Below are 243,956 nucleotides of genomic sequence, written 5' to 3'. Positions count from 1 at the left end.
CCACTCAGTCAGCCTCTCACTAGCCGTCTTAGCCCCAGCTCCCTCCCTGGGAAACGGCCATGCTTCTTCCTACTCCCTGGTCTTCAAGCTGTTCCCAGAGCTTCTCTGAATCCTAAGGCCTCCTTCAAGCATCTGTCATCACAGGTCTGTGTGATCCACTCTGTGATTCTGTGTCCTGTGTACAACAGGCACTCAGTGAGTGGATGTTGAATGACCGACCACATGAGCCAACAGCTTGATTCCTAACTTTTGAGCTTGGGGCTGGGGATCAACTTCTGTTTCCTGCTCTTATCTAAACAGAAATGGGGTCCAGGAGGGGCAGGACCAGGCTGAGTGCACTTCCTGTTCAGTTCTATTCCCACGCTCTTCTGGCAGCTCCTGGGGCTGATACTGATGGGCCTTGGAGGGGTGGCTGGGAGCCAGGCTCCACCCCTCCACCCTGTGCCTCAGCAGGAGGGTGGGCAGGCCAGAGCCAGACCCTTGGTTTTTCAAGTGTCACGATCTCAAGCAGGATACCAGTGCTGTTCTGTGCCTCAGTTTACCGTCTACACTCACTTCATAGGGGAGGGGGAAGTTCTGATGAGTTCATAAAGGCCCACAGAGGAGATGAGCTGTATAGCTGAGCAGGTAGAATGCTGGCCTAGCATGCATGAAGTCCTGGATTCTGTCCACAGCACTGCATAGACAGGGCATGGTGGTGCAATCTAGCACTTGAGAGACAGAGGCAGGAGAATTGGGAATTTGAGGTCCTCCTTGGGCACATAGGGAGTTGGAAGTTAGCCTCTAAATCAGACCCTGTGCCCAAAGGGGGGAAAAGAGAGGGTGCAGAGTATATGGGTGACAGCTGTCACATAGCAGAGTGGTCCCCATTTCCCTCAGGTTTGAGATTGAAATTGAGCCCATCTTTGGCACCTTGGCCCTGTATGATGTGCGAGAGAAAAAGAAGGTAGGTGCCCCTCCTCCTTGCCCCCTCCTCTTTCCCCTTCTCCTCCCTGGACCCCTCCTCGTCCTCCCTCCTCTTCCTCCTCCCTCTCTTTTCCTCCTTGGTGTGTGTGTCCGCCAGTTAGCTGCCTCTCATATCCCCAGATTTCAGAAAACTTCTACTTTGACCTAAACTCGGACTCCGTGAAGGGACTGCTCCGGGCCCATGGCACCCACCCGGCCATCTCCACCTTGGCACGCTCTGCCATCTTCTCCGTGACCTACCCCTCCCCTGACATCTTCCTGGTTGTCAAGGTGCTCACCCACCGGGGCCTGCAAGGGGGTGGCTTATCATGATCAAAGTCAGAGCTTCAGTGGGGTAAACTGTGACTCCAGCACTTGGAGGCTGAGGCAGGGGGATTGTGAGTTTGAGCTGGATTAGACTGCTTGTAGAAACTTTGTCTTATAAGCAAACAAAACAGTTTTGTCTGCCTCTGTGGATGGAGCAGGAAAAGTAAGCTCATGAATTCTGAGATTTCTTTTGGTCACGATTAGGTTACAGCAGTGAAACAAATTACCACCTCTTCAAGATGCAGGTTGCAATGGGGAAACTGAGGCACAGAGCATGTAAGAACCTTGCCTAGGGTCCCCCGACTCTTGAGGTATTCAGGACTGGAGTTCCTGTCCTGTCATTCAGTCGTGTCTTCAGTGTGGACTCACAAAAATGTACATGTGTGATGGCATATGCCTGTAAGCCTGGCTGCCAGGGGGCTGAGGCTTCTACTGCTGCAACCAACACCATGGCCAACAACAAACTGGGGAGAAAAGGGTTTGTTTCAGATTCTATCTCTCGGGTCTTTCTCCATCATGAAGATAAATCAGGGCAGGAGCTCAAGGCAGGAACCTCTGAAGCAGAGGCCATGGAGGGTGCTGCTGGCTTCTGGCTTGCTCTTCCTGACTTGCCAGCCTGCTTTTTTATACTCCCTGGGACCACCTGCGCAGGGTGACACCAGCCACAGTGATGCCTCCCACATTAATCAAGAAAATGACTCACAGACTGGCTTTCAGGCCAGTTTGGGGGGGGGGGTGTTTTCTTCATTGAAGTTCCCTCTTTCCAGATATCCCTGGCAGGTTTCAAACTAACAAAAAGCCAACCAGAACAGGAGGATTGCAAATCTGAGTCCTGCCCATGAGACTCAGTTTCAAAATAAAAATGGAAAAGGGCATAGCTCAAGAGTAGAATGCTTTCCCAGAATCCTCCAATGAGGGCCTTGGGACATGGCTCAGTGGTAACGTGCTTACTCAGTATTTGGGAGGCCCTGGTTTCCATAATCCCCAGTGTAAGAAAGATAAAGAGGTGGTGGTGCCACAGACCTCTAATCCCAGCACTCTGGAGGCAGAGGCAGGTAGATCTTAGTGAGTTTGAGGCCAGCCTGGTCTACAGAGTGAGTTCCAGGACAGCTAGGGCAACACAGTGTGAACCTATCCCAAAATAAGAGAGAGAGATGGGATGGGGGTGGAGAAACGCCTTAGCAATTGAGAGCACCCACTGTTCATGCTGAAGACCTTTGTTCCGTTCCCAGCATCCATGCTGGGTCATCCACTGCCCTCTTCTGGCCACTGTGAGCACCGCACTTACACTCAGACACATGCGTCATTAAAAATAAAATCTGTTCAGAAAGTGAGAAAGAGCTGGGCATTAGAGGCCCACGCCTTTAATCCCAGCACTGGGGGGGCTGGGGGGTCAGAGGCAGGTGGATCTCTGTGAGTTCTAAGCCTATGTAAAGAACTCCAAGACAGCCAGAGCTACACAGTGAGATCTCAAAAGCAAATGAAACAAAAAAGAAAACATTACAGCGAAGGGGAATGTAGAGAAAACATCAACAACTTAAAGTGGGAAAGGATTGAGACAGCTGGAAGCGGAGCTGCTGGCAGACAGCGTGCTAGAAGTCAGCCCTGAGGACAGTGGGAGCCACGGGCGCTGTCGGTGAGGGCTAGGGAATAGGTGGTGGCGGAGGCTTGCCAGGCTGCAGGAGTCCTGGGTTCATGCTCAGACTTGAATGGAGTGCCTGTGGGCCAAGGGGGGGTCCCGAAGACTGGCAGGGGGCTAAGGAGTCCCTGGCCGGGTCCTTCTGCCCCACAGCTGGAGAAGGTGCTTCAGCAGGGGGACATCAGCGAGTGTTGCGAGCCCTACATGGTGATGAAGGAGGCAGACGCGGTTAAGGTGGGTGTGGGTGAGCTGACGGGGGGGGGGGGTTTTGCAGGGCAGGTCCCGGGGGTGCTGCACAGGGGACGCTTGCATCTCCCCACAGAACAAAGACAAGCTGGAGAGGCTGCGCCTGGCCGCTGAGCAGTTCTGCACCAGGCTGGGCCGCTACCGCATGCCTTTCGCCTGGACGGCTGTGCACCTGGCCAACATCGTGAGCAGCGTCGGGCCACAGGACCGGGACTCCGACTCCGAGGGCGGTAAGGACGCAAGCCGCTCGCTCGCTAGCTCTCCGCGTCATTACACCCGTCTCCCTTCCTCTGCCACCATCGCCCCTCTCTCTAATTCCTGCTCGCCCCCCCCCCCGCTGCCACCACGCCTTCCCTCCTAGAGCGCAGACCTACTTGGGCAGAACGCCGCCGCCGGGGGCCTCAGGATCGAGGCTGTAGTGGGGATGATGCTTGCAGCTTCTCCAGCTTCCGACCAGCCACGTTAACTGTCACCAACTTCTTTAAACAGGTGACCTTGGTATAGGACAAGGGGCCTGGGAGGAAGGGAACACAGGGATTCTTCCCCTGGGGTGCCATCCATCTTGGGGACTTTCAGCCCCTTGACTTGGGGAACCTGTAACTGACAGGAGGCAGAACGGCTTAGTGATGAGGACCTTTTCAAGTTTCTGGCGGACATGAGGCGACCGTCGTCCCTGTTGAGGCGTTTGCGACCGGTGACTGGTGCGTGGCACACCCTATAAAGGAGAACTTTTACTCACATAGTCATGAGCAGACCATGCTGGGGTGCTGGGGTGCTGGGGACTCAACCCTGGCCCGGATAGGAAATGAAAGGAACAGAGCAGTTGGGGGGCAGGTTGCTCCTAGTGGGTGCAGCCCCCAGAAGACACCAGGGCGTTGGAGGCCGAGACAAGCAAAAAACCAAGTTGTTTCTCCCCAGCTCAGCTCAAGATTGACATCTCCCCAGCACCCGAGAACCTACACTTCTGCCTGTCCCCTGAGTTATTGCATGTCAAGCCCTATCCAGACCCCCGAGGGCGGCCCACCAAGGAGGTTCTGGAGTTCCCTGCCCGAGAGGTCTACGCCCCCCATACCTGCTACAGGTACAGCCTCCGGGGCTGGTGGGGCCCCCATTCTTCTCGTGTGTAGGGGGGGTGGGGGGGTGCGCGCCCGCCCCGCACATGTTTATGCTTTTCTGTTGTGGGAGTGCTCAAATGTTTCCAAGTGAATGTCTGCATGTGTATGCAGGCCAGAGAACAGACTTAGGTGCTGTTCTTCAGGAGTTATCCATCTGGTTTTAAGAGGGTTTGGGGTTTTTTTTGGGGGGGTGGTCTTTTTTTATTGAGCTATACATTTTAAGAGTTTTTTGTCATATTTATTCATTTTATTTGTTGGGGGAGGGGTGCACACAGAGCAAGTGTGGAGGTCTGCAGATAACTTGTAGAATCAGTTTTTTCCCACTTGTGTGAGGTGATGAGGCAACCAGACACTGGATCCTGGGAGTTGGAGTTGCAGGTGGTTGTCAGCCCCCTGGCACTAGGGATGACTTGAATGTGGGTGGGTCCTCTGCAGGAGCAATGTGTGCCTTCTCTCCAGCTCCCAGCCTTTTTATTCTCAGACAGGGCGTCTCACGGCCTGGAACTTGCCAAGTAGGATAGCTGCCTAGGAATCCACCTGTCTCTGCCTCCCCATGAACTCCTGATCCTCCTGCCTCTTCCTTCCCAGTGCTGAGATGACAAGTGTGCACCACTACACCCGTGGTTGTGGTTCTGTGGTTGGGACCCAGGGTTTTGTGCATGCCAGGCAGGTGCTGTGTCAACTGAGCACCAGCCCCCCCTTTCTTACAGACACAGGCATAGGCACTCGGCGTAGATAGCCTCTGTTGTGTTTTATTGTGGGGTATGTGGGTATAAAGGGACTCATGTACTTCTCCAGCCCTCTTCCACAGGGCTCTGTCTTCTGCCTTCCACCTCGCCTGCTTGCTTCTGTCTCCGCTCTGTGTCAGGAATCGGGGTGCACTGACCAAGCCCAGCGGCGGGCAGCCAGCCCTGTCTGCCCTGCTCAGGGCCCTTGTGGCTCACATTCAATATTCTCGCAGCACATCCAGGTAGTCTCAGGCCGGGAGGGCTGCCGTGTGGAGTCTAGGGAGGGAGACAGCTCAGTCAAGTCCAGTGTAGGATGGGGTCACCCTTCAGTGGACTTAGGCACCACCCACCCTGCCACCCTAAATTTAAGTCCTCCACCAGGCTCACCTCTCCTGGATCTGCCGCAGCCACCGCTGTTGCTCTATTATCTCCCGATGCTGTCGCTGCACGTGGCCTGTGAGCACCCATAAAAGGTGGCTCTGCTTGTCGGCTCGAGCCTGTGGGGTAGCATATAGACATTAGCTGGGGGGGGGGGGGGTCTGGTTCATCTCTTGTCTCCTGACCACTGCCAGGTCTCTCTGTTACAATCCACATGACCCTGCAAATGTCTAAGACCATTTGGCCTCAGTTTCCCCATTTGTAAAGTGTATCTAAGACAGGACTTGCTTTGTATAATTTGTGAAAGGCATCAGATAGCACTGGCTGGGTTCTCCGTACGCAGCACCAGACCCCGTGGTAATAAGCATTTATTGAGCACCCACTGTCCATTGCCCCTGCAGTTGGAGGCTCTAGCTTTGCTGTGAAGTCGCTGTCACTGCCCTTATTTCATTGTAAAATTTATTTTACCTAGTGTGAGCACACGCCATGGCACAAATATGGAAATCAAAGGACAACTAGGGAGTGGGGTTCACCATGTGGGCTCCAGGCACAGAACTCAGATCACTGGGCTTGGCATCCAGGCTTTTAACTGCCAATCCCATTATTCATTCATTTATTTATTTTGAGACAGGGTCTCATGTAGCACGAGCTTAACTTGGACGTCTTTCTAGCCGGAGATCACCCTGGACTCCCGACCATCCGGCCTTTAATCCCAAGTGCTGGGTTTCGGGTGTATGCCACCACACCAGTTATCCTTCTTTTGTTCTTTTTGAGACAGGTTGTCTGTCACCATGCAGCCCAGGTTGGCCTCTGACTAAGTAGACAAGACTGGCTTTAAATTTCTGCTCCTCCTGCCCCTGCCTCTAGGGTTCTGGGGTCACAGGCAAACACCACCATGCCTGGTTCTGGGAAAACTGAGGCCAAGACAGTCACTGAAAGTAGAATCCCACATACAACTGGGAGCAGGGTCCTCGAGCTCAGCATTCAGAGGTGGGCAGGGCTGTACCCCTCTCAGACCTGGGAGCCCCTTACCTTTAAGGTCTCAAATTCTTGGTGGGCTTGGCCCAGCCAGGCACTTCTCAGCTGGACTTGCAGTCTCCGCACAGTGTCTCGCAGAGCTTGCTGGGTGCGGGCCGCTTCCCCGAGCGATCGGGCCGTGGCCTCTGCACCAAGGTGTAAAGCATCCTCTTCAACCTGCTTGACAGGTGGTGTGGTATCAGTGAGGCCACTCGCTCAGCTTTGTCCACCCAGGACTTTATCACTTTTCCTCTATTATGAGCTACCCAGGACAGTGGGACGCTCTTGACTTAAAATTTCCTCAGACCCTTATCCATCCAACAACACCCCAGCTCCAGTGCCCACCTGAATCTCCGACAAGCTGGTGCGAAGCTCCTGTGTTGCATCCCGGCCATGCCTGACCTCTGTTCCCAGGAGTCCCAGTGCTCTGTCAAAGAGGCCCAGGCTGTGCCCAGCTTCTGTCAGACGTGCCTCTGTGGCTCTGTACACACTGTTGAGGGCCTGACCTAGCTGTAAAGCCCCATGAAAAAGCAGGGTCAGCTCTTCATATTGAGCTGGCTCTGGACCACCCAGAGGAGCCGCTGGGGCAGGCCGCACTGCTGATGTTAAGGCCCATAGGAGGCAGAGAGCGAGCACAGCCATGGCCAAGTGTCTAGGGGGTGTGGTTCCTATGCCACTGTGGGCCACCTTTTATTTCCACAGGCTGACATTAACCCCCCTCTCCCTGGTCAATGGTTAGCCAGCCATGGTTGCACAAGGGCCTGGCAGGGGCGCAGCCATTGCATCAGGCTGATGGCTAAGCAGGCCACGCTGATATCACGCTGGCTAGAACTCAGGGCCAGCTGGGGTGGAGTGGGAGGTGCAGTGGGAAGCTCAGGCCCAAGATCTCAGCACCAGGGGCCGTATGACTGCTGCATGCCTTGACCCTCAGATCCCATCTAAGCCCAGGCATGGCCTCTGTGAGCCTAGGCTCTCTATACACCAACACAGCAGGACACCGCCTGCTCTGGGCCTCCCACAGGGGCCACTGGAACAGGCTAGAGTCTCGTGACCGTCAGCCATTTACATGGACTGCAGGCATTGTGTGTCACCTGCAAGGGGTCACTGTGGGTGTGGCTGACAGCTGGAAGGGGAGCAAGAGTGACATGGCAGTCCTCTCCAGAGGTTATGGAGCCTGTGCTTGGTGCTAATTTTGATTTAATTTCCTAGAAGTTAAATTAAGGGGCAAGTGTTGCACCTCATCCTGCACCTAGGGGTCCCACGTGTGGTAATTCACCTCTGTCGAGCACCCACTATGTGCACTTGGGAAGAACGGTCATTGATTGTAAATGGAAAGCCAGTCCATAAATCAGATGTGGTGGCTCATGTCTGTCCTACTCAGGAGGCTGAGGTAGGAGGAACTTGAGTTCAAGGCCATCCTGAGCTACAGAACTAGACCCTCTCTTGCCTCAAGAAAACAAGGGCTGAGGTAAAGCTCAGAGGTGGGAGGCTCTGCGCCCATTCCCCATCAGCACAGGAAATGGCCATAGAGTTGTTCCTGCTGAGTGTTTGGAGTGGGGCTTGACACCCAGAGGTGTGCTGTGCAATGACTATCACTGTGTGATGACTGTCACCAAGGCTGTTGGTTGTTGGTATTGTGTTACCAGATGCCCCCATTATACAGATAAAGCAACCGAAGCCTACAGGGTTGGAGGCCTCAGTTACAGTTGAGGAAAGAGGGCAGGACCAGGACTCTAGTGCCAGCCTCTGATTCTGTGTCCATCTGAGAGACAGCCTGGTCTCGAACTCACAGAGATCCATCTGCCTTTGCCTCCCGAGTGCTGGGATTAAAGGCGTGCGCCACCAACGCCCGGCCCTGGGGAGACAGCCTCTATGTAACTGCAGTGGGGCAACAAGGCAGTGGTGAGGTGAGGACAGCTGTTCCTGGCTGTCTGGACCACCTTTTGAAAAGGTTTATTGTTTTCATCAGATGTGTTTGGGGGCAGGATCTAAGTGCAGGTGCCCAAAGAGGCATCAGGTCCCTGGAGCTGCCTGATGTGGGTGCTGTTAACTGCTCAACCACTTCTCCAGGACCCAGGCTGCCCTTGTAGGCCTCAGCCATGCGGAGCTGGAGGGGCCCTCAGCCTGCAGAGTGCTTGCCTAGTGCACACAAAGCCCTGTGTTCTGTCCCCAGTAGTTTATACAACAGGAATGGTGGTACATGCCTGTCATCCCAGCACTTTGGAGGTGGAGACAGGAAGCTAAGAGTTTAAAATCATCCTGAGTAAAAGCAAAAACAAAAACCCCCTGGCTCTCAGTGCCCATCTGTGCCTGGCCTTGTACCTGCCTGACTCTAGATGTGAGCATCAAGAGGTTTCATCTGTTGGCATCGGTGGCGCACGCCTTTAATTCCAGCACTCAGGAGGCAGAGGCAGGGGGATCTCTGTGAGTTCCAGGCCAGCCTGGTCTACAGAGTGAGTTCCAGAACAGCCAGGACTGTTACACAGAGAAACCCTGTCTCAAAAAACAAACAACAACAACAAAGAGGTTTCGTGTATCCATGACCCTTTGTGATGCCTGGGATCACAGCCCCGCCCCCAAGTGCACCTGCTTCATGACCCTCTTTCCCATGACTGGGTCTCCAGCTCTCTAACGGGTCCCCCACCCCTCCCATTCCTCCTTTTTCAGGAACCTGCTCTTCGTGTACCCACACAGTCTCAATTTCAGTAGTCGTCAGGGCTCTGTGCGCAACCTGGCTGTGAGGATCCAGTACATGGCTGGCGAGGACCAAAGCCAGGCCTTGCCGGTCAGTGCAGTACCCCTGCTCTGGAGGGAAGGGGAAGGAACAGGCATAGGTTGTCCCCAGTGGGTCCCTCATGCCCCACCTCCCACAGGTCATCTTTGGGAAATCTAGCTGTAGCGAATTCACCCGAGAGGCCTTCACACCAGTGATCTATCATAACAAGTATGCCGGGTTGGGTGTGGGAGACCTGGACTGACCCTGGGGGACTCAGAGGGTCAGGGTGGCCGAGGGTAGGGAGAGTATGTGTGGAACAGAAAGAGCGGAGGCTTGGTATACAAATGAGGTAAGTTGAGGCAGGTTGTCATCCTGTGAGATTCCCACTCCCTAGCTGGCCCCCAGCCCCTGGCCCTATTTTACCAGGTCTCCTGAATTCTACGAGGAATTCAAGCTGCGACTTCCCGCCTGTGTGACCGAGAACCATCACCTCTTTTTTACCTTCTACCATGTCAGCTGTCAGCCCCGGCCAGGAACAGCCCTGGAGACGCCTGTGGGCTTCACTGTGAGCCACTGTAACCCCCCAGCTTCCTTCCCTGACCCCACCCCCCAAGGCCGCCCAGCCATATCTCACCCTTATCCATCCGACTTTTCCCCAGTGGATCCCTCTGCTACAACATGGCCGCCTGAGGACTGGTCCCTTCTGCCTACCTGTGTCAGTGGACCAGCCTCCACCCAGCTATTCGGTCCTGACCCCTGATGTATGTACCCGTGCCCCCAGCACGGATGCCTTTATTGCTCTCTAGTCCTTACAGCTCCCCCTGCCTCCCTTCAATGTCCTTGAGAGCCTTGCTCAACTTAATGGTCACTTGTGGGCCCCTGTGCCTCCTGCCACCCCAACAGAATGTCTCTGGACTACTGCATCCTATGTGTCTCTTTCTATATCCTAGCTAGCCCTCTCCTCTATCGCTGTCCCCCAGTCTCTCTGTTCCAGTAACAGCCCTGCCTTTGTGATTTAAAAAAAAAAAAAATTGTTATTTTGGGAATGTGTCTCGTGTGCCTTGGGAAATGTGTGAAAGTCAGAGAATAACTTTGTGGGGTACATTCTCGGCCTGCCATACAGGTCCTGGGGCTTAGAGCAGGTCATTAGACTTAGTGGTGAGAGCCTCTACCCACTGGAACATCTTGATGGTCCTGGGGTTTTGTTTTGTTTTGTTTTGTTTAAGACAAGGTCACACACAGCCCAGGCAGGCCTGGAATTGTGCGTAGTCAGGGATGACCTTGAACTCCTGATCCTTGTCTCTGTCTCCCAAGTGTTGGGATGGCAGGCGTGTGTCACCATGCGTGGCATCATTTTTGTCCCCTCCATCTACCCCATTATAGTGCCACCACCTTCCCCTCTACTCGCTAGTGGGCATGTCTGATGGTTTCAAGTTCCCCCTGAAATGCTACTCAATAATGGGCATGTCTGATGGTTTCAAGTTCCCCCTGAAATGCTATTCCAGCTCATTGCTTTTTCTAGTTACTGTTAACTCTGAGCACACCCTCCATTTTCTGTGGTTTTCCAGCCTGTCCTTAGGGCTCTCCCTTAGGGACAGGGTACCCTGCCTCTGCCTCAGGCTGGGCTTTCTGTCCATGGTGTTGCAATGGCTAAGGCCACAGCCTGGCCTGGTGGCCTGATGCATGGGGGAGGGTCAGCCTGTGCCCATCCCACCTCTCCCTCCCACAGGTGGCGCTGCCGGGCATGCGCTGGGTGGACGGTCACAAGGGTGTGTTCAGTGTGGAGCTCACAGCCGTATCGTCCGTGCACCCCCAGGTACAGAGTGAGATGAGAACCCAGGCTCCCTGGCCTGATCCCCTCCTGCTTAGCCAGGGATTGAGCAAGATTTACTTACAGCTGGCTGGTGAAGGTCTGGCCTCCAGCCACTGGACATGACTTTAGTCCATCTGACCCAGACTGCTGACTCAGGTTGGGAGGGGCATGCACCCCCACCCCGCCCCCTCTCTGCTCACTACATGCCCATCCTTCTCCTTAGGACCCCCACTTGGATAAGTTCTTCACCCTGGTACATGTTCTAGAAGAAGGGACATTTCCATTCCGGCTCAAGGAGACAGTGCTGAGTGAGGCCACTATGGAGCAGGAGCTGCGAGCCAGCTTGGCGGCTCTGCGCCTCGCCAGCCCAGAGCCCCTTGTGGCCTTTTCCCACCATGTTCTAGACAAGCTTGTCCGCCTGGTTGTGCGGCCACCGATCATTGGTGGCCAGATAGGTGAGCCACTGTGGTCTCAGGCCTGTTTCTGGAAAGCTACTCCCCCTTTCCTCCAACCCTGAGTGCCTTCCTATAGTTCATTGGTTTCTCTAAACTCCCAGAGCACCCCAGTGCAAGTCCTTTAAGATCTCAATGAGCTCCTGTACCTCCTCTGCCCTTTCCTCCTCTGGAAGGTGACTGGGGCCCTGAAAGGCTCTGGGCAGCGTAACTTGACCTTTGCTCTGTCCGACAGTGAACCTGGGCCGAGGGGCCTTTGAAGCTATGGCTCATGTAGCCAGCCTTGTGCACCGGAGCCTGGAGGCCGTCCAAGACTCCCGTGGTCACTGCCCACTGCTGGCTGCCTATGTCCATTATGCCTTTCACCTCCCTGGCGGTGACCTCAGCCTACCAGGTGGTGAGTGTTGATGGAGAACTCTGGGCCACAGGAAATATTGGTGCGAACAGCACACTAAGCAGAAGAGTAACATATGCAAAGCCCCCAGGGCCTCAGGGACTCACTTGGGTGACTTAGGAGGTAGACACCATCTTACCCAGTTTGCTCTGGCCTCAGGCCAGGTTTCTGCACACTTGACCGACAACTGGATCGGCCCATCAGCAAGATGCTGAGCCTGGTTTTGAGTGTCCATTCTATTGCCTAGATGCTGTGTGATCCTGGTCTTTACCTCTCTGAGCCTGCTTTCCCTTTATTTATTTGTTTGTTATTTATTTTGGAGATAATTTTTCTGTGCAGTCCTGGCTGTCTTGAAATTTGCTCTGTGGACCAGGCTGATCTTGAAAACAGAGATCCATCTGCCTCTGCCTCCCGAGTGCTGGGATTAAAGCCTTGTGCCACCACCACCTGGCTTGTTTTCCCATTTTTAAATGAGGTACTGACTGTTCAGTTCGGATAGTCCCAGATGGCACTAACCTTGAAAAGCCCTTCCTGTAGTGAGCATTCCCTGAGAATGTGGTTGAGTGGCATGCCTGAGCACCAGAAAGAATGGTGGTGAGGGGCATAGAGGGAGGGACAGAAAGGGAGAAAGGAAGGAAAGAAGGACAGGGAGGGAGGGACTTGGGCTGGGGTGGAGCTCCTGGTAGTGAAACTGTTTAGCCTGCACAAGACCTTGGGTTTCGTCCCCAGCACTGAAAGAGAAGTTAGCTTTTTCCCATTCATAATAATGAACAGTAGCTATGAATGTGTAGGCACTAAGCTCTGTTCCCAGTGTATTCTGTCTGCCCCAAGTCACTCTGAAGCAGTAACCATGTTTGACTCTATTTTACAGTGAGAACATGGAAACTCAGAGAAGGAAAGCTATTTCACCCAGGGACTGGGGTCGTCATCCTGGCAGGTGTTGAGCTGATGGTTCCCTCTCTCTTCAGGGGTCGCCCCAGCAACTGTCCAGGCGGCTACGCTGGCCCGAGGCTCTGGCCGCCCCACCAGCCTCTACCTGACACGCTCTAAGAGCATCAGCAGCAGCAACCCGGACCTGGCTGTGGCCCCTGGCTCTGTGGATGATGAGGTGTCCCGCATCCTAGCCACCAAGGTAGGACAAGGGGCCCTGAAACCTCAGCCTCCAGGGCCTGGCTGAAGGCTCAGTGGGTGAAGAATCGCCATGCAGATGGAGGAAGGAAAGCCAGAAGTCACTGTTCAGAGGAGGGGCTGTGTCCAACCTAAGGCTCTCACAGCTGCAGGGCTGCTCTGGGGTTCTGCACTGTTCAGTTGACTGGAGAATGGGGGTAAAGGGTTTGGCCTGGCTCAACAAAGAGTATAATGTACATGGTTCAGCAGCCTGTGCACACTAATTCAAAAGTGTGTGTACATATGCAGCCTGTGTACACTAATAGGAAGGGGTGTGTATGCATGTCCCTTGTACATATGTGCACAGATGCATAGACATATGTAGCCTATGTGCACACATACATTGACTTATGCACACAGTGCACAGACACTTATACCCCATGCACACATGTGCATGTACTTAGCCCATGCACATCCATGCACAATTGCATATGGACAGGCCCCACGTGCTTATACATACATGAATATATATGTACATGTTCTCCACACTCATATCTACATGGGTTCAAATGCTCAGGCACTCTAGACAGTTACACATTACATGAACACATGCACCCCGCACATTTCCCAGGTATGTGCATGGCACATACGTGATCTGGGGCAGTGTCTACACTTGGTCTCCCATACCTCCGTCCCCATGCTCAGCCCGGGACATCATCCCTTCTCTGTGTGTCTTCAGGGTGTCGATCGCTCACACTCCTGGGTGAATTCTGCTTATGCGCCAGGAGGCAGCAAGGCTGTGTTGCGGCGGGTGCCCCCGTACTGTGGGGCTGACCCCAGACAGGTGCTCTCTCTGTCTGCCCCACATGTGTGTCACCTTTGCATGAGTTCTTCCTACCTTCCCGGCTGTAGTGAACTAACCCCCGAGGGACAGCAGGAACCCCACATGACTGTGTCTGGGCTGTGGAGGTCTCTGTTATAGGTATCGGGTCAGCCTAATGGGCCTTGTGCTGCCATTAGGCCACTGTGTGGTTTGGAGTGTGGCTCAGTGGCAGAGTTCTTTAACGCCAGGCATGAGGTTCTGGGTTCCATCCCCAGCACCACCAAGAAGCAAAATTAAGATTAAGAAGCAAGACTAGGCAGTGGTGGTGCACGCCTTTAATCCCAGCGCATGAGAGACTGAGGCAGGCGGAGCTCTGTGAGTTTAAGGCCAGCCTGCTCTACATGGTGAGTTGGATGCCATCCAGGGCTGCACAGTGAGACCCTGTCTTAACAAGTGAACAAAAAAACATTGAGAAAAAACATAGACCCTAGCCCTAGTCCCAGCAGAGTAGAAGACTCTGTGGTGGTATGTAAATGAGTGCAAACCATATGTTAATCTCCCCATCTCTAACTTCACTACCTGCATGGCCGTCCCCCACCCTTTAACCCATCTCTGCTTTAGGGGACCTCTAACCATCCCTTTGGCACAGACAACCCTTATGAGGGTGAAGTAGCCCTGGACCCCAGTAGTTCCCCATCTGTTTTCATACAAGGGTTTCCCCATTGACCCCTTCCCAGGTACCTGGTGTGGGGAGGGCTTACCTGCAGCAGGCCTGGACTCCACCCCTCTTGGCTCAGGTCTTGTCCTGTGCCCAGCTGATTGGCTGCCTCTCTGAATGTCTCAATTTTTAAGATGATAATAGCACACCGAATTTTCAGGTGCCTGCCAGTAATCCCAACTCTTGGGAGGCAGAGGCAGGAGTTCAAGGTCACCCTGGGCTACATGGAAGTTACAAGGCAGCCTAGGCTACATCAGATCTCATCTCAGCAAAAACAATGAAAGACTCCTAGTAAAGTGCTCAGCAACATGGTCCCAGGCATGGGCATAGGGTAGGGCCTGGGTGGGGGGGTCTCCCTGAGCTAAAGTAGGCATCCCAGAAATAGACATCCATCAAACAAGTGAGCAGGTTCAGAAGTGCCAGCGTGGATGCTTCAGCACTTCAGCAGGGAAGCTGGGGCTCAGCAAGTCGCGTGCTGGCCTGGCATACACATAGCCCCGAGTCCATCCCTGGTACCCATAAGCCAAGTGTGGTGGCACATGACTATAAACCCAGCCTTTGGAGAGGGAGGCAGGAGGATCAGTAGTTTAAAGTCATCCTTGGCTACATAGTGAGCGAGGCCAGGCTGGAGAATGAGACCCTGTCCCAAAAGAAAAATGCTAGGTAGGATTCAAGTTCATTGGTAAGTCATGTGCTCAGCCTGTGTGACTGGTCCATTCTGGGCTTGGGATGGGACCCAGGGCTTTGAGGAAGCTAGGCAAACACTACCAGCTCGGGCTCAGGCCCAGCCTTCCCCCAGCATTAAAAATATGTTAGACTTATTTATTTTATGTGTATGGGTATTTTACCTGCATGTTTGTTGATGTTGCACTTGCCCGGTGCCCTTGAATGTCAAGAAGGCGATGAGGCACGCTTTTAATCCCAGTGAGTCTAAGGCCAGCCTGATCTACAGAGTAAGTTCTATGATAGGCAGGACTGTTACACAGAGAAACCCTGTCTCAAAAAAACCACACGCACACACACACACACACAAGTCAAGAAGGCATCAGATCCCCTGGAACTGGAGTTACAGACAGTTGTGAGTCACCATGTGGGTGCTGGAATCTGACCCAGGTCCTCTGCAAGAGCAGCCAGTGCTCTTAACTGCTGAGCCATCTCTCCAGTCCCCACCCCTAGCATTTTTTTAAATCATTTTTTATTTGAATTAGAAACAAAATTGAATTACACGACACCCCTAGCATTTTTAATTAGGGTTGTCCTCAATCTCCTGAAAGGTCAGTTAGTCTTTGGGGAGCCAAGAGGAGATAACCAGGTAGTAACAGGGTGGTGTCCCAGGCAGGAAGTGGTCTTCATAGTGTGTGGCCTGGCTCAGACATGCTGAGTAAGCAGTGCATGATGGCACATGACGGCTACAGGTGTCCAAGTGTCAGCTGTTGAGCCAACTCATCACTAAGCCTTTTCTCCTGACCAGAAAACCAGGCAAGGAGAGTGAGTCTTGTGCCACTGTACCCATTTCACAGAGGGGCATGCTGAGGCTCTGAGCAAGGCTGGAACAGGAGGGCAGGCCTTAGAGTCCTAGCATATACCATCTTCACTGTCTTACCTGCCTTCCTTTTCTTTTTCTTTCTTGTCTCTACACACTTCCTCTATGTTCACAAACTCCACCTGGTGGTCAAGTCCTTCCATTTAACTCTTGACCTAGTACTGGGTCCTCTGCTACCTCTGGCCTCCTCCATCAAAAATTCCATTCCCCTGTCTACAATGGTCCCTAACTTTGGGCCTTGGCCAGCCTTTGTCTCTGCTGCACCCTGGCACTCACCCCATGCCATCGCGTGCTCTTCACTGTTACTCCTGACTCCATCCTTCCCAGCACACCCCTTTTTCTTTTCTTTTTTTCCCTGAGTGCTGGGGATGAAACCCAGGGCCTCGTTCATGCAAAGTCAAGTGCTCTATCACTGGGCCAAATCCCCGTCCTTGTTTTTGTTGTTTGTTCTGTGTTTTGTGGAGTGTTGTTTGGTTTGGCTGTTGTGTTTTGAGACAAATTCTTGCTGTGTAGTCCATTATGGTTCGGAAGTCACACTGTTACTGCCTCGGCCTCCTGAGTGGTGGGATGACAGGTGTACCCCACCATGTCCAGCTCCCTCTTTTCTCAACACATCTGATTTCAACTGCTCCTTCACCTGCCCCATGTCCTCACACAGCACAAACCCATCACAACGACCTGTCTCCCCCGTTGCCTGTATGGCCCCACCCATTGTCTCAGCTCATTTTTAAAGACTAACTAGCTGGGCGGTGGCGGCACACACATTAATCCCAGTACTCTGGGATTTCTAGGATAGCCAGGACTACACAGAGAAGCCCTGCTTTGAAATACAAACTAACTAACAAAGCATAACTAGTTAATTCATGCCTCTGGATGCTAAGTGCTGCTCTAAGCATGGGCCTCTTCGTGCTATATCATGTGGTGAAGGCTAGCCCATAGTGTCAGAGGCAGTGAGTTAACTTGGCTGTCTCCCTTCTCTCCCCCTACTTTCTCCTTCTCCCTCCCTTTCTTCCTTCTTTTCCTTTCTCTTCCCTTTATTGTGAGACAAGGATCCCCCTTGACTTGGAACTCACCATCCTCCTGCCTCAGCGTCCTCAGCGCTAGGATTAGTGTGTTCCACCTTGCCTGCCTTTCTCTTCCTCTTCTTCTTAAGCCACTAATAGTACTGTAGGGTCCCGCCCTCATAGCCTTACCTAATGCTAGTCACCTACAAAGTTTCTACCACCAAATGTCATCAACATGGCCAGCCTGTGTTACATGAGACCCTGTCTCAAAACAACCAAACACAAAATCTCTAACACATGAATGAAGTTTCTGAGATGTATGCAAACCCTAACCTAAGTTCCTCCTGTGTTTGTGCTGACCAAGACCCATCTCTCTTTACCCATGCCCATGTGGACCCACCCTTCCTCATCCATGAAGCCTCATCCCTGTTTCTCTTCTCCATCACTAACTCACTCTGCCATCCCATGCTCTCCATCCCATCCATCCTAGGACATCGACCGCAGCTCTAGCCGTGCCTCCTCTTACCTCGAGGCCTCCTCCTCGTCCCTGCCACCCCCTCAGCCAAGACACACTGTGCAGAAGGTAGAGGTGGGAGTCGGGTGGCTGATCTGATATCTGCCCCACTGCCGCACAGCAAGGGGTCCAGTGCTCCTCCCCACACCCAGAGCCCAGCCAGGGCTGGAATCTGCTCTCATCCCCTCCTGCATGACCTCCTGCTGCTCTGACCCCCACAACCAGGCTTCAGGCTGCATCCCCCAAGTCATGCCTTCCTAAGGGGTGTGTGGGAGGGGTGGCCCCTGGCTCCTGGTGACCCTAGCCCTGCCCACAGCTGCTGCACGAGGAGCTGGCTCTGCAGTGGGTGGTGAGTGGCAGTACGGTTCGCGAGGTGGCCCTTCAGCATGCCTGGTTCTTCTTCCAGCTCATGGTGAGAACTTCCCCATCCAGGGGGACCTACCTTAGAGAAAAAGTGCCTTGAGACTATGCTTAAAAACCCTAAGGAAGGGCCTTGAGGCTCTTCTGTAAGGAGAAATGGAGGTCACCTTGCCAATGAACCCCCCTCTCTGGAGAGGACTCCTCAACCCAGAGTCAGGGCACTGAGCACTGAGAGGTCAGGCTTTGCACACCCCTCAGCTTCCTTCAAGTGTGAGTTTGTGTCCTCTTCCCCAGTGCCTGCTGCCCCTGGACCCACCGGTCCATCTCCCATAGTCCTCCAAGACAGAGACCTGAACTCCCCCGACTCAGCCTCTCAGAGGCTGGGAGAAGGTTCAGTTAAAGTGCCTTCCTCACATGCATGAAGACCCGTTAGGTCCCCAGAACACAGGTGAAAAAGAAAGGGCTGGACCCGATGGAAGCCTGGAATCCCAGACTGAGGACATGTTGACAAGCCAGCCTAGCCAAATCAGGCTGCTCTGAACTCGGTGAGACCAGTCTCAAATAAGAGGTAGACACAGGCTCTACAGGCAAAACTGCGTCCTAAGGCTCCACCGATGGTCCCACCGACTCATCAGATCCCTTCCACTGCTACCCACGCAGGCTCCACCCAGTCCCTTCCTCAGGCCCTGCCCACAGCCTTCAGGCTGCATCCGTTGGGGTCAGGGCTCCCTTTAGCCCACTTTTTTAAAAAGATTTATTTATTTTATGTATATGGTGCTCTATCTGCATGCACACATGCTCACCAGAAGAGGGCATCAGATCCCATGATAGATGGCTGAGAGTCACCATGTGGGTGCTGGGAACTGAACTCCGGTCCTCTGGAAGAGGGGCCAATGCTCTTAACCACTGAGACGTCTCTCCAGCCCCAAGCCTACTGCTCCTGATGCTGCTCGTCTGTCAAGCCCAGGCCATCCTTCAGCTTCAGCTACTTAGCTCAGAGCCACTTACGCTCCCCTTCCCGGCCTGTAGTGCACCACCTATCAGTCCAGCACCCCAGTTTCCCTCAGCCTCAGCGATGTATCTTAAGCTCCTCCCACAGCCCTCAAGCATCGCCCATGTGACAGCCCCACCCATAGCCTTTCAAGTTACACCCTGACCACTCACCTCACCCGCAGATAAAAAGCATGGAGCTGCACTTGCTCCTGGGCCAGCGATTGGACACTCCCCGCAAGCTGCGCTTCCCTGGGCGCTTCCTGGACGACATCTCAGCCCTGGTGGCCTCTGTGGGCCTGGAAGTCATCACCAGAGTCCATAAGGTGAGGAGGGACTCAGGGCCTCTTGGAGGAAAGTGAGCAGGTGGACGGACCAGTGCTGCAGTCAGAGATGTAGTGTGTCATGTGTGTCTGTTCATCCAAGGTCTCTTTCTTGAGCACCTATGGTATACATAGCCCTGTCTGGATGTAGAGGCACAGCAGCAAATAAGACAGATCAAGTCCCTGCCCTCACAAAGCAGATTTGGAGGAAAAGGTGAGATGGGTGAGGCCTTGGAGCTACAGTCAGGAGGCATGGCAAGCACAAGGGTCCTGAGTCAGTCAGGGCTGCAGCTTGGCAATGAGGGGTGAGCATGGGTGATGTAGAGTAATCAGAGGGGGCTAAAAGGTGGAGAGGATAAGGAGGGTGTGGGACACGTCCTGTGGCCATTAGCTTAGCACCAGTATACAGCAGGAACATGATAAATGGATGCTGTGATACTGAGACTCTGATGATCATCGAGGCCCCAGGATCACCAATTCCAGTCCCCACAGGGACTGGCAAACAATAGCCAAGATCACAGTATTCTTATGGAAGCATTTATTGATCGCCTTCCAGCTGGATCATATTTAATCTCACCAGTCATCCATGAAGTATTAATGTCATCTCTACTGATAGGGAAACTGAGGCACAAAGTGACAGAATAGTGTAACCTGGTGCCATGCTGCTGGGGAGGAAGAGGTAAAAGGATTTGAATCCAAGTCGCCCTCTTCTGTAGTGGTGTGTGAGAGCCAGAAAGCTCCCCTCAGATAGAAACACCCATTGCACTTCCCATCCAGCCCATGTCCTACAGAAATGTCTCCTCAGTTTTTTTTTTATTATTATTTTAAAAAAATTAATCTGGGCGGTGGTAGCACAGGCCTTTAATCCCAGCACTGTGGAGGCAGAGGCAGGCAGACTCTGGACATCAGGCTTGGCAGCAAGCACTTTCACCCTCTGAGCCAACTTGCAACCCCATCTCTTCTGATTTTATTTTATTTTTAGACAGAGTCTCATTGTGTAGCCCAGACTGGCCTGGAACTTGCTATGTAGACCAGGCTGGCTTCAAACGCAGAGAGAACCACCTGCCTCCCAAGTGCCAAGATTAAAATCTTGTGCCAGCGTGGTTGACTCTCCTGGTTTTTAAAGAGAAACTCACTTGGGGATGTGATAGGAACATTTCAGGTTTGGGAAATGCTGCCCTTGTCACACAATCCCAGCGACGTCCCAGCCAGGTGTCTTGGTGAACACCTGTGGTCCCTGCATTTGAGAGACTGAGACAGGAGAATCACAAGCTTGAGGCTGGCCTGGGCTATGTAATATTAGCTTATCACTTCTCCCCTGAGACTGTTGGGCATGTTTCCTTCACAGTAGATGCTCAATAGGTGTTCACTGAATGATTTCTGGTGCTGGACCATTAGAGCATATTAATTTGCTGGAGCACAAGGATAAGCGTTTAAACAGAACCAAAGTGTTTCTCTCTATATAAGTAGGCTATGAGGCTTCCAGAGTTTGGCCCGGAGTTTCTCCAGGAGTTTCAAGCAATGAAAGAGGGCACTTCACCCCCTCTCTGATCTCATTGGCTAGAATATCAGCTCAAGGGAGCCTGGGGAATGTATTCTGTTAAACTATGAAGTCTGGACATAGAGAGTGGGTTATCCAACTGTGGGTGGGAGAAGAAAAGAAAATGTCTTTTGGGGCTGGGTGTGACATAGTGGCCTTTGATCTCAGCTCTGGAGTGTAGAGGCAGGTAGATCTCTGTGCTCTTGAAACCCGCCTGGTTAGCAACGAGCTCTAGGTCAGCTAGGGCTACATAGTGAGACCCCATCCCAAATAATAAAAATAAAGTAAAATGAGTATTGTAAGTGGATTGTGGAGGGGGAGGAAGTCAGGGCGGAAGACCTGGGAGTTAAGGAAGTCATGCAGAGGAGAGCCAGGCTGGGCACTATGAATATGGACTGATAGGTTCCCATGTCCCCAGGACATGGAGCTGGCTGAGCGTCTCAACGCTAGCCTGGCCTTCTTCCTCAGCGACCTCCTATCCATAGCAGACCGAGGCTACATCTTCAGCCTGGTACGAGCTCACTACAAGCAGGTAGGTGTGCATGGTGGAGGGTGTGGGGGTGTGGCGGATGTCGTCATGTGACCCAGGGATGCTGATGTCCCCCCCGCCCCCCCCCGGCATCTCCCCCGACTTGCAGGTGGCTACTCGGCTGCAGTCTGCCCCCAACCCTGCCGCACTGCTGACCCTTCGAATGGACTTCACCCGCATCCTGTGTAGCCACGAACACTATGTGACCCTTAACCTCCCCTGCTGCCCCCTGTCGCCCCCAGCCTCCCCCTCCCCCTCAGTGTCCTCCACTACTTCCCAGGTAGGCGGGCCTCCCTCCCCCCTCACCTTAAGTGGTTCACCTTCTACCCATCCTCTACATCTCTGTTCACTTCCTTGTGGTCCACTGCCCTGGCACACCCTTGACCTTTGACTTTTCACATGTGAGTCCTCACCCATGACTTCTCAGAGCTGAGTCCCAAATCCAGTTCTTGGACTTGTGTTCAGTCTGCTGTTTCTCAGGTCTTTGAGTTTGGACTCCAGACTCTACCACCTCATGGATGGGTTATCCCTGGCCTCTCACCTCTGACCTTTAAAGTTTTATTTATTTTTATTTTACGTGTATGACTATGCACCACATGTATGCCTGGTACCCGTGGAGGCCTAGAAGGCGGCACTGGGTCCCCTGGAACTGGCATTACAAATGGTTGTGAACCACCATGTGGGTGCTGGGAAATGAACCCAGGTCTTCTGGAAGAACAGCCAGTGCTCTCAACTGCTGAGCCATCTCTCCAGCTCCTCTGATCTTTAACCCTGTGCCCACTGAGTACTATTGCATTGATATTGTCATCATACAATACCTGAGCAAAAAAAGTATCATGATGACACTTTCTTGGGAGATATTTTTAATTTAAATTTTTATTTGCTTTGTGGGGAAGCACATATATGCTGCGATGATAGTGTAGTACTCAGAGAACAACTTGCAGGAGTCAGTTCTCTCTGTCCACCATGCGGGGAATCAAACTTGGGTGGTTAAGCTTGGTGGAGTGCACCTTTCCTGACTGAGCCCTCTTCCCGGCCCCTCCTGAAGCACTTTCAGGAGGGGAAAGTGGGAAATATCCAGATTTAGGGTCTGTGGGTTCACCTTTCCCATTCCCAACCAGTCATCTCCAGCTCTTCATGCTAACTTCAGTTACTGTCATAGTGATCATGGTGGTGACCTTATACCTCTGACCCTTGACCCTGGGCATCCACCATCCCATCTGCAGAGCTCCACCTTCTCCAGCCAGGCCCCTGACCCTAAGGTGACCAGCATGTTTGAGCTAAGTGGGCCTTTTAGGCAGCAACATTTCCTGTCTGGACTCCTGCTGACAGAGCTGGCCCTCGCCCTGGAGCCAGAAGCTGAAGGGTGAGCATGGGGTCAGGGTATGGCCAGAGCAGAGTGACAGGAGCCAGGAGCCATGTCTGCACCGTGCTGAGCACTCTGTCATTCCACAGGGCATCTGTTTTGCACAAGAAGGCCATTAGCGCCGTACATAGCCTGCTGTGCAGCCACGATGTTGACCCCCGCTACACAGAGACTACTGTGAAGGCCAAGGTGGCAGAGCTGTACCTGCCCCTGCTCTCCCTTGCAAGGGACACACTGCCACGGCTGCATGGCTTTGCCGGTCAGAGGGCTGGGGAAGATGGGTTTCATGGGCTGTGGGGTGGGAGAGTCAGAGATGGGGGCAGGCTGATCAGGCTGATGAGCCTGAGGGTGAGTAGTACAGGGCCAGGCTCTCCACCTGGAAAGTGAGAACTGTGGAGCACATGTGGAGAACCATGCTATTGTTACCAGCCCATGTCCAGAGGCCCTCTGAGAGAAAGGGGAGCGCTCAGTGGGCAATTGGCAGGTGAGAGAAGGGGGACCTCATGCTCCTGCCCTTGGTCACTCATCTACTCTTAGCTGCAAGCGGTCCTGCATGGCATTCAGGAACAATCTAGGGTGCTAGTCTCTTGGATGTGGGCAGGGCCTGTAGACTCATGCCTTCCATGAGTACGGGGAAATCTCAGCTCTTCCCATTTTCCCACCTCCTTTCCTCTCTTCTGGGACTCCAGTGACTCACATTAGAGTGTTGCTTTGTGTAACATGTCTGCTGCTTTCCCGTGCTTTCTGTTCTCTCTGTGCATCTGTCTTTGAGTTCCCTGTGTGTCAATCAACTCCATCTGTTTAGTTCTTGGGTTTTTTTTTTCTGTGTGGGTGTGTGTACACCTGCATATGAGTGAGTGTGTGTGCACACATGCCTGTGAGTTTGAGTGTGTGTATACACATATATGTATATACCTATGTGTGTGTGTGTGTATGTGTGCATGTACACATGCATGTGGAGGCCAAAGCTTGACATCAAGAATCAGGCTTGATCACTCTTGTACTTCGTCCACTGAGGCAGGACATCTTCAGTCAGACTTGGAGCTTGCTGACAGAGCTCGTCTCACTAGCCAGCTTGCTCTGGATCCCAGGTCTGCAGCTTCTCAGGCTGGAACCACAAACGTGTTGCCATGTACATTGATAAGAGTGCTGGGCCCCTTAAACTCCAGTCCTCATGCACGCGTGGCAAATGCGTGGCCACCTAGTCATCTCCCAGCCTAATTCTTAATGTCAGACACTGTATCCTTTAACTTTTAAAATATCCTATTTGATTTAATTTTTTCATACATTTTAATTTTATTTATTTTTGTCATCTTTTATATTGTTTCATGTGTAGGAATGTTTGTCTGGGTGTAGGTATGTGTACCGTGTGTATGTATGTATGTATGTATGTATGTATGTATGTATGTATGTATGTATATATATCTGGCCCACAGAGGCTAGAGGATGTCAGAACCCTGGAATTTGAGTTATATACAGTTGTGAATTGCTATGTGAGTGCTGGGAATTGAACCTGAGTCCTTTGGAAGAGCAGCCAGTGCTGTTTTATTTACTTGTTTATTTATTTTGGTTTTTGAGACCACTCTTTATGTAGTCCTGGCTGTCCAGGAACTTGCCATTTAGACCAGATCTTGAACTCAGAGATCCTCCTGCCTCTGCCTCCCGAAGGCTGGGATTAAAGGCATGCGCTACCATGTCCAGCAGCAGCCAGTGCTCTTAACCACTGAGCCATATCTCCAGCTCCCTATTTTTATTTTTTTATTTGTTTTCTGTGTATGTTAGTAGACATACATGAACATATGGAAGTCAGAGGACAATATGTGAGACAGTTCTCTCCTTTCAGTACATGGTCCTGGAGATCAAACGTGGGTTCTCAGACACAGCATCTCACTGGTTTTATTCTGGAATTCTTCATCTTTGACTCATTTTTGTCCTTCTCTGGCTTTTATTGCTAACGGACATTTACTCTTCTCTGTGTCTGCTTTGAATGTCTTGGTCACTTGCCATATTTTCCTGTCTTGCCACTTGTCTTATAATTTTGTGTTGTCTTTGGAGATTGTGTATGAGAACCACAGTCCAGAGCAGTGTTGTCTTCTCCAGGGAGGTGCTCCTTTTAGTGTCTGGGAAGATAGTAGCTCTGACCACCTTCATCAAGCTGGGACCACACCCAGCTGGGTGTGGCTGGAATTTTACTTAGGTCCAGTCTACCATGGCTGGCACACACCATGTATGCAACCCAGTGTTCAGGAGGCTGAGACACACACTGACCGAGCTGTGGCCCAATCCTCAAGTTATGTGTCCAAGTGTTAACTATAAAGCTGTGGCTAGAGTAGCCATATTTTAAGTACAAAGATTAAATTTGAGCAATAGGCAACTATTGACCTGACCTGGTCAGAGGTGGCTGAAGTCAGAGAATACTGGAAATTTGTAATGAAAGCAAATTCTGTAGACTATTAGGCTGGCCTCGAACTCAGAGATATTTTTGCCTCTGCCTCTTGAGTGCTCCTCCTGGCTAAAGCAAGGTGCTTACCAATGCCCCTTTCTTCTCATCTCCTATTCTGCCCCTAGAGGGTTCAGGGCAGCGATCAAGACTGGCTTCCATGCTGGACTCAGACACAGAAGGTGAAGGTGACATTGGAGGCACCATCAACCCATCAGTGGCCATGGCCATTGCTGGGGGGCCTCTGGCTCCTGGCTCTCGCACCAGCATTTCCCAGGGACCTTCAACAGTAAGTCTGAGGCTCATCCCCATAGAGCCTTTCATGTTGTTGGCTGGGGATGAGGCTCAGTTGGTAGAGTGCTTGCGTCCAGCATCCATGAGGCGGCACCACATAAGCTGCGTGTAGTGGTGAGAACCTCTGATCTAAGCCCTAGGGAGGTAGAGGCAGGAGAATCAAAAGCTCAGACTGTGTTGTAAGTTTGACACTAGCCTGTGTTTCCAGCAAAACAAAAAGGATGTCATGTCATGAGGTACAGTTGGCCACAGTTCACCTTGTATAAGGAAAGTAAAATTGATTCTACGCCCTCTCTGCACCCAGGCAGCTCGCTCAGGCTGTCCCCTCTCTGCTGAATCCAGCCGGACTTTGTTGGTGTGTGTGCTGTGGGTCTTGAAAAATGCAGAGCCAGCCCTTCTGCAGCGCTGGGCTGCCGACCTGGCCCTGCCCCAGCTGGGACGCCTCCTGGACCTCCTCTACCTCTGTCTGGCTGCCTTTGAGTACAAGGTGTGAGGGGCTGGGTGAGGTGGGTGGGAAGGGGTACACTGCCTGTGCATGGGCTTCTAGGGACTGAGGATGAAAGGTAGACTGTGTCTGTCCTCAGCTTTGGAGTCAGGCGACACATGACTTCATGAATAGAATACTGCGCTGGGGGTGTGGTCAGACAGAGAGCTTGACTAGCATGGATAAGGTCTATCCATCCCCAGGATGAATGACAATGAGGAGGGTGGCACAGGAGGGAAGGTCACATAAACCTGTCATCCCAGGACTTGGGTGAAAGGGCAGATTCAAAAGGTTGAGATCATCCTTGGCTACATAGTGAGTTCAAGACCAGCTTGGACTATGTGAGGCTCTGTCTTTACAATGAGAAAGTTAGAGAGGAAAGGAAGGAGGAACGAGAAGGTGGAAAGCTGTCAGGAGTTTGGTAGCATGGTTTTTAGGTGGGGAAGGGAGGAGGAGGAGGGCGGGGAAGGGAGGAGGAGGATTTGGAGGTGGTGAGACTTTGGAGAGAGGGGCTGTGCTGTGTCTTCTGGCAGAGGGCCCTGATGATAGAGCTTGCCCTGAGCAGAAAGACAAGGTGACCTTGGGTCTTAGCAGAAGGAACACATCTCACCCCAGTTCTCTGCTTTCCCAGGGAAAGAAGGCATTTGAGCGGATCAACAGCCTCACATTCAAGAAGTCACTGGACATGAAAGCCCGGCTAGAGGAGGCCATCCTGGGCACCATCGGGGCGCGACAGGAGATGGTGCGGCGGAGTAGAGGTGAGTTGACGGTGGAGAGGTGGCGGGATGGTGCACAGCTGCAATGCCAGCACTCAGGAGACGGGGGAGGGAAGAGAGGAGGTCAAGGCCAGGCCTCGGCTATATATGAGACCTTGTCTCAGGAGAGGAAAACGAAAGTTCCTGTGTCACTGCTCTCTACGTGGGTGTATGTGATTCCCATCTGCCCCCACTGCTCATTTGGGTCTAGTGGTGGTGTCTGCTGGGCAAGTTTTGTCTTTACGTGTGTCACTTTGCATAATCCTACATAAATGTCTCCCTGAATGTGTATGTTTCCCTGTGCTTACATGTCTTTCCCTCTCCATATACCTATGGACATACATTTGTGCATGGCAGAGAGAAGTCCATTTGGAAACCAAGAGAATGTTCGATGGCGTAAGAGTGTCACACACTGGAGACAGACCTCAGACCGTGTGGACAAGTAGGTTTCAAAGATGAATCTCTCTCTCTCATGACCATGAAAAGCTGCCTGAGGCAGGCCATTTTAAAACAGAAGTGTTTTCTTATGGGCTGTAGTTGTGTATGCCTGTAATCTCAGTATAAACAGTGAGTTCAAGGCCATACGGTGAACCCTATCTCAAAAACAAAACAAAACAAAACAAAAAACACAAAAACCAGAGACCAACCTTAATCCCTTCTTAGGGCTCACTCCTAATAACCAAAAACTGTCTATTTAGTCCCTACCTCTTTTTTATCTCTTTAAGTGGGTCTAGGGATCAAACCCTAGATCTCACCAGTGTTACGCTCCAGCTGCTAACCTACTGGGGAATTCTAGGCAGGGGCTCTACCAGGAAGCCACACCATGCCCCTGCTCTCCATCTTGTAACAAGCTGAGGACCAACCTTCCAACACAAGAACTTTTGGGAACACACTAAGATCATGACATGTAGAAAAGGAATTTCCTTGGTTTAGACCAATTTCTAGAGAGCATCTCCTTCCAAGGACAGCCAAGGGTGGCAGAAGCCTCTGCTGTGTCACATGGTCTGACTCCAAGTGACCTCACAAGGTCTCCCCTGCTCTCCAGGCCCAAGGATGAAATGGAGCATGAAGCCCTGGTGGATGGAAATCTGGCTACAGAGGCCAGCCTTGTGGTTCTGGACATGCTGGAGATCATTGTGCAGGTATGACTTGATCCAGTGTCTGTCCAGAACTCTCACTCCTTCATGGTGGTCCAGGATCTCTGACCCCACAATCCCTCAGCTGCCCAGATGGTTATAGGTAACCATCCTTATCTCTTAACCCCTGAATTTCTAATCCCCTCCATGAAGACGGTGATGCTGTCGGAGGCCCGTGAGAGCATCCTGGGTGCCGTGCTGAAAGTCGTTCTGTACAGTCTAGGCAGCGCCCAGAGTGCCCTCTTCCTGCAGCACGGCCTAGCCACCCAGCGAGCACTGGTTTCCAAGGTGAGTATTCCTAAACAGCAGCCACTATTTATAGAGATAGTAATAGCTCATATATTAAGCACCTACTGTGTGCTGGGCAATTTCATGGATACCACAACTGCATTTCTGAACTGAGGAATAAACCTGGAATGGTGGCTGTCACCTGTCTGTCATCCCAACTCTTGGGAAGTAGAGACAAGAGAATTAGAAGTTCCAGGTCATCTTTGGCAAGATAGTAAGTTCAAGGCCAGCCCAGACTGCCTAGGATACTGTTTCAAAAAAAGAACAACCAAAAAAATGTCTTCCAAAAATATAAATAGCTGTGCAGAGTTAATACATACCTGTCATCCCAGCTTTAGGAGGTAGACACAGGAAATCCTTTGCTCACATCAGAATGGACTGAACAGTATCTTTCTGGGGTCCTGGGGGCAGTTCCCGGAGCTGCTTTTCGAGGAAGATACGGAGCTTTGTGCTGACCTCTGCCTGAGGCTTCTGCGACACTGTGGCAGCCGCATCAGTTCCATTCGCACGCACGCCAGCGCCTCGCTCTACCTGCTTATGCGCCAGAACTTCGAGATTGGCCATGTATGGGAGGCCAGGTCCAGGGCTCCAACTGGGGGTAGCATTTCCATAGGACAGAGGGGTGATCAGCAAGTATCATCTAGTTGTCAGGCCAGGGGGAGGGGTCAGAGTGTGGGAAGTGTGGGACAGACAGGTGGGTGGGGAGTGGTAACCCATATGGCAACTGTCAAGACAGCAGGGTTAAGGGACCCTGGTATGGGTTGCTGGGGACCTGAGGCTCTCAGGGCAACACTGGCTGCCTCCCTGTTCCATCAGAACTTTGCCCGTGTGAAGATGCTGGTGACCATGTCCCTGTCATCCCTTGTGGGGACAGCTCAGAACTTCAGTGAAGAGCACTTGAGAAGGTCCCTCAAGACCATCCTGACCTACGCAGAGGAGGACATAGGGCTGAGGGACAGCACCTTCGCTGAGCAGGTGATGCCTCTGGTTCCCCTCCTCCCACTGTGGACAACGTGTAGGTTTGCCCCTGTGTCTTTTTGGTTTATTTGTTTTTGGTATTTATATTTGAACTTTGGTGTAATGAGACACAGTCTCACTCTATATCCCAGGATGGCCTCAAACTCACAGCCATCTTCCTGCCTCTGCTACCTGAGTGCTGGGATTATATGCTTGATCCACCAAGACAAGCCTTTTGTTCTGTTTTTTGAGATAAGTTTTCTCCCTCCCCATCTCTCTTCTCCTCCCTCCCCTCGTCTAGAAGGCCTAGATCTCATTATGTAGCTGAGGCTGGCCTTGAACCCCGGCCCTCCTGCCCCTGCCTCCCATGTTCTGGGTAACTGGTATGCTCCACCACTCCAACTTCTCTGTCTTCTTTTGGATGTCTCAGCCTTAGCCTAGGCTGACCTGGAACTCATTATGTAGCCAGGCTGACTTTTGACTTGTGGCTGTGGTCCTGGCCCTGCCTCCCAGCACTGGGACTACAAGGTGTGCATGTGTACCTGTGTGCACACCTAGCCTGCCCTGCTTTCTCTTTCACCCTGCTCACTGTGTTTGTATGTGAGTGTGCATGTATGTGGGTGGAGGCCAGAGGTCAACAGGGGGATGTCTTTTCTCTCTCTCTCTCTCTCTCTCTCTCTCTCTCTCTCTCTCTTTCTCTCTCTCTCTCTCCACCTTATTTTGTTGTGGTGGTGGTTTTTTTGCAGGGACTTTTTTTTCAGATGGATTCCACTGGGTACCTCAGGCTGTCCTGGACCTTGCTATGTAGACCAGGCTAGCTTCAACCGAACACAGAGGGGCCTTCTCTGCCTCACAAGTGCTGGAGTTAAAGGCATGTGCCACCATGCACAATTGCCCCTTATTTTTATTTTTAGAGACAGTGTCTCACTGATTCAGCTACACAGGCCAGTCACAGATGCCGTCTCTGCCCCCACTCCCCCAACACAAGGGCTACAGTCAAGCATTACTATGCCTGGCTTTTTACCTGGGTGCTGGGGATCAAACTCAGGTCATTATGCTTGCACGGCAAGCATGTTACCCACTGAGCCATCTCCACAGCCTTCTCTCCCATCTTCATCCTGACCCCATTGCCCTTGCTGACCCCTGGACATTCACCTGCTCCAGGTTCAGGACCTCATGTTCAACCTGCACATGATCCTGACAGACACAGTGAAGATGAAGGAGCACCAGGAGGACCCCGAGATGCTCATGGACCTCATGTACAGGTGAGGAGGAGCGAGTGCCAGTAGACAAGTCAAAGGACGGGACAGACAGACAGGATACAGGATACATGTATGTCCGCTCTTCAGTACTAGAACACACACCCAAGATAATCATCTTACAAAGAGAAGAGGTTGGGCCAGCAAATTGGCTCAGATAGTAAAGGTGCCTGCTACCAAGACTGATGACTTGAGTTCGATCCCCAGGGCCCACATGGCTGCAGGAGAGAGCCAGTTCCCTCAGGTTGTCCTCAAACCTCCTCATGTGTCCTATGTAACACATGTGCCCTCCTCTCCACACACATATGACACACACATAGAAAATAAATGTACAAAAAGAGAGAGGGGAACGGTTTATTTTAGCTAATGGTTTTAGAGATTTTGTTGTATAGTCAGTGGGCCCCATAGCTCTGGGCTGTGAGAGGGCTCCACAGTGCAGCAGGGGCTTATGGCACACTGAAGCCACTCACCTTGTGGTGAGGAATCCAGGCAGACAAGAGGAAGAAACCAGGTCCCACAATAAGTAAAAGTGAAAAAGACAAGTAGTGGCCATGAATATAACTCATTTGGTAGACACCCCCCCCAAAACACACATGAGGCCCTGGGTCCCATCTCCAGCACCACTTACACTGGGTATAGTGGTGCATACTGTTGTCTGTTGCTGTGATAAACACCATGACCAAAAACAATTTGGGGAGAAAAGGGTTTATTTGGCTTCTGTCATTGAGGGAAGTCAGGGCAGGAAGCACGCAGAGGCCGTGGAGGAACACTGCTCACTGGCTTGCTCTCCATGGCTTGCTCAGACAGCTTCCTTATACAACCCAGGAACACCTGCCCAGAGGTGTCATTACCCAGAGTGGGATGAGCCATCAATCATTAATTAGTACCACACCCCACAGACGTGTCTACAGTCTAATCTGATGGACACATTCTCTCCATTCAAGTTCTTCCCAATGACCCCAGCTGTGCCAGGTTGACAAAAGGAACTAAGCAGGGGGCTGGAGAGATGGCTCAGCAGTTGAGAGTACTGACTGCTTTTCCAGAGGACCCAAGTTCAATTCCCAGCACCCACATGGCAGCTCACAACTGTCTATAACTCCAGGATCCAACACCCTCACACAGACATACGTACAGGCAAAATACCAATGCACATAAAATAAATAAATTATTAAAAATAAACCTAACCAGTGCAGGTGTCCAGCCTGGGCTACATGAGCCCCTGTGTCAACAAAACAACAAAAAATAAAAAAATAAATAAAAACATAGACACTTCATCCCCAGCACCTCATAAACTGGGCACGGTGGCACATACCTGTGATCCCAGCACTCAAGTGGCAGGAGGATCAAAAGTTCAAAGCCAGCCTCAGCTACATAGCAAGTTCTAGGCCATCCTGGGCCACCTGAGCCCCTGTCTCAAAATGAAAAAAAGAAAAGTGAGTTAGACAGGGTTATGAGGATGAGTAAAAGGATGAACAAGAGAGGGGCTGAGTGAGTGGGGCAGGCAATGGCCAAGCAATAAAGGGATGGTTAAAGGGACACACAGTAGGTGAGCATCGGGGCCAGACAAGCAGACAGGCAGTCATTACCCTGCTGTCCTGGACCCTAGGATTGCCCGGGGGTACCAAGGTTCTCCAGACCTGAGGTTGACATGGCTGCAGAACATGGCTGGCAAACATGCAGAGCTGGGCAACCATGCAGAGGCTGCCCAGTGCATGGTACATGCAGCTGCGCTGGTGGCTGAATACCTTGCCCTCCTCGAGGACAGTCGCCACCTGCCTGTGGGCTGTGTCTCCTTCCAGGTAAGGATCACTGGGAGGTAGAGGAAGACCCATTTGGGTTGACACTGGGCCTGACACCACCTCCTGCCCTCCCCAGAATGTCTCATCCAATGTGCTGGAGGAGTCTGCCATCTCTGATGACATCCTGTCTCCAGATGAGGAGGGCTTCTGCTCTGGGAAGAACTTCACAGAACTGGGTCTGGTGGGGCTGCTGGAGCAGGCGGCGGCCTACTTCACTATGGTGAGACCTAGGACAATGGTGTCAGACTGCTCACCAAATGATTTCCTGGCCAGGGATTTAGGAAGTCAGAAGCAGGAATGATAGTGCAGGCCTGTGAGCCCAGCATTTGGGATGCTGAGGCAGTAGGATTGGAATTTAAGGCTAGCATGAACTACAGAGCCATTTTTCTCCAAACAAAACAAAATTAGGGGGCTAGGGCTCTAGCATGCACAAAGCCCTGGGTTCCATCCCCAGCACCCCATAAACCAAGTATGATGACGCACGCCTATGATTCCAGCACTCAGTGGGTAGAGGCAGGAGGATCAGAAGTTCAAAGCCATCCTCTACTACATAGCAAGTTCTAAGCCATTCTGGGATATGGGAGTCCCTGAGTAAAGAAAGAAAGGGGTGGGAGGTCAAAACAAGAAAGGAAGGAAGGAAGGAAGGAAGGAAGGAAGGAAGGAAGAAAGAAAGAAAGAAAGAAAGAAAGAAAGAAAGAAAGAAAGAAAGAAAGAAAGAAAACTGGGGCTTTAGCTCCATGGCAGTGTTAGAATGCTTGCCTAGCATGAGTGAGTGAGGCCTCTGAGAGGAGGTGGGCTGGGGGACAGAAACCATTAATGTTAAGAATGTGGGGCTAGGAGGTGGCTCAGTTGGCCAAACATGAGTTTGGATCTCCAATAAAAAGCCAGGTATGATGGTAAAAGCCTATAGCCCAGAGTTGAGAGCAAATCTCAAGATTCTGAGGGCTTGATGGCCAGCTAGTCTACCTCAGATGATAAGCTCTAGGTTCAGTGAGAGACCCTGTTTCAGAAAATAAGGTGGAAAGCAACAGGGAAAAACTCCTGATACAAACCTCTGGCCTCCACGTGTGCACACACGTGTGTACACAGGCACATAAATCCCAGCAAAGGGCTAGGGTGTGGCTCAGTTGGGAGAGCGCTGGCCTAGCCTGCTTGAAGCCCTGGGCTCCATCCCTAGAACTGGATAAACCTAGCATGGTGGCACACACCTCTCATGCCAGCACTGGGAAGGCACAGGCAGGGTCAGAAGTTCAAGCCAATGTGGGCTCATGGGACCCACAACCTGCCTTTCTCTTCATGAAACCTCTCAATAGGCCTGCATTTATAATTTTATTAGTTCTAGAACTTTCAAGTGCACATAAAAGAAAGGGTTTTTGTTCCTGCTTGCTTTTTCCAGCCTTATTCTGGCTGTAATGCCAGCCTCCTCTGCTTGGGCCTTCCTGGACAGCTACTCTGTTCTCTGGTATGCTGTGTTACTCAACTCTGGGGTGAAAATAAAACCAGTTAAGACAGGAGCTGGGGGTCAGCGCAGGGGAGCAGTTTAGCCCTGTGAGGCTCTGAGTTCCATCCCAGCACTGTATCAACTGAGTGAGAGGCTGCACATCTGTTGTCCCAGCAACTTGGGAGGTGGGGGAGGGATGAGGGTTCAGGACCTCTTGAGGCTGAGCAGTGAGTTTGAAGTTAGCCTGGGTTACATGAGACCCTTTCTCAAACAAAAGAACAAAGGGGCTCATGGTGCGGCATAGTGGCAGAGCACTTGCCTAGAGAGCACAAGGCCCTGGGCTCCATCTCTAGCACAAAAATAATATAAAGTATCAAATCACTAAACGACACCAGCCCTGCATTTAAACAAGATTTGGAAGAGCCCTTTTCTTAATGAAATCTGGGAAGCTCTGGCTTCATGCAGATCCTTACTATTGGCCCTAAGCCCACCGTGTCTCCCAGCACCCTCACCTAGGAAAGCTTCTGTGGACACTCAGCACACTGGCCCTGTCCACGGGGCCTGCACACAGCACGGCAGTGCAGATTTCTCCCATGAAGATCTTAGGGTGGAATATCACTTAGTGGTGGAGCACGGCCTAGTAGCATGGGATGTTTGGTGATAGGACTATTTCCCAGAATGGACACACACCTATTTTATTTTCCCTTAAAAAATTATATTTATTTATTGGGGGTGGGGCACTTGGCGTGCTCTGGCTCACGTAGCCCAAGCATTCCTCAAACCCCTATTTAGTGGGGGAGGGCCTTGAACTTTTGATCCTTCTGCCTCCACCTCCAGGCCATCAGGCTTGCAGTAGTGGCCATCAGGCCTGGTTTGCATGCATATCCTCTTCCCCAATATACACAGCCTCCCCCATTGTCAACACCCCATGTGGGGTTGTATGTTGGTCCCAATCGATGAAGCTCCATTGACAGACACAACATTGTCCCCCACAGTCCAGAGTTCACAGCCAGAATTAGTCTGGGTTATATACATACTCTGCAGGCTTTAGCACGCTTGCAACAGCACAGAGCCCACTGTAGGATTGTCCAGAGAGACTGCTGCTGAGTCTCTGAATCTAAAACCATCAAGTCAGGAAAACCCGTTACCACTTCTCCTCTTCAGTAGTGATTGGGTAGAACCCAGGGCTTCATACATGCTGCCAAAACACTCTACACATTGAACTACATCCTACCTTTCTTTATTACATTTACTACAGCATTCCTGTGCATACGTGTGTGTGTGTGTGTGTGTGTGTGTGTGTGTGTGTGTGTGTGTGTGTGTGTGTGTGTGATGTGTGGTCAGAGGGCCTGGAGTCAGTTCTCTCTTTCTATTATGTGAATTCCAGGGATTGAACTCAAATCATCGGGCTTACTGGGAGGCGCCTATACCTACTGTTCTAGTTTGCTTTCTGTTGCTGTAGTGAACACCATGACCAAAAGCAACTTGGAGATGAAAGGGTTTGTTTCACCTTTCATTTCCAGGTAACAGTCCATCACTGAGGAAAGTCAGGAACCTGGAGGTAGAACTGAAGTATAGATGTGGGGTGCTGCTTACTGGCTTGCTCCTTCTTTGCCAGTTTTCTTATAGCACCCAGGGCCTCCTGCCCAGTGGGGCACTGCCTTCCACGTCAATCATTAATCAAGAAAGAGTCCCAAGGAGGCATTTTCTCAATCTTAGGTGCCTTCTTCTCAAGGTGCCTTAACTTGTGTCAAATTGACAGAAACAAAACAGCTAACCAGATTATGGGCTGAGCCATGTCAGTGACCCTTGTATTTTTGTGGTGGTTGTTGGTTTTGTGAAAGTATCTCAATATGTAACTCAAGCTGCCCTAGAACTTCTTTGTAGACCAGACTGGCCTCAAACTTGTATCTCCTCCTGGCTCTGCCTCTGAAGTACTAGAAGCACAGATGTATACCGCCATGCCTGGCATGGTTTTTGTTTTTTGTTTTGATCTCTGTACACATGCACACATGTGTATGCTGTGTGTGTGTGTGTGTGTGTGTGTGTGTGTGTGTGTGTGTGTGTGTGATGTACTTATGTGTGTGCAAGCATGCACATGCCACTGTAGACCTATATAGATCAGGAGACAGCATCTTGTGTTGACCCTTACCTACCTTGTCTGAGACACAGTCTCTTGACTGTTTCATATGGCAGGCTCTCTGGCCCCAAAGCTCCCAGGCCCAGTTTTGGGATTTGTTGTTTGGTTTTGGGGTTTTTTTGGGGGGGGGTTGTTTGGTTTGGGTTTTTTGTTTTGTTTTGTTTTGTTTTTGACAGGGTTTCTCTGCGTAACAGCCCTGTCCACCCTGGAAACTCTGTAGACCAGGCTGGCCTTGAACTCACAAAGATCTGCCTGCCTCTGCCTCCCGAGTGCTGGGATTAAAGCATTGCTGTTTTTAAAACAGCCTGGGCTGGTCTTGAACTCTCTCCTCCTGTACTTCCAGTGAGGCTATGACACTTATGCATCACAGCCCTTGCTGCCTAAGTGTCTCACTCTCCGTGGTTGAAGAGAGCCCCATCTGTCTGCTCTGTTTGGGCTCTGGTGTACTCAGCACAGGACTGGCTCTCCTGCCCCTGTGGGACCGGCTGTGCCATGCTGTGTTATTTTACCTAGAGTTCCTGGGAGAGGGGGGGTTGTTTGCTTGTTTTCTATTTTATTTTGTTTTGTCGTCGTTGGAAAAATGGAAGTTAAGTCTGGTTTTCTTTTAGTTTTGTGAGACAGGGTATCTTAGTTACTTTTCTATTGCTGTAAACAGACACCATGCCCAAGGCAGCTTATAAAAGAAAGAATTTAATTGGGGGCTGGCTTACAGTTTCAGAGAGTGAGTTCATGGCCATCATGGAGGGGAGCATGGCAGCAGCAGACAGGCAGGGCAGTGGAGCAGCAGTTGAGAACTCAGATCAGGAGAGACTGGAAAAGCCATGGGCTTTTGAAACATTAAAGCCCACCCCCAGTGACACACCTCCTCCAACAAGGCCAAACCTCCTAATCCTTCCAAAATAGTTCCACCAACTAGTGACCAAATAGTCAAATAAATGCATCTATGGGGACATTATCATGCAAGCCATCACACAAGTTCTCACTATGTGGCCTTGGTTGTTCTAGAACTCTACATGGAAACCATGCTGGCCTTGAACTCATAGAGATCCATCTGCCTCTACCTCCCCAGTACTGGGATTTTAGGTATGAGTCACAGTGCTTAGCCTTAAACTGAGTTTTCTCTGGAGATATGATTTGTATGTGTGTAGTGCTGGAAATAAACCCAGTCTTGCAGAAGCTAAGAGGTTACTCTACCCCTGAGCCACACCCCAAGTTCCTTACTAGGGAATTCTAGCCAGAAGCTCTAACACTGAGCCATACCCCCATATCCTCACTAGGAGATGCTAAGGAGGGGCTCTATCACTGTGGCATCCCCCAGCCCCTCACTGGGAGGTTCTGGTCAGCTCTCTAAGGTGAGACATGGCCCAGCCCTTCTAAAGGGATACCTATTTATTAAGACAAGGTCTCATTTATGTAGCCCTTGCCAGGTTGGAACTCACTTAATAGACCCAGCTGGCCTCAAACTCACAGAGATCCAACTGCCTCTGCTTCCAGGATGCTTTGGTCAAAGCCTGTGCCTCCAGGCCTGCCCCTAAATGGGCTTTTTCTTCTGTGTCATTGTTAATCACTTTACTGGTATCTTTGAAGAGACTGAGGGAGGAGGTCAAGTGTGGACAGAACCTGACTAAAGAACTCCAGCTGGGAGGAGGCACTTGAGCCTGGAGGTCTGGGGCATGGGGTCGGGTGGGATGATGTTGACAGTCTGGCCTTGGGAGACCTCTGTCACCTTCAGGCGTGGAAGGTGGAAACAGCAGTTTATGGGGCATGGCTCAGCTGGTAAAGAGTGTGCAAGTCCCACAAGAGAACTTGAATTCAGATCCCCCAAGAACTACATCTTATCAAAAGCCAGGTAGGGACTGGAGAGGTGGCTCGGCCTATGCTGCTGTTGCAGAGGACTGGAGTTCAGTTCCCAGCACCATGTTGGGCAGCTCACAACTGCCTGAAACTCTAGCTCCCAGGACTCTGGCTAAGAGCACCTGTACATACCCACACACAGCACCCACACATATCCATACTGAAGTAAATCAGCTGGGTGTCATGGCGTATACCTTTAATACCAGCACTTGGGACATAGAAGAAAATCAATCTCCATTTGAGTACAAGGTCACAGAGCACTCACATACATAAAATAAATAAATCTTTAAAAAAAAAATAAGCTGGGCAGCAGTGGTGCAGGACTGTAGCTCCAGCACTTGGGAGGCAGAAGCAAGTGGATCTCTGATTTTTGAAGCCAGCCAGGCTACATAAGGAGCTCTAGGCCAGCCAGGGCTACACAGTGAGACCTTGTGTCTTAGGGACAGAACACCACGACCAAAAGAGCAAGTTGGGGAGAAAAGGGTTTGTTTGACTTACTTACACTTCTAGGTCATAGTCTACCATTAGAGGAAGTCAGGACAGGAACTCAAGCAGGGCTGGTACCTGGAGGCAGGAGTTGATGCATGAAGGAGTGCTGCTTACTGGCTTGCTTCCCATGGCTTGCTCAGCCTGCTTTCTTGTAGAACCCAGGACCACCAGCCCATGAATAGAACCTCACACAGTGTGTTGGGCCCTCCACCACTGATCGCTAATTGAGAAAATGCCTAACATCTGGATCTCATGCAGGCATTTCCTCAGTGAGGCTCTGTCCTCTCTGATGACTCTAGCTTGTGTCAAGTTGACACAAAAAGCCATCCAGTACACCCTGTCTCAATATGAATCAGTCAGTCACCCTCTGTAGGGAGAGTAAAAGGGTAAAAGCCAAGCTTGGTAGTCTGTCCTATCACCCTAGCTCTGAGGAGGCGAGATGGGAAGACTCATGGGGCCCTCTGGTCAGCAGTTTAGCAGAGACCCTTTCTCAAAGCATATAGTGGAGGGTGATTGAAAAAGATATCCAGGGAAAGCTGGATATGGCAGTGCACAGTCATCCCAGCACTTGGGAGGTGGAGGCAAGAGGATCAGGAATTCATGGTCATCCTTAGCTACAAAATCAGCCTGTGCTTCCCAGGATCCCTTCAAAAAAAAAAAAAAAAAATCCAACAAAGCCAAAAAGCAAATTGGGGTCCGTTAGATGGCTCTGCAAGTGAGGGGCTCACCACACACACCCTTGGTGCTCCAGTTTATTCCTGGATGCTTTAATTTAAAAAAAAAAAAAAGATTGGGATTGGGGGCAAGCACAGGGGCCTGGGTTTGGTCCTCATCTCTAAAAAAAAGAGATTTATTAATGTGTATGAGTGTCTGCCTGAATGTATGTGTGGGCACCATCTGTGTGCCTGGTGCCTATGGACCTTAGAAGAGGGTGTCAGATCCCCTGGGACTGGCTATGAGCTGCTAAATGGGAGCAGGAACCAAACCCAGGTCCTCTGCAAGAGTAACCAGTGCTCTTAACCACTGAAGCCATCTCTCCAGACCTGATTTGTTTGTTTTGTTTAGACAGGGTTTTTCTGTGTATCCCTGACTGTCCTGGAACTTGCTCTGTAGACCAGACTGGCCTCAAACTCAGAGATCTACCTGCTTCTGCCTCACAAGTGCTGGGACTAAAGTCATGCACCACTGCTGTCCAGCTTTTTTTTTTTTTTTAAGATTTATTTATGTGTGTGAGTGCTCTATGGTCTTCATGCCAGAAGAGGGCATCAGATCCCACTATAGATGGTTGTTAGTCACCATGTGTATGCTGGGAATTGAACTCAGAACCTCTGGAATAGCAGTCAATGCTTTTAGCCACTGAGCCATCACTCCAGCACCTTGTGTTTTATTGTTATTTTATTTTTCTTGGTTTTTGAGACAGGGTTTCTTTGTGTAGCCCTGACTATCCTAAAACTAGCTCTGTAGAACAGGCTGGTCTTGAACTCACAGAGATCAGCCTGCCTCTGTTTTCAGAGTGCTGGGCTTAAAGGTGTGCTAGCTCTATTTTTTTTTTTAAACAAACTGTATTCAAGGTGGTGTAGAGCAAGTGTTTGCCTAGCATGCTCAGAAACCCTGGGCTTCATCCATAGCACTACCACAGCAAAAACTTCCTCTCTTACCTGCAAGGAGGAGCCAGTACAGATAGCCACAGCTTTTGGGCCTTGGTAAACGTTTGTGAGAAGAGGTGAAGACTGCAGTGGGGCCCTTTCTGGGATAGGAGTTGTCAAGGTGGTGAGTGGACAGGCTGGGATATGGACATAGCGGGTCTTGGGAAATCCTTACCTCACTTCTTCTGTTCTCCAGGGTGGTTTGTATGAAGCAGTGAATGAAGTCTACAAAAACCTCATCCCCATTCTCGAAGCCCACAGAGACTACAAGAAGCTGGCCGCGGTGCACGGGAAACTGCAGGAGGCCTTCACCAAGATAATGCACCAGGTGGGCCCAGGGTCCCTCCCAGCATAGGCTTGGTGCTAGGCCCTCTTAGAGCTCTTGCCAGGCCTGGATCTAGGACTCTGCGTCCCTCTCCTTGCCCCCCTTCCCTCTGGTAACCTTGCCTCCTCTTTTCCCACAGAGCTCTGGCTGGGAGGTGAGTCTGAGGGGACCATGATCCCTGGTGAACATTGGTCAGTGAACACTAGGGGGCAGCAGAACAGCATGCCACTCTCCGCAGGGGTCTGGGCCTAGTGGGTGATGACGCACAGCCCCCTAGTACTCCCTTCCCCCAAATGCCTCCCCCCAGTCTCAAGGGCAGCCTGTGAGTCACCCAGCTGGGAACTCTCCAGAGACACCCCTCCCTCGGGTAGGGCCAGCTCAGTTACCACCAGGGGTGGGGGTGGAGAAGAAGGGGACTATCTCTTTCCCTCTGTCTCATCCCTTTCCTCTGCCCCTCACCAGCTCTGTCTTAGGGTTCCCTCGCACTCTCTCCATCTCAGTCTCCCCAACGCACAGCTTTGCAGAGGATCACTGCTCCTCATCTCTTGTTAAGGGCTCATGCCCCCCCCACCCCCCCAATCCTTCCTCCTTTCTATTTTTAGGCATCTCTCAGTTGAGGGAGAATTTTCTGGCCAAAGATGGCAGGAACCCAGAGCCTGGCAGGCTGGGTGGAGGCCAGTGGGGTGGGTAGGTCCCCGCCTTCCCTGCATCCTTGGTCTCCCTAACCCTCCAGAGAATGATTCTCATAAGGTGGTACAACCAGGACCCTGGGAGGGGGTAACTCTAAACTGTGACCTTTGATCTCTCCAATGACTGTGTCTCTCTGTCCACCATCCCTCCATCCCTGTTTCTGGCCTCACCATGTCTGCCCCACCCTGTCTGGATCTGCACTGGTGAGTGAATTTGAAATGACCCCACCTCCTCCCCCAAGGGTTAGGGAATGGTTTCTCTGGGTAAAGGGGCTTCCTTCCACATTTAGGGCTAGGGACACAGAGAAGAATGTCCTATAACTAGAGCCCAGCATCCCAGGACAGGAGGCAGCCCAGAGTGTCCCTTAGTCACTCAGACACTAGGGCATCTGCTGGGCCTGGGTCCCATGGGTACTGAGGTACAGTTGTAAGCAACACAGCCCCTCGTTTGGTATTAGAATGTAGGTGATGGGACTGACAGAGGCAGCAGAAACTCAAGTTTATGTTAAACAAGGAAGTTGACAGAAGACTCAGAACAAAGGGCAGGGGAAGCCTGCCTGCTGCCTGCCTGCGGGTGCTCAGACAACAGAGATGGGAGGATAGACAGGTCAGGAGTAGCCTGGGCAACTTATTAATACTGTCTGTCTCAAAGGTAAAAAAATAAGCCGGGTGATGGTGACATATGTCCATAATCCCTTCACTGGGGAGGCAGAGGCAGACAGATATCTGAATTTGAGGCCAGCCTGGACTACAGAGGGAGTTCCAGGTCAGTAGGGTTATGTAGAGAGAGACATTGTCTCAAATAAATAGATAGATAGATAGATAGATAGATAGATAGATAATTTTTAAGAAGAAAATGACACCAGGCAGTGGTGGTGCACGCCTTTAATCCCAGCACTTGGAAGGCATAGGCAGATGGATATCTGTGAGTGTGAGGCCAGCCTGGTCTACAGAACAGTCTCCAAAGTTACACAGAGAAACCCTATATTGAAGGAAAAAAAGAGAGAGAGAGAAAGAAAATGACTGGGAGCTTAACTCAACCATAGAGCCCCAACCTAGAATCTTCCATTGGATAACTGGAATAGTTCAGCCATGAAGTGCTTACCTAGCTTGTGGGTGGCTCTGGGCTCAGTCATCAATACATATACACAAAATGATGGTGACCATGTCTTGGTGTGATCTGGGTCCCCTGGCATGCTAGTCTATCTCACAGTTTCCAAGATCTTCAGACAGGCTCCTGAGATTCTCAGGATTCCCCATTCCCATCTTGTCTTCTACATCCCACCCTGAGTGTGGTGGGGGTGGAGGGCACCTGCACAGGTGCCTCCTTGCCAACACCACTGGCTTCCCTCAGACCAGCGTGTATTTGGGACATATTTCCGAGTGGGCTTCTATGGTGCACGATTTGGTGACCTGGATGAACAAGAGTTTGTGTACAAGGAACCATCAATCACAAAGCTGGCAGAGATCTCACACCGACTGGAGGCACGTCCTGGAACTGGGAGGTGGGACAGGCCATGTGGGTTATAGTGGGGGCTGCCCCAGTGGGGGCCCGAGTCAACCCCGTGTCTCTAGGAATTCTATACGGAGAGGTTCGGGGACGATGTGGTAGAGATCATCAAAGATTCTAACCCAGTGGACAAGTCCAAGCTGGACCCACAGAAGGTGGGTCCCCTGACCATCTCCCTAAGATCCTATATTGAAGGAGTTTGCAAATACTGTGAGGAGGGGGGCTGGGGCAAGTCCTGTTTCTCAGGGGATTCCTGTACATCCAGAATCGGGGAGATCTGGGGCTCTAGATTCAAAACCTTCAAGCCTAGAGGGACCAGGGCCTCCGGCTGGAGCTGTAGGGCCAGGTGGTCCCCGGCTGCTCCCAGCTTCATGCATGACCTTGTGTCCCAGGCCTATATCCAGATAACCTATGTGGAGCCCCACTTTGACACCTACGAGCTCAAGGACCGGGTGACCTACTTCGACCGCAACTACGGGCTGCGGGCCTTCCTCTTCTGCACACCGTTCACACCAGATGGGCGAGCGCATGGGGGGCTGGTAGAACAGCACAAACGCAAGACCCTGCTGAGCACGGAGCACGCCTTTCCCTACATCAAGACACGCATCCGCGTGTGCCACCGTGAGGAGGTGAGACCCCAGACCTGGAAAGGGGAGATAGGGGCACTCAATACCCTCAATAGGTCCAGGGAGGAAAAGGTGGAGGAACTTCAGGACGTGGAGAGGAAAGGGTAGAGGAACCCCACTGACAGTGAATTTTAGGAAGAGATAGGGTTTGGGAAATAGCAGAATTGGGTTTGGGAACTATAAGGACCCCAGGCTGTAGACTGTAGATGCAAGCCTCTACCACCAGGTCTGAGAGATCTGGAAATCTGAGTCCCCAGACTCAAGGGCAGATGGAGTGAGAACCAGACTGAAGTCCCAGCTGAGACAAGATCCACCTAAGGGAACACAAATCCTCAGTAGTATTCATGGCCTGGGACCCCCACCCCCACCCCACCTTCCCAGTTCCAGCTTCCTTGGGCTGGCTTGGAATAGGACATGGCAGGCCCCAGCAGATGCACCCCACACAGGCACACATATCCATATGTACACGCCCTCATCCCACAGACGGTGTTGACACCAGTGGAGGTGGCCATTGAGGACATGCAGAAGAAGACACGGGAGCTGGCCTTTGCCACTGAGCAGGACCCTCCAGATGCCAAGATGCTACAGATGGTTCTGCAGGGCTCGGTGGGACCCACTGTGAACCAGGCATGGCTGGCATTTCTTGGGGGATGCCGGCTACCTTGGGCTTCCAGGTGCCATTCAGACCCTCATGAATCTTCTCACCCAATAGGGTCCCTTAGAAGTGGCCCAGGTATTTTTGGCAGAGATCCCAGAGGATCCCAAACTCTTCCGACATCACAACAAATTACGGCTCTGCTTCAAGGATTTCTGCAAGAAGTACGCTGGTTATTATAACCCTGCCACCTCCCTCCCTGCTATACCCAGCCTGACTCCCTGCTATACCCAGCCTGACTCCCTGCTATACCCAGCCTGACTCCCTGCTATACCCAGCCTGACTGCCTGACTGCCATTCCCAGCCTGACTCCATGTAAATACTAGTCTTGACTTCCCTGCTACACTAGGCTGACTCCCTATTTAAATTCACAGGCCCCATAGTGGGCCTTTGCATGCTTGTCCCCACACCCCACATTCAGCCTCTGTTCTTGCTCTCTCTTGAGTGCCAGCCCCCAAGCAGTATCCTCCTGACCCCTCAGGTGTGAGGATGCACTGAGAAAGAACAAGGCCTTGATTGGGCCAGACCAGAAGGAATACCACCGGGAACTGGAGCGCCACTACAGTCGCCTCCGGGAGGCTCTGCAGCCTCTGCTTACCCAGCGCCTGCCCCAGCTGCTGGCACCAAGCTCCAGCAGCCTCAGGTGCCCGCTGTGGAGGCTGTCATGAACATGAACACGAACACACATGCATGTGCACATACACAGCACAGTCCGTGTCTGGAGGGTTGTGTGACTTTATCTATTCTGTTTTTCTGTTATCACATTTGATTTAGTGGATGGGGCATCTATACGCCACAGTATATATGTGAGGTCAGTTCTCTTCTACATGTGGGTACCAGGGATTGAGATCAGGTCAGTAGGCTTGGTAGTAAGTGCCTTGGCCCACTGAACCATCTTTCATACTCTCAGGCGCTTCTGTGGTGGAGATTGACTCTTAGGACTTTACACGCTAGGTTAATGCCCTACAACTGAACCACATCCCCAGCCTTCATTTAGCTGTCTGAGCATCTTTCCCCACCTATAAAATAGACATTATCCCAACCCCCTGTGGTGGGTTCTGATCGGGGAGAGCAAGATGGCTAATTAGCTACAGGTTATTGCAGCCGCGCTTGAATACCTGAGTTTGAATCCCCAGAAAGCACACGGTGGAAAGAAAACTGACTCTAGCAAGCTGTCTTCTGATGTCTACATTTGCACACACATAGCACAGAAGTAAATGTGATTTATATTAAAAGGGAAATCCTTTGATTGGATCAGGGTAGACAGGAGAGAGTCTAAACATATTCTTGGAAGGGTTGCATGATGACAGGTGAGGAGGATGGGGAGGACTGTGGAGCTGGGGATCCTGTGGCTAACCTGCCTTCTGCCCCCAGGAACTCCCTGAACAGATCTAGCTTCCGGAAGGCTGAACTCTGACCCCACAGGACTGAAAGCCACACCAGAAGACCAGCACCCACACCTCAGCTGTCTGTGCCTTCCTGGAGTCACTCCTGCCCTCTCATCCACGGGTGACCACAACATCTTTGGGGCTGGGCCCTCCATCCCTCTGTCTGCACTGATGTATCCTAGGTTTTGTTTTGTTTGTTTGTTTTTAATTTAAAATAAGTTTTATATGCAACCTGTGTGGTGTGGTGACAACTGACACAGTTTCTGCCCTGGGGAGCTGACACTCAGTTGAAGAAGAGAACACACAATGAAACATGTCCATGGGAAAGAGTGTTGTGTGTATGTGTATGTGTGTTTGTGTATGTGCACGTAATGGGGGTTTGCATGCACAAATGTGTGATATATGTGTATTCCTCAGTCTCTCTCCACGTTTTGTGTAGCCCAGGCTGGCCTTGAACTCACAAAGTGTGTCACTGTGTTTGGCTTCTCTTAGCCTTATGTTTTGTTCCAATTGTTTATTTATTTGTGTCTATATATGTTTGTGGGTGTGTTATGCCATGGCACACACATAGAGGTCAGAAGACAACTTTGAGGACTCAGTTCTCCCCTCCACCATCGGGCTTGGCAGCGGGCAGCTTTACCTGAGGACCCTCTCCTTGGTCCTCCACTTAGTTTTTCAGACAGGTGTCTCACTAAATCTGGAATTCACAGACCCAGCTAGGGTCACTGGCTAGTAAGCCCCAGAGGTCTGCCCAGCTCCCAGAATTGGGCTTACAGATAAACTTTTGTGCCCAGCTTTTACATAGCTGCTGGGATTTGAAGTTGGGTCCTGGTGCTTTCATAGGCAAGCACTTTACCCACGGAGACATCTCCCCAGCCCCTGTGGAAGCATCCATGAAGTCCCAGGCCAAGTGCTAAGTGGCTTGTGGGAGTTCCTTTCTTTCCCTCCATCCTTCCTTCCCTCTTTCCTTTCTTCCTTTGTTCCTGTTATTTGTTTTGTTTTGTCTTTTTTTTTTTTTTTTTGAGGCAGCCTCACATAGCCCAGAATCACTGTAGTGTGCTGGGACTACAGGTGTGCACTACCACAGCCAGAGTGGCTTCAGAATGTTCTGGGCAAACACACGATTTCATGTCTGGGCTGGGGGCGAAGCTTAGTGGCACAGTGATTAACTAGCATTCAGAGAGTCCTGGGGTCCATCCGCAACCCCACAAAATCAATAAAGCACGCCCTGTGACTTTTGTCAGCCTGTGAGTAGTGTAGTGTGGAAGGAATTTTCTGAACACACTTATCAGGCAGGTCACGTGATTGACCCTATTTTATTGGTGGGGAAACTGAGGCCTAGCTCAGGAAGGGATAGATGGGGGCGGGAGGGGAGCGATTGGGCTACTCATCAGTGCAGTCTCTGAGCTTGGGACGGCGGTCACGCCACGGTACACCCGGCTAGCAGCTGGATGGCTTCCAGCCGCCAGCGGCCAACGGGGGAGGGGTGACCTCCAGTCCCCGCCACCGCACCCGCCCTCGAGCTGGGCCGCGGCCAGCTCCGCCCCCTGCAGCGCCCAGCTGCAAAGGGCGGGCACCGGGCTTGGAGAAGGGTGGGGGACCCTGTCCCGTGGGCTGGTGGCCAGGGCCCGACTGAGCCCCTAGGACGTGCACAGACAGCAGCGAGAGCGAGTCCACCCCCACGACCACCTTCGACTTCGCCCCCAGCCCCTGCTGCAGAGGCGCCCGGGAGGCTGGAGGGGCGGGGCTTGTGGCGGGGGCGTGGCTACCGCGCTGGCTCAGCTCGGTAGCGGCGGCCGAGGCGGAGCGCGCAGGACGCCTGGGACGGCGAAGGCTGGAGCGCGCCAGGCGAGTGGGACCCAAGGCTGGTTGGGGTGGCGTGGGGTCCTGGCTACTCTAGGGGGGCTGTCGGGATTTCCAACCAACTTCCACCCGAGGCTACGAGCCCACTCCTCTCTGAGCTGGACCCTCCCAAGTCTGCTCAACATCTGCTCCCAAACTTTGCACACCGAGCGACTTGCTCCCCGCGCTCCAGTCCCCTCCCCAGCCCGGACCTGGGCCCTGCTTCTCTTGCCCCAGCCCACCTCCATTCCTTTATCGTTCCCTGCCTCCCTCCCTCTGCTCCGCCCCCCTTGTCTATCTCTGTCCCCTTCCCTGTCCCGGTCCCCCCTTTCGCAGCTCCTGCTGGCCGGCCCGGCCCCGCAGCGGCGGGAAGGCATCCGGGCGTCCGGCCGGGCTGGGCCCGGCTGCTGGGCGGGTGGGGGGGACCAGCAGATGTTTGCCATTAGACGGGGACCCCGCAGGCCCCGCCCCACACCGGGGCGGGGTCCTCCTCACCCCCAACTTTGGGGGCGGAGAGAGCGAGGCAGGAAAACCCCCAGATCCGCTCAGGCTGTCGGGGAGGTCCACTCTGGGGAGACCCTGTGGCCCTTCTCTGAAAATTCCCACCTGTTGGTTCTTCCACCCTCCTTTCGCCACCCCCACCCAGGGAATCTTGTAGGGAGAGAGGGGCCGCCTCCCACCGAGTTACCCGCCTGTGGTGAGATTACTGGAGACCCCTTAGATATCAATCCCTCGATCGCTCGGAAATGAGACGAGTGGAGTCTAGGGGTGCCTTGGGCGAATTTGCCACGCTTAGGTTACATCCAACCCAACACAACATTTGCCCAAGTGACCCAGCGAAAGATTCACACTCAGTGGTGAATTTGGGTGAGGGTTTACCGCCTGGAGTTGTCATGGCAACTGAGAGTCTTTGTTATAACCTGGAGTCCTGGGGGATGCCTGCAATCCCAGCACTTGGGAGGCTGAGGCCAGAGAGTAGTGAGTTCGAGGCTGGCCTAGGCCATATAGCAAGTCTGCCTGCCTGCCTTCCTTTCATCTTGTTTTTGTGGGGGTTTGTTGTTTTGTTTTGTTTTTCAAGACCGGGTCTCTCTGTTTAACAGTCCTTGCTGTCCTGGAGCTCTCTTTGTAGACCAGGCTGGTCTGGAACTCACAGAGATCCTCCTGCCTCTGCCTCCTGAGCTCTGGGATTAAAGGCGTGAGCCACCACTGCACAGGCTCTTTTCTTAAAAAGATAAGCAGGGTAGGGGATGTAGAACACATACATGCCTAGCATGTGTGAAGTCTGGTATTCCATCCACAGAACGGTGAAACTGGGTGTGTCTGTACAACCAGCAGTTTCCAGCACTTGGAGGTAGAGGCAGGAGGAACAGAATTTTAAGGTCATCCTCAGCCACATAGAGGCTTTGAGGCCAGCCTGGGCTATACGAGACTGTCTCAAACAAAACAAAACACAAGTGGTGTTACAGTTGTTAACTTGATTCATTCCATCTCAGCACCCCTCCGGCAGGCTGTCCCAATACTGCTCCCTACCTCTGTGTGTCTCTCAGGTCCCCAGGAAATATTTTGAACCAGCTTCCTATTTCTGGAGGCCCCGAGACTCCAGGCAGATGCAGAGCCTGTTTTCCCTACAATTGGTCACTGTGCGTTCCAGGTGTTCAAGCCAGCAAAGCAAGGGCAGAGACGGTAGAGAGACACAGACTGGAGGGGCAGAGACATGGAGGGAAATTAAACAGGGAGAGAGCATCCCAAACCTGCCTTCATGCCCAGCAGGTGCCCCACCTGTCCTGTCCTCCCAGGTACCCACCGCCCTGGCATCCATACCCCAGAATGATCCACCCTGGAGGATGATATGGGTGGAGGTGTCTGCAGCAAGGTGGCTGGAGGGCAGCCAGCAGAAGGCAGACTCTGGCTGACCTCCAGGGCTGAAGTGGGTTTAGCAAGAGCTGTTTGCAGGCTATAGGCACCCCTTTCTTTCCTCCCCTCCACCTCTATGACTTCCCTTGCTTCCACCCCACTCTATCACTTCTGCACCCCCTACCCTCCTAGCCTGGACATATCCTGAGGGGGCAGGAAGTTCTATGTAGCTGGGCAAAGAGACTGTTTATTTTTAGAGAAAATTGTTTCCATAAAGAGGAAGGCTTCTCACAGCTTGTACCCTCAGCACTTTCCCCCTCTCTACTGGCCTGGCCTGGCTCTCTGCTCTGGGGTTGCTGAGGGGTCCCACCCTCCATGTTCTGTCTCTTGCCCCCCTCTGAGATCTCTACTTTCACCCTGTCAGCATCCAGCCCTCTACCTACCCTTACCCAGCTCTCCCTGTGCACACTCCAAGATGGGCCAAGGGGAGGGGGCACAGGAAGGGTGGGGCCCTGCCCTGGGGGCCATGTGGAGGCTATGGGAACAGCTGGAGTCTGTCCAGGGCTGGACAGATGTGCACGCAGCCAGGGAGGTTTGGTTTCTTTGTTCTAGGACTTTCTCCAGCCAGGCGAGGGTAGGGAGGGGAGCTTGAGTGTTTAAGTACTTGAGAGGTGCCTGACCTTCCTGAGGCCATCTGTGGAGGGAGGTGCCACATCCTCTCCCTTCCCCTGAAGACTGCTCTGTCAACCTCTGCAGGTCAGCCTCAGCCAGTGCTGCAGGCAGTGTGACTCACAGTTCGCTGGGTGACACCTGAGGAGCAACAGCAGAGAGAAGATGGCCCAGGTCCTGCATGTGCCTGCCCCATTCCCAGGTCAGGGGCAGGTGGGGAGGGTGGGGGGAGGGCTCTGCCCTGAAAGGCTTGAATGGCGAGGACGACTCTATGATAGTCTGAGGGGGGAGGTCAGCCATAAGGAGAAGGCCCGAGGTGGAGGGATATCCCTATGTGGGCCTGAAGGGGCGGGGACAGCCCTAAAGTGAATGGGAAAGGACAGCCCTGTCCTTGGCATCGTTGGGTGACAGGGCCAGACCAGACCCCGTTCGTCTAGAGTGGGCCCCCAGCTCTGGCGAAGCTACCTGTGTCCCTGGCACAGGGGGCCCACAAGTACTTTAAAGCCTTGGCTTTCCCCACTGCAGGGACTCCTGGCCAGGCCTCCCCCGCAACCTTCCCCAGCAAAGAGCCAGAGCCGCCCTACTCCGTCGAGACGCCCTACGGCTACCGCCTGGACCTGGACTTTCTTAAGTATGTGGATGACATTGAGAAGGGCCACACATTGCGCAGGGTGGCGGTGCAGCGCCGTCCGCGCCTGGGCTCCCTGCCGCGGGGCCCGGGCTCCTGGTGGACGTCCACGGAGTCGCTGTGCTCTGATGCCAGTGGGGACAGCCGGCACTCGGCCTACTCCTACTGTGGCCGTGGCTTCTACCCACAGTACGGAGCCCTGGAGACCCGCGGTGGCTCCAACCCACGTGTGGAGCGCACGCTGCTGGACGCACGGCGCCGGCTGGAGGACCAGGCAGCCGCTCCGTCGGGTGGTCTGGGCTCCCTGACGCCCAGCGCTGCAGGCTCCACCAGCTCCCTGGCAGGAGTGGGGTTGCTACCGCCCACACCTCGCAGCTCGGGCCTGTCCACCCCGGTACCACCCAGTGCAGGTCACCTGGCCCATGTGCGCGAACAGATGGCTGCGGCCCTGCGCAAGCTGCGCCAGCTGGAAGAGCAGGTCAAGCTGATCCCCGTGCTCCAGGTCAAGCTTTCGGTGCTCCAGGAAGAGAAGAGACAGCTCACCGTGCAACTCAAGAGCCAGAAGTTTCTAGGCCACTCCTCAGGGACACGAGGCCGGGGTGAGCTCTGCCTGGACCTTCCAGAGCCCCCCGAGGACCCTGCTGTGCTAGAGACCCGCTCTGTGGGCACCTGGGTCCGAGAACGGGACTTGGGCATTCCAGATGGTGAAGCTGCCCTAGTGGCTAAAGTGGCCGTGTTGGAAACCCAGCTCAAAAAAGCGCTGCAGGAGCTACGGGCGACTCAGACCCAGCAGGCCAACCTCCAGCCCCAGGCCTGGCCACCACCAGACACCCAGGTCCGTGTGGACACCGTGAGAGTGGTGGAAGGTCCCCGGGAAGTGGAGGTGGCAGCCAGCACGGCAGCAGGGGCCCCTGCACAGCGAGCCCAGAGTCTGGAACCCTACGGAGCAGGGCTGAAGGCCCTATCGACATCTGGGGGCACAGACAACACCCTCGTGTTCCGCACCCATGAGGTGGTGGAGACCTTGTGTCCCCTGCCTGCAGCCACCACCAGTAACATGCACACAGCCAAGAAGATCAGTATCACAGAGCGAAGTGGCACTGGCGTGGCCAGGACTTCAGGTGAGTGACTGTATTCAGGGGAGACCCAGTCGGGCCTCTCCTTCATCTAACTTTCTCCATGGGAGGAATTCCACAGTGGGCCTCAGAGCTGTGGGTATCAGGCAGAGAAATTTGGTGTCTAGGGGCCCAGGGAGATGGCACAGTTGGTAAAGTGCCTGCTGGACGAGCATGAGGACCTGAGTTCTGATCCCCAGCACCCATGTAGAAAAGCTGGGTGTGGTCATGCCCGCTTTAACCCCAGCGCTGGAGTTCAGCCTGTGATAGACCTTGTCTGAGACAAGACAGGCACACTGAGATGGCTTGGTGGCTAAAGGCACCTTGCAGCCGGGCCAGATGACCTAAGTTCTATCCCTGGAGTCCATGCAGTAGAAAAGCAGAACCTATTCCTGCAAGCTGTACTCTACAGGTGTGCTGTGACACAGACATGCCCTGGCCACATAAAAAGTAATACATTTTTGTTGTTTTGTTTTTTGAGACAAGGTTTCTCTGGGTAACCTTGTGTAATAGCCTTGGCTGTCCTGGAACTTTCTTGTAGACCAGGCTAGCCTCAAACTCAGAGATCCACCTGCTTCTGCCTCCCTATTGCTGGGATTAAAGGCGTGTGCGGTCACCACCCAGCAGTAATACAGTTTTTAAAAGTAGACAGCACCTGAGGAGCACCACCATCTGTTTACCTCTGGCCTAAACATACGTGTAGATACACACATATATGCAAATGTGCATGCACACACACACATTACACACGTGCACACACGCATGCATGCACACACAATCCATGCACATGTATGTACACATATATTAATGCACAAAGAAATTGAGCATTTAGCATATTGCCTTGTGTTGAGGTGTAAATAATCCAGAAAACATGAGTTCTTTGGAGGAGGTTCCCCAAGATCGTTAGCTTCATAGCAGATTCTCTCTTGAATTAAGAAATGGCAGGAATGTGTTGGGCGTGTGCAACCCTGGATAGAGTGTTGTTCATGATTCTGAGGGACAGCTTCAGGCATGGCTGGATCCAGTGCTCAGAAGTCACGTGGAATCTCCAACTCACGTCTGTTCTATGGGACCTTCGGGTGGGTAAAGGAGTCTAGAACTAAAGTGCTCCTTCTCTGCGGATCCCCTTCATTCTCGTAATACCAGATTAAAACCCCAGCAGTGGCCTTCAATGGCAGAGGCAACCAGTGTACCTACCTCCCACTGCCTAGCCCTGAGGGTGGAGGAGACCCTACCCGAGCCCAGTGGCCTTCGGAAGAGGAAGGGGTGCACCCGGAGGAAGTGCTGAGTCCTCATGCCAGGAAGGGCTGTATACAGACTGTCAGCTGCCCAGGAGAAGCTGCCAGGATGATTCATAGCAATAGTCACAGCTGTTCTGTCTTGGCACGGGCCAAGGGGCACCAGCTGCTCTGCTCAGTGTCTCACCAAGAGGGGCTGAGAAAGATGGGTCAACGGCCGAGGTACCCCGGGTTCCATCACTGTGTGACCCCAGCAGAGTGACGCCATCTCTCTGGGCCTCCACTTTCCTCCCTGTGACATGCTCTAATATAGACCCACCCTTCAAAAATCCTTGGGAATGAATGTATACAGTAAGTGCTCATGCCATGCTTCTTGCTGCTTCTGCGGGCAGTGGTCAGATTGACCTTTGTGGCCTGGTTGGTTGACTGGTTTGGGTTTTTTTTTTTTTTTTTCTTTCCTTTTTGGGGTATGTGGCGTTTGAGACAGTCTTGCTGTGCTGGGCACTCCAGCCTTGAGTCCTTCCCTCCGTTCGCCTTCTCCTTCCTTTCTGTTTTCCTCCATCTCCCCTCCTGAGTGCCGTGTGTCAGGTTTGGGCAGCTCACCCAGCTTAGCCTTGAACTCCCAATCCTCCTACCTCAGCCCCCTGAGTTTCAACTCTACTTATAGCTGGGGGAGCTGAGGCTTAGAGCAGGGATTCATTGTGCCAGGGTCTGCACTGAGGGCCTGTGGAACCCCACTCTCACCCCAAGATCCAAGATCAAGTTGACTGGAGACCTGCTGACCCTAACGGACGGGCACAGGCTGCAGGGAGAGGGCTTAGCTGTGTTTCCTTGCTTCCTTGTTGTTCCTGGCCAGCTACGGAAACCACCCCTCTGTTCTGTGTCCATCTAAACACCCAGCCCTGAGGTTCTGGCCCCCAGCCAGGGGCCCGCCCAGCCCAGCCTTGGAATCTTTGAGAGGCACCCTCCATTCCAGTCGTGCCTCCCAGGGCAGTCATGGGACCTCCTGCTTGCTGGACATACAGACAAAGCTATGTTCACTGCCTGTAGAAACTGCCACCCCGGAAGTCCTCCCTCGTGTCTCACTGCATTCCCTCTTGCTGCAGCCAGCTTACATCAGGCCTCTCTTAGATGGAGCTTGAATGTGTTTGTGTATTTCGTCCAATTCAGTGGGCGCTTAGTGCTTAATCTCATAGGCACTGGGAGCACAGCAGGAAACCACACTTGCAAAGCTCCCTCCCTGCTCAGGGCCTGCGACATGGTTTTGCAGGTAAAATTGCTTGCCACCAAGTCTGAGTTTGATCTCCAACCCACATTTTGTTTGCTTTTTGAGACAGGGTCTCACTGTCTTGTACTGGTTGGCCTGGAGCTTGCCAGCTAGCTTCCAGTTCACAGAAATCTGCCTCCCAAATGCTGGAATTGGAGGTGTATACCACCCTGCCTGACCCAGAGACCCACATAACAGAGAGAACTGACCCCCAACAAGTTTTTCTCTGACCTCCACAAGTGCACCAAGCCGTGGCACACACACCTCCTCTCCTCCCAAGTAAATAAACGTATAAGTCATTGTAGCTTTTTAGAGACAGATGACCAGGCTACCCTCAAACTCACAGAGCTCACTCACTGCCTCTGACTCTGGAGTGCTGGGATTAAAGGTGTGCACCAGCGTGCCCAGAAATAAACATAATTTTAAAATACCTATGCAGAAAATGTGCAAGAGGCTCAATAAGCAAGTGAGAGAATATCGGCATGGGAAATATGTGTTCAGATAAAAGATGAGAGGAACAGAACAGGGTGGTGACAGCTCACTGGGGTGGTCCCCTGCCACAGCGTCCTGAACCTCCTCAGACTGTGTTCGATGTCCTGACAGACCATTGTACTAGTGTGTGGCTCAGTGAGAGACCCCTGCCTAGAGTCCCCCAGTGAGGGGCAGGGGTGTGGCTCAGTGGTAGAGCCCCTGCCTGGAGTTCCCCAGTGAGGGGCAGGGGTGTGGCTTGGTGGCAGACCTATTGGCTAGTGTTGTGAAGCCCTGTGTTCTGGTCCTAGGGCTGTGCATCATTGTTGTGCAGCCTGGCTGTGTGTGTACGGTGGCTGTTCATAGTCAGCTCTAGGCTCTGTGGTGTCTTTTTGATTCAGTATATTCAGATGTGGTAACACAAGCATATAAGCCCAGCACTAAGGAAGCTGAAAAGGAGTGGGGTGGGGAGATCACCTCAGCTTTGTGGCCAGCCTGGGCTAAAGAGTGAGTCTTAAAGCAACAGCAAATGCCAAAATAACATGACGGAGAAGATACAGCCTTGTGGGCAAAGAAGCAGCAGTCCAGGGCACAGTGATTTCATCAGTCCAAGTCCCTGGGATAAAGAGGGACTTGGACTGATGAAATCTAGGATGAGCTAGACATGGACAAAGAGTTGAGTTATGGGGGAATCCCAGCATCCAGGGGCCAGTGCCAGTCTCCTGTGCTCTGGAAGCAGTGTCAGAAATGAAATATAATGTAAGGCCTTAGCTAACGTCACCACACTGTGTCTGCTGAGGTTGGTAAGCCTGATGATAAATCATGGCGCATTCCTTGGAGGAAGAGGCAGAATGGGATGATCTCTTTAGCATCAGGTGAGGCCTATGTTTCTCAGCAGAGCCCCTCTCCACAGACACACACTCAGGCTTGAGAGGTAGGCAGAATGGACCAAAAATCCTAGAGTCCCGTCCACTCTGCTGACACCATCCCACTCATACAACATAGCCGGGTAGGCAGTGTCAGTGAGCCCGGACTGGTACAAGCAGTCCTGTTCTGGCTTGGCATGCATGCCTGTGCTGCAGAGATGGCTCAGCTTGCATAAGCACAATAACCTGATTTGGATCCCCAGAACCCATGTTAAAAAATAAAAAATAAAAAAAACTACTCGATATGACACACATAATCTTATTGCTGGAGAGGCTAAAACCAGTGGATCCTGGGGGCTCGTCTGCCAGCCTGGCGTATTCTGCAAACCCCAGGACAGTGAGAGACCCTGTCTAAAACAACAAGTTCCACAGGAAACAAGGGCTGCTGGTAGCACTGGCACATTGGTTAAGAGCGCTTGCTGCTCTTGCAGAAGAACTAAGTTTGGTTCCCAGCACCCATGTCGAATATCTCATAATCATCTGAAATCACAGCTCTGAGGGAGCTGCCATCCTTTTATGGCCTCTATGCAATCTCTGTCTCTCTGTCTCTGTCTCTCTCTCTGTCTCTCTCTCTCTTTTTTTTTCTCTCTCTGTCACACACACATGCACACATATAAAAGATAAAACAAATCTTATAGCTGTGTGGTGGCACACATCTTTAATTCTAACACTCTGCAGGTAAGTCTCTGTGAGTTTGAGGCCCCTGGCCTACATAGTGAGCTCCAAGCCAGCCATAGAGTGAGACCCTGACTCAAACAACAACAAAAAAAGTTATTTATAATGTTTGTAGAAGCTTTTGAAAGTGCAGAAAAATCTAGACCACCAGAATCTGCCTCCCCCATCCAGGTGTGGCTGCTCTCTAGACTTTTGTTCATCCTGTTGTCCAGGAACTGGCCTGGAACTCATAGCCATGCTCCAGCCTTAGCTTCTCTGAGTGTTGGGACTAAAAGGGTGTGTAACCAGGCGCAGATCAAGTGAATATTTCTATTCTTTAGCTTCCGTGCCTTTGGGTTTGGGTGGGTTTTGTTTGGTTTTGGACACAGGGTTTCTCTGCATAGCACTGGCTGTCCTGGAACTCTCTTTGAAGACCTGGCTGGTTGGTGTAGAACTCCACAGAGATGCGCCTGCCTCTGCCTCCTGAGTGCTGGAATTAAAGGTGTGCACCACCACCGCCCAACTCCCTTGCTGTTGGTTTTATTGTATGCTGCTAGGAGTGAACCCAGGTGAACCTTACACATATTAGGGCAGCACTCTTACCTTGGGCTATGCTCTAGACCCGCTTCTGAGTTTTTAATTTTTTATTTTATTTTATTTATTTATTTATTTGGAGGGAGGGTCTCAGGTTGCCCAGGACGACCTTGAATTCCTGATCCTCCTGCCTGTACCTCTTGAGTGCTGAGGTTACAGGTTCGAGTCACTATGCCTGGTTTATGGGTTGCTGGGGATGGTAGCCAGAGCGTGGAGCATGCTCGGCACACACTACCACTCAGCTCCATCTTGATCCTATTTGTATTTTGTAGGAGTGCATATATTTGACACAGTTCCATTTTGTAGCCCAGGCTGCTCTTGTCTTTTGCCTCAGTCTGGCTTACCAGAGCTAGGATCTCAGATGTGAGCCACCACAGCCAGCATGAAATTTTCAAGTGCATAAAAGAAAAGTATGGTGGGAAAAGCTGGTGGGAATTATTGTTTTGCTTGACTTCATTTATTTTTTCAGCTGCTGGGGATGGGTACATCCTGGGTAAACAATGTGCTGCAGGGCCAGGCTGTAACCCTGTACTTTTCATATGTCCTAAATCACACTTTCAATTTTCCCCAGACACATTAAAATGTAAAGGCTACTGAGCATGGGAGCACATGTTTATAATTCCAGCACTTGGTAGACTGAGGCAGGAGGATTACTGTGAGATGTAGCCCAGGCTGGGCTACATAGCAAGATGCCATCTAGATAAAGAAAGAAAAGAGGAAAGGGAAAGAAAGGAGGGAAAAGAAAAAAAATTAAAGTAAAAACCTGACTGGGACATCTCGGCTGGAAGAGTGCTTGCCAAAGATGCCTGAAGCCCTGGTTTCCATCCCCAACATCACATAAACCAGGTATAGTGTCGGGTGCCTGTCTGTCATCGCAGTGCTGGGAGTTGGAGTTAAACGGTGCAAAAAAAAAAAGGTTAGCTGTTTTAAAAGAGAGAGAGAGTTCTTTAACTCTGAGGTACATAAGACCCTGTCTCAAAAGTACAATAAAATAAAAATAAGGGCTGGAGGGATACAAAGAGGTTAAGAGCAAAATGCTCTTCCAGAGGATCTGTTTAGTTCTTTTGGTTCTCGGCACCCACGGCAGGCAACTCACAACCACCTGTAACTTCAGATCCCTTGTGCGCGCGTGCGCACGCGTGTGTGTGTGTGTGTGTGTGTGTGTGTGTGTGTGTGTGTGTGTGTGTTTATGTATCCAAGCACAGCTTTTAGGAGTGGTTGCAGCAACCAAACTCAAGGCGCCAGGCTTAGCATCAAGCTCCGTTATTCACTGAGCCATCTCAGCAGCCCAGTATTTTGCATTTTTGAAGATGATGTTTCTCTGTGCTGCCCTGGCTGGCTACCAAGCAATCCTCCTGCCTCACCCTCCCCATTCCTGGGGCCCTCAGGCATGTGCCACCACCCCAGGCCTTCCTATCCCTTTTAATGTCATTGCTGAACCCCACCTCCAGCCGCTTGTTTAGGTATTTCATGTCCTTGAAAACATGCCCCATGCCTGCCTGATTTCCTTAAATGGTCTTGTGTTTCAGAAAAACAGGATCCTTTCTCTGTTTCTTGTTTTTTCCACTTTAATTTTTTTTTTCCTCCAGTGATGGGATGGGGCTGTGGGCATCCTGCAAGCCAGAACGGTGCCTCACTGCTGAACGCCTGCTCTTGTTTTCATTTTCATTATTTTGTTACGTTTATTGACTTTGTGGGGTCCATGGGCCACAGTGTGTGTGTAGGCCAGAGGACAATGGGGGGGGTCTCTTTTACCACCTTGTGGGTCCGGGGGATCAAACTGATGTCATCAGGCTTGGCAGCAAGCGTCTTTAGCGGCTGAGCCACCTTGCCAGCCATGCATCTAGCTGTTTTTCTACATGGGTCTGGGATCTGAGTTCAGGCTGCCAACTCTTGAGGAAAACGCTTTTACCTGGTACCACCATCACACCAGCCACTTTATGTTTTTGTTTTGTTTTGAAATAAGGTCTCACACAACTGTCCAGGCTAGACTTGAACTCCCACTAGCCTGGGCAGGCCTTTGACTTGTGATTCTCCTCAGCTCAGCTCCCCAAGGAGCTGGGATAACAGGCCTGGAGAGAGGGGTGAGCATGTGTGAGCATCGTGTGTATGGAGGGCATATCACAGCTTCGGGTGCTGGTTTGAGGTGGAGTGTTCTGTTTCCCACTTTTGTGTCTGGTTAGCTGGTCTGCAGCTTCTGAGAGTTCTCCAGCTATGCACTCGTCTCTCCACAGGTGCCCTGAGGTTACAGACACATACAACTGCTGGGGTTTGTGGGATTTGAACTCAAATCCTTATGCTTGCACAGCAAGTGCTATGCTCACTGAGCCATCTTCCCAGCCCAAGGGTATCAGAGGACAACTTGCAGAAGACACCTGGTATGCTGGCTCATCCCCATAAGCCCAGGCACCAGAGTCAGGGGTCTAAGGCTGGAAGGACATGAGTTTGAGGCCAACCTACATATATGTATATGTACTATATATGTGTGTGTGTGCGATATATATAGTATATATGCTCTCTCTATGTGTGTATACTATATGTATGTGTACTGTATAGTATGTACTATATATGAGTGTGTGCACTCTTTCCACTGTGTGGGTCCCAGAGATCAAACTAGATTGTCAGACTTGGTGCCGTGTACCTTTACCCTGTGAGTCTTCTTGTTGGACCTAGAGAAGTTGTTGGGTTTTTTTCCCCACTGATAGTTTGCTTTGTTTCATTTTTAGTTTTCAAGACAGGTTTTCTCTGTGTGGCCTTGGCTGTCTTGGAGCTTGCTCTGTTTACCAGTCTGGCCTTGAACTCACAGAGATCAACTTGCCTCTATCTCCTGATGCTGGGATTAAAGGCCTGTGCCACTATGCCTGACCTGGAAGGAGCCTTTTTTATTTATTTATTATGTATACAACATTCTGCTTCCATGTATATCTGCACACCAGAAGATGGCACCAGATCTCATTACAGATGGTTGTGAGCCACCATGGGGTTGCTGGGAATTGAACTCAGGACCTCTGGAAGAGCAGTTGGTGCTCTTAACCTCTGAGCCATCTCTCCAGCCCCCCTGGAAGGAGCCTTTTAACCTGTTTTATTTGTTTGTTTGTTTTTTTCTTTTGTCTTCCTTCCTTCTTCACATAGGATATTTATTGCATATGTCTAGTTCACACACATACAGTACAAGCATATATAGTACACACATACAGTGCACACACTCATATATAGTACATACATATACAGTACACATACATATAGTATACACACATAGAGAGAGCACATATACTATATATATCGCACACACACACACATATATAGTACATATACATATATGTAGGTTGGCCTCAAACTCATGTCCTTCCAGCCTTAGACCCCTGACTCTGGTGCCTGGGCTTATGGGGATGAGCCAGCACACCAGGTGTATCTAAGGTTTATTTTTTCTGTTTTTATTCTTAAGGTGTATGATGCATTGGGGAGCAAGCATGTGGCCACAAAAGGGACGTGGACTCAAACACTGGTCCTCACCTTCTGCCTTATTTGAAGCAAGGTTTCTCTCTTGTTCACTGCTAGGTTTCCAGACTAGCCCGAGGGCTTCCAAGGGTCCTCTTCTCTCTGCCTCCCATCTCATCATGGGAACCCTGGAATTGCAGAATCCTACCACTGTGTTCAGTTAGAGATGAACTCGGGTCAGCAGGCATGCTCCCTTGGCCACAGAGCTGTGCCGCCCATCCCCATCCCCAGCATTTTAGATCCGGAGCTTTAAATCAGGCATGGTGGTGCATGCCTGTTATCCCAGCACTTGGGACTCAGGCAGGAGGATCTTCCACACAAAGCCAGCCTGGACTATAGAGAGAGACCCCCAAACAACAACAAAAAGAGCCTAAGGATATAGCTCAGTTGCTGGGTTACAGGCTTACAGTACAGGGAGGTCCAGGTTCTATCCCAGGACTTGGAAAGTAGAGGCAGAGAGTTCGAGGCCAGCCTGGCCCACATGAGACTCTATCTCAAAAAAGACAATGAGCAAGCCAGAGCCACAGCTCAGTTAAGAATACTGCAGTAGGGGTTGGGGATTTAGCTCAGCAGTACAGTGCTTGCCCAGCAAGAGCAAGGTCCTGGGTTCAGGCCTCAGCTCTGAGAAAAAATAAATACTGCAGCAATGGACACAAACCTGGGGTTCCTTCCCCAATACCACAAAGTAATAATAAATGAGAGCCTGACACGCCCCAGCACTGGCCCTGGCTCACAGTGTGACTCCAGTTCTGGTGTCAGCTGGGGTCACCACACCCTAGACTATACTGCATTTGGACAGATTTGTAGCCAAGCATCTCACCCCACCCTGTCCTGTCTGCACTCGGCTTGTGAAGAAAAAGTACTTAAGTTCCTTGCAGAACTTGAGCAGCGCCCAGGAACTTCAGGAAGCAGTGAATCGCTTATGTTTTAAAAAAAAAATAATAATAATGATGATGCTGGTGGTGGCTCCTACCTTTAATCCCAGCACTTGGAAAACCGAGGAAAGCAGTCTCTTTGAGTTTGAGGCCAGCCTAAGCTATAGCAGTGAGCTGGTCTTGGAGAATATAAATTAAGTTTTAGTTTTTAAATTTTTCTAATGGCTCCTGTTCCCTTTTCCTGGTGGCCAAACTCATACCTGTTGAATGTCTGTTTCTCACTTGGCTTAGGCAAAGAATGCAACTGTGTGTGTTCCTTAAAGAGTCATGACGAGGGACTGAAGAGATGGCTCAGAGGTTAAGAACACTGGCTGTTCTTCCAAAGGTCCTGAGTTCAATTCCCAGCAACCACATGGTGGCTCACAACCATCTGTAATGAGATCTGGTTCCCTCTTCAGGCCTACAGGTATACTTACAAGCAGAAGACTGTATGCATAATTAATAAATAAATTTAAAAAAAAAAGAGTCATGACGAAGGGCTTAGGGAGGCAGCTTGGTTAGGGAAAGCATTTGCTGGGCAACTGTGAGTATCTGAGATTGAATCTGTAGAGCCCAGTAAAGCTGGGTGTTGTGGTACATAACCCAAGCACTCCTACAGGAAGACGGGAGGCAGAGACAGGAGAGTCCTGAAGCCCAAAGGCCAGCCAGCCTGGCACACAGCGAGCAGCAGGAGAGCTGTCTCTATAAGACCAACAGTGAAAACCTCAACAGAGGCTCTCCTGTGACTTCACCTGTGCTGTGGCAACTGCACCTGCATGCACGCACAGTCACATGCATCTACAGTCACACTCAAAAAAAGAAGAATTGCTCCAAGTTCTAGGCAGCCTGGGCTATATAGTAATACTATGAGTTAAAAGAATTTGGAGGTGGGGACAGAGATATTAAGATACTTGCTTGGGTCACACAGCCCCCATATGAAGTTTGAACCTCTGTTCTGACCACCATGCTCTTGGCCTCAATTGAATATTTTTTTTTCTCTAGAAAATACTCTGTGTGACATAGTGTGAGAGGTTGAGTCTGAAGCCAGGACTGTGAGGCTCTGAGGGCTCTGTCATTTGCAGGCTGCTGGCTGACAACTCTAAGCTGTGGTGGTACTATGCAGCTCAGTGATTTCAGCAACTTACTGGGCCTTGGTCTCCTCCTTCTATGATCTGAGCCCTTCATGGGGTGGAGGTTTTGATGGAAGGTTTAGCTTGTCTGTCCCACGTACTCCGGCTGTATTGTACGTGGCCATCATGACTGTCAGGTGGTTTGCTGATGTGCTGTGGAAGTCGGAGGACACCTCTGAGACAGAGGGGATCACTCACAGGCCTGGATTTACCAAAGGACTAGTCTGGAAGCCATCAACCCCAGCTCCAGGGTCACCGATGACAAGCTCATAGCGTGCAGTGCCGATTTGTGTGGATCTAGGGATCAACTCAGGTCCCCAGGCTTCCAAAGCAAGCCCTGTCCCAACTAGCATCTACCTTGAGTTCATTTCCCTGTTTCATTTGTTTGAGATAGGATCACACTGTGAAGCCCTGGCTGACCTAGAACTCAGTCTACAGACCAGGCTGGCCTCTAACTCACAGAGATCTGCCTGCCTCTGCCTTCTGAGTGCTGGGATTAAAGGTGCGTGCCATCACACCTGGCCAAAGGTTTTGGGGTTTTTTGTTTCATTTTGTTTCTTTTTTAATATTTTATTTATTTATTATGCATACAACTTTCTGCTTCCATGTATATCTGCACACTAAAAGAGGGCACCAGATCTCATTACAGATGGTTGGGAGCCACCATGTGGTTGCTGGGAATTGAACTCAGGTCCTCTGAAAGAACAGTCAGTGCCTTTAACCTCTGAGCCATCTCTCCAGCTCCCTGGCCAAAAGTTTTAAATTGCATGTATTTAATTAGTGGGTGAAGGTGTGCCATTGAGTGTGCAGGAGTCTAAGACAGCTTGCGTGTGGGTTCTCTCCTTCCACTATACAGGTTATGGCCCATCTCTTGTTTCTGTGTATGTGTATCTGTGGGGGGTGAGAGAGAGAGAGAGAGAGAGAGAGAGAGAGAGAGAGAGAGAGAGAGAGAGAGAGAAACAGTGTGTCTGTCTCTGTGTGTGTCTATGTGTGTGTGTGTGAGTGTCTGTGTCTGTCTGTTTGCCTGTGTCTCTGTATCTGTGTGTATGCATGTCTGTGTGTGTATTTAAATATTTACTGTTATTTATGTGAAGAGATGCTCACAAAGGCCAGAAGAGAACAGTAAATCTGCAGGAGCTGGAGTTTTAGGCTATGGTGAGCTAACTGACATGGGTGCAGGAACCAGAATTCAGGTTCTCTGGAAGAGTAGTGCATGCTCTCAACCACTAACCATCTCTCCAGTATAACCCAACCCTTTGTTTTTCTGCTGTTTGTTTGGTTTTTGAGACTGGATCTCACTCTCTAACCCAGACTATCCTCCAATTTGTTGTAACCCTCCTGCCTCCTCCATTCCTGAGTGCTAGAATTTCAGGCCTATACCACCACACCGGGTTTATGTGGTGCTGGGATTGGTACATGCTAGGTGAGTGCTCTATTGCTTTTGTTTCTTTGTTGTTGGTGGTTTTTTGGGTATTTTGTTTTTGTTTTTTGTTTGTTTTTTCGAGACAGGGTTTCTCTGTGGCTTTGGAGGCTGTCCTGGAAGTAGCTCTTATAGACCAGGCTGGTCTCTAACTCACAGAGATCCTCCTGCCTCTTCCTCCCCAGGGCTTGGATTGAAGGCATTCTCCACCAACGTGCTCTATTGTTGAGCCCAGCTTTGTTTATGCATTTTATAGACAAGGTCTCACTCTATAGCCCAGGCTAATCTCTTGCCTCTGTCCTGCAGCAGCGGGCCTGGAGCACCACACTCGGCCTATTTCATTTTTTGATCTCCATCTGAATCCACACTCTTGTCGTTTCAGGTGTTCCACAGTCTCCTGTAGACCCTTCTTCCTCTGCTGTACACCCTCCTGCAGCTTCCACAAAACAGTCTGAGAACCCTGGCCAGGCAGCTGCCCCGGACACCACTGACAGGGAGCCTCCCAGGCCGTCAGCATCCCAGGAGCCACAAGTGGCTGAGGGAGCAGGTGAAGAGACGTCAGCAAGGGAGATGGGACCCCATTCATGCAGAGTGGACTGTGAACCAAGGGGCACTCATGTTGCCTGGTGTCTTTTAGGCAGAGTCTTTGTGGGAGTGCAGTCTACCATGAAGAGGACAGAGGACCCTGCAGACCCTGGAGTCCACCAGAGGAGCCTCCAGTTTGTGGGAGTCAACGGCGGGTGAGTGGATCTCCAGCCCCAGCGGCTCCCCAAAGTCCTTCATACTGTGATTCTGAAGATTGGGAACAGGACGCCTGAGCTTTCCCTGTTGCTGAGAGCCACTCTCAGCCAGGCCCCTCCTCAAGTCAAAGTATAAGGAGTATAGGAAAAGGAAACTGAGGCAAAGGAGCATGTACACCTTGTTGGAACCCATTTGGTGGCTCTGGAGCCCGATTCAGAATAGTGCCCTGATAGAGCACTGCAGGTCTGCAGCGAGGCTGAGTGACAGTTCTAGTGTGGCATGGTTGGAAATGGAGGACCGTGGGTACTCCAGTCCCCCGGTGAGGGGCTGGACCGGGGCTTTTAGACACCTGCTTGCCTAGCATGTGACTTACTAATGCAAAATGTGGAGAAGCCGAGGACCAGGGAGGTCTAACTGATCCTCCCACTCACGTCCCCATCAGTGTCCCCTCTTGTACTCCTTAGGTATGAGTCCTCCTCAGAAGACTCCAGCACAGCAGAAAACTCAGAACACGAGAGCACAGAGAACGAAGCCCCAGAGATACCAGCAAGGGTTCTGAGCATGGCTGAATGCCCTCAGGTTAGGCCTCCAGGGACTGCAGCGGCCAAGACCAGTCTGGAAGAGAGCCAACTCCCCCAGGAAGCTCAGCACAAACCCACAGCTGAGGTGACATCAGGACCCAACTCTGAGGAGGAAATTCGGTCAGTTTTCTGGGTGGGACAGCATAGAACAAGGTGAAGGATGGGTGACCTGCTGCTGCCTTGGATCCGGCCATTCAGGCTTCCTGTCAGTCACTCACACTCTAGTCAGACAGAAACCACCTGTTTCTGAGTGTGTCTGAAAGTTTTCTTTTCTTTTTAAGACAGGGTCTTATGATATAGCCCTGGCTGGCCTGGAACTCACTGAGTAGACCAGGCTGGCCTCAGACTCAGGCCCACCTACCTGTGACTCATATGTATGTGTCATGTGTGTGCACATGTGTTTGTGGATGTGTATGAGGTATGTATGCGTGTGAAGGCTCCGAGTCAGTGTTGTCTTTTCCTCTTTTTTTAGTGTTTTTTTGTGTGTGTGGTGTGGGTATGTGTACTGTATGTACGCATGTGTATGCACATAGGACTGTTTTGTGTTTCTGTATGGTGTGGATGTATGTGTTTGTGTAGGTATATGCGCGTGCGTGCGTGCGTGCGTGCGTGTGTGTTCGTGGGGGAGGGAAGGACTGGTGTTCGGTGTCTTCTTCTGCCACCTCCTCCGTATCTACTGAGTCAGTCCGTCCCTGGCCCAGCTGACTGTGCAGCCCAGTCTATGGAGCTAGCATGTTCTGCAGATCACCTGTCTTCCACCCATGTGCATTCTGTGTGTTCTGGGCATGTGGACTCCTGCGCTCACACCTACACGGCAAGCCCTTTTCTACTTCCCACCCCCTCCCTTTTTATTTTGAGATAAGTTCTGTAGCCCAGGCTAACCTTGAACTCACTCTGTAGCCCAGGCTAACCTTGAACTCACTCTGTAGCCCAGGCTACCTTGAATTACAGTCCTACTGCCTCCAATTCCTGAGTGTTACTAGTTTATGGCTGCTGAGCTGGACCCCAGGGCCTCACTGTTAGGCAGTGTAACAACTGACTCACATCTCTACCCCCAGTCTTCATACTTCTTACGTATAATTGCTCCCAAACTAGCCTTTAGCTCACTGGAAGCTGGGCTGGCCCTGAACCTCTAATCTTGCCTCTATCTCCAAGTACCTGGATTCCCAATCAATCAGGTCCACCAGCCCTGGCAATGAACCTGACCTATTGAGTTTGAAGCTAACCTGGGACACATGAGACCATGTCTCAAAAAATGGGGAGAGGTCTGGAGAGATGGCTGTCCAGTTAAAAGCACTAGTTCTTCCAGAGGACCTGAGTTCGATTCTTCACACCTGAATGTGTTGTGTGACAAGCTTTTCCTGGGGAGACACAATACACACATCTACTCAATCCAGATAGGGTATCCAAAACAGACCAAAGTACAGATACCACCAAAGTCCAACTTGGTGAACCAATGAGTTTTACTGGGATCACTTACAGGCATATGGATGAGGGGTCACTTACAGGAGCAGAAATGACTCTAACACAGCTGCATCACCAAGGCCCACCCCAGCATGAGTGACAGTCCACAAAGCTGGGAATCCGGAGCAGAAGGCACAGCCTGCAGGCAGCTGCACAGGGTGGAGCGTGTCCTTTCCAGGTGCCCAGGTGGCCCAAACCAACTCCAAGCAGCTCGGCTGGTTTCTGCTTCTCCCAGGCAGCTGGTCTGGCCTCGGCTTTTATTGCCTACTCTGACAAGGAGGGCAAGGAGGGACCTAGTGAATCTGGTCAGTTTCAGGGACTTCCTGAAGCTATTTTTAGTTGTTTGCCCTTCCTGTTCAAGGAGCTTCCTGAAGGATAGAATGTTTCAATCTCAGAGGAAACTGTTACACAACAATATAGCAGTTCACAACTCTCCGTAACTACAGTTCCAGAGAATCCAAAACCCTCTTCTGGCCTCTTCGAGTACTAGCCACACGTGGTGCACAGATATACATACATGCAGGCAAAGCCCCAGTGCACATTAAAATAGATAGATAGATAGATAGATAGATAGATAGATAGATAGATAGATAGATAGATAGATAGATAGAAAGAAAGGAGAGAAGAGAGGGAGGGAGGCAGGGAAGAAAGGAAGGAAGGAGGGAGGAAATAAAGCCAGGCGTTGGTGGCACTCGCCTTTTAGTCCCAGCACTCAGGAGGCAGAGGAAGGCAGATCTCTGTGATTTCAAGACCAGCCTGATCTACAGAGGGAGTTCCAGAACATCCAAGGCTACACAGAGAAATCCTGTATTAGGAGAAAAGAAAAAAAGTAAAAATAAATAAATAAATAAATAAAAAGCTAAAACCAAATAATGAATAAATTTTTAAAAAGTAAAATAATGAGCACTCAATCTTATCTGTTCCTGGCAGGATGGATCTGAGCCCTGACCTCATCTCAGCCTGCTTGGCCCTGGAGAAATACCTGGAGAACCCTAATGCCCTCACTGAGCGAGAACTGGTATGGAGGATCCCTGGGTCCAAGGGTGCCGCTCTATCCTCACACCACGCCTCCCCACTCTCAGGGTCTCTCTGCACCCACTTAGTGAGGACCCAGCCACCAAGGGTGTCAGTGGTGGGTGGGGCTTGAATCCTGGGATTGGTGGTGGGGTCACTGTTGCCTGGGGAGTTATTTTGGGGTGCTTGGGAGATACCATACTTTCATTTTAGGGGCTGTGTCCATAATTTTCTTAGAGTCTGTGGGGACAGATGCATACTACATTCCAAGGGTCCCGTGCACCCGAGTGCCAAATCTTCCACTGTGGTTGAGGCAAAGACCATTATTTTGTTTGTTTTCATTTTGCTTGTTTTGAGGTCTCATGTAGCCCAGGCTGGCCTTGAACTACATTTGTGGCTAAGGATGACCCTGAACTCCTGATCTTCCTGCTTCCATCTCCCAAGTGCTAGGATTGCAAGCCTATACCACTTTACTAGATTTGTCTTTTGAGACAGGGTCTCACTATATATCCCTGGCTGGCCTGAAACTGCTATGCAGATCAGGTTGGCTTCAAGCCCATTTTCTTTTTAAAGATTTTATTTATTGGGGCTGGAGAGATGGCTCAGAGGTTAAGAGCACTGGTTGTTCTTCCAGAGGTCCTGAGTTCAATTCCCAGCAACCACATGGTGGCTCCCAACCATCCGTTATGAGATCTGGTGCCCTCTTCTGATGTGCAGATATACATGGAAGCAGAATGTTGTATACATAATAAATAAATAAAATCTTTTTTTTAAAGATTTATTTATTATGTATACAGTGTTCTGCCTGCATGTATGCCTGCAGGCCAGAAGAAGGCACCAGATCTCATTACGGATGTTGTGAGCCACCATGTGGTTGCTGGGAATTGAACTCAGGACCTCTGGAAGAACAACCAGTGCTCTTAACCTCTGAGCCATCTCTCTAGCCACCAGCTTTGAACTCATTGAAATCTTCCTGCCTCTGCTTCATGACTTTTTGGGAGTTTTTTGGTTTTTGTTGTTTTTTCAGAGAATTTCTCTATACACAGCCCAGTTTGGCCTTGAGCTCTACATTTACCTTCCTTGGGCTCCTGAGTGCTGATATCAGACATGTAGTACCTTACCCAGCCAAGGACACCACTGTTATTTTTTATTTGGTTTGGCTTGGGTTTGTTGGCTTGTTTTTCGAGACCGGGTTTCTCTGCATAACCTTTTCTGTCCTGGAATTCACTCTAGACCAAGCTGGCCTCAAACTCAGAGATCCACCTGCCTCTGCCTCCCTCGTGCTAGGACTGAAGGCGTATGCCGCCGCCACCCGTTGGCACCTCTGTTTTTGCTGTAGGATGGTGGATCCCACTTCTGTTCTTGGATCTTTGTACAGAAGGGGATAGGGTGTCCCTGTCCTCACTCCCTGCTCCTGCTGTCTGTATCCAGAAAGTGGCCTATACCACGGTACTTCAGGAATGGCTGCGCCTGGCCTGCCGGAGTGATGCACACCCCGAGCTTGTGCGACGACATCTGGTCACCTTCAGGGCCATGTCTGCCCGGCTGCTGGACTATGTGGTCAACATCGCCGACAGCAACGGCAACACGGCCCTGCACTATTCCGTGTCACACGCCAACTTCCCTGTGGTGCGGCAGCTGCTGGACAGCGGTAAGCCTCCAGGCAGGACCAGCCTGATGGTCTGATGGGGGAGGCATGGCTTCCCAAGCTCATAAGAGAGAGTCGCTGCCTTCCTGGTCTAAAGCTTCTTCTCCCTTCACAGTCTGATGGAGGGAGGGGTGGTGAGCAGGGGTCACAGCTCCCCAATCTGATGGGGGAGGCACTGTGCTTTCTTACTCTGAGGGAGCTTCTACTCTCGATCTGATGGAGGCAAGAATGTGGAGGGAGAGTGTGCCCGTCACTGACTGATGAGGAGGCTTTGCCCTCCCAGTCTGATGGACGAAGCTCTGTTTCCTAGTTTGATGGCGGAATGTAGCCCTCCCAGTCTGGTAGGCAGGCTGTGCCCTTGCAGTGTGCTGGGAGGACTCCGTCCTCTCCTTAGCATTATAATGAATTCAGTCTTGATGTTACAGCACTGGTGTCATCACTGAGTGCTACCGGTGTAATGGACACTGTTTCCAAAGCCCTTGCATGAGGGAAGCCTGTGGCCGCTGGGCTGGGGATTGGAGAGTACACATGGTACTCAGTCAGGCAGAAGAAACATGTCTTCCCTGATCTAATGGAGAAGGCAGAACCTCCCAGTCTATGAAGGAGGCAGGACCCATGGTTTGATGGTTGGAAGGCTGAATGGCAATTCCAAATTCCCAGGGGAGACACTGCTTCTATTCTCGGCTGGGCACCCCAGGTCTGGGAGAGGAGGCACAGTCTCATATATTGGAGTAACAGTATGACTGTATCAAATGGGACTCCCCATTTGAGAACAGGAGCGGTGGGGGTGTGGGGGAGGCTGTGGACCAGACTGAGTTGTAAAGTACTGTCCGTGCAGGCGTGAGGACCTTCAGGAAAAGCTGTGTGTGGCAGCGGGTGCCTCTGACTCTAGCCTTGGCAAGTTCCAGGACAAGGACCTTAAGGGAAAAAGGGGAAAAAGAAAAAATGGTGGCCAGGGAGGTGGCTCTGTGACTAAAGTACTTTTCCTGCCACCGTGACCTTAGTTCAGGTCCCCAACACCCAAGTTTAAAAAAAAAAGTCAGACATAGAGGCATATGCCAAAAACCTAGCCTTTGGGAGTGAGATGGGGGTGGGGACAGTCCTGGAACTTGCTGCCTGACAGTGGCATATCTCATCTCAAAAATGAGGAGAGATACGAAAAAAATGAGGCAGAGAGCAATAAAAGAAGCACCCTGACCCTCGCCTCCATGTGTGCACATACAGACTATGCCCTCATCTCCATGTGTGCACATACAGACTATGCCCTCACCTCCATGTGTGCACATACAGACTATACCCTCACCTCCATGTGTGCACACACAGACTATGCCCTCACCTCCATGTGTGCATACACAGACTATACCCTCACCTCCATGTGTGCACATACAGACTGCACACCCTCGCCTCCATGTGTGCAATTATGGACTACACACACTCATAAGGCTTTTTAAGAAGGTTAGGGCATCAGATGGTTCAGTGGGTAGGACACTTTCTGCCAAGCCTGAAGACCTAAGGTGGATCCCCAGACCCATAAGTTGGAGGGAGAGAAAACAACTGCCGCAAACTGTCCTCTGACCTCCGCAGGACACAGTGGCATACCCTGATCCCAACTAACTAAACAGATGTTAAAAACTAGTTTAGGGAGATACAGAGATGCTCCAGTGGCAAAAAGTGGGTACTACTCTGACAGGGGACCCACGTTTAGTTCCCAGCCTCCATATCCCAACTGTCGGTAACTCTACCTAAAGAGGTCCCTCTTGAGAACCATTGGGGCACCTGTACTCTCCTGCCCATACACACACCAAAAATTAAAACATAATAAATCTCTTTTAAAACTCTGTGTGTGGGGGGCTGGAGAGATGGCTCAGTGGTTAAGAGCACTGCCCGGGGTTCAATTCCCAGCAACCACATGGCAGCTCACAACTGTCTGTTACTTCAGTTTCAGGTGATCTGACACCTTCACACCAATACACATAAAATAAAGTTAAATAAATTAAAAAAAAAAAACGTGTGTGTGTGTGTGTGTGTGTGTGTGTGTGTGTGTGTGTGTGTTTCAAGACAGTTTCTTGGTGCAGCCCTAGCTGTCCTGAAACTCATTTTGTAGACCAGGCTGGCCTCAAACTCAGAGAGCTACCTACCTCTGCCTCCCAAGTGCTGGGACTAAAGGTGTGCACCTCCATACCCGGCTCTAAAATATTTTTAAACACACAAACCAAACAAAACACAAACTCAAGTTCCTGGCTCCTGAAGAATACACTCGGCTCTCCACAAGCCCATGAACACACATACAGAGACCTGTTCAGCTATGCCTAGGCAGGGAGGGGCACAATCCCCAGTGCTCACTGTGGTGGGCTAGCCTTTAGTCCTGATGGCAGAGGCTCACACCCAACCCATCCCCACCCTCCCCACACAGGTGTCTGTCAGGTGGACAAACTGAACCGTGCTGGCTACAGCCCCATCATGCTCACTGCTCTGGCCACCCTGAAGACCCAGGATGACATAGAGACCATCCTTCAACTCTTCCGGCTTGGGAATGTGAACGCCAAAGCCAGCCAGGTATGGGGCTGCAGGGTACCTTTATTTAATTTATTTACTAGGGGTGGGAGCCTTTGCCAATGGTGCACTTGTGGAGGCCAAGGGACAGTTCTGAGACGTAGTTCACTCCTACTGCCATGTGGGTCCCAGGGATTAAATTCAGGTCATCAGGCTTGGTGACAAGTGCCTTACCCACTGAGTCCTCTCACCTGCCCCTGGACCACCTGGGCCAAGCCAGATCCTGATAGCGTTATGTGCACATGGGATTCAGAGAAGCAGTATTATCTCTCCAACATTCAAGAGGACTGTGAATTTTAAGGCATGTCATGCTAAATCTAGGACTCACCAGTCCCCTAGACTGGCTGTGTAGGATCCTCCAGCCTCTGCCTCCCAGGTGCTGGGATCACAAGTCACATGTGGACCCGATTGTGCACAGGTTCTTTCTGATGGAACTTGGCTCCTTGTGCCTGCAAAGCCAGCACTTCACCTATTTTGCAACAAGGTTATCTCCACCTCCTTTTTGAGATAGTGTACCCCAGGCTGGTCTGGAACTCACAGAGATCTGCTTACCTCTGCCTCCCAAGTGCTAGGATTAAAGGTCTGTGCCACTACTGCCGAATATAGTTTTTTGTATGTTTTTGTGGTTTGTTTTGTTTTGTTCTTTTGGATTTTGGAGACAGGGTCCCTGACTGTCCTGGAACTCACTCTGTAGACAAGGCTGGCCTCAAACTCATAGAGATCTGCCTGCGTCTACCTCCCAAATCCTGGGATTAAAGGCATGTGCCACCACCATCTGGCTAGTTTGGTTGGGGGCTAATGGTAGATGACCGTACAGGTGGCTAGAACCAACAGAGCCCATCTAAGGAAGACCAGTTTACGCTGAGGCCCAAAGGAGGGCCCAGCATGAGCACCCTTGTCAGTGTCAGGGCACTTGGGAACCATGGAACTTTCAAGAGCAGAGACATGATGTCCCTGGGCCTCTGTACTATACCCCTGTCCTGTTGTCTCAGGCAGGACAGACGGCGCTGATGCTGGCAGTCAGCCACGGACGGGTGGATGTGGTGAAAGCTCTGTTGGCCTGCGAGGTGGATGTCAACGTGCAGGACGAGGATGGCTCCACAGCCCTAATGTGTGCGTGTGAGCACGGACACAAGGAGATCACCGGGCTCCTGCTGGCTGTGCCTAACTGTGACATCTCACTTACGGACCGAGTGAGTTTCCACCCGGGTGCTCCCAGGGAGGCGGGTTGTACACGGGGCTTCTTTACAGTTGTGGGTGCTTTCCAGGATGGGAGCACGGCACTGATGGTGGCCCTGGATGCGGGGCAGAGCGAGATTGCATCTATGCTGTACTCACGCATGAACATCAAGTGCTCGGTGAGTCCAGATCCCTGCGAGAGAGGGGAGGAATGGGAGGGGGGGTTCAGAGGAGTGCCGGGTAAACCACAGATGCCTGTCATCCTGGGATTTGGGAGACTGAGGTAGGTAGGTTCCAGTCAGCCAAGCCTACAGAGTTGAGTTTAAGGCCAGCTCAGGCAACTAAGTCAGACATCTCAGAATGAAAAGAAAAGGGGCTGGGTTGGGGCTCAGGGTAGAATCACTGCCTAGAATCCCCCAGTGAGGGGCCAGGCTATAACTTGGCAGTGGGACCAGCATTCTTCCTTGAACCTTCTGCATTAATATTTGGTTGCCTAAAACAATATTTTGGGTTTTGTTTGTTTTTTCCAGATAAGTATATTTGGTTATATTATGATCCTCCTCCAGCTGGGTTGTGAGTTTGAGTCTACAGAGTGTGTATGTGTGTCTGTAGAGAGAAAAAGAGAGAGTAGTCCGCTGCCTCAGTTTACTGAGTGCCTGGGATCACATGACAGACTTTTCCCCAGAGCCTCTGTCTGCCCTTGCTGCTCCCCAGCTTGCAACAAGTGCCCTTCTCCTGGGCTGCCTCCCTAACCCAGTGCAGGGGTCAGTGAAGAAGTCCCCCTCTGTCCCCAGCCTCTGCTTTGAATCCTTCCCATGCCTTCTCAGCAAGGACAAGATGACAGTCCATTGCTGTGTCTGGTGCCTTGGAAGGCAGGGACTGCCCTCCCTCCCTCCCTCCCTCCCTCTATATCCATAGCAAGTTTCCTTCTCAGAGGGATTTGAAAGTGTGCCAAGAAAGAATTCGGCCTCTCGTTACAGATCGCTCCCATGTCAGACTGTGAGAGTCCGGCATCCTCCTCAGCTGAAGAGTGAACACAGGGAGAGGCCAGTGATTTCCCCAGGGACATGCCAGCCGCACAGCCGCACAGCAAACCGTCCCTCCCCTCATCCCACCGGCCCTCTGCGCTTCCTCAGCCTTCCCCTCCAAGGCAAACCTCCTCCACTCCTCTGGGGGAGTCCTGACATCCACCAGACTCCAGCTCCACAAGGCCTTTCCCAGCACCCTGGGTTCAAAGCCATATTCAAAGCCAAAAAGCCAAGCTACATTCTCCTCCCAGTTGGCGCCAGTTGCTGACACTCGGGTGTGGGTTTCTTATGTAGAACAATCAGCCAGCAATTGTGGGAGGAGTGGGGGCAAGAGGGAAAATACTGTATTTTTGAGTCATTGTTAGGGGAAGGGAGGGGTCAGAATTTGAGTTGCTAAATTCGAATGTCACTGGAATGTTACAGTCTCCTTTGTCCTGACTTCACTATAGCAGGTCTCCACAGGCCTGCTTAATGCCCTTTGTCGCCTCATTTTATTGTCTAGTGTATAATAGGGTTTTGTCCACCATCCCCCACCCCCAGACAGCTCATGGGGGCCAAGGGTATCTCTTGTGATTGCTTCACTGAACAAGAGTCTGCCATTCTTGAGCCGTCTTTCCCCAGGTTGAAAGCAGTATTTTCATTTGTCTCTTTCTTTTCTCTGTCTGTGTCATGAACCCCCTACAAACACACACACACACACACACACACTTAAGTTGGGGCACCTCATCACCCTGCAATTGAGGTCCTGGTGGGCCCTGTGACTCGGAAATGACCAACTTAGGAGGAGGAGAAATGATACAGACCTCCTCATTCTCCACAAGGAGAGCTCAGGATGTGAGAATGTTCCTAGAAAAACTCTCAGACCTACAGACCAAAGAGAAAAAGGCCATTTCAGAGTGTCTCCCAGCATTGGAGCCCAGAACTGCTCTCCTCAAAGGGGAGTAAACAGAGGATGTGATACTGACCAAGTACAGGCGCGTTCCAGAGCCCATGTGTTCCTCATTAGGCACTGGCTGGCCTCAGAACACACCCAGAACTGGTTTAAAGTGACAGGCTTTGCTGAACCCAAAGGGCCAGATGAGTAGTTCTGTGTATTTGTTTTAAAGCCCTGGAGCGCCTGCTGGTGACAGGACACAGACAGGCTGCACTTTGCTCTTAGTGGGTTTTGGTTTTTGTTTTTCTGTGCCCAGAATCTCAGCATGCTTTTTGTTTTCCCTTGCTCCTTTTCTTTGTAAAGAAGAAAGGAAACAAATCCTAAATGTGCCTTGTGATAGGGAGTATGCCTTCTCTGAAGTCTCTCAGTCTTATCCAGGTTACATCTGTACCCACTGGGTTTTCAAGCCAAACCTCAGCATAACTAAGCTGAGGCTCAGAAACTAAAGGAAAGTAAGTGCTGCTTCTCTGCTAGACAAGTGGGTCTCTTGGTTTGATGGAGTTTTACTCGGCTTGAGTTTTGTTAAAGGGGTTTGTCTAAGGCATAGAGGCTTGGTTGGCATGAGAAATAATATGGATGGGTGGGTGGGTGGTTGGTTGGATGGATGGATAGGTGGGTGGGTGGATGGATGGATGGGTTGGTGGTGGATGGATGGATAGATGGATGGATGGGTGGGTGGATGGATGGATGGGTGGGTGGATGGATGGATAGATGGATGGGTTGGTGGTGGATGGATGGATAGATGGATGGATGGAATGGTGGGGATGATGGATGGTGGGTGGGTGGGGATGGGTGGGTGGATGATGTGGTGGGTGGGGTGTGGATGGTGGTGGGTGGTGTGGTGGGGTGGTGGATAGGTGAGTCCTTGAGAAGGTGAATGGATAGAGGAGTGGGTACATTGACGGGTGGGTAGATGAATGCATGGATAGGTGGATGAGTGGTATGAGCTGCTGGATGGGTGTCATGTTGGATTCTTTGCATGTGTATAAACAGAACTGCGGGAGAGCCGCTGATATCTGAGTGATCCTCAGCCTAGAGCACAGTGAGCGGCAGAACTCTGAGCAGAGCCCTTAGTTCCAGCCTCACAGCCAGCAAGAGGGTTATTTTAAAGTTCTGGAAGCATCATACATGATCCAAAGCACATGGCTCCTCATAGAAGCCCCTGTCTGTCTCTGCCACTGCTTCTCTCTGCCTGAGGCCACCGGGATCAGACACTTGTCCCTACTCTCTTTTCACGTATACTCAATTCTACTTTGCAACCACGGTACGTCCATGAAGACAGTGTTACACGTAAATGAAGTATTCTTTTCTTGTAATCATGTTTTAGAAAGTAAAAGAACTTAATAAAGCTACAAACAATGCTGATGCATTTGTGTGTGTGTGTGTGTGTGTGTGTGTGTGTCTTTTTTGGGGGGAGGGGGTTCGAGACAGGGTTTCTCTGTGGCTTTGGAGGCTGTCCTGGAACTAGCCCTTGTAGACCAGGCTGGTATCGAACTCACAGAGATCCACCTGCTTCCCTATGCTGGGATTAAAGGTGTGCGCCACCACTGCCCAACTTTTGTGTCTTTTTCATTAAACTAGCTTTGAACTTCTGATCCTCCTGCCTCCTCTTCCCACCCAGTGTGTCTGATGCTGGGCATGTACCCCAATGTGTTGTGTGTGCTGGGCTCTACTGACTGAGCTATATCCCCAGCCCCCATATCTTGTTTTGTCTCTTACTGCACTTTGTGTATGCAGCTCTGGGAATTGAACCCAGGCCTTGGGCACACCAGGCAAGTGCTGTGCCATTGCTGAGCCCTAGGTCATTATTTTGTGTGGGGGGGTTGTTTGTTTGTTTTTTCGAGACAGGGTTTCACTGTGTAGCTTTGGGGCCTATCCTGGCACTTGCTCTGGACACCAGGCTGGCCTCGAACTCACAGAGATCTACCTGCCTCTGCCTTCCGAGTGCTGGGATTAAAGGCATGTGCCACCAATGCCCAGCTGTCTTGTGATTCTTTAAGCTTTTAAAAATAGACCCAAACTGGGAGGTGGTGGCACATGCCTTTATTCCCAGCACTCAGGAGGCAGAGGCAGCCGGATCTCTTGAGTTTGAGGCCAGCCTGATCTACAGAGTGAATTCCAGGACAGCCAGGGCTACACAGAGAAAACCTGTCTCAAAAACAACAACAACAATAATAATGGTAAAAATGATAATAAAAATCTAAAAACAAAATTGAATAACTCCGAGAGCTGGCGAGAGATCAGTCAGTGAGGCATTTGCTTCCCAAGCCTGAGGGCCTATGTTCTGTCTCCAGTACCAAGGAGGCAGAGACAGGAAGACCCTGTGTGCCTCTAGAGCCAGCCAGTGTAGTCTAAGTGACAAGTTCCAGGCCAGCAAGAGGTCCTGTCTAAACAAAGATGGGCAGCTCTCCTAAGCATGACTCCGAGGTTGTCCTCTAGCCTGCTCATGTACACACGTGCACACCTGTGTGTGTGCACCTGTAAACCAACACTGGAGAGATAGAGACAGGCATATCTGAAATTCAAGATTATCCTCAGCTACCTACTGAGGCAGGCCAGCCTGGGCTAAATGAGAGCCTGTCTCAAAAAAAAAGAAAAAAAAAAGAGCAAAACAACAAAAATATATGTTTTGTGTTAGAATAATAGTATTATTCCCAAAATACTATTTATGTAAAAATGTGCCAATATTAAAAACTTGTTCCCATAAAGGGTTTTGTTGATGATGGTGGTGTTGATGGTAGTGGTGTTTGGTTTTTGAGGCAGGGGTCTCATGTAACCCACTCTGGCCCCAAACTTGCTACATAGCCAAGGATGACCTTGAACTCCTGATTCTCCTATCTATCACCTCACAAGTGCTGGGACAGCAGGCATACACCACACCTGTTTTGTTCCCTCTGAGGATAAACCTAGGGCTTCAAGCGTGCTAGGCAAGCACTCGGCTAGCTGATCCCTGCCTCAGGCTTTAGCTTTTTGTTTTAATTCATACCTTTGTACTGCAATTGTGTACACAAGTGGACAGTGCCACACCATGGGCAGGAAGCCTCTCCAGCCCACAGCCCTCTCCAAACAGCAAGAGCTTCTGCCGGCACCACCAAATTCTGGGAATGGAACTCAGACCCTCCAAAGAGCAGCATGCTATGTGGTCTTAACCACTGGACCTTCTCTCCAGCCCCACTCTTTTTATTCATTTATTTTTGGTTACTTTAAACAGGGTCTCCTGTAATCCAGGTTGGACTAGAACTCTACTGATCATCCTGCCTCATCCTCAAGTGTGGGGATTTACAGGTCTGAACCACCATGTCAGAATCTGGTTCTGGAGATTTGGGAGGGTGGGGTTCCAGACAGGGTTTCTCTGTGTAGCCTTGGCTGTCCTGGAATTCACTCTGTAGACCAGGCTGGACTTGAATGCAGAGATCCTCCTACCCCTGCCTCCTTGCAACACCACTCTGTTAACTTCAGGTGTTTATTTTGTTGTGTGAAGGTATGTGCACATACATAGAGGAGGGTATCAGAGGTCCTGTTTGGTCACCTTATTCCCTTAGGACATCATCTTTCACTGAACGTAGAGCTAGGCTGGCAGCCAGTGAGACCCAGTGAACCTCTTACCTCTATCTATCCTCCCCAGATGGTGCTGGAGAAACGGGTTGCACGGACACTGGTACAACCATGTACAACTCCTTCATAGGTATTGGAGATTTGAACTCAGGTCCTCATGCTTGCACACTGAGCCCTCACCAGAGCTCTATTCATTTTTACACAGAGTTTCAGGTAGCTGGGGCTGGCCTCAAACTTTACCAAGTCATCCAGGATGACCTTGAACTGCCCCCCCCCCAGTGCTGGGACTACATGCCTGCACCATCACACCCTTTGTTCAGTCTTTTTTATATTTATTTTTTGTGTGAATGTTACCACATGTATGTATGCCTGGTGCCTGATGGAGGTCAGAAGAGGGCTTCAGGTCCCTGTGGAACTGGAGTTAACAGACACTTGTGAGCTGGGAATTGAACCTGGGTCCTCTTCCAGAGCAACCAGGGCTCTCAATCACTGAGCCATCTCTCCAGCTTCACCCACATCCAGTTTATATAGCACTGAGGATGGAACCCAGGGCTTCATGGGTGCTAGGCAAGCGCTCTACCAGCTGAGCCACACCCCAGCCGTACTATAACTACTTGTTTTTCGTTTGTTTTTCAAGACAGGGTTTCTCTGTGTAACAGCCCTGGCCATCCTAGAACTAGCTCTGTAGACCAGGTTGGCCTCAAACTCACAGAGATCCGCCTGCCTCTGCCTCCTGAGTGTTGGGATTAAAGGCGTGTGCCACCACCGCCTGGCTATATGTATGAATCCTTATGTGTGTCTGGCCACCTCAGGCATGCCTGGTGTTCTTGTAGGCCGGAAGAGAGTGTCAGATCCCCCAGAACAGGAATTACAAATGTGAAAATGGGAGATGTCAACTCTGATGAGTGCTCAGGCCTCTACAAGAACAGGTGCTCTTGGCCGGGTGGTGGTGGCTTATGCATTTAATCCCAGCACTCCGGAGGCAGAGGTAGGCGGATCTCTGTGAGTTCGAGACCAGCCTGGTCTACAAGAGCTAGTTCCAGGACAGCCTCCAAAGCCACAGAGAAACCCTGTCTTGAAAAACCAAAAAACAAAACAAAACAAAACAAAAAAACAGGTGCTCTTAACCACTGAGTCATCTCTCTAGCCCAAAACATTTTTATGAAATGGAAAAAAAAAAAACTACGTATTTTCACAAAATTACATATCATTAAATTAACCATTCTGTTTTTTAAAAATCTTATTTATTTATTATGTATACAACATTCTGCTTCCATGTATATCTGCACACCAGAAGAGGGCACCAGATCTCAGATGGTTGTAAGCCACCATGTGGTTGCTGGGAATTGAACTCAGAACCTCTGGAAGAGCAGTCAGTGCTCTTAATCTCTGAGCCATCTCTCCAGCCCCATTTCGGTTTTTGTTTTGTTTTGTTTTGCAGATTTTTTTATTTAAATTAGAAACAAGATTGCTTTACATGACAATCCCAGTTCCCTCCCCCTCTCCTCCTCCCCACCATCCCCTCCCCCAACTAAAACCCCACCTATCACATATCCTTTTTGCTCCCCCTGGAGGGTGAGGCCTTCCATAGGGGTCATCAGAGTCTATCGTATCCTTTGGGGTAGGGCCTAGGCCCACCCCCGTGTGTCTTGGCTCAGGGAGTATTCCTCTATATGGACTGGGCTCCCAAAGTCCACACCTATGCTAGGGATAAGTACTGAACTATTACAGGAGGTCCCATAGATTTCCGAGGTCTCCTTACTGAAACCCATGTTCTTGGGGTCTGGATCAGTCCCATGCTGGTATTCCAGCTATCAGTCTGGGGAGCAAGAGTTCCCCGATGTTCAGGTCAGCTCTTTCTGTGGGTTTCACCAGCCTGGTCTGGACCATTTCGTTTTGGGGGTTTTTTTCTTTTGGTGCTGAGAGTAGCATACAGGGCCTTACACAAGTTAGATATGGGCTCTGCCCTGAGCCCCACATCCATCACTTTCAGCATTTTGAAGAGCCCAGCTCAGTGGTGTTTAGCTCACTCACTGTGTTGTGAAACCATCTCCAAAACTATTTATCTTGCAAAACCGAAACTCTGCCTCCATTGACCACTACCCCCAAGCCAGTACCAGACACTAAAGCTGAGGCATCTGGGGACCTCCAATGAGTTTAGTAGTGTGTGTACATGCGTGTATGCGTGCACTAGCCCAGATGCACTTCAGAGGGTGACACGGTATTTGCACAGGCGTCACCCACTTCTCTGCCTTGTATTTTGAGACATGGTCTCCTACTGAGCTGGATGCTCCCTGTCTCTATAGACTGGCTGATCAAGCAGCACACACAGCTGCCTGTCCCTACTCCCTGGCGCTAGGGGTGCAGATCTATGCTTCTTGGCTGAATTTAATTATTTTTATTTATTTCTTTGTTCTTTATTTAGAGATAGAATCTCTCTGTGTAATGCTGGCTGTACTAGAGCTCACTGTGTAGACCTGTCTGCACCACTGTTCCCAAATTCTGCACTACTAGGATTAGAGCCCAGAGCTTCCTGCATGCCAGGCAAGCTCTCTACTGTCCAGCCTTGTTTTGTTTTGAACCTCTCTTCACAGTTGAGGGCTGGGATTATAAGCACCACTGCATCTGATTTTACAAAGTCCTGGGGACTAAACCCACGGCTCCCTGAGTATCAGGCAAGCACTCTGCTATTCTCCACATCTCCAGCCCTGTATTCCTATTGTCAAGGCCTCTGCACTTCTGTCTCAACAGCCCCAACACCAACAGGTACTTCCTAGGGCTTTTGAGGTGTGTGCCTCTTTTTGGACAGGAGCTGTTGGGCCATGGCTGTGAGGTGGCACACCCTTTGCTCTTAGATGAGGTGGGTGGCACTTTTTGGCCGGGGATTTGTGTCTCCTGGGTCCTCTTGCTTAATCCCAGTACTTTATCTCCTGACCCCTACCCCTGCTGATAAGAGCAGGCTATCTTTAGCCCCGGGGTTTGCAAAGAACCAGTAGGAACCAGCCAAGGTCACTGGCACACTTTGCTCTGCTGGAAACTGAACCCTGGATCCCCACCCCCAGTGACTTAATTCAGGCCACCTGTGCGCTGGGAAAGCACTCTCCCACTGAGCTCCCCTTTTTCAAACCTGCACTATTATGCAATTTCCTGAGTTTCGGCCCAGCGAAGGTGGGCTGGCCTAACAACCACCCAGCTGCCAGGTGAAGCTGGAGCAGTTTCTACTGTGAGAGCTCAGCCCCACACACAACTTTTCTTTTTTTCATTTTTCTTGTAGCTTTGATCTCTTTGATTGCTTCAATTTTTTTAAAATTCTTTTTATTATTGTGGGGTGCATGGGTGCCTGCATGCAGTTTATGAGAGTCAGTGCATGAGTGTCAGTCTGGTGTATGTATATCTCATGAGACAGGGTTCACTCTGTAGTTCAGATGGGACTGGAACTCCTGAAGCCAAGGCTAGACTCCCGTGCATGACAATCCCTCTTCTTTAGCTTCTGGAGTTCTGAGATGACAGGTATGAACCACCATGCCCAACTTCAGGCTCCTGTTGTTGGGACAGGGCCTCAGCCTGGCCTGGAATTCACTCCAATCCTCTTGCTCACACCACCAGAATGCTGGGATTTCATGCTAGGCTCCTTCTTAAACATTTTATTTATTTTTGGATTTTTGAGGCAAGGTCTCTATATAATCCTGGCTGTCTTGGAGCTTGGTTTGTAGACCAGGCTGGCCTCAAACTCACAGAGATCCTCCTGCCTCTGCCTCCCCAGTTCTGGGATTAAAATACAGACTACCATGCCAGCCCCTACTTAGAAAAACACAGAAGCAGGAGCTAGAGAAATGATCAGTGTCGAAGAGTGTTTGCTGTTTTTGTAAAGGACCAGGGTTCAGTTCTTGCACCCACCTGATAGCCCACAAGCATCCATATTTAGTACCAAAAGATCAGATGCTCTTTTGACCTCTGCTGGCCTCAGGCAAGTATGTGGTACCCATACATACATATGGGCAAAATGTTTACCCATACACATAAATAAGTTTAAAAGAATACAGAAACGCTGGGCAGTGGTGGTGTGTGTCTTTAATCATTTGGGAGGCAAAGGCAAGCGGATTTCTGTGAGTTTGAGGTCAACCTGTTTGACAGAGTGAGTTCCAGGATAGACAGGGCTACACAGAAAAACTCGTGTCGAAAAACAAAACAAAAACACAAAAATTCGAACAATCTCGCCTGTAATCCCAGCACCCAGGAGGAAGTGGCAAGTGGATCTCTGTAAGTTTGAGGCCAGTGGGGTCTACATAGTGAGCTTCAGGACAGCCAGGTTTACACTTTAAGTCTCAGGGCTACACTCTAAGTCTCAGGGCTACACTCTAAGTCTCAGAGCTACACTCTTTTAAGTCTCAGGGCTACACTCTAAGTCTCAGAGCTACACTCTAAGTCTCAGGGCTACACTCTAAGTCTCAGGGCTACACTGTAAGTCTCAGGGTTACACTGTAAGTCTCAGGGTTACACTGTAAGTCTCAGGGTTACACTGTAAATCTTAGGGCTACACTGTAAATCTCAGGGCTACACTGTAAGTCTCAGGGTTACACTGTAAGTCTCAACACCCCTCTCGCCCCACCCGGTTTCATGTAGAGTGAATATATTTCTAAAGTAAATTCAAGCAAAACTAATAAGCAGTCCTGTAAGGATTCAGGCATTATGCTGGCCTGCCGCTGTCACCTGGCAGATGCACTCAGGCAGCAGCAGGGATCCTGGTTGCGAAGTGTGCGCGCAGCGCGCAGGTGCGCGGGACCCCGCCCCCGCACTTCCGCTCTCTTTCCTGTGTCCCCCGGGGACCTCCCTCCCCGCTTTCTGGTGACACTTCTCACTAGGCCCTGTCTGCCTGGCCTGTCTGTCCCCTGGTCCCCTCGCCTTATCCTAACGGCCTGCGACCAACAGCTGCCGACGCCTGCAGGCCCGCAGCTTGCAAGTCCGGGCGGGACGGCACCGGGGCTCGCGGCAGGAGAGATGGCGCATGCGTGCCGGGCCCCGCGTGACACGCTCTCCCGACGCTGATTGGTCATCGCGCATGAGTGACGCAAGAAGCTCGCCACAAAATGGCCGCTCATTCCCGACACGCCCCCTCCCCCCGCCCCTCCCTCCCTCCGCTGACGGAGCTCCGCACAAGACGGACGTGCGCACTAGCCAATGAGACCTAGGCGCTCTGGGAGGGGGCGGGGCCACGGGGAGACGAATTTGCGCGGGTTCGGAGCGGATGCGGCCAGTCATGGCGGCTTTCCGTGAGATGGAGGAGGTGAGCAGCTGGCTGCTGAGCCTGCTGGGGGCCAACCACGTCGAGAAGCAGCAGCGGCAGCTGCTCGGGCGCCACGAGCAGATGGTGGAGCGGCTGCTGGAGACGCAGGACGGCGCCGACCAGCGGCTTCGGGGTGAGGGCGGGGCCCCTGCGCTCCAGCCCCGGGGGACCTCTCGGTGGGAGCTGGCAACCCCTGGGCCTCAGTTTCCCCATCGGACAGTAGCCATCGCCCAGATGCTTACAGATAAGTGTCAGAGCTCACGATGGCAGACTGTGCGTGAACTCTGACCTGAAAGCCACTATGGTCCCCCGCTCTCCACTCAAGGGAGTGGGAGCCTTCACCCCTAGTCTCATTTTCTCCACTTGTGAAACGGGTGTCATGACATCGGATGTCACCTAGGGACTTAGAAGTAAGTACAGGAGTTGGCAGGACCTGATCCCATGGACTTCCCAAGACTCTGTCTTAAATGTAGCCCAGGCTAGTTTGGAACTCTGTAGCTGAGGGTGGCTGAGATTCAAACAGTCCTGTCTGTTAGCTCTCCAGTGCTGTGGTCACAGTTGTCCCATCTCTCAGTGCCCTTCACCGTTGAAGGTTGGGAACCTTTTAAAATGTACATACCTTCCCACTAGATTCTGAACAGAGCCTGCTGTGAGCTGGGCCCTGGATGATGCCAGGGACACAAGTCCCATGGCAGTCTGGCGTCCTACCTGAGAGGAGACAGGATAAACATTCGCTTTCTGCAGCGATGGGCTAAGGAGACACATCCTTTCTGTCATTAAGAGTGCTGACAGCCAGAGCCGGGAGGGCCTTCTGCCTAGATAGAGTTGAGGGAGCAGGGGTGTGTAAAGGCTCTCAGAACAAAAACGAAAACATGTGAGGGCCAGTAAAGAGCACCCACGGTTGTGGTCTCTAGATACAGGCCACACAGGGCTGCACTCAAGTCCCAACTGCATGCAGGTGCATGAGGGGAACCCACAGTGTATCCAGGACACTTACATAGTGAAATACTTTACCCATTTTCAAAGAATGCTCATGTAAAATATGTGGAAAGAGCTTGGGCAGGGGTGGGAAGGCCACGTCTGCACTGGAGGCCTTCAGGCCTGCTCACAAGAAACTACCAGAAACAGTGGCATAAGTGAATTGTTTAGCCAGTGCCACAGAAAACAGCTCAGAGTTGAGAGGGTCATGTGCCTAAGTGTTTTGAGTTATTAGCATGAAGTTTTGTTGGGACTGGAGACTCAGCAGTTAAGAGCACTGCTCCTTCCAGAAAACCTGTGTTCAGTTCTCAGTGCCCACAGTTCAGTCGGTTCACAACCACTTGGAACTCCATTTCCAGGGAGATCTGACACTTCCAGCCTCCGTGGTCGTCAGGCACACATATACATATACATATAGTTAAGTAATAAAAATTAGAAATAAAGTAAGCCTTTTAAAAGCAAGGGAGAGGAGCCATGGCTGTAGCTCTGTTGGTAGAGTACTTGCCTGGAGTTCATGAAGCCCTCTCTGCGTTCCATTCCCAGAGCTGCATTAAACTGGCTTGAGGGTGGAGCCCTGTCAAGCCATCAATCAGAGACAAGCAGGAGAGTCAGGAATGTAAGAGTCTAAAAAATACAAAGCCAGGCTCATACAAGAGCCTTGTGTCAAAAGACCAAAACAAGTGCTAGGAGTCTAGCTCAGAGGGAGCACATGTGACTGCATGAAGCCTTGCAGACAAACAGTAATAATGAAGTAAAATGAGGGCCACCAAGATGGCTCAGTGGGTGAAGACACTTGCTGCCAAGCCTGCCTGTCTCAGCTTGATCCAGAGGAAGGAACCATGTGGTGACGGAGAATTAACTACTACAGGTTGTCCTCTGACCTCCATATACAAACCAAGGTGGTTTTTTGAATGAAGCATTGGTGACTTAGACACAGAATCTTAGAATTTGAGAAACGGGAACAGGAGGTTTGTTGAAAATTCAAGGCCAACCTCAGTTACATAGAGTTTCTGGCCAGTATCACTTACAGAGAAACCCTATGTCAACCCCATCCACCACCACCCCCCACACACCCCTGCCCCATTTGTCTTATGCTGCTGCTAGATAGTAGAGTGCTTGCCTAGCATATGTCAGGCCCTAGATTTAAACCCAGTACCACAAAATAATTAAGTAATTCAATGGCCATACATTGTGACTTGCTTCTCTGGAGCAACTTGGATAAGACAGAAGAATTCCTTGAGCCCTGGACATCTTAGTGAGACCATTGACCCATCACTCAACACCCACCCAAAATGTGGAGAGGGCGTTATAAGCAGACATTGAGGGGACCGTATACCGATACATTTGGAGCTACATGAGACCACCCTCAAACAAAAGTGCAGGTTCAGTGTGTAAAGCGCTTGCCTGGCACACAGAGAGCCCTGGCTCCCATCCCCAGCACCACACAAACGGGCATGTGGACAGCCTGGGGAGCCAGTCAGGCTTGTTGGCATCACGCTCAGCTGCCACTGAGTTTTGTGTTTGCTTTGGCAGAGTCTCGGAGTTTAACCCAAGCCAATGTAGAATTGTGCATCCTCCTGCCTCTGCCTCCTGAGTAATGGATTACAGGTGCACACTGCCATGTTCAGCATTGAGCGTGTTCTGGCAAAACAGGAACACGCCTAGATTCTGGGAGGTGCTCAGAAGCTGCTGGGGGGTGAGGGCAGCAGAGCCCTGACTGGGTAGTGACACACATGTCTTCAGAGTCCTGGGCAAAGGACAAATCCAAGGGCACCTGCTTCTGTCCCATTGCAGAGACCCTGGCTGTGGAGGAGGAAGCGGCTCAGAGCCTTCTTGAATTGAAGGAATGCATGCGCCTGGGAGGCAATGAGCTACAGCATCTGGAAGTCGAGCTCCAGAAGGCCAGCAAGGAAGATGCCTGTCTGCAGGCCAGCCTCTGATATCCTTTTTTTTTTTTTTTAAGATTTTATTTATTATGTATACAACATTCTGCTTCCATGTATATCTGCACACTAGAAGAGGGCACCAGATCTCATAAGGGATGGTTGTGAGCCACCATGTGGTTGCTGGGAATTGAACTCAGGGCCTCTGGAAGAGCAGCCAGTGCTCTTAACCCCTGAGCCATCTCCCCAGCCCCCCAGCCTCTGATATCCTTAGCTGTACCCAGCAGCCTCCCTCGAGTACCCTTGGATCGTGTTAGGATGCTGCTCAGTGCTGGAGCCTCTGCCCAGAATCCCCCAGTGAGGGGCTGGGATGTGCTCTGCTGGAGTCTGCCTAGCATGTGTCAGGTCTTGGCTTTCATCCCTGAAATGAAAGGCAACACTGAAAGGCAAAATAGGAAGAAAATGCTCAAGCGCCAGGTGCTCCGGCTAGGTATATGGCAAGGTGATTTTCCTTAGTCTTCCCTGAGCCTGGGCCTTAACTGACCTGCACTCAGCTGACCACAGAGCTGCAGGAGCTCAGGGAGATGGAGGCGGATCTCCAGCAACAGGAGAGAGAAGTGGATGAGGACACCACCATCACCATCCCCTCTGCAGTGTAGGTTCTTCGGGCTGGGCCTGGTGCTCCGCCCTGTGGCATGATTGAAGTTAATGCTGTGGTAACTGTCTTCTCCACTCTTTCCCCTCGTTCTGTCTAGGTACGTGGCACACCTCTATCACCAGATTAGTAAAATAGAATGGGATTATGAATGCGAGCCAGGGACGATCAAGGGCAGTATCCTTTAAGAAGTCACTGCAGGGTGGAATGAAGCAGCAGCTGAGAAAACTGGCACATCCTCACGTTAGAAACAGTCAGCGGGCATGGTGGGGCACTTGGGAGGCAGAGACCGGGATCTCTCTGGAGTTCTGGGACAGCCAGGGTTACACAGAGAAACCCTGTGTCAAGCAACAAACCATAAACACAGGCTCCAGCAAGGGCATTTCTGGGGATGTGCTCCAAAGAGTTGAAGGGGACTCTTGAGATGGTGACACACCTTATCTACATCCAAATGTAGAAGCCATTCTGTCTCAACAGATAAACGGGGAAAGCGAATGCAGTTTATCTCAGATAATATTTGGCTTTGGGGGCTGGAGAGGTGGCTCAGCAGTTAAGAGCACTGGCTGCTCTTCTAGAGGACCTGGGTTCATTTCCCAGCACCCACATAGCAGCTCACAACTGTAACTCCAGTTCCAGAGAATCCAACACTCTCATACAGACATAAATACAGGCAAAACACCAAAATGCACATAAAATAATAAGTAAATTGTTTTAAAAAATAGTATTTAGCTTTTAAAAGATGGGGGTAGGTTAGACAGAAGACATGTGATAGAATGCTTGCTTAGCATATGGGTTCCATCCCCAGCAGTGGGGTGACTTAGAACTTGCTCTCTACTCCAGATTGGCTACAAGTCTGTGGTGAACACTCCATTTCTACCTCTCAAGTGCTAGGATTGTAGGTGTATACCATTACACCCAGCAAAAATGTCATTCTTGTTTTGGTTTTGTTTTGTTTTCCAAGACAGGGTTTCTCCATGTAACAGTCCTGGCTATCCTGGAACTCAATCTGAGGCTGGCCTCAAATGCACTGAGATCTGCCTGCCTCTGCCTCCCTAGTGCTGGGATTAAAGGTGTGTGACTCTGCCAGGCAAATATACCATTCTTAGTTAAAAAGAAATTAGGAAAAACCAGGCATGGTAGCGCGTGCCTTTAATCCCAGGACTCGGGAGGCAGAGGCAGGTGGATCTCTGTGAGTTTGAGGCCAACCTAGTCTACAGAGTGAGTTCCAGGACAGCCAGAGCTACACAGAGAAACCCTGTCTCAAAAGGAAAAAAAGGATCAGTGAGTAAAGGCCCATGCCACCAACGCAGATGACCAAAATCCAATCCCTGGGACCCACTGATGGAAGGAGAACAGCAACTACAAGTTGTTCTCTGACCTCAACAGGTGCGCTGTAGCGTGTTTGCACCCGTACATTCACAGAAACATGTTTTAAACATAAAAAGAAATTAGCCTGGTGTAATGTCAAATACCTGTAATCACAGCACTCAGGAAACTGAGACAGAAGGAATTGCCACAAGTTCAAGGTCAGCCTGGACTAAGATAGTGAGAGCCATCTCAAAGCAACAGGATATGAACCAAAAGACTGCTTTCACTGGACACGGGAGGACCATTTTTTTTTTTTTTTCCTTTCATTGAGCCCTCAGTCCACCATGGCCCCACTGTGGCCCTGCCTATCCACTTGGACAGCGCACAGCTCTCACAGAAGTTCATCAGCGACTACCTCTGGAGCCTGGTGGACACTGCGTGGTAGCCAGAGCCTTGACCTCTTACCTTGCACAGAACTGGGGATATGGGGGCCTAGCGGGGGATCACTCTAAAATTAAAAATCTATATGTAAATGACTTCATGTATTATCTACTTATCTTGAGACTGTGTCTCATGGAGCCCAGCCTGACCTGGAACTTTTTTAAAATTACTTTTTTGTTTGTTTTTCGAGACAGGGTTTCTCTGTGTAGCTTTGGAACCTATCCTGGCACTCGCTCTGGAAACCAGGCTGGCCTCAAATTCACAGAGATCCACCTGCCTCTGCCTCCCGAGTGCTGGGATTAAAGGTATGTGCCACCAATGCCCGGCCTTAAAATTACATTTTTAAAAATTATATTTCCTGAAAGAATGTTTTGCTTATATGTATGTGTGTTAGCCATGTGTTCCAGTGGAGGTCAGAAGAAAGCATTGGAACCCCTGAATATAAGTGGCTGTGAGTTGCCATTTGAGTGCCGGGAATTGAACCTGGGTCCTCTGGAAGAGCAGCCACACCATGCTCCTGACAACAGAGCCATTTCTCCAGCCCCTCCCACCTTACCTTTTGAGGCACTGAGTTTCCACGCAGCTGCCACACTAGCCATTTTGCCTGAGTTTTATTTCACCTCAGGTGCTTAAGCCATCTCAGCTCACCCTCCCTTATTTTTCTGAGGTCCTCATGCCAGGCCCAAGCCCATCATTGGAAGATTCTAGGCTTGTGTTCAAGTCTTGAACCACATACAGAGCCAGGTCACCCCACCCCCACCCCAGTGACATCTGGGTAATGTTTTAGGGTTTGGGCACACTATAGGACCCTTAGCACCACCTCTGATGTCCACTCACTGGATTCCAGTGGCACCCCAACAACAGGAAGTGGCCATGGCTCTATGTCCCTGGGGAAGTTACAGTGTCTGTGAGACTAACACTAGTCCCACATTGCTGGCTGAGTCACTGCTGTGGACTTGGGCTTTCCATGTGAGGGTAGAGAACTCACCCAGTCCAGGCCTCCTTACTCTGGTTGTACATGCTGACCTGACCTGCAGATACTAAGGGAGAAAGTAGCCACGGAGTAAAGGTGCTGGCCACCAAGTCTGATGGTCTGAATTCAAACCCATGGGCAGAGGCCCATATTTGCCTCTGCCTCAACAGCTAAGGTCACTGGCTGCTCTTCCAGGGAACCTGGGTTCAATTCATTGCACCCACAGTGCAGCTCACAACTCTAATTCCAGTTCAGGGGATTGGATGCCTCCTGACTTCCTCAGGCACTAGGCACACACAGTGCAGACATACATGCAAGCAAAACACTCATAAGATGCATAAATCTTCAGAAAAGGAAAAAGATGGAGCAGGGCAGCAGGAACCACAGATGAGGCTTGGCCCTGGCCCCCTGTGGAAAGGAGCTGCTTTGCTTTGCACTGGAAGGGCCAGTGCCTGCTGCTTGAACCCCTAACCCTCTAGTACAGGAGAATTTACACCCACCTCACTCCCTTCACTGGAGCACACCAGGGGCTGACTCCAGGGGGCCAGTGAGTATGGCCCAGGGCCCTGGAGAGGCCCCAGCTCTTCATGCCTGGCCTCTGAGTCACTGCCCAGCACTGGCTTCCTGCCGAGGACATCCTGGGGCCAGGCTACAGCTGCCTGTCCAAACTCCCACCCACAGTCTGGCTTGTTCCTTCAAGGGAGCTAGCCACCCTAGTGGCCAGCAGCTCTCATACTCAAGACCAGCCAGAGGGAGGGGTAACACTGAAGTAACCACAGATAGAATGGAGTCTCAGACCAAACAGACTTTGCCCCAGTGCCATCTTGAGTCCAGTATACAGATGAGGGAAATAAGCACAGTTCCATCTGGCCATTTCCCTCAAGTCCCAAGATATATGAAGTCCGGAGACTGAACCATTCCCCTGGGCTCCCAGCCAATGGGCCCTAAAGCTAGGTGCCCCCAGGGTGCATAGTGTCTTCCTTTGAGCTGTCAGGGGTGAGGTGGTTTGTCAGGACAATGGAAAGGGCATCCAACAACAGTGACCTAGCCCCTTTAGTCTTTCTACCCTCCCCATGTGTCTGGGGTCAGCTGTGGTCAGTCAGAGTTATTTCCACTAGGCAGGCTCATGAAGCACAAAGGATGCTTAGACATGGGAAGTAAGCATGAGGCTAGATTTGAACCCAGGGCAGCCAAATTTGAAGGATCGGTCTCCTCAGGACTCAGGAGATGCCCTGCCGTGGGGGACAGAGGACCAGTTGTGGGTTATGGACATGACCACACGTAGGGACTGAAGTCTCCACCTGTCACCTGCCTTTTTGGAGCTAGTATCTCCTCGCCTTGGCCTCTGGCCTCCTAGTAGAGCCCCTTTTACTGTGTGTGTGTGTGGGGAGACAGTATGCGAGGAGATGGGTGCAGGCCACAGAGGGCATGTACGCATATGGAGGAAAGGGAGTCAGTCTCCCACCTTTACAAAGATTCCAGGGACCAACCTCTGATCGCCAGGCTCGCATGGCAAGTGCCCTTACCTGCTGAGCCCTTGCTATTGAGGTACTGGGAATGGACTCTAGGGCTTCATTTAGGCTGGACATGCGCTGTACCACTGAGGCCTTACCCAGGCCAGTCCCCTGCTGGTTGAATGTCCTGCCTGGTGGTTCTGCAGCAGCTGCACTTTCTTAAAATACTGTTATGTGAGCCGGGCGTTGGTGGCAAATGCCTTTAATCCCAGCACTCGGGTGGCAGAGGCAGGCAGATCTCTGAGTTCGAGGCCAGCCTGGTCTCCAGAGCGGGTGCCAGGATAGACTCCAAAGCTACACAGAGAAACCCTGTCTCAAAAAAAACCAAAAAAAAACAAAAAAAAAACCACCATCACCAACAGAAAACGTATGTGGCAGGAGCTATCCAAGAACACCTGGCAGCAGTTATCTGGGAAAGGAAACTAAACCCTGGCCCCCAGGCCAGGATCGATTTGTCTCAGGTTTCACACCAGGTGGGCACCAGACTCTCCAACTAGGAGTGAGGTCATTACACCTGGTGATAATGAATTGAAGGGTTATAATGTGGGAAAGTAGGACTCTAAAGGGCTAGGAGGAGTGTCCATTGCGCACAGGGGTCGAGGGTGGAAGGGAAGAGATGCAGAGATGAAGATCAGGATAACTCAGGTGTGCAAAGAGAACACAAGCACACACAAAGGGCAGACGCCAAGCCGCCTCAGAAGGCTCCTGGGTCAAGCCTGGCTCGCAGGCCACAAATGGAGGGACAATTTTCCAGATTCCCAGTGGCTTGTGCCAAGTAAGGGGCTGATTAATTAAGCCCCAAGTTTTTCCCACACCCCTTCCCCCCAAGGCAGCAAGGCCAAAGGGAGGGTCAGGAGAGCAGGGAGAGAGTTCCTCCTCCAGGGCAGGAAGCAGTTGTCAGGAGTGTCAGACAAGACACAGAAGTCTCAGGAAACTTTCCCCAGGCTAAGTGGGGGTGATGTGGCCTGAGAACTTCATCTCAGAAAACCACAGGGGGGAGATGGAGTGGTACTGGAGTTAAGGGAATGCTGGCTGCACAGTACAGCACCCTCCCACTGCCTCCGTCCTGCAGGCTGGGACTTACTCAGTCTTGGGCTCCAAACTGGTTCACCACAGATATCTGTGGTCTGAGATACTATGAGTTGGAAGGGGTACCAGCCTAGGGGTGGTGACCAGCAGAGAACAGCAGTTGGTGTGTCAGGACTGGCTCCTGTCCTGGACAGAACTGAGTCCATAGAGTCATGCTGGGCAACACCACCGCTTGCCCTCCCTGGGTCAGATGATTGCTGTACATATTGGGGTACACATCCAGGTCTTTCATTGATCCCCATTCTGAGGCCAGAGAACTGCAGGCAGAGAAGACAGGAAACCAGATAAGGGAACCCTGTCCTCAAGAACCTCCCATTCCCCTTGTTAGGCAGCCATTTCACCACTGAGTTAAACTCTAGCTCCTTAGTGCATGTTGGTAAGTGAGGTATTTGTTTTTGAAAGAGTCATGGACCCCAGGCAGGCCTCAAATTTAACCTTGAACTCCTGATTTTCTGCCTCCACCTCCCCAGTGGCAGGATGGAAGGCATGGGTGATCAGATCACCCTTGGCCTTGCAAGGCCTTGCAAGGCCTTGAACAGAAAAAACCTGGAGCTGCCGGGCGGCAGTGGCACTCGCCTTTAATCCCAAGCACTCAGGAGGCTGGCCAGCCTGGTCCACAGAGTGAGAGCTGGGAGTTCACAGAGAAACCCTATCTGAGGCACTGAGGTGTGGGGGTGGGGAGTGAGACCATCACCTTCCGTGTGCAGTGCCCCATTGTAGCCCCAATCCTGCTCTACAGTTTGTCAAATCCCAGGCCACTGAAGCTCCATTATCCTGTTTGCCACACAAGTGAGCGTCATTTGAAGTAGTCCTTGAAAGCCTGTGCAGTTTGAGGCTTCCCAGGCCGCTGCTCAGTTTTCTTTCCCAGAGGCGGTTTGGCTCTTTCCCAAAACAAAAGGTGGAAGGAAGAAGGGACATGCCACCCTGTGGATGCAGAGGAGATGACAGGCTTGTCCAGAGTTCCCTCCACAACCTGGCAGGAGGTGGGATTACTGGGGGAAGCAGGCTCCAGGTGCACAAGGTCATGGAGCCAGAATCTGAACCCAGGCCGCTTGTCTAGCGGGCTCCTCATTGCTGCTTCATTACCCAAAGTTCCTTTATTGGTCTCAACCCTGAGACGTGGGGGTGGGTTATGGATAGAGTTCTTCCCTCTCCATCTGCCCTAGCAAGATGTCCTAAAGGTGCTTCCTTGTGTCAACTCTCTCCCACCACCAGCTTCCTCACTAGCCCTCAGCCCTCAGGGCCTCTCCCCCTCCCCCCAGCTCCTGGCTCCTCTTCTCCCAGGGCTCTCAATTCTAGAGACAGGCCTTCAGTTGGCACCATGGCTCCCTTTGTTCTTTAAAATGTTTAATTTTAGCTGGGCATGGTGGCACATGAGTTAATCCCACACTCTGGGCAGAGGTAGAGGCAGAGACAGGCATCTCTTTGAGTTCCAGAGTTCACTGTTAAAGAGCCCAGAGGCCTGTAAACAGCCCCTTGCCTACACTCTGTAAGAAACCCCAGCAAATTCACTGGGTTACCAAAAAAGAAAAATGGCGTGAAAGTAGAAGGGAGGTTGGTTGGGAAGAAGGGGTTGGCAGGTGTGTGATGACGGGATGAATATGATCAAATACATATGTAATGAAATATCAAATACAGATAAAGACAGTAAGATTTGCTTTTTGGATAACCTGCTTAGTTTCCTAACAACTTACAGAGGTTTGGAAAAGATAGTCTCAATGCTAAGAAATACAGAGAGGTGCAGAGAGACACACCTTTAACTCCAACACTTGGAAGCAGAGGCAGGTAGGTGGGTTTCTGACTTCAAAGTCAGCCTGAGCTACGTAGTACAACCCTGGCTCAAAAAACAAAGCCAGGTGGTAGCGCACATCTCTAATCCCAGCACTTGGAGGCAGAGGCAGGCAGGGAATATGAGGCCAATGTGGTCTACAGAGTGAGTTTCAGGCCAGCCAAGGTTTCACAGAGAAACCCTGTCACAGAAAACCAGACCAACCAAATAAATATATCTCAACAAATACAAATACAGGTTTGGCTAAATGATTCATTCATCTAGGAAATTGTGGGCAGGACGATGGGCTCAGCAGCTAAGGATACTCACCATGCAACCAAGGACCAGAGTGCAGACTCCAGTATCTACTTAACAAGATGGGGTTCTCTGCATGCTGTACCCACTGGCCTGAGTGGGGCAGAGGGAGGTTGGATTTCCTGGCATCAAACAAAGCTGATGGAGCCCAGGGTTCAGGGAGAGACTTTGCCTCAAAATAAATAGGTGGAGTGACATCCAATGCTCTCTCTGGCCTCCACACAGAGGTGTGTGTGCACCTGTATAAACAGGCATATATGCTTACAGACACGTAAATAAAACTAAATATTTTCAGCCAAACTTGTTCATTGTACAAGCCTGAGGACCTGAGTTCAAGTCCTAGAACCTTGGCAAATGTGGAGAGAAGTGACTGCACAAAGCTGACCTCTGACCTCCAGTTCCATGCCTCTGCACTCCACACACACACACACACACACACACACTGATGACAAAGTTTTCAAAAAGGAATTTAATCCATCACAGTAAGACATTTCCAACCTATTAAGAAACCTGAACAATGGCTTCAAAGCAGTTCCTATCCCTCAAGGCAATACACAGGCCCGAGAACAGCCCATTCAAACAATCTTCGTACACAGAGCATCCCAGAGTGTCACCCCAGCTCAACCTGGAGAAATGTCACCAACAAGTGCAGCAATTAAGGTTTGTAAAAATAAATAGATTTTTATATATGTGTGATAACCTTGAACAATATGCAGAGTGAAAACAAAACCAGGTGCCATTGGCACAGAGCTCCCTTACAAGTGTCCTGTCGGGCTGGGCAATGTGCCCTCCTTCTGCCCTGACAGTGGGACCCTGCAGGTATCCAAGAGAGACTGCCACTGTCATCTTAGTTACCCGTGTGATAAATTTGTGGCAATTTCTAAGTATTCTTCCAAGTTCTCCCAAATAACCTAGATTATGGATTTCTTTTGGTTTTCAGATACATAGTCTCACTGTGTATCCCTAGCTGGCCTGGCATGATCTAGCCCAGGCTGGCTTGGAACTCAGACATGAGCCTACCTCTGCCTCCTGAGTTCTGGGATTAAAAGCATGTGCCACCACACTGCTAATTATGGGCTGAAAATCATTCAAGTTTATTCTTTCCTTTTTTCCTTCTTTCTTTCCTTCTTTCTTTCTTTCTTTCTTTCTTTCTTTCTTTCTTTCTTTCCTTTTTCTTCCATTTTTCCTTTCTGAGGCAGTGTCTTATTGTGTAGCCCAGGCTGGCCTCCAATTCCTGTCAACCCACCTGCCTCAGGCTCTCTAGTGTTAGGATGACAGGTGTGTACCACAAACCAGCTGAGCAGGGAAATCTTTGTTAGAATGAGAGGAGCTGAACAGTTGAAATGCTTCAGTATTTGTGCAGAATCAGAACTACAAGTCAGAGGTTTAAAGTTAAAAAAAAAAAAAAAAGGCCAAAAAGAGGCTCTGAGTTCCATCCCAGCACTGAAGAGAGCAATGGACTCTTCTGGACGCTTGGCTCCTGATCAGTCCGACGTCTTCCTCCCTCCCTGGGCATTGTCTTCTGTGGTCAGTGATTTGGGGCCACATCTGGCCTAAAACACCATCCCAACACACCACGGAACAGTGCAATCTAAGAGCACAGATGCAGAGCACATGGGTGCCCGACTCTGAACTGGAAAAGTGCGAAGAGAGAAATGAAGTGCAGGTCCCACAAGGACAATTGGGGACTGGAGGCTAGGCGCGGGGCTGAGGTCTTGATGGCCATGCCTGAGCAGCAGCAGGCGGCTCAAACAGCACAGGCCGAGGCTCCTGAGCAAGGCAATCAGATGTCTGTCTCAGGCACTTCATAAACATGAAGGGAGAATGGCGACTCAGGCCTGTTCCTCCAGGAACGGAAGAAGGGTTAGAGAAGGCATGAGCAGGGATCGGGCACTGCAGCTGCTGATTCAGCAAGATCAGTGCCGAGTGCCACAAGTCACTTTCCTGGCTTCTGTAGCTTGAAACACCTGATGTGGGGCAGAGCCAAGGCTAACTGGCAGGCGGCTAAGGCTTGCAGGGTGGAGGTAAATGCTGGAGTCCTGAGTTTAGGGATTGGTTGTGGTACCTGGGACCCTGCCACAAGAACCTGCTGTTGTATGTTCAGAGCAAAGAGCTTCTCTCCACCTGGGTCCTTCCCACTTCCTGTGAGTGGAGAAAAGACAATGAAGAAGCTTCTGGGGGTCGCCTCTTTGCCTTCTAAGGAAAGAAAGACGGGGGGGTGGGGGTGGGGGATCCCAGCCAGAATTCAGTCTTGAGCACAGCCAGCAGCCTTTTCTGCCCCTGGACAATAAATATATAAAACAGAGCCTGGGGCAGGCAGGCCACTGAGCTTGATCCCCGGCCCAGCTTGGCTCTTATCTTGCTTTGAGCAACACAGTGTTCACAGAGGCAGCAGGACCAGTCCTGGACAGGGAGGTGTAGAAAAAGTGTCCTTCCTTCCTGAGAGTGGCGGCGGACGGATCCCGGAAAGAGAAGGTTCTCACAGCTGTTCATGCCACATCATCCTCCAGGCTGACCATCTGTCGCTGTCAGAAAACCATAAACACAGGAAACATCAGTCTAATGGGGACTGCACACAGTCAGCTTCCGCCACATTCCACTGCACACTGAAGGCATCGGCTCATGCCTCGGGTCCCTGTCTACTGTCCCCTTTACAGCCACCAGAGGGCGGTGGGTGAATACTCTTGTGGAGAGCCCCCAGGGTGCCTGCCTCACAGAGCAGAAGTCCTCCCTAAGGCTCTCTGATATTGCCACATGTACATCCCCTGGGTTTCTTTTTCTTTTTTAGAATTATTTTTTGTGTGTGGGTGTTTTGTCTCCATGAAAGTCTGTGCCTCACATGTGTGCCTCGTGCTTGTGAAGGCCAGATGGTGTCAGATCCTCTGGAACTGGAGTTACACACATGTGGGTACTGAGAATAGAACCCAGGTCCTCTGGAAGAACATCCAGTGCTCTTTTTTTTGTTTGTTTGTTTTTGTTTTTTCGAGACAGGGTTTCTCTGTGGCTTTGGAGGCTGTCCTGGAACTAGCTCTTGTAGACCAGGCTGGCCTCGAACTCACAGAGATCCACCTGCTTCTGCCTCCCAAGTGCTGGGATTAAAGGCGTGCACCACCACCCGGCTCATCCAGTTCTCTTAACAAGAGCCACCCTCCCAGTCTTCCTCCATGCTTCTTAAACACATTATGCCCAGGCTGGAGAGATGGCTCAGAGGTTAAGAGCACTGGCTGCTCTTTCAGAGGTCCTGAGTTCAATTCCCACCAACCACATGGTGGCTCACAACCATCCGTTATGAGATCTGGTCCCCTCTTCTGGTGTGCAAGCACACATGCAGAACACTGTATAATAATAAAATCTTTTTTTTAAAACAAAAAACAAAACTACATTATGCCCAATCCTATCACAGGCCTTTGCAATTGAACTACTTCCTCTGCATAATACCCAGTTCCCACTAAGAGGAGCCTGACACCTCCTTCAGCAGCCACAGAGGACAGAGTATGGACTCAAGTATGCTAGGAGGGGCTCTACCACTGAGTCACGCCCCCAGCCCATCCCTGAGGGGTTCCAGGCAGGGGCTCTACTGCTGAGCTATGCATGCCCCTGGCTAACTTCTGTCCTTCAGCTTGCTAGCTGCCTCTTCTCTTCCACAAAAGGGCATACTCACTGAGGGGTAGGAGTAGCCGTCCTGGCTTCGGCAAATATGGAGTTCATCTTCTGTGGTCTTCTGGTACACTGGGTTGTCAAAGTTTATGCTGTTGATGTTCCTCAGCCGCCAGTTCCTCCACAACAGGATGGCCCCAAAGACAAGGAGGATGACCAGTGCTATGGGGAGAAGGAGCTTGGTCAGGGCAGGCCCCAGGAGGCCTTGTGCCAGTGAGGCATTTCCATTCTGGCTCCTTTACATGACAGCAGTGTGTTCTGAATGTAAAATTATACTTACTTATCATACACAGAAAAAATCCTGGGGGGGTGGGTACGACCCAGGACCTGTGAGCCTAGCACTTCAGAGGGATGAGGCAGGAGGATGCCAACTTCTGAACCAGCCTAGACTCCATAGTTCTACCTTGTGAGATTCTCTGTTAACTTTGCTTTGTTTTGTTGTTTGAGACAGGGTCTCACTATTGAGTCCTGGCTGTCTTAGAACTCACTTATGTAGACCAGGCTGACCCGGAACTCACAGATATCCATCTGCCTCCTCCTCCCGAGTGCTGGGATTAAAGGATGGATCGATGTGATTTCTACACAGACTCACAATTCCCTCTCCCACACCTCTTTTTTATTTAGTTTTTGTTTGTTTTGTTTTCTTGAGATACATTTTTGAGTCCTGTATGTCCTGGAACTTGCTCTGTAGACCAGGCTGGCTTCAGACAAACTCAGAGTTCTGCCTGTGAGATTAAAGTTGTGTTCCACACAACCAGGGTCACTTAATCTTATTTGGACGAATGACATTAGAAGGGGGCAGTGGTCACAGGAAGGCAGAGCGTCCCTCAGGCAGGGATGTCGCTCAGGCAGGGACATTCCATTGTGGGTCAGAAAGGTTTATGGTCCAGCAGGCTAAGCATGAAGTCTCAGGAGCCCCACAATGTCCATGGCACAGTCAGCACTTACCGATGGGGAGGGTGATGGACAAGACCCCCACACCCTGTGGCCGCTCCTCGTTCCTTCTGTCACCCTGGACTGGGGTAAGAAAAAGGATAAAGTAAGGAGGCTGAGGTCAGAAGACACAGAACTCAGAGTGGGACGTGACAGGAGCCACCCAAGGAGAGTAACTGACACATGTCTACCACCCTGTTCAGGGAAACCTGGAGATGTTATCAAAATTTGCATAAATCATACGGCCTTAACCTCAGGCACAGTTGTCCTCCAGTGTCCACAGAGGACAGTTCCAAGACCCCTAGAAATACCAAACATTTGCACAAAACCTACACCCAGGTAGACACACAGCACAATGAGCCCGTGAGATGACTCAGTGGGTAACGGATCTTGCTAACCTGAGTTTGATCCCAAGACCCACATGGTGGAAGGAGAGAGAAGACTGCCGAGAGTTGTGCTTTGACCACACAGGCATGGTGGCACACTACCCAATCCCACTGAATAAATCAGTGTAATTAGCAATGGGTCCAAGAGCAGCAGGAGGAGGAGAAGAGGGAGAGGAGGAGGAGGAGGAGGAGGAGGAGAAGAGGGAGAGGAGGAGGAGGAGGAGGAAGAGCTGGAGATAGTTGAGTGGGTAGAGGCACCAAGTTTCAAGAACAACTTGAGCTTGATCCCTGGAAGTTGCTAACTGAGGTGTTGTATTCATTCATATTCTCCCTCATTCTCTCTAAATGTGAAAGTACTTTTAAAAGTGTAAGACAGCCGGGCAGTGATGGCACATGCCTTTAGTCCCAGCACTCAGAACTGGATGAGCCGGGTGGTGGTGCACGCCTTTAATCCCAGCACTTGGGAGGCAGAAGCAGGTGGATCTCTGTGAGTTCGAGGCCAGCCTGGTCTACAAGAGCTAGTTCCAGGACAGCCTCCAAAGCCACAGAGATACCCTGTCTCAAAAAAAAAAGAAAAAAGTAAAAACAGAGCCAGTAAGATGGCTTGTTTTAATGAAGGTGCCTGCTGGGGCCCACTAAAAATAAAAATTTTGAAAAATCAGTGTAATTTAAAAAAAAATGTAGTTCTTATCAAATGAAAGGTTGAAAGGTGGGCTTGGCCTTTACCTTGGTGGGACATTGTCACCGACTCCACTGTGCTAAGTGCAGGCTGCCTGGAAGTACTGGAAGCCGACTGATCCTCCTTGTGCTTCGGCAGCCCTTCGGCTCCTGCAGTGATCTCAGGCCTGATGGTGGATGTTCCCTGGGTGGTCAGTACAGGTGCCACTTCTGGTGAGACAATAAACATGACCTGAGTGCCATGAGCTAGGGTACCACCCACACCTCCACTCTGTGTGGAAAGCAGGTTACCAAGTTCCACTTAAAATTTGGTAAGCAGCTGGCAACATTGTTCCAGGATGACCTCAAACTTGTGATTCTCCTGCCTCAGCCTCCACAGTACCTACCCTGTTCTTACAAACAGGGTGTGCAAATGCTGAGGACACTGTGGTCCCTGAGATGATGAGAGTGACCCCAAAATCCACATTAGAAATCCAACCACTGCCGGGCAGTGGTGGCACTCGCCTTTAATCCCAGCACTCAGAAGGCAGAGGCAGGTGGATCTCTGTGAGTTTGAGACCAACCTGGTCTTCAGAGTGAGTGCCATGACAGCCAGAGCCACTCAGAGAAACCCTATCTGGAAAAATCAAAAAAAAAAAAAAAAAAAAGAAAAAGGATGAAACACAACCATTGTTTGTTTGTTTGCTTTTTTTTTTTGAGATAGGGTTTCCCAGTGTAGCCTTAACTGTCCTGGAGCTTGCCCTCCTACCCAAAAACTTGTCCTTTAAATAAATGAATAAACAAAATGAGAACATCTGCTGTGTGCCAATACGTGACGCTTTCCCCCATGTTAGCATGCAGAAAGATACTGAGACTTCCAGTATATAAAACCTGGAGCCACATAAAACATATACGCTTGATAAATTCTCCAGTCTCAGGCAGTCTGTTTTAGCAGCAGAAAATAGATGGAAACAACTCCAAAGTGAGCCTTTCTCAGATGAAATCAGGGAAAGGGGTCCTGCTTCTCACTTGATGCCCTGATGTGAAGTTAGACCACTTCCACATGGAGTTTAGAGACAACGAGACCCAAAGGGGACCTCAGCCTAAGTGAGCGCATTCATGAGTCCTCAGGCAGCTCTCATGTGCAGTCAGCCTTGGCAGGCTCATGTGAGCACAGCTCCTGGGACTTGTACCCATACCTGTGAGGCAGCTTCGCATATCCTTGGCCAGTAGCATGCCATCAGGGCAGGCACAGGTGAATTTTGGGGAGTGAGGATTGATCTGTGGGGCGGGCAGGCACAGGTATTGGCAGCCACCGTTGGGGAGGGCTGTTCTCTCACACCAGTTCACCCCTGCAGGGAAAAAGACAGATGTTCAGATAGAATGAACTGATGACATCAGATCCATCAGAATAGTCTAGAAAAATTCGAGAGCAATGGATGAAAATTTTATTATTGGGTACAGGAAGGTGTTGAACTCATTGTCAAATAAGCCAGGTAAGTCTAGCGAATTCTAGGACAATGGCAGAGAAGCTTGAGTGTAGGGGCTTACCTCTAGGCTGTGTGATGTTGTGGAACAGGACAATGTCCTCTGGGGACAAGAGGTTTTCAGCCACCAAATTAACATCTGAGCCTGTGAGGCGATTGGCACTGAAAATGGCTTCATTTATGACATCCGTCCAAAATACTTTGTCCTACATGGGTGACATGTATGCAAGACAACCAAGCCCATTAAAACATTGGCCATAACACATCTCCATAACCTCCCCCAAACCTCTGGGTTCTCTAAGCATAAGCAATAGTGGGTGTAGTAGAAAGTTCTGCTTTATAAATGTAGTGAAATATGCATAAAATCTCTCATCCTAACCATTCTCTCTCTCTGTTGCATGCATATGTTTGTGTGCTTTGCACATGTGTGTGGAGGCCACAGGTAGATGTCAGGTGTCTTCCTCAGTCACTTTCCCCTTAATTTTTTAGACAGGGTCTCTCTCTCTCTCTCTCTCTCTCTCTCTCTCTCTGAATCTGGAGCTCACTGGGTTGGCTACAATAGCTGGCCAGTGAGCCCCAGGCACTTTCCTGTCTCTTCATGAACTCTGGGTTCCAATCCTAGCATCACAATAAAAAAAAAAGAAATAAAACAAAATAAAAACTGGTTCCAAGAAATAGCTGCAATTCTACCAACTCTCTCTAGATCTCTAAGCAAGAACCTGTATCCTAATCAGTGTTGACTTGAATGGATGAGTCATATCTAGGGCTGGACCAAATTCTCTCACATTCCCGAAGGTCACCTCATAGATGGCCAAGGAGAAGGGGTGGGCCAGCTGCTTCTCATCTTCCAAAATGGTCTTCCGATTGCCCCCATTGACATCAATGCTGGAGATAGAGTGGAGTTTGGAATCAACCCAATAGAGGCGGCCACTGGGAATATCTAAAATCACAAATAGACAAGGAGATACGAAGAGGTCAGAGGTGAGAATAAGATCATTCAGTTTGCCTGAGTATTCCAGAATATTCTAGAAGATTCTAGAAATTTCCAGATCATGCCACTTCAGGGCACTAGCTTGGAGTAAAACCGGTACAGTTTTGAGAGAAGTCCTTTACCACACATGAACCTTAAGGCCACATTGTGGCTTTTCCCCAACCCAGTAACCCTTCCAGCTATATAGGAAGGGGATAATGTAAATTTCATAATGTCAAGCGTGTGCTTGTGACAACTTCGTGGTGCCCAGGCCCTGCAGGTAAGACCACCCCTTGGATATACCTAGTGTGATGCCATTTGGCCACTGGATGTCCTCAGTCACCAGCGAGTAGATATCTACACCATTCAGGCCCCCTTTCTTGATCTTGGCAGGTGTCCCCCAATCTGTCCAGTACATGAAGCTGGGAAAGACAAACAGATGGTACAGAAGAGAGATGACTCCAACAGCAGGCTCCCACTACTGGTGACAAGAGTCAGCTTAAACAGCTAGTTCTCAATTTGGAACCACACTGGCTCTTTGCACATGGGTGGTGAAGATGGAGCTCAGGTCCCCACACTCGCAAGGCAGGCATCATTACAGAGTGAGATATATTCCCTTCAAGCCTTCTACCCTGCTGCCAACACCAAGTACAACTTCTGCAGGGTTCTCCCTGCAGTCAATACATGCGACCTTGGATGGCCAGCCCCTCTCTGAAAGTGTGGAGTTAAGGTGGGTGTGGTAGTGCACGCCTGTAACTGCTGGCCCTGCAGAGGAGGTGCCAGGGCATGGACAGTGCCAGGTAGGCCTGAGGCACAGGCACTGTGAAATTACTCCTGCGTGGCCACGGATGTGGCCTGACAGGGACAGGCATAACAGGTGGGGGTGGGTGGTGGGTAGGGTGTGCTTCCCTACGGAGAATGCCCAGCAGTTGTCCTGTGTGTTGGGCCCCGAAGACCAGTAAGCAGTGAGTTCTACTGCATGTGTCCCTGGGATTGAACTCAGGTTGTCAGGCTTGAAAGCAAATGCCTTCATCCACTAAGCCAGGTTTGGTTCATCTATGTAACAGCCCTGGCTGTCCTGGAACTCACTCTGTTGACCAGGCTGGCCTCGAACTCAAAGAGATCCACCTGCCTGTCTCCCTAGTACTAGGATTAAAGGCATGTGCCACCAAAGCCTGGCTAAGATTTTATTTTTAATTATGTTTATGTGTCTGTATACCTGTGTGCCATGCCTGAGGAGGCCAGGGCATCAGATCCCTTGGACCTGGAGTTATAGGTGGCTGTGAGCTGCCATTTGGGTGCTGGGAATTAAATTTGGCGCTTCTGCAAGAGCAGCAAATGCTCTTAAGCCCTGAGCCACCACCACTCCAGCCCCTTGATAAGCCAGCTTCTAACCCTCGATTTTGATTATTTTGATACAGGATAACACTTTGCAATCCAAGCTATTCTTTCACTGTCTTCTTATAGCTCAAAACCATCTATCTTACTCAGCTACACATATTCCTGAGACCAGTTCCGGATCTCCCCTCCCACCTTAGTTTATCCCAATGTTCTCTGCACTCCTCAGCTCTGAGGACACTCACCCATGCACAGGGTCCACCACAATGTCTCTGGGTCTGGACCCCTTCTCTTGGAACAGTGTCCTTCTCCTTATACCCTTGGTGTCAGCCACAGAAACACTGCCTGGAACTGAATCTGTCCAGTAGATGTTGCCATGGATCCAGTCTACGGCCAGCCCATCTGGGGCCTGCAGATCCCCACTGATGATGGTGTCATAGGACAAGGTAGGTGCTTGGTCCATCAGGGCACTGAGGCAAAAAAAAGGGATCACATGGAGCCTAGAGCCTGGGCCTCACCCCGGGACAGGTGACGGCAGGGTGAAGGGACCGAAGCTTACCTATAGATCTTTCCCTGGGACAGGTCGGACCAGTAGATTCTATTGTTGGCCACTTCAGTGTCCAGGGCCACCACGTTCTTCAGGTTGGGGATCAGGCTGGTGTACTCGCTTCGGTCCAGGGTCATCTTCCGTACCTCGTGGCGGTTAGTGAAGAGCAGATAGGCTACGGAGCCTGGAAGGCCATGCAGAGTGGTGAGGGAGAGGAACCCAGGGCTTCATGCATGCCAGGCAAGAACTCCACCTTCCGAGCCTGAGACCCCGGGATCCAGTTCTTTAGTAAGAGTAAGTGGAGATGTTACAGAGGCCCAGGCCATGCTTCCTGGAGGGACAGGTAGAGTCCCACAGTCTCAGCTGGTGACCCCTAGAAAGGATATATCTGGGCAAAGGCCCCATTTCCTCACTGTACAGCCCGGATTCCGGAGAGCTACCATACCCAGATAGCACAAGGTTTAACAGTTCTGAACCCCAAAGAGGAGCTGCCCACGCCTCGGCTTCCCAGGCAGCTCGGCCTCCCTGTGCTCACCTACAGCCTTGCAGACCCTGGTGTGAGGGTCCATGTGGAATCCAGCCCGGCACTCGCACTTGTAGCTGCCTTCAAGGTTCACGCAGAGCTGGTCACAGGTGTCCGGCTCCTGACACTCGTCAATGTCTGTATCAACAGAGAAAGAGTTTATCTGGGGTAGACGAACCCTTCCTACAAGGATACAGGTAGGGAAGGGAAGCTAAAATCAAAATATAGGTCCTCCAGTGGCTGAGGGATGTCATCCCGCAGGACCCTTGTCACCTCCAGTGCTAGATACCTGTGGGATTCACCCGGCCATCTCTCCTTCACTTCTTTATTTTCTCCCCTTTTTTTTTTTTTTTTTTTTTTTGTATTTCTGTTATTTATTTTTGGTCTCTATATGTAGCTCTGGCTGGCCCAGAACTTGCTATGGAGACCAACCTGGCCTTGAATTCAGAGATCTGCCTGTCTCTGTCTCTCAAGTGCTGGACATTTCCTGCCACATACGACCTGTTTTGTCGTTTTTCTCACATAGCTCAGGCTGGCCTTGAACTTGCAACATAGAAGATGACTCTGAACTTCTGACCCTGCTGCCATCATATCCCAAGTGTTAGGATTACCTGTGTGGGCCACCATGCTGGGTTCAGGATGTGCTGGGGGTGGAGCCTGAAGCCTGCTGCACATGAGGCAAGCATTCTGCCAGTGGAGTCCCAGCTCTAGCCTGAATCTTTGTTTTTAAAAGACAGGGTTTCTCTGTGTAGCCCTGGCTGTCCTGGAACTCGCTTTGTAGACCAGGCTGGCCTCCAACTCACAGAAGATCCTCCTGCCTCTGCCTCTGCCTCTGCCTCTGGAGTGCTGGGATTAAAGGTGTCTGTCACCACCTCCCAGTGTGAACCTTTAATTCTTGATGATGACCCCAAAAGGCAGAACTGCCAATGACCCATGCTTCCTAACAGGCCTGTGCTCAGTGTTTACCCTTGGAACCCTTCTAATAGCCCTAGGAGGTAGGGACTGCATTCTGCCCTTTGAGAACCTGGGGAAACTGAGACCTGGTGTTCAATGGAAAGGGGCAGAGGGAGCTCAGAGCCACAGCCTGGACACACTGCAGACTCACCTTCACACCTGTGCTGGTCCACCAGCTGGAAGCCATTGGGACACAAGCACTCGTAGCCAATCTTGAGGTCCTTGCAGACGTGGGAACAGCCACCATTGTTGTCCAAGCACTCATTGGTCCCTGCACAGGGTTGAGGAGGTGCAAACTGGTGACTCTCGAGCCCCTTTGACTCTCCACTGGAAACACTAAGTCATTGCATTGTCTTTGCAAAACACTTTCAAAATAATTTCTCTTCATTATTTTTAATCATGTGAACTGTATGTGTGTGTCTGCATGTGGGTGTGAGAACATGAAGCAGATGTTTTCAGAAGCCAGAGGCACTGGGGGCCAGGAGCTGGATCTCCTGTAGCTAGAGTCACAGGCGATTATGACCTATTTTGACTCCGTTGCTGGGAATCAAAGCTGAGTCTTGTATAAGAGCAGTTAAGTGCTTTTAACTGCATCTCTCCAAACCCAAGAGTATTTTTTATAGACATAAGTGTTAGGGATCTGCACTCAGGTCCTCATCTCCCAGCACCCCTCCCTTCATGCCTGTCTTGCCCTAGAGCCAAAGCTCTGTCAGGTCTATGAAGCATACTAAGCCTTTTGAATGCTGTGGAGTGTGGGGCTCATGACCCCGTGGTAACTACATGCTGGTGCCATGCCCGGCTCCCCTAAAACACCACCATCTGTCTGGCTTCCCAACACTCACTGCAGTCCTTGATGGGCTCATCTGACCAGTCCCGGCAGTCCCGCATGGAGTCGCACACTTTGTCCAAGGCGATACATTCGCCACTGTGGCACTTGAACTTGTTGGGCCCGTCACACTGTGTCACTAATGAAGGCAAAGAGAGTGAATGGCCAGGAGTGGCTGTGGTGCAACCAGTGAGGGCTGGGGCGTGGCTTAGTGATGGAGCCCCTGCCTAGAATCCCTCAGTGAGAGCCTGGGGGTGTGGCTCAGGGTAGAGCTCCAGCCTAGAATCCCCCAGTGAGAGCCTGGGGGTGTGGCTCAGGGTAGAGCCCCTGCCTAGAATCCCCCAGTGAGGGGCTGGAGGTGTGGCTCAGTGATGGAGCCCCTTCCTAGGATCCCCCAGTGAGGGCCTGGGGTGTGGCTCAGGGTAGAACTCCGGCCTAGAATCCCCCAGTGAGGGCTGGGGACATGGCTCAGGATTACAGGGATGTTCCACCATGCCCGCTGTAAAGGGTTTCTCTGTGTTTTTTTTCTTAGTGCTGTTAATGGAACCCAGGGCCTTATGCAGGCTGAGCCAAGGCTCTGTGTGTAGTTGCTGAGTAGGAAGTTACTGTTTAACAGGAATAGAGTTTGTTTCAACTCTGCAGGATCAAAAAGTCTTGGAGAACAGAGTGGGGGTGGGGGACACATGCCTTTAATTCCAAAACTGGGAAGGCAGAGACAGGCCGATCTCTGTGAATTCAAGGCCAGCCTGTTCTACAAAATGAGTTCCAGGACAGCCAAGGCTACACAGAGAAACCCTGTCTTAAAAAAGCAAACACCAGCCGGGCGTTGGTGGCGCACATCTTTAATCCCAGCACTGGGGAGACAGAGGCAGGCGGATTGCTGTGAGTTCGAGGCCAGCCTGGTCTCCAGAGGGAGTGGTAGGATAGGCTCCAAAGCTACACAGAGAAACCCTGTCTCGCAAAACAAACAAACAAACAAACAAACAACAACAACAAAACAATCTTGGAGAGACTGAGTATAGTGACAGCTGTAAAGACACGAATTTTTAGTTGAATTGGGTTTTTTAGCCAGAGGTCTCACTACTTGGTTCAGGCTGGCCTCAGGTCTGTGTGCTGCCTGACTCAGGCTCCCGATTGTTTGAGTCCAGGCCTGTACACCACAACCAGAACAGTCAATGCAGTTAAAAAGTAACAAGTAACTCCTAGTCCTGTGCTGGAAGTCCTGAGTTCAACTAGAAAGAGCAAACAGCAAAAAACTAACAGTGAATTTTTTAAGTGAGAGCTGTTCTCAAACTCAGTGTGTACGCAAGGCCAGCCTTGACCTCCTGTCTCCACCTCCCAAGTGCTGGGGTTACCACACCCAGTGCATATGGCCATTAGGACACACTGCATTGTGCATGCAAGGCAAGCAATTCACCAACAAAGTCACACCTCAGCCCTAGAATGTGGTCATTTCATGTTACGTGTATTTTTCAAAATTGCAGGTCAGTGAGATAGAAAAAGTATCAGCAGGCCAGATAGACGACCTGTGTTTTATCTCAGGACACTCAAAAGAAAAAAAAACAAAAACAAAAGAGAGAAAGAAAAGAAAACACAGCTGCTAAGGACTTGATCCCCCTCCCTCAGCTGAGACCATCAGTGTCCCAACTTTACAGGGGGAGCAGGGACAGGAAAGGGTGGGAGCAAAGCTTACCATTGATGCAGCCAAGCTCGTCACTCATGTCCTTGCAGTCATATTCACGGTCACACTGGCGGCTACCATGGATGCAGGTGCCATCTGCACACTGGAATTCGTCAGGCCGGCAGGTGGCTGTCACTGGAGAGGACAGGGTGGTCATTGTCACAAGAAGCACCAATCAGAGACTCTTTCTTCTCTGTCTCATTGCAGCTAGCTTAAACTTAGCAGTTGGAGGGCTGGCAAGATGGCTCAGGTAAAGACAATTGCCACCAAGCCCAAAGACCCAAGTTCAATCCCTAGAATCTTTTTTTTTTTTAATAATCTAGACTCTTTTTTTTTTTTAAGATTTTATTTATTATGTATACATTATTCTGCTTCCATGTATATCTGCACACCAGAAGAGGGCACCAGATCTCATTATAGATGGTTGTGAGCCACCATGTGGTTGCTGGGAATTGAACTCAGGACCTCTGGAAGAGTAGTCAGTGCTCCTAACCTCTGAGCCATCTCTCCAGCCCCCCTAGAATCTTTATAGTAGATGGTGAGAACTGACTCCCAGAAGTTGTCCTCTGACCTCCATATATGTACTCACAGTCATAGACTATATACATCAATAATAATTTTGTATTTATGTATTTATTTTTGTGGTTTTCTTTGAGATAGGGTTTCTCTGTGTACCTTTGGCTGTCCTGTAACTCACTCTGTAGATCAGGTTGGCCTCGAACTCACCAAGGTCCACCTGCCTCTGCTACCCACGTGCTGGGATTAAAGGCATCTACCACCACCCCAGCTAATAATTTTATTTTTAAATAAATCACTCACGGGATTGAATGCAAGTGTGATGTGGTGTTTGGATGAGAACGCCTGCACTGGCTCATATGTTTAAACACTTGGTCCCCAGCTGGTAGAAATGCAGGCTTGAGCATGGCTGTGGAACTAGAGACTTCATGCACTGAAAGCAGGAGCTCTTAACCACTGAGCCAGCCCCTCACTCAAAATAAATCAACTTTCGCCGGCGTTGGTGGCGCATGCCTTTAATCCCAGCACTCAGGAGGCAGAGGCAGGAGGATCTCTGTGAGTTTGAGGCCAGCCTGGTCTCCAGAGCCAGTGCCAGGATAGGCTCCAAAGCTACATAGAGAAACCCTGTCTCGAAAAACCAAAAAATAAAAAATAAAAATCAACTTTCTTTTTGGGTACTCTCACGTTGCTAAGCCCCAAAGCACCGGTGCAGGGCCGGGACCACGCATCCCCACTCCCGGGGCCTTACCGCAGTGCTCCTCATCTGACTTGTCCTTGCAGTCAGCGCTGCCATCACAGACCCAGCTGCGATGAATGCATTCACTGCTGCCACAGTGGAACTCCAGGGAGGAACAGGGGCTGCTACTCCAGGCAGCGGCGGTGTCGCGGCCCCCACAGTTCTGTGGCCACTCATCGGAGCCGTCCTCACAGTCGTCATCCCCGTCACAGGCCCACAGGCTGGGGATGCAGGCCGAGGAGTTGCAACGGAAATGCGCGGGCCCACAAGTGGCGGCCTGGCAGTGGGCCTCGTCAGAGCCATCCACGCAATCTTGGTCCTGGTCACACACAAACTTCTGGGAGATGCACTTGCCATCCTGGCAGCGGAACTCATCCTGGGAGCACGTCTTGGGGGCTGTGGGGATCACAGGGAGGAGAGCACCCTGTCACGTCATGGCCCATGCCACCACACACTAGTCCATTCACAGACAGAACCCTTGTGCTTAAAAGGACCACAGCCTGTTTCACAGAGCCTTGAAGAGCTGTGGCAGTCGTAGGCAAGGGCCCAGGAAGCTGCAGCAACCTTCTCTGCCTCGGTTTCCTCATCGCAGGGTCAAGTATCAAGCCAGCCGTCTAGCACTGAGCTCCACCAGAGCCCCTCATTGGGGTATTCCAGGCAGAGGCTGAGCCACACCTTAGTGTTTAGATACTGCTGTGAATTGCTTACTGTACTAATTGTATACACTACACTGTATTAAAGGAATGTAGGTATGGAGACTCCTACAGTATACGTCTATAATGGTCAGGATTCAGCACTCTCACGCCCCAAGCATCCACTGTGGGTCTAAGAGATACGCACAGCGCTGGGCGGTGGCTCACGCCTTTAATCCCAGCATGCAGAGGCAGAGACTCTGTGAGTTCGAGGCCAGCCTGATCTGCAGAGAGTTCCAGGCCAGGCTCCAAAGCAATACAGAGAAACCCTGTCTCGGGAAAAAAAAAAAAGAGAGATCTGCACAGGAAAGTGGTATGATGTCGGACATGGAGCTGAGAGGCGCACTGGCCTCCAGTTCATCAGCTCTGCTTCCTAACAGAGCTCAGTGGGCGGGTGGGGGAGCCTTCTTCCTCAGTGTGGGTACTTAAGTCACAGAGATAAACATATGTGAGCACTTCCTGCGTGTGCAGCCTCTATGTGGGCTGCCTGGCAACAGTCACCAGGGCTTCCCGCCTCAATAAAAGCTTCTGATGTCCATGAGAGGAGGCACCATCCCTCCATCTTTCAAGGTGAAACTAAGCCAAAGGAGGGAGCCAGGAAGGAGCAATCGCACCACAGGTGGAGGTCCCTTAGGAATGACTAATGGCTGTCACACACTAGGGCCCTTGGTGGATTCCTTAGTGCATGCAGGGCCAGCACACACACATACACACACACCCCTCTTACCACACCCCCCCCATAGACACACACCCCACCCCTCACACACACCACCCCACCCCCACACCACCTGTAGTCTGGGCAACACTCACCACAGCCTTGTTCATCTGAGCCGTTCTCACAGTCTGTTTGCCCATCACAACGCCAGGAGTTAGGAATGCAGCGGCTGACACGGCCCCCACAGCTGAATTCCTTGGATTGACAGGTGACAGACACTAGGGAGAAAGAGGAACAGTCACTCAAAGTGAATACCAGTTAGTTACACCAGATCCATTTGTGTGTGTGTATGTAACGTAACATATGTGGGGGGTCATAGGACAACATGCAGGAGTCTTTCCACTATATGGGTTTCAGGGATCAAATTCCATGCCTGCTTAGCCGTCTCACCAGCCCCTGTAGATAATTTCATACAGGGCTCTTAGTGGACCCGTGTTTTGCCTGCAATGCATAGAATGGGGTAAGGTGTGAAACCCTCCAAATCCACCATCATAGCAACAAAATACTTTGGATTTTGGAAATTTGGTTACTGATAGTCACCCTGCGCCATCTGGAAGGACTGAAAATGGGTCAAGAACACTGGGTCTTGAACAGCAGAACTCCCTACCTAGAACTCCCCAGTGAGGGATGGGGCGTAGCTTAGCAGAAGAGCCCCAACCTAGCACGTGCAAGGCCGTGGGTTTCATCCCTAGCACCCACCACCAACAAATAAATACAGGGGGCTTACTGCATGTCTCAGAGGACTCATCAGAGCCATCCGGGCATTCAGGGCTGCCGTCACAGACCCACTTGCTGGCGATACATTTCCCGTCCCTGCACCGGAACTCATTCCTGTCGCATGTGTCTTCTGCTGTAAGAACAAAGGGGAAGAAAGGGTCTGTCAACAGCAGAACACAACACTGGCCACACACCACCCTGATACCAGGGGACACAACAGAAACGCCAACTCCCAGTTTCTGGTAAATTTACCCAGCATAGCCAGTGAAATTTGCTGGACCCATACGTGGAAATCTGTGAATCAATTGTTAATATTGACATCTGGGCTGTTGAAGAAAGTATAAAGGTTTATCTAATTTGCTGGTCAGTGGTGGCGCATGTCTTTAATTCCAGCACTGGGGAGGCAGAGACAGACAGATCTCTGAGTTGGAGGCCCACCTGGACTACAAAGCTAGTTCCAGGACAGCTAGAGCTGTTATTTCAAGTCAGGGTCTCCCCATGTAGCTCTGGCTGGCCTTGAACTCCAAATAGAATAGCATGCTCTTGGTCTCAAGAGATCTGCATACTTCTGCCTCTGGAGTGCTGAGATTGAAGTGTGGGTCACCTGATTTCGTGATACACTGTATAATAGTGGCACAGAAGCTCTGAGGGTAACCAACCACTATCTGATCAGATTTAAACCCCACCTCATTAGATGGAACCCATGCTTGACAGATCCCGTGGCCAAGAACCTGAAACTAGAATGGTCAGGGACCTAGAGGGAAAACAAATACTATTGTTCTGCTAAAGGGGGGTAGCAACAAAGTGATTCCTGCTGACATTCTGTTACACTCATCCATTAATGTCTCTCTCATCAGAGAAGCTTCCTGCAGTAGACAGGAACAAACAAACAAACACAGAGACTCACATTGGACAGTGTACAGAGAATGAGCCACTCGGTTTTTAATGAACTAAATCTCTCCCCTCAGGGGACCCTTCAGATGAGGAGGACACCAATGAGACAAGGCCTTCTAAACACAACAGGACTGACGCACATAGGAACTCACGAAGACAGCACACAAAGGGTCTGCACAGGTCCAACCAGACACGGTCCAAGTGCTTGCTGAGAGGGAAACTGAACATGGGCTCCATCCCTAACCCAGAAGCTAAGTCTTACTGAGTACACAAAGCACAATTAAGGGCTGGCCCTATGCTCAGCAGTACAAGCCAACACAAAATTAACTCAATACTGTTTTTAGAGATTTTTTTTTTTTTGTCATGTTTTCTTTGGGCTCTTCTCCTCCTCTTCTTCTTCAGCCTTACTGGTCTTTTGCTTGTATTTTATGGTTTCCAATTATGAGTTTTTATGAATTTTTTTTTCGAGACAGGGTTTCTCTGTATTGTTTGGAGCCTGCCCTGGCACTTGCTCTGTAGATCAGGCTGGCCTCGAATTCACAGAGATCTGCCTGCCTCTGCCTCCCAAGGGCTGGGACTAAAGGTGTGTGCCACCACCGCTCAGAGCCTGTTTGCTTTCTAAAGAGAGAGAAAGAAGATAGGAAAGGTCTGGTAGAAATGAGGGAGAGGAAATCATGATCAGAATATATTACACAGAATTTTTTTTCAATAAAAAAATAAAGCATGGGCATCATGCTTGGCATTTTTAATTTTTGTTGTTTTGTTTTGTTTTGTTTTTCCTGAGACAGCATTTCTTTGTGTAGCCCTGGCTGTCATGTAACTTGTTCTATAGACCAGGCTGGCCTGGAACTAAAAAATCTGCCCAAAAGTGTGCACCACCATGCCCAGTGATAAGTGTTTTTATTTATTTATTTTTTATGTATGAAATGTTCTGCCTGCATGCATTCCTGCAGGCCAGAAGAGAGCACCAGATTTTATTACAGGTGATTGAGAGCCACCATGTGGTTGCTGGGAATTGAACTCAGGACCTCTGCAGTCAAATGTTCTACCACTGAGCTACACCTCTGAACTCAGGAACAGCAAGCAACTCGCTCAACCCCTGAGCCATCTATCCAGACTGAGTGTTTTCATTCTTTTAAATTATGTGTCTGTGTGTGGGTTTGTGCACATGAATGCAGTGTCCAGGGAGGCCAGAGGAGGGCATCAGGGCCTTTAGATCCAGGCTTACATGTGGTTGTGGGCAGACAGACTTGGCAGGAACCAAATCCTACAAGAACAGTGGGTCTAACCTAGAGCCAAATCTCCAGCCTGGATGCCAAGCAAAGCTCCACCGAGGGAAGGGGCAAAATGCTAAGGTTTCTATGTGAGTCCAGATAACTGAGCTGGTAAATGTGCTTGCTGCCAAGGCTGCCAGCCTGAGTTCTAGACCAGAGACCCACATGGCGGAAGACAGACCAACTCAGGCAAGTTGTCCTGACTTCCATACATGCACAGCATGCTGTACCACATGAGCACACATGGAGGAAAACGAACCCATCAAGAAAACATATGAAGTCAGGATCTTGAAAGTAATTTTTTGTTTGTTTGATGATGTTTTTGAGACAGGGTTCTCTGTGTAGCTCTGGCTCCTGGAACTTGCTCCATAGACCAGGCTGGCCTCAGATTAAAGGTGTGAGCCACCACCACTGCCTAGTTTCATGAATCTGAATCCCCGTTAACCTTTAACCCCACACCTTTACTGTACAGGGGCCCCGCCCAAGTCCCGGCTTCCTGCTCAGCTACACCGTAATTTTTTTTTTCTTTCCTTAAACAGTGTTGTCCTAAGTACCTAGGGCTGGCCTGGAACTCTCAGAGCTTGGACTAAAGGCGTGTACCAGCACATTCATTGTGCTGATAATACATACTCCATTGCCCAACGGCTAACCAGACCAGTGACTCATTCATGCAACCAGGATCTGGCCAGTAAAGGAAATGACTCACTCATTCTCTCTGATGGTCGGGTGAGCAGAGTAACTAGATTTCCAGGACTGGCTGGGTCATTATAAAAGGGAAGTTCAGAGGGACATTGGCAGGAAAGAGCTGAGGAGTGTCACCCCATCAGACCACACAGCCCTGGTGATAGGTCATTAACCCATGCTCTCACTTAAATATCACAGAAATAAGCATGTGAGTGAGGAAATACCAGCCACACCCAAAGGCTGGGACTCAGGTGGTAAAGGGTTTGCCCAGCATGCACAAAGCTTGGGTTCTAGCTCCAGCACTCCCTAAACCTGGCAATGTGGTAGAAGCCTGTTATGCTAGCACTCAGGAGGTGGAGGCTGGAGGATCACCATTACTCTGAAGCCAGCCAGGGCTACACAGCAACACCCTATCTCAAGAACAAAACCAAACAAAGAAAAAATTAGTAAGGTGTGGTATGGGGGTGAATGCCTGTCATCCCAAGGACCTCTTGTCAAAGGCAAGAAGTTTGTTCCAAGTTTGAGCACAGCCTAAGCTACACGGCAATTTCCAGGTCAGCCTGGGGTACACAAGGAGACTCCACTTCAAGCAAACAAGAGAAATAAACTAGGCCAGCAAGATGGCTGAGTGGGTAAAGAACTTGCTGCCAGACCTACCTGAGTTTGATCCCCAGAACTCACAACAGAAGGAGAGAACCTACTCTGCCAGTTGTCCTCTGAAGCCCACAAGCACACACAAAACAAAGAAACAAACGTAATTCTAAAAATCAAAAAACAAGCCGGGGTATAGTAATGCACACTTGTTTTTCAAAACAGGGTTATTCTGTGTATCCCTGGCTGTCCTAGAACTCGCTTGTAGGCGAGGCTGGCCTGGAACTCACAGAGATCTGCCTGCTTCTACCTAAGTGCTGGGACTAGAGGCATGCACCACCACTGCCCAGCTTGGTGCACACTTTTAATCCCCACACTTGGGAAGCAATGGCTGGTGGATCTCAGTGAGTGCAAGGCCAGCCTGGTCTACATAGTAGTAAGTTCCAGGACAGCCAGAGATACAGACAAATGGAATCAAATAAAAGGCAATTAGTGTATAGTATACACTAAAAAAAGGACATTCCATCCCAGTCAACATGCACTCACCTCTGCAGCCGTGGCCCTCAGATCTCGAAAGTCACGAATCACAAACCTTGAACAAGGCCACAAAAACCAAAAGGGGAAATGTTCACTTTTGTTTCCCACATACAAATAAGGTGGTTACTGCTTTCTAAACTTTTTCTTTTCCCCCTTCTTATTTTCTGAGACAAAGCCTCATATAGCTCAGGCTGTCTCCCTTTGATGCTTCCTGGGCCTTCAGAGTACCGGGGTGACAGGAGAGTGCCACTATACCCAGCCACTTCCTGTTTTCTTTCCCAGACTACTGAGGACAGATGGCAAACGAATAAACCAAAATAAGCCAAGTAGTGGTGGCGCACACCATTGATTCCAGCACTCAGGAGGCAGAGGCAAGCGGATCTCTATGGTTTGAGGCCAGCCTGGTCTACAGAACAAGTTCCAGGATAGCCAGGGCTACATACAGCAATCCTATCTCAAAAAAAAAAAAAAAAAAAAAAAAGAAAAGAAAGAAAACAAACAAAAAAAGAAAACAGAGGAGGTTAAGGTACTGTCAATGAAAGTGCTTGCCTAACACACAGGGCACTTTGAGCTCCACCCCCAGCAACAAGGAGCAAACCCACAGTCAGGTGTTAGCTTTCACTTGTAATCTCAGTATTCAGGATCCTGAGGCAGGAGAATTACAATGAGTTTAAGACCAACCTGGGCTACATGATAACTTCCATGCCAGCCTGGGCTATATAGGGAAACCCTGTCAAAACATAGAAGAGTCGGGCTGGGAATGCTTCCTCGTGAGAAATTGCTTTGAGCATTTGGAGATTACTGTAGGAAAAACTCTAATAATAGTGTGTGATTGGTTCTGGCTAATGCACAAAAGGGAACCACCCTTGAGCAGAATATTAACTTTATTGCAGACCACAGGCTCATACATTCCACACACACTGTTATCCTTAAACAGAGGCAGGAGACTGTAAATTGAGTCCCTTGGGCAGATGGGAGAGTTACACAGCACAGATATTGCCAGCGTTATTTTTTAAGTTCAATGTTCTTTTGTAAAGGCTGTCATCTGGTCATCTTGCTTACCTGCCTCTTCCTGATAAAGACTTAACTAATGGTGGACCAGGACTTGTCACCCTGACTGTCCCCTTGAGCTAGAGGCATGTTCGTTGATAAGAGGATGGGCACGATGGTTGGTTCTAGGTCAGGCTTGTCTCCCTTTGTTAGGGAATGGAGCCTGATTATAGGTCAACTCTGGTGAAGAATTTACAGAAGTGTTTTCACAGCCACCCTAAACTTCCTTATGGCACAAACTTTTCTAACAGGTGAATATGAACTCCCCAGCCATGCTGCTGGCAGTGCTAACCCTACCTGTGTAACAGTTCTTCCTGAGTAGGTTTGTTGGTGAGTCCCTCATATCGTTAATTTCACTTAATTTCTCCTCCATCAAGATTGCTCAGTGGTAGCCCAGCGATCATGGTGCACCGCCTTTAACCCCAGCACTTGAAAGGCAGAGGCAGGAGGATCTTTGTGAGTTTGAAGCCAGCAAGCCAGCCTGGACTACAGAATGAGTTCCAGGACTGGCTCCATAGCTACTGAGAAACCCTGTCTCGAAATACCAAAAAAAAAAAAAAAAAAAAAAAAAAAAGGATGGCTCAGTGGTAAAGCCATTTGCCACCAAGTCTAATTAACAACTATCTAGAACAACCAACCAACCAACACCTGAACTGAAGACCCCATCCTGTTGATTAATTCCACTCTCTCAGCAACCAAAGCAGATTCATGCCAGAGGTGCAGATGCTATTGATATACTCAAGGTAGAAAGGGGAAGAATGCCAAACGCCAAAGAGCCAAGCAACAGACTAGAGCCAAGCGTCTAGACTCCAGTGTTATCTGGAGGAAGCAAGGAAGATAAGAGCAGGGATCACCCAGAGACAGGAGCATCACCTCCAGAAGGCTTGTAATCTCAACAACAGAGCAGCTGCCAGTGCTCAGGAGTGAGGCAGGGTTAGCCTGTGTTGCACAGTGAGACCCTACTTAAAAAAAAAAGAAGGGAAGAAAGAAAGAAAGAAAGAAAGAAAGAAAGAAAGAAAGAAAGAAAGAGAAAGCTCGGTGCAGATGAACTGCCGCAAGTTTAAGGCAAGCCTGAACTCTACATAGTGAATTCCAGGATAGCCTGAGCTACAGAGTCTCCAAAAGTAGATAAATGAAAAAGATAAGGAAAAAAATTCACCCAATCTTGTACTAATTCTATTCAGTGAGAAATATGACAGAGACAAATGAATACACACATGGCATGTTACCAATGCTTGCAAAATTGTACTTTCCCTGTGCTGGGAGGAACCTCTGATGTATTTGATGTCCCTTACGTCGGCTCTGGCTCTGTCTGTTTATGTGTGGAGGCCAGAAGTCCAAGCCACATGACTTTCTTTAAGTTTTGAACCCTTGTCTCTGTCTCTCTCTGAACCAGATCTCACTGTAACCCAGGGACCCTGCCAGCACTGCCATTACAGGCTTCCACATCTGGCTTAGATTGGTCCTCACACTTGGACTGCAAACAGGTCACCAACGGAGCTACCACCCCAGCCCCAGATCTGCTCTTGGTCAACCTGAAGGCATGTGCACACACGGCAGATCACATTCTTAAAGAAAATAAACAAATGGTCCAGGCACAGCATGGAAGCCAGAGCATGCTGTAGTAGTCACTATGAACATGAGGAGTGACAGAGATGCCAGGGTCTAGAGAGGTCAGCACAGGGCACTTAGGCCTTTCTGCAAGACGGAAAACCAGGTCTTGTTCAAGACTTCATAAAATGTATTTTTTTCCTTAAAGAAGGCAATGATCGGTGGGTAAAATCAGGCCAAGACTTGTTCATAATTACAACTAAATGGCTGAGTGTTTGCCTGTTCAACTGGCTCACAAGCTATCTCTCTCTCTCTCTCTCTCTCTCTCTGAGACAGGGTCACACTGTATAGCCCTGGCTGTCCTAGAACTCACAAAGATCCACCTGCCTGTACCTTCCCAGTGCTGAGATTAAAGTTATGGGCCACGATGCCCCCAGCTCCCTCCTCTTTGGGAGCTGGAGTTCCTCAGGGGTTGTACAGTTGACAGCCATTCACTGCTGACTAACAGAAACTCCTTCCAGTCTCCTGCTGGTCAGCACACCTGAACTGGCTGAGGAGCCACCGTTTTAAATGTTTCTGGCCAGGCATTGGTGGCTCACACCTTTAATCCCAGCACTCAGGAGGCAGAGGCAGGTGGATCTCTGTGAGTTCGAGGCCAGCTTGGTCTCCAGAGCTAGTTCCAGGACAGGCTCCAAAGCTACACAGAGAAACCCTGTCTCGAAAAACCAAAACAACAACAACAACAAAATAATAATAAAATAAAATGTTCCTGTCCCAGACAGGCTGATTGCAAGACAAACAGTAATCAGATGGGCTGGGTCCGTGATGGAGTGCCTGCCTCCCTGGCAGGATCCCCAGGATCCTCAGATCCGGGCATGGTGGCAAAGGACTGTCATCCCAACATCCCTGAGGCGGAGGAAGGAAGATCAGGAGTTCAGTCATTCTAGGCTATTTAGCGATTTATAGGCCAGTCTGGGTTAAGAGAGATCCGGTCTAAAAGTGGGGTCGGGGTGGGCTTACACCGCAGAGCAGTTGTCCCAAACGTACAATACAGAGTTCAGTCCCCAGTACTGAAAGAACTTGGGGTGGGTCTGTAACCAACCAGGACTGGCTGGTTGGTTACACACTATCTAGCCTCCTGTCTAAACTCCAATACGGCTCCTAAAACGAAAGTCCACTTTAGGGAGCAGCCCAACCTAACACATTCAGAGAATGGGACCACACCAGGCCAGCAAGAGCTCTTGCCGGGTCGCTGGCCCGCCCTGGCTGATAGCCTTGGCTACCGAGGTCTGGGTGGTCCCACACACCTGGGGACTGGACCAGGCAAGCGCGGACGAGACAGGGACTGAAGTCCCTGCCAGATGTGCAGCCCCACCCCACCCGAGAGGCTCATGCAAGCCACACCCTGCACCTCATCCTCCGCCCTCCATTGGACAAGGGGAGTGGCTCGAGGCTCGCCTGTTCCTGCTGCCCCCAATAGGAGCTCGGGGGTGCGGTGGGAGGTGGGGCTGGGGCGGAGCTTTCGGGCACGCGGTAGCAGCAGGATTCGGGTGTAGCTGTGGAGACCCCAAGCCTTCCTTGTTCGGAGGACTAGGGACTCGGAAGTTGGACAGCTGGGCCTGGATCTCCCCGGTCCCTAGGACGAATGACGGGAGCCCTCCTCTTGGACTCCCCCATACATGGCTCTTAAGAACACCTCCCGGGGACCCTCACCCTCTGACCCGCGAGGACCCTCCCCGTCTCCCCTAAGCCCACCTTGAGTCCCTACAACTCCGGCACCCCCTTTCCAAAACAGTTCCTACCAGTCACTCGGAAGGACCTCACTCCAAGTTCTCACGAGTGGGTTCTATTGCACCATTTCTCGTCCATATAATATATATTATATATATAATATATACATATATTATATATATATATATATATATATATATATATTATCTCACCCGGGGCTGCCCGGGTTCAGGGGGCCGCCCCTCACGCGGAGCAGGGTCAGGGTCCTGGGGCAAGCCTTACCTGCAGCCCCGGCAGCGGCCAGGAGCAGGGCGATGGCCCAGCGCAGCCTGAGATCCGCGGTGCTCATCCTCAGAGCCTGCGTCGCGTCTCCGATGGTTCACAGACCCCACTGTGTCCGCGCAGCAAACCAAGGATCCCGGACCCGGCGGCTTCCCCGCTACAAACCTGCGCTGGGCTCAGCCGGCCGCCGACTACACGCGCGCATCCAGAGGCATTCCCAGCTCTTGCGGGCGAGGCTTCCCGGCGGGGGAGGAGTCTGCAGTGGTGTGATTTTCAAAAGTCTTCACCTCACGGCCCGGGGAGGAGCTTCGAACGGCCGATGTGACACGGCCGAACAGTTAACCCTTGAAGCTCCCGCAACTCCGGCCTCCCCATCCCACCGCACTTTGCATCTAAGTTGTTGCAAATGTTCAAAGGACGACCCGCGTCCTTCCAGACCCTGGGTCAACGGTTGACGTTATGCTTTTGACCTCCAAAGGAAAACAGAAGTATTCTTCTGTTCTGCAAGGACAAGCTCACCCTTGTCCTTGCAGAGTTTGCCTCCCCTTTCTAGGAACCGCGCGCAGATTTCTGACCCAAGTACAGTTTTTAGATAGTTATCCAACTCGATTCATAAACAGCGTTCCGCGAGGAGGGTAAATAAAATCAAGGGCAACTGCTGCTAAACATGACTTGGGGTGGGCGTGCTGGCTTGAGGAGCGAAGGAGCTCGCGGCCCCTGTTTCAAAAGTTAAAGTTACTTTAGATAATTAATATCAAAATCAAGATTCGTAACCGCTAAGAGGTTCCCTGAGGGAGTCCATGGTCCAGCTCCACAATGCTCCACGGGACTGAATGAGGAGGCTTCAGGTTCCATGCCTACTTCCCAACAAAAGAAGAATGAAATGGGGCTTGCTCTTTGGCTCAGTGTATGCAACAAAGCCTGACAACCTGAGTTCAAACCCAGGACCCACACGGGAGGAGAGAACTCATTCCTGTGACCTGCACAATTGTGCCACGGTGTGTGTGTCTCACACATACAAACAGTAATAAAAAAGTAAATTGATACTAGGCAGTGGTGGTGCACATCTTTAATCTCGGTGCTCAGAAGGTAGAGGTAGAGACAGAGGTCTCAGATGTGCATTTCTGCCGTGCTCTGGTCACACAGCAGGTCCAGGCCAGTTTTCCCAGACAGACACCTGCCTGCAACATCTCCAGGTCTCTGCCTGTCCCTGCTATTGGGTAATGGCCTCGGGGCATGAAGAATCCAGGCCAGCTAGACTGGGCAATAGCCCCAAGCCATAAGGAATGGCTTAACCCAGCATGACTGTTCACCTACAGAGACAATATGTCCAGATACTGTAAATAACCCTTGCTACTCCTAGTCAAAATAGCCGCAACTTCCTGGTGGCTGTGTGTGTGGTGTCTGTATGTATGTGGTGTGAATGTATGTGTCTGTGTGTATGTGTGTGTGTGTGGTGTCTGTGTGTATGTGGTGTGAGTGTATGGGTCTGTGTGTGTGTGTGGTGTGTGTGTATGGGTCTGTGTGTGTGGTGTCTGTGTGTGGGGTGTGTGTGTGGTGTATGTGTGTGTGTGTGTGGGGTGGTGTCTGTGTGTGTGTGGTGTCTGTGTGTATGTGGTGTGAGTGTATGGGTCTGTGTGTGTGTGGTATGTGTGTATGTGTCTGTGGGGGAGTTGTGTGGTGTCTGTGTGTGTGTGTGGTGTGTGTGTTATGTGTCTGTGTGTGGGGTGTGTGTGTGTGTGTATGTGTCTGTGTGTGTGTGGGATGTGTGTGGTTTCTGTGTGTGTGTGTGGTGTGTGTGTGGTGTGTGTGTGTGTGTGTGTGTGTGTGTGTGTATGTGTGTGTGTGGTGTCTGTGTGTGTGTGTGTGGAGTGTGTGTCCCTGTTGGGATAAAGTAGTCTCAGCCTGCTGGGATGGAGAGTGCACTTTCCTTGCTCCTGACAGTGTCCGCTCGCTTCCGCCCTGTCCTCTCACTTGCTCTCCCATCACTAGCTTGAGAGAATTATGGAACTTGATCTGAAAAGTGTTTGCCGCCAGCCTCCACCCAGAAGCCCCACCAGGAACAGAGCGGGCAGCTTGACTGTCTGACGTCTCCTTCCATCCTGCACCTCCCCCATCCCATCCATTTCCTTCCCCCTCCCTATTCCCCTCCTCCTCCACTTCCTGCCTTGCTCCCCTCCTCCCTCCTTTTCAACTCTAGAGAACACCTGCCTTCTTCTGCCTAACAGAAGAAATGCACATTATTTGAATTTAAATTGTTTGGTTTTAAATTTGTTTGGGGTTGCAAGTGCTTGTGTATGTGTGCCAGAGCTCTACACCAAGTGTCTCCCTTGATGTCTGTCCACCTTATCTTTAGAGCTGGTTTGAATCCAGCATTCACTGACTGGATAAACTGGCTAGCTAGCAAGCCACCACATACCATACACACACACACACACACACACACACACACACACACACACACACACACCATACATATACCACACACACACACCATACATATACCACACACACACACACACCATACATATACCACACACACACACACACACCATAATATACCACACACACATACACACACACCATACATATACCACACACACACACCATACACACACACCATACATATACCAGACACACACACATACGCACGCACAACATACATATACCACACACACACACACATACCATACATATACCACAGACACACACCATACATATACCACACACACACATACACACACATACATACACATATACACTCACAGACATACATACACTCACACACATATACACTCACACACACATATACACCCACATACACACACACACACACACACACACACACACACACATACATACATACATACACATACACACATACACACACACCCCTCATGTTCATGCTTGCACAGCAGGCATTTTACCCGTCCAGGGAGCCATCTTTGCTGGCTAGTTTTATGTCAATTTGACACCAGCTAAAGTCACCTGAGAGGAGGGAACCTCAATTGAGAAAATGCCTCCATAAGACCGGGTGTAGGCTGGACAGTGGTGGCGCATGCCTTTAATCCCAGCATTCAGGAGGCAGATCTCTGTGAGTTCGACACCAGCGTGGTCTATAAGAGCTAGCTCCAGGACAGCCAGATACACACAGAGAAACCCTGTCTCAAAAACAAAACAAAACAAAAAGATCGGGGGTGTAGGCAGGCTGTAGGGCATTTTCTTAATTAATGATTGGAGAGGGAGGGTCCAGCCCATGGCAGGTGGTGCCATCTCTGGGTTGATGCTCCTAGGTCCTATAAGAAAGTAGGTTGAGCAAGCCAGAGGCAACAAGCCAGTAAGCAGCAGGTTCCTGCCCAGTTTGAGTTTCTGCCTTGGCCTCCCTCAGTGGACTATGAGAGGGATATGTAAGCCAAATAACCCTGGGTTCCTCGCCAGGGTTGTTTTCTGTTTGTTTTTGTTTCCTTGTTTTTGCTTTGTTTTGTTTTGTTTTTTGTTTTTCGAGACAGTGCTTCTCTGTGAAACAATCCTGGCTGTCCTGGAACTCACTCTGTAAACCAGGCCGGTCTAGAACTTACAGAGATCCACCTGCCTCTGCCTCCTGAGTGCTGAAATTAAAGGCCTGTGCCACCACCACCCAGCCTTTATTTATTTATTTATTTATTTATTTATTTATTTATTTATTTGAGATAAGGTTTCACTGTGTATTCCTGCCTGGCCTGTAGCTCACAGAGATCCACCTGCCTCTGCCTCCTGGTCCTCATCATGTTTTTGGGACAGGCTCTCTCCCCAGCCTGGGTGCCTGTAGGCAAGGCTCACTGGTCATTGAGCCCCAGGGGTCTCCCTGTGTGCCTCCACAGCTCAGGGCCACAGGCATCCTACTCCCATGGCTTTCTGCACGTGTTGTGGCGTCAGACCCTGGCACTCATGTTTGTATAATTTGACTGAGCTGTCTTACCAGCTGCTTGTTGGGTTTTTCTGAGAAAGGATCTTATGTGTTGTGTATGATGTCTGTGTGAAGGTGCTCACACTCATGTACCCATAGAGGCCAAAAGAAGTTATTAAGTAAGTGGCTTGCTCAGCCTGGTCTACGAGTTCCAGGACAGCTGGGGCGACAACAGGAAATCCGTGTGTCAAAAACAAAAAAACAAAGACAAAGACACCAGCTCTGCAGCTTTCCCTGTATTCCTCAACTCCTCACAGTGGGTGGTGGTATTTGAACTCACATCCTCATGATTGCACAACAAGCTCTCTGACCCACTGAGCCATTTACCTAGCCCAAGACAGGATCTTTCTACATAGCTCAAGACAGTCTCAAAATCCATAATCTGCTGGGCATTGGTGGCGAACGCCTTTAATCCCAGCACTCAGGAGGCGAGGCAGGAGGATCTCTGTGAGTTCGAGGCCAGCCTGGTCTCCAGAGTGAGTGCCAGGATAGGCTCCAAAGCTACCCAGAGAAACCCTGTCTCGAAAACAAAAACAAAAACAAACCAAAACAAAACAAAAAAAGAAAGAAAAAAATCCATAATCCTCTAGTTCTGGGGTAATAGGTGTGTGTACCAAAGAAATCTTTCTTTCTTTCTTTCTTTCTTTCTTTCTTTCTTTCTTTCTTTCTTCCTTCCTTCCTTTCTTTTTTTTCTTCTTCTTTTTTTTTTTTTCCCAGACAGGGTTTCTTTGTGTACTCCTGGTTGTCCTAGAACTACATAGACCAGGCTGGCCTCAAATTCGCAGAGATCCACCTGCTTCTACCTCCCAGTGCTGGAATTAAAGACATGCACCCCATTGCCCAGCCTGATTTTAAAAATCACTGATGTGCATGATTATCTTGCTTGATGTAGATGTGTGTTTTGGGTGCTGTGCCTGGTACCCTCAGAGGTCAGAAGATGGTATTGGGTCTCCTGGGGTTGGAGTTATAGACAGTTGTGAGCTTCCATGTGGATATTGGGAATTGAACCTGGGTCCTCTGGAAGAGCAGCCAGTGCTGTTAACTGCTGAGCCATCTTTCCAGCCTTACCCCACTCTTTTAAGTAGGGTTTTGCTATGTTAGCACTGAAAGGTTCAGGCATTATGCTGGCCTGCCCCTGTTACCTGGTGGAATCCACTCAGGCAATACCCTGGTCAGCCCAAGGTTCCATGGGAAAGAAGTCTGTACGCAGGTGCAGAGGACCCCTTTAAAAGATAGGCCCCTGCCCTCTCTCTCTCTCTCTCCCCCTGTTCCTGCTCTCTGTCCCCTCTCTCTGTTTCCCCGCTCTGTCTCTCTATGGCGACCGGCCATGGCGGTCAGCCATTACCCTGTTCCTCTTCTTAGTCTCCCCATTCTACCAGGCCTTATAATAAACTTATAGTCAATATGTCTGTCTCAATATTTCTCTTTTCTTCTTTTTAAACAAAAGAATAACAAGCACAGCTTGGTCTTGAACTCCTAGGCTGAAGCAATACTTTTTTTTGTTGTTTTTCAAAACAGGGTTTCTCTGTGGCTTTGGAGCCTGCCTTGGCACTTGCCCTTGTAGATCAGGCTGGTCTCGAACTCACAGAGATCCACCTGCCTCTGCCTCCCGAGTGCTGGGATTAAAGGTGTGCACCACCAATACCTGGCTTGCACCACTACCACCCAGCTGAAGCAATACTCATGAGTGGTTGAACTACAGCGCCATGCCCATCAAGATTGGCAACATAAAAAGTTGCTTGTGGTTATTATTGTGAGTACACAAATGTCACAGCATGTGTGTGGAGGTCAAGGGACAACTTTGTGCAGTTAGTTCTCACCTTCCACCTTTACATGGTTTCCAGGGACCAAGCACAGAGCCCAGGCTTGTGTGGCAGCACTTTAAGCTGTGGAACCTACAGCAAGCTTTGAGATGATGAGGGCCTGGCCTCATAGAGCTGAGATCAAAGTAGGTGATTCAGGGTTGTGCAAGGCCTGAGAGTCCTGGTTTTCTTCTGCCTCTGTGGTGATAAGAGCATTTCCCCCTGGGGGTGTAGGGGTAATGAGGTCAGGGGGCTTTTGCTCAGCAGCACACAGGGACAGCTGAGGGAACTCTTTCTGCCTGGATGCAGACAAAGGCAACTTTTTTTTTTTTTTTTTCTTCTGACAAAGGCAACTTAATGAAGGTAGGAAGGGTTTGTTCTGGCCTGCCATTGCGGGGACATCAGGGCATGATGACCAGAGCATGAGATGGAGATGAGCTGCTTCTCAGCTGCTTTCTCCTTTCTTCTTTTTTTTTTTCCAAGACAGGGTTTCTCTGTGGCTTTGGAGGCTGTCCTGGAACTAACTCTTGTAGACCAGGCTGGTGTCAAACTTACAGAGATCTGCCTGCCTCTGCCTCACGAGTGCTGGGATTAAAGGTGTGCACCACCACTGCCACTACCACCCAGCTTCCTTTTTTCTTTTTCGAGACAGGGTGTAACAGTCCTGGCTGACCTGGAACTCACTCTGTAGATCAGGCTGGCCTAGAACTCACAGAGATCCACGGGCCTCCCAAGTGCTGAAACTAAAGATGAGAGAACCCCATCACTATCCAGCCTTGTTTGTGGTTTTAAAAATTTATTTTGATTTCTCCGTGTGTGTGTGTGTGTGTGTGTGTGTGTGTGTGTGTGTGTGTGTCTCCTTGTGTACTTCCAGGCACTTGTTGAGTCTAGAACAGGGCATCTACTTCCTTGAATCCTTGAAGCTAGGGTTACCAAGCTGATGTGGTGCTTGGGACTGAACTCTGGGAAGAAGCAAACACTCTTAACTGTTGAGCTACCCCTCCAGACCCTTGCTTGAGGTTTTAATAAAGGACTTTGGGCCCATGAGATAACTCAGTGAATAAAGGCACTTGTCACCAACCCTGACACCCTATATTTGATCCCCAGAATTTTTCCTCTGAGCCTTGTGTGTATACTGTGGCACACATGTCTTCCCACCCTATAAAAATAATTGTAAATATCTTTATTAGCTGGGTGGTGGTTGTGCATTCCTTTAATTCCAGTCCTTTCTCTGTGAGTTCAAGGCCAGCTTGGTCTACAGCGTGAGTTCTAGGACAGGCAAGGCTCACAGAGGAACCCTATGTAGATTTTTTTTTTTTTTTTTTTTTTTTTTTTTTTTTTTGGTTTTTCAAGACAGGATTTCTCTGTGTAGCTTTGGAGCCTATTCTGACACTTGGTCTGGAGACCAGGCTGGCCTGAAACTCAGAGATCTGCCTGCCTCTGCCTCCCGAGTGCTGGGATTAAAAGTGTGCACCACCAACACCCAGCAAGAAAAAAAAAATTTTTAAAAACTTTTTTTTTTCAAGACAGTTTGTCTATGTGGCACGGACTGTCCTGGAACTCTCTTAGCAATCCCAAATGCTGGATTAAAGCCTTGCGCCACCGCTGCCTAGCTGGGAGCTTTAAGGAAAGGTCATTTGCTGGGTGCATGCGTGATGGAGCCTGTAGATGTCAGAGGACAACTTTATGCAATGCTAGAGCGGAGTCCAAACCTTCACACTAGGTGGCCTGCAGTTAACTGTCAGGGTCACTTCTGTGGCTCCGCTCTTTCTCAGTGCTGAAGAGAACCCTGAGACTTCACTGGGGTTTGGAGTGTGAGTTTCAGAGGAGCAAGTGGGGTGGGAGGTGACACACCACACATCCCCCATCCCTGCTGCCATTTTCCTAGCAATTGGCTTGTGTGCTTTGTTGTGTCAGCAAAGTTACATGCTGTGTAACCCACAACTCTTCCAAGACATTACCACATTCCAGATTCAGCACCCCTCTTCCAGATCCCAGAACTCCTGAAATCCAGGCTTGGATCTTGCAGTTTAGGGAGAAGGGTCCCCACCTGTAACATCTGTGAAATGGACAGAATCCCTTAGACACTGGAGTCTTAGAAAGCTTAGGCACCAATGGGACCAGTAAGGAAGAGGGAAAGGTCACCATAGGCCAGCAGGAGTGAGGCCAGAAGGGGCTGTCACAAACCTCAGGCAAACGGCCGGCTTGGGGCTAGGCAGGCCGGCTACTCCGACCTCTCACCCCACGTCCCATGTCCCCATGACACCTGGCAGTGCACGTGATGCTGAACTCAAAGTGTGCCTGTGTCGGGTCATTTCACTTCTAGCCTCTCAGATGAGAAAGGGTGCAGGCCCCAGACTCAAAGAATGGCCATTTCAGTTGTGTAGTCAACAGCACAGAAAAAGGACGTGTGCAATTACCACAAAAGGGAGAGGCCCACTCATCATTCTCTGTGAAAAGCTGGGACAATGGGGGCCATTTCAGGGCACAAGGTAGCCGATGTATGCGTGCTGCAGTGAGACAACACGCAGAAGCAGGTTCTGACACCGAAGAGGCAGTTCCAGACTTCTGATGGAAGAGATGTAAGCTCATTTTGGGCTCTGCTGCTGTTTATAACCAACTATGTTATCATACCTACATGTTGGTATATTTGTTTTCTTTTTTTTAAGAGTTTATTTACTTATTATGTATACAACAATCTGCTTCCGTGTCTATCTGCACACCAGAAGAGGGTACCAGATCTCATAATGGATGCTTGTGAGCCACCATGTGGTTTCTGGGAATTGAACTCAGGACCTTTGGAAGAGCAGTCAGTGCTCTTAACCTCTGAGCCATCTCTCCAGCCCCTTCTTCTTTTCTTTTTTTTTTTTTTTTTGACACAGGTTTCTTTTCTTCTTTTTTGAGCTGCCTGGTAAGGCCCAGGTTTTATTTATTATTTTTTGTTTTTTTGAGACAGGTTTCTCTGTGCAGCCCTAGCTGTCTTGTTTATAGACCAGGCGGGCCTCTAACTCACAGAGATCTGCCCGCCTCTGCCTCCTGGGATTAAAGGCCTGTGCCACCATGTCATTTAAAAACTTGTGTTTAGGCCTGGAATTTGTAGCACACGCCTTTAATCCCAGCATTTGGGAGGCAGGTGGATCTCTGTGAGTTTGAGGCCAGCCTGGTCTACAGAGTGAGTTCTAGGATAGGTTCCAAAGCTAAACAGAGAAAACCTGTCTCAAAATCCAAAACAAAAAACTTGTGTTTATATTTCAAGAGCACAACTTGAGGCAGTGAGATCTCCCCTTCCACTACCAGAGCTCTGCAAATCAAATTCAAGTTGTCAGTCACTAAGCAAGCACCACCTCTCTGGCTCACAGGACATTTTGCCTTTTTTTAAGATTTAATTATTTATTATGTATACAGTTCTGCCTGCAGGCCAGAAGAGGGCACCAGATCTCATTATAGATGGCTGTGAGCCATCATGTGTTGCTGGGAATTGAACTCTGGACCTCTGGAAGAGCAGCCAGTCCTCCTAGCCACTGAGCCATCTCTCTCTAGCCCAGACTTTTTTTCTATAAGACAAAGTCTCATTGTGTAATTCTGGCCATCCAGGAACTTGATGTAGACCAGGTTGTCCCGAATGCAAAGAGTTCCTCCTGCCTCCACTCCACCACCACCACCACCACCTGGTCTCAGAACCAAGACAGGGCCTTTCTATGAATCTTTGGCTGTCTTGGAATTCACTACACAGGCCTTGAAATCACAGATATTCCTGCCTCTGCAGGGACTGAAAGCAGGCTTTTTCTAAAACTTACTTTTATCATCTTATGTTTGTGTGTTTGTGTGTGTGCCCGTTCCAGGTACCCTGGAACTGGAATTACCGTTGAGTGACATGTGGTACTGGGGAATTGAAACCAGGTCCTCTGGAAGTGTGGTCAGTGCTCTTTAATCACTGAGCATCTCTCTCCCCTCCCCCCAATTTTTGGTTTTCTTTTGTTTTTGTTTTTAGGTTTCTCTGCATAATAGCCCTAGCTGTCCTGGAACTAACTCTGTAGATTAGCTTGGCTTCCAACTCACAGAGATCCACCAGCCTCTGCCTCCCAAATGCTGGGATGGAAGGCCCTGGCATGCTAGTCTGAGATCCTGAAGGTTCCTCTCCAGGCCTCCATCATAGAGCACAGGGCTGCTGGACTGGATTGGGGCCTGGCCCTGCTGCCGATGTCTTTGAGGACACAGGGACTTTGTGCTGCAGTGTTTTTTCCTGTGGTGCTATCTACCCAGCCCAAATGACAGACTGCCCTGTGTGGATGTATATGAGCAGCATGTGCGCACATGTTCAATATGTGTACACACACACACGGAGGCCAGAGACGGATTGATTTCCCAGTTTACACTGAGATGGAGGCTCTCACTTGAACCCACAGCTCACTGACTTGGCATGCCTGGCATGTGTGGGTGATGGGGCTGCGAACTCCAATCTGTACCCCTGGCATGGCCAGTCCTTTGCCCAGGAGCTAGCCCCAGTTCCTACTGTAACAACAAGGAGTACAGGGAGTACAAGCCAGTGGTGGTTTGTCATTGGCTTAATTTATTACTGTCTGACTCCAGTGACACTGACATACCCGCGGGGCCTGTGAGCCTCCAGGAGAGTCGGCTCTGTCCAGTAAGATACAGTACAAGGAGTGGACGGCACGAGCATGCATCCACGCTGAGCTACAGTGACTGAGGCCTGGGGAGGTGGATGGTACCTCCAAGAGGTCCCTCTCTAGACAGTTAATGCTGGTAGAGACTCAAGGCCAGGCCAGGGTCGACAGACAGGCCTATTCTTCTCTGCCTATAAATGTGGAAGATTGCATGTGTACAGTTCTCCATGTCCGAAACTACATCTGTGCTACCCATCACTGCTAAGGGCTACTCCATCTCGGCTGGGACGTGCGCCTCGGGGTCAGGACTCTGGAATGTCTGCTTCAGTCCTCCTCGCTGCCACTTCCTGAGCGGTCCTGGAGGAACATGGGACAGGTGGTAAGTGGGTTAGGCACTCTCACGAGTCATAGTTTTTCCAATGCTGTGGAAGAGCCTATGATCTCAGGATCCCAGGAATAAATTATCTTGATACAGCAGAAAGAAAACATCAAAACTTGGACTCTGCCTTGCAACATGGCAGCCCTGCTACCACTGGGCCTGTTGTATGGGAGAGAAACAGGCTTGAGAGGGAAGGCCAGGCCACCATAGAAACCTCCAAGAGGCAGCCAGCTCATTATAGCCATTCTGAATATGAACATGTGTCCAGTCTTCTGAATATTATTTTGGTATTTGTCTAATGCATCTCAGACAAGCCTCAAACTTGCTAAGCAGTCAAGGATGATCATAAACTCCTCATCTCCTGTCTCTACCTCCCAAGTCCTGGGATCACAGGTGTGCACCACTATGCCTACAGTCATTATCTTATTATTAATTTTTTAAAATTTTATAATGTTTTTGGTTTTTCAAGACAGGCTTTCTCTGTGGCTTTGGAGGCTGTCCTGGAACTAGCTCTTGTAGACCAGGCTAGTCTCAAACTCAGAGATCTGCCTGCCTCTGCCTCCCAAGTGCTGGGATTAAAGGCGTGCGCCACCAACACCTGGCCAGTCATTATCTTATTAAGATTGATTTTTAGGGATGGAAAGATGGCTCAATGGTTAAGAGAACTGGCTGCTGCTTCTTTTCTGTTTTTTCGAGGGAGGGTTTCTCTGTGTAGCTCTGGAGCCTGCCTCTGCATCCTCAGTGCTGGGTTTAAAGGAGCACACCACCACTGCCTGGAGAAATGGCTGATGCAGTCTACAACGTTTTCTAACTCCAGTTCTAGTGGATTCAATGCCCACCCCACCCTCCATGCTCACCAGGCACATACACATATGTGCAGTCAAAAGATCTAAACACAAAAAATACAGATAATCTAAAATCAATAATAAGAAAGACTTTTCTTTTTTTTTTTTTTTTTTGAGTTAGGGTCTCTATCTTGGCTGGCCAGGAACTTAAGAAAGTTGCCTACTTCTGCCTCTTTGTTAGTGTGATTAAAGGTATACACCATCCACCATCAGGCTGGAGAGATGGCTCAACACTTAAGAGCACTGGCAAAAAAAAAAAAAAAAAAAAGAGCACTGGCTGCTCTTCCAAAGGACCCAGGTTCAATTCCCAGCGCCCACATGGCAGCTCACAACTGTCTGTAACTCCATGATCCAACAGTCTCACACAGACATAAATGCAGGCAAAATACCTAAGTGCACATAAAAAAAAAAAAAAAAAAAAAAGATACACACCATCACACCCAGCTTATTTTTATTATGTAATGTTTAGGTGTGTGTCTCTGTGTGGACATGACTGTATACTCTCAGGGTAGAGGTCTGGTATCCCCGGCCCCTGAGTTACAGGCAGCTGTGAGCCACCCATGTGAGTGCTGGGAACTGAACTCAGGTCCTCTACATGAGCAGTAGCACTCTTACTCACTGAGCCATCTCTCCAGCCCCTTCCCATTTTATTTTACTGGTTTTCCAGACAGTGTTTCTCTGTGTAGCCCTGGCTGTCCTGGAACTCACTCTGTAGACCAGGATGGCCTCTTAACTCAGAGATACACATGCCTCTGCCTCCTGAGAGCTGGGATTAAAGGCATATGACATTACTGCCTGGCTCCATTTTAATCTTTTAAAATTAGTTTTATGTGTAGGAATCTTTGACCTGCATGTATGTTTATGTATCATGTGTGCCTCATGGCTACAGAAGCCGATTTAAAAGGGTACTGGATCCCCTGGGACTGGAATCATAGATGGTTATGAGCTACCACATGGTGCGGGGAACTCAACCTGAGTTCTCTGGAATAGCAGCCAGCATCATTAACCCGAAGGCATCTTTTTAGCCCTTTTAACACACTGGTCTTATGCAGAAACTGTCCTATAAAAGCCAAGGCAGAATCAATCCTGAGGACCCAGCCTGTGTCCCATGGCAACACATAACAGGAAGGCCTCCAGTGTTATGTGGCCCTGGTAATCCCAGTGCTCCTGGCTTTCCTAGGACACAGACCTGTCCTGCCCTACCCTGCCCAGCTGTTCTGCAAGCTTCACCATGAGCCCAAAGCCCTCCACTCTGATAGTCTGTGTGCTACCAGAACTACACACACCATTGCTGCCTGGGCTATGGGTCTGGATTGTGAGAGGCTAGACATGGATATGTGAACAGGCTAGGTTACATAATGCTGAGCCTCAGTTTATCCATCTGCAGAGTGTCCTGGGCTTGGGATTGGCTGAGGTGAGGTGTAGCTTAGCTGAGGTGCAGCCTAGCAATGCCCTTACCTCTTCCTGTTCCTCCTCACTGTCGTCGTCACTCACAACTGGCTTGGCCCGGGACCCCCGGCTTGGCCGCCGCCGGCCCCCCTTCAGTCGGTCCTGGGCCTTCTCCTTTCGGCCCAGCTTGATCTTGACCTTGACAGAGCGGGCTGTGGGGCAATAAGGAAGTCATCTGTAACGTGAGGTCACCTATGTGCCACTGCAGCTTCTCTGCCCTTTCTCTTACTCACACTCAGACTCGGAGCCTTCCTCCTCGCCCTCCTCTTCCTCCTCACTCTCCTCGCCTTCACTGTCATCCTCCTTCTCAATTTTCTGCCGCACACTGGTGAAGACAGACTGCAGGACGATGGAATCCTCGTAGATCTGTGGAAGTATAGGGCTTGTGTGACTTTCTTTCGAAGCCCTGCTGTTCAGCAAGGCCACCCTACAACCCTTCCCCAGATGACAAAATGCCAGGCTGGGAGGTTTGTGCACTGGCCAGTTTCTCCCTCACTGACTCTACCTCTCAAGGCCCTGATGTCTACAAAGATGAAATGGCGTTAGAAATACAGTCCTGCTGGCATGCTATTTCCTTGATCTAACAAAGCAAAACCCATATCCTGGAAGCTGCCCCTCCCAGATGTGGGAGGAGTCTGCCAGAGAACAGGGACTACTGCCTGGCATTTCCTCACAGAAAAATATACATGGCACAGGATGCTTTTCAAGAGACTGTACAGAACTAAAGATAAAACTGCAACATAGACTGGAGAGATGGCTCAGGGTTAAGAGCACCGCTGCTCTTGCAGAGGACCCCCTTCAATTCCCAGCACCTACTTTGTGGCTCACAACCACTTATAATGCTCCAGTGGATCTGATTCTCTCTTCTGCAGATAGTACATAGACACCCATGCAGACAAACACCCATATATAAAATAAAACTAAATTGCAGCCAGGCATTGGTGGTGTATGCCTTTAATCCCAACACTTGGGAGGCAGATAGCTCTCTGTGAGTTCCAGGACAGGCTCCAAAACAATACAGAGAAACCCTGTCTCGAAAAACAAAACAAAACAAAACAAACAAACAAAAAACCCTAAACACAAGACATACAACATGGCTGGTAGGCAGCTGTGTGTGGTACCTTTACTACTAGGAAAAGGGACACTGCTTTCAGCAATAGTGGAGCATCCCAAATTGTTAATGTCAAACAAAACCCCATTAGTTGCAGAGGGATGAAAGGCAGGTGGCACGATGGCCATGTGGGTGCTCACCAAAGAACCCTCAAGATTGAACGTCTGAGCATTCTGACAAAGCAGCATCACGTCCTTCTCCAGGTCATTGAGGCTGCGGTACTTGTGGTTTCGGATTCTTTCCTGTGGGGAAGGAGGGAGGCCTTACTCTGGGCACTGATGACTTCCTGCCTGCCCATGCTGTGACTGCTAGGCTAACCTGGCTGTCCTCCCACAGCCCCAGAACCTTGGCACGCACACACCTTGATCTTCTTGAAGTCCACAGGTTTTCGGATGAGCTCATAGTACTCAGGCAGCTCCTTGCGAGAGGGGAGTTGGATGAACACCTCGCTGAGCTGACGTCCACTACTGCTGCAATATGACATGGTGTGTGTCACTCCCAGGCATTGGTCCATCACCCGGGAGAGACATTGCCCCACCACACAAGGACAGAAGAGGAGAATTTAAAGACCAGGGAGTTCTTTTATCTTTCTGAGACAGTGTTTCAATATGCAGACCAGGCTGGCTTCTAACTCAGAGATCACCAGCCTGCTTCCACTCAAGTGCTTGGACCGAAGATGAGTCCCTCCATTTGCCCTGGGAGATACTTAAGTGTTTGAGGTCTTTCAAACCTCAACTGAGGACTGCTAAAACATTCCTGACAGATAAACAGGTCCAGTGGCAGGATGTGTGTGCAGTCTGGTCACATCTCTAAGCCCAGCTCTGGAAGGAGTGTCATACTGCCACCCTCAGGGTACACATACCCAGGTGACTCTCATTCCCATCAACAGTCATTCTGTAGACCAGGCTGGCCATGAACTCACAGAGACCTGACAGCCTCTGCCTCCTGAGTGCTGGGATTAAAGTGTGCACTACCACACCCATCTCATCCTAGTTTTTATACTATGCAAGCCACACTTGCTTGAGCATGAAGAACAGGAGAGGTACCTTCCAGAGGCCACAATCCCCACAGGCATCTCTCCTGCTGGTGGCACCAAGCCAGTGACCTTCAGAGCATATGGCACAAACCCCAGGATCAAAGAGGATGAGCACAGCTGTGTTGTGGGTTCTCCAAAGGGACAACTGGGCCGTGGCTTGGGACTACTCTGACTACTGCCCTGACTCCTGTTCCTTAGTGGCCCCTGTGGAAAGTAGTGTGAGCAGGCTTTGCAAAAAGCCTAAGGGGGCAGATGGAGCCATATCCACCAGCATAGGGAGGGAACCAGGCTCCCTAGGATCTCTGTGTGGCTAGAATCAAGAATGCACCTGTCCCCTGGTCAATCACAGCTGCCCAGCCCTTCAGAGGTCCCGAGGGGCAGGACAAGCAGCTGTTATCTGTAGGGAGGCGAAGGTCCTTGTGGCATTGAGCTCCACAGCCACCTCACCAGCACTGCTCTATTCTTATCCTTCTTCTCTCTCACACAGCCCAGGCTGGCCTCCAACTTACTGTATTGCCAGGAATGACCAGGAATTTCACTCTTTCTCTTCTTAAAAACCCTAAATTCAGGCTGGGTGGTTGTGGTGCACGCCTTTAATCCTAGCACTTGGTAGGCAGAGGCAGGTGGATCTCAGAGTTCAAGACCAGCCTAGTCTACAAGAGCTAGTTCCAAGACAGTCTCCAAAACAATACAGAGAAACCCTGTCTCGAAAAACCAAAACCAAACAAACAAAACCACAAAAAACAAAACACAAATTCAAAAAAAAAAAAAAAAAAAAAAAAGGCTTAGTGCTCAACAGGCAGAGGTAAGAGGATCTCTGTGAGTTGAGGCAAGCAGTCCACATAATGAGAACCTATCAACCTATCTCAAAAAACAAAACAAAACAAACAAACAAACAATACTGGACGGTGGTACTGCTCGCTTTAAATCCCAGCACTCGGGAGGCAGAGGCAGGTGGCTATCTGTGAGCTGGAGGCCAGCCTGGTCCGCAGATCGAATTCCAGCACAGCCAGGGCTACACACAGAAACCCTATCTGGAAAAAAACAAAACCAAAACCCCAAAACCAAACCAACAAGCAAACACCAAGCTTCAGTGGATGCTCCATATCTACAAGACTACGGGCAGCACAAATTGGACTTGGGTTATAAAAGAAGAAAAATAGGGGAAAAAGTTAGGTGATGGAGGTAGATAATGGGTTAGGATGAGGAACAGGAAGTGAATATAACTAAAATACACCAAAGTTTGTGTTTTGTTTTACAAAATTCTAAATTGGCTAGGCCTGATGGAAATCACTGATAGAGTGTTTTGCCTAAAATGCACAAGACCCTGGGTTCCATCTCAGCACACAAAAAGAACAAAATTGTTTTCAGTGCATGGAGGTCACAATCCATGATATAGTTCCTTGGATACAACAGACAGGAGGAAGCTTTGTCCCTGCATGGCACATGCCCCACAAAGCAACTGCCACTGTATCATAGCATCAGTTAAAATTTTGCTCCTATTGCTCTGCTGAGAAAGCAAATAGTTCCTTCATAAAGCATGGGTGCATGAGGGCATATGGACATGTGTGGCCTGTGTATAGGAACTAACATCTTCCATCTCCTTCAGGGCCACATTTTCATTACTAGCCTGGTGAATGGGCCTCAAGGAGGCCATGGCACATCCCCTCCAGCCAAGACAGACCTGCTTCCAGTCTCCAGGCAAAGGACATGGCTTAGCCTAGCTTCCTGCACTTATATGTATTACTGCTGTGTGAGTTTCTTTTTGCTACTAAAGAGCACTGGCTAGGAGGTCTCCTCAACTGAGTCCTGACTGTGGATTTTCTAAGCAGAGCCCTCCTGATAGCAGCAAGAATTCATTCAACCCTGACCCTCAGCAAGAACTGTTTCCCCCACAGAAACAGCTGACCTGAACAAGGGGGAGCTCATGGGTCCCGGACTAACAGCTTGTAAACCAGATTAGGACAGAACCAGGCCCCCTGAACGAGGATGTCAGTTTGGAGACCTGGGCAGTCTATGGGGCCTTTGGTAGTGGAACAGTTATTTATCCCTAGTGTACAAATGGACATTGGGAGCCCCCATTCCCCATAGAGGAATACTCTCTCAACCTAGACACATGGGGAGGGCTTAGGCCCTGTCCCAAATGATGTGACAGACTTTGATGATTCCCCCATAGAAGGCCTCATCCTTTCTATGGAGCAGAAGAGGGATGGGATGGGGGTTAGTGGGGGGCATGGGAGGGAGAGGGAACTGGGATTGATATATAAAATAAGACTTTTTTTTCTTTTCTTTTTTTCTTCCGAGACAGGGTTTCTCTGTGTAGCTTTGGAGCCTATCCTGGCACTCGCTCTGTTCGGCTGGTCCCGAACTCACAGAGATCCACCGGCCTCTGCTTCCTGAGTGCTGGGATTAAAGGCATTCGCCATCAACACCCGGATAACTGTTTCTAATTTAAATAAATAAAAGACCTTTCCCACTAATTGCAGAAAGGCAGGCACAGGGGCATGAAGAGGACTTGGCAAGTTGGTGGGGCCTGGGAGTTAAAGGTCAGCTTGGACAGCCCAGCAAACCCTGTCTCAATAACAAAACATGTTCCCGGTGTGGCAGACTTGCTTACTTTGAGCTGTGCAACTATTCCCTCAATCCCCTCCCCCTACTTTTTAAAATGCAGTAGAGCCTTGAGCATTCTGCTCAGTGTCACTTTCATAATCTTGAAGAGACTCCTGTCTCAAGTTGCCCATGATGTTGGGGCACTCTGGATGATGACCCATTGGCATGTGTGTGTGTGTGGGGTGCCTTGACTGTGTTGAGTGATGTGGTGGGCAGCTTCATTCCCTGAGCAGGAATAAGGCCAGCAGAGCGGGCATGCATGCATTCATTCCTCTCTGCTCTTTTTTTTTTTTTTAAAAGATTTATTTACTTATTATGCATATAGTGTTCTGCCTTAAACACACTTGCACACCAGAAGAGGCACCAGATCTCCTTACAGATGGCTGTGAGCCACCATGTGGTTGCTGGGAATTGAATTCAGGACCTCTGGAAGAACAGCCAATGCTATTAACTTCTGAGATATCTTCCAGCCCTCCTCTCTGCTCTTGACTGTGCTTGTGATCACACTACTTCCTGTCCTGACTTCCTTCCCAACAAGGACAGACTGTCCCTGAACGATGACCTAAGAAACCCTTCCTTAATCAGTTGCTTGTCAGGGCATTTTATCACAGTAACAGAAATGAATCTAGGCCAGGTGGTGACAAAAGCTGCTGCAGCCATTCTCCTGTGGTCTGGAAATTATTGATATTCCCAGGGAGTGGCTGTCCATCTAAAGCAGTGGTTCTCACCTTTCCTGATGCTGAGGCCCTTTAATACAGTTCCTCATGTTGTGGTGACCCCCAACCATAAAATTATTTTGCTGCTACTTCATTAGCCGTAATTTTACTATTATTATGAATCATAATGCAAATGTCTGATGTGACCCCCAAAGGAACAGAAACCCACAGGTTGAGAACCGACGATCTAGAGGAAATTGGCAATCTTCTGGGTTGCTTAGGATGCTCAGTCCAGAACCTGGTGGGTGAGTCGTGTTGTCAACCTGACGTCACTGTTATCTGTCTCCAATCCAATCCCGAGGAGTCCTGGGCTATATACACAGCAATGCCAACTGACTTGTGGGTCTTGTAGGAATTTTCCTCTCTGTTTCTCAGGTCCTTCCCTCTACATACCCTGGCTGGTCTGTCCATTATGCCCAGGTCTTCCAGTCAGTGCTCTCGGCTCTGGTACTGCTGACAGTGCACCCAATGTTACCCCTGTCAGTGCCATCACACAGCACCCGCCACCAAAGCTCAAGGCCACTTCTCATCCTGGGATGAGCAGCAAAGGCTGCTGGATGACAGCTGTATTTGGATAGAAAATTCTGCTCTGAGCAAGTTAAGCCACACAGATCACCAAGGCAAGCAGACACTTGCCTTTACTCACAAAACTCACATGGTGATACTATGCCCTAGTGCTACCTGTCACTCTTGTCTGCACACAGGGCAGGTGGTTACTGGGTGGATGGTGGTCCTCTGCTATAATTCAGTTTGGAAGACTGACATGTGAACATACAGACTATGGATGTCACGAGACTCTTATCCTGGAAAGGAAACACAGGTGCATGTCTCAAGAACCTGAGGAGTAACAGCACCCATGACTTCTTCACTTTTTAGAAACATGAGTGGACCCTAGGACTATGTATGGGCAGGGCAGAGCAGGGCACTTGCTGTGAGGACCTCTTGGACAGTAAGTAAATGCCATCATACTTTGGGGGCTAAAACTTCACAACTGTGATGCAGTACTATCCTGGCTCTCTCCTAATCCCCAGGCCCACTTGCCAAGCTCTCTAGCCAGTGAGAGGTGAGCATGCCATAGCTTGTCACACACTTGAATAGCATCTCAAGCTCTTCAGGACTGTCTACTGACATCAGCACTGAGTGTCACTCCCTAGGAAAGCCTACCATGCACCCCAACTTGATGCAAATGTAACCTCTCCTGAGATCTCTGGTCCAGGGTGCTCCTAACTGCACCCACATATTTCTCATGATGCTGGTACTGAACGAGCCTTACACATACTAATCAAATGCTCACCACGAAGCAACACCCAGAAGCCTATGATTCTGCCATCCCTGTGTTCTGGAGTGGCTCTGGGCGATGGGATTGGCTGAGCTTGGTCTCTTCAAGGGTTCTCAGGCTTGGCCACATCTATTTTCCTTACACTGATAGAGCATCATGCTGAGAGTCACAAGTGACAAGTATTACACCTACTAAAAGGCACTGGGACATGTCACTGGATATTAACAAAGCAGCAGCTGGATTGGGTGGTGAAAGCACACTCAGGAGGCAAGTATGTTTACATAGAGTTAGTTCCAGGACAGCCAGGGCTACACAGAGAATCCCTGTCTGAAAAAAAAAAAAAAAAAAGGCAACAAAACAAAACAAAGTCAGCAGCTGCCAGGGTGGTGGCAGCACACACTTTTAATCCTAGCACTCGGGATTACAGACTACATTCTAGGACAGCCAGAGCCACACAAAGAAAACCTGTCTTGAAAAACAACAACAAAAAGCAGCTGTGGACACTCAGATCGTTGGTTTTAATTGTCACCATGGCAGTCTCTGGATTGGGTTGCTGGTAGGCATGTCTGTGGGGGACTGTCTTGACTGTGCTGACTGAATGGTTGGACCTCTCCATGAAGGCAGTTCCCTAGACTGTAATTGTGCAGAGGGTGAGTGGAGCAGTGAGCATGTGTGCATTCAGAGCCCTGCTTGACTGGATGTGATGTGATTAGATGCTGGCAATTCCTGGGTCCTTGACTTCCTTGCTCTGATGAACTGTCACCTTGAATTTCTTCCTTAAGTTGTATCTTCAGGGTGTTCTATCACAGCAACAGGAATAAAATGAGGACAGATACTGGGAAAGGAAGTGCTTGGTTACAGGAAATCCTCACAGGCACTAAGCTGGCAGCAGATGGACGGCCTGGGGCTATGACCTGGTGTGTCTACTGTACGGTATGTGTTTATGTGTTTCTGGGTGCACAGTGAAGCTGAGCACCCTCTCGAAGGCTGCTAGCACTCCGCAGCCTTTTCCAAACACTGTCAGAACACAGCTTTGTTCATCTGTCTGGGAAGGGGGCTTAGACTTGCTTATTGCCCTGCTCTCAGCCCAGACACAGGAGTGAGGGCCATGGTCATGGCTTCCAAGTTGGGTTTCATTGCTTTAGCCAATGATGTGGGCAATAGCTGGGGACAGAACCACTGCTGCTGCTCTGCTTCATGTTAACTCCCAGAGAATAGACTGCCTCCACTTCATTCCCTGTCCTCATTACGACAGAAAGGGACACCATCGAGAGTCTTCCAGGGAAAGTGGTTTGCAGGCCCTCTTGTGAGCCAGCAGCCTGGGTGGGACCCTTGACTGTGCTGCCACCATATGGGCAGGTCCTTCCTCCACACAAGCTCAGGGGTTCAGGAACAGCTACTATCAATGTCTTTTCTTTTTTCTTTTTCAAGATAAGGTTTCTCAGCAGGGCACATGCCTTTAATCTCAGCACTCAGTCTGTGAGTTCCAGGATAGCCAGAGAAACCCTGTCACAAAATAATCAAAAAAAAAAAAAAAAAAACAAACAAACAAAAAAGATAAGGTTTCGGGCTGGAGAGATGGCTCAGAGGTTAAGAGCACTGACTGCTCTTCAGAGGTCCTGAGTTCAATTCCCAGCAACCACATGGTGGCTCATACTATTTATAATGAGATCTGGGTGCCCTCTTCCAGCCTGTAGGCATACATGAAGGCAGAACATTGTAATAATAATAATAAAAAAAAAGATAAGGTTTCTGTGTAGCTCTGGCTGTCCTAGAACCCAGAGATCCACTTGCTTCTACCTCCCGAAGTGCTGGGGTCAAAGGCGCGCACCACTACCACCACCAACCAATTACCAGGTCTTTTAAAGACAGTCTTATGTGTCCCACACTGACCTTGAGTTCACTTCTGATCTTCTGCCTGCACTTCCTCAATGCTGGGGGTTATAGGTGTGCACTTCCAAGGTGCTGGGATGGAACCCAAAATCTTGTGCATGGGAGGCAAACACTCTGGCACCAACCCTAGAACCAAAGTTCTTATTATGGTGTCATGCTGGTTAACAATGGAATCTGGGGGCTGGAGAGATGGCTCAGAGGTTAAGAGCACTGACTGCTCTTCCAGAGGACCGGAGTTCAATTCCCAGCAACCACATGGTGGCTCACAACCATCTATAATGAGATCTGGTGCCCTCTTCTGGCGTGTAGGAATATATGCCAGAACACTGTGTACATAATAAAATCTTCAAACAAAACAAAACAACAACGAAAAACAATGGAACCTGAGCTTAGGGCTTAAGAAGTCTGGAAGACCTTCCATAGAGCCCAGTGCTCTACAGAACACAACTCCAACACCTTCATTTGATGATGAGATCCTGAATATGGCATTGGTAGAAGTCAAGCTGAGAAAGGAACAGGTGACCACAGATGAAAAGTAATGCGAAGAAAGCATCCAAGGACTAGGAAGCAGATGCAAAGAGACATCTAGAACTGCCCTGGCTCTCTGAGTTGACTGAGGCTAGAGGCAAGTTGAGGGAGGCCCAAGGTCCATCTGCAGTACCAAGTGACAACAGCCCAGACTGAATTTGTCAGCATTCTATCTGTGACTATGGCAGCAATCTGTGTCAAAGGACACCTTAATCCTCTTTTGAGGCATCAAGAACTTGGAAGCCAAAGGGCAATGTGGTAGTCTAGTCTAGTAGAACATATGGGATGGAGAATTTGAGGTAACTGGGTGTGGAGATCATACCATAAAGGGGTGGCCTATACACCATATTCGGAGACTTAAGCAAATGGGACCTGGGATCTTCTGTTGAACGGAGGGCCTTCCCAAGGACACAGGCTGCTGCTGACTCAGGGGACAGAGCAGGAGGGCAAAGGACTCAGCTGTTCCAGACTACCACAGCACTCTATCAGTCCTGCCTGTCTGCCTGTGAGCTACAAACTGATCACTGGTCTCATTATCAGCTGCCTGCTTTCCTTGCTGTGTAAATGTTTGGCCCAGGGCATGAAGCCCAAGATAGAATCTGCCTTCTAACCAGACAGAACAGGTGGAGCTTTTACAAGTAGAATCTAAGGTGAGCTTTCAGCCTTAGGTGGCCAGACAAGGAAGCAGGCCAAGAGTGCCCTGAATTGCAGAGTGAGCTCTGTCTGTGGCCTGGCCTGGGGCTCTCCCGGACTTCCTCTGGCCAAAGTATCTGCAGTTTCTGGGCCAGGTGTCAAGCAGATGGCGCTGATCAGAAACCTGGAATCAGCAGGCAGCATGTCACTCAAAGGCTGAGGGGCTGGAAAGCTCTGGGGCCAATTGCCCCATCTTCCCTGAGGACTGGGGTATGGCTCCTCTACTTAGGAGGACAGATTTCATTGCAGAGGTACTTCAGGCAACAGCTCACAGCTTGGTTTTCTGCACAGAGCACAGTTTCTCCTCTGAAAAACATTTGCCTCGTGCCTCTGTACCCTGAGTAGGGGCTGGAAGGAGACAGTATGGCTTGCTGAGAAGCCCCAGGCAGTGCTAGGTTTATTTCTGGGCCTGAAGCTTCATCCTGCCCAGCTTCACTTTCCCATAGGCCTTGTTTCACCATTTGGAAACTGAGGCACAGGGATAGAACAGAATTCTAAAAAATCTACAACTCTCACGTTCCCAGAAAAAGAGGAGATGGGGCCAGATATGCTAGCCTGGTGTGAGCGTGTACTCACCACCTGGAAGTGTCAAGTGCAGACACCATCCCCTTTTGTCTTATAACACACAATGCACAACCTGTGGGACAAACATGTTGTCACCATGACCTCAGCATCAGTGTGAATACTGATGTGTGGGAGGTCCACAGCCCTGGGGATGACCGAGAGGCCCAAGGCATTCCCATAGACCAGGTGGCTGAGGTGGCACCCACCCTACTAGTGCTCTGAAGCCTCCCCTCTGCACTTGAAAGGATCTGCTTGCTGCCCTTGCTCTTCCATGGTACAGGACAAGGTACACCCCACCTCCTGAGTCCATACTTCATTTATATCTATGTTTTGCTTTCAAAGTAAAAACCTCTATACCCTTTCATTTTGGCAATGCGGTCTTTGGCTGACTGTGTGCTGCATTGCTGGTGACGGTGCTCAGCTCTGTGTGTGCCAGGCACAGCTTTACTCTTGGTCTGGCAGGTTCTCTAACACAGACAGAGGACTGAAACCGCAGGGAGAGCAACTGTTCAAGTAGGTGGGTAGCCCGAGCCCTTGCTCCCTGCCCTAGGATAACAGCACTCTATAGACACTGTCTCCTCTCACTGACACTCACCCTCCTCGTCTCCCAGGGTTCTGCTCATATAGTCAATCCTGCCAGCCTTCGGACTGATTCAAAGAGACACACAATTCAAGCTCTCTACTCCTTGTGTGTCATGGTAGGAAGGTATATACTGCAAGTGGGTGTTATGGAGCCAAGTTCGGGTTTATGGTATTAACTCGAACAGGTCAAAAAGCCACAAGCCTCAACCACCAGCATTCACACAGCAAGGGCTTGCCTGCCTCTCCACAGCATTCTGCCTTGGACCCAGCAGCACTAGTTCCTGGAGGCCGCTAAATGGATGTGTAACCTAGCAGTCACCCAGAAGCAGGTATGTGGTTTAGTTCAAGATCATTCTTGAGTGTCTGTCAAGAGGCACTGTGGCACACACCTTTAATCCCAGGACCTGGGAAGCAGAGGCAGCAGGCTGGTCTACAGAGTGAGTTCCAGGATAGTCAAGGCTACACACAGAGAAACCCTGTCTTGAAAAACAAAAAACCAAAAAAAGCACTATGGCAATTCAGATCCTTCACGCTCCATTTTAAACTTGGGTTTGCTGTATATCTGAGTAGAGGCTTTAGGAAGCAAACTGAAAAGATCCCAATTTGCAGCCCCAACAACAGAAAGCTGAGGCAGTTGAAATGCATTAAGTTTGAGGCCAGCTTAAGTAACAAAGCAAGTGCTTGCCTCAAACACAACAAAAGGTTCAAATGTTTTCCCCGAAATGTTCCCCTTGATGGTTTAGATTGCTAGCTGTTCTTGCAGAGAATCCAGGTTCAATTCCCAATACCCACATGGTGGCTCACAATCACCTGTAACTCCCATTCTAGGGATCCTATACATTCTTCTGGCCTCTGACATCATACACACATATACATGCAGGCAACCACTCTCATACATTAAAAGAAAGAAGGTTTGATGCTTGCCAGGACTACATAGTGAGCTCCTATATAAAATAAAAAACAAGACGAAGCTTGACTCTACAATGTTATTCTCTCCGTGTTCTCTCTAGCATACTGGGAATAGGGTAAGAGACATTAGGCCTGACTTGTGTCTGAATACCGCCTCAAAACCTTCCAGATGACAGATATATCATAAAGAATCTATGGTCTCTGCCTTCAGGTGCTGCAAGGCGACCTCTGAGCCCTTGAAATGCCATTTGGAGGGGTCTGGGCTCTGTGATTCAGGCTGGTGACTATGGGTCAGGCTGAGTAGCAGAGGTGTCGAGTAGCCAGCCACTCGTCCACAACAGAGTCCCAACAAAACCCTGGGGGTGCTGAGGCATCTCTGGATGTTTCAACATTTATAGGGAAACTGGCAGTGTCTGTGATGTTGCCAAGAAGGGAGGTACAGTGGGGAGATACCTTTCCAGAAACTACAAACAGGACTCTCATGGAAGCTGCTGCTACTGAAGGCCAGACTTGTGGATATCCTGTTAGCTATTTCCCTTGGCTGCTTTTGCCTCTGTCTTTTACCATGACAAAGCCAGACTTTCTGTAAGCTCACAATGTGCTGTCTCCCAGCTTTGCTTGCCTTCCTAGTAGCAATTTAGTTAGGTGTCAGAAGTATCTACCAAATGAGTCAATGATGTACCTAAACATCATTGTGGAACTCATTGACAAATGAGGTAGGTTTCTGATGAGAAAAACGAGGCAAGGCTGACTTCCCTCAGGTGACATGTGACTGTGGCCATCAGCAACAGAGGCTAGGGTGAAGGGACCAGCAAAACCAGAGCTCACCATCACCCTCTGAGGCATCCAGTTATAATCTTACCCCCTGTGGAGCTCTGGGCTCTGAGACACTATCCAATCTAGGTGTGAAGTTACCCAGAAACCAGGCATCAAGCCCCAAGACTTCTTGTTCCCCAGGGTCAACTATAAGCACAGTCACACCCCCAACAAGGTGCCCTGCAGCAGAGTCATCTTGACAACCCAACTCTGAGTCTTCACTTTACTAACCAAATTACAATCACATCTGTGCATTGGAGACTGTTCTACTGCTGGGTGAGTCATCTGTCACCTCATGGATAAGGAGGTGAATGAAGCCTTTTTAGTAGGGCACAGAATACATGAGCAACAAACTAGTTCCTAGCCGGGCATTGGTGGCACACACCTTTAATCCTAGCACTTGGGAGGTAGAGGCAGACTGATCTCTGTGAGTTCAAAGCCAGCCTGGTCTATGGAGCGAGTTCCAGGACAGGCTCCAAAGCAATACAGAGAAACCCTGTCTGGAACCACCTCCCCCCATCAAAAAAACCCAAACAAACCCAAACTAGTTCCTCTGAAAACAAACAAGGCCTTGCCACTGCTATGAAGTGTTCCACACATGCTCCTGATATACTAATCCAGGGAAATCAGTGACCTTGGTATTGTTATGTACACATATAAAAATGAAGGTAGACCACTCTTAGCCACCCAGAGTCCTTCAGGCAGCTCTGCAGTCAGGCACCATTTGTAGAGAACTGCTGCTCACTGCCCAGCACCACGGTTTGGAACTTCACCCACACTGAAGTCCACGTGCTCTGCAGATAAAGGTCCCTTAGGCGGCAGCAATATCTGCCTTCAGAGCTCTCAGAGGTGGCTACAGCTGCCAAAGATTCATCCCTTGTGGATGGACTCTTGTCTAAAAGCCTGCAACCCTGAAGCTACAAACATGGGCTGGGCCCTTGAGACACAGCAACAGGGGAGGAAAATGTGCACTGGGCTCAGCTGAGAAGATGAGATTAAGTTACTTCACCACCTTGCCATCAACTACCAAAAATTTGGATATCTTGGTGGGGGCAGTCTCTCAATTCTCAATTTTAACAAAAAAAAAATTTAACTTAATTACAGAATTTTTGTTTGCTTGTTTTTTGAGACAGGGTCTCTCTATGCAGACCAGGCTGTCAGAGATATATCTGCCTCTGTCCCCCAAGTGCTGGAATTAAAAGCAAACTCCAGCAATGGTTCAATTTTTTCTTATTTATTTTGGTTTTTCGAGACAGGGTTTCTCTGTGGCTTTGGAGGCTGTCCTGGAACTAGCTCTTGTAGACCAGACTGGTCTCGAACGCATAGAAATCAGCCCGCTTCTGCCTCCTGAGTGCTGGGAATAAAGGCATGTGCCACCACTGCCTGGCTTTTTGTTTGTTTTTTTGAGATAGGGTTTCTCTGTATAGCAGACCTGGCTGTCCTGGAACTCACTCTGTAGACCAGGCTGGCCTCAAGCTCACAGAGATCTGCCTGCCTCTGCCTTCCCGAATGCTGGGATTAAAGGTGTGCGCTAACACTGCTTGGCTTCAATTTTTTTTTTAAAGTTATTTCACTGTGTGTTCATATGGGAGCTTGTGCCACAAGCTCACACATGGAAGTCAGAGGAGAACTTGTAGGAGTCAGTACTTGTCTACTATGTGGGTCTCAGGTAGCAAATCCCAGCCATTGGGCTTGTTGGCAAGTGCCTTTTACCCATTAAGTAAGCCATCTTGTTGGCTCAGTTTTGTTGTTTTTTGAGACAGGTTATTACTATGTAGCTCAGGTCAGCCTCAAACTTGTGCTCATCCTATCTCAGCCCCACCTCTAGTCCAAAGCTGGGCTTACAAGGGTGCATTAACACCTAGAAGTCATTCTAGTTTCAGTGTGCATTTTGCAATGTTCTGATGCATGCAGGGACCCTGGTACACTTCTCATGGTGACTGGGTCACCAGGAAATCCTATCAGGAGGCATGTCTTCATACCCCTTGTCCATGTTTATATCAACTCATCTTCTCATGGTCTGGCACAAGTCCACATCACTGTGAGGAAATCATCCTGTGAATAGATTTCTCAGCCGTTAATGACAGACAGCTTCTGTATCCCACTGAAGGGAAGACCCAAGGACTCAAGGTCAGATGGCAGCTTCTCCTAGCACACTGTTTAACTTTCTGAGTTTACAACCATAATCTATTTCAGAGGAAGATATAGGAGGTGCCAAGAGTTGCCTTCTCAAGTGGCCACTCAAAACCTCAGGAGGACTCACTTCAAAGCCCATCTTGCTTTCCTACTAACCTTCAATAGTCTCCTTCAATTTACATTTAAGTTTTCTAGAAAGAACATTGTTAGAAACCAGGCACACATGTGTATGCACACAATCATACAAAGAAGTAAAAATAAAACTTAAAAAAATGAGAAATAAATCACAAAGGCCCTTGGATTTTTACACACCCCGTATCTAAAAACAAGTATTTAAACAAGCTAGTTCCTCTACACAGTAGTCCTCCATTTACTTCTGTGTGGAATCTGCCTAAGAGGTAAAGGCAGCAAATCAGAGCTGACTCTATTTCTTCCACCCCACTACCTTTTCAGACCTAGATAGGGAATCTGTGCCAGGATGTGTATGTGGAGTCCATGGGCAGCCCGCAGGAGTTGGTTCTCTCCTTCCACCAAGTGCGTCTTGGTGATCAAATTCAGGCCATCAGGCTTGGTGTCAAGTAACTGCCCACTGAGCCATCTCGCCAGCCAACTTGCACTCACTGATTTAGGCACCACAATCACCTCTAAACTGTTTTGCTTGCTGACTCTTCTCAAATGGTGTGTGAAAACTCACAACTCTCCCTCTGGATGACTTCTACTTTGCTTCTTAAGTCAGAGAATATTGTCACCAGAAAAGATTCCAATTAAGGGGCTGGCACTGGCCAATGTGCATTGGAAAGGTGAATTAAGACACCGTGCAATGTAAAGACAAGCAAGTCCCAAGCTTCATGCGTCCCATCTCCTGCTAGTCATGGCCTGCTCGGGACCCACAGCACCACCCTCACAGGAATAGCATAGTCTGATGCCAGCTTTGGCCACAGCTGAAAACATGGGCTACCTCATGTGTGGCAAATCTTATCAGATAGGCTTCCCTTCAAGAGTGGAACCTGGCAAGAAACAAGACAAGGTCCACAAACTCCCAACATCTAGATGATCCTTAACACAGGGAGAGAGAGAACCACCAAGATGACAGACACACAGCAGCAGGAAAACCAGAAGCTACAGAGACATGGCCTGTTTGCCATGCTCCACCTAGCCACATCCTCTCAGCACTCATTGCCACTCCAACAGCTGCACCTACTGCTGCTACTGCAGGGCTGCTTTTCCAGACCAGCCTTTCCTCAAACAGAGCAGCTGGCACATGCCACCTATGCGGACATGTACATGTCTGCCTCTATCCTGCCACCGGCTCTTTCCTGCCAAGGTGGAAGACACTTGTGTGCATCCCAGTTCCAGATAACAAGCCCTCTGAAAAAGGGCATCAAAACATAAGCCTTCAGTGTTGCTGAGTACCAGTCCTATGCTCTTGTGCTTCACAGACACCCACAGGGACCTCTCTTGCCACTGCCTCAGCTTACCTGTCCTTGTACTTGATCACGGCATCCACAATCTTCTTCATTTTCTTGGTAAGGTTAGGTGGGTTTGGGGACAGTTTCTCAGCAGGTGGCCGTCCACGCTTCTTCTGCTTCTTGCTGTCATCATCTTTGTCACGGCTGCGGGTGCTGGTGGTCGGGGTGGAGGAGCCGGCCTCGCTGTCCCGCTTGCGTTTGCGTGAGGATTTCTTCTGCCGGACCTCCTCTTCGATCTCCTCCAGCGTGCCCTCCTCGATAGCCTTCAGGGTCAATAGTGGTAAAATAGGACAGCCAGCACCCAAGTCGACAAAGAGAGGCCGCGATGCACGCTCCTGGGGCCCAGCTAGGGAGGGAGGTGGCCCCCATACTGACGTCCCTCCAGCATGGCTGGCTCAGGACACAACATCTACCCCTACTTGTCTCCTGAAGGTAGGGAAGGCCAGTGCACTTCCACTTTAATGCCCCACCCAGTGCCCATTCAAAAGACTGACTACACAGGATCATGAATGGACCAGGCAAAAGCCTAGCGACATGGACAAAAGTACCTGGAAGACCCTGATCCAGGCTCTGTCACCATCTACTTAAGCATTTTAAAATTAATTGATTGATTGTGTTGTGAATGCATGTGTGTGGCAGTAGCAGAAGATGGAATTTAGAGGTTCTCTCTTTCTACCATGTGGGCTCTATGGACTGAATTTGGAGATCACCAGATATACTGTCAACCATCTTTACCTATTGAGCTACCTCATTAATGCCCTGTGGTGGTTTGAAAGAAACTGGCCTGCAAAGGGAGTGGCACTATTAGGAAGGGTTTGAGGTCTCCTATATATTCAAGCCATGCCCAGTGAGCCATACCACTTCTTGCTGCCTTTGGGGCAAGCACCATGTCTGCCTGATGCCATCATGTTGCACCATGATAATGGACTAAACCTCTGAAAATGTAAGCCACCCCAATTAAATGCTTTTCCTTATAAGAGTTGCCACGGTCATGGTGTCTCAGCAAGAGAAACCCTAACTAAGACACGGCCTTGAAATTGTGATTAAACTATTTTAGCTTTTGATCAGTACAGAGTGAAGTGGCATCAGGTGCCCTCAATGCCTAGCAGCGATCACTCTCAGAACCCTCACCTAGATACCTTAGTATAGTTGTGGGGCTGCAGCTCACATAGCACAGGTTTACTGTGTGGTATGCATATGTCCTGTCACTTACTAGCATTATTGTTGCTTATTTGTTTTGATACAGGCTTTCATGCAGCCCAGTCTCTCCCGCCCCCACCTTAACACCCAAGTTATGGGTAAGGCATGTGTCCAGTTTTCCCGTCCTTTTCTACAGCAGTGTCATCTTCCTTTTTTCGATCTACTTTGGTGCTAAGGACATGATTAAGCTCTCGGGTACAGGTTAATTACGTAGTGTCAGCTGCCACACTAATACCCTCTGAAAGAGCCACGAGTAAGTGCCCTTAACACGGAGCCACCACTCTAGCCCCATCTTGTTGCAGCATTGGGGATAAGACCCAAGCTCTTACATGTTTGCCAAGGCTCCCTGAGCTACACAGGCCACACCCTTCCATGGCTGCTCAGGCTGAGACTTCCAGCAGACTCTTTAAGTCAGTTTCCTCATGGTGAAGCTACTGAGGTGAAGGGTATGTCAAACAACAAGAGTTAACTTTCAAGGAATATTCTAGGGGAGCTTGGGATCAGGGGAGGAGCCTGGATCTAAGAGACCTAGCAGTTCGCTGTTTCACACCTAGACTGTGGTGGTATCCAGGCACAGGACTGCATGCAGAAGTCAGATGGACTCTGGCCCTCAGACAGTCAAAACTCACAAGAAAAGTGACAACTAAGATTCAAGCTGAAGCAGAGTTGGAAAGGGGGAGAGCCTTTGGGCCACGAAAGCAGCATTAGAGCATGTAACAGCAGGTATGAGCTCCACTGCACCCAGGAATGAGCAATGGTTTAAGACTGTTCTCCAAATTCTGTCTACTCAGAACTTCATAACTTGACCTTATATAGAAATGAGGTCCCTACAATCTGTGAATAATTTTGTTTTGGGAGGGAGTAGCAGTGATTGAACCCTGGGTCTCAAGCATGATAGCCTAGCACTGAGAAGCAGCTACAGCCCTCTACTTATTACATGCACGCATGGACATCAGATCTCCTGGAGCTGGAGATGAGTGCCAGAAAGTATAAACTTGGATCTTCTGTAAGGGGGGGGGGTACATGCTCTTAACCACTAAGCCATTTATTCCATGCCCCCCCTTCCCTGGTGAGATGGGGGCAGAGATTAGAGAGAGGCGGCTACAAGCCTAGAGTTGCTGGAGCCCCAGAAACTGGGGGAGCCAAGGACCCCCGAGGGAAGATGACCCTGCCAGCAATTTGCCTTCAGTCTCCTGGTTCTCCAACAGTGACAGAATGTTTCAAAACTGTGTTGAGTGGCATGATAATGGTACAGAGCAGTTCCAGAAAGAGACTACTACATGGGTCAGCCTTGGGTAGCAGACAGACAAACTGTAAGGTCTGCGCACACAGAGTGAGTGGCCTGAAGCATGGCAGGAATCATGTGCCTACCAGCAGCAAAGGAGAGGGCTGATTTTAGAGATCTCATTGTTGTAAATGGATTCTTTTGAGACAGGGTCCCCGGAAAGTGAGGGTGGCCTTGAACTTCTCATCTTCCTATCTCTATCTCCCAAGTGCTGGGGGTAACAGGCATGTGCTACCACAACTGGCGCTATAACTGTGAATTTATTATAATGTAAGATGAACTCAATGGGGGCTGGAGAGATGGCTCAGCGGTTAAGAGCACTGGCTGCTCTTCCAAAGGTCCTGAGTTCAATTCCCAGCAACAAAATGGTGGCTCACAACCATCTGTAATGAGATTTGGTGCCGAACACTATACCCATAATAAATAAATCTTAAAAAAAAAAAATGGGCAAAATACATGAGCTCAATGGGCAAAATACCCTCTTCAGCAAATGCTGCCACAACTGCTTAATATGCATACATGGCATTCAAACTGGACCCTATTTCTTATACTTATAAAAACTGTTTTGTTTCTTTTTTCTATGTAACAGCTCTGCCTGTCCTGGAACTCACTCTGTAGACCAGGCTGTTCTCAAACTCAGGCAGGTGTAGACCACCTGCCTCTGCCTCCTAAGTGCTGGGATTAAAGGTGCGTGCCACCCCCCCCCAATTCACAGAACTTAATGTGTTAATTCAGAGGGCTGGGAGATACCCCAGTGGGAGAGTATCTGTTTTGCAAGCCAAGGACCTGAGTTTAGGTCTCCAGAACCCACATAAAAGCCAAGAATGGTGGGATGCATCTTCAGTCCTGGTATGCATGGAGTATGTGGACACAGGATGTCCTTAAGTTTAATGTCCAGCCAGTTTAGCCAATACAAACTACCAAAAGGGGCTGAAGAGATGGCTCAGTGGTTGAGAGCACCAGGGGCTCTTCTAGAGAATCTAGGTTCAATAACCTAAACTCACATGATAGTTCATGACCATCTAAAACTCAGTTTCAGGGGATCTGATTGATGCCTTCTTCTGGCCTTCAGAGGCGGAGACGTACATGCAGAAAAAACACCCATATAATAAAATAAAAGTAAATAAATCTTTAGGGACAAAAGGAAACACCAAGGGACACTCAAATTCATGGAAGTGTTTTTTGTTTTTTTTTTAAAGATTATATATATGAGCATTTTGCCTACATATATGCCTGTGTACCACACATGTGTACCTGAGGAGATGAGGTGGTGAGCCTCGATGGGTGCTGGGAATCAAACCCAGGTACTTTTCAAAAACAAGTGCTCTTAATTACTGAGCCAACACTCTAGCCCCAGAAGTGCTCTATTTCTCTCTCTCTCTATTTCTCTTCCTTCGCCCCCTCAAGATTTATTTATTTATTATGTATACAATGTTTTGCTTGCATGTAAGCCTGCAGGCCAGAAGAGGGCACCAGATCTCATTACAGATGGTTGTGAGCCACCATGTGGTTGCTGGGAATTGAATTCAGAACCTCTGGAAGAACAGCTACTGCTCTCAACTGCTGAGCCATCTCTCCAGCTCCAAAGTGCTCTATTTTTAAAAGAAGTAAAACTACAAACCTCTCAAAACAAAGGGCAAAAGTCAGGCCTGGTGGTACACACCTAGAATCCCAGCACTTGGGGAGACTGAGGCAGGAGGATTACAAGGAGTTTGAAGACAGCCTGGGAGCACATAACAACTACCAGGCTAGCCAGGGCTCAAATAGCAGATTCTACCCCTCAACGTATAAGGATAAAAACAAAACAGGGATAAATCTTTGTGACCTTGGATTTGGCAAGTTTTAAATATATATTAAGTATAAACAATAAATAGCACCACCAAAATGGCTCCTGAGAGTTTGGCACCAAACCCCCTCTCACATGATGGAAGAAAACAGACTCCTGCAAGGCCTCTGACTTCCATGAGTGCCATGGTACGTGTGTGCCTGAACTCACAAACAAGTATCATATACATACACAACAATAACAAATAACTTCAAAAATGAAAACCCTTTTGTGCTTCCAAGGATATCAAAAAGGTAAAAGGGAGATGGGGTGCTCAGGGGTTAAGAGTTCATACTGTTTTTGCAAAGAATCCTAGCTCAATTCCTAACACCCATGTCAGGGGATCAGATCCCTCTAGACTCAGTGGCTCGTGACATGTACAATCACACACAAATGGATTAAAGAGAACCCAGAGAAGAGTAATCCATTGCTATGTGTATCTATGAAAAGAGATTTATGGCCTGGTTGTGGTGGTGGTAGTGAACACCTTTAATCCCAGCACCTGGGGGGCAGAGGCAGGTGGATCTCTGAGTTTGAGGCCAACTTGGTCTACAGAGCGAGTAATAGGACAGCTGGGACTATTATACAGATAAACCTTGTCTTGGAATAACAGAACAAAACAAACAAAAACAAAACAAAAAGAGAGATTTATAAAGATCTATTGGGGCTGGCGGGATGACTCAGTACTTATAGGTGCTTGTTACCAAGCTGATGACTTGAGTTTGGTGCTCAGGATCCACACAGTAAAAGGTCAGAATTGCCTCCTATCAAGTTGTCCTTTGACCTCTACACACAGCATGGTTTGTGTGCATCCCAATCCACATACATATACATAAATGTAGAAACACATGTTTCAAATAGAAACGTAATTTAAAATTTCTTTTAAAAAAAGGACAAGGCAGTGGTTCACGCCTTTAATCCCAGCACTTGGGAGACATAGACTGGCCTCTGAGTTTGAAGTCAGCCTGGTCTACAGAGTGAATTCCCAGACAGCAGTGCTACACAGGGAAATCCTATCTTGAAAAACAAAACAAAACAAAACAAACTTTAGCCGGGCGTTGGTGGTGCACACGAGGCAGAGGCAGGAGGATCTCTGTGAGTTCGAGGCCAGCCTGGTCTCCAGAGCGAGTGCCAGGACAGCCAATGGTAGCTGCACAGAGAAACTCTGACTTGCAAAACAAAACAAAACAAAACAAAACAAAAAAACCTTTAGAAAAGATAAATAGTAGGCACTACTATGTGTTTACGATTCCAGCTACTTATGAGGCTGAGGCAGGAGGAAAGTTTGAACCCATGAATTGGAAACCAGAATGGGCAATTTTTCTCAAAAGGGTAGGGGTGGATACCAATGGACATGGCCAAATAACTAAGTTTCTCCAGAAGATAGAGGAATGGACAAGAGGTACACAAAACACACAACCAAGGCGAAAGATGGCAGATGTTAGCAAGGATGTAGCAAGACCAAGGACTGGCACAGGTGTGGCTGGCCATTTGTTCCATTAATACTATTCCAAGGTACACACAAGAGACAAAAAGACAGGCCCACACATGGTCACCATATATCAACCAAAGCAGCTCCTTAAAGGAAGCTGCACAAACACCTACCAACTGATGGAAAGACAACACAAGGCATTCTGTACAGTGGCACACACTAACCAGCCTGGGGAGGACACAGCAATAAGGGGCTATGCTCAGAACAGTCACAGATTAGAAGGACGGAGTGCATGGTGCTTGCCTGTAGTAAGAGCACTTGATGGGGTGGAGAGGATAACAGGAAGGTAAGAGTGTAAGGCCAACCTGGGCTATAGAATGTAGCCTTGTCTCAAAACACTGAAGTATATCATCAGTCATTTAAAAATACACAAAGTAGGGGCTGGAGAGATGGGTCAGCAGTTAAGAGCACCGGCTGCTGTCCCAGAGGTCCTGAATTCAATTCCCAGCAACCACAAGGTGCCTCACAGCTATTTGTAATGAGATTTGGTGCCCTCTTCTGGCCTGCAGGGATACATGCAGGTCAAACAAATAGGATAAGTAGTGCTCATTGGCAGCACATGAACTTAAAATGAACAGAGGTTAGCATGGCCTCTACCAAGGATAACATGAAATTCACGAAATGTCTCCATATTTAAAAACAAAAAAACACTGTAGATGATGGTGGCACACACCTTTCATCCCAGCACTCAGGAGGCAGAGGCAGGGAGATCTCTGAATTTGAGGCCAGCCTGGACTACAAATCAAGTTCCAGTACAGTTTTGAGAAACAGACTCAAAAACCAACCAACCAATCAAAAAAATACCACCAACAACATAAAAAGAACTGACCAAGTGCAGACTAATGGTTGCCAGGATGAGGTAAACAAAGGAGTTAACAGAAGCAACCAGAAGAGTGGGACTTTTTTTTTTTTGGGGGGGGGGGCATGAAGCTGCTCTAATGCTGAAAGGAAAGCTGCTTGATTAGCAATGTACCTTCAGTAGGTGCTACGTGTGACATGTAAATCCACCTCGAAAACCTGTGCACAAACCTTAGCAGATGTACTAATTTGAATGTAAAGCCACCCAGATGAACTGTCTTCCTGATGGTCCTGTCCTAGCTCTGGAGTTTGACTTCTTTGCAGGTTCTTTTCTTTGACAAGGTCTTGCTGGGTTGCAATGGAATTCTCCTTAATCCTCAACCTCAGGAATAGACCTGAGCCACCACACCAGCTTCCCTGGTATGCTATCTAGATGAGGATGTCCTGAGCTCCCAAGAGGAGCCAGTGCTGCCTGGCCACACATAGCAGGGCCACATGCATCATGCCTGATTGCCACCTGCTACTCCCAAAGAGCTGCTTCCAGGCTGTGCTTACAACATGACTTCAGGGCTTATTTCGAATCATTAGCTTATGCTCCTAAAACCAATGCCAGTCTTGACCAGACACTTGGCACTACTCAGCTACGACTCATCATCTGCAGCTACTGCTGCTTGGACAGCTGCCAAATACTCAAAGAATGTTGCCCCCCTCCTGGGGGGGGGGTGTCAGCTCAGCAAGCAGGCAGGAACTTGAAACCTCAGTCTTCTCCACTGTCAGACTTTGAACCCAGCTTCTGGCCACCTCCAGGGAAACTTGCTGGTTGTTTACCAGGGTCCCTTATCAGTGAACCACATAAAGAGGTAAGCACCCATACTTGGAGAGCACGGTGACAGCATGGCTCTTCCCTGTGGCAGCTATGGAGGTGGAAACTAAAGATACTTAGAAGCCATGCAGCGGTCAATATAACCAACAATGTGGGAAGGCGCCAGCTGGGATGACCCAAGAAGGCCTGGCCTCCCAGCCCTGCCTGGCATGATCTGTGGCACACAGCCCTCTCAGGCATGTACCTTGAGCCACTGCTTCTCTGTCAGTGAGTCACTGTAGTCCACCTCCTTGCGGTGGCGAGAACCGCGGCCAAACATCTTCTCCTCTTCTTCCTCACATGTCAGCCGTTCTACCTCAGCATCATCCTTGATGATCCAGGATGGGAGCTCATCCTCTTCCATCAAGCGTGGCTTCCGCTTGGGGTTGCGGGCCTCTTCACGCCGGCGGTCCAAGTCCATGCGCTGTGATGTGGGGTGGTGGGCAAAAGGGTAGAAACAAGTCAGCACAGTGAGCAATAGCCCTCAATGTAGGCCTCACAGGGACCATATCACGGCCTGCAGGGACACTAGATGCTGAAGAGAAATGCAACAGTGCTTCATTTGGGGGACTGACTGGACCTGGCTGCTACAACAGACCCCGGCAAGGGATTCCACCTTGAACACGGTATGTCCACAGGATGGCTTTGGAGGAAGACATTAGCCCTACTGGGGCTGAAAGACCCCCACCTGAACTTCATACCAGCAGATGGAAGCATGGGGAAATCTGTGGCTAAGGACTTAGACAACCCCTTAGGCCTGCAGAATCCATTCAACTCCCCTATAAAAGGAGGGAGCCTTTGGGCAAGAGCCCACAGGATCTGAGGATCACATACAAAAATGGCAGTGTGGTATCCCTCACTATCTCTACAACATGAGAATTAGCTGAAGGCATGAGAAAGCTACATTAAGAGGGACATCAGCTCCAATAGCTACTGGGATACCACTATCATCACTGAGTCTGTGTGGTCTCAGCCCAGGTGCTCACCATAAAGAGGTCAAACTCTTCTTCATGCCGGGCAATCATCTGGTTGACAGTCTCATCATCGGGGACCTCATCTTCCTCCTACAAGATTGCAAAGCTTTAGTCTGACTGTGATGGGGCCGGGCTGGGTGGTGGCCTGGCTCAGAGGCGAGCAGCGGTGTCCGTCCATAGGAGATGAGCTGATGAGCTGGAGGTCCCAGGCTGGCTGCGGTGGAGGACCCCACGCGTCAGCAAGAGGCACACACATACACACACGCACACGCACGCTCTGTGGGGTCAGGCCCTTGCTGGCCAGTCTCAGCAAGAAGCCGAGAATTGAGTGGGCGTGGAGACTGAACTACCCCTCTCACCTTTAGAGGTGGCTCCTCCAAGTCGGGGTTGACGCCCGCTGGCGGAGGGGCAGTGTGGGCGAAGCTGGCACTGCCGCTGCCCGTGCTGCAGTGTCTGCTCTGTGGATAAATACAGGACTTCAGTCTCCAGGGCTGTCAATGCAGCGTCTGTCACCAGCAGTTTAGAAAAAAACCCACTTTGAAGGGAAAGCAAGTGCGCATCCTTTCTGCTCAGCCCACACTCCCTTTACTCCAAAGGGACGCAAAAAAACCAAAAACAAAAAACCAAAAAACAAAAACCAAAAACAAAAAACCAAGAGTGCAAAAAAGGTACAAAACCAAAAACGAAAGCCTCATGCATCCACCACTCACGCTGCACCAGGCTGGCACCATGCTCACCTCATCCTGCTCCTCATGCTCCAGGATGGCCTGCAGAAAGGCTCGCCGCTCATGGCTGGATGACTTCTGGTCAAACATGCCAGCCTGGATAACTTTCTGGTCCACATTGAGTTTGTATTTAGCGGCGGCCAGGATCTTCTCCTCCACACTGTTAACGGTGCACAGGCGGAGCACCCGCACCTCATTCTGCTGCCCAATTCGATGGGCACGATCCTGTGCTTGCAGGTCCTTGGGAGAGGAGGCGTATCAGTCTGAGGAATTCTAGACATCATGTTTAGCCCTGGGCTGAAGCCTCATGAGCCAGGAACCCAAGAATGGAACCTGTGATCTGTCCCTAGGGGCCTGGAAGGGTCTTATTTAGCCTAAAACAGTTGTCTACTTTCCTGGGACCCAATGAATACTTAAAACAAAACAAAACCCAAATATCTATATCTATATAGATATATCTATTTTGAGAGAGAGAGAGAGAGAGAGAGAGAGAGAGAGAGAGAGAGAGAGAGAGAGAGAGAGGGAACATGAAACCACTGGACACAGAGAACATGGAACTGGAGATGCTGGGAACCAAATTCAGGTGCTCTGCAAGAATATATTCTTGATTGCTGGGCCACCTCTCCAGCCCTTTTTTGCAAAAGTTACCCTGGGGCAACACCCTGAGCAGCCTTTGTCAAACATCCATGCATGGCAAGTCACAGCTGTGCCAATGGGACTTCTGTGCATTCTAGGCCTGGGACAAACATTTTTGAGCCTCAGATCCTACAGCTTCAATACCGACAGAACAGATGGGTGTGAGGAGTATGGTAAAAGAACTACAGTAGTCAGTTCCCGACATCATGGCAGTCAAGGCTGCCAATGTTATTTCTGTCATTTCTAGCTGAGTGAACTGCCTTCAATTCTCTTGGGCCAGAAGCTATGTGGGCAGGCTGGGTATCAACAATGATCCTCAATTTGAAACTCGTATCTGATCATAGGAACAGCTGGCCCCAGGTATGTCAGGATGATTGCTGACAAGGTGGCCTTGATGTGCCCCTAGCTGGCTCTAAAGTGGCCTCAGCTTGACTTCTATTATTGCCTCACCAACACTTAGGAAATCATGCGTCAGTAGCATATGGACAGAAACTACATTGACACTCACCACAGTGATGACATTGACCAAATAGGCAATTTCACCATCACATGGTTATTTTCTACTAGATCTGCCAGGCTGTGGCAAGGATGTGCCAGAGACTATCAGTGGGAGTGGGTCAGCTACACACAAGCAGCCAGCACATGAAGGCAATGTCTCAGTACTGTGGCAATTACTTATTTTCCGGACTGGTCTGACTAGAGCAGTGGTTCTCAACTTTCCTCATGCTGTCAATCTTTAGTATAGTTCATGCTGTGGTGACCCCCACCATAAAATTTCTTTCTTTCTTTTTTCTTTTTGGTGTTTTGAGACAGGGTTAACCTGTATGGCTTTGGAACCTGTCCTGGATCTCGTTCTGTAGACCAGGCTGGCTTTGAACTCACAGAGATCCACCTGCCTCTTCGTCCCGAATGCGGGGATTAAAGGCGTGCGCCACCAACGTCCAGTACATGAAATTACTTTCATTCCTACTTTATAACAGTAATCTTGCTACAGTCATAAATTAATAATGTAAATAACTGTTTTCAGAAGGTCTTAGAATTGTTCACATGACGCACTGGTTGAGAACCAAGGGGCTAGAGGGCCCTTGCAAAAGTGTCAAGGACAAACAAGGTCCCTAGAGTCTAATAAATGGTCACTGAATAGACAGAAAATATAGACACCTCCTGCCTGTTGGGCTAGAGGAAAACTGTCTTGGAGCTGCTAGATTCTGGGGCACCTTGCAGCAGAGGCAATAGTCAACTAGCTTTACATGTGTCCTCTGGAGCAGTGGTGGGCAATTCCGGCTAAATGGGACAGGACATACCACTACACATCAGTCACATCACTGTTGTGTGTCTGGCAGATGCAGAATGATGAGGGAATGGGGACACTAGTTCACATTTGCATTGTAAACAAAACCAATATAGTATACCTGTATGAAGAGATAGGGCAAATTTGCTACTCATTTTTAAACTGTTAAATGTATCAATCAGCACACCCTGGCCATCTTCTGCATGGGCGCCCCAAGGCAAATGTCACTAAGGAGCAAGAGAGGTAATGAAGAGAGCACAGAGCTTGCCCGGGTCTGGTTTCACTGAGTGAGACTGTGTGTGGGATACAAGACAAGTCATCTTCAGTCCTGTAGAGTAGGCTGTTTTCTACTTTTTTCTCAGCTATATAATCCAAGAACTGTATGGTTACTGTAACTTTGAGGATGGAGCCTGGAGAATGAATGTAGGCCAGACAAGGGCTCTATCTCTGTGCTAGCTACTGTCCATGTGCACCCACGAATAAAAACATGGAAACTGGAAAGAGAGTCAGGTGCAAGGTCACACAAGCAGGAGGGGAACTCCCGACCACCATGGACCAATAAATGTACTTCTCATGGCTCCTAGATTAGGGAGAGCATCAGGGAAGCAGTGGATACTAAGAAAGGAGGTATGCCCTCGCCTCAGGCAGTGCCTTTACCTGATGGGGATTCCAGTCACTGTCAAAGATGATCACAGTGTCAGCTGACTGCAGGTTGAGGCCCAGCCCCCCAGCACGGGTACTGAGCAGAAAAATGAAGTATTCAGAGCCAGGCTCATTAAAGGTTTTTAGCAGCATGCCCCGGTCCTCTGCTTTTGTGGTTCCTAAGAGGCACAGGAGAAGAGGGGTCAGGAGGTGCTCTGGAGTGAGAGATGCACAGGAGCTTGTGCCTTGGCATCAGGGACAAGAACCACAGCTGTCCTCTACAGGGTGAAAGAAAGGGTCAATGAGACAAGGACGTGAGTTCCAATGAGGCACAGCATATCATTATTGAATGTCACCACACTTATCTCAGGAGATAAAAAAATGGGCCTCACAGACCAGTTGTGCCCTGTATGACCCAAGCCACTGGAAGAGGAAGATGATGGCAGGCTCCTGGGCTGCCGTCTCTAGACACAACGCCCCCTATTTATTTATTTATTTATTTATTTATTGGTTTTTTCCCAAACAGGGTTTCTCTGTGTAGCTTTGAAGCACATCCTGGAACTTGCTCCATAGACCAGATTGGCCTAGAACTCACAGAGATCCGCCTGCCTCCTGACTCTTGTTCGATCTTTGTATGAGGACAGACATCAAGTGGACAAGGATCACAGTACCTCAGCATTAGTAGCCTGGGGTGGTGGGATGAGCCACTAGCTACAGGGCCGGCATTCACTCTTACCTTCTTGGGGTAGGCTTGGCTGGCTTAGAGAGGAAAAAAATCTCACACATAAGAGCTGTGCCCACTGAAGCAGCCTTCCTTGGGCTCCTAGCTAGCAGAGGGCTAATTGCCCTGCACCTCATACTTGCCACTCATGGCATAAAGCAGCCCCGCCCTCTGGTGGCATTTCACTGCATTCTGACCTTCCTCTTCTCCTTGAGCAGCTCTGCCTATGGCCTTAACACCACAAACAGCATACACAGCTGAGACCAAATAGATAAAAGTCCTTAGGCTCCTCCTTGAGGGGAAAGTAGGATCTGGTACTCCCAAGGACAGGAGGGGCAGCTGAAGAGACCCAGACATTTGGACTTCAGCAGCATTTGGACAGCACTGAGATATGTGAATACATACAACAGGATGTTGGCTCAGCAAAGGTAGGCCTGGGGCATTTTGAGGGGCTGAGAACAGCATGTGTACAGTTATGGTCAGCATTTTCTAGATGAGGCTCCACAGAGTCAGACAAAAAGATAAAGCAACAACCAAGCCCAGGTTGGTGGTCCCTGAAACCACACCTTTTTAATATGCATTAAGAAAGGTCCAGAGGATGAGGAGTGGGAATAAGGGGAGAGGGAGGTCTAGAGTGGGCACACCCAGCTCCTGAGCCCAGTAAGGGATCTACTAGGGAAACAAAAGCTGCTAAATCTTATAGGTCCCAAGGTTCCCAAGTCTATCTATCTTCCCAGGCTGACAGTGTGGGAAACTAACTTTAGGGCCTTTATGACCACTTGTTCTGTCAACAATAGGGGTCTCTTCCTCCCTGAAGCACCACGAGGTAGTGGACAGACATATTGTGGCAGCTGGTACACAGAGCCTGTTGGACAGTGCCTGATCTTGCCTGCAAGCAGGCCATGGTTCCATTGCAACAGAGCCTCATTCAGCTCTGGCAGGCCTGTGAGAGGCTATGGCAAAGCAAATTAGGGAAAGCCAGCAGGCCCAGAGCTGGGGGAAAGCTGGTGTCTCTGCTGGAGACACTGAGCAGTGTGAGTACTGCCTATCTAGGGATGAGGCCAAGATGGAGGAGAGTGTGCACCTGAATACAGGTCTACTGGAACCAGAGAACCCTCAGGGCTCCATGTTAGTGGTGTTCTTACGTTCATGCCCATGTGACAAAGGTCTGTGTAACTTCTGCTGAAATGGCACAGTTAGAACACATGACACTGAACCAGCACTGTAGTGAAGACTCCAGAGAACAGGAGCCTAAACAGACACCTTCAGGCCTCCCTTCCTGTTCCAAGCAGCGAGGATGTTGTTGGATCCAGTGTGTAAACTGGAATACAAGTCCATGTAACCAGGTCAGGAATGAGTCTCTCAAGCAGACTGCCTTCTACTCACCATCGAGCCTGAGGTATTTGAAGCCACGGTATGCAAAGTAGTCTTCCATGATGGTCATAAGGGAGGTCATTTGGCAGAAGAGCAGCACTTTATGGTTGGTTGCACGGAGTTTGGGTAGAATTCTATCAAGAAGTTCAAATTTCCCTGAGGCACGGTACAGGTCCAATCTAGTGCATGAAGGGAAGAGGTGAAAACATTCAGATGGCCAATCACACATCTGTGAGCTCAACAACAGCTGCCTAGGAGATTCACGGGCAAAGAGATGGTTTCCCAAGAAGACCCACCCACAGCTACAGCTAAACTCAGGTTACTCTCAGTCAGGGTACAACACCAGTGACTATGTACATATCATTTCACCAGGTTTTAAAGAGAATAAGTTAAGAGAGTAAGTTAACATGATGGCCCGAGGGGCAGGGAGTTGGCTCCTGGGTAAAGCATTTGTCCTGTGAGCCTGCTGACCTGAGTTATGGCCCCAGAACCTATGTAAAGGTAGAAAAAGAGAAAAGGCTTCAGAAAGAAACATGCCGAGCCCGGCGGTGGTGGCGCACGCCTTTAATCCCAGCACTTGGGAGGCAGAGGCAGGTGGAACTCTGTGAGTTTGAGACCAGTCTGGTCTACAAGAGCGAGTTCCAGGACAGACTCCAAAGCCACAGAGAAACCCTGTCTAGAAAAGCCAAAAAAGAAACAGGCTGAGGAGGTGGATATGAGCTGGATGCTGGGTCTGCCACTATCTGGGTTAGAAAGAACAGCTGACACTAGGAACTGGACTCATGATTTTTTGAAGCTAGGCCTGGTGGTGCATACTTGTAAACCCAGCTATAGCAGGAGAGCATAAGACCAAAGACTGTATAGGCCCTACCTCAACATCAAGAGGGCCAGGCATGCACATGATAGTGAAGTACTTGCCTAGTATGGTGAGGCCCCAGATCCAATCCAACCCAAGAGCAAAGAGCGTCATTGCCCTTCTAATCCCACATTATTCCCTTATAGGTGAACAACTGAAGGAAGGCTGGAAATGTGGCCTCAACTTCAAGAATGTTTGAAACAAGGGTCTTAGTGATAATCTAAAGCTGGCATCTAGGGATAGATACCACTATGGACTTATAGAAGTATGGTCTGGAATCAAGCATACCATATAGCAGTGGTCCCAGCACATGGAAGGCTGAGGCAGAAGGAATCCAACTCTTTCAGGAGAGAGATGATTAGCTAGCTATCCTGGGCTACATAGTTACATAAGAGCCCAGTCCACACTTTGAGACCACATCCCAACAACGCAAAAGAGAGAGAAGTGGAGTCTCTGCCTAAGGAAGCTGCAGGACACACTCTCACAGGGTGTCAAGTATATTTATGTAGAGTGGGTGGATTTAGGGTCAGGTACTACAGAAGCTGTCTAGGGTTACATTGTGGGCAGCAGAGCCATGGTCCGGAGGCCAGTCTGACAGCACATTCTGCCTCAGATACCAGATAAATGTTAATCACAGCAACAAAGTCACCAAAAAAGACTACAGACCCCTTCTGACAGACTGCTGCCCACTCCCAGAGCTGGGAAGCTTCTCACCCTTGCACGATGCCGCCGGTGAACCCCAAGTGCTCAGAAAAGGACTCCTGCAACAGGACAAGAGACGGATCAGTGCCAAGGCAGGAAAGGAAGGGGCTGCCCAGTCAAACCCATGGTGCATGCTGCTACTGCAGAGGACTGAGAGTTCACACTGGTGGCCAATTTTGGCCTGCAGTGGCTCCGAGTCCAGACATGGATGTTGTTGGCCTCAGCACACCAAATGCCAACCCTCATGCTTTTCCAGTGATGGATGGGAAGAAGACTACATGACACTCAGGCACCAATGTGAACACCTCAGACCACCCTGAAATGGAACTCCAAGGCATTGGAGGTCTAGAAATAGAAAGTTTCTGAAACTGTACAGCAACAATACAAACACATGTATGCTTTTTGGGAGCAAGAGTCCAGATTCTCCAAAAGTAGTTACTTATGATGACTGTGGACTATGGCCACAGACTTGACTGATGTCCACGGCAGCTTTTTTATAACCAGGTGTGAGAAACCCTGTCAGGGACATGTGTAACCTCAGGAGTAGAAACACATCCCAAAGGAGAAGGCACCAAATACACATAAAACTGAGACTCTTAAGCATGGAGCTTTAGAGACATTTATTTCCAGCCCTGTGAGGGTGGGCAGTTTGTTAAACCCCTGTTGGAATGGGTACCCCAATGCCAGAGCACGTGCTTACAGGTCACCATTCTTGGCTACACCCACAGCAGCACTGATGCATACATACACACATGCTAAACACCAACAAGGAAAACCCAATGGAGACAGATGTACAGACAGGGACTAGTGAGAATACCTTAAGCCCTTTTGCATTTGATTTTTTTTTTTTTTTTTTTTTTTTTTTGGACAGGGTTTCTCTGTGTAGCCCTGGCTGTTCTTGAACTTACTCTGTAGACCCAGCTGGCCTTGAATTCAAGAGATCTTTACTGCCGAGAACTGGGAATAAAGGCATGTACGACCATGCCTGGCTACCTTTTTTGTTGTTTTGTTTTGAGACAGGGTCTCTATCATAGCCCTGGCTGTAGTGGAATTCACTATGTAGACCAGGCTGACCTCGAACCCACAGAGATACACCTGTGTTTGCCTCCCCAGTGCTGGGATTAAAAAAGTGCAGCACTATGCCCAGCTTCTTACACTACTCTATAGTTTTTGTTGTTAAGATTTATTTATTATATATAGTGTTCTGCTTGCATGTATGCCTGCAGGCAGGAAGAGGGCAGCAATATCATTATAGATGGTTGTGAGTCACCATGTGGTTGCTGGAAAATGAACTCAGGACCGACCTCTAGAAGAGCAGCCAGTCCCTCCTTAAGCTACTCTTAAGGACATCATAAGGCTCAAAGAGACAGATGCCTTCGTCCCTAAAACCCCTGCTGTACAATTATGAGGACCTGAGTTTGGATTCCTAGCACCTAGGTAGAAGCCAGGCATGGTGGCTGCTGTGGGTAACCACAGAAGTGTGCAGGTGGAGGCTCATCAGCCATTCTGTCTAGCTCTAAGTTCAATAATAGACACCATGTCAAAAACTAAGGCAGAGATTAGTAGAGGGAGACACTTGACACAGACAGACAGACAGACAGACAGACAGACAGAGACACACACACACACACACACACACACACACACACACACACACACACACGCACACACACGCACACGCGCACACACACGCACACACACACACACAACACACACACACACACACACACACGCGCGCGCACACACAGGTGTCAGGGACAAGCAGCCTGCAAGAGCTTGGGCCGCTGCCTTACCTCGATGTGCTGGAACATGTAGGGGTGGTTGCAGATCTTGCGCAGCTGCATGATAGTGTTCATCAGTGTCTTGGTGCCACCTTTGCCCTGCGGAGGCACATGAGATGGTCCAAAATGGGGTCCTGCCTTCGGGCAAGATGGGAGGTGGGCGGGGGATTGGACAGGGTGGTAGAATGGCATAGAGCAAGCTGGTGGAAATGTTTGTGGCAGGGATAACCTTCCACTGGGAAGGAGGAGGCAGAGCTGTGCAGAGTCGCTGAGAAGTCCTAAGAGACCACCTGGCACGTGGAATGAATGGAAGCAAATGTGGCAAACAGCTTAGGGTAAGCACAGGCACTCTGCACAGCTACAAAGAGAAAGGAGTGCTGCTCTGTGCCAAGAAGGGAAGGAACACAATGCTTTAATGCACAGGCAAGAAAGGGACTGAAAAGAATAGCCCAGAGAACAACAGAGACATACCAAGGGCTATGGCTGGGATGCTGGGTACAGACTGGAGGGACTGGTGCTTCCCTATGGGACAAGTCCAGCTGGCTTGCCCTTCTTACTCTTTCATATCAGATTGCCCTCAGCAATACCAAGAGGAAGACCACAGAGGCCATGACTGCTGAGGGAGCTCTTTACCTGCTGAGTAAGTCAAGCTCCCTAGCAATATTCCAACTCTAGATCAGTTAGCCCCTGCCCCGTGTTTTGTATTATCATGAGGAAGGTGGTGTCTCAAACAAGGGGAACTCCAGAAAGCAGTGGCTATTTGAATATTTTATATATAGTGTTCTGCTTGCATGTATGCCTGCAGGCAGGAAGAGGGCAGCAATATCATTATAGATGGTTGTGAGTCACCATGTGGTTGCTGGAAAATGAACTCAGGACCGACCTCTAGAAGAGCAGGGACCTGAGAGACCAGGGCCAGGTGAAGCCTCTGGACAGGGTGCTCAATGCTCTGAATCCCATGGTGCTCTTCAGCCCCTACCCCGACACACAGACAACAGGAGGGAACAGGGACCTGGAACAAACCTTCTTGTCCTTCTCAGAGCCATCAGTCAGTAGCACACCTTTGGCCTGCATGTGACGGTAGAGCACGCGCTGCAGGGCTGACATGTCACATTTGATGACATATTCCACCTGTGGAGCAAAGAGTGCTCTGAGGCCATATAATCTCGGCCTGAGCTGCTTGGAGCCTTGTGACCAGCACTCTGATTAGGCTATGGGGTTGAGACAGTTGCCCTGATACTGGGGAGATTTGGAATGCAGAGAAGATAGAGGAGATTCTGAGCCAAATGGGTAAGCTGTTCACAGCCTGCCAGAAAATAAAGGGTGAGGTGAACCAGACAGGCAAGCCAAGTGTGGCTGCATGTGGCAGAGAGCCCATACTATCAGCAATGCTCAGGAGAGGCAACCTGAGGCATGACCTCCTGCTTTTGACAGGAATCTGGGCAGGGACACATCAAACATGAGTGAGAGGGGCTCAGTTCTTACACATTGCCCTGGCTTTGCAGCACAGCGGTGTAAGTCACCACTCCAAGACTGGTGAAGCAGGGCTAGGAAGGATCACCTGACTGCCTTGACCCTGGAAACAGCCCTGAAAATGGCTTCTATCAACCCTTACCTTCTCAGGTAGCTGGGCTTCAACTTCTTTCTTGAGCCGCCGCAGCAGGAAGGGCCGCAGCACCTTGTGTAGGCGACGGATAATGAGGATGGTCTCTTCTTCATTCAGGTCCACCTGGGTGTCAGACAGTAAATCACAACACTGCCCCCAAAAGAGGGACGCATGGAAACAGGCAGCTGCGTCATGGACAGCAGCTGGCACTTGGAACCCGTGTATGAGGAGGAGTATCCTCTTCCTTGGGAAGGAAAACACTCAGCTGCCTTCTATGTAATTTATGGAATGTCTAAGGGCCAGGTACCATGCTCTCCTTAGGCCTCCACCCCACTGGAAGAACACACATATCATCTGGCTGCTGGGTCTCTCTAAGTTGTTACCAACTGGTGTTTACAACTACAACATCAGCTGACTAAGGTGCTCCAAGCAGGTCTGACCAGTGCCAAATGCTGCTCTAACACCAGGGCCATACTGCCCCTCTCAGCCCAAGTGGAAGCACTGCGTAAGAAAAAACGTTTATCCATTGTTTAACACATAAAATGTTTTTTTTTAAAGGTTTTATTTATTTATTATGTATACAACATTCTGCTTCCATGTTTATCTGCACACCAGAAGAAGGCACCAGATCTCATAACAGATGGTTGTGAGCCACCATGTGGGTGCTGGGAATTGAACTCAGGACCTCTGGAAGAGCAGTCAGTGCTCTTAACCTCTGAGCCATCTCTCCAGCCCCACATAAAATGTTTATCATTTACTTATGTTTGTATGTGTGTGTGTGTGGGGGGGGGGCGGTATATAACTCCTAAGGAGGTCACCGTTGATCCTCTTGTTCTACCTTGTGAGTTCTGGAACTCAAATTCAGATTGAGTGCCTTTTAGTTTCTGAGCCATCTTGTTAGCCAGTGTTCCATTTTAGTTATTCTTTTTTAAAAAAATTTACTCATTTAGCCGGGTGGTGGTGGCCCACACCTTTAAATCCCAGGACTTGGGAGGCAGAGGCAAGCAGATCTCTGTGAGTTTGAGGCTAGCCTGGTCTACATAGCTACACAGAGAAAGCCTGTCTCAAAAAACCAAAATTAAAAAAAAAAAAAGAAAAGAAAATTTATTCATTAATTTTTGGGTTTTGATAGAGGGTTCCTCTGTGTAGCCTTGGCTGTCCTGAAACTGGATCCAGCAACCTCTGCACCACCAAGCCCTGCTCCTAGGGCTCCATTTTAAATGAAAATCAGAAGGAGAGACAACTAAGATGCCTGACCTTTTTTGTTGCTCTCTGGTCATTACACAGATTAGAAAAAAACTTCAATTTCCCTTTCACAAGGCTGTTGCCTCTGCATGCCTCCAGGGAGGATGGGGAACTTGTGCATGAGAACAATGGGGTGCCTTTCTACAACCTAAGAAGGCCTTAAGAGGAACAAATGGCAGCTGTCATCAGCCTCAGAGTTTTGCCCAGGCTCACTGGCTAGTTTAACACCTTCACAATGCATATGGCTTGCTGTGGGTTAGCAGTTCAGATAAAGATGTATCTTCTCCCAGAAGACCTGCCCTCCCATAATATGAATAATAAGATGAAAATAATAATATGGCCTATAAACTCAGTCCCACCTCACAGCACCTGGACAAGACACTTGCTCTAGTGTTCTTTGTAAAGAATGTCAAAGCCTGATCCTGCAGATGTCTTAACTAGACTTTCTGAGTTCAGTGAGACCCTCACAGCAAGTCCTGATCCTTGTGGAGGTTCTAGTCCCCACTGGAGTCCTGATGAATAATGAGCTCTGCTGCTGTGTGGCCAGAGGTACACATGGTCAATCCCAGAGTGGTTCAGCCTGGAATGGCTTCTCAGCAGCTGCTTTCCACCCCTAGCAAGCTCACCTTCTCTCCTGTCATGGCAAAGGGTGCATTGAACCACTGTTCGAAGGTGCTGCAGCTCTTGAAGATGGTGGGCAGCAGGAAGTTAAGCAGTGCCCAGAGCTCAGGTAGCTTGTTCTGCAATGGTGTGCCTGTCAGAAGCAGGCGCCTTGGAGCCACGTAGTGTGTGTTGAGGACCTGTGTCAGCTTACAGTGGTGGTTCTTCATGCGGTGGCCTTCATCCACAATCATGTACTTCCAGCGTATCTGCAAGGCCAAGAGGTGGTGGTGAGAGGAGGTAGCACGTCCAGTGGGAACCACCAGACATAGAATCTCCAGCACATGAAGTGGGAACACATGGGTGAAGAGCTGAGCCCAGGCTGTGCTGTCTGTCAGGGGCACAGAGAAAAAAGTACTCTGGTTTTCCAAACGATTACAGGAAATAGTGCTCAGCACCTCACCCCACAATGGGGAGGTGTGTGGAACACTGGCCACAAGAAGCCATGTCTCTGCAGCAGGAGGCACACAAATAAGTCTAAGTGTGGCTTCCAAGTAGAGGCAATGCCAGACCTTTCCTCCCCAGAGTATGCCAGTGACTCCAAACCCTAAGGACAGGGTTAGACAGTCTGAAGCTTCAGGCAAGAGCCCCAGGAAAATTCTGGCTATGTTTCCTATGACCACAATGACTTCATCTCTCCTAACAGGCCTGTCCAAGGTACCATTTGCAGATACAGAAGCTCTGCATTTATATCAATGTGAACCACTGCCAGAAAGCAAAGGTGTTTTCAGGGACTCATGTATGTTTTTGTACACTAGAGGTGGTGCCCTGCGGAAGGCCTATATGGTAAAGGCTGCACAGAGCCAACTCCTTGGACACTGGTCTACTCACCTGTCAACCTAGGAACCCACAGCGAATACACACATTGCTAGCGCTATGCAGGGAAATCTGGCTATGGGCAGAGGATCCAACCCCCAAGTGAGCTCTTTAATACTTCCTGCTGTAGCACCAACAATGAGGGCACAGCCCTACTCCCCAGCTTCCATCCCCGTCCACACTAGGAAAACAAGCTGGAACAAATAGAGATTGGGTAACTGCCACTTACAGCTCTCAGTAACATCAGGCAAGGCCATAGCCTCCTTGGATAGGGCCGCACTCTAGCCCAGCACCCTAACATACCTCCACCACAGCGCTCACCCTTAATAGCTCCCCAAAGTGTCCACCAGGAACCATATTCAATGTTATGAGATACTCCAACCAGGGAGATGCCCACTAGGACCACATAAAAGGATGGCCTTGTCTTAACTCGATAGGTCACTCCAGAAGATCAGGAGACAAAGTGAGTAGGCTCTCTGCATAGAGGTCGTAGGAGATGGGTGAGGGGCACTTGTCCAGGTTCTGTGGAGAATTCTGATCTGACCCAGGGCTTGCTTGGGATGCTGAGGGAGCCAGGACACGGTTATACCCTGCACAAGTACACAGCAGCTATGTTGTGCTGTATGTGCAGATGAAGCACTGAGGGATTCCTTTCAAGGAGCTATGACAGAAGTATGCCATCAGGCATCAAGGTCCTTGACAGTCTGAGCTCTAGGCCTGCTGCCTCCTAGGTGAAAATATGCTACCTTGGCCAGGATATGTTTGTCTTTGATGATATACTCATAGGTGGTCAACAAGACATTGAACTTCCCACTGCGAAGCTGGGGCACAAAGGCTCGTCTTGCCGCTGGAGATCCCTGTAGAGACAGGATGCAAATAGTTTAGAAGCTGAATAGTGTTACTGAAGCAAGAAAACGATCCTTGCCTGAGGTGGCCTGGGATTGGGCTATGCCCGCTCTGACCCTGCCAAGCAGGTGAGGAACAGACAGGGGGAATCTTGGGAAACTATGCTGTCTATACCATCATCAACTCCCCTCTTCCTAGGTTCCGAACTCAGGCCCCTAACCTGGAAGCCAGGTCTTCTTTATCTGTCAACAGCCACTATAATCACTTCAGCCTCCTCCCTACTGGCTAGTCCTTCCTCATTTCTAGTCCCGTCTCCTCCATGACTGCCTTCTAGACACATCAAGCTCTTACACACAGCAACAGGGTGAAGAACCCAAGGCAGAAGTAAACAGTGCTATGCACTGGCAGACTGGTACTCCTTCAACCTCAGTTTCCAGTGCCCATGCCTGTGGGCTCAGGCCCCATCTCAATGCATCAGAGTTTTTGACACGATGCTTCTTGGCACAAGTCTGGCTAGGTACCTAGGACACTTAGCATCATGACACATCCATGGTCTATACGAATGTGTTTGAACCAGAGTTCTGGTGAAGACAATTCTCCAGTGAACGTATCCATGTCTTGTTTTGTATATTAAGATATACACTGCTGAAACCATGTTTTCACAAATGGAGCATATTTAATTTTGACTTTAAAGTATTTATGCCACAAAAAAGTAGCCATACAGTCTGTGTTACCACTAGGATCACTTGTGCATCGAATACTTAAGTACCAGGCCCAGAAAAGTCTTGTGCCTCTAACTTCACTCTCCCTGCCCATGCCTGTCTCTCCTAACAAGTTGGAGGACATCTCTTCAGTCTGTGACATACCTTGTAGGAAACCTTCACCACTGAGGGGGCCCACTTGTCAAATTCATATGCCCAGTTTGACAGCGTCCTGAAGGGAAAGGAAGGGACAGTCAAGTTCTACTAGACTAGGCAACAGTGACGCCAATAGGCTTCATATTCAGAACTACCACAGTAAACCCAATGTGAACCATGGGACTTTGTGCAGAGTGGTGGGGGAAGGTGGGATGGCAGCAACCAGAGAGAAAAGGACACGCTGTTCCAGACAGGAAGAACTGACACACACCCAAAGATATGGTGTTGGTACAGCTGGCCCAGGGCAGAGCAGGAATAGGTCTAAAGCCTAAAGCCAACTGTCTCCAGAGAGATCCTGGGCCCCTTTGTGAATGAATATGTGAGACACCACAGATCTGCTGCAGCAACTGTGGCTGGCCTCCCAATGCCAGGGACTGTGTTTAACACAAGGAAATACAGGGCGCAGGGTGATCCTGTTACCAACTCAGACCAAAAATGAACTAGATGACCCTGATCTAGAAGTGGGGAGAGCAGGGTTAAGTAGAGATCAGGAGCACAGGGGAAGGGGTGAAACCAAGACCTTTCCTAGGGGCAGACCTGAGAGTCTTTCTCCTCGGAGAATCCGGGAAAGATGAGCAGGAGAGAGAAATGGCTGAGGATTTCAAGATAGAGTCTGCTCCCCAATTTCCATTTTCTTCCCAGAAACTCCACCCCTATGATTTTCGGCCAATCTAATGACATACAAGTTGCTGGGGGCACACTGGCAAAGGGTTAACTTAGCCGGAATATGCTACTAAGCCCTTTACTCTACTATCCTTCCAGCAACCCAGATTCAGATGATAGAGAATGTAGTCACTTTGCAGCCATAAGGCAAGTAGCCTACAGACAGCTTTCACCAAGTAAGAGTAAATGAAAAGGCAGTGGTGTTGCACACCTTTAGTTCCAGCACTTAAGAGGCAGAGGCAGAGGCAGGCAGATTTGAGTTCAAAGCCAGTCTGGTCTACAAAGTTGAATTCCAGGACAGCCTGGGATACACAGAAAAATTCTGTCTCAAAAAACAAACTAACATGTTATGAGCAGCTGTCCCCATTCACCTCATATTTATGTGGCAGGATGGGGGGAGAGGAGAGAGGAACACCCCCTCCACACACACTGCAATGATACCTAGTACAGGTGGAAGAGCGGGCCCCAGGGTCATGGGAGCAGAAGGGATGGCCCTGCCCCTTACCAGGGGCAGTACTTGAGAGAGTGACCTCTATCTGGGGAACACAGTGGCGCTGGCTCAGACCTTATTCATTGCTGCAAGAGGTAAATTAGCCCAGGCAGTGCTTGAGAGCTCACCCAGGTGGTTAGGATAGGGGAGAATTGGCAGGCTGACCAACCCTATAGCTGCCCAGGCCCAGAACCAGGGTTCTGACTTGGCCTGCCCCAACATCCACCCCATCTATGATCTGTCGAGCACTTGAAGGGACCTGACTCGCAGATCCAAAGCTGCAGGATCTCCACAATAGAGGACAACAACAGGATATTCAAGAGGAGTCCCAGTGAGGGCCCAGCACTGACAGTGTAGTAGAAACCAGAGGCCTCGAATCAGACCAATGACTCTTTGCAAGTATATGGAAAATGGGGTTTACTGTGTGACACACTGTGTCACACTACAGCTTCCAGGATGAGATTTTTACCTTTCATTTTTCTCTTAAATTTTATTTTACTGGGGGGTGGTTGCAGGGTGGGAGGGTGGATCCAAAGGACAGGAAAATGAATGTGATCAAGAGGCATGATGTGAAAAATACGCAGAATAAAAAAAGTAAATAAATAAACAAAACTTAAAAAGTGAGGAGAAACTAGAGAGGCTAGCCCAGAATTTCATGTTAACTATGTGTTGGTCATTTGTTTGGTTATTTGGTTTTGTTGAGACAAGGTTTCTTTGTGTAGCCCTGGCTGTCCTGGAACTCGCTCAGAACTCACAGAGATCTGCCTGCAGAGTGCTGGGATTAAAAGTGTGTACCCAAAACAAAACAAAACAAACCAACCAAAGTACAGAACACTTCAGGAGCCTGAATGCCGGCAGCACTGGGCCTACCACCCTATGCCCACCGGTAAGACTGCCCCTCTGGGAATACTAGCTAGACTCCCTTGGCTGGGCCACTATGGTCTTCTTGCTATTGCAAAGCATAACGGAAGCCCAAGAAAGGCATGAAGAGAGGGAAGGTTTGAGGGGCATGCAGACCTGCAGTAGGAGGGAGAAAAGTCAGCATGTCACGAGGAGCCTGGGCATCAGGACAGATTCAAGAATCTAAGAAAGGGAAGGAACTCACATGGGAACAGCAGGCAGGACAGGACAGCTGGATATTGAACACTAAGACACCCCCCAGGGTACAGGGAGTGCATCTAGCCACGAGGAGGAGAGATGAATAGCATGAATGTATGCCTGGGCAGGAATCATAGGGACAGACTATGGGGTTAATAGTGGTGTGGTGGTCTGACTGAGAATGGCCCCATAGATGCTTGAATATTTGGGCTCAGTAGCTCAAACTGTTTGGGAAGGACTAGGTAGGGCCTGCTGAAAGAGGTGTAACACTTGGGGGCTGGAAAGATGGCTCAGCCGTTAACAGCACTGGCTGTTTTTCTTGCAGAGGACCCCAAGTTTGATTCACAGCACCGACATGGTGACTCACAACTGTCTGTAACTCCAGTTCCAGGGGATCTGACACCTTCACACGAATTTACATAAAAATCAAATACTATTTTTAAAAAACAAGGTGTAACTGGAGGTGAGCTGTGAGATTTCAAAAGCCCACATTATTTCCAGTCTCTCTCTGAATCACGCTTGTGGATTAGTATGTGAGTCCTTGGGTGTTCCTGCCAGCATGCCATTGCAGTCACCGCTAACTCGCCAAATCCTAACCAGATCAATGCTTTCTCTCAAAGTTACCTTGGTCGTTTTTTGTCACAACAGTCAATTGACAAAGACAGGTTCTCACTACAAGCTGTGAGCTTCAGACTAAGGAGCTGTCCTGCTTTGGGTGGTGGTTGCTTAATGCAACTGTAGAAACTGCTGCTGAGGACAGCAGGAGACAGACAGCAAGACAGGAGGAGGCCAGGAGAGTGTCTGGCCCCTAACCCTATAGTTAGTTATAGGCAGCTTTAAGGTAGTCTCATTAAGGTATTGGGAACTGAACAAGATCAACGGGCATTATTAACCCCTGAGTCGTCTCTCTAGCCCCTTCTTTTGTTTTTCTTGACATGGGGTCTCATCCTATATCCCAGACAAGTTTGAAACATCATGCTGCCCAAGATGGCCTCAAGTTTGCAACTATCATCCTGCCTCAGTCTCACGAGTATACAGTATGGTATGTAACACTGGGGCTCCTTAGGGAATGAGTTGAATTGGGGCAGGAAATAAAAAGAGGAACCAGGGGAAATCAGCTAAGACAAAAAGCTTGCTACAAGGATAAGAATGTCAATTAAGAGTGGCCAAATCCTAACAATTGGAAAAACAAGAGAAATGAACCAGTGTTAATGCATGGGTCAAAGCATCAAACAAACACATCCTCATTGATAATAAATGGCAAAAGGGAAGAACTCCAAATGATGCTTGCAACATTCACCTAGAAGACATCTTCATATCCACAGCCCTGAGCACCCAATACAACAAATTAGTAGAGCTGGGTTTGGTGGCACATGCCTTTAATCCCAGCACTAGGGAGGCAACGGCCTGATCTATCTACAGAGTGAGTTCCAGGATAGCCAAGGCTACACAGTGAAACTCTGCCTTGAAGAAACAACAGAGTAGTAGAGAAACTACAAGCACACAGCAATGCTTGAGTGGCATGGTCAGGGTTGCCATGGGCATGATATAGGTAATACAGGAGGGAAAAGGAGGGTACTTCACTTCCACAGTAATGGGTATAGTCTAGCCATTAAAAATCCCAATGTACCTACCAACAGTGAGGACAAAGCAGGAGCCAATGAAATACACATCCACACAGGCCTAGTGCTTACCATTCTGAAAAATCTAGCTCAATAACCAGCACTTCAAACAAACAGTAGTGCAAAGTTGAGGCAGAATCTTTTTTTTTTTTTTTTAAGATTTTATTTATTTATTATGTATACAGTCTGTACAGTCTTCTGCCTGCATGCCAGCAGAGGGCACCAGATCAAGGTGGTTGTGAACTACCATGTGGTTGCTGGGAATTGAACTCAGGACCTTTGGAAGAACAGTCAGTGCTCTTAACCTCTGAGCTATCTCTCCAGCCCCGAGGCAGAATCTTGAGCTCAAGGTTAGCCTGAGAGACACAGTGGGAGTCTGTCTTACAATATGAATGGTAATAAAAATTTATCCAAGTCAGAATAATGGAAATATGGATGAACTATGACTGGCCAGAAGCATGGAGTCCTAATATGCAAGCCTGGACATGATATGAACATAAGAGCATAACTAGAAGTGACTGAGGTTAGAGTGCACTTTGGCACCACGCCAGGACAGCGCTCAACTGTGACTGAACCTTAGGAACAAAGATGTATCAAAAGGAAACTGAGAGGTAAGTGTGAGGCCTCAGTGAGTCTGTGACTTGTCATAGACTGTTGAGATTTCATGTAAGGAATTAAGCAAATGGAAAAAGAGGCCCTAGTGGAGAACTACAATGAGCACCTAAAGAAGGAACCATGAAGGCACATAATCAGGTTTGGAACATTCCTGGAACAATCACCACAGGCAGGACTCGTACAGTGGTAGCTGTGATGTCTGCAGCAGCATAGGAAATGGAGCATCAGCTAGAGCCTGGTGGCTACCACTAGACATTTAACTAACAAACAACAAAGGGAAATTCTCAGCATGACAAGAGAGGTGGCTGGAGGGCCAAGGTTACCATCCCCTGTGCAAGAACACAGTAACATTTCAGGCTTCTGCTGACACATGGAGTGGGTAGAACACAACCCCCAGAGACATCAGACAAACACTCACCAAGGGACAAGCTTCCCGCCCAGGCCTCAAATGTGACAAGTTTGTAAAGAACTAAGATTTCAGACCAGTGGCTCTGGATGGACATATGGTAGTACTGCCTGGGGGGGGGGGGGGCTGCACTCTAGGATGAGGCCCAGTCACACACAGAATCAGACTATCACCCTAGGCCAGGGAAGTGCAACCTAGCCTGGGCCAATGAGAGCTAGCCGAAGAGAGGGCTGAGGCAGATGAACTGTTTTTAAGCCAACAGATTTCCAGATCTGCTGAAACCAAGAAGAGGTGAGTAGAAGACTCTATGGTCTGTGCTGTGTATGCCAAGCTGAGATGTGATACAAGAGGATGCTGGGCCTGACACAGGGCACATGGGTGTATATAAGAGACTACAAAAGCTTTTGCTTAATAGAGCAAAAAGTAACCCTACCATTCTCCCAGGAAGAACAAGGGGCCACTGAAGAAATCTTTAAGAGCTGACCCATGGGATATGGGTGAGTGCCACACACCTGCCCTATCTGCTAGAGGCAGAGAGCAACGGGCTGACGTGTGCCTCCCAAACGGGTATATTACAGTCCTCATACTCAGGAATTCAGATGACAGATGCAGTGTCTCATCCTGTTATGTACCTAAGAGACAACCATGTCAAGACAGACAGAAAGTGGCCACAATGTGAAGACAGGTGGAAGGAGGCCACAGAGAGGCTCCAGACCAACCCTGTGCCACACTCTGGACAATCTACTTCTGCCCTGCAGGAAAAAGAAACCCATACTGCACCCAGGCTGTGAATGGAGTCAGGCTCATACATACGAGAGAGGCACAATGATGAGGAAGGGCCCGTTGATGCGCTTGTGCTCCATGAGGTATGTGATGAGCGCGATGGTTTGGATGGTCTTTCCCAGCCCCATCTCATCAGCCAGGATGCCATTCAGGTTGTTGTTATACAGGGACACCAGCCACTCCAAGCCCTTGATCTGTAAGGGCAGAAATGTGAGGACCACATTCACACAGCAAAAATGCCACCTGCAGCTACCTGCCCTGGACTATCCAATTTTCCTGTTGTGCTCACCCCAGCCACACTTGTAAAAGCACAGGAGACTCTGCTAAAAATGGCTACAACATTTTTTCTGATTCATTTACTTGTCTGTCTGTTGTTCTTTGAGGCAAGGCCTCACTGTGTAAGTCCTGGCTGTCCTGGAACTTGCTTTTGTAGACCAAGCTGGCCGTGAACTCACAGATCCACCTGCCTCTAGCTAAAGAGCAATGCGTAGTGTGTGGCACTACCACTCGGGTATTTACTTTTTAATGAAAGCAGTCTCACAGCATTTACTGACAATAATGCAAGAGCTATCAAAAGAACATGACTAAATGTCTCATGCTGTCCTCCCAGCAGGAAACACCTTTAAACCACTGCTGCCTTCTCCATGTTTCACTCATCCATCACTGGTAGCTAGAACACGCTGTAGCAGAGTTACAGACTCTCTGTCAGCGTGATCCAACTCAGCTGTTTTCTTGCTTTTGTTGCAGACTGAACCTCTCTGTATCATGTACTGTGTGCATCCAAAACACTAGCTCAACCCTCTCTATACAGATCCAATTGCTCATAAAGCATGCCTAAATCCCAGATACCTTTTACAAGTATTTGAAGAAGATGAGGCCGGTAGCTGCACCATTATATTCTGGCCCTGGCCAGGGTATGCCACAGTGGAGGTCAAAAAGACCACATGAATGAGATGTCACTTATTTATTAATAAGTATCTTTTAACTGTCTTAGACTTATTCCATTATTTTATGTGTTTGAGTATTTTGCCTGCATTACGTATGTGTGTCACATGTGTGCCTGTGGAGGACAGAATAGGGTGTTAGATCTCCTGGGATTGGATTTAGAAATCTGAGCCACCATGTGGGTACTGGGACTCAAACCAAGGTCCTCTGCAAGAGCCACAATGCTCTTAACCAACTGAGCCATCTCTCCACATATAAATACTTTGGTGCATAGATTAGGAAAGAAAGAGGAGCTCAGAAGTAAGATGTGCTCAAGTATGGACAAGGGGACCTCAAAGGCTCTCAAGTGTAGGCATGGGTCACCTACAACTTCTGTTTTTAATGTGTGTGATGTACAGGCCACATATACATGTACGTACGTATGTGGAGGCAATGTTCCATGATCACTCCCAACTTCCTCAATATTTACTGAGATGGGATCTCTCACTGAACCCAGAACCCTCTAATTTGGCAAGTGTACCTAGCCAGCTTGCTCTAGAGGACTCCACCTCCTAAGTACTGGGATTACAGGTAGTCACACCACCTGCCTGGCTTTCACATCAGTTCTAGAGATCTGAATTCTGATTCCCATTCTTTTGTTTTACAAGACAGTGTTTCTCTGTGTAGCTCTGGTTGTCCTAGACTAGCTCTGTAGACCAAGCTGGCCTAGAACTCAGAGATATACCTGCCTCTGCAGCCGCGCCCCCCCCCCCCCCCCGCTGAGATTAAAGGCATGTGCTACTACTGCCCGCTCTGATCCTCATTTTAAATCCACTGACTCATCTTCTTAGCCCTCTACCTAAAACCTTCTCAGGTGTGTGGCAGGCTTGGAGTACACTGGACAAAAAGAGCAAGCAGCTAGCCCTCAACAGCCAGCAGCACTGCCTGGACCACACAGGAAAGCCTATCACTCCATGGAATACTTCAATGCCAGAATCATTAAAGATTCAGGGGAATATGAGATGAAAACATCAAATGACCAATGCCTATTTAAACATCATGGTAATAACTAAAAGGATGAAGAGGCAGTCAAGGAATACAGTGCTTGCCTACCTCACACAAGTCCCTGGGTTCCAGCCCCAGCAGCACACACAAAAATTGATTATGTGGATGTATTTCATGTGTGTGCACTTGTGTGTCAGTCAAAGAATAACTTAAGGAATTATGCCTTTCACAGTGTGGGTGTAAGGACTGAACTGAGATCATCAGGCTGCGGTAGGCATCAACACCTACTGAACAATCTTGAAGTCTCCTCCCAAAGGCTTTATTGTATTTTTTTCCTTTTGGGCAGTTTTGTTTGTTTTCTGAGACAAGTTCTGGCTGTCCTGGAACTCCCAATGCAGACCAGTCTGTCCTCAGAACTCATAGAGATCCACCTGCCTTTGCCTCCTGAGTGCTGGGATTAAAGGCATGAAAAACTACTGCTCAGCTGTTTTTGTTTTTTGAGACAGGATGCCACTATATATCTCTGGCTAGAGGAAACTCACCAGGCTAGCCTTAAATTTATAGAGATCTACCTGCCTTAGTCTCTCGGGTGCTGGGATTAAAGGTATGTGCCACCTTAATCAGCTCCAAATATGTGTGTGTTTGCTTTTGGTTTTCTGAGATAGGGTTTCTCTGTGGCTTTGGAGTCTGTCCTGCAACTCTTGTAGACCAGCCTGGTGCCGAACTCACAGAGATCCACTTGCCTCTGCTTCCCAAGTACTAGGGTTAAAGGTGTGTACCACCACTACCCTGGTTCAGACTCCTTTTTGTTTGTTTGTTTGTTTGAGCAGAGGATTTTTCTTTCTTTCTTTTTTTTTTTCCCGAGACAGGGTTTCTCTGTGTAGCTTTGGAGCCTATCCTGGCACTCACTCTGGAGACCAGGCTGGCCTGGAACTCACAGAGATCTGCCTGCCTCTGCCTCCCAAGTGCTGGGATTAAAGGCGTGCGCCACCAACGTCCGGCGATTTTTCTAATGCATGGAAACTTTTTAACTGACTATTAACACAAGAAAAGAAAGTTTGGATATTTATTTTTACATAATAGGTAGGACCTGTATAACCATAATGATTTTAATTACACTGGCCTGTGGAAAGTTCAGTGAATACTGATTTGCCTCTGGAAGCTCCATGGACACAGTCTCAGAGTTCTCCTAGGGAGAGTGGGCAAGAACAGAGGCCATAACCAAACAAAAGCAGGAAGACTTAATCTTTGGATGGAGTGAGTCTCTCTCCCTGTTAGAATCTCAGAAATGAGACTGTACCAGACATGGAAAGGGAATTTCCCAGACAGGCTGGGAACAGTTAAGAGCCACAGTCTTCTCATCCTCATAGAAAACCCTCCCACATGAAGGGCCATTCCTCTGTTCCTAAAAGGAAGTCCTGCTTAGAGGTCAAGGTGACTATGGATCTGAAGCGTGATACAGAGCAGGGCCCATGCTGACACTGAAAGGCTCTCTAAGTCCTTTGTACACACAATGCTCCTCTACCTGGTGTGAGCACCTGGTGGCTTACTGAAGTTTTTATATTTATGTGACCACAGCTGCTGTCTGGGTATAATGTCACACACCTTTCATTAAGCAGAAGCAGAGCTGGCCTCAAACTCTTGAGGCCAGCTTGGTTTACATAGTGAGTTCCAAGCCAGTCTGGGATACACAATGAGACCCTGTCTCAGAGGAAACAAAGCCAGATGGGAAAATTGTGGTTCTTCAGGAAAAGCAAGTGTTGACAAAGTACATCCACCAGCCACCCAGTCTCCCTGCTGCTTGCTGTCTTACCTGGTACTGTTTAAGGACACCGTTGACCATGAGAGCTGACTGCTTGTCTACTCTCTCTGTGACAGCATGGGCCACGGCATAGTAGGACTGCAGACCACGAGCAAGTGCCTGGGACACGCCGTACTCGTCATCCACATCTTGCTTGGCGTTCCTGGAGGGGGCAAAAGCCGTGTGAGGATACAAGCAGCTCCTGTCCATGACAATGTACTGCCACTGGTTTGAACTAGCTGCCCCTGTCTGTGACTTACTGGCTAAACTGAAGGGAACAAAGAGGTGGGAACTACAATACAGCTAGCAATTGATCCTAACCCAAGGACTAGATGATTGCCCCAGAGATAACACAGGTCCCAAGGCCTCTGACACAGGCTGGTGAAGGCCATGCCAACTCACCATGACAGAAGATACTGGTGCTAAGGAACAGTTTGCTCACAGAACCAGCACTTTGTACCTGGGTGCTTTTGAAATCCAATCTGAACTCACTTTGCTGCTGCTGCTGCTGCTGCTAACATTTATCATTATCTTCTTCAGACAGGGTCTCAGTATGTAGCCATGGCTGGCCTTGAATTTTCATTCTCCTGCCTCCCATTTCATGATCTAGTTCAAGAATTTTTTCTTCATTTTACTTTCTGAGCTTTTAAGAAACCATTTACTTGTGTGCATGTAGGGGTGTAGACAAGCCATCACATACATGTGGAAGTCAGAGACAGCTCACTTCTTCTACCATGTGGGCTTTGGGAACCAAATTCAGGCTATCAGGCTTAGTATCAAGTACAGCCAGCCATCTCACTAGCCTTCCACTTTTCTTCTTTTTTAAGACAGGGTCTCACTATGGTAGCCATAGCTGGCCTGAAATGAGCTACACAGATCACATTAGCCTTGGACGTGTTGCAATCCTGCCTCCTGAGTATTGGCATTACAGGCATCTACTTCATTCATGATACCAGGAATCAAACTCAGGTCCTCTGCCAAGAGCAGTATGCCCTTTTAATTGCTGAGCTGTCTCTCCAGGCCCTCTCTTTCTAACAATTATAATTCAATCGTGTATGAGAGGTACATGCATGTGCCACCAAGTATAATATGAATTGTAGGGAATCAAACTCAGGTTGTTAGGATTGGCAGTGCTTTTACAAGAGGAGCCATCTCTATTGCCCCTTATTTAAATTGCATGACATGGTTACACTCACACTCCAAAACATTCAGGAAGTAAAATGATTTCAGGATTGAAAACAACCTGGGATATAGAGTGACATCTCATCTCAAAATAGAAAGAAAAGCAAAGAAAAGAAAGAAGGGGAGAGAGAGAGAGAGACAGAGAGGGGGGTAGAGAGCGAGCACCATGTCCACCCAGAATTTATAAGAAAAAAGTAAGGTATAGTGGCACACACCTTTGATCCTAGCACTGAGGAGGCAGAGGCAGATGGATCTCTGTAAGTTTGATGTCGACATGGTTTACATGGTAAGTTACAGGACTGCCTGAGCTACATAGTGAGATCCTGTCTCCAAATAAAACAAAAACCTTAAAAAATTAAAACTAAAACAAAGCAAAAAAAGCAGTTCATGTTCAAGGCTATCTCTACTACAAAATAATAAAATAATAAAACAATAAAATGAGCTATTAATCCCATTGCTCTCAATGTGGTAAATGTGTACAATTTAACATCCATCCATTCACTGTGCATCTTCACTCTAACCTCTTAGCAAATAGCTACAGCCAGGTATGATGGCACCAGCCTATAACCCTGGCAGAAGAGGAAGGGGCAGGTGGATCTGTATGTTCAAAGCTAACCTGGTCTACATACTGAATTCAAGGCTAACCAGAGTCACACAGTGAAACTGTCACATTAAGCTCTTGTTTTCTTATTTAATGAGTGTTTTGCAACTGTTCTCATGGGTGTACACATTTAAATGTATATGGTCCTGTTTATAAGAAGGACCAAGTCTTCCTACATTACTCTCCACTCAGTGAGGCTGGGTCTCTCACTTTGAATGCAGAGCTCACCAATATGGCTACTCCACCTAGCCAGTGTGCTCTGAAATCCTGGCTTCCATGAAGTGGAATTACAGTAGACCACCATATTCACCCAGCATTTATGAAGGTGCTGGAAATCCACAATCTGGTCCCCATGCTTGCTGTCTGTAGGTCAAACCCTTTCCCTACTAAGTCATTGATGTCCCCAGCCCTTGGAGAGAGGTTCTTCTCATGTATTTCTCCTATAGCGTTTAAAGTAGAGGTTGACTGTTTCTCTTCTTTCAAAATTTCTCTTTTCATTCTTTTTAAAAAAAAGATTTACCTATTTTATGTATATGAGTGCGTGCGTGCGTGCGTACTATGTGTGTGCCGGGTACCCATGGAAGTCAGAGGCTCCCCTGGAGCTGGAGTTACAGATGGCTATAAGTCACCATGTAGGCAGCAAGTGTTCTTAACCTCTTAACCTAGTTCTCTAGGCCCCAAGGTTGAACATTTCTTTTCTGACTGGATTTCTTTGTGTAGCCCAGGCTGTCCCGGATCTTCATATGCAAGACCATGCTGTCCTTGGAGTGCTGGGAATAAAGGTGTCACCACCACCTTGTTGAGCATTTATTGGAAAATTCTTATGTGTTTAAGATTATGGAGTTTTTTAGTTGGTGGAGTATCACTATAAAGCTTAACAATTTCACAGTTTGCAATTAGAAAATAAAACAATATTGTGAAAATAAAGACATTTGGAATTTAGAGCATTTCAGATTTAAGTAACTCGGTCTTTACCTTGTTTCTTTATAATAGTCACCCATCAACTTTTCACCATGGAGACCAAATCAACACATTAATTTTTAACTATGCTTCCAAGAGCAAAATGTAAAAGAGAGAACCTGCATGCCCAGCACCAGAGGTGAGCCTAGAGCAGAGACCAGATCCTGTAGCTGGCACACAGTGCTGTACAAGATGGTAGCAGCTCTCTCCATCTGCAGACACAGGGCCATATCCCAGACAGATGCTTAGTGAGAAGAGGTGCACACCACAATGCCTAGATATATGTATGCAAACAAAACAAAAAGGAAAGAGAATGCAGCTAATCTCTCTGAAAGATGACAAAGGCCTGGACACAGGCTTCTTAGAGGAAATAGCAGGAGGCTACTGGAACAAGACACAGATAAGCAGATCTGTGTTGTCAGTCAACTGTACTTTGAAAGCTTATGATGACCAAGGAATCATTTCCCATAGCAAATCTCTACAGAGACAAATGAAATCTATAGGAACAAATGTGGCCCTACAGTGGCTGCTGACAGGACTGGGGAATGACAGTGAGAGGATGATCAAGTATGAGGCCAGTCTGGGTTATGCAGTAAGATCCTGATACAAAATAAAAACAATGGAGAGGGATAGACTGGGACTCTGCTCTTGTACCACTTTATAGAGAACTGCAGGTGGGAACACATGGGGACTACTTACTCAATAATGTGTCGCGCGTCCACCTCAGAGACATCATCGCTGTCTGGGTCTGGAATCTTCTTCTTCTCCTCCACAGGCAGTGTGGGGGGCTGTGCGGGCTGAGGCTGCTCCTCCTCTTCCTCCTACCAAGAGAGTTGCCATGTCACCTAGCAACCAGACGGGCTCCTAGGGGAAGATGCTCTTATAGCCTCGCTCCCCCACTGCAGTGATGTCTGTGTCTTTCTGCCCTTCCATTTGAGCAGCTGGGTAAGTGACTTGAGTTTTCCTAGCAGGTTGTATGTTCTTTGTAAGAGTATCTTGGGGCATTTCCACACCTGTTGCTCTTCAGAGAAGCCTCCACATCCCTCCTTGAATCATGCCAGACCTTTATTCTCTACCAACTCAAGCCGCTTTCCGGTTTCATAGCTGACCGCACTAAATATACTTAGCTTCACTTCCAGTGTTATGGACAGGCTTTCACTCTTCTGAAGATAACAGGCAGCTTTGCAATACTTGAAGCTGACTCAATGCTACTTCCTTAAAGGGCATCCCTGCATTTACTGAGCAGGTGACCCTGGGTCCCTGCAGATCATGTTCAACAAATATACACGGATGCATTTCCCATTAATAAGCCATTCTTGTTCTCCTACATGAACCATGCTAGTCTACAGCAGATTATTTACCATCACAGAATTACTACAGAGATTTTTAAATGCTGTATGTAACTGCCACATGGCTGTAATACCAGCTACTCTGGAAGCTGAAGAATACAGACTACCTAAGTTTGAGTAATCTGGGCAATGTAGTTGGATCTTGTTTGAAATTAAAATAAACAACCACGGCCATAGCTCAGTGCTAAATTACCTGCCCAGCATGTGGCAAGACTCAAAGCTAATGGGACAAAAATATATGCATTTTTTTTCCAAACTATCTAATCAAACTCTGAAAGTCTTCTCTAAACCATGCAACACAACTCCAGATCAGTGGGGACAAGGAGGTCGCTCACACACCAACAAATGTGGAAAAGCAGCAGCCATCCTGAGTCACAGCATGGCTAGAATGACACAAGGGTGGGACACACAACTAAAGAAGGAGGTCAGGAGAGTCCCTTCCCAGAGACAGGAACTGAACAAATTTGAAATAAATGACTATTCAATCTCCAAGAGTCAGGCAGGGCACAGCACATTCTAAGAAACATTCATCCCAGAAATGCTGCAAACTTCTGGGGAGAGCAGGGCAGAGGGTTACAGCTTATTCATTTGGAGCACTTCAATGTAGCCTACCCACTCCCAATATGAAGTCTGCTGTGCCAGGAAGCCATGAAGGCAGACAAGGCTGACAGGTTCTATAACCAGTCTGGTAGAAATAAAGATACTATTCTATTAAAAAACAAAACAAAAAAGAAACAACCACATACTGTGTCTCTCAATCTATCAGACTACTGAAACCACAGACTGAAAAGAAATGGGAATTTCCTCAGAAATCTCAGTGCTGGGGAAAGGAGACAGCAACCGTCATAGGGGTAACTGGTCTCTCAGAAAGCGATGTCAACCCATTCTAACAAGTTGTTAAACCACCTTATAGGATGAGACTGAGGCTCAAACAATGATGGTTTAGGACCATTCTATGACTGAATGTGCCCAACCTTGATCCTCTATTTAACTCTGGTCTCACTTTGGGACCTTGACCACAGGCTTGAGGGCTTTTACTGGCTCTCTTGTCCCTCTCTTCCCAATGTGGCCACATTGAATAAATCTCTTTCTCCTTTCCACTTTTAATGTGGCTCTTTTAATTGGAGTATTGAGGACAGGTAGCCAGATCTAACTTGGGGCATAGGTACAACCACAAGTTTGAGAACATCTCTACCCATTTGGCAGCAATGGTGGCCTGCCCGCCCATGGCTGCCAAAAGCATTGCAATCTCAGCCAGGATGCTAGTATATGCTACTACCAGCCAAGATATGCATGTGACTGGTGGAGGCCACAGATGCAGAGACCAAAAGGGCATGGGAAGACATGAAAACAGCCCTGATCTGGAATGCACTCCTCTGTGCACACAGCCATGTCAGGGCTCAGTGGTTTGCACACAACTTCAAACAGATTGATTACTACAGGATCTACCACTCAAAAGTGACAGAGAAATAGGGCCTTTACTTGGGGAGACGGGACTTGAATTAGGAAAGTAAAGGGAGCCAAGCCAAAAGTAGCAGCACCCACCATGAAGAAAGCACGAGTTCCTAGAACCAACTCAGGGACGCTATGCCACAGATATCTGCCACTGTGCTGGTTAGCTTTTGTCAACGTGACACCAAATAGAATCACATCTGGGAGAAGGGACTCTCAACTGAGGTGGTATCAGACTGGTGTCTGGCCACATCTGTGGAGTATTTTTCTTTATTATTGATTGATGTGGGAGAGCTGAGGGCTGAGCCACTGCAGGTCATACCGCCGTGAGGACAGGTGGCACGGAGGTAGATAATGGTAGGTAGCTAGGACCACGAGCCTGGAAGCAAGCCAGTAACCAGGGCTCCTCTGTGGTCCTGCTTCAGTCCTCTTGAGCTCCTACCTTGAATTCTCTCAGTGATGGGTTGTGGTCTCCACAACTTGCTCTAGATCATTGTGTTTATTACAGCAACAGAGAAATCAAAGACAGCTACCATGGTCCTGGAAGGGATGGGGATCATAATTCTTCAAGAGAGCTAATTGGGAAACCTCTGGAGTTTGAGGCCAGTCTAAGCTACATAGCCAGTTCCAAGCCAACCAGAGATACACAGTAAAACCCTGTCTCAAAAAATAACTAACTAAATAAGAAAAAAAAAAAAAAAAAAAAAGGCAGTCAGGTGTTCCTGCCTCTATTCACATATTGTGGAACATGTTCCAAGAAAAAGTAACTACAGTATGTGCAAAGCTGTTGGAAGAGTTAGGCTTCTGTTCAATGAACACAGAATCACAAAGGACAACCAAATTATCCATGTCCTATTCTGACAAAACCAAAATAATCCACAGACAAGCTAGAGACACAACAAGAAGGATAAATTTCAAGCCAGTTTGTATGGAAGCCACTAAAAAGCCAAAGACAGATAATCTATTAGGCAAAAGAGAAAAACAGGTGGGTGGTGATGCCTTGTAACTGTTACCAGGCAATAAAAATGAGAATCAAGGCAACAGGTGGCTGAATTCTCATCTGAAACAAGAGGCCAACAAGAAGGCTACAAAAAGGTCTGAGAAGGGGCTAGAGAGATGGCTCAGAGGTTATGAGCACCGACTGCTCTTCCATAGGTCCTGAGTTCAATTCCCAGCAACCACACGGTGGCTCACAACCATCCACTATGAGATCTGGGGCCCTCTTCTGGTGTGCAGATATACATGGAAGCAGAATGTTGTATACATAATGAATAAATAAAATCGTTAAAAAAAAAAAAAGTCTAAGAAGTTAAGAGCATATACTGCTCTTGCAAAAGAACCAAGTTCAGTTCTCAGTGCCCATGTCAGGCAGCTCACAACTGCCAGCAGCTTTAGCTCCAGGGAATGTGTTGTCCTCTTTTGGCACCTGCAGGTACGTGCACGTATGACTGTATATAGAGGTATATGAACATGCACAGAAACAAAAATATAATGAAATAAAAAGCCCAGCCGGGTGGTGGTGGCACACTTGGGAGGCAGAGGCAGGCGAATCTTTGTCTGGCGAGCCTGGTCTACAAGAGCTAGTTCTAGGACAGCCTCCAAAGCCACAGAGAAATCCTGTCTCAAAAAACCAAAAAAGAAGGGCTGGAGAGATGGCTCAGAGGTTAAGAGCACTTTAGAGCTTTTAACCACATTGTGGCTCACAACCATCTGTAGTGAGATCTGGTGCCCTCTTCTGGCTTGCAGGGATACATGCAGACAGAAAACAGTGTACATCACAAATAAATCTTAAAAAACAACAAAAAACAAAAAACAAAAGCTGGGCCTTGGTGGCGCCCGCCTTTAATCCCAGCACCCGGGAGGCAGAGGCAGGTGGATCTCTGTGAGTTCGAGGCCAGCTTGGTCTCCAGAGTGAGTATAGGCTCCAAAGCTACACAGAGAAACCCTGTCTCCAAAAACCAAAACAAACAAAACAAAACAAAAAAAACAAAGGAAGGAAGGAAGGAAGGAAGGAAGGAAGGAAGGAAGGAGCCCAACTAAGAGTAGAATAACATGTTCAAATTGCTGAAAGAGGAGGAAGGGGAGGAGCTGTTAACCAATACCTAAACATTCAACTAAATTGTGCTCTCAAAATACAAAAACATGCCAGAAAAAGACTGAATAGCATCTGTTGCTGGCAGACAAGCCTTATTAAAATTTTCTAAGAGAGTTGGGGTGTAGTTCAGCATTAGAGCACTTGCCTGTATGTATAAGGTCTGGGGCCTAACCCAGCAGAGCTGCAAAAAGAACCAAATGACCACTAACACAAAATTTCAAGACACGAAACCGAAAGGACGTGCTAATAGATAATGTAAATGCATGGAGAGAAACAGTACCTGAAAGGACAACAGAAGGCTCGAAGGTTAAGTGCACCTACTGCACACTCAAGTCCAAGGAATCTGATACCCTCTTCTGGCCTCTACATGCACACACACACAGACACACAGATAAAATAAATCCTTGAAGAACAACCCAGAAATAGCATCAGAAATGGTAAGTATACAAATTAATGTAAAAGACTACAAATATACTTTCACCTATTTTTGTTTTTAAAAAAATATTTTATTTCTTTATTATGTATACAACATTCTGCTTCCATGTATATCTGCACACCAGAAGAGGACACCAGATCTCATAACAGATGGTTGTGAGGGACCATGTGGTTGCTGGGAATTGAACTCAGGTCCTCTGGAAGAGCAGCTGGTGCTCATAATCTCTGAGCCATCTCTCCAGCCCTCACCTATTTCTTCTATACTAACATCTTTCAAAGGATTTAGAGTGCATGAAGCATTAATTTCAAGAATATCAGGCTAAATCTCAGCACTCAGGAAGTGAGACAGGAGAATCACAGAGTCAGTGAGTATCACATATCGGGCAGCTGGATCTTCAGAACCCTATCTCAAAAATCCAACTTAAAAAATAGTGCAATGAAGTAAGATGTCTACTGTAATTGGGTTATCACAAAGGAATTACTAAATATATGCATAGGTCAAATGAAAATTTAAAGAAAAGATAAGTCAGCCAACTGAAAAAACATTTTAACAGAAAAAAGGAAGACTACAAAAAGATTGGAAGGAAGGAAGGACACCTGAAGCCCAGCACTAGCACTCCAGAGGGTGAAGTCAAGGCAGCTTGGAATATGAGCAAAACTGCCTCAAATGCTCACCTGCACATACATTCATGAACACAGAAAAGAAAATTAGAAAGAAATCAAATTAATAGCCAATAATACAATGGTTTTGTAAATGTTACACTACCTACAACTGAAGTTTTATGCCGAGATCACTGTATGAGAGATCTAACTCCTACAAGCTGTCCTCTGATCTCTGCAAGCATACAGCATACATGACTACCCTTACCCACACACTTAAGATACACACTCGATCATCATTTTTAAAAGAAGTTCAGATTGGATGGCAACAAAAAGAAAATACTGGGATTCTTAGTCTGAAAACTATGTATGTTCCTTTGTGTACTGTGTGTATATTGTACACACTTTTGCTTTGAATTAAATATAAAATATTACCTGGAGCTAGGGCTCAGTGGTATAGAGTACTTCCCTAGAATTATATGGGGCCTTTTTCAACCCCAGTATCAAAAACAAAAACACACTGGAGGAGGCAGAGGCAGGTGGATCTCTGAGTTCAAGACCAGCCTGGTGTATATAACAAGTTCCAGAAATAGCCAGAGCTAAATAATACAGAGACCTTGTTTCAAACAAGCAAAGAAACAAAAAAGAAAAACAAACTCATTAAAATTTATGAGATGTACAACAATGTTTACCTAGCATATACAAGGCCCTGGGTTTTTAGAGTGGGGGGGGAGCTGAAAAGCAACATTCATGAAACCAAGAGTGATGGCATGCAACTATAATTATGAATCCTGTTTGAAGCCATCCTGGCCAAAACAGTTCAAGGCTAACCTGAGTTATATATACACAGTGATAGCCAAACTCAAAACCAAACTTAAGATGTGTAGCCCCCCAAAAAAAATTAAAAAAAAAAAAAGCGTGGCCCAAGGATGCATAGTGTTAAATATATAGGCTTAAATACTTTTTATATACCCAAACAGTATCACATCAATAATTTTTTTTTTTTTTTTTTTTTTTTTTTTTTTTTTTTGAGACAGGGTTTCTCTGTGGCTTTGGATCCTGTCCTGGAACTAACTCTTGTAGACTAGACTGGCCTCGAACTCAAAGAGATCTTCCTGCCTCTGCCTCCTGAGTCGTGGGATTAAAGGCGTGCACCTGACTAACACATCAATAGTTTAAGACTGGGTCAATCAAAAAGTGAAACAAATCACTAAAGTACCAAAACCAGGAATGCAGGAACCATCACCTCTGACCCTATAGATGATAAAGGCAGTTAACCATTAAACACAATGTTGGGGGCTGGGGAGACAGTTGGGTGGGTAAACCATTTGCACACAAAGTGTGAGGACCTGAGTTCAATCCCCAGAACCCAAATGAAGCTAGGTACAATAGTGCAAGTCTATAATCCCAGTGCTCCTAAGACAAGTTGGGAGGCAGAGACAAGAGAATCCCTGGAAGCTTGTGGGCCAGCTTGCTGGGAGTACACAGCAATCAACAAGAGCCCCAGTCTCAGGACAGAGGTAAATATGACATCTCAGGTTGTTCCCTGACTTCTACACTTGCACTGTTGCATGTGTGTGCCAACACTCACGGACACACAAAACTCTCTCTCTCTCTCTCTCTCTCTCTCTCTCTCTCTCTCTCTCTCTCTCTCTCTCACACACACACACACACACACACACACACACTCACTCACTCTACATTCATATTCACATACACAGAAAAGATTGAGAATCCAAGCATATTGAAATATTTTCGAGAAGTATACACCGGGTCAAAACTGTGTGTGTAGAATAAATAAGGACTGAGAGCACATATGGATAGCAGCCCAATTAAAACCAGGTAAGACTTGAACTTCCCTTGAGGAAGATGGATGGACGGAGCACATGTGCATATGAAGATGCTTAACATCACTACTTACTATGGTAACGCAAATCAAAACCAAATGAGATGCCACCACACACCCACTACAATGGCCATAAGCAAAAGAACAGACAATACCAAATGTTGGTGAGGACATGAAGAAACCGGAACCCGTGAAATGGTACAGCCACTTTGGAGAACAGTTGGCAGTCTCTTAGAAAGTAAACATAAACTTACCACGTGACCCAGCAATTCCACGCCTAGGAATCTACCCAAGAAAAATGAAAACATATGTCCACACAAAACATGTTTGCAAATGTTCACAACATTATTCATCATAGCAAAAAATGGAAACATGGGTGTCAACCAATTGGTGGATGGGTAAACAAAATGTGGTATATCCATACAATGGAACAAATGCAGCACTAAAAAGAACACGCTCTTGGTATACACCACACATGGGTGAACCTCAATAACATGCTACACAATGGTGCTCCACCTCCATTTGTAGTGTGTCCCCAAAGCAGATTGGTGAGCTGGGTGTAGGGGTGCACTGCTGTAATCCCAGCAGTTAGAGGATAGTGAGTTTGTAGCCTGGATTATCCAGGGAGACTCAGACAATAAGAAATCAAAAAACAGTTTTATAGCTTCCTAAGGCAAGAGGGGAGGGAGAGCAGACAGCCTAAGGGTTGCTTTCTGGTTGACCAAGACATTCCAACACTGGTATGAGGTGCTGATCTGCCACTGTCCCGTATGTTCACTAAGAAACTAGACTTCAATTAAGCTGTTAGGGTAGAGCAGTGTTCTCTGCTGAGCATGGTAGTGCACACCTATAATTCTAGCACTCAGAAAGTCAGGAAGAATGTTATGTTTGAGCTTCAAACCAGAATGTTCAAAATAGCAAAACCCTATCTCAAATAAACAAATAAACAGGTTATGTACATATGCACCTGAGACTGGGGAGACTCGTAAGAAGACAGGTGGCCCTCAAGACTCCAGTGGACACAGAAACCACAACTCAACAGGGAAGAGCTGGAATAGATGGCATACCATCCACCTAATGCTGTGGGGAGAGGGAAGGGAGCACAAAGCCCAGGGAGCAAGGGCAGGAGCCATCAAGAGGCATGAGCAGGAGAATACCAGATTGCTACTGCATATACAGGGCAAGCAAGTCCCAGCACTGATAAAGAATCAACAAAAGCAGTAGAGCGTTCAGGAGTGATGCTGAGTGCTTGAAATGAGGCCGGTGCAACTGGGGAAATGACTGAAACTGGATCGGCCCTAAATGGGGACATATGTCAGCAAAGCTCTGACACGCCACTTCCAGCTGAGCCCAGGGTCTCAGCTGCCCCTGCCACACCATGCCCAGCCAGCACATAGGGCACAAAGGGAACAGCCCACAGGGGGATGGGCACAAACAAGGTGGGAGGACCAACAACAGGAAAGATAAAGTGACTTCTTACCTCCTCCTCCTCTTCAGAGCCACTTTCTTCACTATCTGACCTGGGAGCTACTTCATACCTAAGAAGAAGAGCAATGTTTAGATGCAGCCCTGCCTGCAAGGGCAGCTTTACTTTCCCTAGGTTGTGGCCTGCAAGCACTATTGACCCAGCTGCCAAGTCCCATGAAGGAGGCATCCAACTCACCCTGGGTTCATCTCAAGCCAGGCTTCCAGCTGCCCAGCTTTTGGGGCATCTGTGCCGGTGAGGATCTTGCCGCTCTCTACATGGATCACCTTCACAGGGAGGTCGCTCATCTGGCTGGTCTCATCCAGAGGCTGAAAGAGAGTGATTTGTCATGACCCAAGGCTCTCCAACTCCCACTCTGGGATCTAAAAGAGACCACTGGAGACTGACACAGAGATTGTAACAGAGGCCAGTATGAACTACATACATAGTATCAGAAAACAAGGGAAGAAGAGGAGATACAGCAGATCACTTTACAAAGGTTAAAAGCAAGGCTAGCCGTTGGTGGTGCACACCTTTGATCCCAGCACAGGGGAGGCAGAGGCAGGTGTATCTCGGTGAGTTTGAGGTGAGCCTGGTCTACAGAGCAAGTCCCAGACCAGGCTCCAAAGCAATACAGAGAAACCCTGTCTTGAAAAACAAAAACAAAAAACAAAAAAACAAAAAAAAAGAAAGAAAGAAAGAAAAAAGAAAAAAAAAGAAAGGTTAAAAGCAGCTGGGCACATGCCCTTAATCCCAGCACTCAGGAGGCAAAGGCAGGCAGCTCTCTGACTTCAAGGCCAGCCTGGACTACAGAGTGAATTCTAGGACAGCCAGGACTAAACAGAGAAACCCTGTCTCAAAAACTAAAAACAACAACAAAAGGTTAAAATCACTGAGGCCTGGCCAGGCGTTGGCACATGCCTTTAATCCCAGCACTTGGGAGGCAGAGGCAGGCGGATCGCTGTGAATTTAAGGTCAGCCTGGTCTCCAGAGCGAGTGCCATGATAAGCTCCAAAGCTACACAGAGAAACCCTGTCTTGAAAAACAAAACAAAACAAACAAACAGAAAAACAAAAACAAACAAAAAAAAAATCACCGAGGCCTGATACTTTCTCTACTCTAAAATTGAATCAAAGAACCCTGGAGTGAGACAGCCTCAGTTATCTCAATTGTTTTTAAAATCTATTGATATATAAATGTATTTTGCTTGCATGTATGTCTGTTTACTACGTACATGCCTGGTGCTCCTGGAAGTACCATAGGAGAGGGCATCACCCTGGAACTTGAGTCACAGCAGCCATGTTGGTGCTGGGAATCAAACCCAGGTCCTCTGCAAGACCAAGCAATGCTCTCAACCGCTGAGCCATATTTCAAATTTTTCACACCCATACAACTGACTAAAAAGCATAAGTGAGGCTGGGAACAAGTACCAAGTGACACTGGCACCATGAACTCAGATGAGGAAGCACTACAGTGTTGACTTAGTATCATTCCCAGAAGGTCAGTTTTGCAAAGCAAGATTGCTTGCTGCAACAGGGCAGTGATGGCACACACCTTTAATCCCAGCACTTGGGAAGCAGAGTCAGGTGGATCTCTGTGAGTTTGAGGCCAGGACAGCCAGACCTGTTACACAAAGAATGCTTGCTGCCTTGAGTACCCCACAGGGCCTAAACTAAGTGGCTCTGTGCTTCAGGCACAGTGGCTCACATCTGTAATCTCTGTGGTCTGGAGGCTCAAGCAAGAAGCTAAAGAGGCATTGTTGCCAGTCTAAGATAGACACTAAGACCCTGTCTCAAACAAGAAAAATAAAACACTACAAACCCCCATGAAATGGCTTTGTGCTATAATATGCCAACCCATATTCTTTTACAGTAATTTAAGAGAACATCTGTGCTGGCTAATGTTTTGTCAGTACGACAGAAAGTCATATGAGAGAACAGAACTCAATGAGAAAATTCTTTCCTAAGATTGTCCTATGGGCAGGCCTGTGAACCATTATCATCACTGATGAGTGATGTAGGAGTGCCAGCCCACAGTGGGTAGTGCCACCCCTGGACAGGTGGCCCTGGGTTCTATAAGAAAGCAAGCTGAACAAACCATGGAGAACAAGTCAGTGAGTAGCTCTCCTCCACAGTCTTTGCATCACTTGCTCCACCCAAGTTCCTACTTTAGAGTTCCTATCCTGACTTCCCTCCATGATGTGCAACCGCAGACAAAACCTTTTTCCTCTCCAAGTTTCTTTGGGCTGTGGTGTTTTCTCACAGCAACAGAAACCCTAAGACAACATCCCAAATAAAATCCCCTGGAATGACCATCTCTAGGAGAAAAAGCCACAGCAGTGTGCTTCTTTGAGGTCAGCCTGAAGAAAAAAGTATGTACTGTTCTGGCCTTCCTCAAATGCTTGGAGAAAGCCCTTGCCTCAGAAAATAGGACTAAGGAAGGTGGCCTGGGGACACAAGCAAGACTGATGACTATGGGTTAGTTTAGCTCAGCTGTACAGACAGGCTTCAGAGTGTGCAAAGCTACAGCTTCCATTCCTGGCAAAAAATGAAAGTCAGGGAAGAGACAGCTGATTTTTCATGCTTTTTCCCTTTCCCAGCCATGAGAATATAGATAGCAGGTGGGATGACTCCAAAACTCAGGAAGAGAATCCTCTTTCAGGAACCCATCATGCTGGTACCCCAGTAACTGTACAGAATGCTGTTCAAGTCCCCAGTCAGTGCTATTCAGCTACTGCAGCCTGAGCTAATAAGCAAGACCATCAAATGTAAAGGGCATAACATACTCCTAATAAAGGACATGGCAAAAGACACTAAAAGAACATGCATATAAAGAGTTAAACACAAGCCAGGCAGCAGTGGCACATGCATGCACGCCTTTAATCCCAACACTCAGGAGGCATAGGCAGGTGGATCTCTGAGTCTGAGGAGAGCCGGGTCCACAGAATTCAGGAACATAGACCCTATCTTAAATAAGGGGGAGGGGGACGCACACAAACAAACCAGGGGCCAGAGAGATGGTTCAGCATTTAAGAGTATTTGTCGCTCTTGTTGAGGACCTGGATTCAGTTGCCTGCACCCACATGGCAGTTCACAACTGTTTGTAACTCCAGTTCCCAGGGTTATTACATCATTTTTGATCTCTGGGGAACCAGACATGCATACATAGTAAGCACACACAGCAGAAAGCAGTCAAAGTGGCACACTTATAATGCCAACACTGGGAAGCAGACACAGGAGGATCCCAGTGGCTTGCTGGCCAGCAAGTTCATCCTAATTGCTGAGTTCTAGGTCAATAAGATACCCTGTCTCAAAGGAAATGGGTAGGGCTTCTTTCAATGACACTCAAAGCTGCCTTTTGGCCTACATATGTATACATGCCTACAAATACACAGGTAGGCATACATGCCTAAAGCAGAAAAATGAGAAGAATCCAAAAATGAACATGATGCAAAAGTGCTCAGTGAGATGTATTTCTAACAGCTTCAAGAGATAAGTGACCACCCAGTGCACACCTTTAATCCCAGCACTCAGGAGACAGATGCAGATAGATCTGTGAGTTCAAAGCCAGCCTTGTCTACAGAGAGGGTTCTAGGACAGCCTGGGCTGTTACACAGAGAAACCCTGTCGTGAAAAACAAAAACAAGCCGGGCGTTGGTGGCTCACACCTTTAATCCCAGCACTCAGAAGGCAGAGGCAGGCGGATCTCTGTGAGTTCGAGGCCATCCTGGTCTCCAGAGCGAGCACCAGGATAGGCTCCAAAGCTACACAGAGAAACCCTGTCTCGAAAAACCAAAAAAAAAAAGAAAAAAAGAGAGAGAGAGAGAGAGAGAAATAAACAAAGAAACAAAAAGAGAGAGATAAATGACCTGAAATTAGCCCAACATCACTAGTCCAAACATGCAAACACAGTAAAAGGTTCTCGTTTGTTTGTTTTTTTGGGACAGGGATTCTCTGTGTAGCCTGGGCTTCTCTGGAACTAGCTCTGTAGACCTGTTGAACCAGCCAATTTACAGAACGTATCTTTATGGACTTTACAAAGTCATACCTAATCTATATTTAGTTTACTTTGTTCCTCAAAGAGATTTATACATGATTTATGCAGGATTGAGTAATCATCACCAGCCTAAGTTTTCACCAAATTGCACTATGCTTAAATAGGCCTAAAAAATAACCCGCTCAGGGTCAGATTCATGAAGTTTGAACCAATACTGGCTACTGAGTCACACTGAGCAGAATAGTCTTCTTGCCTCCCATGTTACTCTGCTGGCTATGAAGGTTGCAGAGACCCGCATGTTCACATGTATCATCAGTGTGCTTACCTGGAGAGCATGTTTAGATTTTCCACCAAACACATGCCTTTTAAATAAGGAGGATTAGCAACTTCTCAGGGGGGGTTAGACAGAACAAGGGGCATGTATGTGGCCTGACTTGAAAGATGTCAGGCCAGGCAGCAACTAGCAGAGAGCCTGGAGCCTGCATAGAAAACACCCAGAAGCAGCAAACAGCCTAGCTGGGACAGTGTTTCTATCTGGGACGGGCTGAGAGGTTGCTGTGTCATACAATGACACTTTTGTAATTGCTTTTTGTAAAACAGGATACTATAGCTCAAGGCCTTGACCTTATGGTGATCTTTCACTTTTGACCTCATACTCGATTGATTCACAGGCAGGTGACACCACTTATACCTTCTGGGCTGTTTCTTTTTTCACTTTATACTCCTTTTTTCTCCAAATACATTGAGTGCTAGAATGTAGGTCATTGGTAGACAGGTTGTCTACTCTGCACAATGCGATGGGTTTGGTCCATAGTCACCCAACTCCCCCACAACAGCTACATGAATGAGACTACCTGCCCTTAGGAAATGGGAACAATGTGGATAGCATCCCCTTTCTCAAAGTGAGCAATGCTGTCTGCTGACTGGAGCCACATACTAAGCACACCAGTGAACTGAGTGAATGAGAGAAATCCGCAAGAAGAGTCAAAACAACAAACTCTGAAACATACTACCCAACCAAAGATCTGAAAGCAAGGGCTACATCTAGCCGAAGAGACTTCCTAGCAGGAGTATTAGACAGGTCGTCAGATGGATGTTGTGTGTGTTGTAGGATTAGACAAATCTACAAATCCATGATAGCTGAAAGGAGTGAGATGACTGACTTTAGGAAAGACAGAAGGGGAGTTGGGTTGGAAATGAACGTATCACCTGAGTGCAACAGCTCATGCCTCAGTCCAAGCTGCCTAGAAAATGGGAGATGCACATCTGAGGGCACATGTGTACACAAACACACAGAAATAAATGGAACCTTTGAAAATGACTTTCACTTTCTTTGTCAAGACAGGGTTTCTCTGTATAAACTTGGCTGTCCTGGAACTCACTCTGTAGACTAGGCTGGCTTCAAATTCAGAGATACTCCTGCCTTGCCTCCGGAGTGCTGGTTTAAAAGCGTGCACGACCACTGTGCAGCATAGAAAAAAGTAAGTGGAAGCAAGACAACCCAAAGTGCAAGTTCAGCCAGCCCTAGGCCAAGATGACACAGTGGTAAAGTGCTTGACATGAATGCCTGACAGCCTGAGTTTCATCCCAGAACTCACAAGGAGGAAGAAGAAAACCCACATGATCCACCGTGATCCCATGAAGTAATAATAATGTGATTTCAAACATTTTTAAAGGAACAAACTGAAAGAGGGCTGGCTAGCATTTCTGTAAGAAAGCCTCACTTCTTACCTCACCATCTGGGCCAATCGCAGGTGTCTGTCCTTCAGCATTTTCTGCCTTCTGCAAATAAAGAGACAAGGTCAGTGTGACCCTACAGGCCCAGGCCACTAAGCATAAAGACAGGGCAACTATAAGGGGTGCCTGTTCCTAGTCAGGCCCAGCAAACCTTCTTTTTCTTTTTCTTCTTCTTCTCCTTGGCAACCTGAGCAGCTTTGTGCTGCCGTACCAACTCTGTGAGGTTGGCCACATACTCGTCCGTCTGCTGCAGGAGGTAGGCCAAACGTTTGTCCTTCTTCTGGTCAATGAGCTTTCGGTAGCCCTCCTCATCTTCAGCCTGTAAAACCAAGGCAGGGCGGAACACAGGCCCGCAGGGTGGACACTTGAGGACTGCAGAAGCTCATGCATGACTGCTACTACACCCCAAGCCCCATGCTGGACCCTGAGGTAACTGCCAGGCAACATAGTCCTGTCATGACCCATTCATAGAGGGCATGAGTGAGTTTTAGACTCTTTCTCCAAAATCCACATCACAAATCCCAATCTTCTTATCTGATATCGGCCCTGTCAGTATGAATCTCAACCCACCCTCACTCTAAGTAATCTAGGACCGTCTCTACAAATCTGTCTTGACCTTTATACATCCTTTTTTTTTTTTTTTTTTTTGGTTTTTTGAGACAAAGGTTTCTCTGTGTAGCTTTGGACTCTATCCTGGCACTCGCTCTGAAGACCAGGATGGCCTCGAACTCAGAGATTCGCCTGCCTCTGCCACCCGAGTGCTGGGATTAAAGGCGTATGCCACCAACCCCCAACCTTTATACATCCTTTTATGAATGAATGAATATGCTTGTAATCCCAGCACTTGGGAGACAGCAGCAGGGGGCTCTGAGTTCAAGCCCAGCTTATATAAAGGAGGCTAGCAAGGGTTATAATGAAACCCTATTTCAAATAAAAGAAAAACTACTATAGCGCAGAAAACTTTCCCTGGGTACTCCTTCTATAATCTATTTCCTTCCCGATGGCCTGTAAGCCCCACGTGATGCAACTTTGCAAGCTCTTGGCCTGGTGTCCTGTCCCAGCACTACGAGGTTCTAGGGCCCCAATGGTAACTGGCTGTACCTTGGGTTTGGTGTCCTGCTTCCTTCCCTTCTCCTCTCCTCCTTGGACTCTTTTGCCTCCACACCACTCTGCACTGTGCACTGGATGCAGCCCTCAACCTCAGCTCCAAGTCTGTCTCATAGCTGTCCAGCCCAGCCCTGCCTCAATTGTCTCCACCCAAGACTAGTATGTCTGTTTGGTTCTTTCCAGGGCAAACATGAGCCCCATGAAGACAGGGACCATTCTGCACCCTTCTGTGTCCCCAGAGCAGGTAACAGTATCTGTGCAGCTAGCAGCTACACCATGATGAAACATCAGAAGGACTCATTTGGGTATAGTTTTCATGGTACCTTCCATGGCTCTCATGAGGCTCAGAGCAGGAGGCAGCCAGAGAATTCAAGAACTAGCCTGCCCTAAGAGTCAGAAGGAATAAAGTCAAAGGCCCAGACCTCTGCCTCCCATATCCATGTATGTGACTCTTTCCTTCAGCTCTACTTCTAAGCCAAGTCACAGAGCATCTAATGATCCTGGATGAATAACCCAGAATTTGCTGTACCCCATGGCCCGCCAGTGACCAAAACCAAGAAACTGATAGATACCATAAGCCTCCGCATTCGCTCCTTCTCAATGCGCTCATTTTCTTTCTTCTGCTCCCGCTCAGTATTTGCATGGTAGGTAGCCACAGCCTTGGTGAGTTTCTGGAGTTTGCCTGTGACTGATCTGTGATACTCCCTGAAGTCCTTGGCATGCTGCAGGATGCTGTTGAGGTACTCCTGCAGAAGAGACATCGTGGAGGAGTGGCTAGGTCTCAGCTCAGTAAGGTACAACTGTACCCACAGCTTTTTAAAGACAAAGGAGTGTCTAGAACTGGCTCAGCAGCAGAGCACTTCTTTAGCATACCTGAAGCTCAGGATTCCATTGCTAGCTCCTCAAAGAAAATGGAAAGGGGTACTGTCCAGATAATAAGGCTACCATATTCAGTTCTGCCTATGACAAAATTATCTGCTGGCCCCTGTGCAATGACAGGACCCCTTGGACACAACAGGTGGGTGTATCAAGTGAACACCCCCCCCTTGTGAGGTCTCATTATATAGCCCTGGCTGCCCTGGAACTCACTATGTGGACCAGACTAGCCTCAAACTCAGAGAACAACCTGCCTCTGCCTCCTGGGTGCTGGGATCAAGGGCCACTACACCTGGTCCAAGGGAGCCAGCCTCTTGCCGGGGGAAACTTGACACTGTAAATCAACTTCCAAACAAGCTCCCATCACATCCTGCTTTCTGAGCTGTCCTAGAACTCACTTTGTAGACCAGGCTGGCCTCAAACTCTCAGAGATCCACCTGCCTCTGCCTTCCAAGTGCTGGGATTAAAGGCGGGTGCCACCACCACCCAGCTCTGAGCACCGACTTTAAATTTTCTTATGGCCGTGTGGTGTGTCCTGGGCAAGCACTCTATCAATGAGCTACACCTTGGGCTCAGGTTGCCCTTAATCCTGTGATACTTCTGCCTTTGTCTCTGAGTATAAAGATTACAAACCCACACCATGGTCATCCTGGAATAAAAGTCATTACTTTGAAAATGTAGAAACTATGAATGAACAACCAGCCCCAGCAAGGTGGTCCATACCTATAATCCTAGCCCACAGAAAGGTGAGGCAGGAAGACTGTTGAGTCTGAGGCCAGTCTGGGTTACACAAGAGTACTACAACATTCAGGGTTAGACAGCAAAACTCTGTTTCAAAAACAAACAAACAAACAAGGCTGGAAGATGACTCAGTGGTTAAGAGCACTTGTTGCTCTTGCAGAGGACCTGGGTTCAATTCCCAGCATCCACATGGTAGCTAACAATCACCTGTAACTCCAATCCCAGGGAATATAATGCTCTCATTTCCTGACCTCCTTGGGTACGTGCATGTGATGTGTATATAGGCAGTTTAAACAAATATGCATAAAAGAAATCTAAATCTATTTTTAAATCATACACAACAAAACAAATGAGCAGACTGGAATCATCTGAAAGCCTACTTGACTGTAGATTTTCATTTTCTTGATGGACTTTGTAATAATTCAGCTGCTTGTAGTTTCCCCTTGCTGAAAGCAAAAGCCCAAAGACTCTATACCCTGCAGGATCCTCACTCACCCTCCCCAGTGCACCCTATGGCTCACTCAGCTACCCCAATCTTTGATTCAAGATGAAATATGGAAGCATGTTCCAGTCCCAGGGCTACTGCCCCTCCTCAGTCTGGCACCCTTGTCAAATCTCTCCGTCTCTCATCATGGAAACTTCACTGACCCCCTTTTTACCTGAGGTGGCTGCTTCTTCTTTGTCCTTACTATATTTTCCCATCCCTTACTTGCCCAATGTGACCACTGCTCATCCCCTCTCACTGTTTAGCCTGTGTACTGACACACTGTGCCCATGCCCAGGGACTCTTATGCTGAGCCACAGGAAGATGACCAGCAGAGTGTACCCTGCAAGGTGCTGTGGCGGACCCACCTGGTGCTTCTGGCGGCGCTTGCGTTCCTGCTCAATCTTCTGCTGCTTCTCTAGCTTTTCAGTGATGCGGGCCTCCCGCAGTGACTGCCGCTTGCTGCGCTTGTAGGCCTTGGCATTGAGGGCTGTCTCTAGGGCTGTGTCTCTGCGCATGCATACCACCACCTCCTGACGCAGCTTTAGGATACAAAAGAAGACACTGCCATCAGGTATGATGGGTTTGTGATGTCTGTGGTGATACTCAAGGGATGACCACATGCTGGGCAGATGATATTGCAACAAACTGCCTGGAATGCACAGGGCACCTGAGAAGCACCACAGGTGAGACAAGCAAAGAGCAGAACATGAGAGATCTAAACTTTTCCACAGCCACACACACAGCTCCTGGGGGGGATGTGTAAAAGCACAGAAACCTCAGGAAGAGACTCAACAAGCCTCCTGCCTTTCAGGAGCCCACACTTGTGTATGCACAGGATATGCATGGCCAGGTCTTACTGAAGTGTGGGCCATGATAGTGAACCAACTCTCCTGGGACCCTGATAGCCCCAACCACACAGGTATCCCAGATAACATCCCTCAAAGCATTCTGAGAACCCAGCATTTTCACTGGCAGAAAAGGCCTCATGAGCCCAGAGTTGAGGCCACCAGACCCACCTGCCTCTGGAAGTTCAGCAACCTAAGGGCCTTGAGTTCAATGGTTGCTTTGGTTCGCAGGTCCCCAGCCAGAGACCCAGGAAGATTTTCAAGTTCCTGAATTCGATGTGCAATTCGAGCCTGCAGCCTGGGCAGAGACAGAAAAAGGACAAGCGGTGAGGACTATCCATCTGCAAGTAATCACCTGGTCTCTGTCTTTAAAGCTAGAGTCTGTAAAGAATCTGTCCTTTGGGCTGGAGAGATGGCTCAGGGATTAAGAGCACTGCCCGTTCTTCCAGAGGTCCTGAGTTCAATTCCCAGCAACCACATGGTGGCTCACAGCCATCCATGAAGTCTGGTGCCCTCTTCTGGCCTGCAGGGACACATGCAGACAGAACATTGTATACATAATAAATAAATCTAAAAAAAAAAAAAAAAAATCTGTCCTTCAAAGGAGGGAGACCCAGCCCAACTGTAAGAGATATGACACCTGAGAAAGGGACTCCAGTTACAACAGAACAGAGGCAAGCAGCCTAAGAGTACTCTTGAGAACACACCTGCTGGGACCACAGCAAGCCTTTAACCATCCTTATTGACACACGTTGAATCACCTGGGAAGAGGAACCTCAAGTGTAAAGCTGCCTTGATCAGACGGGCCAGCCCACTGTGGGCAACAGGATTCTTAGAAAGGTAGGTCTGATGGAAGCTAGCTGAGCATGAGCTGGGACATGGCCAGTAAGCACTGTTCCTCCAGTCTCTGCATCAGGTACTGTTTTGCCCTGACTTCCTTCAGGAATGGACTGTTACCTGGAAGTCTTTGGTGAAATAAACCCTTTCCTCTCTACGTTGCTTTGGTCAGTATTTTATCAGAGCAATAGAAAAGCAAATTAGAACAGTGACTTAGCTAGGTGCTAACGCCACATGGGCAATGAGCTGTGACATCAGGCAATCCAGTTTCAGCATGACACACAGGGCTGTGGGAATCTCCATGGGCATCAATGTTTTGTCTGCAGGCTAAGGATATATCATGCACGCACGCCCACTAACCCTGTACCTACTATGTGCACCAGGGCAGTTTTCTCATGTGGAGCCTTAACAGTAAACAGGGGCTAAATGTTGCCTGTTCTCTTGTGGCTCACAGTCCCATTAGAAGAACTTCTATACAGGAATAAAGAAAGCAGTAAGAACCAGCAGCAACGCCACAGCAGCAAGTGCAAGGCCGAAAGGGAGCAGTATCAGGTGCCTCAGCAGTGAGGCCTGGATGGCCAGAAGTTCTAGGACAGCCATGAGCCTAAGAAAGAGATGAAGAACATCCCCTGGTACCTGGCAATCAACACTGGCAGTGTAGCACTTGGGTGCTTACCTGTACTCTCGCTCCTGTAGGATCTCCACAGGGTCCAGGCCCCGGGGCTTCTGTATGGGGGTGATGCGGCTCTGCTTCTGGTGCAGAGGCACCAATGGAGCAGGCTGGGCGGGCTGCCCTGGGGACTGTGTTTGTGGCGGCATCACAGGAGAGGCAGCAGGTGGGACAGCAGGAGGTGCAGGTGAAGGGCGGCCTGTTGGTTGGGGGGGAATCAGCTTCTGTGGGGTGCTTGTGGGGGCAGCAGCATTGGCCATGGGTCCTGGAGAGGCAAGCGGGATATGCTGCTTGAACTCTGGGGCCATGGGACTGCCCTTCCAGACATTCCACTTCTCTCTCACCCAGGCCAGAATCTAGACACCCCCATCCTCCAGCTCAGCTCTCCCACACCTGAGACCTAACCATCCAGTATTTGGTTTATCTGTGCTTGGCTTCATAGGGACAGCATGCCCCTGTCTTTCCTCTAAAGCAGTCCACTCCTCCCCTTTAGTAGATTCATCTCTAACATTTCAATTACCCTTGGTCAATGGCAGTCTAAAAATATTAAATGGAAAATTCCAGGAACAAACTATTGCTAGGTTTCAATTGAGTGATGTTCTGAATAGCTACACCCAAATTATACGTCTGCATCATTCACCGTTTCCTCACAGCAGCACCACAAAGGCAACTTCAGTGTACACTGTCCTGAACACATTCCAGCTTACTCTATCATGACACTGTCTGATGAACAAAACGTCATCACAGGCAGTGTGTTTTGCTGCTATTTGTATGCCAGGTATTCACTGAGGGTCTTGGATAGCTTCTATCTCAGATGGAGAGAACAGCTCTTATTTCACATCCAAACAAACTAGATTTTAATATACAATGAACCTCATCAGACACCAAGAGAGCAGGCAAGGTCCACTGTCCAAACATAGACCTTGAAATACCCAACTAAACTTCCAGAGGCACTTCTGAGAGGACAGGGCCAAGGCCACACACAGTCAGCAGAAGTACCGACCTCCACTGGGAATGCTGTCTAGAGAGAAGGAAACCATGCTGGACACACCTCTCCCCTCAGCTCAGAAGTACCTTGTCCTGAGCAAGCTTGTCTGTGTTCAATTATAGCCAGCCATTCTCCTTGAGTCAGATAGTAGACACATTCCCTGCCTTCCTTCTCTGCTGACTAGTGTAAGGAGATTGCAGGACATTCCCCACCTGCCTGACAAGGAGGATAGGAAGTACTCTGCAGATCCCAGCTGAACCCCACAAAAAAGCCCAAGGCTTCTTCTGGGGTAAAGGAGTGTAGACCAATCTCTGGGGTCCAACATAGCTCAGGCTCATGACAGGAGATAGGGCATGCCATCAGAGAAAAGAAACTCACCTTCAGGCCATGGTTTGGGGGGCCCTCCAGGAGGCTGACCAGGCATCCCAGGGGGCACACCTGAGGGTCCTGGGGGAGGCATGTTGGGCCCTCCCATACCTACATTCAAGGAAATAAAGCACCATAAATGACACTGTGTTCAAACCTGCTGGCCTACGCTCATGTCAGCTCAGAGAACACCCACACACCACAAATAATGCCAGAGAGATGGATAAAAAGCATTTATCTCAACATAAACCCATCCATCTCAGCAGTCCCAAGTACCATCATCTGGGAGCCAGCCAGGGCTGCCTGCCACTATCAACCAAACAACACCATCCCCACTCCAGGGGCAGTGCCCTTACCATGGGGCCTATTGTAATTTGGAGGAGCTGGTCCTGGACCTGGGCCAGGGCCAGGGCCAGAGCCAGGCCCAGGTCCTGTGGCAGACACTGAGGGTGGAGGTAGTGTTGGCATCTGCTGCTGCATTCCAGGCATTGGTCGCTTGCCTTGCACGGCCATCTGCAGGTGGTCAGGCAATGGCTGGCCCCGGGCCAACATCTTGTAGGCCATTATCTGAGCTCTGAGTTGATGCAGCTGATTCTGGTTAAATGGGGTTGGGCCTCGGTTTTGCTGCCCCAAGGCCTGGGGGTCAGAACCATCTAATGGGGCCCCTCCTGGCCCAGAGGACATCTGGGGGCCTGAAGATGGGCCACTGGCTGGGACAGGACTGGAGGCATGTTCAGAGCCACCCAGAGGTGAAGGGTAGCCTGTAGGAAAAGAAGATTAATTCAGTGGTCACTTGGCAGCATATATATCTATGATTGCTAAATCACAACCATACCACCCGGCATCCCCAGACATAGAGTGGCAATGCCACTCTCCTGAGTCAAACAAGAAGCACCCAGAGGATGGTGGCTGAGTCACAGCCTCAGCCCAGCAGCCCATGTGGCCATGAGCCTGGATGTTTCAGAAGGGTTCAGATGATCAGTGCAAAAGGTGAGACCTGCAAATCAAGCTCCATCAAGCCTGCCCTCCAACCAGGCAAACTTGCCCACTGTCATTCCTATGAGGCCCCAGGACCCAGTACCTTGCTTACTGGCCCTGGTGACAGGGAGGACTCTACAAGTCATCTACTATATCAATCTCCCCAAGTGAAAAGCCAACTTGTCTAATGCAAGGTCCTGAGGCATCACTGCAGTTGCTTGCCCTCAGGCCCCACTATGTTTAGTTCTGACTTCAAACACCATGCTCAACAGCCATCTCTGTCCCACAAGTTCAGTTTCCAGGACTGCTCCAAAGCAAGAGGGCTGTACTGAGCACCAGTCACATCTCACCAGGGAGGTCCCAGGCAAGCCCTCCCCACAGCTCAGCTATCCTAGCTGCCCTCAGAATTCCAACTGAAGGAAGATTTTGAGCTCAAAGTGAATGAACAACATGAGACAGAAAGTAACCCAGTCAGACTGTACCTTGGGAATGCTGGTCCATGGGACTAGGCGGGGGTCCCATACCTGTGTGGGCCCCTGACCTCATGCCCATCCCTTTCATCTGGTTGTATCGTGGGTCATCAGGCATGCCCTTCTCGTGCATGGACTCCATAGGCTATGAGATGTACAAGGACACAGGTCAGTCTAGGACAGCAAGAGGCAGACAAGCAAAGTACCACCAGAAAGACCACACAGAGGTCCACCCAAAGCAGTCAGAAAGCTAGCTCTGAGCACAGACACCACAGCCTCTGAGTGTCAGGACAGAGACACAAAATCAAGCTGCTGGAGAAGGTGATTACTGAGGCAAAGGAGCAGCAGAAACATGGAGCTGTCTTTTGAGACAGTTGAAAACCCATAAGGAAAAAACTCATGCCACAGCTCCCAGCAGAAACATTCTGGCCCCTTGCTCCTTGCGCCAAGGAGACTGGTAGCAACCCTGGGGCTAAAGCCCTCATCCTTGGGAAGACTACAAATCAAAGGGACATGCAAAAAGGTCTGCACACAAAGAGTGGACAACAGCAAGATACCCCAGTATCCTCGGCAGCTTCCAGCTTGGAAAAATATTGCATAGGTGTCCTGCCACTGAGCCAGAGCACAATAAAGCAGGATCCTTACATGTGGAGGGGAAGCTGATACCTGGCGCCTTTGAAAGTAGGCATGCCTTCCAGGGCAACGGATACAGTGGCTAGTGAGAGAGACACTGCTTAAGAACCCTCTGTGAATTAGGCCCAGTTAACAAATATTCTGCTCTGCAAAAAATTCATAGGCCAACATGTGATAAAGCAGAGTGACACCAAAGTCACAGCTCAGTACAGCTGTAATAAAGGAAGCTGGGGGGGGGGGCAGCTTCTTGAAGGGCCACAGGTATATGCAGGCTCCCAAGACTGCTCATGCTGCCTTGCCCCCAGCATAGGAGCTCTATGTAGGTGAGGTACTGTCATTCAGGACTCCAGGACCTAACAGGTTTCTGGATAAATGGTAGGTAACCAACAGGTACATGTCAAGGGGCAGCAGAACACAAGAGCAATGCTAGAAGGAGGAATACAAGTAGAGGGGATGTGGCTAGAATGTTGAAGGAGCCTGTAAAGCAGAAGGTGCGGCCATGTATGTGGCCTATAGGAGGAAAAGGGCCAGACAAACACTGTACTAAGATGACAGAACCGTCCAGGAATAAGGAGCAAGAGAGGGGGATGTCTTGAAAGCACAGTTGGTACTCAAGGACAACCCAGACAGGGATGAGACAGGCAAGTGAGGGCCTTCCTCATTTGTGGAAGGGGAACACAACTCAAACCGGAAGCCTATAGAGGTGTAAGCAAACACAAGGACAACCCTGCAGGGAGACAGAATAGCTGACAATGCCACCATGGTGAAATCTACTGCAGCCTCCAACTATATCTTCTCACACCCCAGCCTCCATGGGCCCAGAGAAATGCTGTAAATATTACTCTCAGCCAACTCTAAGAGGAAGACCAAGGCCACACAGGACAGCAGAGTTACTTAGCAGCCTTGCTGACACAATCAATGCTGATGAGTTTACAAAGTGGGAGATGGCAGCCTGGAGTAGTTCAAGAGCAGACTGAGCACTCACCATTGCTTCAAGTATACAGGCCACAGTGCCGCCAGAGAAGTCTCCTTAGAGGAATTTAGGAATTCCTTTATTAACTAACGAAAGCTTTGGCACACTGTTACCAAACAAGGAGTGTGGGAAATGTAGGATGGGGTGCTGCTCAGCCTCCTGGCTCAGGCCAAAAGCCTGATCCCTTTGTTCTCAGGAGCAGACCTAGGGTGGGATCTGAACCAAGCCACAAAGACCCTCTAGTCTAGGGAGGCACCTGCAGCCTTGCATGGAACACTGAGGTCCCAACCTCTGAGGCAAGTCTCAGGAACAGGGTCCAGAATGAGAGCACAGCATGCCTACCTTGTGCATCTGGTGCATGTTGTCCTGAGGGTACCCTCCAGGCCCCTGGGTGGGCATGGGGTGCCCTGCTGAAGGAGGTCCTGGGCTGGGCCCCATCATGCTGTGGGCAGAGCCTGGTGAGGGGCCAGGGCTAGGGCCCAGCATTGCACCAGGTGAGGGGCCAGGGCCTGGGGAAGGGCCAGGCCGAGGAGTCCCACCAAGGGGTGGGTCTGGAGTGGACATCTTCACAGGAGCTACAGGCAGTGGTCTCCTGCTGGAAAGAAAATCTTGGTCATCCTGGGATCTGGGACATAGATTCAGCAGGTCAAGAACAACAAAGAGGGGCCCACAGGTGAGACAGAACCACTCAGCCCACAGTGCCCCACCTTGCAGGCCCCTTCCAAACCTCTGTTCCAAAACACTATCTCAGGAAGAGAAATCAGCTCAGAAAGCAGGATGTGATGGTGCAGGTTCATCTCCCCAGCAATAGGGATGCAGAGGACCTCTGGTCTACATAACAAAGTTCCAGGTCGTTTGGGTATTGTCCCAGTTTTATCTAAGTATCACATGGTAGTTAAAGTAACAGACGGGTAAACCTGACCTTCTGGATATATCAATAACCATATTTGGAGGGTACACTGATGTGGTCAGCGGGAGAATATCCTCCCCTTGCATCCAACATCAACTAGGTCCTGGGAGACTCTCAAAATGTCCTTTAACTATGGGGAATCATCTGTTCTCTTGTTCAGGAAGGTCATAGAGACAGACAGACAGTAAGACAAACACACAAACACATACAATCAGTGAGCTTTAACCAGCATCCAGTCCACAAATAAATTCAGCTTAAAGGGAAAATTCCTTCCGTACTTCCAAGCAAAGCCACAGTCAAGGCCTATGGCTTGTCCTCACACAAAACAACTGGTAAAAGGAAGATTGGAGAGCCAGAGATTCCTCTCAGGGCTCGTGGCTCTTGAGGATCATATCCTTTGTTTTTGTTTTTGTTTTGTTTTGTTTTGGAGACTGGGTTTCTCTGTGGCTTTGGAGGCTGTCCTGGAACTAGCTCTTGTAGACCAGGCTGGTCTCGAACTCACAGAGATCCTCCTGCCTCTGCCTCCTGAGTGCTGGGATTAAAAGTGTGCACCACCACCCAGCTCGAGAATCAGATCCTTAACCGGGCTTGTCAGTACAAAAAGAAAGTGAGTCTAGGCATGGTGGTATTCCTCAACTTCTGAAGAATAGTTAGCATAAATGATGTTCCCATAAACTCAGATGTTTTTCTAAAGACAAACAGCATTGTTGTGTTTTACATGACCTTGAACTTGCTGCTCTATGAAGCAGGCTTCTCTGCTGAACTGTAAACTCTATAACTGTTATCAAAAGGTTGTAATAATAAAAAAGCCAATCTTGTGGAAATTACACATAAGTGCTTCTTGGTTGTGTGCCCTCCTTCCTCCCTGCCCCTTTTTTGTTTTTTCACAGGGTTTCCCAGTAGCTTTGGAGGCTGTCCTGGAACTCACTCCATAGACCAGGCTGGCCTAGACCTCAGAGATGCACCTGCCTTTACCTCTGAGTGCTGGGACTAAAGGTGTGTGCCACCACCTCCCAGCTTGATTAGTTGCCTTTTGACTACCTGGTTTCCTGTTTTCAGTTCTGGTTTTAATCAGGATTTGGGAAACCTCTTCCAACCACTGGCAACAACTCCATTCACCTTGAAAATGTCAGGTGGGCTGTCATGGCAATTTCATAACAGCAGTTAAGGTTACCTCTTCAGAAAGTGCAGATGATGAAAACAGGAGATAAAATTTGGCCAATTTGGCCAAGCAATTTAGGATAAAAAGATCCCAAATAAAGTAACTAGTTTCTCCCTTGACTAAAAGCTATAAATGTCTTTGGGCCCCTTAAAGCCTCTTCCTTGCCAGATTAGAGATATCACAGTATTTTAGATGCCCTGATCTCTGACCTGGCTCCTTAATGAAGGGCTACATCTATTGTGGAATACATTTACACTGTGTTAAGATGTGTCACTGGCCGGGCGTTGGTGGTGCATGCCTTTAATCCCAGCACTCGGGAGGCAGAGGCAAGCAGATCTCTGTGAGTTCAAGTCCAGCCTGGTCTCTAGAGCAAGTGCCAGGATAGGCTCCAAAGCTACGCAGAGAAACCCTGTCTGGAAAAACCAACAAAAAGAAAAAAGAAAAAGAAAAAAAGAAAGAAAGAAAACTCCTTCAAGAGACTGATCCAAGGCCTGGAGCAATAGCTGAGCAGACACTAGCGCTGTCTGCTCTTCCAAAGGACCTGGGCTCAGTTCTCCGCACTCACAAGAATCTGTAAATCTAGTTCCAGGGTATCTGACACCCTCTTCCATCCTCTGTGGGCACCAGGTACACACACAGTACATGAAGAACAAACAGCCATACACATAAAATAATAATTAAAAATGCCTGGTCAATGAACTAAATCTAGGAAGACTTCAAAAAGTAATCATATCTTACTGAGTTTGGAGAACAGAAACCATATAAAATAGAGGATGTTTTGAGAAACGAAGTCTTTTGGTTTTGCTTTTTTGTTTGCTTTTTATTTTTTTTCCAGACAGGGTTTCTCTGTGTAACAGTCCTGGCTGTCCTGGAACTCACTCTGTAGACCAGGCTGGCCTTGAACTCACAGAGATCCACCTGTCTCTGCCTCCCAAGTGCTGGGATTAAAGGCATGAACCACCATGCCCTACTTTGTTTTTAATGTTTTTGAGATGGGGGTCTCCCTATATAGATCAGACTTGACTAGAACTCAGAAATCCACCAGGATTATAGTCATGTGCCACCACACCCAGCTTTTATAATATCCCAAAAGCTAACTAAATAAAAAGAAATCAGAGCTCTTATTTAAATTAATTAAAAAAAAAAGAAAGAAATTCAGAGCTCATGGCATAGAAACAGCATACCCAAAGTCCTGGGTCAATGAAAGGTGAATGGCATTTCTACGGACACACAAGGTTGGCCTCCACATGCACACACATACCCCTGTGCACACCCATAAAAAGAATTGTGGGGGCTGAAGAGATGGCTCAGCAGTTAAGAGCACTGACCGTTCTCCAGAGGTCCTGAGTTCAATTCCCGGCAACCACATAGTGGCTCACAACCACCTTGAATGAGATCTTGTGCCCTCTGCTGGCATGCAGGCAGAAGACTGTATATATAATAAATAAATAAAATCTTAAAAAAAAAAAAAAAAAAGAATTGTGAAAGCTGGTTCCGTGGCTCAGTGGGTCAAGATCCTTACCACTAAGCCTGATTTGAGTTCAATCTCAGAACCTCCAGTACCTCCACACACACACTGTGACACACACAACGACATACATATATATACTTAAGTATATGTAACAAAAACTTTTAAACCATGAGAAAGTAATTTCTGTGTAGCCACCCAGCCCAAAGCATTATTGTAACAATTCTGCATGAGAGAGCACCTGAGATACAACTCTTTTGTCTAAATCACTTTTCCAGATGATGCAATATTTTCTTTGCACTGACTCTTAGAGAAATGGGGAAAAAAGAAAGCAAAAGTCATTTGTGATCCCAAATTTTGCCTTCATTTGGTTGGAGATTAGATCAGAAAGTAGAGCATGGTGGCACTATCATCTCATCACACTTCCCAGGGTTGGCCACAGGGTGGGGTGAAGGGGGCTGGTGTCTCCTCGGGTACATACAACATGAGTGGACACACGCCTGCAGGGAAGTTGCCTGGACTTCCTACTGTACCCTTCAAAACAGCATTTCTCAGCACATAAAAGGTCCACAGTTTGGCCAAGCGTTTTAATCCCAGTGTTCAGGAGGCAGAGGCAGGAGGATCTCTGTGAGTTCGAGGCCAGCCTGGTCTACAAGAGCTAGTTCCAGGACAACAGCTCCAAAGCTGTTTCTCTGTGGAGAAACCCTGTCTCGAAAGATAGATAGATAGATAGATAGATAGATAGATAGATAGATAGATAGATACAGACAGACAGACAGACAGACAGACAGACAGACAATAAGATAATTAAATTAAATAAACAAACCCAGGGCTGTACTAGTGTGAGGACCTGAATTCAAATCCTCAGCACCCATGTAAAAAGCTGGGCATGGCTGTGTATGCCTATAATCCCAGCACTGGAGGATGAAAACAAGTTGATTAGCCAAAACAACAAGCTTCAGGCTCAGTGAGAGACCCTATGAATAGAGATCAGTTTTCTCAGACAATTTGAGATTAGCCTGGGAAATTGTCTCAAAAAAAAAAAAAAAAAAAAAAAAAACTAAGAATTTTAATCTAAAAGGATGAGATTTTTTTCTAGATAGTAGATAAAAAGCCAAACTACTTCTGGGGCTGGAGAGTTGGCTCAGGGGTAAGAGCACTGGCTGCTCTTCCAAAGGAACAAAGATTGGTTCCCAGCATCCATGTGGCAGACACAACTGTTGCAGGCATTCCAACATAATTCTTCTGGCTTCCACAAGCACCAGTCACAAAAGTGGTGCACAGATACACAATGCAGGCAAAATGTGTGTGTGTGTGTGTGTGTGTGTGTGTGTGTGTGTGTGTGTGTGTGTGTGTGTGTGTGTTACGGAATATTCTTTTACACTGTGTGAAGATGTTGTTACTGTGACTGGTTTAATAAAGAGCTAAATGGCCAATAGCTAGCCAGGAAGAGGTTAGGGGACAGAGAGGTCTCAAGGAAGAAAGGTGGAGTCACCAGCAGGACACAGAGGGAGCAAGACATGCAGGAAAGCTAAAAGCCACAAGTCACATGACAACACATAGATGAATAAAAATGGGCTAATTTAAGTTTTAAGAGCTAGTGGGGGGCTGGAGAGATGGCTCAGAGGTTAAGAGCACTGACTGCTCTTCCAGAGATCCTGAGTTCAATTCCCAGCAACCACATGGTGGCTCACAACCATCCGTTATGAGATCTGGTGCCCTCTTCTGGTGTGCAAGCATGCATGCAGATAACTGTATACATAATACATAAATAAATTCTTTAAAAAAAAAAAAGAGCTAGTGGGGACAAGCCTAAGTAAGCTTTCATGACTAATAAATAAGTTTGTGTGGTTATTTGGGAACTGGCAGGCGGGACAGAGAAAGACTGGTTACACACACACACACACATACACACACACACACACACACACACACGCGCGCACACACACACACACTTATGTCCCAACAAGGCTAATCAGAAGAAAAAGCATAGTAGAGTGTCCTCCAGCAATTGTGATAGCCTGCATCCACGGCCCTAGCTACAGTAGAGGATAAAGCTGAAGGAGGAGAGTTTAAGGGCAGCCTGAGCAAAACAAAAGATCAGCAGAAGCAGCAGGAGCTTTCTGCCCACCAACCCCTCCATCTGCTAACTCCCCTTTTCCCTTAAGTCAACTCTTGCCTCCAATGACCAGAGACTTGACCACTCAAAGACCAGCTCCCCAAATGGCTAAAACACTGGTGCGATTGAAGGTACATCAAATGCCACTGTCACCATCAGGCTACTTATGCATGGAAAGGAAGTCGGCAGTGCTATCAGAAAGGAAGGAAATCTGTTAAGATTCTTGAGAATAGCAGTACACATATCTCAGAAGGAAATTGTCCTGACATAATTATCACTCTGTCTGGATCCACTAATGCTATCATCAAAGCCTTGACAAACTGGAAAAGGTCATTAGCACTGCTACAACCAATAGCACAGCTGCACATAGACCCTCAAGTTACCTTACAGCTGGTGGTCCCTGCTCTCTTTAGAAAAGGTGGTTGCAAAACAAAGGAGTGTAAGGGCGAGGTCCAGGTGGCAGGGAATATGCTCCCCATGTCAACTGAGGGGGCAATCACTATTGCTGGCACTCTAAAATCCATCAGGTGTGTCAAATATTTACGGTCATGTTGAAGACTATCTCCCAGCCTCCAGCCTGCCATCCCTGCAAGGGCATAACCATACTGTACCAGTCCAAGCCCTTCAGTTCTCCAGCTGTTTTTGTAGGCCTATGCCATTCAAAGACAGTATGCCATTCCATAGTCAGATTTGACCAAGCTGCACCAGTTGACAATGCAACAGTCTCATTTTTCCCATGATTCTCGGCAATAATGAATTCAATGCAGGTCTGGGTGTAGCTGTCTCATGAACTTATCACTCCAAATAATTTGACTGGTTGCATAATTATGCATCAAGTAGCCAAAATCAAGGAGATACATCAGATCTGGGGTGCAGATCAAAATTTCGAACCTAATGGAAGCTTCTACTGACAGGCAGGTCACCTCACTGGATCTGCTGCCAGCATTATTAGTCCAGTTTTTAATCAATGCCAGGCTTTCCTTGGACACATGTGGCTCAGGGAACAGACAAAACAGGGCAGATTCATCCATGATCCCTGCTGCTCCACACCACCCATGATCCATCTGTGTCATTTTTGAACAGTCAGTGATTCCAGGTTTTAAATAGTTTGTAAATTTCAGGGTTTACACACTTTATCATTCACTCATGATTTCTTTTCGTTTGTGTTAGTATCAGGCTTTCTCTATGTAGTCCTGACTGTCCTCCTGCCTCTGCCTCCTGAGCATGGGATTAAAAGTGTGCATCACCACCATAATTTTTTCCTTTTTTTTTTGGGGGGGGGAGGACAGGGTTTCTCTGTGTAGCCCTGGCTGTCCTGGAATTTATTTGTAGATCAGGCTGTCCTCAACTCACAGAGCTCCGCCTGCCTCTGCCTCCTGTGTGCTAGGACTAAATGAGTGCACCACCACTCATGATTGTTTAATTACACAATTTTAATTTCTTTCCCTGTTCAGCTGTTAATTCTGATATCCATTCGTTTAATAAGCTCCCCCCTTCCCTCTTTTTTGGGGAAGGGGCTAAAGAATTTTTTTATGGAATATTTCAGTTTATTAAAAGATGGACTGGAGCTTTCAAAACAAAAACAAGAAAGTTCTAACAACTAGGAGCCTAGGACCAACAAAACAAAATCATAGGTACAACCTGAAGAAAACATTTCTTCTATGTGCTCCCCCATTTCCTAGGCAGTTGGAGGAGCAATTCAGAGCTGAGGCAAACATGCAAGCAGTACCAGAAAATGCTAGCTCACCATCACCTTACAACCACAAATCCAGCACAAGCCAAACTTCCCTTTGTCAATGAACCAAAAGCAAGGCTGTTGGACTGCTATGGCCTCTGCAACAAGACTCCTGAACAGACTTCATTTTGTTTAAGGTATTATCTCATTGTGTAGCCTAAGCTAGAGCTCTAGATTCTGCTGCCCTCAACTCCTCGTTGACAGGGTTACACAGGTACCCCAGTACCCAGTTTAATATCACCCTTTGAGGGCCAGGAGTATTAGCACACACCTTTTATCCCAGCACTTGGAGCAGAGGCTGGCAGACTTCTGAGATAAGAGGCCAGGCCAGCCTGGTCTACATATCGAGACATGTCCAGAAAAGCAAATGCAATATAGACCTTGTCTCAAGGAAAAAGGAAAGGAAAGGAAAGGAAAGGAGGCAGGCAGGCAGAAAAAGAAACAAAGAAAAGATTAGCTTTTGAAGCCTGTTGTGAAAAAATGCCATGCCCATAAAGGCAATTTAAGGAAGAAAGAGTATATTCTGGTTTGTGGCTCTAAAGGACTAAGAGTCCATTATGGTAGGGTGCAGGCACGGCAGTAGGGGCAGGGGGCTGTGAAATCAAGTCTTCAACCACAAGCACAAAGCAGAGAAAGTTGGGCAAGGCTATGCTCTCCTAAATTGCTACCCAGCTCATATACTTCCTCCAGCAAGACCACATCTCCTAAACCTCCCCAGGAAGCACCACCAACTGGGGCCCAAGTGCTCAAATGCTTGATGGGGAACATGTTCATTTAAACCACCACGGAAAGTACAAGAGGCTCTTGTAAGTGTCATTTGGGAGCTAGAGAGATGGCTCAGTGGTGAAGAGCACTTACTTGCAGTGCTTCAAGGAGTCCAGAGTTCAGTTCCCAACACACACATATCCAGTGTCCTATAACTCCTGTTCCAGGGTATCTGACACCCTCCCGACCTCCTGGGGAACCTACACACATCTGACATATGCACACATACAAATCAATCTATAAACAAAAACAGCTCTTGCTCCTCAGGCTGTGCCCTCTGAAACATCAGGCTGCAGAAAGTGTACAGAGCTACCATCAGCCAACCAGACTGCAAACACTGAGCATGAATGAGGTAGGGAGCTCTGCACGGGGATTAGTGATCAAACCAGCGCATTGAGGAAACAGGTAATCAGCCTGTGCCTGCTTCACTAAGGAAGCAAATTCAGGGGCTGGGAAAGCAGCTCAGTGAGCAAAGCAGTTGCTCTGAAAGGCTGAATTCCAATACCCACCCATGTTTGGGGATTTTGATCGGTTTATAGCTAATAACTTTTGGGGCAGCAAGCCTTAGAGCATGGTCTTGTCTGCATACATAACCGCTAAAGAGCTGAGGGAGAAGAGCTCTCTCGCTTGCTCTATGGTGCGGTCAGAGCCAGAGCAAGGAGCGGTTGGTCCCCAACTCCCTTGGTCAGAGCGGCAGAACACAGCAGCTGGAGCTAATCTGTTCTGTACCAGTGATTGTTTATCCCTATATTATACCTAAATAAATCCTTGAGACCCTTTAACAGACTCCTCTGGGTTCAAGTAACACATCCATGTAAAATACTAGGTAGGTGTGCCCACCATAGACAGACTAGCCCAGTGAGCTCTGGTTTCAAAAACTGAAAATACAAGGTAGACAGAAATTAAGGAAGATGTCATCCCCGGGCCACCATATACATGTGCACACAAGTACACACAATGTAAAAACTAAATAAAAATTCAGATGGACAGTTAACTGGCCAGTCAAAATGAGTGAATGAGCATACTCCAGGTTCAGTGAGACAGGGACAGATTTCAAGGAATAAGTTAGGGACTAGAGGGATACTTCAATGAGAGACTAAAGGCAAAAAAAAAAAAAAAAGAACACTTAACTGAGGCAGGCAATGGTGGCACACACTCAAGAGTCAGGAGGATCTGTGTGAGTACGAGGCCAGGGCAGTCAGGGCAACACAGAGAAACCCTGATTGCAGCTCTTACAGAAGACCTGAGTTAAATTCCTAACATCCATGGGGCCACCTGTAACTCTAGCTCCAGGGGACTCAATATCCTTTTCTAGCCCCCAGAGCACTTGCATTCACATGCAAAAACCCAACACAAAAAATTCAAATAGACCTTTAAAAAAAAAAAGGCTTAGAAATTGTGTATGCTATCTGGGATCTCACAACCTTTCAATTTTCATTCACTTGAAAGCCACTTAAGATCTCAGCACCCAGGGATGGAGAGATGGCTCAGCGGTTAGGAGCAGTGACTGTTCTTCCAGGGGTTTTGAGTTCAATTCCCAGCAACTACATGGTGGCTCACAACCACCTTGAATGAGATCTGGTGCCCTCTGCTGGCACGCAGGCAGAATACTGAAGATCTCAGCACCCAAAGAGAGACGCAGGCTGGTCTCAGTCCTCTGGGGGTTCTCTGGGGGAGGGGCTACAGGCTTGAGCAGACACTTAGCCTCCCCACCCATAGGATGGGCATGCCACCACTGGCCAGACTGCCCACTCCCCACATTTGCAGTAACTGCAGTAGGTTACACAAACCTGTTCTGTACATAGCCTTTCTCTTGTCTCAGACTAGTTCCACCCCATTAGGCCTCTCACTATTTCCCACTAGCCTGCTGTGTTCACAAATAACACAAGTGGGACAGAAGACTGTAAATAACAGAGAAGCAAGGAGCAGCAGGAGGAGACCTCTGCCTCAGAGGTCACTGAGCCTCTCCAGGCACAGGACACTGGGAAGCTAACAGCAGCGGCTACCATCAGTATCACACAGATTCAAAGGCACAGTGAGATGGCCTAAAACTCTGGAGACTTTTAGCACAGCCAAGAGGCACATCAGATGTCCTACTGTCACAGGCGATGCAGTAACTGTCATGCAGCCACCTGCTTCCTGAGTCAGTGAAGCATACCTAGCTGGCAAAACAACTTAAAACTGACAAAGAGCCATCACTGTTAAAAATGGGCACAAGCAGCTAGGCAGTGGCATCCCAGCACTCAGGAGGCAGAGGCAAGTGGATCTTGAGTTTGAGGCCAGCCTGGTCTACATAGCTAATTCCAGGACAGCTAGGGCTGTTACACAGAGAAACCTTGTCTCGGAAAAGGAAGGAAGGAAGGAAGGAAGGAAGGAAGGAAGGAAGGAAGGAAGGAAGGAAGGAAGGAAGACAAAAAGAAGAAAATGGGCACTCTTGTTTTTCTACTATTGCATCTGAGGCTTTTGTGTGTTTTTTGTGAGTCTCACTAGGCAGCCCTAGCTGGCTTGGAACTGTGTATATCAGGCTGCCCTCAAGCTCATCTCCTCTGCCTATCTTGTACTTTTGATGCTCCTGCCTCTACCTCCCAAGTGCTGGGGTCACAAGCATGCAGCACCATGCTGGTTTATACAGTGCTTGCCAGGGAAGCACTCTTACAAGTCAATCTACACCCCCAGCAACTTTACCACATATTGAATGGTGAACACAAGCAACAAAAACCAACCTGTTAGATGGGTACTGTGGTACCCACCCATAACTCTAGTACTTGGGAGGGAGAGGCAGAAGGACCCCAACATCAAGGCTAACATGAGCTTCACTTCAAGCACCAGTCCAGCTAGACCACCCAAGCCCCCCAAACTCCCACACTTGTCATCCCAGCACTTGGGAAGGCAGGAGTTCAAGGTCATTCTCAGTCACATGGGTTTGACACCAGCGTGAGTCTATTTCATAAGCTCTAGAAACCAGCTTGGGGTGCAAAGGGGTCAGGGTTAGTCTGTGTCTATTAAGACTCACTTGCTTATTTCTACATACAGAGCCTTCCTGGTGGGAAACAAAGGAAAGCCAAAGAGGGTCCCTCCTTTTATGCAGCTATGGAAAAGACAACCCCTAGACTAAGCCAGATATACTTGGCCCTGCCAGCCCTCCTCTAACTCACATGCCTCTCAACTCCACAAACAGAAAACTCCACAGCAGCAGCTGCAGTTACACAGGAAACATCAAAATCACTAGTTACCTTCATGGGCTTAACACTTCCTCTAAGAGATGACATCAGTAAGGTCTCTTGGCCTTGGCGGATAGGTCCTTGCCATATCACAGATAATACTGTCACTTTCATTCAGAGCTTTTAAACATCCCTCCTGGTTTAAGTGTGTGGTGCTTCCAACTGAATCCAGAATCAAATACACTGATCCACATTACCAATCCAATTTAAAAAAAAAATGAGCCAGGCATTGGTGGCGCACGCCTTTAATCCCAGCACTCGGGAGGCAGAGGCCAGCCTGGTCTCCAGAGCAAGTGCCAGGATAGGCTCCAAAGCTACACAGAGAAACCCTGTCTCGAAAAACCAAAAAAAAAAAAAAAAAAAGTTTTAGGGTCTAAAGTAGAGAGTTGAGCAGTAAGAGCATTTGTTGGTTCAATCCCCAGCACCCATGCAGGATAGCTCATGTCACCTGTAACTCCAGCTCCAGGCAAAGGATCTGACAGATGTCCTCTTCTGACCTCCACAGGCACCTGCACTCACAGGTATACAAGTGTCCAAGGAAGTCAAAGATCCTCCTGGAGCTGGAGTTACAGTAATGGGACACCCAGTGAGAGTGCTGGGAACCAAACTCTGACCCTCTGCAAAAGCAGTCTTCAGTCCTTTTTGAAAAATTAATTCATGGACTGGAGAATTGGCTCAGCTGTTAAGAGCACTAGCTGCTCTTTTGGAGAACCTGGGTTCAGTTCCCAGGACCCACATGGCAGCTTGCAGCTGTCTGTGACTCCAGTTCCAGGGGATCTGACACATTCACACCAATGCACATAAAATAAAGTTTTAAAAATTAATTCATTTAATTGTTTATTTAAACTTGTGTTTCTGAGAAGAATGATTGAACTTGGGGACATTTTGTTAAGTAACAGGTAAAAACCAAACTGCTCACCTTGTTTTCCATTTCTGTAATCATTATATGTGTGGGTGTCGTGCCTGCATGGATCTGTGTGATTCCCACGTGCAGTGCCCACAAAGAACAGAAGGAGACATAGGATTCCCTGGTACTGAAGTTACAAGTTGTTGTGAACCACCATGTGTATGCTGAGAATGGACCCTGAGTCCTCTGGAGTGCTCTTAACCACTGAGCCATCTCTCCATCCCTCCAGACCCACAGTTCTACAGACTACAGAGTGTGTGTGTGATAGATCCTAGGGCTTGATGCATACTAGACGAGTACTCTACCACTAAGCCTGACCACTGCCCCAAATTCTTGGTTAAAAACAAAATAAACAACAACAAAAAATCACTAAACTCCCAAGTGTTTTTCAATGATACAGCTTATGAAAGATCAAAACCCTACCTAGACACTAGGCCACAGAGGGATGCTGTAGTACACCGTATGAGGAAGTCAGAAAAATGAAACCCCAACGCTTAAGACAAGTGTGGTACCCAAACCTGTAAACCCAGTCCTCAGGAGGCTAAGACAGGAAGATTTCTTCGAGTTAGAATACATGGCAAGACTCACAAAAAGAATGGGCTGGGAAGATGGCACAGAGGTTAAGAGCAATGCCTTGGTCTTCCAACGGGCCCAGGTTCAATTCCCAGCACCCACATGACAACTTACAACTGTTTGTGGCTCCAGTTCTTAGGTACTCGACACCCTCACACAGACATAAGGCAAAAACATCAACATACATAAAATAAAATTTAAAAAAAGAGAGAGCCAGGCGGTGCCTTTAATCCCAGCACTCAGGAAGGCAGAGGCAGGCGGATTTCTGAGTTTGAGGCCAGCCTGGCCTACAGAGTAAGTTCCAGGACAACCAGAACAACACAGAGAAATCCTAGTCTTGAAAAACTAACTGGAACAAGCAAGATGGCTCAGCAGGTTAAGGACACCTGCTGGCTAGTCTTACCGATACATAAACTAGAGCTATCTGAAAGGAAGGAACCTCAATTGAGAAAATGTGTTCCCATCTGTAAGGCATTTTTGAGTGATCAATAGTGGAAGGCCCAGCCCATGGTTGGTGATGCCATCCCTAGGCTGGTGGTCCTGGGTTCCATAAGAAAGCAGGCTAAACAAGCCATGAGAAGCAAGCCAGTATGTAGCACCCCTCCATGGCCTCTGCATCAGCTCCTGCTTCCAGGTTCCTGTCCTGTTTGAGATCCTGTCCTCACTTTTCTTTGATAATGAACAGTGACATGAGTATAAGCCAAATAAACCCTTCCCTCCCCAACTTACTTTTAGTCATGCTTTTTCATCACAGCTATAGAAACACTAATCAGTCAGGACACTAGTGCACGCCTTTAATCCCAGCAATCAGGAGGCAAAGGCAGGCAGATCTCTATGAGTTTGAGGTTAGCCTGGTCTACATAGCTAGTTCCAAGACAGCTAGGGCTACTCAGAAAAACCCTGTCTCATCAACAACAACAACAACAACAGGTCAGGGCACTTGCCACTGACCCCAATGACCTGAGTTTGAATCTCAAAAACTCACTTAATTAAAGGAGAGAACCTGCTCCTGCAAGTTGACCTCTGACTTCCTAACATGACTACTGCATAAACAAATACTAAATAAATAAATGTATGTGGGGGAAAAAAAGAAAGAAATTAAAGATTTTTAGTAAATAACGCTGTGCATAGTTAGCCCAAGTGAACCAGCAGTTCAAGATCACCCTCAGACACACAGTGAGGTTGAGGCCAGCCTGGGCTATAGGAAACCCCGTCTTGCCCAGCAGTGGTGGCACACACCTTTAATTCTAGCACTGGGAAAGCAAAGATGGGCGGACCTCTATGAGTTCCAGGACTGGCTCCATAGCTACTAAAACCAAAATAGGAAAAAAAAAAAAAAGAGAGAGAGAGAGAAACCCTGTCTTAAATAAACAAGTACAAGCTACATCACCAAACTCATTCTCTCCTTCACAAAGTTGGCTGGCAAAATTACAATTATTAATATTTTACCCTAAGGACAAAATAGAGGAGTTGATTCTAACTAGATGAAAAAGAGAATAATAGGCAAAAAATACATGATCTAAGCAGAGCAGCCAGTCAGCCTACAAAATGAGAGAGCATCTTTACCAGCTAGACTTCAGACATGGAATGATGTCTAGAAACATTTCTGTACTGTACAAATTGGGAGTCAGAGAGATGACTTGATTAAGAGCACTTGCTATGCAAGAATGAAACCTGTTTAACTCCCTAGTACCTGCTGGAGAGATGGCTCAGCTGTTAAGAGCACTATCTGCTCTCTTCCAGAGGTCAATTGCTGAGTTCAATTCCCAGCACCCACATAACAACTCAGAACTTTCTATAACTATAGTCCCATGTGATTCAAAGCCCTTTTCTGGTGTGCAGACATACATGCATATAAAACACTGCCAGGCTGTGGTGGCATACTCCTTTTATCCTAACACTTGGAAGGCAGAGACAGGTGGAGCTCTGAGTTCGAGGGCAGCCTGGTCTACAAAGTGAGTTCCAGGACAACCAGGACTATACAGAGAAGCCCTATCCCTACAAAACAATTTTTTTTAATTTTATTTATTTATTATGTATACAACATTCTGCTTCCATGTATATCTGCACACCAGAAGAGGGCACCAGATCTCATAACGGATGGTTGTGAGCCACCATGTGGTTGCTGGGAATTGAACTCAGGACCTCTGGAAGAGCAGTCAGTGCTCTTAACCTCTGAGCCATCTCTCCAGCCCTACTAAACAAAATTTTAAAAGACAGTCTTGAGAGCTAGATATGATGTTGCAGTCAGGAGGCAAAGGCAGGTGGAATGCTGTGAGCCTGATCTAAGTTACTTCAAACAAAACCATTTTTCACCAAACCAACATGCCAGACATTTTTGCCTTTTCTCCATGCATCCCTTTCTGCAAAAACAGTATTACAAAAAGTTTCACTTCTGGTAATTTCTTGACTTTTGACAGAATGAGGGTGATGTTTCCCACAATGGAAACATGTCCACACACAAAATAAGCTTATAAAAACTAAAGACACTCTAGAGAACAGACAGCTGAAAAATGACTCCAGTTCTGGGGGATTCAACACGCTCTTCCGATCTTGACAGGCACCAGGCATGCACATAGTACACATATATGCAGGCAAAACACTCATATACACATGTATGTATGTATGTATGTATGTATATTTATATTTAATTTTTATAATTTTATAATTTTAATTAAATATGTGATATACCTTAGCCCCCACCTCAAATCCCCAAGGACTGAAGGAGGACATCAAGAATTTGAAGCCACAACCAGGCACTATTGGCAATGTGGAGAGGCAGAGGAAGTAGATCTTTGTGAATTCCAGGCAAATATCCAGGCCAGTTAGGGCTATACAGTGAGACCCTGTCTCAAAAAAAGGGGATGGGGGACTGGAGAGATGGATCAGCACTTGCTGTTCTTACAGAAGAGCCAGGTTTGGCTTCCAATATCCACATGGCATCGTTCTGTTTCTCAAGACAGGGTTTCCCTGTGTAGCCCTGGTAATCCTGGACCAGACTGGCCTCAAATTCAGTAATTAGCCTGCCTCTGCCTCTTGGAGTGCTGAGATTAAAGGTGTGGGCCACCACAATTGACTACATGGCATCTTAAAACCATCTGTAGGGCTGGAGAGATGGCTCAGAGGTTAAGAGCACTGACTGCTCTTCCAGAGGTCCTGAGTTCAATTCCCAGCAACCACATGGTGGCTCACAACCATCTGTTATGAGATCTGGTGCCCTCTTCTGGTGTGCAGATATACATGGAAGCAGAGTGTTATATACATAATAAATCAATCTTTAAAAATACTATTAAAAATAAATAAATAAATAACTCTTTTAAAAAAATCTGTAAACCAGACATAGTGGAACATGCCTTTAATCCCAGCACTCAAGAGGCAGAGGCAGGTGATGTCTGAGTTTGAGGACAGTCTATTCTACAAAGTGAGTTCAAGACCAGCCAAGGCTAAACAGAACAGAACAAAAACAAAACAAAAAAAAAGGGTGGGCAGAGGCAGGCAGATCTTTATAAATTCAAGGCCAGCCTGGTCTACAGAGCTAGTTTCCAGGACAGCTAGGGCTGTTACACAGAAAAACCCGGTTTCAAAAAAAAGAAAAGTCTGTAACTCCAGTTCAGGCCCTTTTCTGGACTCAAGCACACATAGTACAGGTATATAAATACAGGCAAAATACTCATGCACATAAAATAAAAGTAAATTAAGTCTAAAAAGACAGAAGCCAGCCGGGCATTGGTGGTGCATGCCTTTAACCACAGCTTGGGAGGCAGAGGCAGGCGGATCTCTGTGAGTTCAAGGCCAGACTGGTCTCAGAGTGAGTTCCAGGATAGGCTCCAAAAGCTACACAGAGAAACCCTGTCTCAAAAAACCAAGAGAGAGAGAGAGAGAGAGAGAGAGAGAGAGAGAGAGAGAGAGAGAGAGAGAAGCCAGGCCAGAATGGCTTAACTCAGCAAGTAAAGGCACTTGCTGCCAAGCCTGCTGACCTGAATTTAACTTCCAGAACCTACATGGTGAAAGACCGTCCTGCAAACATTCCCTGAGTTCCACACACCTGTGATGTACACACACCATGCCAAACAAGTAAATGAAAAAAAAAAAAAATTTATTTTAAGGAGTTTGTGGGCCAGTCCTAGCGACACACAGCTTTTGGTTTTGGTTTTGCTTTGCTTAGGTTTTTCGAGACAGGGTTTCTCTGTGGTTTAGGAATCTATCCTGGAACTCACTCTGTAGACAGGGCACTTAACACTTAACACCAGCACTTGAGAGGCATAGGCAAGCAGTTCTCCATGAGTTCCAGGCCAGCCAAAGCTACATAGGAGACTGCCTCAAAAGAAATAAAGTAAGTAAGTAAGTAAGTAAGCTCATGGCACAGCAATGGCTCAGCTGGTTAAAGTGTTTGTGGCATAAGAACCCACATAAAAGCCGGGCGTTGGTGGCGCATGCCTTTAATCCCAGCACTCGGGAGGCAGAGGCAGGCGGATCTCTGTGAGTTCGAGGCCAGCCTGGTCTCCAGAGAGAGTGCCAGGATAGGCTCTAAAGCTACACAGAGAAATCCTGTCTCGAAAAACCTAAATAAATAAATAAATAAATAAATAAATAAATAAATAAATAAATAAGAACCCACATAAATGTGGGAGGAGAGAAGCAACCCCCAACCCCACAGAATGTTGTTCTCTGACCTCCCCAAGCCACGGTCACACACTCTCCATACACATATCAAACATGTGAGATAACTATTTTTGAAGTCTGAGGTGAATCTGGGCAACAAAGTGAGACCTACACAAAATATGAATGAATGACAATGGCTGGAGATGTTGCCTAGTGGCAGACATTTCCCTATTGTTTCAGTCATGTTCTTATTGCTGTAGAAACACCATGACCAAGGTATTTAAAAGCTTTTATTTGGAGGCCTGCTTAGTTTCAGAGGGTGAGTCTATGACCATCATGGCAAGGAGCATGGCAAAGGCAAGCAGGTGTGGTCCTGGAGCAGTAGCTGAGAATTCACAATTGATACACAAGCAAGAGGCAGAGAGAGACTGGGTCTGGCATGGGCTGTTGAACCTCAAAACCAGCCCACACTGAAACATCTCCTCTAACAAGGCCACATCTTTAACTCCTTCCCCAAAACAGTTCCACCAAGCTTTCAAACACATGAGCCTCTGAGGGCTATTCATTCAAAACACTACAGCTATCACTGTAAGCTCTGCGTTGTTCCCAGCACCACAAAATAAAATAATAAAAATGAAACCAGAATACTGACTTGAACAAGTAGTGTCCTCAACTACAGTTTAGTTTGTCGATTCCCGTTTCATTGAAGCCCAGCACTGGGTCATCACAAGTTAAGCGCCAGGACTCAGGGGCTGCATATAAATTAGAGCTCTGAAGAACTAGCATCCCTGTGTGGGAAGATGGCTGAGCAGGTAAAGGCACTTGCTGCCAATATGATGACCTGGAATTCAATCCCCAGATCCACATGGCAGAAGAAAATCCACTCCTCAAAGTTGTCCCTACCTCCACACATCACACAAAATTAAACTGTTTTTTAGACTTTTACTATTCTATGTATGAGTGTTTTGCCTGCATATGTATCTGTGCACCACATTTGATCTTGGTGCCTAAGGAGGTGGTGAACGTCCATAAAGGTGCTGGGAATCAAACCCACGCCCTAGGCAACAAAGGGTTTCTCTGTGTAGCTTTGGAGCCTATCCTGGAACTCGCTCTGATCAGGCTGGCTTCAAACTCACTGATATCCGACTGCCTCTGACTCCCAAGTGCTGGGATTAAAGGTGTGCGCCACCAACGCCCGGAGCAACAAGTACTCTTAACCACTGAGTCAACTCTAGGGCATACAAAAACATTTTAAGTTCAAAAAAAGAAGTAACACTCTTCACCCACCACAAACAAACCACCAAACCAGGACCCCAGACTTCATCAGCGACTTTTTCATCACTTTTGAAGTAGTGACATTTGGGGCTAGGAAAGCAACGGCCTGAAAAGTTCAAAGCCCAACAGCAGCAACAAATGATTATTGCTTTGGATTTTGTTACCAATCACCTCACATCAAAGTTCATCCCTCCCAAGGGATGAACTCTCCTCTCCTCCCACTACTGTCTGCTTCCAACTTGCCATGTTATAGAAAAGACAGAGCAATAGTGGTGATGGCACTGATCCATCCTCAGCACATGGGTGTGTAGAGGGACACATCCTCCCTTATTTTGAAAAAAAGGTACCTTCTCCATGCACTCTCCCAGGACTTATGCCCACCACTGCTGCCTTGTACAACCATTTTGTCCTTCCACAGAGCAGGTTGTAAGGGTTAAATGGAAGGCCAAAGGATTGGGAATATAGCTCATGTTTAACATGCACAAAACCCAGGGCTCCAAGCCCAACAACACCCAAAACTAACAAAAAAGGAGAGAAAACAAACAAAAAACCCACATTCATAAAATAAGGCTTGCAAAAAAAACTGAAGACACATATTCATCAAACATAGATGGGAAGAAAGAAATGAAGGAAGGAAGGAAGGAAGGAAGGAAGGAAGGAAGGAAGGAAGGAAAATAATGCTAGCTGGGTTGGTGGCTCAGTGTATAACACTTGCCTAGCACGTACAGGGTCAAGTTTGAGCCCCAATACCACAAAAATCAAACACACTTAGAGGCTTAAGAGGAGAAATGGCTCAGCAAGTAAAAAAAGGCACCTGCTGGCCAAGTGGTGGTGCCACAAACCTTTAATCCCAGCACTTGGGAGGCAGAGACAGGTGGATCTCTGAGTTCAGGACCAGCCTGGTCTACAGAGTGAGTTCCAGGACAACCTCCAAAGCTACACAGAGAAACCCTGTCTCAGGAAAAGAAAGAAAGAGAGGGAGGGAAGAAGAAAGGGGAAGGAAGGAAGGAAGGAAGGAAGGAAGGAAGGAAGGAAGGAAGGAAGGAAAAAAGAAAGACACCTGCCCTAAAACTGTCGACCTGAGCTCAATTCCAGGAATCCACAAGGCGGGAGGGGAGAACAGACAAGTTGTCCTCTGACCTTCACACACTAATAAATAATGAAAACCTTTAATTAAAAAAAAATTCACAGGTGGTGGCACAGGCCTTTAATTCCAGCACTCGTCAGGCTCAGGCGGATGGATCTTTGTGAGTTCGAGGCCAGCTTGGTCTACTGAATGAGTTCCAGGACACCCAGAGCTGTTACACAGAGAAACCCCGCCTCGAAAAAGAAAAAAAAAAAAAAAAGTCAAAACAAAATAAGCCCCTTTAAATGAATTAATATACTTACAGGCCAAGGAGCCTTGCCAACATTTACAGTCCATTCCCCTACAAGACATGTGACACACAGTAGGGATTCAACTATCTGCTGGACCAGTCAACAACAGCCCAGGAAGCCTGGCTGAACACCTCTTATCCCAGCACTTGTGGGGTGGAGGCTGGAATATGAGGAATTCAAGGCGAGCCTGGGCTACATAAGCAGTTGGAAGTCAACCTTGGTTATGGGATCCTGTCTCCAAAATCACAATAATGATGATGATGATGCCCAGTGTCTCCCAGCCCTATCTATGAAATTCGTAGTTCCCTTGTACAAAGGAGGAAACCAAGGCGTTCGGAAAGATTAAGCGACTTTGCCTAAGGCCACACAGCTAGCTGACAGCCTGAAGTGGGCATCAAACTCAAATCCATCTGTCAATTCGAACTAAACTTGTTTCCAATTCCCAAGAAGCACCTGGAGTCCCTGGAAATGGGGAGGGAACCAAACCGATGCCTCCGATGTTTTACAATAAAAAGCCCTATCTGGGAAACTGGGAAGGGCCAAGGGACTCGAGAGAAAAAAACAATGCCGCTGTGAGCAAAGGTTCCCTGCCATCTTTCACTTTTTAGGTAAACGTTTCAAAGTCACTACCTGCAAGGAATGTAAGGAATTCTTACTTTTCCTTCAAGATGAGCAGTAATAAAATTTATCAACAACAACAAAAAGAGTGACGCCTTGATACCGAAGAGGGGGGATGACTGCGTCCAAGTCACACTGGACATCAATACTGGAGGTAAAATATTGTTCCCGCCGCCCGACCACAGGGCATTAGGGTCGCACCCAGAAAGGCCCACGACACCCAGCTATTGTTCAAAGTTGGGATCACAGAAATTAAAGTGTGTGTGGGGGGGAATACGGATCTCTGGAACGCCGAAGGGAGGGAGCTTTGTCCCGAGATCTCACGAGAACGCGCGCGCGGCCTCCACGAGGCCCATGGCCACCCGCCTCGGCGGCCACGGAGCCTGCAAGCGGCCGCGGTCTCGCTGCACTGCGGTCTGAGCCGCGCGCAGGGCTTTCTTGACCCTCGGGCGCCGCCGTACCCCGACCCCGCTCGGGTCGCCGGGCTGTCCCCCTCCCCCTCCCGGCGCCTCGGCTTCATTCAAACCGTCTTCCCCAAGCCCCGGGCGCCTCGTCTCCACCCGGGAGTCTCCGTTCCTTACCCGGAGGTACCGGCACCGTAGCTTCCCTGGCGCCGCCCCCAACCCTCCACGAGGGGTCGGGGACAGAGTGGGCGTCTCGCTTCTCCTCAGGAAACAAAGAAGCCGTCGCCGCCGCTGCCAAGCGAGGGGAATGCCTTGCGCGCGCGCCCGCCCGCTCAGCCTCGGCAGGGCGCCCCCCCCACACTCACACTCACGCAGCACGCGCGCCCGCCACGCGCGCGCCCGCCCGCCCGCCTCCCTCCCTCCCGACCCAGTCCACGACTCCCGCTTCCGCTGCCTGCCCGGCCTCGTGCACGCGCCAGCCCGCCCTTCCGCTCTCCGTACGCATGCGCAGGGGCTCGCTGTGCGCACGCGCACCGGCCCTTTGAGGTAGCGAGGAGGTGGGCGGGCCCAGAGGCGGCATGAGGCCCTGAAGCACCGCCCCTGTGGAGCGCTGGGCGTCTCCGCGATTGCGCACACCTGAGTCCCAGGCACGCAACTGGGCCTCAACCCGCGGAGCATGCGCAGACGGGCAGGCACTGCGGCGACGCTTCGAGGTTGGGGGAAGGGACTCTCTGTGGTCCTGAGGGGAGAGAGTAACGATGAAAGCGAAGCCCTTAGGCTCGGAAATGAGCACCCAGGATGGAAAGTAGAGCCTAGGAACCGTCACACACCGCCCCAGGACGGGACAGAGCGCGCGCGGGGCCAGGGGCAGGCCTGGGAAAGTCTTTGATCCTGGCGCTGGCGCGGCCCTGCCTGCTCTGCAGGGCTCTGCCCTGGCCACATTTCCTGCAGAACTTGCTGAGGCCCATTAAGTAGCTTTCCAAATATTTACTGAGTTGCCATCGGCTCCTCGCGGCCCTCTGGTTCAGCATCTGTGGAGAGCAGGATGAATAAAGTGAAACGCGCCGGGTGTGAGGTACAGACAGCCACAGTCAAAATTTTCTTTAAAGTTTTTAAGAACGCCATTAGCCTAGAAATGAGGGAACGAGGGTCTCTATCCTGGTGCAAGTGTAGACATTCCAAGCCTCTGGTTGAGTTTGAAAAATATTGGTGGTTGTCAGTCATGATAGCCCACACCTTTAATCCCAGCACTCGGGAGGCAGAGGCAGGAGGATCTCTGTGAGTTCAAGATCCGTAGTTCCAGCCTGGTCTACAAGAGCTAGTTCCAGGACAGCCGCCAAAGCCACAGAGAAACCCTGTCTCTAAAAATAATAATAATAAACATTTATTTGGTGCTGGAGATAAGGCTCAGAGGTTAAGAGCACTGACTGATCTTCCAGAGGTCTTAAATTCAATTCCCACCAACAACATGGTGGCTCGCAACCATCTATTATGGGATCTGGTGCCCTTTTCTGACCTCCGGGCATACATGCAGGCAGAATACTGTATACATAATTAATAAATAAAATCTTTTTTTAAAAAAAAGATTTATTTCAGAATGGGGCTTGGTGGCATTTGCCCTTCATCTCAGCAGGCCAATCTGTGAGATTGTGGTCAACTTTTTCCACAATGTTTCAAGCCAGCCAGGGTTACATAATGAGACTCTTCTCAAAAATAAATATTTTGGTGGCTGATGAGATGGCTCAGCAGTTAAGAGCACTTGCTCTTGCAGAGGACCCAAATTCTGTTCCCAACCACCACTTCAAGTGGCTCACAACAGCTGTAAACTGATGCCCTCTTCTGGCCTCCTCATGCATACACACACACACACACACACACACACACACACACACACACACACACACAATACAGATGAAAGACCCACAATTTTTGTTTTTTGTTTTTCAAGACCCAGTTTCTCCATGTAGCCTTGGCTTTTGTGGAACTCACTCCATAGACCAGGCAGACTGGAACTCATTGCCTCTGCCTCCCAAGTGCTGGGATTAAAGTGTGTGCCACCACTGCCCACCATTAACTTTTATTTTATTTTTTATTTTTATGTGCATTGGTGTTTTGCCTACATGTATGCCTGTGTGAGGGTGTCAAACTGCCTGGAACTGTAGTTATGGACAGCTGTAAAATGCCATATGGGTTCTGGGAATTGAACCCGGGTCCTCTGGGAGAGCAGCCAGTGCTGTTAACTGCTGTTTTATTTGTCTTGTGTGTGTAAAAAGACAGATCCTCTGCAAGACCAGTACAAGTACAACCATTGAGCCATCTCTCTCAGCCCCTATGGGGAAAAAAAAAAAAAACATGTGTATTAGTGTTTTGCCTGCATGTATGTGTACCACATGCATGGATAGTACCAAGGAAGCCAGATGGCATGACCTGCAATGCAGGCACTGGGAACTGACCCTGGTCCTCTATAAGGCCTGCTTTTGGTTTTCAACAGGGTATACCTATTCATTTAGAACTGGCCTTCAACTCAGGATCCTCCTGCCTCCTTCTCCTGAGTACTAAGATTACAGGTGACACCATCTCCAATTTACATGCTAAAATTTCTTTGTTTAGTTTGGAGGGTTTTTGTTTTTGTTTTTGTTTTTTTTGTTTTTCTTTTTTTTGAGACTCTATGTAACCTTGGCTGCCCTGGGACTTGTTATTGTAGATCAGGCTGTCCTCAAACTCATAGGGACCCACCTGTCTTGTCTCCAGAGTGCTGGGATTAAAGGCATGTGCCAGCACTACCAGACAAACTAGATTGTTTGAAGTGTCACTTATGTGCTGGGAGTGTAATTCGTGTTTGTAGGGCTTGCCTGGCATGCATGAAGCCCTGGGTTCCATCACCAACACTGAGTAAACTAGGCATGGTGGTACATGCCTGTTGGCTCAGAAACAGGAATCTAAAGGCATGAAAATCAGTAGTGCAAAATCATCCTCCACTACAGTGGATTTGAGGTCAGCCTGATAAGAAAGAAAGAAAAAACTGGGGGAGGGGGATGAAGAGAGGCCAGGCTGCCTGGCTAGAGTAGGCAACCCTGCCAAGAACTTAACCTGGGCTTTTTCTATAGCCAAGAGTCCCAATATATGCAGAAGCGACTGGAACTGGGTAACTTCAGACTTCGCTATTACTTTGCGATCTCCACCTTTAAAATGAAAGCAGTAACCTTAACTAGGAATCCTCAGGAGCAAGCCAACTGGCAGTTCTCTAAACCTTATTGCTGAGGAAGTGCACAGTCAGGGTCTGGACCTCTGTGTTGGCCTGGTTAGTTGTTTCCTTTCTTTTGTGGGGATGAGACACAGTTTGTCTGTGTAGCCTTAGCTGTCCTGGAACTCACTCTGTACACTAGGCTGGCCTTGAACTCCCAGAGATCTGCTGCCTCTACTTCCCAAGTGTTGGGATTAAAGGTCATGTGCCACCACTTTCCCAGGGAACCTGGTTAGTTTTTATTGTCAATTGGACAAAACCTAGAGTCACCATGGAAAAAGCCATCTCAGTTGAATTGTTTTCATTACACTGGACTGTGGCCATGTGTGATTGCCTTCAGGAGTGGTTGATATGGGAGGGTCAACCCACTGTGTGCAGCAGAATCCCTAGGCAGTTGGGCCCAGGCTGTATAAAACAGCTAGCTGATAGCCAGGCAGTGGTGGTGCACACCTTTAGTGCTAGCACTCAGGAGGCAGAGACAGGTGAGTTCAAGGCCAGTCTGGTCTACAAAGTGAGTTCCAGGACAGCCTCCAAAGCCACAGAGAAACCCTGTCTCAAAAAAAAAAAAAATTATTTTTATTTATTAAGTATACAGTGTTCTGTTTGCATGTATCTGCACACCAGAAGAGGGCACCAGATCTCATTACAAGAAGGTTGTGAGACACCATGTGGTTGCGGGTAATTGAATTCAATTCCTCTGGAAGAACAGCTAGTGCTCTTAAACATAGAGCCATCTCTGTTAGGATTCAGGCATATACACTGGCTTGCTCTCAGGGACCTAGCAAGTCGCAGCAGCAGCAGCAGCAGCAGCAGCAGCAGCAGCAGCACTATAGCTACTGTGCAGCCACTAAGTAGAGCACTCTCCCTAAGTGCATGCACTATATTCCCTTATAAGAGGCCAGCCCCTCGTGGTGGAGCACGCCTTTAATCCCAGCACTCGGGGAGGCAGAGGCAGACGGATCTCTGTGAGTTCGAGACCAGCCTGGTCTACAAGAGCTAGTTCCAAGACAGCCTCCAAAGCCACAGAGAAACCCTGTCTCGAAAAACAAAAAAATAAATAAAAAGCCAGTCCTTCCCTCTGTCTCTTCCCTTCTGCTCTCCCTCAGAGGCTGCCTCTGCACCTCCCCCCAATAAACCTCCCACATGAGCTCTGTTGAATGGTGTGACTTTGTGGTGCCCCTCCCCTTGGCTCTAACCTGCCAAGGTCGCCTTCCTTTCCTCTGCTAAACTACCACAACCGCTGCCCCCTTCCCCCTGCCTCAGCCGCCTGCCTCCTCTTTTTGTTTTTTTGTTTTTGTTTTTGTTTTTGTTTTTTGAGACAGGGTTTCTCTGTGGCTTTGGAGTCTGTCCTAGAACTTGCTCTGTAGACCAGGCTGGTCTAAACTCAGAGAGATCCACCTGCCCTGCCTCCCAAATGCAGGGATTAAAGGTGTGTGTCACCAACACCTGGAGTTTTTTTTTGGGGGGGGGGCGAGACTGTTTTGTTTTGGGGGGAGAACAGTGCTGGCTGTCCTGAAACTCTCTGTAGACCAACCTGGCTTTGAACTCACAGAGATCTGCCTGCCTCTGCCTCCCAAGTGCTTCAATTTATGGTGTGCACAACTACTCCCAGCTCACCTTGGAATTTATTTAAAAAATACTTCATTCCGTGTGTGTGTGTGTGTGTGTGTGTGTGTGTGTGTGTGTGTGTGTTTGTGTGTGTGTGTGTACATGTTCAGGAATGGGAAGTTCATGGTGTTCATGTGGAGCATAGAGGAAAACTTTTTAATTTTTTTATTTCATTTTACATTCCAACCAGTTTTCGCTATAATTGTGGAATACTTCATGAATTTGTGTGTCATCCTTGAAAGGTTCAGGCATTATGCTGGCCTGCCCGTGTCACCTGGCAGAATCCACTCAGGCAGTACCCTGGTCAGCCCAGGGTTCCATGGGAACTAAGTCTGCATGCAGGTGTAGACAGACCCCTGCCCTCTTACTCTTTCTTTCCATCAGTCGGCCATTAACTCTCTCTTCTCTCTTACTTACTCTCTGCCCTGCTCTGTTCTTCTATTTCTCTCTCCCCCCTCCCCCACCTGTAATAAACTTTGTTTATTGCACCCACCGTGGTTCATCCTTGCGCAGGGGCCATGCTAGTCTTTCTGTAGCATTCCATTTGTAGCATGTGTGAGCACTGCAGAGGGAATGTGGAGAAGCCAGTTTTCTCCTATTACCCTGTAGGTCCCGGGTTGTCAGGCTTGGCAGCAAGTGCCTGTCTGTGAGCCATCTCTCTGTACACATACACTTAATTTTGAAGGCAGTCTCAGATAGCCAAGGCTGGGCTGGAAACCTTTTTTCTGCTGTTTTTTATTTTTCCTGCCCTGGAACTCGCTCTGTAGACCATGCTGGCCTCTGTAGACAGAAGTTTCTGTCCTAGTCATGCAGCCATTTATTCCCAAATAAACACACAGAGGCTTATATTGATTATGAACTGTTTGGCCAGCAGCTCAGGCTTCTTACTGGCTAGCTCTCTCTTAATTATTAACCCATTTCCATTAAACTATGTATTGTCATGAGGCTATGGCTTACCCATAATGCTCCAGTATGTTATTCCTTTGTGGGCTACATAGCACCTCCCTCTCTACTCCACCTACTACCTTTCTTTCCCGTTTGGATTCCCCACCTGGCTAAATCCTGCCTGTCCATTGGCCGAAACACCTTTATTCATCAACCAATAAGAGAAACATATTCACAGCATACAGAAGGACATCCCCCATCAGGCCTCAAACTCAGAGATCCACCTGTATCTGTCTCCTGAATGCTGGGATTAAGGGAGTGGGCTACTGCCACCTGGTTGGGCTGTAATTTTTTTTTTTCCCGTGGTTTTTTGAGACAGGGTTTCTCTGTGGCTTTAGAGCCTGTCCTGGAACTAGCTCTTGTAGACCAGGCTGGTCTCAAATTCACAGAGATCCACCTGCCTCTGCCTCCCCGAGTGCTGGGATTAAAGGCGTGCACCACCAACGCCCAGCCTGGGCTATAATTCTTAAGAGGCTAAGGATGGCCTTTAATTCCTGACCCTCTTTCCTTGTCTTCTGAAGTCCTAAGATGACAGATATAAGCCACCATGCTTCGAATAAGTTACCTTCTGGACATCCATCCCTTCACCTGTTTATGGGATGGCCATAACTTGATCTGTCAATCAAGGAGTTTGTGATTTTATTTATTTGTTTGTTTGTTTTTTCGAGCCAGGGTTTCTCTTTAGCTTTGGAGCCTATCCTGGAACTTGCTCTGTATACCAGGCTAGCCTCAAACTCACAGAGATCTGCCTCCCCTCTGCCTTCCAAGTGCTGGGATTAAAGGCATGTGCCACCACCACCCAGGTGAGTTTGTTATTTTAAAATCAACAAATCTTGTTGATTTTAGAGACAGGCTTCTAGAACACTATGTCCAGGTTGACCTCAAACTCATGACCCTGTCTCAGCCTCCTGAGTGCTGGGATTAAACTGCCAAGTTCTACAACTGCCACACAGCTTTTATGGATTCCTACTCTTGTGGTAAGCTGACCCTGCAGTAAGACAGGGTGTGATGGAACCTGCCAGCAATATTACCCAACTTTAGTCTCTCTTCAGGTCCTTCTGCCTCTCTTTGTATATTCTCCCTTTCCTCGTATAGCCTCATTCTGGTTTGGGAAGGACAACACATGTGTTCAACACATGAGAAGATCAGGGGACAGTTTGGGCCAGTCCATTTTTTTCCTTCCACTGTATTCCAACATCTGGGAATCAAAATTAGGTCACCAGGCCTGGTGGCAAGTGCCTTTATCCACTGGGCAATCCTGCCCTGCACCCATTTTTGTTTGTTTGTTTGAGATGGAGCCTTGTCCAGCCCAGAATGACCTTGAACCGATATCTGAAAATGACCTTGAACTTAGGATGCTCTTGAGTGCTGAGATCACAAATACACACCATCATACCTGGTGTATTCAGTTCTGGGGGGGGGGGGTCAAACCTGCAGCTTTGTGCAGCTAGATCACTGAGCCCAGCAAGACTCGATTAAAATGGTTACACAACCTTGAGCTAGCACAACCCGAAACCATGGTTCACTAAAGCCACTGGGGCTGGAGAGATGGCTCACTGTTTGAGAGCACTGGCTGCTCTTCCAGAGGTTCTGAGTTCAATTAGCAAAACTCACATGGAAGCACATAACTGTCCCGCGCAATAGTCTCGCCAGCAAGAACCACACAGGACATTCGGATCCTTCTGCAGTAAAGCTTTAATGCGTCTTGAGAGGAGAGCATAAGCTTACCAGAGCGGAGACCCCGAGCCAAGAATCCCGTCCCCTAATAAAGGCTGGCAGCCGCTGCCTGGGACGTGTCACCCTATGATTGGCTGCAGCTCCTCAGGCCATATGACGCCACGGAATAGGCAGAGATCAAGGAATGGAAAATTACCCAGCGCCTGCGCAATAATTTACATTCAGTGCCTGCAGGCGCCATCATTGTAATGGAGAATGCAGGGACGGCTCCCTACACATAACCATCTGTAACTGAAGTTCCGTGGGATCTGATGCCCCCTTCTGGTGTGCAGATGAACATGCAGACAAAACATCCATATACAAAACATACATAAAGAAAATAAATCTTTTTGTTTGTTTGGGCCTTCAAGACAGGGTTTCTCTGCATAGCATTGGCAGTCCTGGAACTCCCTCTGAAAACCAGGTTGGCCTCAAACTCCGAGATCCACCTGCCTTTGCCACCCTAGTGCTGGGATTAAAGGCAAGTGCCACCATTGCCCAGTAAGAAAAAAAAGTCTGAGGCAGGAAGAGGATAAGAAGCCTGAAGATGGCCTGGTAGCCACAGTGAGTTCTAGGCCAGCTAGGGCAACAGAGTTAGACCTTGTCTCTCAAAAAAGAAGAAAGAAAATAGACCAAAGTCATTGAAAACATCAGCCAGGCCGGGCCTCCATCTGTGACTTTTTCTTCCTTCTCCTTCCTTTTTTTCTGTCCCCTTCCTCCTATCCCTTGCTGTTTTTTCCCTTCCTCCTTTTCAGTCACTCTTTTTTTTAAATCTCTCAACAGATTCTTTTTTTTTTAAGATTTTATTTATTATGTATATACAAATGTTCTTTCTGAATATATGCCTGTACACCAGAAGAGGGCGCCAGATCTCACTACAGATGGTTGTGATTCCAGGCTGTCCTGGAATTCTCCCTGTAGATCTGGCTGGCCATAGATCTGCCTGCCTCTGCCTCTGGGAGTGTGTGTGTGCCAGCACTACTTGTCAAGTAAAATGGTTTGAAATAGATTTTTGCATCATTTGTAATCCAGACTTGACCCTCAGCAATCTGCCATGTTGTGGAATATTATTTTAACTGGGCAAAGATGTGTTACATTTGTTTGTGGTATAGGATATTATTTTAACTGTGTAAAGATATGTTACATTTGTTTCTGCTGCCTTCCTTAACACTATAAAAATGTGTTACATTTGTGTTTTTTTATATTATGTATGCAGTGTTCTGGCATGTACATGGGCGTGAGCCACCAAGTGGTTGCTGGGAATTAAACTCAGACCTCTGGAAATGCTTCTAGTGCTTTTAACCTCTGAGCCATCTCTCCAGCCCTGTTACATTTGTTTCTGCTACCTTTGTTTCATTATGTAAAGATGTGTTGCATTTGTTTCACCTTGCCTGCCTAAGGCACCTGATTGGTCTAATAAAAAGCTAGTCAGCTGAAGAATAGGCAGGGCTGGCAAGCAAGGAGAATAGGAGGAGGAATCTAGGCTTGAGAGAGGAGAAGAGGAGAACTAGGGAGAAAGAGAGGGACATGCCCAGGGCCAGAAGCCAGGCAGCCAACAGCCAGACATAGAAACAACAGGAAAGTAAGATACACAGAATGAAATAAAGGTGAAAAGCACCAAGGCAAAATGTAGGTACAGAGAAACAGATTAAAATAAGAGCTAAGAAAGGGCTGACCATTCATAATAATGAGATGTCTCTGTCATCATTTGGGAGCAGCCTGGTGCCCTGGTGCCATTGCCTCCCATAGGCATGAGATACTATGTCAAGCTCCTAACAAATGGATAAACAACATATGGTTACCCATACAACGGAGTATGACAGTTTCTTTTTGGGGGTGGGTGGGGGATGGGTTTCAAAGCAGGGTTTCTCTGTGTCTTTGGAGGCTGTCTTGGAACTAGCTCTTGTAGACCAAGCGGGTCTCGAACTCACAGAGATCTGCCTGCCTCTGCCTCCTGAGTGCTGGGATTATTAAAGGCATGTGCCACTACAGCACGGCTCCTTTTTTTTTTTTTTTTTAAGATTTTATTTATTATGTATACAACAAATTCTGCTTCCATGTATATCTGCACACCAGAAGAGGGCACCAGATCTCATAACGGATGGTTGTGAGCCACCATGTGGATGCTGGGAATTGAACTCAGGACCTCTGGAAGAGCAGCCAGTGCTCTTAACCTCTGAGCCATCTCTCCAGCCCCCGACAGACACCTTCTTATGGTTTTAATATGTCCCCTACAGGCCTGGGGTGTAGTAGCTCAGTAATAAAGCATTTGCCTAGCATGTTTGAAGCCCTGGGTTCAAATCTAAGTACCAAGTTGAACAAAATAGAAAGTTCCAGGCTGGAGAGATCACACACACACACACACACACACACACACACACACACACACAGAGTAACCTGGAAAGGGCTTGTTTCAGTTTACAAGTTACACACCATCCTGAAGGGAAGTCAAAGCAGGAACTTAAGCAGAGGCCACAAAGGATCTTGGAATAATCCTTCTGTCTCCCCAGTGCTGGTATTAAAGGCCTGTACCCCATGCCTGGCTTGGCTCTCTCTCTAATGGGTTGCTGGCTGTTCATTTTGCAGTTGTCGTTCCCCCTCCCCCTCCCCCCATCCCAAGAACAGATTTCAGCAAATCGGTGCTGGTCTTGAATGTACTATGCAGTCATGAGCTGATCCTCCACTCCTGTGGGCTGAGACTACAGGTGTTAGCCACCACCATGTCTCATATTTGAAGTGCTGGAGGTGAATGGATGTTAGGCAAACACTGAGCCACATCCCCATAGAAACTCTGTTTTTTATATTAAAGAAGTCTATTTTACTCTCTCAGCCTAGGAAATACTTCTCCACTGAGTCTTGCTTAGCTTGGTTTTTCTCCGGGTGTGTGTGGGGGTGTTGAGAAAGGAGAGAGAGAGAGAGAGAGAGAGAGAGAGAGAGAGAGAGAGAGAGAGAGAGAGAGAGAGAGAGAGAGAGGCAGGCTCTGGCGATTTGGCTGCTCTCCTTTCTACACAGCCACCACTTCTGTTGGGGAGTGACCAAATGTCTTCCTGCCGGTGCATGGAAAGCAAGCCATGGAACATTCAGTCAGTGGAATATAATTTTCAATAAGAAGAAATAAGGGGATGGGAATTTGGAACAGCAGGTAAAGTGCTTGCTGAACAAGTGAGTAAGGATTGTGTGAGAGTTTGACGATACCAGTGACACACAGGTTGGTGGTTCCAGCACTGGGAAGGCACAGGTAAGAGGGTCCTAGGGCTTCCTGGCTAGCCACCAGAGAATAAGGTGGAAATATGGGAAATATGCCGCTGGGCTCGGTGGCACACGCTTTTAATCCTAGCATTTGGGAAGCAGAGACAGGTGGATCTTGAGTTTGAGCCAGCCTGGTCTACAAAGTGAATTCCAGGACAGCCAGAGCTGTTACACAGAGAAACCCTGTCTCAAAAAAACAAACAAACGAACAAACAAAAGGGACAACCAAACAAAAAAGGAATGAGGTGGAAGAAAACGTAACTTAAATTTAAGGGCCTGAAGAGGTGGGCCAGAGGTTATGAGCACTGGCTGCTCTTCTGGAGGACCTGGATTCCCAGCTCCCTCTATAACCACAGTCCCTGGCGATGCCACATCCTCTTCTGACCTCTTCCAGAACCAGGAATGTACATGGTGCAGACATACGTGCAGGAAAAACATCCATACATAAAATAATAAATTAATAAAAATTAAAGAATACTGCCAGAAATCAAAAACACAATAATTTAACATCCCCAGCATGCTTTTATTTAGGTGTCTGTTGAGCCACAGGGAGCAGCCACTTTCTGCCTGCCCAATCCTGAGACTACAAATGCACTGAAAATACTGGATGCCTGGCTTTCAACTGTGGTGCCGGGATGCAGATTCAAGCCCTCATCTGTGTGGGGGAAGGGGAAGTACTCGACTGATTGAGCCATCTCTCCACCCTGCTTTATTTCCTTTTGAGGCAGAATTTTCCTATCTCAGGAAGATGAACTCCAGATTGTCTTCTCGAAGCCTCCTGAGTGCTGGGATTCCAGGCTTGTGTGCCTTTACACCCAGATCAGCATGCTCTCCTTGTGCTTGGGAGACATTTTGAAGGTTTGTGTAAACCAGGTGTCTTAGGATTGCTATCACTTCATTGAAATACCGTGACCAAAAGCAAGCTGTGGAGGAAATGATTTATTTGGTTTACTTTTCCACATGGTAGTCCATCACTGAAGCCAGGGCAGGATCTCAAACAGGGAGGGAACCTGGAGGCAGGAGCTGATGTAGAAGCCATGGAGGGGTGCTGATTTCTGGCTTACTCAGCTTGCTTTCTTCTAGAACCCAGGACCACCAGTCCAGGGATGGCACCACCCACAATGGGCTGAGTACTCCCCATCAATAATTAAGAAAATGCTCTACAGCCTGCCTACAGTTGTCTCTGTGTAGCACTGGCTGTCCTGGAACTGACTGTGTAGACCAGGCTGGCCTTGAGTCCTCGATCTCACAGAGATCTGCCTATTTCTGGTTCCCTAGTGCTGGGATCAAAGGTGTTCGCCACCAATGACAGGCTTTTTTTTTTCTTTTTTGTACAATTCTGTCTTATGGAGACATTTTCTCAACTGAGGGTCCCTCCTCTCAGATGACTTTAGCCTGTATCAAGTTGATATAAAACCAGCACACCAGGTCATTGTGTATGACAACCTATCTGACAAGCAAGACAGCTGTGCAGCTGGTTATGTCTTGGGAAGCAGATTACAGCGTGGCTCACACCCCACTGAGGAAAAGAACGAACGATACAGAATGTCCTCATTCTACCCTGAATGCTGTATATTTTATGCTATTTTCTTGTTTTTTTTTTTCTTATTTTGTTTTGAGACAGGGTCAAAGATCAAGTTGGTCTCCAAGTTTTTATCTTCCTGCCTCAGCATTGAAAGTGCTGGGGTGTGCCCCACCATGCCCAGCTGGCCAGGATGCTCGCTCAAGTAACCTCTGCCTCTGCCTACCCAGTGCTGGGTTCCCATACACACTGCTGTGCCTGCACCCGGGTCCTTGTGTGTGTGACAGACCCTTTCCCCATAGCGTCATCATCCTTAGCCCTTGGCGTTTTTTCCCTACAGGGAATTACTGTGGGCTGGAAAGATGATTTTATTTTTGAAAGTGTGCTGCTATTATTGAGGGCCTGATTTCCATTCCCAACACCCATATAGGTGGCTCACAGCTACCTTTCACTGTAATTCCAGGGGATGTGATGTCCTCTTCTAGCCTCCACACACTTGGTGGTACATATATGGTACAGACACACACAACACATAATCTATAATGTAAAATATTCATTAATAAAATTGTAATGAACATCTTTGGACTCTTCCCACCTGAGAATTATTAGCTAGGGGCTGGAGAACTGGATCAGCAGTTAAGAACACTTGCTGCTCTTGCAAAGGACCCAAATTTGGTTCCCAGCACCCATGTTGGGCAGCTCACAACCACCTCTAACTCCAGCTTTAAGGCAGTGAGAAACCCCTTCCTCAAAAAATAACTCAGAAGCCAGGCATTGGTGGTGCACACCTTGAATCCCAGCACTCAGGAGGCAGAGGCAGGTGGATCTCTGAGTTCGAGGTCTACAAAAAGAGTTCCAGGACAGCCAGGGCCACATACACACAGAAAGACGTCCAGCTTCTACACAGAGTGTTTACATGTGTGCTAAGGATACAAGCTCAAAAAACAGAGGATGTCGCCGGGCATTGGTGGCACACACCTTTAAT

The 243,956-nt window shown here is 48.8% G+C and overlaps 6 protein-coding genes and 2 pseudogenes across 15 annotated transcripts; 4 read left to right on the top strand and 4 right to left on the bottom strand.

Moving 5' to 3' along the window:
* The first annotated feature begins 2,606 nt into the window (after positions 1–2,606).
* Positions 2,607–44,993, top strand: Dock6 (dedicator of cytokinesis 6). Of its 2 annotated transcripts, XM_035443522.1 has the most exons (41): positions 2,607–2,908; positions 3,065–3,145; positions 3,234–3,387; positions 3,519–3,646; positions 3,765–3,858; positions 4,076–4,238; positions 9,063–9,180; positions 9,269–9,339; positions 9,538–9,676; positions 9,771–9,872; positions 10,841–10,927; positions 11,148–11,379; positions 11,612–11,773; positions 12,739–12,902; positions 17,456–17,548; positions 17,796–17,891; positions 19,015–19,155; positions 21,111–21,224; positions 21,331–21,501; positions 22,448–22,587; positions 22,677–22,846; positions 25,156–25,316; positions 25,626–25,808; positions 26,437–26,563; positions 26,918–27,002; positions 27,606–27,702; positions 27,850–27,984; positions 28,396–28,548; positions 28,801–28,959; positions 30,106–30,206; positions 31,807–31,999; positions 32,076–32,219; positions 39,766–39,897; positions 40,034–40,048; positions 41,943–42,068; positions 42,159–42,248; positions 42,486–42,722; positions 43,203–43,346; positions 43,432–43,538; positions 43,856–44,017; positions 44,749–44,993. In XM_035443522.1, the coding sequence occupies exons 2-41, from the start codon at positions 3,116–3,118 to the stop codon at positions 44,789–44,791; spliced, it is 5,163 nt and encodes a 1,720-aa protein (XP_035299413.1). In that variant the 5' UTR covers positions 2,607–2,908; positions 3,065–3,115; the 3' UTR covers positions 44,792–44,993. The 2 variants fall into 2 exon arrangements, with proteins under 2 accessions (XP_035299413.1, XP_035299414.1); XM_035443523.1 differs by lacking the exon at positions 42,159–42,248.
* Angptl8 (angiopoietin like 8) lies at positions 5,129–7,037 on the bottom strand. Its single transcript, XM_027411574.2, has 4 exons — positions 6,741–7,037; positions 6,411–6,572; positions 5,388–5,497; positions 5,129–5,276 (listed from the first exon to the last, which is right to left on the bottom strand). The coding sequence occupies exons 1-4, from the start codon at positions 7,035–7,037 to the stop codon at positions 5,249–5,251; spliced, it is 597 nt and encodes a 198-aa protein (XP_027267375.1). The 3' UTR covers positions 5,129–5,248.
* A 1,384-nt stretch (positions 44,994–46,377) lies between the features above and the next one.
* On the top strand, positions 46,378–73,691 carry Kank2 (KN motif and ankyrin repeat domains 2). Of its 2 annotated transcripts, none has more exons than XM_027411572.2 (12): positions 46,378–46,610; positions 49,215–49,329; positions 49,653–50,876; positions 63,362–63,526; positions 63,617–63,719; positions 64,185–64,421; positions 66,696–66,783; positions 68,211–68,430; positions 70,841–70,983; positions 71,973–72,173; positions 72,249–72,338; positions 73,140–73,691. In XM_027411572.2, the coding sequence occupies exons 2-12, from the start codon at positions 49,293–49,295 to the stop codon at positions 73,191–73,193; spliced, it is 2,562 nt and encodes an 853-aa protein (XP_027267373.1). In that variant the 5' UTR covers positions 46,378–46,610; positions 49,215–49,292; the 3' UTR covers positions 73,194–73,691. The 2 variants fall into 2 exon arrangements, with proteins under 2 accessions (XP_027267373.1, XP_027267374.1); XM_027411573.2 differs by lacking the exon at positions 46,378–46,610 and adding an exon at positions 48,034–48,400.
* A 9,197-nt stretch (positions 73,692–82,888) lies between these two features.
* On the top strand, positions 82,889–88,320 carry Spc24 (SPC24 component of NDC80 kinetochore complex). Its single transcript, XM_027411571.2, has 5 exons — positions 82,889–83,093; positions 85,733–85,877; positions 86,372–86,476; positions 86,577–86,653; positions 88,123–88,320. Exons 1-5 carry the CDS (start codon positions 82,922–82,924, stop codon positions 88,227–88,229), a joined length of 606 nt encoding a protein of 201 aa, XP_027267372.1. The 5' UTR covers positions 82,889–82,921; the 3' UTR covers positions 88,230–88,320.
* Positions 88,321–96,355: 8,035 nt separating this feature from the next.
* On the bottom strand, positions 96,356–120,280 carry Ldlr (low density lipoprotein receptor). Its single transcript, NM_001246823.1, is given in 20 exon segments — positions 96,356–96,409; positions 97,546–97,703; positions 98,490–98,558; positions 99,587–99,672; positions 99,675–99,677; positions 99,679–99,748; positions 100,717–100,869; positions 101,069–101,210; positions 101,805–101,944; positions 102,278–102,396; positions 103,558–103,782; positions 103,872–104,043; positions 104,395–104,520; positions 105,488–105,607; positions 106,179–106,301; positions 107,856–107,978; positions 109,108–109,491; positions 110,598–110,720; positions 111,230–111,352; positions 119,814–120,280. Coding segments are annotated over 20 exon segments (2,562 nt in total). The 5' UTR covers positions 119,881–120,280; the 3' UTR covers positions 96,356–96,373.
* Positions 120,281–130,108: 9,828 nt separating this feature from the next.
* On the bottom strand, positions 130,109–231,055 carry Smarca4 (SWI/SNF related, matrix associated, actin dependent regulator of chromatin, subfamily a, member 4). 8 transcript variants are annotated; one of them, XM_027411564.2, is made up of 35 exons: positions 230,865–231,055; positions 209,894–210,146; positions 207,958–208,090; positions 206,854–207,258; positions 206,510–206,608; positions 205,150–205,408; positions 203,808–203,934; positions 203,157–203,330; positions 201,260–201,433; positions 199,732–199,899; positions 199,575–199,625; positions 194,046–194,176; positions 193,863–193,920; positions 185,305–185,426; positions 181,875–182,025; positions 178,163–178,326; positions 172,405–172,471; positions 171,439–171,549; positions 169,843–170,085; positions 167,981–168,094; positions 167,389–167,496; positions 166,378–166,464; positions 164,597–164,643; positions 163,039–163,205; positions 160,947–161,110; positions 158,375–158,602; positions 157,997–158,095; positions 157,650–157,727; positions 156,869–157,087; positions 149,211–149,473; positions 134,332–134,440; positions 134,111–134,212; positions 133,093–133,225; positions 132,869–133,011; positions 130,109–130,543 (listed from the first exon to the last, which is right to left on the bottom strand). In XM_027411564.2, the coding sequence occupies exons 2-35, from the start codon at positions 210,113–210,115 to the stop codon at positions 130,511–130,513; spliced, it is 4,953 nt and encodes a 1,650-aa protein (XP_027267365.1). In that variant the 5' UTR covers positions 210,116–210,146; positions 230,865–231,055; the 3' UTR covers positions 130,109–130,510. The 8 variants fall into 8 exon arrangements, with proteins under 8 accessions (XP_027267365.1, XP_035299412.1, XP_027267366.1 ...); XM_035443521.1 differs by having other exon boundaries at positions 205,150–205,342; XM_027411565.2 differs by having other exon boundaries at positions 209,894–210,143.
* LOC100770523 lies at positions 215,326–216,269 on the top strand (annotated as a pseudogene).
* A 4,953-nt stretch (positions 231,056–236,008) lies between the features above and the next one.
* LOC113835270 lies at positions 236,009–236,102 on the bottom strand (annotated as a pseudogene).
* Between the last annotated feature and the right edge of the window lie 7,854 nt (positions 236,103–243,956).

The sequence above is a fragment of the Cricetulus griseus genome, chromosome 4, assembly GCF_003668045.3.
Source record: "Cricetulus griseus strain 17A/GY chromosome 4, alternate assembly CriGri-PICRH-1.0, whole genome shotgun sequence".
Lineage (NCBI taxonomy): Eukaryota > Metazoa > Chordata > Mammalia > Rodentia > Cricetidae > Cricetulus > Cricetulus griseus.
The sequence above is the reverse complement of the archived record's forward strand: the minus strand, read 5'-3'. Positions and strand labels throughout refer to the sequence as shown.

Bases quoted from the DNA above. Each gene is read 5' to 3' on its own strand.
- Angptl8 (XM_027411574.2), bottom strand. From the start codon at position 7,037: ATGGCTGTGCTCGCTCTCTGCCTCCTATGGGCCTTAACATCAGCAGTG. The intron at 6,573-6,740 runs GTGGGCACTGGA...CCTGTCAAGCAG, and splicing joins CCAGCTTGTCGGAGATTCAG to GTTGAAGAGGATGCTTTACA. The intron at 5,498-6,410 runs GTAAGGGGCTCC...GCTACCCCACAG, and splicing joins AAGAATTTGAGACCTTAAAG to GCTCGAGCCGACAAGCAGAG.
- Dock6 (XM_035443522.1), top strand. From the start codon at position 3,116: ATGGTGATGAAGGAGGCAGACGCGGTTAAG. The intron at 17,549-17,795 runs GTAGAGGTGGGA...CCCTGCCCACAG, and splicing joins CAAGACACACTGTGCAGAAG to CTGCTGCACGAGGAGCTGGC. The intron at 22,847-25,155 runs GTCAGAGGGCTG...TTCTGCCCCTAG, and splicing joins ACGGCTGCATGGCTTTGCCG to AGGGTTCAGGGCAGCGATCA.
- Spc24 (XM_027411571.2), top strand. From the start codon at position 82,922: ATGCGGCCAGTCATGGCGGCTTTCCGTGAGATGGAGGAGGTGAGCAGC. The intron at 83,094-85,732 runs GTGAGGGCGGGG...GTCCCATTGCAG, and splicing joins CGCCGACCAGCGGCTTCGGG to AGACCCTGGCTGTGGAGGAG. The intron at 86,477-86,576 runs GTAGGTTCTTCG...CGTTCTGTCTAG, and splicing joins ATCACCATCCCCTCTGCAGT to GTACGTGGCACACCTCTATC.
- Smarca4 (XM_027411564.2), bottom strand. From the start codon at position 210,115: ATGTCCACTCCAGACCCACCCCTTGGTGGGACTCCTCGGCCTGGCCCT. The intron at 205,409-206,509 runs GTGAGTTTCTTT...TTGCCTCTCCAG, and splicing joins CCCCAAACCATGGCCTGAAG to GACCCATGGCCAATGCTGCT. The intron at 185,427-193,862 runs GTAAGAAGTCAC...CTCTCTTGGTAG, and splicing joins GCTCTGAAGAGGAGGAGGAG to GAGGAAGAGGAGGAGCAGCC.
- Kank2 (XM_027411572.2), top strand. From the start codon at position 49,293: ATGGCCCAGGTCCTGCATGTGCCTGCCCCATTCCCAG. The intron at 64,422-66,695 runs GTCAGTTTTCTG...TGTTCCTGGCAG, and splicing joins AACTCTGAGGAGGAAATTCG to GATGGATCTGAGCCCTGACC. The intron at 66,784-68,210 runs GTATGGAGGATC...GTCTGTATCCAG, and splicing joins CCCTCACTGAGCGAGAACTG to AAAGTGGCCTATACCACGGT.